The sequence below is a fragment of the Chaetodon trifascialis genome, chromosome 4, assembly GCF_039877785.1.
Source record: "Chaetodon trifascialis isolate fChaTrf1 chromosome 4, fChaTrf1.hap1, whole genome shotgun sequence".
Classification (NCBI taxonomy): domain Eukaryota; kingdom Metazoa; phylum Chordata; class Actinopteri; order Chaetodontiformes; family Chaetodontidae; genus Chaetodon; species Chaetodon trifascialis.
This window is the reverse complement of record NC_092059.1, coordinates 24,178,661-24,467,018: the sequence shown is the minus strand read 5'-3', so window position 1 is coordinate 24,467,018 and position 288,358 is coordinate 24,178,661. Positions and strand designations below refer to the sequence as shown.

The following is a 288,358-nucleotide window of genomic DNA, read 5'->3' as shown; positions in this document are numbered from 1 at the left end:
CTCTTCGTTTCAATTAGATAAATTAGATAAAGAGTTTCTCAACCTATCTCTCTCAGGTGTTCATGAAAATCTTGAACTGGTGAAAAACTTGCTGACTAATTATTAGAACAGTTATTACTGTATGTAAGCAGTCTGTATCTCCACCTCATTCATTCAAAGCTTTGAATTTTGCATCACTTGACCTTTTCTATCGATGACTGTGGACAAGCCACAGCCCTAACAAGCTAATTAAGGTCAGACGCCTTGGTAACAGTTATGAGAGCTCAAATCTTTTGGGGTGCCCAAACATTTGCAAGGTGCTCTTTTCCTTCTTTCACTCAAAAATTGTGCAAATCAAAAATAATAAACTTGCTTAAAATATCAAAACAATGTTTAACTTTACGCCTTTTGGAGATGAGTTTGTCTTCCACCTACTTAACTACTCACGGTGACAGAAATCTTCACCTGTGGTGCCCAAACCTTTTCATTGCCATCATGTACATAACTGTAGCATGTTGGCACTGACTGCTGACGGCAGTTACCACCTTAGGTATATATTCAGAAGCTGCAACATCAGATATAATGCTGTAAATAAGAGCATGTAATTACAAACAAGTTCTTTGACGAATGTGTAAGTACTTATCTAAGTACCTGAAGAAATGTGAGCCAGCACTGAAAGAGCTGGTACACAGTGTTCACCCTCTGTTGTTTCAAACTGGGCACCTGAATTACTCCAGAATCTGTATCAAATACATAACACCTTATTTAATTGCATCTAAGAGGAGCATTAACTCTAGAGTCATAGGTTAAGATGAGGTCAGTATTGCGAATATGCAGCTGACGTATCTGGTGATATGTCATGAATGATGCACCGTGGTACTATATGTTCAGCATTTATACAGCATTTATTCAATCAAAATAACACACACACACGCACGCACGTACACACACATGCGCACACACACACATTTTGTACGTGCAGACACAGACTTGCAATCATTAACCAGCCGTGCATGAACGTGTCACATTCACTGCACAATTTCATTTCAATCTCAAACAAAAATATTTTTAGATCACCAGCAAATCAAATGACTGTCGTGTAATGTGACCTGGTCATGATCCAACAGAGAATTATCACCCGGCTCTGCAGCTCTACATTTACTGTATGGTTCAGTTTCAGCCCTCTTGTCGACCTCATTTCCAGAAGCAGTGGGCGGTTGTTGTTTTTTTAGCAAACAAGCTCAGATAAACCTCCTCTGCACTACGTGCCCAGCACCAAGCTGGAGACAAGCAGGTGAAGAAAGTGAAACACCCAGCAGTGACAGAGAGACCAAACCAGAGCCAAAAGCAGGGTGGATTCGCCTGGTGTCGTCCATGTCTGCTAAATGTGTTAATAGGAAAGTGTTTTCCTACATGCAACTTCATATGGTGATAATATGTCAGAGGTGTGCGTCTGCTAACTTGTTTTGGATTTGTTTCATTCATCGTTTAAAGATCTGCTGCGTGGGATTCAGAAGGATCTGTTGGCAAAAACATTAGTGTATAATAACAATCACCTGAAAATAAGAATTGTGCTTATATCAGAGGGAGCGAGTCCTCTTCCAGGGAGTCCGCCATGATGCACAAACCAAGCACTGGCTTTAGTGAGCACCTTTTGTGTTATTATTGGCCACTGTAGGGGAGGGTGAGGCGAAGGGCATTCAGATGATTGAAACCTGAAATCTCAGTCCTAGAAGCCTCTAAATCCTACATACTGGTCCTTTATTACTTTGCTATAGTCAGACGAGAAGACCGACCCCTCATATCTGTGCATGAAGTGTGGAGGTGGAGTCTGGACGAGGTTAGCCTCACTTAGCATAACAATTAGATGCAGGGACAGTCTGCCTGGCTATGTCCAAAGAGAAAACATAACACCTCTAACACTCGCTAATTTAAGCCACTCTTGATTGTTTAATGGGCATACAGACAGAAACATAAAAACCTGTCTGTCTGTTAAGATCTGTTAAAAAACTCCAAACTTAAACCTGCCATAACTGAATTCATTGGCCACTTGGAGGCAGCAAAAACAAGTCGTGAACACAAGCAGTTGCTCATTTATACATCTAGCAGATGATTCAGTTTTCAGTATTCAGTCTTGGCTCAGTACTTAGTCTAAGCTTAACTTTTTGCTCTCTACCAACTCCTGGGGGATATATCTGGTTATTTAGCTGCTAAATGCAAAACTATATTCACCAGCTTGCCTCTAATTGTGTCTGTCTGCTGTTTGCTGCTGAGCATGTAATGTCCATTCTCACTGAAATCAGTTGAAAATGACACTACGAAGAGCAGAGAGAGTGAACCTAAACAGCAAAGTTGTGTGCTGGAAAGCTGAATAATGAACTGAAACTGACTATTGGCCCTGTAAAGCCGAGGGGAGCTGCAGACTCAGGTGATGATTCTCTGTAGGTTCATCACTATAAGAGACCTCTTTCACATTGTCACATTATTCTCATATTACCATTTGAAGCATTGTTATGTGAAAGATACTGATTATAGCCGCTTATTGCACAGATGGAGGTTGATAATGATCTTCTCACTCTCACAAAAAGAGCAAATGAACACCTTTCCCAAAATGCTGAACAGCTCCTTTCATTTAGCTTTAAAAGGCAAAGTAAGGCCAGAGTAAGTCACCGGTCAAACTCTGTGACCTCTGGCTTTGTCCAAGAACCCTGACCACTGAGGACAGCTCAAGGCTGGGATCAAGTTATATCTGATGTGCCATAAAGTCATGTGCAGTACAGGTAAGCTGTTAGACCATGGCTTTGCACTGACAACCAACATTGTTGTGGAACAAACAACACATCGCATCTGTTTCCTGCCTCTCCCCTTTTTCCACAACGGCACCTTATTCAGACTTGTGTTTTCCCAGCTGAGGCCTCCTGGGTCGCGTCAGCCACAGCCCAGCGAGCAGGCTTTAGGGGATACAGGCCTTTATTTGTTTTGTAATAGTGAGCCATGGCATCCCTGACAGTTTCAAACTGTTTCACTATGGGTCTGAAGCATTAGAGTGTCCTTCATGTGGCTGCTGAAAGACAAAGGTAAAGTAAGTTAAACAATGTGAAATAGCCCCTCACACACACACACACACACACACACACACACACACACACACACACACACACACACACACACACACCTCGCCTCTGTCCCCTGCTGCTGTTGGCAAGCTGCTACGCTTTCATCTCACACTCGTAAATGAGTCAGAGCAACAATGATGAGATTTATGAGAGGTCAGATACTCTGCCAACAAGCCTCTCTTCCTGTCAGGTGTAACATATTGAACATATTGAACAGAGAAGTGCACCTCCATGGAAATCGAGGTCAGCTAAAGGCACAGTCTGTAAATCTAGAATCCAATATTAGAACCAGTTATCACTCTCAGACTGATGTTATTTGATACAAAGAGTAAGACCAGACAACACTGACATCTTTAGATTTTTTCTGGTTCTGTTTTGTGACAGGTGATTTTTTTTGTCCACTTGGAGGCGACAGAAACAAATTGTGATGCAGCGTTGGCACATCATCACCTAAAATTGATTTGATAAACAACGCTTATTGCTTAGCATTCACTCATGCTTCTGACCACTTGATGTGCTTCTGACCACTGTCTGTCATCTCTACCAACTCCTGGGGGAAATGTCTGGCTATTTAGCTGTTAAAGTCCAACTGAAATCATTCTCAGTCCCTTTTTGTACTCCAAAAAAAAAAAAAAAAAGTTTTGATATGAATAAATAAAGTTAGTAAAGTATTATTCATAGGAAAAAACAGGAATGTGGGGAAACATCAGAAATGCTCCTTTCCATCTCAGCCAGCAGGAGGGTCATACTGGTGTCTGTGTATGATTGACAGCAGCTGGCAGGCTGCTAAAGTGCTGCTGTTACACCGCTGAGAGCAGCTGAGCAGCTTATTAGCTATCAAGCTGATGCTAACAGTGCATCTCTCCCCAGAAAGCAGGAAAACCACTGTGGGGTGCTGCTCCAGGTCTGTGGCTATTGTATTGTGTAACGGGCTGCTGTCTAGCTCAGCGTGACTGTGTGCTCTGCCTATTATACAACATGGATGTTAGTGCAAGATTTGATTGGGTGCATCAAAATAAAGTGTCCTCCTTAGATGAATACCCAACAACACAATAATGAGACATGTATATGTGTCGAAGCTATGCTCTGTTTCCACACATGAATGACATGGCTGATGAGTACATGAACACATCAGAGCCTTGTGATGACAGACCATGTTGGCAGGACAGAAAGATGCTACTGCTAATGGGAATGCCAATGTCACCTGCAAGATGAGAACACTTCAGAGAGGAACTGACTACTGAGGCTGACACGTGAGTTTCCCACTCACTCAAATTGGTGCTCAGAGGACAAGGAGGACAAGCTGTTAAGAGGACAAGCTGGGGACGATTGTGGTGGAGGCCCAAAAAAAAGGCTAACAAATCACAAGTGCCAAGATGATGTAGGGCTGATGCAAACATGATTTGCATAAGTGAAAACTAAGATACATTTACAGCAGAATATAAAGATACCATCATTTCGAACATTAAAATAAAAGCGTGGCAAAGAACAACATATGAATGATCATTTCATATGTTGATCCATCCATCCATCCATCCATCCATCCATCCATCCATCCATCCATCCATCCATCCATCCATTTTCTATGCCGCTTATCCCTTTTGGGGTCGCAGAGGGGCCGGAGCCTATCTCGGCTGTCAATGGGCGGGAGGCGGGGTACACCCTGGACTGGTTGCCAGCCAATCGCAGGGCACATACACACAACCGTTCACACTCACACTTACACCTAGGGGTGGTTTAGAGTCACCAGTCAACCTAATGAGCATGTTTTTTGTCTGTGGGAGGAAGCCGGAGTACCCGGAGAGAACCCACATATGCACGGGAAGAACATGCAAACTTCACACAGAAAGGCCTGACCTGGGAATTGAACCGGCGACCTTCTTGCTGTGAGGCATGCGCACTACCTGCTGCGCCACCGTGCAGCCCATCATTTACTGATTGATAACTGATTAATGTGCTTTTTTGATTATATCAATATATAATACATATATAAATATAAAGTTGTTGTGTACATTTGTTCCAATTATATCCAAAGAAAAAAAAATCATCACTTCACCTGTCATTTTTACATCTTTGCTCAAGCTCCAAATACAGACCAAATATTGATTCAACACTGATGCATGTTTTCTTAAACAAAAAGAGGTGAAACACATTTTCATTTTGCAGAGTAAGGTCTGGGGAAATATACTGGTATTGGTACTGAAACTCATGTCTCACACTGATACATGACACAGGTGTAAAGACAGGTGTAAAGAAGAAAGAGGGAAGGAGGACTTCTATAGTGGGACAGTCTATAGGACGGTGGTTATGTAACAGCGAGGACTGAGTCCAAGGGTTGACATGAATGTGAAATGTTTATCATGTGTGTGGCTACCAAGGCTATACTTAAAGTCTCCATGACGGGTGGAGACAAGATATAATCTCTACACAGTAAATCATGCAGACACACCTTTCTACTCATGAAAAGATTCAAAAGAGCAACCTCTGTGTTCTCCGCTGAGGCCAGTTAAATTTACACTACAAGACCATGAAGTTTTTATGGTAGGAAAAGTTTATTCTTTGTCTGAAATCTAATTTTAAATGACAGATAAAATTCCACTTTAAGCCAAAGTGAGAGGAAACACCTGCTACTGTATATACGAAGTGTAGTGAGTCTAGGGTTAAATGAGAAATCTACAAAACCAGAAACCTGAGAAATATTAGAGTAATGTGATCAGAACTTCCTGAATGATTCCTGATTTTGTTTCGGATTTTGAAGTGATGTTAACCTGTTTCTATTTCTGTGATCTGGGTACATTTGTTTATCTCTTAAGGATTTCCATTAAAAGTGACAAAGTAAAATGCCTGCAGGTTGACTTTCACTTCACTCAGTGTTTTAAGAAGATGCTCTGTGTATTTTTAGTCAGGCAGATATGAAAATGTAGTATGTTTGTGAAACCTGAAGATCCCAAAGTAAGCTTCACTTTGTTCATGTTTTCTCAAGCTGCCTCCATCCTGAACTCTGAAACCACTGAGACTCTACTGATATCTTCTCCTGACTTTTCCGTCTTTTTCTGCTCCAAAAAGACAGAATTGTGTTACTATTGTGTTACTTCAATTAAGAATGAAACATCATGTTGCAAAAGTTGTGGCTATAACATCTGGGCAGTGGTGGAAGAAGAAGTGGGATCTCTTGAGGTATCAGATCAACACTTTAGAAATAACCCAAAGTAAAAGTCCTGCATGCAAAATTTGACTTGAGTAGAAATAGAAATCTGTTAGCAGCAAAATGCATTTAAAGCCTCAAAAGTAAAGTATTAGATCATCATGCAGAATGCCCCATTTCAGAGTCATATACAGTAGTATTAGTGGGTTTAATTACTGATGCATTAATGTGTAAGCATCAGTTTAAAGTTGCAGCCGGTAAAAGCGGAGCTAATTTTAACTTTATTTACTTTGAGGTACCTTAATGCATCAGAATTTATTTCTTTTATATTTTGCATTAATATTCTGAATCCTTTCTGAAAAGTCCAATGTTTCCATCTGAAATGTAGTGAAGTAGCATAAAATGGAAATCCTCAATTACAGCAGCAATTAAGTACCTCCAAACAACATGACATGAGTAAACATCTAATCTAATTACATTCCACCTAGGTTTACATATTTTATTTTATTTTTCATCCTAACCCCATTTTTATTATTACTTTAATGTAACAGCACATCAAGGACATGTGCTCAGTGATATTCCTGGAAATGTACAGGTTTAATGACATAAGAGGCTTTTATACTACAAGATTACACATATATGACACATGGCAGATTTTTTAAAGCTGATTCTGATGTTTAAATACAACACGATTCCAAAAAGTATCTGTTATTCTGAATTTGATGCAGCAACACGTTTCAAACAAGTTGGGAGCACAGGAGCAATTAAAGACTGGGAAAGATGTGGAATGCTCCAAAAACACCTGTTTGGATCATTCCACAGGTAAACAGCTTCATTGGTAACAGGTGATAGTATCATGATTGGGTATGAAAGGGACATCCTGGAAAGGCTCAGTCATTCACAAGCAAGGATGGAGAGAGGTTCACCACTTTGTGAACACATGAACATTCAGACCAGGACGGAGGTTTGATTAACAGAAAATATAACTGAACTTAAATGAACGAGCGTCTGTCATTTTTAAACATTTCTATAGACTTTGTTCTGTGTCTAGACAGACATGACTGAGATGGGTGGGGTTCTGCTTGGGGGGGGGGGGGGGGGGGGGTTGGACTCATGGCCTGACCACATACTTTAAAATCCAGTCTCAGGCCCTGCGTCCATCCATGTGAACTCACCAAGCAGCAAAAATGATCCTTTAATGGTTTGTTTTAAAGGCTATTCGGCGCAGGATCATGCTGAATGTTCTGTAAACCCAGGCCTGCGTGGCTTGGCTTGTTTCCCCAGTATAAAGGCATGAATTTGTCACCAGTCAGTGACTTATCGCCCAGTCACGCGTCCCACCCACAGCCTGCTGTTACAGCCGCACTTTGTCTCCGTATAAATGAGTAGAGGTGGGCTTGCTGCGCGGTTTCGTGTCATCACCGACCCGGGACTTTGCGGTTTCCCTGTTCCGCGGGGATTTTTGTGGACTGCTGCCTGTCTCTGCATCTTACTTTCACTCTTTCACACGCGGAGTGTGGTCGAGCTTCAGCTGTTGCAGGAGGACGATCAGGTAAACACACTGAAAGGCCTGTGGTACAGCACCTGCACCGCGTCATGTTCTCTCAGCGCGCTGTTTACAGCAGGACGTGTCCGGGTTTATTTCCGGGTATGTGAACGCAGCTTTACCCGCTAGAGATAAACGTGGAAAGGCGACTTTGACGCGGCCATTGCGTATAAATGCGTTCAAAAACAAAAACCTTAATCTTCTTTTTGTCTGTTCAGACAGCACCCGACATAAACTCACTACATCTGCTGAATTTCACGGTCTTTTCTTTGTGCGTAAACCTTGATGGATGTACCATCACACATGAGCCCCGAGGTGACCACAGCGCCAACTGGATGTGCAAAGAGATCATAAAAATGATCAGAGGACAAAAAGTCTCATTGCAAGCTGATGAGGCTTGGAATGTTTTTTTATAGGTACATTAACAAAAGTGGAAATGTTTTGGCATTTTGCCTTTATATGGCAGTTCATAGTTAGAAAACAGGTGGAGGTATAGAGCCAAGGACATGACATACAACCGAGGTGAAGAGGGGTTTTAGAAGTTGTGTATATCAGGAGAAAATGTATTTAGGTTACCGTCAATGATGAAATACAGTTGAGGTGCATTTCTGTTAATGCTGAAAACTGTCTGAAGTGTATTTTGCAATAAGGAATGATAGAACCATGTGAAATGGCCTTTGCTCGTTGCAGGAAAACCCTACATCATCAGTCATGGCCGCCATCAGCAGCTCAAACACAAGGTTTGCCTTGGAGCTGCTCCGCACTCTGAGCCAAGCAAACCCCACCGGGAACATCTTTGTCTCTCCACTGAGCATCAGCTCAGCGCTGGCTATGGTTTACCTGGGCGCTAAAGGAGACACTGCTGCTCAGATGGCACAGGTCAGCACACGGCACCTCCTGCATCACCTGACGTCACCATGACTTGTAGCAGTTATAAAAAGCAGCATTATGAAATGCAGTCATCCCGGCCTGTTTCCATAAAACGTGGTATGAGTTCTGAGGTTCAGGCTATAGGCATAGACTGAAAGGTGTGTCTTCAGGCAGGTGAAGTCTAATGCCACCTGTACTTTGATCTTAATAAATGCCTCTGAAACAATGAATGTTTGCTTAAAAGTAGAAGGTCGTACAAACTGGGTTGCAGTGACAGTTCATGAAACCCGTTTTGCTTCTGAAAGGCTGCAGTAAATCCTCAGAAACATAGAAATACACTATATGTTCAGAACCTGGATAGATGAACATTACACCCACGTGTCAAGTCATTCCAAAATAATGGCCGTTAATCTTCTGCTGTAACAGCCTCCACTCCCCCAGGACTTTCCACCAGACTTTAAAAACCTGGCTGCAGGGATTTGGTTCTATTCCGCCACAAGAGCAACACTGATACAGGCCTGGCGTGCAGATGGCCCTCCAGTTTATGACAAAGGTGTTGGATGAGGTTTGTGCATGGGGCCACCAATAGGAAAGAGCCTTTCACAAACTGTTGACACAAAGTTGGAAGAACACTATTATCTAAAATATAATTGTGCTGTATGCTCCAGCAGTAAGATTGCCCTTAATTGGAACTAAGGGGCCCAGTTCAAACTAGAAGTAGAACAGCTCTAGACCCATAGTACACATGCCTGTCCACATACATTTGGCCTATCTGTATAGTATGTAGAGCAGCCACAAAAATCAACAACAACACACAGCTAAACATTACAACTACAGGCAACCAAAAGCCACACAGGATATCTAACATAAAACACAGGATATCTAACATAAAGCAGACAAATATAAACTCATTTCCAGTAGAGAAACCCAGGAAAGCAACATGATATTACCTGCAAATTTAATTTACAGGCTTGACAGACAATGAGCATTCAGTTAAAGGTTCATTTTAAATATCATGCTGCCACTGTCCAATAAACAGATTTTCATTTCTAACAGGAGTATACTTCCTCCTGTGTTGCTTTCAGCTTCACTTTCACTCTGTAACTCAGCTGTTTTGATCCCAGAATAAAGTGTGTTGTTCCAAACTTTCACACAGGCCCTGTCGTTCAGCTGCGGTGAAGACATCCATGCAGACTTTGAGACGCTGAACGCTGACATCAACTCACCCTCTGCATCATACATCCTGAAACTAGCCAACCGGCTTTACGGAGAAAATACGGCCAACTTCCTGCCGGTTTGTTGTGAATTCTACTGATCACAGAGGACACAGATATTTACTTTATATGGCTGAAATGATAAGATGGTATCTGCTCTCTGCAGCAATTCCTGGAAGCCACGCAGAAGTACTACCAGGCAGACCTGAAGGCTGTTGATTTCATCGGGGCTCCAGAGGCGTGCAGAGGGGAAATCAACAGCTGGGTCGAGCAGCAGACAGAAAGTGAGAATTTACAGCTTATTGGACACAAAATCACCCCACACCAACTTTCAAAGGAATCGTTCAATAGCATCCTCCTCTGTGAATCAGTGGTCAGCGGCTGCTTTGTCTATGTATTTCCTGTCAGATAAGATTAAAGACCTTCTGAAGCCAGGAACAGTCAGTTCTATGACGAGACTGGCTCTGGTTAACGCCATCTACTTCAAGGGAAACTGGATGAACCGCTTTAATGAGGAAAACACCAAAGAGATGCCTTTTAAAGTCAACCAGGTGAAAACTAAGTTGAAGTTTCCAAATATAGAGACATAAAGTTTGAATAGAAGAAACAGCAGAACTCAGCCAGATGTACATCTTCAAACACCAAATGCAGACTTTGTGACGTGATGTGATCACCTTCATCTCTGTGTTTCTTGTGTGTCAGAATGAGAACAAGCCAGTCCAGATGATGTACCAGATGAGGAAGCTGCCCTACAACTACATTCCTGAGCTCGGTCTGCAGATCCTGGAGCTGCCGTACGTGGATGAGGAGCTCAGCATGTTCATCCTGCTGCCCGAGGAGTCCGCAGACGGCTCGGACCCTCTGCTGAAGGTACAAAACCTGTGCTGCCACCAAGTGGCCAAAAATAATACATTAATGCAGCTTGAAGACGTAATAGAAGCTATCTATTCTGTGATGGCTGTAACTGTCACTCATGCTGTAGGTGCTTTTGATTTGTCTATTTTTTTTTACTCAAGTCCCTCTTGTAAAAGAGATCTTGATCTCAAAGAGACCACCTGATGCTTACAACCTCTGAATATAAACATGAGCTGAAATGCAGTACAGAGTGATGTGTTTTGTTCTAGCTGGAGAATGAGCTCACACAGGAGAAGCTGGACGAATGGACCAACAGGGAGAACATGGACGTCCACTCAGAAATCTTCGTTCACCTGCCCAAGTTCAAGCTGGAGGAAGACTACGAGCTGAACGAGCCTCTGGTCAAACTGGGCATGATAGATGTGTTCTGCGGGGCGAAGGCCAATTTGTCTGGCATGAACGGTGACACGGGACTCTTCCTGTCTACAGTGGCCCACAAAGCCTTTGTGGAGGTGAACGAGGAGGGGACGGAGGCGGCCGCAGCCACAGCAGGCATGATAGCATTCTGTATGCTGAGGGAGGAACACTTCACAGCAGACCACCCTTTCCTCTTCTTCATCAGGCACAATAAGACCAAGTCCATCCTCTTTCTCGGCAGGTTCTCGTCTCCTCAGTAGACAGAGCCAGCAGGGGAAGATGCTGGGCCGATTCAAATAAAAAAATATGCAAAATCCTTGAAATGAAGACTTTATTTTCTGTGATGTTTTGCTCTTCGAATAACTGCATTGTTGTCTGCCTATGCACTGAAATAGAGCTACTGTAGCTATTCATACAATAAATCAACTAGTTTGAGTGTTTTTGGCTGAATTAATGGATTATAGTGCTGAAATAAACACACGTGATCAGTCTGTACTGTAAGTGAAAAAGAACGCAATAGGTTTTTAGGTTTTAAGATGATTACTTTGGGGTTGCACGGTGGCATAGCAAGTAGTGTGTGTGCCTCACAGCAAGGAGGTCGCAGGTTCGATTCCCGGGTTGGGCCTTTCTGTGTGAAGTTTGCATGTTCTTCCCGTGCATGCGTGGGTTCTCTCCGGGTACTCTGGCTTCCTCCCACAGAACATTAAGATTAGGTTAATTGGTGACTCTAAATTGCTCCTAGCTGTGAGTGTGAATGGTTGTTTGTCTTGTGTGTTGCCCTGTGATCGACTGGCAACCGGTCCAGGGTGTACCCCGCCTCCTGCCCGTTGGCAGCTGGGATACCGTGACCCAGAAAGGGATAAGCGGAATAGAAAATGGATGGATGGAAGATGATTACATTGTTAAAATGGAAAAAAAGAGTTTCAGAAGGACTGCTTCTTCTGTGTCTTAACCAGAGGAGCTAGGACAGTTCCTTGAAAAGCAGGTTCTTGCGAAACGCATTACAATAGAAACAAAATTCCATTCATTACAGGTGTACTGAAGTGGCAACAAAAATCGCAGACAAGTTTCATAAGCATAAGCAGTCAAGTCTAGTATGTGTTCCTGCTTTGATGATAAATATACAGGCTTTTTGGACACAATCTAGCAATTTCTTAGTTTGTTACTCCATTTACAATAATTTGGTGGACGGTATTGCACAGCTCTACCAAACTTTGAAACCTGAAATTCAAACACTGAACAGAAACTAGCACAGATAAAGGACTGAGGCAGCATTCCAGCCAAAACAAATGAAAAGTCAGCTGCAAAGGAAGCACATACTCTGGATTCTTCTGTATTTGTCATTACTTCGCTGACCTGTGAGATCTACTCAGGATTGGTGAGAAGTGAAAACACAAGCCTCTGTGGCTGTACTTAGAATATTTGTTTCTGAGTGACAACAAAATAAAGAGTACCTACAGCAATAATGCAAATATTGCTCCACCCTGACCAGAAGCGGTTTAAAAGTACATTTTAGATTTGGATTCATGGGCCAACAATGACAAATTTAAAAACAAGATCTGCATCCTTCAAGCAGAAAATAATTATTAGCCATATTTTTCAAACTAGTTCTCGTGAGATAAATGCCTCCAGAGTTCTGCGGTAGAGGATAACATAAACATACATCTGCTGTAGCATTATAGCTCGAAGCATGGACAGTTTGAAAGGAGATTTAAAAAACTATAAAAATCAAAAATAGATAGCATGAATGGCTAGAGACTGGTGGCTCATACTCCAGTCATCATGAAATGTTTTAAACAGCTGGTTCTGGCCCACATAAAGTTTACTCTTGACATCAGTGTAGACCCTCACCAGTATGCATATCGGAAGAATCGGTCTGTGTCTGATGCAGTGTCAGCTGTTGTCCACTCTGCTCTCACCCACCTGGAGAGCAGAAACTCTTACGTCAGACTGCTCTTCCTGGACTTTAAGCTCTGCCTTCACCACCATCATTACACTGATTTTAGTCAGTAAACTGCTGATGTTGGGATTAAATCCATCTCTTTGTAACTGGGTCCTGGACTTTTTGACTAACAGGCCACAGTCTGTCAAGCTCCATGACATGTCATCCTCCACCATCACACTGAACACCGGCTCCCCACAGGGCTGTGTCCGACTCCTCAGCCCCCTCCTGTACACACTTTACACATATGAGTGCTCTGCAAGGTTATCCAAGAAATCATATTGTGAAATTTGCAGATGACACAGCCGTAGTTGGACTGATCTCCAAGAATGATGAGTCGATATACAGGCAGGAAGTAGAAGATCTTATGGAATGGTGCAGAGCTAACAATCTCTGCATAACTGTGGGGAAGACTAAAGAAATGGTGGTGGACTTCAGAAGGAGAGGCCACACTCCCCCTCCCCTCTTTATTTGAGGTACAGCTGTGGAGATAGTGTCCACACTAAATATCTGGGCCAATAGAAGGCGTTGCAGAGAGTGGTGAGATCTGCTCAGAAGATATCAATCAGCAGCTCCCCTTCCCTGCAGGAGCAGAGCATCCTCCATCATGATGGACCCCACCAATCCTGCTCACAAACTGTTCACCCCCCTCCCATCAGGCAGAAGGCTGTGCAGCCTCAGAGCAGCTTCTTCCCAGAGGCTGTTAGGCTTTTGAACTCTTAACTTACTCTGTGACTCTTTTTTATTACTTATTTATGTTTATTATTGGGCTGCACGGTGGCGCAGCAGGTAGTGCGCGTGCCTCACAGCAAGAAGGTTGCCGGTTCGATCCCCGGGTCAGGCGGGGCCTTTCTGTGTGAAGTTTGCATGTTCTTCCCGTGCATGCGTGGGTTCTCTCCGGGTACTCCGGCTTCCTCCCACAGACCAAAAACATGCTCATTAGGTTAATTGATGACTCTAAAAAATTGTCCGTAGGTGTGAGTGTGAATGTTTGTCTGTCTTTGCATGTGGCCCTGCAATCGGCTGGCGACCGGTTCAGGGTGTACCCCGCCTCTCGCCCATTGTAGCTGGGATAGGCTCCAGCCCCCCGCAACCCCGAAAGGGATAGGCGGTATAGATAATGGATGGATGTTTATTATTTATTTGTGAATATATTTATTATTGTGTTTTTAATATTTTATTATTGTGTTTGCTGCTGGTCCTGAGAGACAAATTTTGTTCCTTCATGTCAAACATGTTGAAATGACAATTAAAGAATCTTGAACATCGATAACGATTTGATAAAGCATTAAATGTGTTGTTTTTGTGCTTTTCTGTTACAGACAGTTTAGAGATACATAAACTTTCACATCAATTATTACACCAATATGATATTTCCCTGATAGAGAAATAAGGTTTATACTCTCAACAATTGTTTTATTGGTATGAGCGGAGCCCAACATAAAATTGTATTTATTAACCAATCCGAAAGTCGTTAAGCAGGGACGTTCTCGGCTTCCGTAGGATGGTGTATTTGTATATAAAAGTAAAAGTTAGAAATTGTATCAAAAGACTGTGAGAAAAAAAATATTATTGAATGAAACTCTAGATTAAGATGCAGCTCTTTTATCTTTCCACTTACATAATATTCAGACACTTCTGGGTGTCTAATTGAGCTATGAGAAGTGCCCCAGCTGTTTGTCAAAAGTACTTTATTTTGAAGGTTGATACCGGAAGCCGAGTTTTTCTGTCTATCTTGACACCGGCTCCTTTCCTTCTGTCTGAGCAGTTCACAGCTGAAGGGTGAGAAATAACTACTTTACATATTTGTTTAGCTCAGATATAACGTTTCTTTATTGCACTAGCGCGACACTGGTCGAAAAAGGAAACTCTGGTATTTAACTCACACGCGACATATTTGCCACGTTCATCATTAGAGTATCTGCCTGTTTGAATACAACACTCGCGGAAATGAACGGATGTGACAGCGGTTACCTGCTAGCTAACATCAACTTTTGCTAATTACGTTAGCTTGCGTGACTGGCTTTGCGCGTCACAGCACACCTGGTCACAGGTAGGTAACAACACACAGGTTGGCCTTTTGATACCCTCATAATAAATTACCCGAAAATAGAGGTAAGATAACTACAATAGCTACGGGAAGTTAGAGAGTTTTTGTTGAGTTTTAAATTGATATAGTTTACTGTCCAAGGCTCGTGTCACATGCTCCTTTTGTTTTTACTTGGTGAGAAAATGTCACGGGCTTGTAAAAACATATATTCATCGAACAGAAGTGGTGAATGACGTGGCATTTACCTCAGCACTGTAAACACCTGAGTAGAGCTGCTACACACCCACCTGTAGACGTTAGGCTTTGGCATGAGAATACACAAAAGGCTGCTTTGAGATGGGCTGCGGCTTGGCTGGGCTCGAAAGTAAACCAGAGTAGCCGATTACAGTTGGGGGATCTATGAGAAAGAGTGCCTGAAGCCGAATAGCTGCTGTTGGTGAGCGTTTCTCATGGTGTGATCAGAATTCTTCAGCAGGCACTGCAAGCTATATGGTGTCATGAACGTCTACGTAATTATATGCCGTAATTGTCGTGCAAACAGCAATTACAATTCCCAGGCATTTGCAATTATTGATGGTAATGATTTGGTTTAAGGGTTTATGATATATAGATATATAATATAGTTAGAGATGACACCTCACTATAAATGACTGACTCACGTGTCCGTTCATTTGAAAACAAATCAGTGCAGGGTTGATGATGTAAAAGGCATAATCACTTATTTTTTTCAAAACGTTGTAATCCGTGAGTTTCAGTAAGTTTGCATTGTAGTAGAATCCACAAAATGTGTTAAATTGTCAATGTCAGAAATGTACTCATTGAATACATTTGCTACTACTGAAATTCATGTAGATAATCAGTGTGGGATTATGCTGAAAAATAACAATTTAAGTGTCATCATTTAATTGTGAGTAGTGGCATAAAAGTTTTGCACAACCAATTGGAGAGCTCAACTCGTTCTATTGGCAAGTAGTTTCCCATCGAGCATTTTGCTTCAGCAGCTCGTGAGAAACAGCAGTGGCCCCTGGCTTTCCCAACTGTGCCTGTCTTTGTCCTTGTCAAAGTCTCACACTTTCGAGCATCCAGAGCAAATCTAACAAAACCATTAACCATCATGCAATGCACCCGGCAACACGCGATCGAATTTGTGCAGGTCTGCTTCGGTTTGGCTCATCTCAAACAAGCCTGCTGTCAGGGGGCCTCAGTGCCTTTTGTCATCTGCTCCTTTTGTGTAATGCTATATCTTGTGTACACACTTGTGTCCTATTTTGTTTGTATTACTCTCATACCTCATGAAGTATCTTTGTGTCTTGCTTTCTCTAGATGAGCTGTCAGGGCGAGTGCACCATTCCAATGAGGGTGTTGGTGACAGGAGGATCCGGCTTGGTGGGAAGGGCCATACAGCATGTGGTCAAAGAGGAGGGGGGAGCCAAGGAGGGGGAGGAATGGATATTCCTCTCCTCCAAAGATGCCGACCTCACGTGAGATCATCTTCTTCTAGCTACTGCTTACAGTTCAGAGGCTGTCTCTGCCCTTTCCTTGTTCAGCGTTATTATGGCCTCTCCTCAGGAATATGGAGGAGACACGGGCGGCGTTTGAAAAACATCGGCCAACCCACGTCATTCACCTAGCTGCTATGGTTGGAGGGCTTTTCAAGAACATGAAGTACAACCTGGACTTCTGGGTATGAGGAAGATGCACTTCTGCTATCATTGCAAATAAATTAGCACAGATGTTTGACACAATTTATATATATTTATTTATATATTTTCAGATTTGTGTTTGTTGCTACTGATGTGTCTGTCTCTTCCAGAGAACCAATGTTTACATCAATGATAACGTGCTGCAGGCAGCACATGCGGTTGGCGTGGTCAAGGTTGTTTCCTGCCTGTCCACCTGCATCTTTCCTGATAAGACCACCTACCCTATCGACGAGACCATGGTAAAAGGACTCTGTCTGTGTGGTGTTGGCTGGCATGCATCAGTAAATTTGTGACTGACATCTAACTTTACTCCTTTGCACAAGATCCACAATGGTCCACCCCACGAGTCAAACTTTGGCTATGCTTATGCAAAGAGAATGATCGATGTTCATAACAGGTGGGAGCTCCGTTTTTTTTACGACACGTTTAGTAAATTCACATTATCGCATAAATAAGACTGACAAGCAGTATGTTTCACAGGGCATATTTCCAGCAGCATGGACGCTGCTATACAGCGGTGATTCCCACTAATGTGTTTGGTCCTCATGACAACTTCAGCATTGAGGATGGTCATGTGCTGCCCGGCCTCATACACAAAGCTTACATTGCTCAAAGTAAGTCACACTGTCTTAGATAAGCTAGTAGGGATGCGCAGGTCTAATTTTTCCATTTTCATAAACTTTTACACAATATGAACTATGTGTCAGTGTTTTGGATCAGTAATGAGACTATACCTCCACACAGATACTATACAAGTTTAGACTTTGATACATTCTTTTCTTATGTCTTATTATTTTGGCACAGAAAATGCATTAAATTGTATTGTTACCATTTACATAATGACTGTAACAGTACTTCCTGTGGAATGGTAAGATTAGTGATAGCACTGTTACTAATCTGTGCTCTGGACTAGCAGGAGAGAGTGGGGATAAAAGGAAGCATAAAAAACTTGTACTCATGTGTATGATTAGAGGAGGAGAAGCCCCTGGTGGTCTGGGGCTCCGGCGCTCCCAGAAGACAGTTCATTTACTCGCTGGACCTGGCTCGTCTCTTCCTGTGGGTCTTGAGAGAGTATCCAGAGGTCGAACCGATCATTCTCTCTGGTAAGTCCTCGTACACAACATTTCAGTAGTGGTAGCTGAATTGAGTGTGTGGTAATGCCTGTGTCATGTCCACTGGTTCCAGTTGGAGAGGAAGATGAAGTGTCCATCAAAGAAGCAGCAGAAGCAGTTGTGCAAGCGCTGGACTTTAAAGGAGAGGTGGTGGTATCCTTTTAAATGAACTGATGTCATCACAGCAGATTTTTACAGGTCTGCGACTCAGTAAGCCTGCTTCTTGAATCTGACTTCAGGCAAGCAAATGATCTCTCATTTGTTTGTGAAAGATGATCAGCAGTATAAAAGAGCATGCCGCTGGTTTTTGCTTGTTGCAACACAAAGCACAAATTACATATATTCAACCATTGCCCTGTTTGTACAGGACGAGTATTACCAGGGGACTTCTGGTAATTTGTAATAATTGCAGGGGTTCTCTATGATCTTAATCTCATGTGAATCTGCTGTGGCTGTAATTTGTAACCTGCCATATTTCACCAAACATGGAGGTCATGTGATATTAGACCCATGCTGATCACCAACTCAGTGATTTTCGTTTGTGGGTTTTTGTTTTATTTTTCAAGGTTTTTAGTTTTCTTGGCAGCTTTTTTCTGGCTGTTTCCCAGCCGAGAACTATGGAGACACATCGGGGGGTCATTTCTAAATCATGAGGATCCCTGGTAATAGACATCCTGTATAAATAGGGCTTTTATTGCTGATCAATGTCCAAAGCACGTGGTACATTTTTATAAATGGGCCTTAACAGGTTATTCTATCTCAGGCAATTGTCCATTGGTGTTTGGATAAGCAACGTTTGTTTGTTACTACATTACATAAATGACTGAAAAACCAGAAGTTTTTCTTTTTAAATGTTTTGCATTCTTAAACTACTTGGATAAAATACTACTGTGGTCCTTAAACCTCTGTAAATAAAATGGTGGTTTCAAAACATTTCTAATCATGTGGAGAGGTCCATGTAGTTTCCTTGACCTTTGACCTCCAGTTTGATACCAGTAAGTCAGACGGGCAGTTCAAAAAGACAGCCAGCAATGCAAAGCTGTGCCGCTACCTGCCAGACTTCAAATTCACACCATTCAAACAAGGTGGGTCTGACACTGTGTGTGTGTGTGTGTGTGTGTGTGTGTGTGTGTGTGTGTGTGTGTGTGTGTGTGTGTGTGTGTGTGTGTGTGTGTGTGTGTGTGTGTGTGTGGGTGTGGGTGTGGGTGTGTGTGTGTGTGTGTGTGTGTGTGTGTGTGTGTGTGGGTGTGGGTGTGGGTGTGTGTGTGTGCGCGTGTGTGCGTGTGTGCGTGTGCAGGAATACATGTTTAAAGGCCATCAGAGCAGCAGATGTTAAATACTGGATCAAAATTAGAATAATCATTTTTGATAACATCCACTTCCTGTCTTCTCACTTACAGCTTTAAAGGAAACCTGTGATTGGTTTGTTGCCAACAATGACTCAGCCCGGAAGTGAAGACTCTGCCAAACAGAGTCTGTCAATCCATGACTTCTGCTGGAAGACAGGGTGAATGTAGGAGGAGGTGATGGCAGAGGCGCAGAGGGCTGGAGGAAAAGACAGTTCGTCTACACAGGAACGTGGCCATCGCTGAATGACATCTGCATCATAAACAATCTATCATAATCATAGGCATCGTATTCCTACGACCCATTCGTTGAATTTCTTTCACTGTGGTGAGGTTAAACATTTGAAATGCTAATTGACTGATCATGGAATCCAGGTGCTGGCACAGTTTAATAATTTCATTAATTGTCTTATAAATCTTTTCTAGCACTTACCTATTTCATTAATAAATGACCTTTATTGTGTAAGGGTTTGGGATTTGGCAGTTTAAATGATTCACTTTATTTAATAAACAAAGATAGTGATGGTACATGTGAGTTCACTGGTGGCTTGGATGTTTTGTTTTTTTTACTCTGTATTGGCAGTGACGAAAATAAATGTTTTATACCTGAAATGTCTTAAAGTGTCTTCCCTTAATCTTTATGGTCTGTGTCACAGGCTGAGATTTCTGATATTTTTGAGGATTTTGTACATTTTCATATTTCACAGGAAGATATACACAGATTTATAGGTAAAGAAATAATTTATTTTAGAAACATGGCGATAAAAAGTTTTAAAAATCGGCAGGTGAATTGCTCATTTAGCAAACTCAATCTTTAAGCAAAGCAGGCAGAACACAACGACAATAACAGCTGACTTTTGTAGAGGAGGCCGTCTGTCAAAGAAGAATGAAACAAACAGGAAGTTGAGCATTTCAGGAGTGAACATAGGAGGCGTGCCCCCCTTCATGGACTCTGCAGTACTCCTGTCCCGGCACAGCTCTCTTCTTACAGGCCTTCCCCGTTTTTGTGATACCATTGCACAGCTGACGGCCTGAGAGAGAGCTGCACAGCAAAGATGGGAAAGAGGGAGCGGGGGTCAAAATGTCTACTGTGGAAAAGGGTCTAATCAAAGTGTGCTGAATGGCATGCTTGAGTTTTCATGTTCAAAGCACTTGGTGTGGTCACAAAGGCCAAAAACCTGACCTGTTGCTGATGAGTGATGGGGTTGGACTCGAACTTCGTGAGTTGTTCACCAAATGGTGTGAATCGTTCACTGCGTCAAAAACACCTCCCAGGTTTTTGGGGGGGATGTCATCAATCAGAGCCTTAAAAACAAAACCACAATCATTGTGGTAGCGCCTGTTAGTAATTCCCGACATACTGAAAGCACATCTGAATCTTTCATGTGATATTCCCTCGACTTGCTCACTGCTGAAAGAACTTGCTGCGGCACAAGCCTGGGAGTGGAGTGGTTCGGTGTGCCAGTCATCGGCATAAACCTCGACTCAGGCACTGGCTTCCTGTGAGGGGGAGACACTGCAGATATGCCAAAGTCACCTGTGTACAAAGACACAAGTGACGATCAAACTCAATCCTGTAAACTGTTGCTTTTCTTTCAGGGAAATCTGTCAAATATTTTACTCTTAAGGCACAGTTCATATACACAGTGTATGTTTCAAACCTGATATGAAGCTGTCTAGATTCAACAGGTCGTCTTGCTCAATGAAGCCATCCTTCTCATCTCTAAGGAAGCAAAAAGAATAAGGCCAATTACATCAAATACACCAGCTACAAAGAAATAAGAGCACGTATCTCCCACTTTGCTGTAAAACTGCTGAAACCTGTTCTAATAATGGCTTCAGTTCATCACCTGAAGATCAATATCAGCAGAAACAATGAGCTTGTGGTGACTACAGTGCTTCAAATATGGATGCTGCTGCTGCAAAGAAGCTACAAACTGTAAAACGTGGACGCTTCACACACATCTTCAACCCGACAGCACAGAAGATCTGAACAATCAGCACATTTTGAAGGACACCCGAGATTAGTGTCACCAATTCAGTATCTGAGCAAATGTGAAATAAGGTCACAATCCGCGCTTTGTTCCCGAGTTGTAGTGTTGAATAATGGACAGAAAAGAGCTTCTTGTGAACTGTATTGTTAACATAATTACACGTAGCAACAATACACTGTGGCATAGACAGTATATAATGAACTCTGCAGACCCACTTCTGCGGTGTAGAGGATGGTAGGGGTGTGTGGCGGGATGAAACTGGCTGCTTCTGTGGCTCCACAATGTCACACGGGGCCAGTGGCAGCGGAACGGCCGGCTCTCTTCTGATGTGGAAGCAGGCCCAACACTGATTCACAAACCAGTGACCTGCAGACAGACAAAAAAACAAACAAAAAACATTACAATACATACAAGAGAATATTGGAGACGCTGTGTTTGCTATGGAAGCAGCGTCGTACCCAGAGAGAGAGTGAGCAGCAGCAGGCTCAGGCCAGAGAGATCCAGCGCTGGCTGCTGGTTGATTTCGGCCGCTGCGTTAAGAGGCACAGTGAGCAGCAGCATGGCTCGAGTGAAAGCTGGACAACGCAGGAACGACAGCAGGACTGCACACAACACCAAGTAGCCTGCATGTGCCACACACGTCCACATGGCTGTCAGGCTCAAGCCTGGAATCACAAGAAGAAACACATCAATCGATCATTGTAGGAAATGTAATTTCTTCTGCAGCAGATAAGATGACAGCGCTGGACAAACACGGTCACCTGCCCAGCCTAGGTAGCCCTGGATCATGTGAAGCCTTTCGTCAATCCGGCTCTGCATCATATCAAGGTAGCGCAGCATGAATCCCAGGGTGCTGTTCATGCGCTCCAGTTTGGCCATCAGGTCTGTGTAGTACTGTGAGGTCTGGTCCTGGTACTGCAGAAACTCCAGCATGCTGTGGTCTGATCAGCCACAGGGAAAAGACCAGTCAAACACGGCACTGATCAGAATGACAGGTTTGATAGCTGTGTGATGAATTTCGATTTGTGACAACCTGCTTTGATTACCTATTTTTTGGTAGATGTCCTGAGCTTGGTGTCTCACATCTGCCAGGTCTTTAACAATCGCCTTGTGGCTGTCCTGCACCTCCGAGCCCTGGATCTGCAGATTATCGCTCACATTCTCTAAAGGAGGACAGATTAGAAATATCATTTCATATCAGATCATGTGACATTAGCTGGGTTTCCAATGAGAGATATTGAGATGAGCAGAGATAACACTGATTAGGGGTGATTAAGGAGGTTCTTAATGGTCTCCTCTGTAAGATACTGAAGCATCATCTCTGGTACCTAAGACATTTGATACCAGCTCATTTTCTCATGAATTTATGTATTGACTTAAACACATAACACATACACATCAAACACACATTCTATCATTATACTTTGATGCACATTATAATGTATAAATACATTTTCTGATTCTGAAGAAGATTGTGCTCTTTGTGTGCTTTCAAACACGCAAAGCTCAAATTCACGCACAAATTTTGGTATTCCAACACTTAAGACAAGCACAATTCAATCAGCCCTGTACTTGCTGAAAACAATACATAAGAGACACGAATAAACAAATGTATATTTTCCAGAGTGACATATGAAAGCTCTCACCCATTCTCTGTGTGATGCCCTGAATGAGCTGGGCTACCAGTTCCTGTCCAGAGGCGATGAGGGCTTTCTCCTGGCTCAGACGCTCCAGGTTGTCCCTCAGTGAACTCTCCATTTGCCCCTGGCCCTCAAACAGTTTCCCCTGTTGGGCCTGCAGAGCACTGTGACCGTCCAGCAGCTTGTCCAAAGACGCTGTGGTCAATTCCTTCAGCTCCAGCTGGCCCTCCTGTTACAAAGCACCACGATCGAAGCAAAATCCACCTGCATGTGATCTGATCCATTACTGCATACCATGCACGTGAAGATGAACAGACAAAGAAAATCTACCTTCAGGTCCTTCATTGCGTCTAGTTGGCTTGTGGCTGTGGAGATGAGAGCATTGACAGTGTGCTCAGCTCTGCGTCGGAAGAGCTGCTGGCGAGTGGCGTAGCACACAGAGCGCGCTCTGTTGCTCACTATGTGGTAGGCGTTCCATGTGTCTGAATCCATGTCTGCTGTACACTCCTTTATGGTCTGAAACATCAAACTGAGATTTAAAAAGAGCTCCCCAAAGACCAAACATACAAGTCTTTAAAAAAAAAATCCTTGATCATAACTTTTACCATTTCCTCTGTACACAGGTAGGTTTGGCGCCCCTCACTCTCTGCCTGGCAGTTAAACAGAATGACTCCAAGCTTGGCAAGCTGCTCCTCTGAGAGGCTTTCACAGCTCGCCTTCAGCCGGGAAACCACCTGCAACAAAACTGTGATGACGCTTTTCTACTATTTTATACACTAATCCATTAGTCCAAAGAGTACTTTTAGCTGCTGAGTTTTGATTTGACCCTGTTTGCATGGGTGGATTCTGAGAGAGAGAGAGAAGAAAGTGAGAAACTGGATTTCAAGGAGCAGAGGCTCAGTTTACCCTGTAATGACAGCTGTCTAACGGGCTGATCTCCATATGTTTTGCCTCAGCCAAAAACTTCTCATCGGCAGTAGCCATCTCAAACTGAGCATCCTTTGCCACGAGCGCTGGGACGACTGCCGTCGGTGGAGGTGCTGCTGTTGCTGGAGGTGCATCTGTCCTCCTCAGCCACTCAAACAGCCCGTTGACTGCAGGACACTGACAGGCCAGCAAGCCGATCAGCAGGAAACAAAGGTGGTGGATCAGGGGATGACCCATGTCTACAACAGAGGACAGATTCCATCATTTATGTAGTCCTGTTGATGGATTTAATTTTAGTTTCCTTTGGATTTTGCCATTTTGTATAATGTTAAATATTTCCGTTTTCTGTAAGCTATTTTTCTTGTAGTCGCAGTCTCATCCTATGCTGGGTGAGCTATTTTCTCTTTAAGTCCTCACATCAGCGTTTTCATTCACTGTTCGTCGTATTTTAAACAAATATCTGAAACCTCTTTTTACTCCCTTGAGAGAAATTACAGAGATTAAGTGGCATACAGCTCACAGGGACCTTATAGTATTTGTTCTAGTTATTGTATTTATTTGCCATTTCCCCATATAGTTACTTTGTGACTTTTCCAAAAAATATGTGATTGATCGTAAATGATCCACACATCTGACACATGTCTACAGTAAGTAAATACGCAAACATACCACCCTGATTATTTTCCCAGGAGAGTTGCCTCCATGTCCCTGACTTGGAGGATGTGTGGTGCATCTTCACATGTTTTGCCAATCACTGTCTAAAATCACAGCCTGCAGATTCATTTGTGAATTAGGCTGTAACTTGCAGGAGGAGGTGTAATATCCTGCATGTCGCCAGATGGCGACAACAGATCCGATATGTTTGAATGATTGTTTGAAAATGTAAAGATGCAGCATTCAAGATCTGGTTTATATGAATTTATGCTGTCTTGTAACATCAAGTGGGATGTGCAGCACTGTATGCATGACACAGTAATAAAGGCTTTCATTCATATGTTTGAATGAGGACCACACGGAGGCTTGCCCGGGCATGTCTGCTCTGCTGCACAAGAGCCCCAACAAAGTCCCTGCTGTCCACCACTAAAGCATCGTTTACGCACTATTAAAAGACTACTTTTTTTTCTTAATATAGATGCAAAAACTGCTTTAGAAGGAAACAGACAAATTAACATCTACCAGGAAGCTCTTTCAAATGCATCTTTTCTGTCTGTTGTAATCACCGGGAAGTGTCACCGATTCATTCCCCAGTGTGAAAAAGAAAAAGGAACATAAGGAAATCTAATTTAAATCTCAGACTTGAGAACACTCAAAACATTTTTTCTTGCAAAAATATATGTGAGTAAATTCAATTAACTTTTCTGCACGTCGAATTAAAATTCAAAACATAAACATATTTCTACATCGTGTACCTGTTGTTGAATTTTGCAGGACGGTCCTCGGCTCCCTCGCACAGCTGATTGGAATGACAGCTAATTTTTTTGTCCACCTCCTCTCCGCCCTATACCATCACGACGCAGCCAATAAAATTGCTCGAATTTTTTGGGGACGGACATGCGGTGTGCTCGATTTTAATCACGGCTGACAGGGAAAAGGTACTGTGCGGAATCATGTGTGGCATGTGTGGCTTTTGGTTCTGAAGGCGCCGCCCACCTTGTACAGCAGCGAAGGTGTTGAAAACAAACAACACAGTTCACCGGAAAATCAGCTGCTTGGTTGGTGGATGCTCCGTGTGTATCACATAGTTTAAGTTAAACTCCACTTTGACCTTTTCTAAACGTTGGACATCAGCAAATCTGAAAAACATCAGGTGAATAAATATCCTACCACCAACGTTAGCCGGTGCTATACGCAGCATCGCCTGACATCGTGTTTATGTCACTCCGTGTTATTTTATGGTTGTCCAGTCAACAAGAAACACGTGCATTGTATTTCTAATCTAATCTGTCCTGGATTATTTTCTAGCTATCCTTAGCTAGATGCAGCAGCAGGGGTACTTTTCTCCTACCGTGGTTTTTAAAGGCAGGATTTTAGCATTTTATCGGCACGGTTTTCAGGACCTATAGGATAAGTACAGCTAAGGTTTAAGATAGCAACAGCACAGCTCTGCCCCTGCCACACCAGACATGCTAGCTCCTAATTAGCAACCTAGCCGTAAGAACATTGTACCATTGGGCTAACGTTGACTAGCCGTCGAGCTAACGAGGCTACGTTGCCACAGCAATGGACGACTCCGGTATCAAGAAGCAGAACTGGGACGTGAAGGAGACAGAGTTATTTCTGGAAATCCTCAAGGAGCTGGATATGAAGAAATGCTTAGACGGTAGGAAAGTGAGGAATAACAAACTCTTCAAGGTGGCACACAGGAGAATGACAGCGGCTGGTTATCACAGATCTGTGGACCAATTAAAGTTTCGCTGGAAACTTCTCAAAAGTGCGTATTACAAGTGCAAGAGAGAGCCCGACTCCCCGGCGCCCACCAAAATACAGGGTTGGTGGCGCTACGAAAAGACAATGATAGCTATCATGGAGTCCAGACACCCCCTGGTCGGAGCGGGGGTCAACTCTGACAGGAATGATGAAGTGACAGAAGACTCGGATGGAGAAGCATCAATGCTGCCCTGGCCGCAGCCCTGCGCGGACAATTCCACTCAGAACCTGGATTTAATTGTAGGGGTGATACCGTGGATGCGATGTGTCATTAGATCATCATTTCATCACTTTCATGTGTTGTCGACATGCATGAATTCATTAGCTAACTGTGTGCCTGCCGTGAATATATCTCCAAATTGATATACAGTCATTTACTGGGTATACCTACCTTCTGCAGCATAATACAACAGTCCTGCAATAATCCTACTTTCATGACACTTTGAATGTATTAGAGAGGCGCTGCTTCAACTGTCTGCTCATTTTGGAGGCACATGGTGATATTGATATTTATTTTGCTATATTAATATTCTGTCTATATCAGTGTGAGAAGACAAATATTCGAAACACTGTTATAACATTATAATGTAATACAGTTTGGTTTGATTCATTATTTAAACGGGTAGATAAAAATCTTTTTTCAATAGAGAACCTGAACCCAAGAACATTCAGTGTGAGCATTGACAGATATTGAAATTCACAACACAATGTACTCATGCAGTATGCATTTGGGCTGTCTTAAAGAAAGCAATTGTAAGAAGCATTCAAAATTCTTTAATGTGATTCTGAAAAAAAAAAAAAAAAATCAGAAGAATTGAGATAATACTACTGCACTATAAACTGCAGCCTCCAAAATGAGTAATTTCAACAAAAACTGTTTGTTATAATTCTCATGAAGGCAGGATTTATTGCTAGGCTGTTGTATTAACCTGCATTGTGTTTACCTTGGACTGCTGACTGAGTGTAGTTGGTCTGATGAATGTGTGTGGAAAATAATTGCTTCGGCATATGGCCCCACACCACCCTGGTTCAAAAGCATACGTGCTTTTTTTTTGCCATATGTGTTGGTCTTTGATGTTTTTTCTGCTATGGTTTCGTTGATTGATGATTTTCTTTCTATAGAATGTCAGAAAGAGGGAAAAATGTCCATCACGAGTTCAGTCAAAGCACAATGGTATACAACAGGGACAGTCAGCAAATCTTCACATTTGACGAGCTGGAACCAGCAAATGTTTGGGATTTTATCATGACATGATTTATTGTCTATGAATTTTTCATCAGCTGACTGATGCTCATAACTTTGCACATTGCAGATGCATTTCAGAAATCTGATCCCAGCTTTGAGCAGTAACCTGCTTTCTGAAACATTATCAGGTTGCAAGCCCAAGAGGGAAATGTGATTTACTGTCAGCCTTGCTGCTTTCTCTGCTGCAGAAACCAGCTTTCTTGGCCTTGTAAACTCTAAACTGGGATGCAGTTGCATGGCAAGAAGACCCTGGATGAGGAAACTACACTTTGGCAGCGGTTATGGGGGAGGGGGAGAAATCTAATTACTCACCAACTGTCAGCCAGAATTAATCATGTTACCTGATTTCTTGCTTTAACCTGATTTCACACAGTAATCAGGTTACTTGTGTGCATGTAGGCACAGTCGGCAGCCACAAAGCATCTCTCTGTTGCTAAATGGTGTTGATGGATTAGCACCAATGCTCTCTTGTTGTATGTTATTGATACAGGAGTCCCAAAAGGATGTATCTTATAATTTTATGTAGATTTTCTTACAATCTTTTATTTGGTGAAGTAGTGTGACATCTACTGTTGTGTTGTAAGCATATTTAAATTGGAGTTGTCAGTTTTTCTATCAAACTTGATGTACACATATTGAAGTAGATACAGTGAGGCCGGCATGTCACTCCTCGCTCACTTTTAACCGTGTGGAGAAACTATGGCCGAGGTGATATGTTCAAATCGCTTGTTTTACTTGACTAACAGTCCAAAATCCAAAGGTATTCAGTTTACCTTCATATCTTGACAAAGAAAAGTATCAATTCCTCACTTTTGACAAGATGGAAACAGTGAATTTTCGCTACATTTGCCTGAAAGATATCTAAACATATTGCTGCTGCACATGCTTGGTTATCAAAATAGTTGCCAAATCATTTTCTGTCAATCAGCTAATCAATCAATTGACTAATTGTCAGTTGAGCAGCTTTAATTGTCGTGCAGTATTATCATAAATAACAGATTCATGATGTATATGTGTGATAATGTGTCATGATAGCGTTGTGTTGTAGGTTGTCTTGTGATTAACACCCTAATGTAAGCATGTTGCTGATGTTTTCCACTCAAATCTATTCTCTCCTTTCCTTTAGATCAAAATGGACCCTGAGATGGACTCCCAGCTGAAGATTGGTTTTATCGGTGCGGGGAACATGGCCTTTGGCATCGCAAAGGGCATCCTGTCTGGTGAGTCAGGAGAGAGCAGTTGAAGCAGAGCGTGAGAGGTTCTGAGTAAAGGAGCTAACAGTGTCTCATGTGTTCCCATTGAAGGAAATGTTCTCCCTGTAAACGTCAAGGTGAGCGCACCATCCTCAAGGAACCTGGGACGCTTTCAGGTACTTTTTTCCTTTGTCTTTTCTGTCAGTCAGTACTTAGTAGGACAGGTTGGATTGCAGGACAGTGAACGGATTAGGATCATGGTTACTGTTAGTAAGATCGGGTTTCTTGTGAACGGATAGTTGTCCTGCAAACCAATCCATTGTAATTCTGACCTTGTTCCTACAGAGTCCTGCAGGTGCCAGGTTTATTTTATTATTAATGCATGCACGTTATAGAGTAGTTTGATGGTAAAAATGAGGAATTAGCAGTTTAAGTTCTCAGTTTTCATCATTTCATTCATTATTTTCATCACCAGTTCATCTGCCAGTTATTTTCTCCGTTCATTGTTTTGTCACAGTGATGATCGTGACAAAGTGATATATACAAACTGCTTGTTTGAGTCAACCAACAATCCAAAACACAAAGACATTTAGTTAATTCATAACAGCCCATCACAGTTTACTAGAGCCCAAGGGGGCGTCCACAAATTGTTTGTTTTGTCCGACAAACAGTCACGATCCAAAGATCCTAGATCTATAATGATTTAAAACAGAGAAAAGAAGCAAATCCTCACAATGGTGAAACTGAAACCAGAGCATGGTTAGAGTTAGTGCCGCTTGAAAATGATGATTCATCTGTTATCAGGATAATATCCAGTTAATTTCTGTTGACCAATTTAACAATCAACCAGTCATTTCAGCTCTAACCCAAAGGCCATTTACAAGGAAGTGTCCACGGCCCCACACATAGTGGCATGTGTGCACCTGATAGCACTGTTGCACCATAACTGTATATATGAAGAAAAAAGAATGTTAAGGGAACAAGCACTGGGTATTTAATTGATTCCACTGCTTTTCAGGAGCTCGGGATTCCCATCACTCACTCCAACATCGAGGTGGTCTGTGGGTCAGACGTGGTTTTTGTAGCAGTCAAACCTCACCTGGTTCCACCGGTTCTCAGTGAGATCTCACAACACGTCACTGACCGACACATCATTGTGTCTGTTGCAGCAGGAGTAACACTGTCAACACTGGAAGAGGTGAGTGCACTGGCCCGTGTGTGACGTCTTGTAAACTGAATGGTGATTCTGTGGTGATCTAAAGATGAGTAATGTTGTTCTGTTTCTCTCTTCCAATCAAAGCTCCTGCCAGAGAATACAGTTGCCATCAGGCTGATGCCAAATCTTCCATGTTTGGTTCAGGAAGGGGCTCTCCTGTTCGCACGGGGATCCCATGCAAAACAGGAGGATGGCGCGCTGCTTCGCTCCTTGTTGCACCGCTGTGGTTTGGTGGAGGAGGGACCCGAGGCCTGGATTGACATCCACACAGGACTGAGCGGGAGTGGAGTCGCTTTTGTGAGTGTCCCCGGATTGCATGGTTTGGTTTGTTTAGCAGGAACTTTTTGTAACTGTCTGCAGACTATTGAAATTGAAAAAAAACATTGGTGCTGCCAATGATCCCAGTGATGAAGGTTTCATTTTAAAGGGAAATGAAAGGAAGGTCAGAAAATCAGTCATGTATCTAAAACATTATGAAATGGTATAGCATTATGAAACGATTGTTTGAAGTTGTTTATTTTGCAGTAATAGAAAGTAATCACTCCTCACGTGTGTGCATGCGTGTGTGTTTTCTGTCTTTATATGGAACAGCAAGGACTTGAACTCTGTACACCTCTGATTCTGATACATGTGATCTCTCTCTGCAGGTGTATCTGTTTGCGGAGGCGCTGGCAGAAGGAGCTGTTAAAATGGGGATGCCGAGTGCTCTGGCACACAGCATTGCATCTCAAACTGTTCTGGTCAGTTTTACAGTGTGTGTGCTTTTGTTTCACTCTGGCAACATCAGCAGTTTTAGCGTTGCTAAGAATACTGTACATATACAGAACAATATTTAAACCCACCATTATTAATTTAGTTTCTATTCCGTCTGCTGCAGGGTGCTGGGAGATTATTGCGTGACTCTGGGAAGCATCCAGCTCAGCTCCGCTCTGAGGTCTGCACGCCAGGCGGAACGACCATCTATGGGCTTCACACCCTGGAACAGGGCGGCGTGAGGGCGTCGACCATGAGTGCCGTGGAATCTGCCACTGAGAGAGCCAGGGAGCTCGGCCGAAAGTCAGCTGCAGGATGCAGGAAATGACGGATGCCGTTTCACTGCCACTCTAATGGACCTTACTCAAGCCTGACAACAAACTGACTCTTTGGCTCGACCAGTCGCCATGGAACACAAAGACAAAACATGACTCGTTACTTTTTTTATTTCAGTGTCTCCCTTTTATTTTCCCTTGAACATGTCTATGACGAGAGGGATTTGGTCTGAGCAAAAAGGAAATATTGGTTTAATCTTGACATTGATACGTAAATTATTTTAGCACGATTGTGTGATTTGTTTGTGAGAATGGCTACTATTACATGCACAACAAATAATTCAATCTGTTCTGCTTTAGGCAGTAATGCAACTTAAGATGTAACCCAAATTTGATAATAGCCATAGTTGTGAATATTGTAATCAGAAAATGATGCACACTACTCCTATTTAGGAACAGTTATTGGACACCATGGTAGCCTGTGAGCTTGAATACAACAGAAAACGCAGATGTCATGGAGTATTGTGAAGAGGAAGCTTTCAGCCATTAATCAAACTATACTCTGTGGCAGCAATCAGTCCAAGAAGCAACTTATATAAACTTCAAATTTGGAGTCGAGTCACGTCCTACGAGCCGTGATTGGGTTATTATGTGCATGTAATTATAGTATTTGATATTTGGCCAAATGAAGCATAAAAGTAAAATTTGGGATAATTTATGAATGATCATGGTTGTGCAGCTGCTGATAGTTTATGTCCCAGGTGTAGTGAACATCTAGGTGCTGGTTGTGTGTGTAACACAATGCTGAGAAAAAATATTTGTGACCTACGATGCCAAGTGTATAGAATGGGTTTTCATAAAGTGTCATGTGAACCGGCTCCCTTTGTGCATTGCCTTCATTTTATGATGTGAAGTTGATATCTTGGAATCAGGCATCAGCTGGCCTGTGGAGGCTCCAATTATCAATGAGTAGAAGCAATATGAAAATAAGCAGATCAAGCAGAAAAAGAGATGGGCACAGTGGAACCCTTGAGGCCCAAATTCACACTTCCAGACAGCAGAAAACAGCGGACCTGTGGAATGGATGGATGTGTGACTATTTACCTGATGCAGACTTGGGAGTGGGCCCAGATTGATGAAAGCAAGTGTTCATTGTGATGTTCTGCTGATGATCATGTCATATGACTGAAATCTCCAACTGAATCTGTTATACTTTCACTGGCTTTAAAAGAGCACTCACACTTGATTGTTATGCAGACATGACCACGAACAACAAAAGCTTCCAAGGTATCAAATTCTGAAAAAGAAAGCCAATCTAATGTCTGTCTGCGGAGAATAAATGAGTCTTTCGTGGCACTGCAGTGTCTGTCACATTATCAGGTTTAAGATTGGGGGAAAATTTTACAGCAGCACATAACGTGTCATAAACAGTAAAATCTTATCGTGTACGTGGCCAAAGGTTGCGCACTCAAAGTGGTCCTTTAAACTAAATTTAGATCTTTGTGTTACTTCTGTAAAATAGGAATAAATGGCTCCTGGAGGTCACTGATGTCACATCACTGAACGTCGACAATACATGACATTTAACATGGGGCATCAGGCAACATTAATGCTTCCTTACCCCCCTCCCCCATCCTCTAAGATCACACAATCACTGCTGCTCCTTGCTTGCTCCTCTTCCTCCTCCTCCTCCTCCTCTTCCTCCTTCCCGTTGACACTCACGACAGGAGAAGCACGCGTTTCATCCACCGGCCTGGTCTCACGCCGACAAGACAAAAAAAACACAGCAGTAAGTAACGTTAAAGCTGACTGACAGCTGGGGTTTGAGTCCGGGGAATGATGTCGGGATTCGTTTCGGAGACGTTGCGGGACGTGGGTGAATATTGGTGCTTTACTAGCAGCGGGGACTCGGCTCGTGTTAGCCGATGCTAGCTGGCGGCTAGCTGAATGGGCAGCTTGCTAGCGCTAACGCGGCTGTCACGCCGGCTGGACACCGGCTTCAGTGTCCGCTGTTCCACTCTGACATTTTACATGAAAGTCAACATGAGAAACGAATTCTTAGGTGTCACATTTCAAAACAACCAGCGTTATTTTTGTGTCCCATTTAATGCTAACCACCTTCATTGTAGCTAGGACCAACTTGAGAATGAAAGATGGCTAATGTTAAGGTTAGCAGGGCACACCTTTTGATGATGACAGCTGTGCCTCTTTTGTTGTTTTTCTTGCTTTTCTTCGTGACGTGACACATTCATGACATTTGGTGAAGGTGTTGTTTTCAAGTGTCAAGTCCTTTAAGCAGGAACTTGTTATCTCGGTGAACCTAATCTGACCATTTCAGGCTTAATTTAGTCGTGTTCAGTCACTGCGGATATTGTGTTTAAATTAAATGGACTTAGGTTGGATAATGGCAGGTGAAGCATCTGCTCTCATGTCTATTTGCCAGTCACTGAACTCCACCCTTACACTGCACCTGGCCCTGTAATTGACCTCCTTGTGAAGCACATATATCAGTGGGATGAAATATCTTGAGCAAAGTATTTGATTACAGCAGTATTCAAAGGTAACGTGGACACTTGGCAAAGGTTATTTGAAGTAACTTGACAGTGAATAACATGTGTCTTTATTATCATCAAATACCTGACCAATCTGTAGAGCCAAAGCCTGATTTAACATATCTGTGCCATTGAGCTCCATTGCTGTCCAGAAACTATTAAAACACATCAGCAGCCAGGCTGTTGGATTCTGTGATGTTCCTTCTTTGCGAATGACATGGACACTGTAGTTTATTTTTAGTTACTCCCACATACACAGTCCTGCTGCCAGAAATACTAGAGCACCAAATGTGTATTAATGTGCTGCTTAAAATAGCCCACTGTTTCCTCTGTTCTCAGTAACATTTGCAAAAAAAACCAAACCAAAACAAAAAAACCTACTGGATTGGGATCCCATGGGACCCAACACAAATCTCATGGGAGCAGGTGCTTTAAGTTTTGCTGCAGGTGATCAAGAATTGAACTGCAGGATGAAAATTATTGAACATTATTTGTCCGTGATCACACTGTCTTAAAATAACCACTTGTTTATTCAGAATTAACAGGTGAATAGGTCAGGCATTAAGCAAGCCCTCTGTCATGACTGTGAAATAGACGGTGGCCCATAAGGACCAAACAGGACATCATTTTGCCAAATGATGTACAAAAATCAGTGTGTTACATTCAAATGCAAAGGAGGACCCACTGCAAATCTCGCAGGAGCTGGTGGTTTAAACTTAACTACAGGTGAGAGGTGTCTCTAGTTTAGCCACACCCACTTCCATGTGACAAAAACCTCATTGGCTGTGTTCCCACATGGGTCACTCCTCCTCCAGAGCCATAACAGGAAACGTTTGAGAGAAGCATAAGCTGTATTATGTGTAGCTTTGGTTGTGTCTGCTCACCTGCAGTTGGTTTGTAAAACAAACAGCCAGTCATGGTGCTGACATGGTGGATCGTGAGCTGTAGTTTCCACAATGAACACACACCTCGTTCCTCCTTCTTGTCTTGCTGCTGCTCCTCTTGGGGTCATTCTTCCTGTAGAGCCGCTCTTCGCTGCTGGACCGTCTCTCTGCTCGGCACAGCAGACATGCTGGGTGTCCGCAGGGTACAAGCACTTCCTCACTTCATTCTCTGGCAGGTGGGACCCAGACCGAGCTCCAGACCTGGACCTGTACCTGCCAGCAGCGGTGCTGGACGGTCTGCCCAGGCCATTTGGCAGACCCACAGTCAACATCTACCCTGGTCTGCTCTCAAAGCTAACCACGCTGTGGCGCCACTGAAACCAAGTAACCTTAGTCCTGTCATCTTTTCAAGCTAAGTCTGTGCACATGGGCAGCCTGGTGCCAGCCTGCCCTGTGGCCTCCTGGGTTGTCTGGTCTGCCTGACACAGAGACACAACTGCAATGGCTGAAGAGGTTGGTGTGTTTACTGGGGAAACTCCAGCTCACAGTCTGCTGAATCGGCACTGCCACTGGCCGTGTCTCACAAACCAACCACAGGACTGTTAACTCATAGTGCTTTTCCCATTGCTCAGCACTCAGATGAACAGTGTATATACTTTTATAGGTCAGAATTCAGGGCTCTATTACAGGGTTCAGCTGTTGTAGATAAAAAAAAAAGAAGAAAGTATACATTTTCAATATTTGTGTGTACAAATGGGTTTGGAGTGGAGTGCCACAGACTGTAGAGATGGAACTGCGACATTGTTAATTTGGTTTATTTGAAGGACTTATTGACAGTAATATCACCAGTTTTACCCTTTAAATCACTGTTTTTTGAGTTTGGTTTTAGTGCTGCATCAAAAGGGGTGCATCCTAAAAATTCCCATAAAGAAAACACAAGAAATGATCAAATGTGGCAGAGCAGCATAGTGTATGATCTGCATACAAGAGGGCTGTTTTCTAAGTTGTAACGTCACCACTAATGCGTTTGGCTAATTGGACTGAAGGATTTCGACGACTTTCACAGCAAATGCTCATTTTTGATGATGGTGAGGAAAATAAGCTGCCCCAAGCGCTTCCTTTTAAAGAGAGCAGAGACACAGATGGAGAGAAAAGCTTTGGGAAGCATCCGAGTTGTTGTTTGAAGTTCTTTGTCAATATCAGTGCCAGAGTTTCATGTTGGGGTATTTATTTAGAGAAATCTTTAACATATAGCTTCTTTCTCCTCATCCTGCATTCAGAATTTGACAAGTGAGTATTCCCTATAACACTGGCATTTACCTCCTTTGAGTTTTGTTGCCTTTTGTTCATATTTAAACCCTGTTGTATCAGTTTAATTATTTTGCAAGGTGGTGATTGTTAAATGTCTTTTTTAATGGCTTGCGGTTAACTGGATGAAAAGAACGTGTTGAGCATTTGAATTTGATACTAGTTAAAGCTCGACACCTTCATCGCAGAAGGTGAGTTAAGAGCTTGAATAAGATTTTCTAATAATCAGTAAGCAGGAAATGCCTTCCCTAAACACTGCCCAGTACCATTTCTGTGGAATATGAGTGTTTGTCAGTGTTTCCTGTTTCATCCACATGGTGACACATGAAGGGAATGCATTTCCTGTATTGCAGCAGAATAGTGTAACTTTGTAAAAACAGCATGACTTGCACTTTGTGTGGTTTGTTGTTACCAGAGTCAAACCTCAATAGTTACTGAATGAATTACTTTGCTTGCATGAGCATGTCGCTGCTTTCACAGATCCATCAGTGTCAGCATGTAATTACTTTTAATTCACCAGCTTTGATATTATGTTTTGGAATATATATGTGTGTGTGTGTGTGTGTGTGTGTGTGTGTGTGTGTGTGTGTGTGTGTGTGTGTGTGTGTATACATTTTTTTGGGCACGTTCTCAGATCAGTCTGTGAAGATTTGTCAAGTCTCGTGCCTCATTTTTTTAACGTTCAAAATGAAAAGATTTGAATATTTACAGAGAAACATTTAGAGTTAATTTCAACATTTGTTCATTTGTGTATGGTGAAAAGCTGTGTTTAATCCTCTGAGTGCAGCTGCATCTTGTAAATAATCAGAAGGACTGGGTATCGAGGTTGTCAGTGTTGAGGTAAATGCATCCTATGAAAACATCATTTAACAGAGCAGATAATGCTAGCTGCACTGCTACACTGAGACATCCACTCAGTGTACATTTGGCAAATGCCCTTGCAGGAAGAGCAGTGGGCTAAAATAATGCCACTGCAAATGGCTACTGTGTCTCTTAAAATCATATTGAATAAACTAGAAGAAACTGCATGAATTCTCCCATAGGACTATATATATCTTAATGGTGTGTTGTTGCAGCAATCCGTTTAAAAAAAAAAAATGCACAGGAAAGCCATCATTGTCCATGGTCCACAAACCGGAAACACAGGACATGTCTTTATATTCAATTTTGTGATTTTACAAGGATTCATTTCTAAGTGTAAATAACTTTTTTGGCTAATCATTAGGAGGAAAAGCTCAGATCAGCTGCTTCAGTTAAGGGACAGACCACCCCAAAATCAAAAATGTATTTTTTCCATTAGTTGCCATAAATAGCAGTGCTGTTTATCAATTTATCTTTTCTGGACGTGAGATCTCATCAGTACGGTCTTCTCTTGAATATAATGGACACAGCAGTGTCTCTTTGCATAGATTACTCAAGGTCATCCACAGATCTTGTTGTGAGTGGTTTCATGTAGGAACTGTTTTATTTCAACCAAACTACACCTGGCAACCGTATCTCAGCCCAGCAGGAAGCATGTATCTACTCCATTAACCCTAGTCTGAAATTGCTAGCTTTCAGAGACAAGTTTACAGCTAAACAACACTGCTAACTATCGCTGCAGCTCAGCCGAGGAGGAGTCACAAGCACAAACCTCTCATCCATGAGTAGATGCACAGTGATGCAGCTGGCAGGTGTAGTTCAGGAAAAAGCACACATCTCTATAGCTGGTATCTTAAGAATTCTACAGCTCACAAAAAATAATCTAGATGGATAAATAGTGCTACAGGTAAGAGTAAAATAAAGTGTTTTTGATTTTGGGGTGCACATTAAGCAATCTCCGACCTGTCTTGAATTTATACCACATGGGCTGAGCTGGATGCTCTCCTGTGACAGGACTCTGTACTCTCTACTGCCGACTCTTGACAAATCACAAACACAGATTCCATTTACTTAACTTTTAACTCATCTGCATGGGTTTCTTTCTCTGCATTTCTCTTTGACTGATTTGGAGAGTCCATTTTGTAGTGAATTGTCATACATACAGCTTTATAACAACGCCAAAGTTAGTGTTTGACACTGATTCGTTTGAAGAACTTAGTTTAATAGATCATTCCCTTTGTGTCTCTAAACCTTCCTGCATCTCTCTAACTAATCCAAAAGCCTGTACCTGTTACTCTCTTTTTTTTCCTGCAACGGATTAAAGATGATGTCTAAGAAGATCCCCCAGTGCTCTGCAGTGGATCAGTTGGATGATCAGCCTCCCAGCAATTGTCAGGTGGACCGGTCTGTGAACGCAGCACTGGGGTGTAGGAACAAGGCTGAATCAGGTCAAAGAAATGGAGAGACCGCGTCATCATCCCCAGAGAGCGGAAGCTTGAATGGAGATGGAAAGCGCAGTGGGAAGAACCGCCGCCGCAAGAAACGTTCCTCCAATCCAGAGAGTCGCCCTGAGGGGAAGGTCGACAGTAAGACCAAGAATGAGGACAAGCCAGACAAAAGGACCAGCCAGCCACCAGACCCCCGTGCTGGACTGATTGGCCTGCAGTCTGAGTGTGCAAATGTCTGGTTTGAGCGCAGCGTCTACGAGCGAGCCGAGAGCCTCTACCAGTGCTGGTTGGCGAGCTCCTCCAATGGGAACACCCAGTCAAACCGGTCACCTCCAGCTCCAGGCAAACAATCAAAGTCTCCATCGGCTGTCACGCCATCTTCCTCAGGACTGGTGTGTCACCATGGCGATCAGGTGGCCTGCCACCATGTCGTCCAAGCTGTGTGGGTGAACAAGACGACCTTTGACCAAGCAGAACGCCGCTTTGTTGAAGAGTCAATGCCATCCATTCCAAACTCTCTGGCTCTGCCATCCCAGCCTAACCGCTCCATCCCACCCAGAACACCCGATGAAGGATATCAGTCTCTAGCCCAGACTCCCGCCACGCCGGTCATCCAACAAGCAGCTGTCACACCAACCAACAGACAGTCAATTAACGGACTGCCCCGCGTCCCCGTGGAGCTGCTAAGAGATGTGTGGCTGGAGAAGCCGCTCTATGACCGAGCTGAAGCGGCCTTCTACCAGAATCTGTACGGTAACAATTCCTCCAAACGGTCCAGCTGCTCCTCCACTGCCAGAAGCAGCGACCACCCTCAAAGCCTTGTAGAAGAGGAGGAGGAGGAGGAGGAAGAAGATGAGGAAGTGGTGGTAGAGGAAAAACGGGTGGTCCCGCAAGGTAAAGCAGAAGTCTTCCACGCTCTGCTGCCTATTCAGGAGGAAGAGGAGCCAGCTGATGTCCCGGAGAAGGAAGAGGTGTCCGGGGCCGGAGTCCGCTACTTCATTCACCCAGACAGCGAGCGGGTGTGGCTGGACAAGTGGCGGTATGATGCTGCAGAGAGCCGTTTCCATGGTTACAGTGGGAGTGAAGCTGTGGTGGCGAAGAAGGGTTGGAGGCCAGAAGCAGCAACAGTTGCCTCCACCGCCCCACTGAGGGACAAGTATGACCAAACCGGGAGAATGGAGCCGCTCCAGCTGTTTCACTTTTATCTTTCATTGGTTTTCTTTATGTGATCATGTGTTTCTCTTGTTTTTGTTTTTTTTCCTTTTTTTTAAATTTATTCACTTGAATGTGTGAACATTTTTTCTTTTTCTTTGTTCATCTTGTTTTTGTTTTTCATTTGTCATTTCATTGATTTTTATTCCTTGAGGTCTGTTTGAAATTTTCCTGAATGACTGTTGTTTGTATGAACCATTGTTGCGTTTTGCCAACTTCATTCAGAGTTTTTGTACGGTTGCGTTGGTGGGCTGTTTGTGTAGAGTGTAGATGAAAGCATTCATACAGTAAGCCATTTTACTGCTAATGCATCTAACATTGTTTATACTGATCACATATCAAGCAGTTTCAAGCGTATGAATTTTAAGTAGTAATACAGAATTTCTTTATTTTTTCCTTTTTCCCTGACCTCCTGTGTCCTGTTCATACATCCCTCTCTTGTCCTTCCTCGGTCTCTCCTCTGTAGCACCATGAGTTCAGTGGACTTTCTGGCCCAGGAGAAGATCTGGTTTGACAAACCTCGCTATGACGAGGCAGAAAGACGCTTTTATGAGCACATGAACGGCTCCTCACAACCAACACAGGTGCCTGCACTGTCTTTTTAAACCTTTTTACACCAAATGAGATTACCTGACTTGTTTGTCTGCACTGAAAGATTGGTATTGAATTGAAGCTAAAGAGAAAACAAACTGAAAATGAGGAGTCTTTTGATATTTCTGTCTTACTGAAACTTTTAAAAGGATAAATCAACATTGACTTCTGTCAATTTTCATGAAGGATGTTGGAGCTAACACCATCCTGCAAGACATCGCTCGGGCCCGAGAGAACATCCAGAAATCTCTAGCAGGAGTAAGTACACGCTACGTTTTTATCTGCCTCTTACTTCACATTTTCCACTTGTACCCATGTACGTCACGCGTCGCCTGAGCTATCATGGCCCCACTTGACCCACCCACCCCCTGAAACATTTATCAGTGATAACCTCAACAATACCAATGAAAGACCTGCTTAGATAAGATAAAACAAGCAGCTGCATGGACATTTATTTATTGTATGGCCTGACAATCTGATCTGATGACGCCTTTAATGAAAAACACGTTTGTCTGATTACTCAGCGTAGCCTGCTTTGCTGATCTGTTCTGACTGAGCAAAAGCAAGCATGTGATGTGCTATCCCTTTAATTGCAGGAGGTTTCTCAGTGCCTTAAATCACGTTTTGTGCCTCTGAAATCGCGTCTTTCCTTTCTCCTTTAGTTGCTCTACCCAGTGTCGCAGTGGCAGAATGGGAACTGGGTTTTCTCTTCTCTGTTCTCCTGCTGACAGGCTTAACCAAACTCTGACCTTTGAGCAGCTCATCCAAAACTGACAACACACTAATCTTTGGCCACATTTTAACGCTTGTGGAGCCAAATTTATAAACCAATTTGTTTTGTGCTCTGTTTTTGGCACTTTGAGGGCAATGAAATGCACTTTGTGCTTTGTGTCATCATGGCTATCTGTTAAGTAGCCAGAAACCAGCAGATTTTTTTTGTTTTTGTTTTTTTTTTACTTTGACCATTAATAGCTGGTGGTAATGAAAGTGTTTGTATAGGATTTCCTTGATATATTTGAGCTTGTTTATTTTTACTGTCATTTTGTTTTTGCTAAAGGGCAGAAATAGTTTGCTTTGCATGCAGACTATCTTTAAGTAGATCCCTCCGCTGCAGAGACATGGCTGGGTGTTGTGTGGACATAGCTGCCTTTTCTTTCATCTTCCATAACCTTCCAGCTCTACGGCGGTTCTTAGGTTGTTCTGATCGATGATGATCTGTTTTACACTCCCTCAGTGGCACTCCTTCAGCATGTACTTCATTCAGTTCTGTTCCTCCTCCCCTCCCTTGTTCATGTGTGAAATCCCCCCCCCCCCCCAGCTGAAGACTACACTGTGTAACAGAGGGTCTGATCAGCCTCCCCTGAGCCAACAGTCCCAGCTTGTAAGTGCCACCACGGCTTGTGTGTCCCTGAAAGCACCTGGCTGACATCCCGCTCCAGTTTGAGTTTATTAGAGTTCAGCCTTTTAGTCAGCTTGTAGATGATATTTTTGTTTGGAGTGTTACAGACCAAGTAGCGGCTCATCACTTGTGTCTCTGCCAGGCTCCATCTGTATTTCTGCTGCCACAGTGTGGCTGTAGATGCTGCTGAGATGAACACGGCTGTGTGTTGTGTGTTCACTGTTTGGTGTGCTTAATGGCTTTGGAGAAAGGACTGATGCTCTGGTTTGGCCATTCGATGTTGCTCTCAGTGAACTCTTTGTTTCCTGTGCAGAGCAGCAGCGGTGCAGCTGATCAAGGAGAGCTCATTTCTCGCATCAAGAGCCTGGAGGTGGAGAACCAGAGCTTACACAAAGGTGGGTTTGTGTGTCGACTTTGATCAAATATGATACATTTTGTTGTTTTTTCCTGCATGACGGCTATTTTAGTGTCCTGTGGCACTGTGGGGATATTTTTAGAGCCACCAATAGCAATTCATCAGTCAATTTTTGGAGCTGTAAAGTAAGCCATTGCAAGTCAGCCCCTCTGGTTTTGGGAACTTTATTATTAACACTTTGATTGATTAATAAAAGTATTATTGTATATGGAGCCCTAAATTATCCATCCATCCATCCATTGTCTTCCGCTTATCCGGGGCCAGGTTGCGGGGGGAGCAGTCTGAGCAGGGATGCCCAGACTTCCCTCTCCCTGGACACTTCCTCCAGCTCTTCCGGGGGGATCCCAAGGCGTTCCCAGGCCAGCCGAGTGACATAGTCACCCCAGCGTGTCCTGGGTCTTCCCCGGGGCCTCCTCCCGGTGGGACATGCCTGGAACACCTCCCTAGGGAGGCGTCCAGGGGGCATCCGATAGAGATGCCCGAGCCACCTCAGCTGACTCCTCTCGATGTGGAGGAGCAGCGACTCTACTCTGAGCTCCGCCTGGGTGACAGAGCTCCTCACCCTATCTCTAAGGGAGCGCCCCGCCACCCTGCAGAGGAAACTCATTTCAGCCGCTTGTATCCGGGACCTCGTTCTTTCGGTCATGACCCAAAGTTCATGACCATAGGTGGGGATTGGAACGTAGATTGACCGGTAAATCAAGAGCTTCGCCTTCCGGCTCAGCTCCTTCTTTACCACGACAGACCGATACAGCGACCGCATTACTGCAGCCGCTGCACCGACCCGCCTGTCAATCTCACGTTCCATCCTTACCTCACTCGTGAGCAGGATCCCAAGATACTTAAACTCCTCCACTTGAGGCAGGAACTCTCCCCCAACCTGAAGGGAGCAAGCCACCTTTTTCCGGTCCCTAAATTATGTAAATTATAAATTAGGTCTGTCCATGTTAAGAATGACAAATGGTCACCAGAAGTTAACAAAGCCCCAACTGATGTCTTTAAACTGCTAATTTTATATGACTAACGAACAACAGAAGCTATACTCCGCAAATATTAAGTGATTTATCTTGAACAGGGATTTAAAGGACTACTAAATGATCTTCATTTGACTTTCAGTAGACAAATCAATGATCGACTTGTTAAATGAGGGTTGTCATCGTTGTCATCTGCTGTGCAGTACACTTGTCTTTGCTTGTTTCTGTTTCTTGTCATCTAGAATACATGACCATCTATGCCTTTGTTTTCGTTTGTGGTCCTTGTTCATGTGTAATGTTTGCCACATAAGACTCATTGACTCTGCTCCTGTGTCTTCAGTGGTGGATGACTTGAGGGCTGCACTCTCCAAACTGGAGTGTCGGGTAGCAGTTCTGGAGAAATCTCCTGTGGCTGTGGCCCCGGCTCCCACTCCTTCAGTTCCCTACACAAATGTGAGACGATGCAGAATGCTTTGATCAAACTGTTCATGTTTTAGTCTGAGTGTAGCTCCAGCACATCACCATAGACTCCTGTTTGAGCATGCTTGTATTTTTACTCTGTTCAGGGCACTACCGTCCAGCAGAAGACCAGCGCCCCAGTAAAAGAGGAGGAGGAAGAGGAGGATGATGATGACATTGACCTGTTTGGCAGCGATGAAGACGAAGAGGCAGAGAAACTCAAAGAACAGAGGTTGAAAGAGTACGCAGAGAAGAAGGCCAAGAAGCCTGGTATCATCGCCAAGTCTTCCATTTTATTGGATGTCAAACCTGTAAGTGTCCTTGTTTAGTTATGGATAGAAAAACAGCCGACTGACTGACACTCTGAGCCCCTTTAACCCTGTTTGATCACCGCTCGTCTCCTGGCCTTTTCAGTGGGATGATGAAACGGACATGGTGAAGCTGGAGGAGTGTGTGCGCTCGGTGCAGGCTGACGGCCTGCTATGGGGCACGTCCAAACTGGTTCCTGTGGGTTATGGCATCAAGAAGCTCCAGATCGCATGCGTGGTGGAGGACGACAAGGTGGGAACAGACATGCTGGAGGAAGAGATCGTCAAGTTTGAAGACTACGTAAGTACTGTGCAGTGCTGTTAAATAAGCACCGAGCAGGAGAGGACATCTGGGGTCACTGTAATCCAGATGACGGTCCACCTGTGATCCAACAGAGTGTCTGCAGGTCTTGAAAAGTCTTAAAAAGAATTGATTTCAGTCTCCTCAATAAAGGCCTTAGAGGTGGTCTGCACTTTGATTTATCAATTCAAATGAGTAAACCAAAGCTTTCTACTGTTTTGGTCATTATTAAGACAACTAACCAAGTTAAATGCCCTGACACGTAAACTCCACTCAGCTCCCAGTTTAGCAGATACCTCAAGCTAAAACTAATGGTCTGATAGAACACTTGCTCCTCACGGTCTGGTTTTGTTGACATCGTTGTAGAGATGTTTATTAAACTTTTGTCTGTTAGAAGACCTCAAGTTGTGCTGCTGGTAAATTGTTACACTGAGGGGTCTCCAATATTCTGTCCACTCCATCTGTGTAAACAGCTCTCAGTATAATCAGTACAGTTTAACAGCAGCACAACCTGCAGCCTCCAAACTGATCAGAAAGTTGAATCAACACCCCTCCACAAAAACAGTCCATGAAGGGAGGGTTTATGGCAGGACTGCTGTGTTACACTGCATTACCCTCAGCTCACTGTACCTAATAAAGTGGCCGTACATGTCAGTAAAGCAGCTTCTCAGTCACAGCATGTTGCTGCCATCGTGTGGTTCAAAAGAGGCTAAAACAAAAGCTGGAGATGAGAGTTTAAAGTAATTGTAATTGTCAGGTGTGAGGGAGCCGACAGTGTAACCCTGGTACTGCTACAGATTTGAAACTCATTCAGGTTTCTCCTTTTTTCTTACGTTTCAGATCCAGAGCGTCGACGTAGCAGCTTTCAACAAGATCTGATTCTGTGTCTCTCTCTCTGTGTCGTCTCGCCTTGTTTCTCTGCTGATTGTGTCAACGGTTAATAATAAAAAACAGCTCTTGCACTGAAGCTATTGTCTCATGGTGTATGGTGTGAGAAGATGGAAAACAAACTAAGTGTTCTTGTCAGATTTTTTTAAACAGTAACACCAGGATCACACTACTTGGCCGTGTAGTGTAAATGCTCACTGTCAGTAGTTTCTCGTGTGACTGAACCAAGACCTGTTTAGCTGACAGTGTTTCACTCCATGCAAAGTGTCTGCCTGTGGCCCGTCCTGCTCACTCACAGACACTTGAATGTTAACAGCCACGGTGTCCAAAGTGTCAGCATGTTGTAAATGTGTTGTCCGTCTAGTAGAGAGCACAGTAACGAGGCCTCATGAGTCAGTGTCTGTATAATGACACACTACACGGGACCAACCTGGACTGATCTCATGCAGTCTGATCTCAGCAAAGACACTTCATCAGTGTCACCAGCCTTCATCTGTTAAACACAGTGTGTCCAGCTAGCGTTCACTTTGTTAGATTAGCCTATATTGTCTTGGCCATCGAGAGAACTCAGTGACCTAGCACACACTTACAGCTAAACTGTAGATGATCCCAGATCTACATACACACCATGAATACTGCACCATGCCCTACACCAAGATACATGGACGAGCACTGTCAGTACTAGACTCTGACTGATGGTTGATATTCTAACTTACAATCAAATATAACAAAAACAAATTCAAGTTTTGTAGAATCAGAAGTATAATAAACTACACTGAACTATAACGAGCATTCATTTCTGATGAGTTCATTGTTGTGTGGTGCATTTATTTAGTCTTCCATGTGTACTCCTTTGTTTCTATTTATGTGATGCCAGTTGCAGGACCGCTTTTTCATACCATTAATTCAGTCAATAGTTTAGAACTCCAAAACATTTCATTGGCATCTCTGGACTGAAATTCGTATTTATTGGCAGAAACCTACTGCTGTTTCTTTGATAAATGGCTGATGTGTCAGCAGAGCTCGGGTTTGCTCCAGTCATTTCTCTAAGTGGCTTTAAAGACTGCATAAAATTACTGGTCTCATACCGTCTAGATGTTTAGATGCTCTGTCAGTTCCTGGTGCTGAGTGCTGGACTCTGATCCTGACACTGTGCAGCGGAGAGGCTGGCTGAGGTCAGCTTTCACCCTGTTCAGGAGCTGGACTCCTGTGGGAGTTTTCTTATGGAAGCAGAGCAGACCTGCATCGTAGTCCAGGACCAGTCTGAACCTGTGAGATGTCGAGCTGGAGGGACCTCCACCGCCTGCACCTGCATGGCCAAAGAGGAGGCACTGCCCCTCCAACACGCCATGATCCCAGTCTGTGTCCAAGTCTGCACTCACTGGATGATCGCTGAGGATAAAACTGATTCACAGATGAAGAACTGATTTGATACATGATGAAAAATACAAAGACTGTCATTATTATTGGATTTAGCTGAACGTGCTTTGCACCCGGGCAGGGGAAACACCAACACTCCTCTGTGTTTCTCCAGTGGTAACAGAGTATAATCATGACTTTAATAAAGCAATTGCTGTCTAATTGGTGATTTAATGAACTGTAATCAAGTAACATATACTTTAATATGCTACCTAACACTGATAATGACTATTCAATTGATCTACTCCAGCAAATTAATGGATGGCAAATAACAATTATGTTGATTAATCTTTTTTTTGTTTTGTTTAAATTCATTCATTCATTCATTCATCCATTCATTCTTGTAACTTGAATAACTTTGGCTTTATTGAGAGTTGGTTATTAAACTTCATCAGTTTTAAAGACATCACTTTTACCCAGCTAACTTCGTATGATGGACATTTGTCATGATTTTTGACCCTTTATAGACTTTACAAAAAAAAAGAATCAACTGGTAGAAAGAAGCGATGGAATAAACCAGTTGTGGAGCATTTTGATTTAATTGAGAGCAACTTTAAAAAGATGGCTGACGCTGATGGCTTTGAATTCCAGTGACAGTAAACTTTAGCTGTAGCCCCAGATATCACACAAAGTGACATTTCATTATCTCGATATAATAACAGATCATTTGAGTGTAAACACTTGGCTGATAGTGCTGTCCAGATGACTGCTGCATTCGTTAGCAGATATGTCTATGACAATATGCTCGTCTTCATAAAATGCTTGGATGGTATTCAGAGCCGCTGCAATTACTTTCATTAATCTGTCAAGTAGTTTCTCATTTGATTAATAGTCAAGAGTCCAAGGTGATGAATGCAACCTGTGTTTTGTCAAATCAACAGGACAAAAGCCAAAGATATTACAGATATTTTCTGTCTTCAAAGACTATGAAAAGGGAAAATATGGACATTCGCAAATCTAGAAGCAGTGACTTTTTGACATTTTTACTTCAGATTTACTTCAATGATTATCTGATTATCAAAACTTGACATTGGGTGAATGTGTTTGCTCCTCTCATATGAATTTCACTTTTCAAATTAATGTATTTTTTCCCGATATCAACAATTATTAATCAGTAGCAACCATAGCAACAAAACAAAACAAAACAAAACAAAACAAAACAAAACAAAACAAAACAAAACAAAACAAAACAAAACAAAAACTTGTGTACCAACAGTGTTAATCCACAAAAAACTGAACTACCTCCGGCTTCTGAAGTCAACTATAAGTACCATGTTATACCTCATGCTGTAAGTAGGCCAACTACAACATGTACACTAGCCTATAGGCTAATGGAAGTAGGCTAATAGGTATACAGCATGTTTCCAGACAAAACTCTTTTCCATGGACCTGTTTGTTCCAATAAAGTGAGAAAGCAAAAACACAAATGTAGCTAATCAGGTTTTTGTGTGTGTGTGTGTGTGTGTGTGTGTGTGTGTGTGTGTGTGTGTGTGTGTGTGTGTGTGTGTGTGTGTGAAAGTCTGTCTGTGTGGCCCAAAATAATAATAAATAAAACAAAATAACAACAACAACAACAATAAATATTATTATTATTATTATTATTTAGATCTGCTTGGTCGGTCACATGATCCAGAACGTGCCCTCACTCTGCCCTGACATGCCCAGACGTGTCCTGCTGCTGATCGCTGAGCTGCTGACAGCCACTGCTAGTCTCGCGAAATTGAAGGAGACCCGAGGGAGTAAACAATTGGTCCGGTGAATAGGTTTTGCAGCGTATTCGTTTGTGCACGGTGTATTCCTGCAAGATGACTGACGTGAAGTGAGCAATGAGCATCCTCTGTGTCGTCCAACTCTGCACACTCACCTCTCACAAGTTATAACCGCAAGTTAACCTCACACAGCAAGTATGTCAGGCTTTTTTGTTTGTTTGTTTATTTGTTTGTTTGTTTGTGTATGTTTCTCTTGTCATGGGCAAAGTGCGTTAGAGAGATATCATGTGTTATTTTACTGTCAAGCTGTTTTTTCCTATGTTTCTAGAGGCAATGAGGCATAGACTATGTTATTTTACTGAAACTATGCAATATGCATATTCACATAAGTTTGGACTATTACAGTATAAACACAACAATAATAGAAGAATTTGAATTTTGATTTTCTCAGCCTCTCATTTAAACATATCAGTACTTGTTTGTTTATAACATTTACACACAAATTAAATATAATATGCATACAAATGATATATCTTTTAGAACCTTGCTGTCAAAGTCGATAGTAAAAGTGAATAAAAACACAAAAATATTTAAATACATGATTTCTATATCATTTAATTATTTTTTTACTTTATTAATTTAGCAGTAGGAATAATAAAGGGCAGATTATGAATGGATTAAATTTGTGGCTATACAGTACAATTTTTGAAAAGGTATGAAATACCAACCCCTCAACAGAAGCTGTTTAATGTACCCCATCAGGTAACACAGAGGCTAATTTTGCTTTGCACTGGCCTTTAACAAATATATGAGGTGTGGACAATGATATGGTATGTTGTGATTCCATGTTACATTCTCTATGAATATGGGTTGCTACCATTCAACCGGTTATATTGCAAGGTATGTTTCTGTATGGTCTTTCAAATTCGTGCTCCATGTGCCCCCTTTTAACTTTGAGCACCTGCCTCTCCAAAGGTCTCTGCACGGCCCTGTCTCAACCCCTCCAGTGTTGGTAAGCACAGCTGATTTATAAAGTATGACTGAAGTCATCTCTCCATCTTCCCCCAAACTGCCGGCTTTGTTGCTCAGTAGGTCAGACTGTACCCATAATATCAGAAAGCTCTATGTACCTGTTAGGTAAGAGATGCCTACAGTATCACTTCTTTTTAAGTTCCCAGACTGGTGCCTTCTTTATACTGAACTTCACATCTTGTTCCCTTGTCGGTACACACTGTACTGGTACACTGTTAGATTGGGAAGTCAACTGGGAAGAATGATGCTGAACATTGCAGGTTGGATTCTAAAGAGTCACCCAGATGCCAACAAGCCAAACAAACAAACAAACAAACAAACAAACAGACAGACAGACAGACAGACAGACAGACAGACAGACAGACAGACAGACAGACAGACAGACAGACAAACAAAGCATCTTCCAGTTGTAGTAGGTCAACATGGATACGTGTTTTTATTTAAGCTTTTTCCCCTCCAAACAATTCATCAGCAACATACAGATAATGTTCAAGGATTTCTAAGGAGGAGAAATCAAATAAACACAAGAAGAATTGTCTTAGTTAAACAAATACCATTGACGTTCATTTATTTAATAACAAATATTAATACCCCAAAATGCATGACCCTGATTACTTAATGACAACAACAGCTGATGAATGAATGCAAGCAGATTTACAGCAATAACATTAGTCATCAGTGAGGTTTATGGAGAATAGTGGAAGCGATCCATGTGTAGTTGGATGACTCCTCATTCTCAAAATGCATGTTTTTGTGGATCAGCGGGTCATGTCGTTGAAGATGTAATGAGTGCAGTTGCCCACTAGATGGAGTTGTTTCACCTAGTATGATCTCGGCTGAGCAGAAAACGTTTTCTTAGTGTTACAGATGAAGGTGTTCATAGGCTTACAGGAAACAGGTGAAGCAACAAATAACAGCCTAGAAACTCTTCATTTCAAATGACCGAAGGACATGTAATAAACAGAGGGTGGTGAGGTAAGCAGGCATGAATCACATGCATCCATAGTCAGGATGAAAAGGGACACGATGCTGCAGTGTGGTGATCCGTGTTGCGAGCCCAGCTGAAGAATGTGTCCACTTCACTGACCTCAGACCAGCATGTCACATTACTGTGACTACATGGAAGCTACATTTCAGACACTGATGTTCAGCTATGAAATGTCTCTTTGGAATGTATAGATACACATTTCAGTTACTTTGAATAGAACTTTTTGAAACAGTTATTAGAGATTGTTTAAGCAAGAAAAAAGAGACCGTAAAAGTGACAGACACAAAATATGAGCCTGAAAAACATGTCCAGAGTCATGCTAAAGCTCTGTGAGGCCGTAGTGTGGCACAGCAGTGCTTTGAGCTAAATGCTAACATCTGTAATAAACACCAAGTACAGCTGAGCCTGATGGGAGCGTCATCACTTCTGCAGCTGTTTCATCATAAATCAAACTATTGGACAAAAAAGGTCCTACAATTCATCCTGAGTGGAACATAAGTGTCTGAACTGAATTTCATGGCAATCCATCCAGTAGTTTTAGAGACATTTCACTCATTCAAAAGTGCCATCTTCATGGTGGCACAAGAGGAAAACATCAGAGGGTAACCAGCCTGACCTGCCACTGGTGGACTATTTCAGGCGGCGTCCTCCTCTCCCTCTATCAACTGCTACTGTTTTCAAAAACCCAGTTGCTACGTGAAACAACAACAACCTCTAGCGAGCAACTTACACGCTGAATAACAATCGACTCCCTGAGCACTGTTTTGCAAGGGCCCAGCTGCTGCATCCTGCGCTTAACACCACCCTAGATGATTGTGATAGGCGTAAAAAAACAAGAGATGTTATGATTGTGGTGACGCTGCTGGAAAAGTCAGGAGATCCCAAAAATGAGTGGGATTAATCCTCTGTGGAACAAGAATATCTGGACAAAGTTTTGTGGTTATCCATCCAGTAGATAGCCTGGACCAAAGTATTTGACTTCTCTGAGACTTTGCTGAAGCTGCTCCAGAGTCAAGGAGCAACACATTTCAGCAGATGAGTTAAAGTTACACCTCTGCACTTCCAGCTGCATTTAGAGATATGGCTGCTTTGGATCGTGAAGTGCAGGTTGGGGGTTAGGGGCTGCCAGGCAGCATTGGGCCGTTGTTGATCATCTGTAGAACCACTAAATGAGATCAGCAGCTGCGTATGTGAGTTTGTTCTGGTTGACCTTTTCAACCACGAGCAGACAGGTAAAAATACGAGGTCAGCTCTGTGTTGTGCAGCATTAACATCTGATTTCCTCCGTGTTGAAAACAGAAAGTGCTCTGTGCTCTCTGGAAGCTGCCCAGAGGTGTGTGAATGTATTAACCGACTCTGCTGCTTTTTTGTTTTGTTTTTTTGTGAGGCGCTTGATTATTTTTACTCAGTTCCTGGGGGAACTCAGTCTAATGGAAACGAAAAAATTATGCAATGCTAATGCAGGCATAATATCTAACCTTATTTTTAAATAAGTACGAAAAAAAAGCCTCTTTCCCGCAGTAGCAACTTGACTCCAAGTAAGATTTTGATTTGCAATGGAAACAAATGAAACGATTATACCTTCCTGACAGGTTTCTGTTTCTTTGCCCTGAAGAAAAATACATTCTAAAAACTCAACAGAGCATTTTTTGGCTTGTTAAAATAACTGTTTTTGCAGTAAAGCCCCCAGTAGCCTGTTTCACTGCATACACAGACTAACTGTCCGATTGTCTGTCTGCATCCCACCACTCCCATCCTGTTTAGAGGGCTGGACAGCCTCCTCCCACAACGAAGGCCCTGTCTGGGCTTTGAGCGGCTGCAATAGCACCCAACCTGACGGATGGATGGATGGATGGATGGATGGATGGATGGATGGATGGATGGATGGATGGATGGATGATGTAAAGACAGGAGAGGCTGTAAATTCGATGGACACAGCAAACCCTTTTTTCCTGCAGACTGACGTTCTGTCTTTTGGTCAGTCATGAGTGAAGAAAAAAGGAAAGTCAAAGTCAGGCAGGAGCAGACATTTGGGCTGTGAGAGACAGCAGCAATTACCGTCTGAGATGTCATCAGCCCAGAGAGAGACAGACGAACAGGACGAGAGGAGCAGGAAGAGGAAGAAGAAAGGCAAGGAAGGGAAACCCAAAGGGACTTGTGACACGTCCTGTGGATCTGAGCCAAGGGGAAACAAAGGCAGCAACACAAAAATAAAACAAAGCTACTTTTTCCCTCCCTGAAATTCTCATTTAAAGGGGACTCAGGTCTTGCTCTGGATTAATAACTGTAAAGGAATAAGCTCATTGGAGGCGTCCATGTCATGCCAGTGGTACTTTGAATTCTAGTTTTCTTCGGTTGCTTTTTCTCATTTCAGAGGGACGGACGCCTTCAGAACATGCACAGTGGGCCTCAGAGAAGCTTTACTGTGCTGAATTTGAAACGCCGGCAAAGGATTCACCAAACTGTCACTCTACAAGTTTCTTCAGCTGAACTAAAAAGAAAAAAGTCTCCTAAAATATAAACTTTTTTTTATCCTGACACCAAGTTTCAAATGTGATTGTTTGAATGGACGTTAAATTAAATGTAATTTAATGCAATTAATCATACAGAAGTGGATATCCTGACGATTTGTTGCAATAGATCACTTATCAATGGAGGACAAGGTTGGATGCATTCATATCAAAGCTGGTCTTTAAAGTTTGTATTTACTCATACTTAGATCCATTTCTGACAAGGCAGCATGAAGCACTTTAATGTTCCTGTAATAGACAGATTTAGAGCCGCTGTTCTGTTTTAACAAACTCCTGACAACCAATCAAAATCAGGTATTTTCTGTTAATATGTCAGAAGTGATTATGGGGGCTGACAGGTGCGTTCACTGTGTGCGGAAAAGAACAAACAGTGGAGTTCATGTTTGGCTGTTTCGACTCTTCCTCTCATTGTGTTAATGGTTGATACAAAGTGAACTGATTTACAGCGGCAGGAAAACTTTGAGAAGCGCTGATTTACAGCTTAATGTGGCTTTTACACTGGCGCAGTTCCACTGAATTACAGCACAAGTCAATAAACATTAACTTCCTTCCGCAAAGAGGACGAAGCCCCTTCAGGTTAGACTGACTGAACATGCTGGAAGAAATATTTTCACAGCCCATCCATCAATCATGTGTCGTTACCAGAACTCCCAAACTCACATTTAAATGTCATAGAGAGACGCTTATCAACAGAACTAGTTTTTATACAGAAATAAAGCACAGTCCATTATAGATGACGGTGATGTGATTTATAGGCATGCCTCCCTTTTATCATCTGCTCTTAGGTTTATTAGCACTGATGTTTATGGCACTCATCATTTCACCTTAAATGAAAAAGTTGGGTGGCCTCCTCTGTCTGTGAGACGTGATAGGCATATGTATTGGTTTATCTTTAAGTCTCTTATTATCTGTGCTGGTTTGGCCCTCTGGACCACATCAGACTCGGGCTAAGTCCCTCGAGCTTGCACTGACCTTGGAAGACCTGCTTTTAGTTACTCTGCCCCGACTTCCTGGAACTCTTTACAAAGCACCCTAAAGACGAACACCTTGGTACTCCTTGGTGAATTGAATCCATGATCATGAACTATTATCTTTTGATTGAATTGTTTTTATTATACTATACTTTTTTTTTTTTTTACAATAGTTGTTTTATTTTAATATTTTGTATCTTATGGGTCATTTTAAACTGCCACTCCACATCGCTGTAAATACGGGCCTGTCCTCCATCATTTCCCAGTTGAAATAAAGGTTTGAACTCTTGAAACTTTGGTAGAACACTTGTTGTGAAGTGTTTTGTGCTGTGGCTGGCAGCAGCAGCCTTAATGATTACATTTTGGTATTGCTGTGTGGATGAGGCTGTTTCGCAGCTTTGTGGCGCTCGATGGACTCAACAGAGTCCTTTCAGGCTGTCTCTCTTGCGTGCACACACCCACACAAGGCCATAATCTTTCCCCATGCTGATCAATAAAGCTGATAAGAACTCCGTCCTGCCAGCTGGCAGTGACGAATGCTCCCCAGCAGAATCCTGAGGGGCGAGAGAGCTGCCTGCCAATGAGAGAGAGAGAGGATAACAAACCATGGTGGGGGTCTGGGTGGTGGTGGCACCACAAATTGAGAAAATAATCTACACCCTATGACGACCAAGTGCTTGTGTGGAGAGCAGTCTTTGAAAACTGAAAACTCAGACAGGAGACTGACTTAGACGCAGCAAACACCCACAATTCATCAAAGTTTACAATGAGAAGCTGACATTATCTGTTTCCATCAATCCATGACGTTTGTCCTCTAGCTCTGTTGTTGTTGTTTTCAGATGGTGTTTTTCTGTTCCTTCCTTTTGGACTCGTGTAAGAATAATTAAGTTTAATGAAACCTTTGGTGGGGCTGCACAGTGGCGCAGCAGGTAGTGTGCGTGCCTCACAGCAAAAAGGTTGCCAGTTCAATTCCCAGGTCGAGCCTTCTCTCCAGGCACTCTGGCTTCCTCCCACAGACCAAAAACATGCTCATTAGGTTAATTGGTGACTCTAAATTGTCCGTAGGTGTGAGTGTGAATGGTTGTTTGTTTGTGCCCTGCGATCGACTGGTGACCGGTTCAGGGTACACCCTGCCTCTCGCCTGTTGACAGCTGGGATAGGCTCCAGCAACCCCGAAAGGGATAGGCGGTATAGAAAATGGATGGATGGATGGAAACCTTTGGTCATGTTTCCATGTCATGTGGCCAAATATAATCTGACTTATAGCGCCCTCACCAGGTTGATTGGTGTAAAGCATGAAACCATCACACACCAGAGGTTGCGACACATGGTTCTTATGTAGAGAATAGTTCATTATTAGCAAGCATTTAACTGACAGATGTAACTGTGACATAGCTAATGAAACTACGTCACTATTACTAACACTATGGCTAACGTTAGCTTGCTAATATATGACTGATGTTGAGCAGTGATATAAGCATAGCTGACCTGATACTACTGTAATCAAAATGCTCTTTTAATAACAATAAAGTAGCAAGACTCTAAATTAGGCGGCACGGTGGTCCAGTGTGCGCGTGCCTCACAGCAAGAAGGTCGCCGGTTTGATCCCCGGGTCGGGCCTTTCTGTGTGAAGTTTGCATGTTCTTCCTGTGCATGTGTGGGTTCTCTCCGGGCACTCCGGCTTCCTCCCACAGACCAAAAACATGCTCATTAGGTTAATTGGTGACTTAAAATTGCCCCTAGGTGTGAGTGTGAGCGTGAATGGTTGTTTGTTTGTGCCCTGTGATCGACTGGCGACCGGTCCAGAGTGTACCCCGCCTCTCGCCCAGTGACAGCTGGGATAGGCTCTGGATGGATGGATGGATGGATGGATGGATGGATGGATGGATGGATGGATGGATGGACTCTAAATTACTTTTTGCAAAAATCCCCACACACCTCAAGTGACTAAATATTACACTGGATCACTGGATCAGAACAGACCAACTGCTGTAGATCGCTGCAGATTACGTAGCTAACAGAACGAGTTAAGTGACAGAATTAGCGCTAATGCTAGCTGGCTAATATTTGACAGGTTTGGACTGAACAGTAAAAGAGGGGTTTTATCTGACATTAATCTTGTCAATCATTGATCAAAATGTTACTTAATAATGATATAAACTAAAGTATTGTGTAAAAAAAAAACAAAAAACAAAAACAAACAATCAAATTACAAAATGTAATGCTAACAATGGTAGTTTCTCATTGTCAGCCAGCAACCCAAATAAGTAAAACTGGTTTGGTCAGATCTTAGGAAAGACTTTCCACATGAAGTTAGTGATACGAGCATGGTGCAATCCAGTCCAGAGGAGTAGAGGAGGGACGCCATCAGATTACACTGAGGAAGGTCTGTGTACAGGGAGGTCACAGGAAGTTATATCGTTGACTTCCTTATCTATATTTCCCGTCGTTCACATGCACAGCTCACATGTCTGGCATGTATGGATGGTTTTAGTAAAAGGAAGTGTTTGTAATCATGACACTGCTGTTCCCACCCTTCCATCAGCTCGACGTTCACTCTTCATCCGGCGGATCATGGTGATCCAGCTCGGTGAGCGGACTTTATTAATTTGTCGCCGTGTCTGGGTGGTGAGAAGCACGAGGAGAGGCAGCCAGCAGCCTGTGTTACTGCAGGCTGCCTCATAGAATAATAGAATGGATTAAATATACATTGCACAGATATTACAGCCTCAGGAACGACCTCACACTTGGTGTGGGGGCCCTATCTTTTTCAATCACAAAGAACATCTCATTATTCACTTTCTCCTTTCAGGTTGTCTCTGCTGGGTACAAATAACACTGTGAGAAAAATAACTACATCGTGGAACATAAGAATGTGCTCACACCTCACAAAGAAATCATCCAGGACCAGTCCGAGTGTTTCTGTGCCTTTGAAGAGAAACTCCACACTGGATCGTCGTTTGGAGGGAAGACGCTGCCGCGCTGATGTCTGTGGGTTGACAGTTTCAGGACCTCTGACTGCACTCCACATTAAAGCTGGGTGCAGTCAGGACTACGCCCAGCTGGGATGCGGTGCAGCTTCAAGTTCAAGGTGTTTCAAAGCAAACAAGAGCCAATTCTTCGCTGAGCTTGTGTGTAGAAGTGCAGCATGTGATTCTACAGAGCAGCTAACTAAACAACATCTGAATGTAAGCAATGGAAACATTCTATAGCCTGGAAGTCTGGTCCTGCTTTTGATCTTTTTCCTGAGTTCTGTTACGATCAAAGAACAGATATTCAGACATTTACTTTGCTGCTGTTCTTCTTCTCTAACATAAAATTGTCACTTTTGACTCCCATCAGTGCTGAATCATGATGGACCCAGGCTGTGGAGGTCATATTTGGGCTCGTATTTGGGGTCAACGTTAAAATCAATTTAATGTTGGCTAGAAAAAAAACAAAAACAAATAACAGACAGTGTGTACTGTTAAGGCTGAACAGAGCTGCCAGAGACTCTCTCAGTCACACTGTCCATTAGATATAATGGCTTTATTCTGTGCAATGATGGTCTCACACTATTAGACTGGGTGCAGTTACACTTTAAGGGTTTGTTGAACTGAGCAGAACACAAGCAATGCATCATACAGGAGCAGAATGCACTGATGAAAAGTGAAAATTTAAGAAGCGCAGAAATATGAAAAGTCAGGATAATAAGGCCGAGGGGCCCCTTCTCTGGCTTAAAGATGAACTCACAGATTTTACACATGAAGTTCAGATTGCGTGTCATGATTAGTACTACACAATGATGTCATCAGTTTTGTCTTGGTTTGGGTCTGGAGTCGGAAAGACATTTACTTTACTTTCAAAGATGCTACTGAGCAACATTATGTGAACTGAAGGAACCAGTGTTTCTGGAGCTTGACCCACACAAGGCACTAAAAGTTAGGACATCCTGCCTTCTGCTGCTTTGACTTAGACCTTCTTTCTTTTTTATCTGCCTCTTGAAAGTCTCTCAGACTTTCACACCAAAAGTCTACTAAACTGCTTGAGTATCCCTTTAAGCTTCTGCTCCACTCTAATAATTTAATTCACTTTTACACCAAAGTGTTGCCAAAGAATTCACTCCTCGTATGTGGTTCTGTCGGGTTTTGGGGGACTGAGCTTTAGTTTCTTGCTTTGAAACTGTTTGGTGAGGCTTAGGGGATTAACCCTGATGGCATTTGCTGCAAAACTTTTCAAATTTTCAATGAGATGTTTACGTCTTTCACACAAATTAGCCAAGAAACTCATATTTGGACATGCAATGAAGAAAGTTGTTTAAACGATGTTAGGCTGTGTGTATTTCATCCAGCCTGCTAACTGTCCCAACACTTGAGGATTCATTATGCATGGAGGCCTAGATTCCTTTGTAGAGCATGAATAAATGCATCATGCTTAAATTATTAAACAGTGACATGACCTGTGTGTCTGAGCTGATTGGCTGTTTACACCGCTGATGTGGAAGTTCGGCAAATAAGCCGCCTCATCCCGCAGTCATCTCCATTCTTGGAGTCGTCCTCCGTCGTATTCCTGACAGGCTTCGACTCATCTCAACATCTCAACACAGCAGCAAACACGAGGCCGGCGACACACAGAGACGCCAAGAGGAAGACCACGATTTCCACGAATTAGGACAAACAAAGATGAATTAAACATCAGAGCTGCGTCGTCTCCTGAATTCCTGCCACCGCCGTCTCTAAAAACACACAATCTACCAAACAGAGAAGGACACACAAGGCCTGTCTCTGCTGAAGACTGACACAGATTCGCAGGAAAAAACTGCTAAGACTGAGTGGGACATCAGCTCCGTCAAAACAGGAAGTTTGCTGGCAGGGCTGAGTGGGAGGCCGGCTGCCATCGACGCAGGACTGAGACGAAGGAAAGACATAAAAGACAGGATGTGCCCAGAATAAATGACGAGAGAAAGAAGTCACACACAACAAAACAAGAGGGTCATGATTAGGTCTATTTCCAGATTTTTAAAAAAGATTACAGTCATTACAGGAGTTACTGCATCCCCACTTTAAAAAAAGATACATTAGGAAAAAAGGCAAAATCATTCGTTTTGATTTTCGTAGCACACTTAATTACATACAAAAAGATTTCATTTCATTTGCAACAATTTTCAGATATAATTGATAAAAGGAGCCCCAGGTCCAAGGTTTGCCTGCACGCTCCATTTATGACATGTTTTTCAAAAAATAAGCAGCACTTAGCTTCCTTCATTCATCATCATTGCTGAAATTATGTCAACTAGCAAAAACAAAACAAGATTGAACAACATAAAAATAAAAAGAACGATCATTTTTTTCTTTAAGCAAATTCTGCGGCTGCTAAATAACACAGATGACTAGATTCTACGGCTGAATATCAAAACAGATCACCTTCCTTCATTTGTTAGAGCAACAACCAATTTGCATATTCACAGATATTTTAAGTGATAGAATGTTTTCATAAAATGTTCCTTCATCAGAAAATACACCAGAAATCTGCTTTAGTGGTTTTAATGGGAGCAAGGTGACAGGATTGAGCTGATCCGAAGGTCTTAAAATGCATTTAGCTCCTTTTCTCACACATTTTGTTAAAAGAAAAGACACAACGGCATTGAGACACTGTGACGCTCTCTGAGCAACCAATCATCATCCTGCTTTTACCTCATGAACACGAGCTGTCAGTCCGATCGTTTGTGTCTGGTTTTGATCAAACCTCAGTGTCGCTTTTAAAGACGCCGTACTTCAGATTCAGAGGCAGACAGATGGCAAGGTGCGACAGCTTTAAGGCCATGAAACATCTGTTCTAGAGAAACACAAAATATTCTGCCAAAGGAAATAACTTTTTCTTTAACTGTGATTGTTGCAGGATATTTCCCCACTCTTTCCTACACTTGTCCCTTAATCTTAAATGGTCAGTTCACCCAAACATCAAAACACTTTCCCCTTTACATGCTGTCTCGTGTCTGCCACATCAATACAGTGGAGATAACTTTGCGCCGCTCAAACTCAGCAGCAGCAGCACGAGTCTCTACAAACCATGTCCCTGTGCTCTGAACGAGCCACAGCCCTGACGGTACACAGGTTTTATCGAGGACTTTAAGCTGAAGATAAAAAAACAATAAAAAGCCTCCTCAGAGTTCTGTGGATTGGCAGATAAAACTAATTGGGTAGATTATTTTTTGTAATTTGCTTTGGCTTGTGGGCGAATCAGCTATTCTGTTACAGTTTTAAAATAAATGGGGATCTTTCAGGACACTTTAAAAATGTAAGAGACACTCTGAGAGGGACAAAGCTTCCTCTCTCTAACAGCGTCCAGCTCCACATTCCTCTCATTCTGCTGGGCACGACCTGACCACAGCTACAGCTCCAGCTCTGTGTCCGTCTCGTCTCGTCTTCTGGGAATTCTTTGCTATTTTTCCAGCTTCAGGAAATCCCTGTAGGGACACAGCAGCCACTTACAGCGGGCCCTTCAGGACCTCACAGACACAAGGGTCGTTTCTAGGGTCGGGATCTGGAATCTGTATGCTCTGATTTCCATGTGTGTGCAGAGTGAATCTTAATCCAGCTGCACACGTCTATGTACAGGAGCTCAGATAAGAGTGACAGAAAAAACACACTTGCACTGCAGCTTGATTCATCTCTTACAGAGACACAGATGAGGCTGACACAGACTCACTGAACATCTCATGATCCCACAGCAGGATATTTGCTGTTTTACCTTTAACCAGCTGACCCTGAGTCAGTCCCTCATTGGTCAGTCAGAAAAGCTGGGTTGCTATGAAGCGTTTCTACTGCTTTGACTTTGGTCTTCACGTTTTCATTAGTAGATGAAGAGGAAATAAAGGAGAAAAGTATCTTTCGTATGAATTATTGCTCACAAAAATCAAAAATTCACTGGAGACAAACTCTCAGAGCGATCACACAATATGACAAAAACAACCTGTCTGACTGAGCCGCTAATGTGTGTCTTTGGTCTGTCACTTAATGATCTGCTAGAATAAAATACACCTCTTTCATCTCTTTCTGTTGACAGCTCATTATCTCGTCTCTCTTTGCTCAAAAACTACTTTTCACCAGCCCGCCCTCCACATGCCGCTCGTCCGTCCACTTATCCGTCCGTCCACCTCAGCTCTGTCAGGTGTTTGTGGGGTAAAATCTTTTCAGTTCAGCCAGTTCACAAGACAATTTCTGCCAGTAGCCAGGCAACCTGGAAACCATTCTTCCAGCAGACCAGAGATGGACCCATAAACTGCTCAATGTCTTCTCTGCTGGTTTTTGTTCATTAAAGGTGAGGCAATTTTCACTGGAGCACTGGGCCAATAAAAATAAATTAAATCACAGCATCTGGGGCGAAAAGGTTGAGCTTCACCAACACTGTTTCAGAATTAATATGAGGTATTACCTGTTTTTCATGGGGACTTTCTGTCCCAGCACTATGTCTCTCGCTGCCAGAGGACACTGTCTCACTCTGAATTGGGTCTTCCGGTGGAGACTGTTCAGATTATGCTTCCAGCAACAAAAAGTGACAACAAAAATGGTTTGCAGAGGCAAAATAACTGCTGTTTCTGCAAAAAAAGTACTAAAAACATAACTATAATTTGGTTTACGGCTGAATTTTTCACTGTTTATATCATCTTTTCATAAATGATCGTAAGATCCCACATTCTCTTTTGGATTCTGGTCAATATTCCTGGCCAGTGTAGGAGGGGACAACTTCTAAAACTCCTACTGGACCAAAGATGGGTCAGAAATAATTTCATATGGATGAAGCTGAGGGTCAAAAGGCTTCCAGTCCTGGTCAAACTCTGGCAGAAAGTGCTGCTCCGCATTTTGTATCAGCTGAACTGAACGTGAACTCTCCCCCAAACCTCTCCATCTCTAACACATCCACATTCATTCAGCCTCATTCCTCTCCGTTCCTTTGTCTCCTCCTCAGTCTGCATCCAGTCCTCAACCAAGCAGGAAATGCAATTACACTGATGGAGATTCTGCTAAAACGTCCTTATTCTAGTGATACTGAGTGTAAATGATATTGCTGTAAAACTCATTTAAGTTGCAGGTTGTGATTGGTTTCATCATAGCAGCTTTTGCATAACATGGACTTACAGTATGAGCATCATGAGACAAAAGTCCCTTTAAATGGTTGTAAAAATGTCAGAAAAGCCTTCTTGAAACGAATAGCTTGATAATATATGAAGTTAACACTGATAAACAACAGTTCAAGCCTTACTTTTGAAAAGAAGTAAAGTAATGATGTTTTACTTTTTCAGGAAACTGTTACCGCTATGAAGTTGTTTTTACAATCGCCAGTAATTCTTTAACAGGATTTTTACATTTTCAGCCCATTTAAAGGGATATCGCATGACATTAATTACATTTGTTATTACACTATCTGGTATTATTGCATTCCAAAGGCAGACATGATGTTGTAAGAGCTAAAACATGTCAGTATGCGGTGCTAACATTCTGTGCTTTAATGTGTTGTCATGTTGAAATTCTAACTCTCTGCATCAGAATGAATTCCTCACCTCCAGCCCATTTCACCTCACCACCATCCTGTGCTGGTCAGCTTAGTGTTCGTATGATTAGGAAGAGGCTGGCAGTGTCTGACTGACATTAGATCGGCCATGTTGACTGAAATCACCATGATCTCAAAACTCAACTAAAAAGTTGCTAAAAAGTTCAAAAGCATCAGATCCAGCCCTGGAAGCACTTTTTCCCTTTTCCTCAAGCAAACCCTGCAGCAGGGCGAGTTCTGTATTTCAAAGTGGCAGTGAATATTTGATCCGCAGTACTTACTGCAGTCTGAATTAACTCATGAGCCTCTGGAGTCGAAATTAAGAGAGAGACTTTTTGAGACATACTGAACCTGGCTCTGCTCCTTACTCAAACGACAGCAGGTCTGGGTGGGGCTCTGAGTCTTCAGGACTCACTCCACCTTTACTGCAGGGGGTGCCATTCCCCAGCAGGACCTCCTCGCCGAGGCTAATGCGGCAGGGAGTTTTCCCCGAGCAGGGGGTGGAGGCCAGCCGGGAGTCTGGCCCTGACACCTTCTGCCAGACGTCGCAGGGCTTCGCTCTGGGCTCCAGCTGTGGCGGATCTTTGTTGATGAGGTCTGGTACAGAGAGCTGAAGCTGGGGCTGATTCTCCTCCTCGCCTCCTTTAGTGCTCCTGTTTTCCACGCCATCTTCTTCTCCTCCTATCACTCCGTCAACTTTGCCGTTGCCTCCTGTCGTCTCCCCATCAGCAGCGACTTTGCTCTCCTCTGGGTCCAGCGGCAATGCGATCTCCTCTGCCGCCTCCTCCTGCTTCTCGCCCTGCTGCTGCTGATCCTCGCTGCTCCTCAGCTCCTCCTTGGCAATGAGGGGAGCCTTGTCAGGAGAAGAGAGGAAGGAGGAAGAGTCAGCAGTGTCCGGAGAGGAGACCACAGGGTCAGATGAGATCATCATGTCCTGGGTGGTCTTCAGCGCCCGAGGGAGCCGCTTCTTCCCAGACGGGGGCGGCGGGTCGAGCCGAGGGAAGGAGTCGAGGGAGATGTGACTGGAAGAGAGGAGAAAAGGGAGGGTGGGGAGTGATGGAGAAAGGAGGGGAGGGTGAGAGACATGGCAGCTTGAAAGATACTGCTACACATGCTGCCTTCAAACGCTGCGAGCTTGTATGTTCAGTATGGAGAGTCGAGTAAAGTGTTCACTTTGAACAGTTGTGAGTTTGCTGCTCTCTGTGAAATCGACTTTGTCGCACGGCGTGATGTGCACATTGATACCACTCTCACGTTTGTATGTTAAACATTGAGCTGAAGCCAGAGGACGGTTAGCTTAGCTGAGCATAAAGACTGGAAACAGGGGTTACCTGCTAGCTACGGACATGAGAGTGATATTGAGATGCCATATTACTCCTTACAAGAAAGCAATTATGTGTGTTTCCCAAAATACTTACTGTTTATTCTGGATGCGTTATGACAGCGACTCATATTGGATGACATGTTTGACGTGAGCAGATAAATGTAGATGACATGCATTAGGTATGAGCAAATCATGAGTACATTGAGCGTGCTCTGAATGTCAAAAGTAACTGCAGTGACTCCAGCGGCCAAATCTGAGTGCATCAGGGTCTGTAAAGCTAGAGTTATTCTCCTCCAGACACGCCTAAACACATTTAGAAACACATACACAGTGTATGCACGCAAGTATGACACAGCACAGAAACCTCTGCCGGCGACACAACCACTGTTAACTTTGTAAAATTTAAGCCGAAAGCTGATTGGTTGAATCAAACCAGACATTAGAAACTGTTGTCAGCCTGAGCTGTAGCCGTTTCTAATTACATACTGTAGGTGCAATAGCATCAAATCTGGCAGGATGTCTAACAGTTTGGGCTTGTTGCTGTAAATGGAGCATATGTGTGTGGAGGAGGGTGGAGAGCGGCTCTTCATTGTGCACTTGAAGTGTTTACAAAGACATAGTAATTTCTCAAGCTGTTCCCCACAAGGACAGAAAATTACCATGGTTACTACATCCCATGGTGATAAGGAAGAACTTATTATTACCGGTGCGAGCAGAGCTCACGGGGACGATGGAAGACAAGTCAACGAGTACGGACAACTTCTTATCATCCAAGTACATCTACCCAAGTACTGTACTTTAGTACAGATTTGAGGTATTTGTCTTTACAGGTCACCTTCTACTTCTACGCTTTGGGCTCTTCTCACTATTTTCAATATTTTTACAAACCAAACAATGAAAAAGTGAATGGAGAAAATAATCAGCTGGTGAACCCAAAAGTAAAGTAATCACTAGTTCACCTCAAACAGTGAAACGCTGCTTTTACATGAAAGCATAAGTCACAATAATCTAATGATAGGATATATGATAGTCTAACAGTCACAGCGGACATTTTTCTACACTGAGGACTTTTACATTTCCCTGCTTATACTTCCACACTTTCACTGAGGTAAGCTTTTCAATGCTGTACTTCTACTTGAAACAAAGTATTTGAATAGTGTGGTATCAGTACTTTCTGATCAGTTTCCTGAAGCGTATGGGTTCATCTTTACACCCTAGTCTGTAGATAATGGCATTAACTATCCAAATAGTGGAATAATAAATAAAATAATGAATTTCACTTTCACTTCCAGAGGGACCGTTAAGAAAACGACATTTGTCCTAATTAGCATATGAATACATGAGTTATTTCCAAAAACCTGCTATGTGAGGTCAAAATGACCTTCTTTGAACACCAAAGTCTAATCACTTCATCTAACTGAGTTCAGTGAACAGTTGTGCCAGATGTAATGAAATTCTCCAGGTGTTCCTGAGATATTGCACTGAATTGGACGGACTTGAGCTCACAGTGACTTTGACCTTTGACCACAAATCCAGGTTTCAATAATGGGCAGGCGGCCAGTTATTAGATGAATAAAACTCTTGGCTCCACCTGTTCAGATGAGTCGGGGGTCTGGCAAAATCTTTGCACATCATCGATTGTAAATGAAGCTAAATCTATTCACAGTCCAGAAAAAGGAGACAAATGGGGGCAGAGCTGCTGAAAAATGACTTCTGCTTGACTGATCTTCATTTGGACAGACAACAGATCAATTTTCCTGGAACAAATCCCAAATACAGACACACGGAAACGACCTGGCTGGAAAGCACGAGTGTGTGTATGGAAGCAGGTAAAGAATACACAAGAAGCTGGAAAGTTCTGCCTTATTAACTTCCAGGCGTCTCAGAGGGACCCTTGATGGTAATTTAAAACCACATCTCACAGGAGAAATCTGAAATCGTTCACCGTTTCTGACCAAGAACATAATTTACTCTAATACACATCTCTCTGGATGGTAATTTCATAGAATAATATCATGTCTTTAACTGGTGTTATCATTAAATTGAATGTGTGGCCTTGGAAAATGTTGTGATTTTCACATATTCTTTCTAAAAATGAACATATACAGTACAAAAGCATTGACAAAAGCACCCATTTAATCAGAGAGGTCAAAGTCAGTGAGTGGGCTTAAACCACCAACCTTTGAAACACGAGTCTGCAAATTTATTTGAAAGGGTGAAATGCATGACTATGATTATAATTAAGTACTTTCCTCACCACACAAATATTAAGGAAAATTGCTGTGTGTGTATGTGTGTACCTATTTGCAGTGGTCTGGTTGAATTGGTCCATACAGCTCCACACGGCACCAACGTTCTTGTTGACCTCAGTGACCCCAATGTCCCCGAGGTGGCTGGGCTCTTTTCTTCTTAACAAGTCATTGACCTGAAAGAAAGAAAGAAAGAAAGAAAGAAAGAAAGAAAGAAAGAAAGAAAGAAAGAAAGAAAGAAAGAAAGAAAGCAGGACAGGAAGAGGAAGGAGATGCAAAGAGAATGAAAAGCACTTTTTAAGTCAAAAGACATTCAGCTGCACTGATGCAGCAATGAAGTGATGAAACTGACTCTACAACCCAACTCTGAAGAGATAAAGAAATACACGATGTGTGAACCTGCAGGACTTAATGCCTGTGCTGTGCTTACCTTCGCGCCGACAGCTTTGCCCAGATTAATGGCATTTTTAAGCCTCTGCTGGCCTCCGGAGGAAGGAGAGTCGACGGAGCTGGACCCCAGGTTAGGATTAGCCGATGCTGGGGAGCGTCGGGCCGAGGCCTGGCCCGGCCTGGAGGTCTGAGGACTCTGCTGCTGGGCAATGGAGTTCTCAAACATGCTTTGATCAACTGGGAGAAAAGAGATGACAGGAGAAAGACAGATAGGTGAACAGACAGCAGGAACCAAGAGAAGATGTGCTTTTAACAGCACATGTTGCAAAGCAGCAGACCCTTCAAGCTCTACACAATACACTTTAGATGTTGGCTTTAAGAATGAGATGCAATGACTCTTGAAGGGAAGTGAAAGGAATACTCCACTGAAAATGCAGGAGAGCTGTTGATTGGTTACTCTGTTTGTATTTCTTGTCACTTTTGGTCTCATTTGGAATTATCACCACTTATACTGCTGTGAATCCACAAACTGTCCTCCACAAAGGAGCAGTCTAATCATTTTCACCTCTCCAGCCCGGTGGAGTATTCCTTCAAGTGACCATGTCGCGTTCCTCCCGTGTCGCTCTGCAGCTTTGCACAAAACAAACTGATGTTGCATCATCACAGCATGATTCAAAGGTATTTCACGAGGAATGCATTCAACATATGAAGGCCAGATGGCAATGCAGCAACACTGTATGCACGTACACGGAAAAATAAAACAAAACACATGCACATAAATAGTAATAACACTAATGAAAACAAAGCAGAAATGGACCAAAATGCAGGAAAAGCAAAACATACACAGGGAGCTCAGGTGGCTGTCAATCCACATAAGACGTAAGATCTTACCTCTGAGAGAGAAATGTTTCTCGGAAGGCATTTAATGAGACATAGAAGTATCAAATTTCAGATCATTTCACCTCCAAAGATGCAGATTATCTGCTTAGACACAACAATGCTGCTGATGCATGTCTTCTACAAGAGGACAGTGAGAGGACTTAATGCGTAGCAGTGCAGCCTGGCTCTGATTACACACATCTGAAAGGTACAGGCAGGATAAATGGAGAGAAAATATCGCCCTTTGGAATCAGTTGGGAAGTCAAAATCAGTAACCTTGACTTTTCTTTGCACACAAAAGCATTTTACTTCCTCAGCCAATCAAAATATCTGCAGGAGCACATTAGCCAGAGGCCACAGGAAATGTGATCCAATATCACTGAATGAATCAACATGATACAGAGGGCATTCAGAGCAACTTCAAGGAGACAGAGAGAGATATGAGCGCAGCGGAGAGAGAGGTGTGTTTACTTTTGAGCATGCGGGCACGTATTCATAGGCGTCATCAAATCACAAATCAATTACTGCAGCAGAGAAGTGCAAAGTGAAATCACAGAGGATCTTAATAAGGAACAACAAACTATACAGTAGATTGTGTCTGTGCAGGTATGAGCTTGAATGCATTTAAGATTGGGGTGAAATGAATTTTGTGTACTCCGCTGTGGACTCTTGGTCATGCTGCAGCATCGGTGAGCATTTAGACGAAAACAACACTGAGTTAAAAACAAGATGCATCAGTGTGCAGGAAGAGTTGAGCTTTGTTTCAGGAGCGCTGTGCACTGACCTCAGTGCAGCTGCACCTTGTGTCACAGTACTGATGTTTATATGACCATGGGATAAGTGCTGTATTTAAAATGCAACGGATGGCATTAGTGTAGACCCAAGATGAATTATGAGCTAGCTAGCTAGCTGCAAGCTAGTGATCAGCATTGCTTGTAATACGAGTTGGCATCTTGCATGCATTACTGTAGTTAGAATTGGTTTGACTTCTTCTTGTCTACTGTGGTGAAACTTGATCAACTATTCAGCTGCCATGTCTTGTTTTGTCAATGACAGGACAGGATAAACTCTATGTCAATACCTTCTGCCTATTTGTTACTGTGATACAAAGGCACTTCATTTACATGCCTTAAGCCTTTGTTCAACATTCAGCCAAGGTCATTCAGGATGTACCGACTGTACATCAAGGTCATCCAGCGATCTCTGGATCGATAGTGACACATTGCACGGGCTATACAACATCCTTATTGATCCCACCATACAGAAAGGTCACATATTCCTCCCACTTCAAGCCCTAATGGAGAGGTAATGGATGGACTTTGTAATGCAGTACGCCCCTTGGAGGGCTTTGTGAAGGACATCAGAAAGGAGGATTTGTGCAGCGGGCCTGACAATGGTCTGAGGAAAGTGTATGTATAATTCAAAACATTTAATGTTTTGCAGCTTCTCTCTCAACCTGTCTTCCAGAAACTCATGCTGCCGAAAAGGTGAAACCTGCTGTTTGGAAATGAGCCCAGGTGTCTCAGTCTGGCTCATTTACACACAGATGTGATTTTTCATCACTATTTATGACCATTTCTCTGCTGGACTGTCCCTGAGCCAGCTCTGAAACTCTTTGCTCTTACGGTTCCTGTATACTCTAAAAGAATGCAAATTTGGCCATTCCTCAAAGGCTGTCAAATAAAGTGCTGTGTGCAAACGGCAGCGGAGGCACACTGACTGGAGGTCAGTTCATCCCCAGCAAAGTGAGTTACAGTGGAGGAAATGATGCTGGAAGTATACAACCAGTGAAATCTAAAACCAAAGACAACATGAGCGACACTGTTTCCAGGTTACAGCTGCAAATACAGGAGGAAGACCATGACTGACACATGTTTATGGTACCAGGTTTTTTTTTTTTAGGCTGATGATTTTTGGCATTTTGCCTTCATTTGACAGTAACGGTAGAGATGAAACTGAAGAGAGAGGAATGACATGCAACAACGGTCCCTGGCCAGGGTCTAACTGGGGATGTTGAGGTTATGTGAAAAAATGAACAGTCACAAAGTTTTTACATTTTGCTTTCAGGGAACTGATTTAAAGTCTGACAACATGCCATCGGTGGTGGTAGAAGCTGTGTAAATGCACACGACTAGGCTGTTGAAGACCATGTGAGAATTAAGTGCTTCAGTTTAACACAGCAGGCACTACAGGCTGAAGATGCAAGATGAAAGAAGCTGACGGTAAAGAAAGCTTTGATTATCATCTTCTTATGGAAATAAAGAGCGAGCTTGCAGTCCATTTAGGTTAAATCATGGACAGCTGTCACCTCATTGGTTGAGAATTTGAAAGGTTACCAATGAACAAGGTCAAAGTCCAGCTGAAGTTGAAGCGCAGCGGCTTGGGATGCATCCAGCGCCTCATGCCCCAGGCAAAACAATGGCTCACACAGGCGGCGCCCGCAGCATCAATAATGGACTGCAGACTGGAAATAAGCAGGGTATGTGCAAACTGCTGCTGAGGCTACATGTGAAACATACATTCACATGATGTTGTTCCAAACAGTTGAGCGAGACTGTGTGGCGAGCTGTGACGTCAGCCCTGTGCACACTGCGGTCATCACAGGCCGACGGCCAGGCGCTTTTATTTGGCCACAATCAAGCCAAATTGCTTCAGAGAAGTTGTAAATTTCAATTTTATTCATACTGTCAACTTTACTCCTTTGAACTGTGCTCTTTTGTAATTACTTTCTTTCTGCTCTCTCTGTCTCTCATTTGAATTTAAAGTGACCAGCAAAGCTCAGTCTGTCACCGTGCCTGCTGATCATAAATAAAGCCACTGCTGCTTCTCTCTGGAGATGATGTTATTTAAATACCCGCACACTGAAGATCGGATGTGATTGAGTCCTGTTTCCTCCTGACAGAGCGCTCATTCACTGATGTTTAGCAGATACTCTGTTCGATTTGCCACTGCCTGGGCTGAGATTTCCCAGCAGCGTCGGCACCTCACAGCTGAGAATTTGATTTGGGCGAACAGTTAATCTATGTCCTCCCAATTAGAGGAGACGGGACAGTCCTCTGCGCTGCAGCCCCACTGTGACTCAGGCTGATGAAACAGGTGGATTCTGTTCTGCAAAGCTTGCTTACTGAAGCATTAAAATTAGAGAAGTAATTGTGAAATCACCTGGCAGTGCAACTTCAGCAGGGGTAATATTTCAGTGAAGACAGTTCTAAATCAAACAGTGCAGCGTGTATTTCAGATTTTAAACTGAGCAATCACTGTGAACAAAATGAAGCTTTAACCCGATGACAGGGCGTGTCCCCGCGTCCCCTAGCAGTCAAAGTCAGGCACACTGGCACCCCAACAACAACCAGAGCAGCAGCTCGCCACTAATAAAAACTACATGTCTGATGACAGTTCACAAAACAAGAAATAAAGTGTTCAAAACATGCTGAATGAAATTGAATGACGTTAGTCAATACTCGTGACTTTACTGCAGTCATAGCATGACTCTGATCATTTCCAGTACGCGCAGTAAAAGTTGAAGTTCTCGCATAAGGACTGCCAAAACAGTGTCTAGTGTATATTAGTACACTGACATTTTCAATGTCTGACACCGTGCAGAACCAAGAGACAAACAGATTTTTTTCCAATTGCATTTATCTCCATTTTAACAAATTAACAACGTTAAAATGAAGCCAAATTAGCTGTCAGCAGTTCCTGTTTGCAACTAGACAAGTATCACTGGATTACTTTGATGCTGAAGAAACAATGAAAATCTGAGGATTCTTATGAAAATTTTGGAGTCTTTTTCTATGATTTCCAAGTGGGTTTTTGGAAATGACTTCATGATGACACTCATCTCTGTGTGTGCAGCTTGAACTGAGTTCTAACTCGGAGAAGAGGTATCTTAAACACCTTAATTACCTCTCCTGCAGCCTGTTATGTTCTGGAGGACCATGTGACGTTCGCAGATTACTGTACGTGTGTGTGTGTGTGTGTGTGTGTGTGTGTGTGTGTGTGTGTGTGTGTGTGTGTGTTGTTTTTTCAATTACAAACACGCCTGAAGGACTCCATCTGTAATAATTATTGTTCATTAACAGTAAAATGAGGGTTTTCTTCTTTCTTTCTTCAGAAGCTTCAGTGAATTAACAGCATTATTCAAACAGCAGACAGATTAGAAACAATACAGATACAGAGCGTTCATGCTGTTACAGAGGCAGAGCTGGGAAGACAAGTTCCAGTGTGCAATCCCAAATTTAATCCCCTCTCCACTTTCAGGTGATTTGTCGTTAAATTTCAGTTCTTTGTCTGTATGTAATCTGTCTCTTCCACCCCCTGCAGGAGAGGCAGGAAAGACAGTGAGAAGAAACACAGAGCAGTTAAAAAAGAGACATTTATTTGGCACAAAACAATGTGGTCAACAAACTTAAGCAGAGAGCTCTCACTCCCACTCATGCACCAGCAGCGGGCGGCCAGGCTGAATCAACTGAAATCATAACGCAATCTTCTGCAACACTAACGAAAGTAGAAAATCCCTGCAAGGAAAATTCTGGTTCATCCTACAGTTTAATTAAGGTTTAGTCTACAGACCTGTGAGTCAGAAGAAGCCTTGTCTTCAGAGCAGTCCAGACAAACTCCAGTGACAGTGAACGCAGCAGGTTAAGAAACAAAACTAGCTTGGTTGTAACAACATTAAGTACTTTTGACAAAGCTAAAAGTATTTAATGTAAGTATCATCGTAACACTGCAGTTACATACAGGTGCTGAGTATTATTGTGGATTTCTATTTACACCCAGCACCAGCTCATGTAGTAAAAGTCCCCATTGAGATGAGGTTGTGGTGGCTGAGTGGGTCCGACACAGGACTTTCATCCAGGAGACTGGTTTCCCATGTGACCCTTCCCATGTGACCTTAAGACAAGCCAACCCTGCAAGTGCACTAATATCTCTGAAGATTTAAATGGATTTGATCCACAGGAACTTCCACTGTAAAACAAACTCAATGTTCCTTCATACTCTGTATCTCTAGTGTTTCATTATGCACAGGTTGCTTTTATAGTCGTTATAAACCCTGTTGTTTCATACTCCTGCATCAACACATCAGCTTCTCACACCTTCATTACAAACGTTTGCTCGCCCGTAATGTCACTTTTTCACTGCTGAGCCATTTGTCACAGACATCCTCTCGTTTAATAAGAATCATGATATAATTATGGCTCCATTTTTCATGATTTACAACTTTTAATTGGCCAAATCAGGTCTCAGCGCTCTCAGGGAGCGCCTCTGTGACTTTGGCTCAACTCTGCCAAGCAGCCAGCGTGAGGTTGTAATTAGCTCGGCTCGGCTTCGGCATCACCGATCAAAGTGCCAAATTCTTAGCTTTGTTCTTAGCTGAGGGTAACCCACTTCTGTCACGGAGACGCAGCACACACACTGAGCCCTGCTCACAACAAAGACACACACTGTGGCTTTTCCTTCTCCTCGGTGATATGTAGCGTGGAGATAAGTGTTTCTGAACAAATACCCAGCTTTTTAAGTTTGGTTCAAACTTTGTGACTGATTTGAGTCCTTCATCACAGGCAAAGTTCTGGAGCCTTTAGGTTATCAATCATCAAACATCGATCTCAATCAGCCGATAAGGCTCATGACATAGAAAAAGCGAGTAAGTGGTGTTTCCGAGCTCAAGAATGAACTGTCAACTTATAATCTATAAACTGACACGAGTTTGAACTTCCTGCAGCTCCATGGCAACTGTGACGTCACAAGCTCCAGACCAAGTGCACCTTGAGTTGAGATTTCGTTGCTCCTTGGAAGTCAAAGTCTTTAAAAGAAACAACAGGAACAAAGAGAAAAATATATTCTGTTTCCTTGTGTAAGATGTCTAAAGCAGATTAAAAGTAAACAGGACCTCTTGTGGTGAGGACAGATCAACTTTCTGAAGAACAAAAACGTGGAGAGAAAACTGCGATTCTGTCCCTGAAGTCATAAAAAAAACAGAAACTGCAAAAACAAATAGAATTTTCAATCTGACTATTGCAGCTCGTTCTAATTGGATTATTGCAGTATTAATTAAAATTTTGTAATGAAAGCATCACCTCGTTTTTTTGTCTCCTTGAAACAGTAAATTGATTGAGCCCTGCATGTTGTCCACAAAGGCAGAGTGTAATGATGTTCCAGGGCAACGGATCGCAGCAAGGCTGCATCAGAGCGAGACGCCGGGAGGACAGGACGCGTGTCGGGCTGAGTGACCTGAAACACACTCATGTGAAGATGCAAACACACTAATCCTCAGGCCAGACAGGGTCATTATCACTGATGTATTAAATTACAGCTCCTCATTCGCCTACATTAAGATATGCATGTGTGTCTTGATGTGTGTGTGTATTACTGAGGCCAACCATGTCTGGGGTTTGAAAGGAGGAAAGCACGCACACACGCCCACACACACGCACACCAAGAGGTAGAGCCGCTCATCAATTTTTCACCTGGGTTCATTATAACATGAATGATTAAAGTGGGTGGGCTCTGGCGGGGGTCTGTCTCAGGCTGATGAGGGACTGTACGCAGCGCGGTATAAATGGAGGAACTTTCTGATTCATCTGACTGACGTGCTGCCTTTCACATCACCGCCGTGTGTCTGCTTTTAGTCATTTTCTGTGTGGAAAGTCGGCCCTGTCTGAATTTCACTTTCAGCTTTATGGAGGATCAGATGTAACATTCATGGCTGTCTGTACACAGAGAGAAGCTAAAAGAATGAATATTGTTTTTGACTCGTGAAGAACCCTCCCCACGTGCCCTCGCACTCAAGAAAACCTCGAAGGACAATCTGATTTTCATTTTTCAGTGCCGGTATCTCTAATCATTTCATCTTTGCCTAGACTTAGTCTCAGCTGCCTAAACTTAATTAGACCTGAGCTAGAATCCTTTAGAGCTGCAATTGTTTTCGGTACTGAATAGCCTTCCAGTTATTTTCCCAACTAATTAACATCCTCTGCTGTCCGAAGACCTTCGCCTCCAAGAGACAGCAGTCCTTCACTCTGCCAAAGGAGGTTGCTCCTCAGGAGAAAACAATGTTGATCTAAAATTATACCTGCTTGGACAGTGGAAAGTGTAACAATCCACAGAAATCTTGATCAATTGAACGCATCCTGAATTTAAGATGCCATATTTTGATATATCTATTTCCTACATGCTTGTTCAGTTGTTCTAATTAGCTCAATTATCTCCAGCACTCTGTCTCCATCTTATCTACAGCCTATTCTCCATCCTAATTTCCCCCTAGGATATTATTTCATCTTCATCTGATTAGCCAAATATGGCTTTTCTTCTGCCCTCAGTAGTGCATGGGGAGGAACTGACAGCACAGCAGTAAACTCTGAACTCTGAACAGGACTAGAACTCCATCTACAAAACCGATCGCTCTTCCTCTTGTGTCACCGCTGACCTGCCCTCCTTTTCTTGCACAGGGGCTAGCTAACAGCAAAGCAGAGCGGGGCAGCAAACTCTGAATTCCAAATCCCCCAAAACATCAGCCGGCATCTATCTTGTTGTGACAGGCTGAGCCTCCCAATCTGACCCTCAGTCTCAGAGGAAAACAGAGGCCCCATTAACAAAACTGACCTGCCTTCTCCTTCTCCTTCCCCTCCTCCTCCCCCTCCTCTACCTGGGGTAACCTTTTCACACAGTATGTCTCTGTTGTCCACCACGGGACTGTTTCATTGGCAACAGCATTTAGGTGACATGGCACCAAAACTGTCAGCTGAAACTAATGAAACTTTGAGCCAGGCCTCTGAACGACCACAACTAATACAAATGGATGTAGACAATGTGCACCATGCAATGAATGACACCACATAATCTCCACTAAATCCCACACATTACATTCCATTTTCAGTAAACAGCATGGAGATGAGCCACCTACCCTGACAGCTGCAGTCTGAGCCTTCAGATCATCTTTAGGGCCTCAGACAGACAGACAGACAGACAGACAGACAGACAGACAGACAGACAGACAGACAGGCAGACAGGCAGGCAGGCAGACAGGCAGACAGACAGACAGACAGACAGACAGACAGGCAGACAGACAGGCAGGCAGGCAGGCAGGCAGGCAGGCAGACAGGCAGGCAGGCAGGCAGGCAGGCAGGCAGGCAGGCAGGCAGGCAGGCAGGCAGGCAGACAGACAGACAGGCAGGCAGGCAGGCAGGCAGACAGGCAGGCAGGCAGGCAGGCAGACAGACAGACAGGCAGGCAGGCAGGCAGGCAGGCAGGCAGGCAGACAGACAGACAGACAGACAGACTGACAGACAGGCTGCAGGGTTTACAGGCAGATCCCTGCTAGAAAACTGTTTCTTTAGCACTTATTTTTGGATTATTTGGTGTGTAATTGTTCCATGTAGTTGGCAAATAGAAATGGAGTAGGCTGCCATATTGTGAACGACTGGTCAGGTGAAGCATGTGGAATTTAATGCTCAGAATATGAGCTGGACCTAAAACCTATACAGTTTACATCCTCCTTTGCCCGCCAGCCTTCTTCTTCCTTGCTTTTGTTGGCACACTCCGACATTTCTTGGCAGAATAGTGTTCATCCACTGGCAGTGTATCATGCTGTGCATCCTTGTGTGCGTGCACAATGCAAACAAAGTGGGTACCTACTCTTAAAAGTACAGTGCGTAAAGTGTGTGGAAAGGAACAAAATATGTTCTAAATACAAGCCCGGGCAGCTCTCAGTTTTATCTAAATGACAACAATTTTTGCTCATGTTACGTTAAGACGGCAACAATGCGCTGATGTGTGTGACATAATGAGGCAAGCAGCAGATTTCTGTTGCAATTTTTGCTAGATCAAGAAACAACGTGATGAGAAGAGAGGTTAACACACAGATTTGATGATGTACTGCCTACGCATTAGTACATGCTTTGGTTGCCTTACCCAGCTCCAACAGACTGAAAAGCCTCTGCACAAATCTGCTCTTAGCAGCAGTCTCACTTCAGCATTACAGCCGTCTACTGCTTCCATCTAATGTTTTGGTTAAATGTGAGGCATTTTTCCCGCAGCCTTGCAAACAATCCTCTTTTTATCCTGTGGTGACCTTGCAGATCCCATGAGATAGCTGAGCCGCACTTTCTCTGTTTATGAAAATGATATTAAATTATGATGTTACTCTATGCAAACTCTGAAAGAGCTGCCAGAGAGTATCCTTGTGCCTGACTTACGTGTCTCTCAATGACACAAGCATGGACACTGGCATTAGTGTGTCCTCTGAATGGAAAAATGAACCAGTTAGTCATACATGTCAGACAAGGACAGAGAAGAACATGGAGAGGCGGGGGGAGAGAGCACAGCACTCAGTGTGGTGACTGTGGATGGATATTTGTGCTAAAGTTTAAATTTGCCCAAACTTGAGAGTTTCTTCCAGGTCAGCAAGGAAGACTGGAGGCAAACGTTCCTTATTCGAATGCGCAAACACATTCTATGAACCCGTCGTCACAAACTTTACTTGCTGAAAAATTGCATTTATTACTGGACATACGAATGCAACTAAAGAGCCCAACCAAACAAAAGTCAACAACTCCAGGCTACACAGAAACTGAACCTCCTGCACTGTTGAACATATATTCTATTATTACCACAGGGTGTGACGCCAGCAACCCATTACAGAACCACCTGAACACAAAACAATCAGTCTTAACAAACATGGCTGAAAGGCTGCGACCTGATGATGGTGCTATAGTCAGTTATAGGATCACCAAAGTTACTGCAATTCATCCTGAGGGGAACGTAAATGTGTGGACCAAATTTCATGGCGATTCATACAATGTTCCAACCTCTTTACTCAGTGCGGCCGCAACAGACCACAATGCACATGTTATGTTCCAACTGAAGGGAACAAATGGCAGTTTTTCTCAGCCGGGAAAGCATGCTTTCTGACTTCCTGCGCTATTACGGTAATATCATGATTGCCCGCTCCACACGCGTATAAAAACCCACAGCCACATGGAATGAGTTCACTCCACTTTCTGGCACGTGTTCAGAAACATTCTGGGAATTTACTGGCCAAACTAGAAGCAGTCAAGGCAGTGAAAACTTCTTCAAAAAAAGAACATTTGCGTTGCAGTAAAACAACACGACTGAGCCACAGGATATTCCAGGCATCGTGATGTCAGACTAGAGTGTGTGGTGACTCTCCTGCTCAAGTAAAATGATAGTACTGAGAAACAGAAAAGAGATGTCATAAAAACAGCTGACAACAGGCCTGCAGGTTGTAGCCAGACATGTTTGGGTGCCCTCAGTCTCCTTCATATCAAAGTCATCAGATCAATAATTCATTCAGCCATTTGCCACATCGCTGTCTGTCTGACCCCGAGGCTCCCTGGAGTGTGAGCGTCTGAGAGACAGAAGAGCGAGTGTAGCCATGAATGAAGCAGCGAGGGGATGCAGGCATGCAAGCAGGCGGCGGGGAAATAACCAGTCTGTTGTTACTCCCTGCCTTTCGCTCCTTCTGGTTCTCTTTGTGTCTCTCTGTGTTTTAGCCTTGTACTTAAACCCTTTTAAGGATGTTTGTAAAGAGTGAACTGAAGAGTGAAGAATTCAGGGTTTTAAGATTGGACTGAATTGAGCGAGAATGAGGTTTGCATTAAGCGGTCAGGTAAATGTTTCCAAACCATAGACATGAACCTGACGCTATAACAGCCTCCGCTCTTCTGGCTTTACGCAAGAGTTTGGAACCTGGCTGCTCCCAGGCAGTCACAAGAGCATCAGTGAGTGATGAACACCCTCATTGGGCGATATGGTCTGGCTCACAGTCAAGCTTCCAGGTCATCCCAAAGGTGCTGGATGGGGCTGATGTCAGCGGTCTGTGCAGGCCAGTCAAATTCTTTCACACCAGACTGGGAAAACCATCTCTATACAGGAAAGGGTCAAACACAAAGGGTCCTCTCAAGCAGGACAAATGAGTTTTTGTGTGTTTGGAAATCTGACTTTGTTCTTAACGAAACAGATGAACCAAGGGGAGCATGTATGTGTGTGTTTTATCTGGAGTCTTAATCTGACACATCAAACACTGACAAAGTTTAATATCACTGACTAAAAGCTAAAAACGATCAAAGGTGTCTCCTGTCCTCCCCTTCAGTTCCTGCTTGCCTCAGTGGGACTCGTTCTCTTTAAGGCTGATGCCGACATTCATCTCCATTTTAAATTCAGCATGTGTGTGTGTTACATTTGTCAGCTTGCTTTTGTCAGCGGATTAGGTGAAGAAACACAAAGGAAGCCGCACAAAAAAGAAATGGGACAAGACAGACGGGCTGACAGGCGGACGGGGCTGAGACATGCCTTCAGCTGCGCTGCGATTTAAGATCAGCTTGCTCTTTTAGCCCTTTACATCTGGAGCTCCACATGTTCCGGATTACGTCCATGCCCAGCCGCCGCTCAGCATGGCCTGGAGCTCCGCATCATGGGAACATCGAAGCAACATCCGAATGCTGACACACAGCCAATCTAGTCAGAACATGAGCTCAGCTTTGCTCAAGTCCTTGTTGTGAATGGTGAGGCTAATGCGAGAAGAACCCTCCACAGGGAAGTCTAATCTGACTTTGCAGTGGCAGCCAGGGGTGTGCAGATGTGAGTGGAAGGTCACCAGTTCAAATCCACTGACCTGGTCAGGGATTGTGAAATTAATGCTGCAAAGGGCAGCAACCAGTGCTATGAACAATAGCAGACTGCGAACACTGTCTGTGACTAAGGATTATTTCCACTATCAATTTATCTGTGAGTTCACCAACAGTTCATAACTCACAGAAATTCAATTTACAATGATATGTAAGAGAAAACCAGCAAGCTTTTGTCATTTCACTTGATAAATAGCAAACAATTAATGATCAAAACTGTTAATTTTTACTCCGATGTTGCCTAATCAACTGATTGTTTCAGCCTTAAAGTACACTGGAAGATGAGGAATCTATGTTCGGTAAGGGATGATCACACATTGACATTAATATAAACCACTGGTGCAGGCCTAAAGAGCAGATCGGTTTGTTATATTGTTAGTGTGAATCTCTTTGGCTCTGATCACCAATGCTCAGAGGATTAATTGCTCAGCTTTTAAAGTCCTTTATTCCCGCTGCACTTCTGGTGCAGACATGGTCATTAATTTCCGTCCTGTGATGGTCTGTGTGCAGTGTTTGTTTATATGTGACCCACTAACCCCTCATGTCTCTGTCAGCACTACTTCACATTAACAAAACACCCTCAGCTAACTCCTCACAAGCACAGGCTACACTTAATTAAAACTCCGAAGCTGTTTGTGTGTCTGCGGTGCATGCGTGTCATTTACTGTCTATACACTTTCCTGTGAACAAACTCTGATTTTTGGAGGTTATCTCAGATGTATAAAGTGATGGCTACACATGTGACCGCTGAACATCTTATTCTAAAACCATTCTTCTGCTCTCTACCACATGTTAGATTCAGTCTGCAGGGATGCAGCAACATAAATTAGTCATGTTGGGTAATAATGTTTCGCTTGTAGGTGGAAACAGAGACAGGGATATCCACTGACCTTTGCCCATGTGACCAAAGCTTTGCTGTATAGGGCATAATCCAGCACTTTGAATCGGAAATTAAGATTTTGCAATGCTGTTTATACTGCGGTAGCTATCCCCTACAAATCCCTGGGTGCTATTAGGCCATTGTGAGGAATGTTGAAAACCATTAGCAGGACTGCGCCACACATAACACGAACATTTCCGGAGAGATTTAGTAAATTTACACACTAATGGTTCACACCAACGTTTAGTACAGGTAATATTGGAAGTGCTGCTGAATAGTGTGTTTGGGCTAATGCGATACCATACATAAAAATATAAAAATGTTTCAAGTTCAAATGTTTCAAAAAGTTTACAAGCCCAAAATCTGGAAGAGGGGAATGGAAATTCACACAAATAACCGCTGCACCTGATTTATCACTGCTGAGCATCAACTGCTACAGATGAAATGACATCTAAAATGTGACCTCTGGGAAAAACAAGACATGTGCAACACGTCTTAAAACAGCCAAGCATCACGTCTTCATGTATTTACTGTAGCAATGCTTTATAGCAACCATCTTCACCTCCTGCTTCTTTCAGGTACGCTTTGCCTTCAGTCTTAGAAAGTCCTGCACTGTTCACCCAACATGGATGGAAACATCCTTCAAGTCTTCAAAATAAAAGTCAGCACCTTGACCTGATTTTAAAGCTCAAATCCAATCTGCTGGGGAACAGAACCACAGTAATAAAAAGGTGGGTGCCAACGTCAAAACCAACCAGCAGAACATTTTCTGAGATCCAGACTATGTATAGATATGTCAACACTGGTTGACTATGTCTACGTTTGCTAACCATACATTTGTGTGCGTACTTAAGCGTGTCCCTGCCGGTGACAGACCGAGCTTGTAAAAAGGCGTATTGATTGGTGCTGCTCCCTTGCTGTCCCTGTAGTTAACCCCAGTTTCAAACAACACATGCTTGTGACAGAGAAATCGATACAAGTCACCAAAGCATGCTCCACTTGCTCGCTCTGGTTGGCAACGTGGCCCTCAGATGGCAATGACAAGCCCCATCAGACAATTAATTAATCCTGAGAGGAAGGAGGGAAGCGCAGAGTGTGAGAGAGACAAACTGAGACAGAGATAAAGATTTTAGATCAGACTACACTCAGCAGTTTAAAGAATGATGTCTGAGAGCAGAGAGGGGGTTTGTTTAAATGACCCTTTGGAGACCGAATACAAGATACATTCATGGACCAAAGGTTTCAGTCAACAAGTGACACAACGAGGGACACTTATAGGACTTTAGGAGGAGCCAAACGAAATGCGACAGACAAGCTGTTGCTGAAGTCATTTCATTTAATGAGCATCAACTGATGCCTTCAGCATAAAAAACAACACGCAAATAGAAGAAGTACAGAGATACTGTAACCAGGATGTGCTCATCCAGGAGGCAAATGTGATGAAATTTCTACGTTCTGGAGCATGTCGTCCTCAATTAGCTTTGTATCAGGATTCGTCTTTGATTTCTCTCTGCGGGAGTGTACAGAGGCAGCTGGGTTGATCTACAAGAGAACTAATTCAGAAAAAGGAGCCATAGCACCACAAATGTTTTCTGAAAACAAGATCTAATTTTGTAGACAGTTTAATGACCTTTGAGGCCTCGTATTGACATTTTGACATTTTCGTATTTTGACTTTTTGTAGACCTTCAGGCAACGTTTCAAAACCCAGGTGCGTTTGCACACCTGGTTCCATTTGTTTGCATTGGTGGAAGTTGTAAACTGGACTTAAAAACTGGACTGAGTCCCCCTCAGCTCAGCTCCTCAGCTAAGGAACTAAAAAAGTGATTATGTAACAAGTGATAATAATGTAGCATGCAGGTGTTGGGACGTTCCCTGATCAATCAAAAAGTGGAAAGCAGTTAAAACAGGAGTGTTGCTCTTGTGTCGTACTCTGTGATCCCACCGTACAAATATTATGTTACAAAATGCATCTTTTTGTTCATTATTCATAAAGCCGAGTTCAATTACACTCAAAATGAATAATCAATGACTCCAAAAGTGACCTCACACATGCACACCGGCAACCATAAACACACACACACACACACACACACACACACACACACACACACACACACACACACACACACACACACACACACCCTGTAAATTCATTAGAGGCTGAATCAATAGCGTGTGAGTTAACGATGTAGGGATGAGTTTAAGCTTTCAAACATTACTGCACGTGCTGTGAAGATGCTCACAAATCACTGACAAAGGAAACTAGTCTCATGTCACTACAAACCCCTGAACAGACGGATGATATGGCTCATCATTTTCTGAAAAGCTGCTCCTCCAAACTCACCACCGCACCTTCACGAGACAGCATCACTGTCAAGGCAAAAGGCCGAGGGCTGCACTTGTTTTGGCAACCACACAAAATGAATCGCTAATAGACAAATCAGCATCAAGACACCGTCGAGAAATACGGTGTGGTTTTTAAGAGAGGCTGAAGGAAGAGCTGGGTTCAAGATATGACTGGGAATAAGGTTAAAGTCGAACATGTGAGAGAAACATAAATATAAAAGGGAGGAGAACTGAGAGAATTTACCCCAGAGGCTAGAAGAGCGGGCTAGAAACAGAAAAGAGAGGTTTAGAATAAAGAACTGCAAGTTAAGACGAGCGTAAGATGCAGAAGCAGACAGCAGTGTTTGTACTCCTTGTTTTATTTCTATACTTTATGTCTTTTCAGGCACGGAAACGATATGAAAATGAGCTAAAGTAAGGGAATTCTGACTGGCCTTTACATTTCAAAGTACCACTTCAGGTTGTGCAGTCGCACAGAAAGTCTGAACCGAAGTCTGATGAAAAATGCAATTTGTGTATACAATGGACTCAAAGGCAAGGCAACGTTTTGGGTTGACCAATTTTGAGAAAGGGGACACAAGGATGGTGAGTTTGACCAACTGGCAGCACATCTAAGGTGGGATTTGAATGCTTTCATTTGTTTACGGGGTGACTGAAGAAAGAGTTAAAAATGAGACAAGGACCTTGCTGGTTTGAAAGGCTTCTTTGCTGTGTGAACACCAACCTCGTCAACCTCAGGAGAGGCGACAACTCAAGATGAATCGAGTGCAGCGTCGCCAGACATCACAGACTTTCTCTCTGCATTACTCTGCTTTAAATGATCCCATTTGTGGGTTGAGGGCAGAAGAGTGAGGACATAAGCAATTAGAAATAATAATAACATCTTCATGTTATTACTTTTATAATGCCTGTTCTCCAGACACACCCTTGTCTCCAGGCAACTTCTCTCTACATAAGTGAAAAATGTGATTGAGCCTGATATTGAAGTAATGTCTTACCTGATAATGTGATTCATTCTTTGATTAAATGCGATTATTGAGTCATGAGATGGGGTCACCTTTTTAAATCATTGCAATATTAGTGTGGAGATGTGTGTCACGGATGATTTACTGTAAGTCTGAATGTATTTTGGTCGATTTCAAGGGCTGTTTCATTACATTTAAAATGATCCTAGTGTCTGACAATGGCCGCATCAGTTGCTGAAACATGAATTTAATGATAGTTCACACGTCCTGGGTAAAGATGAAAAGTCTGTTTATTGCTATCTTCTAGCCATGAGCTCCTTTCTTATATTTTACCTGATGTGAGCTGTCTGACAGATCTGTCATATTAAAATTTGTACCTTGATAAGGTTCAAGTCAGATTTTTATGTGTTAATGTCATATTTATAATTATCAATATTACAGAAACATTTTTAGGAAAAGAAACGAAAAGAGGAGGAAAAGGGCAGGTAAGGAAACAAGAGAGGAGAGTGAGACGAGGAGGAGAGGGTCTCAAACAGAGAGGACATCCTTCACACTGTTCCCAGTCTGACACACATGTCTGATCTGTATGTTTCCTGTCAGCTGAAGTTGAGTTGAAACACATTAAAAGACAAGCGAGCACTAACAAACTCTCACTCATGCAAGTGCACAGTGGTTGTCAGTGTGGCGTTGGAACCTCTGAGTGCTTCAGCTTCAGTTCAATGAAAACACCCCAACCAGAGCATTTCATGACGGGGCACCCTCGTGGTCTATAAGCGCTGACCATGAACCATGATGTATCCACGGTTCAAGTTCGGACAGGGAGCTTTATTGCATGTCATTCTCTGTCTGTCTCTCCCTTCATTTCCTATTATTCCTGTCATAATAACAGAGGATATTTACTCTGGATCAACATGTAAAATGTTAGGATCTCAGGGACTGGAGATGATCACAGGTTCACATGATCTCCTGTAACCAAAACCAAACCCGTAACCCACGTGACCCCAAAGCAAAATTAAATTCAGTCTATTCTGATTGGGTTAGGTTCCCTTTCTCTTGCTTGGGGTCTCAGATCTGTTGGACAATACATCTAACACCCATGTGGATTCAAGCAGACCTGCTATCGTCTCTGATCAGATGGTGCGTCATCATCATTAGAGGAGAGAAACATGTTTTCTGTTGTATTTCCACTCTTTTTAATGGTGGCTGCTTGTTTGTGGAGCATCATGCTCCTGCCTGCTGATGTTCTGGCTGTTTGGGGTGATGGCATTTTGTCTCAAGTCTAATCATCCTTGGGTTCCAATCAGATCAGCTCATTCTTTGAAAATAAATTTGTGCATGTCGATTTTCCACAGGATTATTACAGATCAGGTCCAAGCTTTAGAACCTTGAAGATTCCACTAAATGTCAAATGGTCTTCATTTGTGTCTCAGCAGTTTGTGTCCAACACACTTTACACACTTCGATTTAGAAAAGTTGGTCCAAATTACTAAAGGAACTTTCAGAGAAATAACGTCTCAGATTGAATCTCTGTTATCCTTTAATACAAACACCCTCAGAAAGCCAGCAGCTAACGAGGAGTTAGCTCACCGGACTCTCACTAGATTGGTTTGATGCTATCAGGCTAAAGCTCTTTGCAAAGATACTGAGCACATTGAGAACTGGCCTGGCCTTTAAATCTCTGCAGCATCTACCTTTGCCAAACACTGGCCTGTCTGCATTGATTTGACAGGAGGGCTCTGATAAACTGGGCTACAATGCGTAGACAGAAAACTCTGCGGCTTTGCTCGTGAAACAAAATGAACACTTTAATACTGCATTGTGCTTGGAGGCCATACACAGAGCTGGGTTTAAACAAATGAGACCACTTTTGGCTGTCATCCGTGAGCTGCTGTTCTGGCACGAGGGAAGAGTTTTTGTTTACGGGATGAATAAAAGAAACAAACAGCGTTCCTCGAGGTCCAACTAATCCCGGCTTTCCATAAATTAAAAAGCGGGGAAATGTGTGGACAAGTGAGAAGAGTGCAAACATGCTCTGACTACCAAGTCAACAAATGGTGAAGAGAGAAGAAGAGGGCTGCCTGCAGAAGTCAAGGACGGAGCAGTTCACCAGTTCTGTGGGACGACGTAGAAAATAAAGTTTGCACATACATTACACACAGGTTTTGGTCTAAAAATAGTCTTTGATTAATTACAAGCTGAGCAAGAAAGGACTGTCCCTTTCCAAACATAGAGACGGTAATAAAGTTCCTCCCGGGTTTGGCTGAAGTGTTCATCTTTGCTCAGCAGAAGAGTCACTTTTCACTCCGGCAAGGACAAGAGCTCATCAGTCTCTGCAGTCCCAAACTCTGTCGACTTGTTCCCGCCAGCGTGACTGACAGCTGCGCTCCCAATCCTGACAAATTGAGAGCTTGCCCCTGAACTAACCTTTGCTTTTGGTTTGATTTCATGTTACATCTTGACATCTTCATGACAAAGACAGACTAGCTTACATTTCCAAACTGGTGAACGCAGGAAAGACTATTAATGTAAACTCCCTGATTTTGTTATACAGCTCTAAAAAAAATCTCAAATTGAAATTGAGCAACAGAGAGCTGGAAGGAGATTTTAGGGGCGTGTGTGCTCTGTGGATACGAGGTCTATGTGTGTGATCCAATACAGGGAAAAGAAAAGGAAGGAAAGAAGCAGTGGATTTTAAGGAATAAGTGGATATGCATGAGTATGCATACAGATTAGAGATTACATTCACACAGTTGTCTTTTGAGACGTGTATTACAGGTGTGACCAGCAGGTGACACTCACAGTCTTAAGAGGTGTTCAGACTGAATGTGAAGCGAATCATTATCCAACTTAATTCACACCACTGAGACTGCAAATAAACCCCACATTTTTTGGCAGTTAAGAGAAAACTAATGTGACAGTTGTGACAGTGGATGATGACATGTACTGACTCTGAGTCGTTTGGACTCATTTGAAAGCTTACCAGGAGCCCCAGCCGACTCCGGCGCCTCTGTTCATTCACAGAACTCTACAAGATCTCAGTGATCAGGATGAAGTTTTCACCCTGGTTGAAACTCTGTAGCCCTGATCCAGGACTGTCTGATACACACGTGCATGTTAAATAAATAAATGTTACTCACCTCACTGGTGAGGTCAAATTTTTGCAGGGAGAAATTTAATGAATGCCTGAGTGACTGATATGTTCAGGATCCCTTTGATAGCAACCCAGACCGTGACATGTTTGACCAGAGCTGCTTCAGCGCTCTTCACCTACAGTGAATTCGCTTTTATTTAATTATCTATTCGAGTCTTTCTTGTCTCTTTCTGCTTGCATTACCTATATTACACCACTGTGTTGGTGTAAGCCTTGTATATAATTGTGCATGTCTGACAGAGGGTAGTTCTCTACATGGTTATTTCTACAGAGTACTTGAAGTGAGTGGACAAAAACGGGTCAAGGCTATCGTGTTTCATCTCGACAGGATTTGTCAAGGGGGCAGGTTAGTGTGTTACACCGCTATTTCATCTCCCAGACAGTCAGGGGTTTCCTGTCTGTTGAGAACATTAAGCAGCCTCAGCGTCTCCTCGTCCGTGCCCCAGCCAAAGATCTCCATCTCCTCCTCATCGTCCTCCCCCTCATCCTCATTGTCATCGCTGTCGTCTGTGTTCGACTCGTACTCTGAGGCGATACCTGACTCGCGAAACCTGGCAAAGTCCAGGCAGCCCAGAGATTTCACGTCGCAGGACAACAACTTTGCCTCAGACACCTCCCGATCTTTGCTTTCTGGCGTGTTAGCCTTGAGCAGTGGGGGAGGCGAGGGGAGCGGAGGAGGCGGAGGCCCCGGGAGGAAACGGAAACACTCCAGTTTGAGAAGACACTGGTCCCTACCTAGGGGGCTTCCAATAGTCCCATTGGAAGATGAGAAGGCGTTGCTGGTCCCGTCAGAGGTGGCCAGCATGGGCAGGTTGATGGCGGACACCTCAGGTTTAGGAGTTGTGGGGTCGCAGATCACTGAAGGTACTGTAGACCGAAAGGTGATCTCCAACAAACTGTCCTGAGATCCCACTGGAGAGGGGAGAGGAGAGGAAGCAGAACAAGATGAAGAGGAGGAGGGGAAGGGAGAGAGAAGGAATAAAGGACAGATCATATATTTTATACCACATTCAAATGTTCCACTTGATTTACATTCATCGCTGTCACCCCTCCTGTTGTATCATGGCAGAAGAATAGCGAATGTGACACAGACATATGTGAATCGAGGTGGATAGCAGATTACTGCTCCTTGGAAATTCTAACAAAATCAATCACTCGGTTACCAACAAATCAATGTGCTTTTATAGTGGCTATAAGTGAGGGAAGAAAAAAAAAAAACAGATTTCAAAGTATTTCATCATCGTCAGGGCTGCTCAGTGAAACATGCTTCACTTCCTGCTTCATGGGCACGGAGGACAGAGCTAGAGCTCAAAAACTGAGCCAAAGAGACATTAAAGGAATACTCCATGTTTTTGGTATCAATACTAAGCAGAGTGCTTCACAGAGAGCCTTCTTTAGCAGGAGGAATCCACCCAAGCAGCAGAATACACTTTCCTTTGAGCTTCTAGTCATGTGAAACACACATCAGAACCAAATAAAACAGCGGCATCAGCTCTTCTTCAGCAGCACTTACCTATTGTTCAGTGACATTTTGGATCATTTGGAGTCTCATTAGTGTCAGGCCTTGCTTCATGAACATTTAGAAAATTGATGCCTGTTTTTTACAAACCTCAAACACATGTCTTGATATAATAATGATCTGCACGATGAATCATTTATGTTCTCACTCTAATTATTGCAGCTTAGATTGTGTGTTTAAATTGTTAATGTGTACATGTTTAACCAGAAAACTGATCACAGCTTATATTACAAGGCAAGGGTGGATTGAGATGCCATAACTCACAGAGGTCACCCTCGGAGTGCCTGTGTGTGACAGGGAATAACACGCACACACACTCATACAATCATGATGCAACACAAGAAGCAGCCATTAGGTACCATGCCATTAGGGCATGTACAGCTGGGTTAATACTGTCTACTTCTTATTTATTATTTAGGATATTTTGTTATTCATAAAGGTGTTTTGGCATCTTGAAAAAGGCCTGAAAAGTCTAAAATTTTAAACATGGCATTAAACTTAATTTTATTAAATTCTGTAGGAAAGAAATTGGAACAAAAGAAAAGAATTGGGAGACAATTAAACGGAGCAGTGGTGAAGTTTCATGCCTCTGTCACCGGACATCTGGTACCAGACACGGGCCCTTCTTCTCTACAGAAGACTAAAGCAAGAAGAAACAACGTTCTTCCTTCAGTTTGAGCCTCATCTGCTCTCCAGTTCAGAGTCAGAGAAGTCAACACTGTGACAAAGTCTGTCAGAGCTGCCACCGAGTCTCTTGTGCAACCAAGTGGGTGCATTCAGAAGAGGTCATCGCCCTGCTGCTTGTTGAGAGACAGTCGACTCAAGCCGAGCCAAGATGCTCGGAAATACCCGAGAGCTCCAGACGGGGGAAAGAGACGCATCAGCTGGCTAAGCTGCTCGCTTCTCCTCCCTCCAGAGCGACCTCTCCACATGGCCATTCATCAGCAGGTCAAACAACACGTCCTGTGATGCTGGCCTGACGCTATAGATTAATAGGAATACCTAAGCATTACATCAAACATTAGGATTTCCCATCCATCAATAAGTTATGATGTAATTAGTTCAGATCATTTCTTTTGGCTTCCCTCTCTCTCAGCTGCTGAGCGCTGCCTTAAGCCTTATTTTAATGTTTAGTCATAAAGATTTCATTCACTTGCTCTTTTGTGTTCTCACTGATTAATGCATTGATTAAGATGTCATGCCTGAGCTCATCTGACGCTGCTCATTTACAAATTTGGTACGATGCCGCACTTGCAACTTCCGTCATTCAATCATTTATTCATTCATTAAACTAAATTAATTAATTGGCTATCAACTTTTCCCTTTCAAAGGATGGTGGCCTGAGGTAAATTTATTTAATATGCATAAAGCTATTTAATATGCATATTTCTGATAGCTGAAATTGAGTGTAAATCCACTTCATCCTTTTAACAGAATAAAGTTCTTTGCTAGAATAATTTAATATCCTTCAAAGTGAAATATACTACAGAGGCAAACTGGAAAGTGCTTTGGATAAAAGCGCTTCATAAATACTGAACATAATGATCATCAGCAGAGCGGTGTAAAAAGTGTCTGTCAACATTTTGAAGTATTGACATATAGATTTTTAATCCTTTGAAACTCCAGCTGTTCTCCTGCAAGCTTTTCAGAGCCACCTTTCAAACCCACAGGATGGACTACTGATACAAAAAGAAAAATAAAGACAACAAATAAACAAAAAAGGATCTTTTCAGCATGTCAGTAAGCCTTCGGGAGGCTTTCTAGTGATGAAGTAATGAACTCGGTTTAAACCTCCCGCATGGGCTCCCCGCCTCTTCTCATCTATAGCCAGACCATGCTTCAAGACGGAAAACAAAATGCTGTGAAATGTACCTTTCTCATGGTGGACATTTTCAATTGTGATAGCAGGAAAATGACAGGCGCAACTAACAGCATCAATGACAGTTCTTTTCCATTTAGTTGTGGCAATGAGCCATGATAGTGAGCCAGCAAGCCCAATCGTGGCACTCTGAAACTGACACAGGGGAGATGAAACGCAGCCGTAATTGATGTCCGTCCTGTGCGTGTTCAAGTCAAAAAGTACCGTGAGAACGGTCTGAAAACCTGAACATTGCATCGTGCTATAAAAACAATTTCATCTCCATTCAAGATCAAGTTTGCCTCCGAGTGTGTCCACGGCATAGTTTTTGCTGACCTTGTGCAAAATGAGGTCCCTTTCAAACCTCCAACATGCAGAGGTGCCAATGAGAAAATACTTTCTATGCTGGATTTCAGAAACACTGATAAGATAAAAGATTGATTCTCTCAGGGTGACGATTGGAGGGCGGGCCAGACTGCGATAGTGCAGAGAAGATAGTCTGTCTGAATAGCTGATGAACAGGCTGAACAATATGTGAAGCTGTGGGGAGAGTGACGGGAGGATGGAGGGGGTGGTGGACGAAAGAGAAGCGGCAGAATGTGCCGCTTCATGACAAACAGAGTGGTGAGGGGCCGCTACGACAACAGAATCCAGACTCTTACTTTGACTCAGAGGCTTTCATGTAGGAATTTCCATTTATCAGCCTGTTTAGGTGCGTGCTTCACTCAGCTCTGTTTGCTGTCTGTATGAGTGCACAGAGCTGAGTGTGCCTGCTCTCTCAGTGTGTAGGTCATGGTTATTAATATGGCTGTATGTGTGTGTGTGTGTGTGTGTGTGTGTGTGTGTGTGTGTGTGTGTGTGTGTGTGTGTGTGGCTGGATGTTTGCTCTGTCAAATGCAGGGACTATACCCAACAGCGATAGTGTATGTTTACCTAGTGATGATGGCGTAAGATACTGAATTACCATGTTTCCGCCTCAGTCACGTCCATCTTTCATTTCTTTTTCTCTTATCTTTGTCACTGTTCATTATATGAACTGTGATGGCTAAACATAACCATAACCACTTTCGCATGCTTATCTGTGTGACACAGAATCCTAAGTACAGCTGGCTCAGTGCAGGTTTTATCCATACTGTTTCCAAGGCAGATTTTTCCCTGTTCTTTGTTTAGCTTAAGTAATAAATAGCATTTTATATTGTGCTTTATGAGTAGTTGAAGTAGCAGTTGAATGGGCGTTTGATAATGTGGAAAAGGTGGAAAGACACACAATCATCGGGGGATCTGGGAGGTCCTCCGTCAGGAAAAAAAAGTAGTTTAAAACAAGTTTCCTGCATTTCTACCCCACCTAATCCTTTGGAATTAGTGAAGAAACAGACACCGGCACCTGACTGCATTGACAGTGTACAGTATATAATTGGGTGGATCAGGACAGGAAATGAATATTAGAAGAATCTCACATTTGAAATTCTGTTTATAACAACATCATCAGGAGGTTGCAGGCTGTTATATTCCCATTATTCTAGGTATTCTTATGCTGTGGTGTGGGGTGAATGGGAGAGCTGAGCAGCAAATTAGGCTGATGAAGAAAACATCATTCATTAGAGAACACATGTAAAGCATTTAGGAAACACTCTGCAAATGCACACAACACAACCAAAAACAGAAACGTGCTCCAAGTAACACAGAAAGCAACGGATCTGTTTCCAGGGGACATAAAAAAAGTGATGAACCCAGCTGGGACACGCTTGATGTTGCTCTCTTTCATGACTTTGAAGTTACTGAACATAAGGTTTGCACAACTATTTTGTTTGAATTAGCAGGATAATAATAAGCAAAAGGCTAACATCAGACATCTGCAATAATATCTGAATTATCAGAGTTAAAATCTAGTAAAATAAATACCTTCACTGTAGGAAAACATCTGTGTCCCTGCAGCTGTCCACACTGTGTAGCATGCCTTCATCTATATAAACTCCAGCATGTATTGATGTATTTGATCTACTCACTGGAGTTTGGTCCAGACATCTTGGTCTCCAGCTCCTGGATCTGTTTAACCAGCAGTGAGATGTGCTGCAGCAGGTCTTTGTTCTGCAGCAGCAGCTGGTGGACTCGAGCCTGGGCCTCCAGGCGTGCCGTGGCCTCCGCACTCAGCTGGTCCTTCAGCAGGTGGACCTGCACAGGGAGAGGTGAGTCGAGGGGTAGATGGACAGATAGAGGAGGGGAAAATGGGGGATATGAGATAGGAAGTGAAGCTCAGAGCAGGGTATACAAACACCAGGTCACCGCTATCCCTTATCTGAATTCCCCAAACACACAGATAGACCACACGCCACTCCACTTGAAAAGCAGGGTCAAACTCTGATGGCCCCTCAAACAGAATTATCTTGTCAGGGAAATCAGTGAGCGCTGTTAGCTTCAAATATTTGTGTAGCGATAACACCAAAAAGCTGATAGTACTATTGGCTGCTCGTAGTGTACCAAGCTTTTTGTTCCTGCATGGCAAACATTCAACAGATGCTCTACAGCGAGCGCTGGGTATGTTTAAATCATCGTTTTGTGTCTGACAGGTGCAGTGTTGCATAACTGCAATTTCATGTCTGAACTGTGCACTGTGGAATTTTGAGCGAACGTTTCCAGAAATAATGAAGATTATACAGTTGTTGCTCAGTTTAAGAAAATAAAAGCATACAGATGTGCTATGCAAGTATCCATAAAACAAAACAAAGGACCAGTGGGCAAAAGTGCTACTGCACAAGTCAAATGCCATTTATTGAACAAACGCAGCCGTTCGTGCCCTCAGCTAATGACTCAGTTAGTCAGGAGCTGAGAGGCTTTAGGATGTGGCAGAGTCGGTTCAGCAGGTGGCAGTAACTGATCAGTCACACTGTAGTTTTACTGCCTGGTAATTAATCAAAGCAATGCCAGCAAAGTACAGCAAACAATCGGAGTGTTTTGCCAGCTGGAGGGAAACAGATCAATCAGTGACACTCAGTGGGGACGTGGAGAAAAGCTCACAATCACGAGGCTGAGGTTCAAGTTTGATCATCAATAGCTGGACACGCGCTCCATGTACGGCGCGGGTTGAAGCAGCTAATTTTACACACTGACCAGCTGACTTGATATGTGTACAAATTCCAGCTCAACTCAAGCTGATTGACAGAAATTCGTCAACAATTGTGAGAGGTGATTAAGCAATTAGCAAGTCCATTAGCATTGCTACATATCTCCTCCAGCGGCGAGCTGATGGATTCTGGTGAAAGGTAAACATCGCTTAAGCGCAATCATTCTTGTGTACAGCATTTGCAAGTATGTGTTATTCATTAATTTGTTTTTTCTTTTGAGACGTGTAATTTTTTATGCAGCAGAGCAGACGTTTTTTCTCTTTCAGGAAACAACCTTGACCTTTGTCACTTCAACCAATTTCGCTATTTCCTGCTTTCCTCTCTTTTATAACACCGTAAAATCCAACACGTGGATTTTAACAGTTGGACAAAACCATTCTACATTATGAACATGTCACCTTGCTCTCTGATAAATGTGGGTAGGCATTTTTCACCCTTTCCACATACAACATGATTAGTTAATCAAAAAAAGAAAAATCAGCAGACTAATAATTTAATTCATCATTGGCATTGGCTTCCTCTCTGGTATTTGATCTCTTTCTATTATACAGACTACAAAAACACACACACACACACACACACACACACACACACACACACACACACACACACACACACACACACACACACACACACACACACACACACACACACACACACACACACACACACACACACTCAGACAGGTCCTCGGTACTGGAGTGACAGATATTAGGTCTTTGTAATTACTGTGGCTTTATATCCATCTATTTCATTTTTATGACATGAGCAGCAGAGCACCAGTGGCTGCTCTGATCCTCATGTAACCTTAATGCCACAGTCTGCTGTGGTCGGCAAGATTAAAGCAGACTCTATTTCAATCTAAGACTGAAAGGATAAAACTTCTATTACACTCTGAATCATTTATATAAGGGGTGGGGGGCACTGCTCACTCAGTGCACACATGTCGCGTGTGCACACACAGTTACAAGCTTTTGTAGCGGCAATGACTGCCCATTTTTACTTCAAAGTACTCTCCAAATCAAATGTTGCTGGCTCCACCTCCCATCCTATTCAGCCAGCCATCTCCCATCCTGAGCACATAATTGCTTTCAACAGTTTCAAAGGAGAAATTCTCAAGGTTTCAAATCACAAGAGCGATTCAGAAGAAGTGTACTGAAGGAGCCCACTTACTAATGATTTTCTGACAGGAGACTCGGTGTGGCTCTCAATGGTTTGATGAGACTTAACCCCGGAGTTTGAACACAGCCCAGCAGGGCTCCAAATGTCAGCTGTCTGATACAGTCAACGAGGTCCTGAAGGAGAGGTGGTGTGACATGCTTTTATCGCATTACGCTGCATAGATTTTAATGTCACTCAGCAACAATCCAGTGCTCCGTACTTCTTCTTCTATCAGTCAACCTTTTGGTTTTGAATCGGTGCTGCAGCACATCTGAACAGGTGCCCATAACATCTGCAGGAAGGCAGCTGATGTGAAGGGCCCACAAGAGCTGCGGTGTACTTTCAGAGCGCCGTGAATTACGGGGCCTCATGGAGTTACAAGTCATTGAAACTCTTAACGACCCTCTGGTTTCTCATTCCGGCTTGATGTGGTGACACAGAACTCGTTACCGTGGCAGCATGGAGGCTCTTGGCTCCTGACGTCAATGTGACACACATTAAAAGGCAAACTGGAAAACAAATGGTATTTGAACAAAATGCCAAGGCCGCTTCAGCCTTCTGACACACTGCAGAGAGCGAAGTCCTTCAGTATTTCACACTTAGTGTCAATGTAGGAATGTTGTCTTGTTTAGCACATATGTTTTTTCTATAAATATCCCCCTTCTTATTGCTGAGCATGTTGTGTATTATCAGAGAGCCTGGCCTGTGGCATAATGACATCCTCAGCTAACATAGTTATTCTCTTTTCACTGTTCCTCTGCACGCTCATGAACTATTTCAATAAGCGCTTGTCAATCATTTAATCATTTCCAGGGAGACTGGCCATGTAACAAGAGCTTTGAGCTAATGACACATTTACAATGTTAATAAATGTACGGTCAAGGTTAAAAAAAAAAGAAAAAAGAAACAATAAATAAATGAACAAAAAATGAATCCATGTCTTTAAAATGACTCTTTGCTTGTACTTCAGTATGAATTTCAAACAATACTTTTAAATCAAGATAAATGCTCATGGCCTGAATATCAAGTATACATCAATATTTGTAGTGCAGAACTTAGAATGAAGAAAGGGTGACTTTCTGGAGAACAACCTCTTCTTCTTCTGCTCTTAAATAAGCAGTTCAGTCTTCTCTTACTCTTTTTTATGCTTCTCTCATGCCTCTTTTCTCTCACTGCAACCCGACTCCTAAAAAGTTGGGACACCGTGTAAAACATAAATAAAAACAGAATGCAGTCATCTGCAAATAACAGTTTCACAAAGTGTTCCTGAGCCCATGTAGTAATATCCTCACTACACGACACGAGGAAGTCAAAATTCATAGCTCCCATCCGAAGGCCTCCATACCTCCTCCGCCTCCCTCTCCTCCTCTCCCACATTCACTCAGCAGACAGAAAAACAAGTGCTGCGGAAGACAGTCATCTACTTCCATTATCCTTCCACTTAGCAACAAATAGAGGTGATTCCAGATTGTGTTCGGGGCAGGCCGCCTCTGCAGACCTCATTTGTAAAGACTGACACCCTGATGATGACTTCGCTGGTGTAATTCAGCTGACAGGTTCCCGTCTTGAGCTGTAGAGCAGAGGAGCTCGGCTTGGACATTTGCTGCCCTGCTGACAACTCTAATAGCACATCAGCCGCTCCAGCACGGTTTATACTGAGGCCTTGGGAGCAAGTGTCACATTTGTCCTGATGCTGTGCACGTTAAATCTCTCACTGAGCTGCACTGGCTGCTAAAAGGACGCTGAACAAAACAGAAGAAGTTGGGAGAAAACTTTTTCTTTTAAAAATCAGACCTCGGCTTTGTCGTCTGAATATCTGATCAAAAGGAGATCGCTCTGCTGCAGCCACACAAGGTTAAGTTTGGTTGCATTCTGCAAATGACCAGACCTCGTTTCTGTGGAAACACAGGCTGCTCCTACAGATTAAATATAAAAAGGAAATGAAAAATTGACAGATGATAAGCACTAAATAATTACAGCTGGCTCTCTCGAGCTGCTTCTTTCCCCCACCTGCACCTTTGCTTATCTGGCTGTGTGTGCCTCCATCTCATTGTCTTTTTATAGTTCCACCTGAAATGGAATATCACTTGATTCACAATTAAATACAATATTCAATGGGGACATTTACTTGGATTAAAAGGTTGACTTCCTCCTGTGCTCCCAATGTAAAAACTGCTGAACATACAACACACAAAAGTCAATGTAAACATGCTGAAACGACTCATTGTGTTGTTCTTCTGTCACAGTCAGTCTGCCACTGATATTATTTTCACTGTTGCTGTCATTATTTTTCAGCTCAATGCAAAAACATATTGGCCTTGAAAAACAGCTGAATCAGTTCATGCTTGTATTTTTTTTCTTCCTCTTTTTTATTCATTGTATGAACTATTGTCCTTTTGAATGTGCATATTCTGAGGGCTTTGAAAAGTGCTGCACAAATGGAGTTATTGTCATAGTTATTAATCAGTTGAATCCTTATACACACGCTATCATGTTTTGGGGACAATGAATAACATCATGTTTGTTGTGCTAATGTTTGCCGTGCTGTGCAAGAATAAAGCAAACAGGAGTACAAACATCAGACCTGAGTTAGCTGCACAACAGGGCAAATCCAGACACAACACTGTTCTGACACAACGCACACGATAATGATTGCAGGGGGATTCTGTGATACTTGATATACAGCCAGACAACCATTCATTATGCAGCACAATACCTGCAGTTTTGCAGAATGAATGCATTGCAGAGTATGATGAAGTGCCTTTGAGTTTTCAGTCTGGTGTCAAAGGAAAGGTACAGGTCTGTCATGCTGTGCTCTCGTATTGACAATGCAATGCAGTATTTGGATTTTAACAGGGTTTTTGCAAACAAGACAAGATGTATTATATACTCAATGTAGGCCTTTGATGCTGCTACAGCTCCATTTTCCATATTACCTAATTCATTTTCTATGGAGGTGTACATCAGTGATGCGACAGATTGGTAGGCAGACAAACCTAATTTCATTCCTCTGTATACACAATATGTCTCTTCATGTAACGATGATGTAATCAGGATGTGAAAAATACAGACTGGATGGAAAATTGGTTTAATCAAACTCAAATGCTGCCAAAAAAGGAGACTGGCCTCGGGTTTTCTCGTCCTGAAGAAAAGCCACAGTCACTCACTGGTTTAGAAACAATACTGTCGATGCTCCTTTTAAAACTTGAAGAGAAAAGATCTAAAACCTCGTACTAAAAATGGAACCCAGACAAAGAGGCAATTAAAAAGGTGCTTCACTTCTGTCTCACTGTGGTGGTCCCTTGATAGAAAACCTGCTGCTACCCAGTGTTTTCTGCCCGCTTATCTGAGCGTCGTGAAATTGAAGGAGCTTCAAGCAACTCAAATGAGTCCTTAAAGCTCTAATTAGGCAGCAGCATCTCGCTTCCATTTTATTGCTTTCTTTGTTCAAAACTGTTCCCCCGAACAGAACGGTGCCTCAGGACACTTTTCATCTTCCCAACTCCTTCTCTCTCAACAGTTTGACAGTTTTGCTGCTGAGTTTGCTTCCATCTTCTCAGTTCATTACGACGTACAAACCATTTCTATTTAACTGATTTTAACATTACATAATTTTAAATATTTCATACAGCTTGGTTTTCCCTAAAAACGCACCAGTGATTCAACCTACACCCGGAGCATACAAGCTTTTACACCCCATCATTGCTGCTAAAAACACCTCATAATTCTACGTCATAACGTGACAAATGATGCAGCTTTGTCTTCATTTTTAGACTTTAGAATAAGAGCAGGCAGAGAGGATCTGCTATCACTGGAGAGTGCTCTGTAAAACAACTACAGCAGAGAGCACTTGGCACTACATATGGAGACAAAATGAGAGCATTTAAAAAAAACTGGAAGACAAGGTTGTTTTAGTGATACCATTTCCCTTTGAAAGGCGCCTGAAAAACAGTGAGTCTGCCACTGGTAGTGTAAGGGGATTAGGACTGTTGGTTGCGTGTTGTGACTCCACAGGGTTGATTGCTGAGGATGTACTCTTCACACAGGATTACCATCATCGCGTTCCCAGCCCACGCCAGGTCCCTTTGATGTGTGTTTGAAAGCCCTCCAACACTGGTTTGCCTCTGTTTTTATCTCATTTATGAAGGAACAAACTGAAGAGGAAGAAATGATCATTTTGCTGGTGCAATGGAACAGGAGCCATTAGAAATGCTCTTCTGCTTGTCATGTGCTTAAGATGGCGAGAGAGTGTTTGATGAGGCGAGAGATGACCAGGAAGGTCCAAGCAACGACAGAGGAAGCGATAATCTAAGTGGACTTACCACCACGTGGTCGTGTGCCTCTGCCTATCAGTCAACTTATATTTACATCAACGTGTGTCCAGACTCATAATACATGTAGTGAGAATGTATGATTTTAATGACTGACTTCCAGCACAGTTTGAAGGACATCCAAGATTAGTGACCAATTCTGTACCAGACCAAATGTGAGATAAGGGTACAATCTCACCTTCTGTTCCTGAGTTACAGTGCTGAATGATGGCCAGAAAAGAGTTTCTGCACAACATTATGACATCACAGTGAAGCTGACCTTTGACCTTTTGCATGTAAAATGTCATCACTTCTTCATTTATCCTGTGAGACATTTGTGGGAAATTTTGTCATAATCAGCGTAGGAATTCTTGAATAATGGCCAAAAATGTGCAGTCACAGTGACCTCTGACCACCAAAATCGAGTCAGTTCATCACTGAGTCCAAGAGGACTTTTGAGTCTGAGTCTAATTAAATTCTCTCCAGGTGTTCTTGAGATTTGCAACCACAGGAATGGGACATACGTGCATGTGTGGGCACAGGAGGAAGGACGGTCATAAAAACAGACTGAGAAAAAAAAGAAGGATGTGTTTGAGGAAAGAAAGAAGGGAAAGGAAAAATTAATCAAAACTGAAAAAGAAAGAGGCAGGGAAGGTGTAGGTGGCAGGAGAAAAATAACTGAAAGGAGGATGAAAATAAAATATGAGGAGGTGAAATAAGAAGCATTGCATAAACAGAAGTAGGAGAAAGAAGTAAGGAATGACAGGGAGGAAATGGAGTGAGGAAGGACTGAAGGAGAGATCAGTAACTGAGCTGGGAAGACAAAGACACAGAGAGGTCAAATTTCATTAAGCAGTGGCAGAGCAGCATCTGCAGAGCAAGCTCCATCTTGACACAGACTGTGGAAGCCCCTCACTCCCCTCACTGCATTAAACATCTCCACTCCCACTCATCCCTGAGTGAGCTCTGATTAGTGTTGGCCAGCTCGCTAATTTGCCTCCATTTACAGCGACCTCTGCTCAGGCTCTGCGGCGGAGGTCACCATCAGCGAGATTCCCCAGATGCCGGGCTGGGCCACTGGCAGTGTACGGGGCAATAGTGAAAATGATCTCTAGTTCATTAAGATTTTTCTTCCATAGTAAGCTGCGATGCCAAAAAAGATGCCATACATGACTGAGATGCAGCTGCTGAGATCTGCAAAGCACAGACTGATGATAAATTAAAGGAAAACAGGGCTTCAGCTAGCTATTATGAACATTATCGAATGATCTGCTGATTTTGGTCAGGACTAATCTATTATTTTTCTTTGTTCACAAAACACCATCGAACAGAGAAAAATGGCAATCACAACTTCTCAGATCCAAAAGTTTTGCTTGTGTTACACGAGTAACAGTCAAAACAACCAAAGATATAGAATTTGCGCCTATATAAAACAGAGAAAAGCTACATGTTCTCGCACTGGGAAAGCTGGAACTAATGAATGTTTCTCAGTGCTGCTTGAAAAATGAAAAATGATCAATTTTCCAAATAGTTGCAGATTTACTGTCAATCAAATGTTTGATTAATCAAATAAATCTTAACATCTCAATCTCATGCAATATCCAGTGCGATATTCCATTTTTTCTTCAATAATACATTCCTATCTCCTGCATCAAGTCTAAACATGTATACATACTGCTACATGTTTTCTAACCCATGTGCAATAGTGAAAAACACTTGAACCATGAGCAAGTCTAAACCCATGTGCAATTCTCCATTCCCTGTACAATTTTTTCCATATCCAGTATTTTAAATACTGTGACATACATGTGCAATACTAAAAAACACTGTATTCCTGTACTTTTCTTTTTTGTATTTTATTCCTTTCTTTGTCTTTTTATACTTTTTCATACTACTGCTGCTGCCTGTAACACTCCAATTTCCATGACTTCTTAAAGTGAAAGACAGTTAAAGCTTCTAATGCCTCCCTGTCGTCACTGGGAAGCACACTGTACTGTATGTGTAGCACGCAAGAATTTGTGTTGGCCCATAAATCAAATGATGAAATCAAATCATAAACACAGTTTGATTTCATGGAAATCTTATTGTAGCATTGAGTCAAGACAGCTCAATATTTCTGGCTTTGAGCTAAAATACATATATCCCATAAAGAAAATCTGTTTTTCCTGGCCGCACGTCTTTGTTTATTGCCATTGTGCAGCAGCATTATGAGTATGGCAGAGCTGTGCTCAAGCCTGACAACTCTGTTCAATCAGTGCGGGCCTGCTGGGTGAGGCAATCAAATCATAAACAGGAGAAATGTCTGCCTTAAACTTAACTCTGTGATCCTGTGAAATGTTTTCACTTGAAAGGCCAGAAAAGTGAAAACAGAACAATTATTTTCTGGTGTGAAACGGAGGCAAAGCCACCAGGGAAAGACTTGTTGTTCTGAGCGAGAAGCAAAGTTTGGAATTCAAACACGCACAAATGAAGATGTACATGCACACACACATTTTGTCAGCCATGTAATCCCTTTTCTCCTCCATGTCTTCACCCACAATGTGCACTATCTGGGTGGAACTTAACAGCCTGTTCCTTTCTACTGTTTGACCTTCAGTAGTGGAGTAAGCTCTCCTCCCTCATTACAGCTGTTTAGAAGTAGCCTCAGGCAAGTTTAGCCTTGTGTGAGAAGCTGAGGGAGAAAGAGAAACTCAGATATGTGTTATGTGCACAGAAAGCCAGAAACAGCTTTCTTCTCCCTAACACTTACACTGCATGTCTGGGTGTCTGAGTGCAGATGTGTATTACTCACATTGTGGGGACATAAATCTGTTCACACAGTCAAAACATGGGGACAAAATGCAAACCCCAATAATGTAAGGCATTAAAGTCTAGGGTGAAGACTTGGGTTTGGGTTACGGTTAGGGAAGTGCTGCTTAGTGTCCAAGAAGTGAATGTAAGTCTATGTAATGTCCTCTGAAGTGATGGAAACACAAGTGTGTGTGTGTGTGTGTATGTCTGTGCGCACACACACATGTAAGAAATGTCCTGAAAATTTAATGAGGCTGGAAGTTCATGTATGCTTGGATGTTCAGCAGTGTGTGCAGCCTACACAGTGAAAAAAGGGTCTCGGCCCAAACCGCAGCTGCTGTCAACTGCATTCATTAAATAAATTGGCTTTAATTAATTCTACGTAATTAATTCAAATCCAACTTCATTTGAGAACTGTAAGAAAAGGAATTAAGTATTAAACATCAGAGTGCACCAGATGAAGAGTTCCGTCGAAATACTTTGCACAGGGCAGCAAATTATTTTGATGAGTCCGTTCGTTTTGTTTTGATTAATGGATTAATCGTTTAGTCTAAACAGACATGTTTGACTTTAACTTTAATGACTGTTCGAATCCCAAAGAGGTAGACTATGCAGCATTTCAAATGAATCTATCGTTCTTCTTTCTTTGCTCGCATTATTTATCGTGCGACCTTTCCAACGACGGCAACATCAACACACAGAGTTCGAGTCGCTCGACAAATAAGTCTCAAGAGCAACAAACTGAAGAGTCATTGGAAACTAATTTAGATGCTGTGCGGAGACCAACTGTTACTACAGCTCAGGCATGTCCGGACCACCAGGGAAACCTCGCTAAATGGCGAAAAGAGCCAAGGTCAGGCAGAACCACCCCAGCGTAGCACATGCTGGACTCACCACATCTTGCATATTCGCTAAAATACTTCCTTCATGCGCCAAAGGGGTTTCAAAATCTACACCCACCTCCCCGCCAGCGGGATGTGACCTCTGGCTTCATCAAGGTATAATTAATGGCCTTTATGTCAGGCCACGCTCAATCTGAAAGTGCGAGCTGTCAGTCGGAGCAGCCGTCTCTGGAACGTTGCTCGGGTCAAGACGAAGGAACGGCTAAGTTCAGCGTGCCCGGGCGGTTTCATCAGGACCCTGTATTCATCTCTGGAAGCCGTGAGACTTCAGAATCTAACTGTCTGGGGTGTTTCTGGGTCAGGGGTGTGTGTGAGCATGCGCCAGAAAGATTTTGCAAGCAGGTCGACAAACTGCACGCTCGTGTGTATGTGTGTGTTCGTGCAGCTCGTGAGCCTGAAGCCACTGCTGTCACTCGGCGCTTTTCCCACCGCAGCCGCTCAAGCTGGGTGATTGATGTCTGATGCTGGGTGCACTCGGTATTAACCGTTTTTTCAAATCCAGATTGGATTGCAGGCGGGAGCTGATCTCTACTCTGTCAATCGTCCTTGAGTGTTTGGTATTGATCACACGTTCCTTCTCCCAGGCGCTGTGGTCAGCCATGGCTAAGTTTCTTATTTAACAGAGAAGAATTTGGAGAATTTTTCACTGGAGAGGCCTTCAGCCGCCTGCGACCATGTAGCATGAATAAGTGGGTATAGATCAAAGATAACCTGTAAACTGGCAGTACATTTTCTGACGTAGGTTTGGGGAATTAGACTGCTGATGGATTTGGGTTTATCAAGTGTCTCGACACCTTGCAAATGCCAGTGTGTGTCCACAATTTATTGGCCCGTACTAACTAAAGGCTTTTTATTCCTAACCCTCCACTTAAGCGCATGGATTTGGATTTTGTATGCTCATGGATGAGGGCATATCTTTTCTCCTTTGAAATCAAAATGAATTCTCGTTCGCCTACCACACAAAAACTCCACTCTCAAATCTCACACTTTAAAGGTTCTTGGCTTACGTGCCAATGCAGACTCACTGAAGAACACTGAAAATGATCCAGCGCAGTGCTCACACCGAATAAAACACTGTCATCATACTTGGTTTTGTTTGAGCTATGATGATTCCCAAGTTTCTCAGCTTTTTGCCTTTTCATTCACTTTAAAATTGCCTCCAGATGTCACCATGATGAACTTGAGGTAGCAAAGAAACAGACCATGAATGAATGATTCAGAGATGCTTCTGTCATTGTTCTAGTGACTTCAGATTAAAGTGTGTGATTGCAGAGAAGAAAAACAGCCGGTGCAAAAGTTCCCTCGGCAATATAAACTCAAGCTCTAAGCACTCGTCATTATGGTAATGGCCAACACAATGTGCGCAGGTATTAGATGAATCTGAATCGTAATCTCATAGAAAACAAGGAATAGGCTGAGTATGAAATGCATTTTCGCATCGTCATGCACTCAAATTTGCAGCTGCTGTGTAGTGTGGTTACTTCATTCAACATACAACCGTTTTAATGGCAATAAAGGGTGTGTGAGATTCACCTGTGCCACAGCCACTTGTGTCTGCTGCTGTTGCTGCTGGAGCTGCTGCTGGAGCAGCTGGATCTGGTGGTGGACAGACAGGGGGGCGCCTGGTGGCAGCGTGCCTGATGCAGGGAGCAGCATCCTGGGGCTGGACATCAGCAGAGAGGCCTCCTCTGACACCTGACAGCAGAGAGAGGACGGAATGAGAGATGAGGTCAACACTTAGTGACCTGGAGCAGCTAAAACATTGAACAAGAAGCAAGAAAAAAGTTGGCACTTTTGACATAAACTTAGGGATTTTAGGTAAGTTCAGTCAAAGCACAAAAAACACTCAAAAGTTTACAAGGCTGAGGGTGGAAACACACAGAAAGAAATGACTAATGAATAAATAAGCAGAATCAGGGCTAGCAACAGCATCAATAATATGCCTTAGAGAACAAGCCATCATCAAAACAAGGATCTGAATCTGAAATGTAGAATTGCTGATTAGTTGCACCAAAATGGAAAAAGCAGGGCTGAGAATGCAGATCAGCAGCACTGAAATGCTTCACTCCAACAATAATGAGCTTTGGGACTCAGTTCTGCTTCATCTAACGCTATCAAGCATTCTAATTGTTTCAAGGCTCTGGTAACCAGTCACACATCGTACCCTCTCCATCACTCAACCTGTCAGACGTATTTGTTGTTATGCACATATGCTGCCTTAATCACACTATGGTTAAAATAAAGCATCGGCCTCGTTTGGCATTTGAGGATATTTATGAAATCAAAGCAAGCAGCATCTGAATGTGAGCTGGAACACCTCCTTCCACATTGGTCACTGGTCATCAACACATGTTTGCCAGTTTGTTGTGTGTATCAGAAACTGAATGTGCAAGGAATCAATGAAATGTAATGCTTTTTAGCCATGTGCTGGGAATATCAAGTGGCTTTTCTTCTTAATGTTTTGTTTGTGTCACATGAAACAGAGTCGGCCTTGTGATGCCAGACAACTCTTAAAGAAGTCTGACTATTCAGTCACACTCAGTCCTCATCCAACGGCACCAAAAGAGCTGATGCAACAAGAATCGAGACGAGACAAAGTGCTTATAAATGTAGATCATACTTTATTCTATTTAACTTAGCACAAATGCTTTTTAATACTGAAGCTCTAATAGTTTTGAAGCATAAAGAAGTGTGCACTGCTTTCTTCATGCATGGCTGACCTCTTCATCACTTTATGCTGGTGTCACCTCTGCTTTCTTGTTTCCTCAAGCATGCATAAGTCAGATCCACAACATCTGGTTGCCGGATATTAAGCATTTCTGAAAACAGTTTCACGGCTGCTAGGTCTGAACAATTCCTTTGCTGACTGAATCCAAACTAACCAAACTGTCACATCGTTAAATGGAGAAACAAGGTGTTTCAACGTGACTGGAGACGCGACGTCGGATGGGGTCGGCGAACAAGCCGACACCGGATTAAATTGAGCCTGAACCCACCTTAAGGAATCTATGCCAAAACACTTCACCATCTGTCTCTCCTTAAGCACCTTCTGGTGACACACAGACAATGGCACGCACACACACACAGTCCTTGAGAGGGATGTGTGACTGATGGCCTGTCTGAACAGGATCTTTAGGTTAATGAGAGGAAATTATCTGAGTTGTCAAGTTGTTTGGTGCCATCACATAATGAATAGCAAGGCAGAAGTCTCCAGTAGCTCTGTGTGTGTGTGTGTGTGTGCGCGCGCGTGCGTGCGTGCGTGCATGCATCATTGTCAGTGTGTCATCTGAGGGTTCCAGTGTGTGTGTTACAGAAAAGAGGTAGAGAGAAACTGTGGAAGACTCCTCAGGAACATGTAAGAACACACAAAACAAGCTCGCTTTCTCTTGAAGCGCGTCAGTAAGAGACACACATCATTCATCTGTTTTCACACGCACTACTGCAGACACCTGAAACGACACAGCCTGTGAAGGATGCCAACAGGATTGCTGCTTTAGCGTTGAAACAGCGAGTCTTGTCAGGTTATCAGGGGATGTTCGGTAACTGGAAGAGATGGTTCAGCAGGCAACTAACGGAGAGGAGTGATCACAGCAAACACTGTGGACACAGGAGCTATTCTCAATTATAGAGAAAGTTAAAGGAAGACAGACATAAACAGACTGTCAGCAGCAGCTGAGCAAGACACAACACAGGTGGAGAAGACATCCCATCCTGAAATAAAAAGCTGAAAAATATAAAACACACTTTTTTTTTTTATGATCTCCTCCCTCCAATTCTTATAACCGTGGTAGCTTAACCAAAATCCACCTACTTCCACAGTATGAGGTTGATCACGTTCTGGGTGGTGTGATAAGTATTTAGCACCAAATGTTGAGAGGAAGGAAGAAAAGCTAATTTTCTGCTTCCAATGTGAAAATGCCACAAAGAGTCTGGTTATATCAGAGGTGGTTTGTACAACATGTTGTGCGATCGTGTCGGAAATTCAAGCTCTGAAGCTATTTGACTGTCAGCATATCAGCGCTGAATGCACTGAGAATGAACAGCCGACTTAACAGTTAGCTGCCAAACATGACCACAGAGACATGTGACCCAAAGCCGGCTGATGACCTGTGACCCCTGCCTGTATGCCTGTCTGGCCTGGCAGGTAAAGCCTGACTCAAAGGAGACTGAAAACTGGGCCAAACAGAATTTTTGACTGAAATGTGTCACCTTGTTTTGACCTGCAATTACAGCATCCCCTTGAGCCAATCACTGTAATTTCCAAAATGCCCAAACAGCACTGAAGAGTGGACGGCACATTATTGTCGAGGGGTGCATGACGCCTGGAGGTCCTCCTCAAAAACGGATTACCGAGGTAGAAAGGTCTTACCGTTTGAGGCTTCAGTGGATGAAGATGACTGTGTATGGGTATGTGGAAATAAACCAATGCCTCAGCAGTGATGACAGCCATCATATTCTCACACTTGGTTAACTTTGAGATTTCATGCAGGGCAGGCGACTGACTAAATCAACTCAGATGATGGATGGAGGAACGGAAATGATCCGCAATGATCAATTTTCATTGTTAGACAAAGAGCGAAGACAAGCAGTGAATCCAATAAGACACACACATGCCCACACACTCTCTCACACACACATTTTCCAACACACAGTAAGCAGCTGAGTGAAGACTTGCATATTCAAACACTGTTTAGCCTCTCCGCACTGTGTTTACTGTACAGAATGAGAGACAATCCATCCCTGTACACTGAATCCTCGAAGTGTTTACCACAGTGAAAGCCAATTACAGAAGACAGCGGAGCAGGATATTCAGACCGAGCAGGGGACTTTAAGAGGATGGAGGAAAACGGCCTAGCACTGAAATTCCTCATGATAACTGCTTAAGTCTGGCGTGCCAGAGGGAAGTTCCACCATTTCCATCTAATTCCCACACATACACATGCTAATACAGGTTCTTAGCAGGCAGCTGGAGTCTTCTTTACCTTCCTGCCTTTGGTTATACTCACTGAAGGATAGAGAGAGGTGAGGAAGAAGAAAGGAAACTTAAGATAGATGGCTTGGGATAAAGTCTTTATTTCTCTTCCTACAGCTGTGATTACACAAGCCGCTCTCTGCCTGTCAAACACACTGTCCCCACACACACACACACACATACACACACACACACACACAGAGAAGCAATAAAACACCAAGAGGTTAGACAGGGTCTGGCTTCCTTCGCTGCTGACAGGCTTAGCTTCACGTTTACAGCTTTATCAAGGACTCTTGGGAAAAGCCTGGGAGATCACTCAGCCGCCTATGATATCAGATCATACCATCGACTGTAACAGTCATTATGCAGCAGCAAGAGTAGTAGAGAGGGTCTTGTCAGGGTGAATATGCTTTGACACCGTTGGGTTAAGTTGTGCTGCATCTATGGAATCAGTAAAACGGGGATGGAGACCAAACCCAGAGGTAAAAAGAGAGTGAATGTTGGACTTTTACTCATCAGACAGGCAGAAGCACAGCTGCAAATGAATGCTAATGTTGCTCTGTATCTGCTGGATGTGTACAGCTCAACGGGCACTATTAGCGGTAATCTTGTGATCAGGTTAAGCATTTTCAGAAATTTCTCAATATGATTTGTGATCTTTATCCAGTTATTTGTGGGAATAGTGAAAGGAGCAATATAATATAAACAGGACATATGTATCACCAGCATTTGACCAGGTTGGACGGTGGAATGTCACCACAAAATATGTTTTTCTTAACGTTGTGGGGAAGAGTTTTACATAATTCAAACAATATATTTGCTTAGGGCAAATTGTTTGGTCTTCTAAGGTCTTACAGACAATAAAAAGATATTTATAGAACAGCGAAGCATCCCTTTGGCTTTGGACTTGCAGTGTGAATGGGCTGGCTGCTCAAACACAGCAGGCCGCAGTCACTGACAATCTGCTGCTGACCAAAGACATCACATGGCCCAGTCGTGTGGGTACCATTCAGATAAGGCTTTCCAGCTAGACTCACAGAGCTTGTTACAGAATATCTGCACTTATGCGACAAATTTGAGGAATTCTGTGCCCTTAGATCTAAGATCGAAGCTGCCTTTGCTGCTCCTTCCCCACAACTGTTGTTGCTGTCCAAGTCATTCTAAATGCTACTCCCTAGCTAATGGTTACCTTGTTAATTTTTAATGATAACATACGGTCACACCGTGGCTGGCATTACTTTGCATGTCCTTGTAATTAAAGCTGTGGTTCTCTGTGCTGTCCTCAGCACTCAGGTCCATACTTGTTTTGTTTCTAGGTGTCTAATCAGCATCTGTTTTAGCCCAGGAATGCCAAAATAGCTAACACAGAAAAAGAGCAGGGCTCCAGGCTGTGGATCAAGACTGGTCCTATGCTGTTCAATAATGTCGGGGGAACTGAGTAATTGGAGGTTCAATCAGCACTGCCAGAGCCATTTACTACATATCACTGTCCAGCATGGATACCTTCCAGAACTTGGACATTTCAGTCACAGATCTGCTAATAAAAATCATTATGTGAAGAACTTCTACATATGATATCTTCTTAGTGGAGCAACTTATAAACTAGGGGACAAAACAACACCAGGAGGCCGTAAAGTAACAAAAAGCATTATTTATACTTTCCTTTAAGGTCAATACAAACCATGTATGCCATGAATGCTGTCAAGGCTGTCATTGGTGGCTGGGAAATACATTTTATATTGGAATAATGAAGTTTTTATTACTTCACAGCCTCCCGGTGCCATTTTTCATTTCTGTCCTGTGAGTTTGTATTTCCAGCAATTCTTCACTGAACAAACATGTGCATGTAAGTGGATCTGTGATTGAACAGTTCAGCAATGAACAATCCACAACTGTTTTAATTGAGCCATAGTTGAAGGATGAGTAACCATGTCATAAGTTCCCCCGATCCCTCCCACTGTCACAGCAGCTGTGCACGTGTTTGTGTGTGTGTGTGTGTGTGTGTGTGTGTGTGTGTGTGTGTGTGTGTGTGTGTGTGTGTGTATGTGTGTGCATGTACTCTGGTATTAACAATTGAGAATTAGCTGGAGACCAAAAATCAAACTGTTTCAATTATGCTTGTTTAATCTGGCTTTTTGCTTTAATGTGTCATTATGGAGTAAATGTTGATTGCATAATGTAATGACTACAGAATAATGACACCATCTACATTAAGATCAATTCCCCATAAGCCTCGTTTTTGCAGTTTTGTCAGCCATTGGGTACAATCTCCCAGGAAAATGAGACTGACTGGAGATCCAGTGCCACTGCCAACATTTACTGACTCACGTTTTTTCTCCTAATGATTTCTTCTACTCCCTCCCTCCATCCCGAGGCCAACCCCTGCTAAGGTTACCTGTTCACCTCACCTCTTCAGTAAACATGCTTCTTTCTCTCTTATTTGTAAAGCTGTGTTGATCATTTCTTCATGGAAATTTGGAGGCAAATGTAGCGTATCCTGTGTTATTGGTAGCTGCTGGATCTGAGGGGAATGAAAGCGATCCGCTTGTGCTTACGACAGCGGAGCCAACAAGACCAGTTAGAGACGCTAGAGGGGGTTGAAAAGTTGTCTGTTTCCACTTTAAATGTGAGTTTAAGACCAAGGGAAATGTCAGTTTGCATAAGGTGTCTTTCAAAAGTGAAACCAAAATTTTGAACTCAATTAGTTACATTTGATTAGCATTCCTCCTGCGTGTCACTCCCTGCTTTCAAAGGTGTCGATGTGATACCTTTAAAGGCTGCTGTCCATCCCAGAGTTTAACAGATGAACAGATTTGGTCAAACCGTTAAAGATGTTCATAGCTCTGGATTTCTGGAGAAATAGTGTGGCACATGATTGCCCAGACCTCTGCACTGAAAATTCAAACGTTGCTGGCGCGAAGTTTGGGAAATGAAGCTGAACATCAGCACGAAATGAGGGTCAATGGAGTGGAAAGTCGAGTGATAGAGGTAGAGAGAGAGGAGGAGCGAGGGGAGAAACAAAGCAAAAAGCAAAGCTAAAGTGTGTGTGTGTGTGTGTGTGTGTGTGTGTGTGTGTTATCCATTGGCTCAAATCAGTGGGTGACTTAAGAAAAGGTGACCACTCAAGCAGTCCCACAAAATACTTGGATTGACTTTCATGAAGCCAAGGTTAGGCTGATTCAAACCTGCAGATATCCTGATCAATCCTGGACGGACTCAGCTCTGCCGCGGGTCAAAAAGTCAATGTTTTATGCTCCTCATGGGGTAACACTCTTCGTTATCAGCTGACAACTTGGAGGAGAACATTGCCATGTGCAAGGCTCAGAGTCAACTACCTCCTACATGGGATGAAACCAGGTCAACATACTGTGACACTATCGGACGTGCATGTGTGAAAGCAGGTGGACAGAAGAGCCACAGGGCAAGAACGAGGAACGCTGAAATGTCTGGACTACGGCAGGATTTTGGCTGCTGGTCCCTGTGACTCCGTGCTGTTTGGCAAGTTGTATCACAACTTTACTCCAAACCCATAAACACAAGCATCCCCAGCGAGGGAAAACGTGGACCTGAGTATTGAAAAGATACGTCTCTGTCCTATAGAGGCTGCACTGGAGAAAACCAGGGAAAAAGGCCAAATGTGAGTGTGTGTGTGTTTTTGTTTGTGCGTGTCCCTGAGGCAAAGCAGTTCAAGAGTTTAGAATGAGGAGAAATGGATGGTGTTAGCTGGCTGGGGATAAAAGGATGGAGATTGGAGGGAGACTGTCGACCAGACTGAGTTTACTTTAAAAGACCCTCTCCAGACTGTTTTCAAACCCTAAAAATACTCTGCTTTGAATAACATCCTCTGCCTGACATGGGTTTTCCACCTTAAGCAAAATGTGGCTTTGCATTTTCATTATGCTTCAGAAGATAATAGCCAATATTTTGGCAGTAAGACTTGAAAACACACTGCCTACTCTCGTCTCCCATCGCTACAGCTAGAACTAACAACCAGTAATTAGACACTTTCTGTCATGTTTTCAGCTGCTGTTATCTGCCCTGTTTGCTCCTGCACTCGAGCCTCTTGCTTTCACTATGAGGTCTAACCCACACCCTAAAGAGCTACAACATGTAATGTGTCATTATATTCAGATGATGTTGCAGTGAGCATTCAACTCATTTCAGAGACATTTATTGTTTTGGGGCATTTCTGCAATCTGACATTTGATGATTTTTAAAAAAGATGTCTTCATTTCATCTGACTGGTGAGCAGAGCCGATACTAGAAGTGTCTCTGCTGTATGATTTCTCTATATTTGCGGCAAAAGCTCCCGATTGGTCTCCACATATCTTTCTGCATATATTTATGATCATGTTTGTTTTGAATATCTACTACATTCTTCCTCTGCATACACTTGGTGTAATCCTGACATGTGCTTTGAGGCATCCTTGTGCCTTTTTAGGCATTCTTTCTTCAATTCATAGTCACATTCAGCTTCTGTTTCATTCAGCTTCAAACTGCAAAAACATATTGATTGCATTGAAGGATGGTGTCCCATGCCTAACCTCTTGTTAATCTTCTAGCACTGCGCCGTCTGTTTTCAGACTGGTGGCTGTGTGATGTGCATTAACACATCCAGTTCCAAGTCGCACACATAGGAAACTGTGATTTCTACCAGCTCATGTTTAACTCAACCTCCTGCACACTCCTCCAAACCCCCTACACGTCATCATCACACACTTGTCCTGAGGCCAGGTGAGTAATCATACGTGTGAAAGCTGCATTCAGGATGTTGACAGCCTCAGTGGATAAAAGCAATGGATACCTAAGCCTGAACAGTGACATTCATACTCCGTAATGCACTATGCTCACGCTTGGAGGGTGATTTATAGTGACGCAGTGCATCCCTTGAATTTTAATGTCAGTTTTCTCTTTGCATAGCAATTACTCAAATACAAATTATATTAATCTAATTAAACAATATTCTCTGTAGAGGTACTACAAGTGTGAACTTTGTACTGGATCAGACTCGATGATTAGTACAGAGCCCCTAAAGTGCCACGAAGAAAAAAAAAAACTTTATTGTGCGCACAGGATACTAAATCGAGAGCACGAGATACTAAAACGTGCGCTCGATTTTATTAACTCGTTCATTTATACAGACAGGCGGCAACACATCCCATGTCTCAGGGCAAGAGCAACAAGAATGTCATTATATGACAGTCCGAGGTGAAAATAAAAGTTGATTAGCTGAGTTCTTCTTTCAATGTATCGCGTGTGTGACTGTGAACATCTGAAGTGATCGCTACGGAGCCGTATGCACGGACAAGTCAAAGCGTGGGAAATAACTGTATCTTGAGCGCACGTTTTAGTATCTTGTGCGCTCGATTTAGTATTCCGTGCGAACGATATAGTTTATTTTTTTCTTCGTGGCACTTTAGGGGCTCCGTAGATGAGTGACTGTTTGGACAGGTGCACTAAAATGTTCAGGTGCTGGTTCAAAAACTGCATCTGAACTTCAGGATTTATGAGAAGAGGCTGACCTGAGAGAGCTTCCTCCCACAGCACAGCCACAGCGACTCTCCTCTGCACAGATACGCTGAATACTACAGCAAAACACACAGAATATCGCAGGGGAAACATCAAAGATGTACGGGTCAGCTTGCTTAAAGCAGAGACGTTCTGCTGTTCTGATTTAAATAGCTTTATTCATTTTACACTGTAGTCTCACTATGCTGTGCAGCTGTAATAAACAAGGACAAATAAACAAAAACAAGGCAACATGCTGTACTTTTAGAAGAATGAAGACACATTTCCCAGTTTTGTATGTTCAGCTGACCTGCTGTTAACTGACTAAATCACTCTCTGGGTTACAACAGAACACAATTTTAATGAATACACTGGAAAGTGAACACAGTCTGTAGTTTCCCTAAACATAATAGCAGATTAAAATGTCCAAATATTAGACTGATTATTTAGCACTCAGCCCTTCAGATCAGAACATCCTAACTTTTTGCTGAACTCTGAGACTTTCCGACACAAAATGTTAACAATCACTTCAGAGAATTAAGCCCAGGGGGCCCCTGAACCCTTGAGCCCCATGGCCTGTGCCTGGCAGGCCTGTTCAGTAGCCCGTCCATGCTAGGTCACGCCAAAAAGTTTCAGTCTAAAACAACTGGGGCACACTAATGATGAGGATGAGAGAAAAAAAAAGAACAAGTGCTGTCACTGGAGTGCTGCCTGTAGGGCTACACTCATGGATCAGAGTGTTTACACCTGCCTGGCAGCATCTGAAAGTGGGCCAGAGGCAAAACCTCTATCAAAGTATTTGTTGTACAGCCTCACTTTAAAGCACACGCGCACACAGGAACAGTCGCGCACATCCCCCTGCTCTCCCTGTCTGATTGACACACAAAGGAAACAACAGCTTTACTGAACATTCTGCATTGATCCATATCTGAACGAGAGCTTATAAACATAAGATTGATGTAAGAGAGGGAGTCTGTGCGGCGGCTTTGAAATCATCTTGACATTTTGTTTCAAGCACAGCCTGATCTTTTGTTTCTCCCCTTTGTTCTGCACAGCGCTCGCTTTTTATTGAAACCATCAATGAGCATCTGTCTGCCAAAAACATAAGTGCAGCCTCTTGAAATGTATAAAATGCAGTTAGCTCTAAACTGTGACTTTTGTCTGTCCAATTCATCTTGTAGTAATGCTGCATCAGAGGCAAGCCTTTTAAAGTAAACGTCCTGACTCAACCTCATGGACACAAAGCCCAAGGTAGGATTGATGTGTGCTCTCCGAGTCCTCGGGGATCGTTTGAACGCAGCGCGCTGAGGGATTTGTCAGTCTAACGGGAGCTGACAGGAAGAGAATGAACTTTAACACTCACAGGCTGCTTTCCCTTTCATGAGCTTCCAGAGAAACCCTGTAGTGAATCAAATCCCTCCGCTCGGGAAAATACACGCACGGTTGTGTAATAAAAAAGCATCCACATGGGCGCTGATGTCAAGGCACACAGAGGCGCACGCTTCTTATTCAATGTTACCTTCCCCCACTTGTTCGCGCACATTCCCATTTAATCTGTCATGCTGTTAAGAGTGACAAATGTGTTTTGGAAAAAAAAAAAAAAACTGAAAAGCATACAGTCCGTACATGGACATGCAGACGCAGCTACACAAACCGTAAAACACATTTCCTCCATTGACCTGAGAATAGAGGTCGTCGCTGAGAGCTGGTTGTTTCAGTGATTTCACGCTGTGTTGCTTTCAATCAGGACGCGTAATGAAAGGTCTCATAACTCCAACGTTAATGGGACCCAAGGACTGTTAAACAGATGAATGACTTGGTTTTCTAACTCTGAGCTAGGACATAAAATGGGTCTGGAAGTCTTGCTCCGGTGAGTCTCCATGTGGTGAGCTAACAGGTATGTTGGAGCCTCAGGCGACATACGGTCCATTTGGGTCCTCATGAAAAGTTTCATAAACTCTGGCCTGGAGTGTTGCCTCACAGCTTGTCTGTTTAATTATTTACCATTAATGGAGACTGCCCAAGGAAACACCTTATTACCCCCTCAGTTAACTACAGACTGGAGCTTTTCCTGCAAGTGGGGATTTTTGACACTTTTCATGGCAAGGTGAAACAGAACATGAATAATGCTTGGTTGCTTGTGCTGGTAGATACACCCCCTGGGATAATTGCTTGGCTAAAACGAGTTTGGTTAATGCTGCACCTTTGTGCAACTTTTGGCAGATATTCAGGTCACAGCTTCTCTTTTTCCCTGTGATGAATGTTGGAGAATCATTTTCAGTCAGTCATGGCTGGTTTGTTAACAGAGAAACCAAGAGTTGTTTGCCAACTGCCAATAAACCTCAAAGAAGACAAAACAAAACCAGCTGCCTTCTACAGGAGAAGAAAGGAGAGTTGTTTTTTTTTTTTTGTGGAAACAGCTGATCAGTCATGTGAGATAAATATTGGCTAATTCAGAACTTATTCAGAAAAGGTGTTCCCATCTTCCATTATACACATAAACCTGTACCTGTAAATGTATTTTTTTTTTTTACAAAACTTTTTGCAAAATTGAGGATGTTTTTGGAGTTTTGCTGTCTCCATCAACCTTTTCTAATGCGGTACTTCAAAATGTACGTTAAATACCTTGATGGAAACAAGGTTTTCGTGGAAGAAACACGACTGCTAAGACTCCATCATTAAACGTGCTGTCCCAGCTTTTCCAAATGCATCTATGACACCTGTTCACTAACACTGAATCCCTGATATCTCCCCCAGAATTCTATGTCTTTGTGGTTTCGACACAATAAATCAAACAGACAGCGCGGGGAAAAAAGAGAGCTTAAGAGAGACTCAACGCCTGCTGACATCTTTCACCTCTGCACGGCCGGCCAATGGCTGTGCAAAGCCCGCCCTTGGACAGGAGGTTTCCATTGCTGTTAAACAATCCAAATAGCACTTTATCTGAAGCATATAGAGACTATTAGGCTGCTAAAACACTGTGGATGAGCTCTCTTCATACAAAAATGTGAACCATACCTTTGCTGCCAGCAGTGGACATTGGAGGGAAACAAGTGACATGCATTAACAGTGAATATTTTGCAGCTACGTTCAGCATAAGCATCTTGCATTGACAATGAACAGTTCATATACATTCAATCACGTTTCAGACATCTAGGAGACACGGTTGTATCCTGAAACTACTAGAAGCAATAACCTCTCCAAATGGATTGGAAATTGAAGGAAATGTTTAAAAAAAAATGTTGCACAACAACACGTGGAGCCAGTCCAGGCCCTCCCTCGTGTTCACTACCGGCCTCCCTCACTCAGGGAGGCCAGGTGGTGGGAAGTAATAACAAATAAAAACAGGATAAAATGATTACGATCCACCATTGTTGCCAACTTGGTGCAGAGCCAAAAGGTCTCAAGGCAAAGAGTAGTGTTACAAACATCACCCTGCACCCCCTCTCTGCCCTCATCATATAGCGCTGTCCTCCCACTGCCGCCTCCATCAAAAACACAATTACACCCCTGCATACTACTGTAAATCCCAGTAAACTACAGCGCTGCTGAACCGAGCTCGCACACCTTCAGAGAGGCCACAGAGCATTTCTCTGGCTATACACGGACAGCTGGTGGTGGGTTTTCACAGGCCAGAGAGCAGACAGTCTGACTGGGCTGTATCGAATTGCTAACACTATGAGGCTGCATGAAAACAAACACATAAACTGCACAGCTAGCCTCGAGTCCTGGAGCTCAGCTGCCAACATACTGATGACAGCTTCTGAGCAGAGGAAGACGTGGTGTTAACTCGATCTTACTGGTGGTTTATTCAGGCACGGATACTTATGAAAAAGATTTTCTTTTCAAGCCTCAAGGAATGTAAATACTGTAGGAGAGGCCCAAAGACATGAAACTAGAAAATCTGAAGACTTGTGCAAACTTTGGATATCAGCCGTTAATCATGAGTCAGCCTAACCTGGAGTGACTGAGCAGATATTTGATTTCCTGCCAGGAGTCCAAGCCTCAACCTGAACTGACTCCACATTTTGATGCACAGATATGTTGTTAAGAGTTGTTCTAGTGCTGATCTTTCCGTCATTTCAGAAAGTCAGCCTCAAAATATTAACATAACACTTTACTGCCCTTTGGACTTTAACGAGCTGACAGCCAGTCAAACTAACGTACTGTACACAGATACAAACAGTACTAAGCATGTTGGGAAGATGCAACATGCTTGGTATTATTAAAGCCATGTGTTCAAAGCTAACATTACATGTCAAAAAACGTGAGATCGTGATCAATTAAAAACTTTGTATTAACATAAAGCTATTTTTTTTTTTGATCTGAGGAACTTCCATCAGCTACTAAAAGCAAGGCCTTCTTAAAGGTACAGTAACCGCAAGGTCCAAACCAAACTGGTGGTAAGGATTGTGATGGAGGAACTAGGAAAGCTGTGACAAAACTCAACCAAATAAGATTTACTGTCGTTCTTGATGTATGCAATTTAGCAGAATTACACATTAAAGCTACTGTGACAGTTTGCTATTTCAATATTTCAGACAAAAATGTGTCACATTGAATCAAAGCTTTGTAGTTTGACTGATCATTGCACTTTATATTGGAGCAATTGATAATATTATCCCATTAAAATCCAATCAGTGCAGGGCAAATAATATCAAAACATGCTACAAGAAGCTAAACTTGAGGTTATTGCCCAACCTCTGATATCTCATCCACTGCACTGCCACACATGGAGAAAGGTCACTTTGAGATTTGACATGAGGAGGTATAAACACACACACACACACACACACACACACACACACACACACACACACACACACACACACACACACACACACACACACACACACACACACACACACACACACACATACACACACACACACACACACACACACACACACTGTATGCAAGCGTGGCTGATCTACTGTACCTTGCCCTCTGACTGGTGGTTCAGGTCAGGTGTCTTGGCTGTGGCGTCCAGGTCGGTCACTCCTCTGTTGAGGTTTGACTCCTCCGCTGCCGGCACCTGGACCACCTCCTCCGCGTCGATGTCCGTCTCCTCGGTGACGGACGCCGTCTTCTCCGCGCCTGTTAGCTCCCGAGCTGAGCCGAGGAAAGTACACACACACACAGGTGGATAAGCACGCACACCTGCATACACACATGTGGGCATGAGCATGTACACAGGCACACATGGGTGGACACACATAAATGCACTCGAGTGAGAAACATTATTCAGAGAACCACAGCATCCTGCATGTATGATTATATGTGCAAGAGTGGAGACTAAATCTATGCTGAAGCTGCTCAGCTAGCAAAAAAACTGTGCACTTATACATTTAATGCAACGCTGCCAGCGCTGTCTTGATTAATGGCAGTTTCCAATGTGCGTTTTGAGCATTCACATTACTGTTAATACAATTTTAATGGGGACAAATTGGACCAAGCTGGATACAGACTGTTTTTGTTGAGGCAGATATCATTAACAATCAACAATATTGCTCGTGTATGAGGCAAAATCGATGCAGACTGCAACAAAACAGTTTATGAGGAGCACTCTTTCTCTACTTCTGCCTTTCTCACTTGTGTAATCAAATTGTGAACCATCCAGTTCAGTTCAGTAAAACACAGTCAAAAGCGGCTACAATCTGCACCGGAGCGATGGTACAAACATCGAAACACACACATTTAATCAACAAATTGTGAGCCGACATTTTGAAATATTCAACACAAAAAAGTCTTGCTTCTGGCAAAAGGTCGATTTAAATAAATGGGAGTTGAAAACCTCGGAGTTATAAGATTATCTTTGCTTCGTCTGTGTGAATTTTGCTGAAAAGTTTACTGTTTCAAGTGTATTTGATCTACCTCAACAGGGAATTTACCAGAACACGACTGGAACACTGTTTGTCACAGCTGTGGGAGCGTTTCTTCCCCCGACGACAATACCTGAAGCCAGCTGTGGATCATAACCTCACCCAAATCAAAACTGTATAACAGGAAGTGTAGGTGTCAGTGTTCTCCTTAATATTTTACTTGCTTGTGATTTGTTGTTCAAGCATAGTTTCTGACAACTGCCCAGTGGAAAGAATTGCATTAGCTTCCAGGCAACGTGACTGTACTATAAATACAGAGGGTTGCACTTGGAGTTACTGGGACCGTCCTCACTTACATGACAAGCTATTTCTACCCAGAATAGAAGGCAGTTACTCATATTTACTCAAGGCTGCCTCTCAAACAGCCTTGTACAGCAAGTTTAATGAAAAAAGAATCATTTCAAAAACAAGAAAACTACTCTGATTAAGAAAGGACCTTAGTGAGTGTCTTTGTTCACTTCATTTGATAACTGGGACGCACTGACTGTGAAACAGCAAAGTCATAAAACACTGAGCAGTTAACAACAGGTAAGCAGAGGTGAGAGTTAGACACACATGTACAATTCAGAGGCAAGTCTCGGGTCTTGACTTTCAAGTGTCAAGTTTCTGTGGTGACCTCGCCACACTGAACTCTGACACTATGAGAGAGAGACTTTGAAATTAAATGCACGCAGTTACAGTATCATACGACAGTGACTGTGATGCAGTGTAAGCAGAAGAGGAGGAATCCAAATGCTTTAATTAGTCATGTGTCCTCACCTCTGCAGGTAAGACTTCTCACGTAAGGCTTGGCCACAAACTCTCTGTATTCTTATGGAATTTCTCAGGTGAAAACATTACAGCACATATGTCAAACTCAAGGGCTGCAGGCCAAAACTGGCCCGCATGATAATATGTAATTATTATTAGAGCTGGCCTGCAGGTATATTGCATGCACCACTAGTACTACAAGTCCCACAATAAACTGCCAGTGCGTTGGCACGTCAATCAAAGGCCCGTGAGCGCGAGTCCCTGCCCCACTCATTCATCAGCAGCCTGATGGAGATCGTTACCTGTGGTCAACTTTCAGCTACCCTCTCCCTGAAAAATGGCTAAATGGACGACGGACTTTAAAAACATTGGTTTTCAAGGCGGGTGGGAAGCAGAGTATGTGTTCGCGGGTATGATGGACAAAGCTGTTTGTCTTCTTTGTTTCCTCACAGCTGTGGGAGCGTGGACAACCAGAGGGGTTGTCCACACTGGGAGCTGTGTCTGGTCTGCTGCCGGGGGTGCTGTCCTTGGGTCCCTTTGGCCCGGCTGGTGGGGGGGTCCGCCGGTCTGTCAGGGTCAGGAGGGCCCGGGTGGCCAGCGCCCCCTGTGCTCACAGTCCACTCCTCTCGGTGTGGACGGCCCCAAAGGTTAAGTGTCCTGCCATGTTTCGTTCCTCTTCCTACCATTTGTGGTGAGAGTGTCGATAAGAAGACACTATGAAATGAAACACTGTGACAGGTAAATTCCTCTGGAAAGGCTGCATAAAGAGCCAGAAGAAATGAATGCAACTGATTTTTCTTGTATTGATGTTTAATGTTGTTGTTTATAGTTAAAAACCTCTTATAAGCTGTGTTAGTTCCAGTTCTGGCTTAGAGTAGTGTGCATCACGGCACACTCAGGTTTAATATATGTTGACTTTTTGCACTCTTTGGGCATTTTTGGTTTTTCTTTGAAGGAAATTATTTTTTGGCTGTTGGCCTGTGGGAAAATGTTTTCATTTGAAGTTACTATGGAAAGCTGCAGATAAAGTCATACGACATCAATGCAACTGATTTTTCATTTATTTAATAATTAATGTTGTTTTATAGGCAGTAACATAGGCTGTGTTAGTTACAGGTTCAATATGTGCAATAAGGTCATTTCAATCATCCATCCATCCATTGTCTATACCCGACTATCCCTTTTCGGGGTTGTGGGGGGGCTGGAGCCTATCCCAGCTGTTAACGGGTGAGAGGCAGGGTACACCCTGAGCCGGTCGCCAGCCTATCACAGGGCAACATATACAAACAAATAACCACTCACACCTAAGGACAATTAAGAGTCACCAATTAACCTAATGAGCATGTTTTTGGTCTGTGGGAGGAAGCTGGAGTACCTGAAGAGAACCCACGCATGCACGGGAAGAACATGCAAACTTCACACAGAAATTTTGGCCCACTGTGTATTTGAGTTTGACACCCCTGCATTACAGGAACAGATCGACACTGTGGGAAACAGGCTTACAGAGAGTTAGACAAGATCAATACATCTCATGTCTGTTTGTTGGGATCAGAAGTGGAGTCAGGATGTGTTTAGCATAGCCTAGCATACAATGTTTCAGCCCAAACAGAATCATCTCCGTTGTCAGTCCTGCTGCACTGTCCTCTTCCTCTTCATCCTCTCCTTCAACTGTTCATCTTCACTGTCCATCCCACCTCCACCCTCCACCCTCCCCCAATCACCATTCTCATGCTTGATAACCTGCTGCCAGCACTACCCTCACCTCTCTCTCCATTAGCACTCCTCTTCCTCCTCATTTCTGACAAGCTAACTGCTATGCTGCCCTTCCTGCTTCCTTTTCCTCCCTGACTTCACCTCTTCTCTGCCTTCACTTACATTGTCAGGTTAAACATTGTCATGAACTAAACGGTTAGAACAAGCATGACACATACAGATAGGGAAAAGGTGCACCCATTCCAGTTCTGTTTGAATGAAAGTGAAACTGAATTTCAGATGTTTGGGATCAACGACGGTCCCTCTTTGGTTTTCTATACATAGAATGTGATGATTTGTAAAATACTGAAACCTCATATTCAATTGAAAATAGCACAAAGACAAATTAAATGCTGAAACTGAGAAGTTTATTGTTTCTGCAAATTAGATTCTCATTCAGAATTTGATGCTAGAAACACATTTCAAAAAAAGTTGGGACAGTGGCAACAAAAGAGTGGAAATGCTAAAATAAAACCGCAGGTGGAACATCTCACAGTGAACAAGGTTAACCGGCAACAGGTGAGTAACATGAGCGAGTGTGAAGAAGAAGCTGAGTCTGTCTGCAGTAAAGATGGGGAGGGGTTCAGCACTCTGACCGACTGCGCTGCCAAATAACGCAACAACTTAAGAAGAATGTTTCTCAACATAAAGCTGCAAAGAATTTGGGGATTTGATTGTTTACAGCACATAATGTCATTAAAAGATTCAGAGAATCTGAAGGAATCTGTACGCGAGGAACAAGGCGCAAAACCAGTACTGGCTGGACGAGACCTTCAGGCCTCAGACGGCTCTGCATTGAAAACAGACACGATGCTGTGGCACGAGCTCAGGATCACTTCAAGAAACCCTCGTCTGTGAACGCACTTCATCACATCAGCCACAAACACAGGCTGAAACTCTTCCATGCAAAGAGGAAACGTATACAAACCAGATCCAGAAACAGGCCGCCTCCTCTGGTCCTGAGCTCATTTAAGAAGAAAGCTGTCCTGAGGTCTGACGAGTCAGAATCTGAAATTCTTTTTGGAAATGATGGACGCCGCTTCCTCCTGGCTAAAGAGCAGAGGGACCGTCCGGCTTGTTATCGGCACACAGTTCAAAAGCCAGCATCCTGGCTAACCTGCACACCTGTGAGACTCCATTAATGCTGAATGATATCTGCAGGTTTGGAGCAACATGTGCTGCCAAGCAGACGGCTTTTCAGGGAAGGCCTTGTTTATTTCAGCAATACAACAACAAACCACGTTCTGCTCATGTTCCAACAGCACGGCTGCACAGTGAAGGAGTCCAGGTGCTGAACTGGCTGCCTGCAGTCCAGACCTGTCATCCATTAAAAATGACCCTGTCCCAACTTTGTTCAAACATGGTGCTGCCATTAATACTGGATTGAGGACATCGTTTTCAGAAACAATGAAAGTTCTCAGTTTCAACATGAGATGTGTTGTCTTTGTGCTATTTTGAAGTAAATATGAGGTTTCAGTGTTTTGCAAATCATCACATTCTGTTTCTATTTACATTTCACAGTGTCCCAACCTTTGTGCAAACAGAGCTATGATAAATGAGTCTTGTTGGGAAGATTTTATTGCAGTCACACAGTGAGTTGTAGTCAACTCCAGTAACATTATCTTCTCTTCACCTATCCTCCGTCGCCTCTGCTCTGCAGTGAGTTTTTTTACTCCATCTATAAGACCTGCCCCTACTCTGCCTCTGATTGGTCCCCCCCCCAACATGTAACCTTCACCATGTCACTCCTCATGTCTAACCTTACCAACTTCTAGCTGAAATAAAACGAGCATTTGGATATTTTGCTTTTATTTAACATAATACTAAAGTGAAATGATCTGCCTCATTTCAGTGACTGGCATATAGAGAGAAACTGCATTTATCTCCAGTTTGTGCAGCATACCTCCTTTGTGAAGAAAGCTCAGCGTAACAATCAAACTGAATGAGTCTGAATAGTTTGGTTGTATAAACATCTTTTGTTCAGTATACAAACCGTTCTGAGTATTGCAGACAGGCCGACACGGCTCCCCAGCACATGTCCTGTAGGCTTTAATTCAGTGTGAGCACTTAGTGATCGGTGAATTGCTGAATGCCTGTGGCACTGTTCTGTCTTCTGTTAATGTGAAGTGTAATGATAATATTACTGTTCCACAGTTTGGCATCATTTTCTATTGAATGGGCTTTATTACGTCCTGTGATTTAAGCCATTTTTACACAGTTTTCTGTGCAAATGATATTGTTCACCATATATTTTGCGCAAGATTTCTGAAACACTTCAAATATTTTCTGCTCTTTCTCCTTTTCTTGTGACTCCCTGCTGCTCAACCTTCTCCTCCAGCCCCCTCCTCCTCTCTAATTCACATCTACACTTCATCTTTTCTTGCTCCTTTCGTCCTCTACCAACCCAAGTTCCTTTTTCCTCTAATATCCATCTCTTCTTCCTCCTCCCCTTCACTATCCGTGCTTTCATCCAGCTTTCCGTTTCTCTAATCCGCCATCTCCCACTCTTCTATGCCTTCTCCTTTCACTGCCATGATAATTAGTTCTCCAGATAAGCTCATTGGCTGTGCGTGACGGCTCTTGTGTTGCTTAACACACCATGACAGCGAGTGTATGAGCGTGTGTGTATAGGCCTGAGTTTGTATGCGTGTGGGGTCCTCTCACTGTGTTGGACTGTACAGTTAAAGAGCGTGGGTGATCTCTGGGCTCATCAGCATATGAAAGAGAGCTTGTCTGTGGAGGGCTGGAGGGGGGATGTGGAGATAGCAAACCCCAGTGCTTTGTCAGATTGTGGTGGGGAGGGTGACCGGTGCCGGCTGCTGTAATGAGTGGAACGATGGTGTGAAAGAGCTCTGTGCGTGGACTCTTCTACTCGCTGAATCCCCATGTCTGTCCTCTCAGACCCCACTCAGAGCCACGTGTCCCTGAGCTGCAGCGAAGCCCATCCTGTCCAGGCACGAGGCAACGGATAAAAGTAGCTCAGCCCACCAGTGTTGTTGTGCAGTGCCTTCTTTCTCTGGGTTGACTCATCCGTGACATTCACTCCAGCATCGCCCTCTCCTGCTTGCCAACTTGGGCAAAATGCAGGCAGGAATGTGTATGTGTGTGTGGAGTGCGTGTACGGTCCAATCTGTTTGTGCTATCTGAGGACATATGGCTGTGAGGAGTGTGTAGGTGTGTGCACTGGGGAATGTGTTGCTAAGACATATTCAACTTTCAATCTGAGGAACTATAATGTTACCATAACTATGACCTATATAATAATCCATCCATTATCTATACCGCCTATCCCTTTCGGGGTTGCGGGGGGGCTGGAGCCTATCCCAGCTACAATGGGCGAGAGTCGGGGTACACCCTGAACCGGTCGCCAGCCGATTGCAGGGCCACATGCAATGACAAACAAACATTCACACTCACACTCACACCTACGGACAATTTATAGTCATCAATTAACCTAATGAGCATGTTTTTGGTCTGTGGGAGGAAGCCGGAGTACCCGGAGAGAACCCACGCATGCACGGGAAGAACATGCAAACTTCACACAGAAAGGCCCCGCCTGACCCGGGGATCGAACCGGCAACCTTCTTGCTGTGAGGCACGCGCACTACCTGCTGCGCCACCGTGCAGCCCACCTATATAATAATGATAATGATAATGATAATGGTGTTCTTTGAAATAACACAGTGAGAAGAGCTTGCACTGCCAGTGGTGGTCAGCTGGGTGTCAGCACGGTAGTAGATTCACATGCTTGCAGAGTCGCTGGGTAGCTCAAGCTTGGCTACCTCTGTCAGCTATGTGACCCTTGTTTGCGTTGACATAACAGTCCTGGGAGTCTCCTATAAGACACTTTATTTTAGATTCTATTCTTTTCACAACACTTTTACAGCTGCAACAAAAAACCTCCACCTCTTCCATCAGCTCACTCACAGCCCCAGCACACTGAACCCTGAACCGTTACTTCAGCTCCCCCCACACGTCTGCCTGCCTGTGTGCTTTGTCTATTGTTGTGCTTGTCCAAAAAAACATGCATGTTCTGTTGTGTTTACATCTGTTGAATCACCTGCTGCCCTCTGTGTAAGATAAGTGTTCAGAAATTGTACCATACACAATAAAATACATCTTTTCTTCTGGCCTTTGCCACAGAATTCAGTGACCTGTCCCACCTGAAATGTGCAGCAGTGTTCAGGGATACTCTGGGAACACAAGAAAAAGCTATAACAACAAATGAAGGAGAGGAAATATCTTCTCCAACAGGGCTTCTAAAAGGTTGCAACCACTGACTGAATAATGGAAGTTGACGTAGCCATCGTAACATGACCTACTGGTTGGAGAGGGTGGAGCTGGGGAGAGCTCTAAATGAAAGCATAGTTCACAAAATGACCATCGAGTTGCATTGAAGAAGACTTGAAACTAGAGATTGAAACCAAAAATTCACAAGGAAACTGAGGTAATAAATCAAGTGAGAAGTAGGCTCATTTTCTCATAGACCTCTATATAATCAGACCTCGTTTTGCAACCAGTGGAGTCCCCCCAGGTGGCCATTAAAAAAACAATGCTGTTTCTTTTCAGACCTACAGGCTCTGTCCACTTCTTTTATACAATTTAAGGTTGCAACAGACACTTTTTTCAATTTCAGCCACTTTGATTCGAGTGCAGCATTCATTCCCTCTGTAGGTCTTCAGTCTAATGCCGCCTTCTGATTCTTCAAAGCTCTAACATAAAACTGAACAAGCAGTGAGCTTGGGTCACTACATCTTCTGATACAAGCCAGCACATATCAAGACTTTCATCAAAGCCAGAGCAGCAGTGCTAAACATGTGCCCACATTGGAGGCCTGCCTCTCAGAGTGAGACTGACTGTGTAGCAGGTGCATGTTGTTCTGTGTCTCACATAAGTAACTGTAGATTGACTGCATGTTGTGTCACTCAGAAAAACTCTTATGTAATCTTCAGCATGTGTGTGTGTGTGTGTGTGTGTGTGTGTGTGTGTGTGTGTGTGTGTGTGTACCTGTGACGGAGGAGCTGTTGCCGTTCTTTTCGCTGTGGCAGTCCTCCTGTCCATCTGCGTTCTGCTGTGTGTGCTGCAGACTCAGTTTATGACAAACCTCGAACGCCTGGCCGACCGTCCGAACAATACGCATGGCCTGACTCTGTTTGGGGTGGGGTGGGGGGGTGGGGTGGGGGGGGTGTGGGGGGGGAGGAAGGGGAAGAAAGAAATGCAGTTACTCTCAGAACACAATCTGCACTACTTTAGTGTTGCCACTTCAAAGCACTGATCGCTGTGTCGTGTTTTTAAACCAAAGTTCAAACACGTTTTTCAGTATTGTGATGATTGTTCTCTTTTCTTGACTAAAGAGTTTCCATCGGTGGTGCTTTTTTCTTTAGTTGTCCTGCAACGCAGTCCTTTTTCTTTTTCTATTCCAAACAAACAGAAAGGTGAATTCTGCAAGAAATACTGGACAGATGTACGGAAACGTCCGTTAGTGTTAGGTGCACGCTGGATGCAGATTTGCCCCAGAAACATGTCTGTTTGATAAAAAATACACACGTCACCTGATGGTATTGCTCGAGTCTCACTAGAGTCTCGAGGAGCTTGTCTGTGTTTACTGGGCAAACTCAGCAATGCGATTTCTATTTTTGACTGGATTTTCTCCTTTTGTCCCCAGGTGCAAAGAGTTGGATGCGTCTGCTCATCTCCTCTCGTGCTCTTTCTGCCCCGCTCTGCTCAGGTCAAGTGAAACCAACTTCGGTGACTTCTGTCTGCTATCAGCCCACTCTTGTCTGGTTTGTCACAGTAGAGAGTCGCAGGAGCAGAAAAGATTTCATTTTAAAGCACTGAGGCTTAGCCTCCAAACACTACTCTTGCTCAGCTGAATGAGCAGAACAGATGCACCGTGGCCTAAAAGCCAGAACAGAATCAAGACTCTGCCAAAGGACAAAATCGTTCCTTATCCCAGTAATCAACTCTGGGCCAGCCTGAAGTCTTGTCCCACATCAGTATCAGAACTTTATGTGACCCCAGGCTTGGTATCAGATGAAAAATATCATTTATTGGGTAGGCCTACGCTTGGGGGTGCTTTATCACAAACACATCAGCTGGTTTTGGCAGCGTCTGAGGTGGTGGGCCTGGACTTTGTTTTCGGGGTCAGAAAAAACACTCATTTTAACTTTGTGCTCAGTGGTGAGGTTTGGCTGCAGTCTCAGGGCTGTTACAGTGTAATTTATTGTTATTATTTTGTTTTGTCATTAAAACATGCTGCTTCAGCTTCATTTACTGCTGATGTGTCCACAGTGACTACCCAGCGGCTGCTGCTATCAGCACAATAGGAATTTATGTCGGTAGAAATGTATGCATGTATGGCAGACACTTTTCCACAACAATGTCCAGATCTGACCAATGTCCTAGTGACCCTTAAATAATCAGTGTGACAGCTACTACTGCATTGTGCCAACAATGACTAAGCTGCCTTTGTGGCCTCCACAGACGCAGACAGTATAACACTTTAGCAGTTAACTTGTGTCTCTCTGACATTTGTCATTGCTCTTTTCTAATTTTCTGGCAACAAGTATTAATATCCTGATAGAGATAAGACAGGTTGCTTTACCAGCATCGAGAAAAGATAAGATAAATTAGTCGCCTGAAGGGAGAATTGCCTTTGGAGCAGACTGCTGTTTAAAGAAACAGCAAAACAGGCTTCAGCTGACTGAAAGACACATCAAGACAAGACATCAGACTAACAGAGTCAATATTTAAAATATGTAAAATACAGCATTCAGAGTGTCTCCTGTCTGTTTGAGACCTTTATGGACAGACACAAGTGAATTATCGTTGCTGTGGTTCAACATGGTTGAACATTAATTTGCACTAGAGAGGGGTGAGGCTGGTCAGAGGTGCCCACATGCAGACACTGTATACTGTTCATACTTCTGCAGGAATCTAATTTCTGCAGCAACCCTTCTACCCTTCACTCGTCTCTCCACCTCGCTCTCTTCCTCCTCACACTCTGCTCAATTTTCCCATGCTGTGCTGTCCTCTTCTTTTCCATCCCCTCTATCATCCATCAATCACCCCCTGTCTCGTCTTCCTCCTCTGTGGGCCCTCTATTCATGTCTTTTCACCCCACGCTGGTCCCCAGCCTGACAGTAAACACGTGTTTTCCTTTGAGGACATTTCCAGAGGCAGTTATACAGGGGCTGAGAGTGGATGCTGGTGCTTTTGTACACAGCGAACACACCAAAGACTCAAGGTCCCCTGACCCATATAGTGATTGATTGGAAAACACAAAACCAAACACAATGTGCACAGTCTCTTTTTCTTTCTCTCAGCTCTGTTTATGTGTACCTGACTCTCCCTCTCCCTCTCAGTTGGTCCCTTTGAAGGTTGGATTTAATCACAATTAAAAGTCCAAAATGTAACTTTGCAACTTAACGTCTGTTGAGTGGAATAATTGTTTTTCCACATGGAAAACACCTGTCACTGAACAAAGAACAGACCTACTTGAATTGCTGAAAAACAATTCAGAAGTCAAATTGACACTGAGAATATCACTGAAAATTCATACACGACACAAGTGGTTGTCAAACTGCATGCTGTTGCACACTGGGGTGGGTTTGGAGCTGGACAGGTGTTCCTTGGAGCTAATCTTATGATGAGTTATATAGCTATAATCAGGAGTATAGGTGTGCCTTGGAAATACTTTTATCATAAAAACTTTTGTGAGTTTGAGAATCACTGCATTGCACAGCAGGGAAGCTTTAAAAAGGTTAAGTTAGACTTTAATACTCTAAATGAACAGAAATTTGCAGGGTTAGGAGGGTGGTTTTAAAGAAAGGTTTAGTTTTTTTTATCAGGCGCTATGGGTCCAAAGCTGCAGCAGGCAGCTTCACTGTAGTCTTTAGTCTTTTAGGCACAGTGAGCAGCAGAGAGTCTGTGAATCTGAGGTCAGGGGCATATATTTGAAGCTGATCAACTATACAGTGAAGTGCCAGTGTTAGATTTTTTTTTTTTTTGATAGGATACTAAAAATCAATCCTAAAAATACCTTGAAGCCTGTTCAGTGACTTCAGAACAGCGGTGATGTGAGCTCAGTGTTTTGTTCCAGTTAAATGTGCCACCAGCGTTCTGTAAGCTGAAATTGTTTTATGGACTTTTTAGGGAAGCTCTGACCTTTGCAATAGCCTTGAAGTTAAAGAGGCTACTTTGGTTAGTTCTTTATGTGTTTTTAAAATTAGATCAGAGTCAATGATCCCCCCCCCCAAAAAAACCCAAATTTCTTGCCTGTGATGAAATCTGCTCACATAATGTGGTACATTGTGTGCACAGTCTCTCTCTGTTTCTGAACCATAAACTTTCACTTTGTTGCGAACTTAATCAGGACACCTTCAAGCAAAGTTCACAGCAAATAGGCCAGAATCATCAGTGAAACTGTGTTCAACAACAGAAACTGTGTTCAAAAACTTAAAAAAGACCACTGTCTACACCAGGGGTGGGGATCCTTCTCGTCCTGATAACTAAGAAGCTGTAACCTCATTGAGAAGGAGACTTTGTGAAGCTGTGCCTTGTTGCTGCTGTGGAGATGCTACCACCGGACAAAGTAAAACCCCAGCCACGTCAGCCAAGCCCAACCTAATACAATCACTGGCACCCCCAAATGAGCCAGTCCTCCTCCCCTTCTCAGGTACTGCCCAATCACCACTGTTTTTGTTCTGAACATCTACTTAAGAAGAAGGCTGGGCTAAGAAAGTGCCTGACTTTGACACAGGAGAGAGGCTGTGGTCCATGTCCCACCTTGGACCAAGATTCAACGCTGGTTTCTTTTGACAAAGCTGGCATCCTTCAACAATAACCAAGTGGTTTAAGTTGGCAAAACTTCTTCACCATAGAGGTGTCAGATCACAACATGCTACTGCTGAATCATTCTGCAAACAGTCATGGGTCGTTCAGGAAGGACACTGAGAAAGACCCCGTTTGGTCATCTGGTATATTGGCAAAAGTTCTCATTAATCTTTCAGAAATGTCCCTTGTCAGAGTCTTCAGTGTGATTTATTCCTTTGTGGAACTAATAGTCCCCTCCAACACACATTTCTTTTTCGGTTAACTCAGTTTTTATCAGGATGGTTGTCCTGTATCTAGACATGTTATGCCCTGTGCAAATTTGTGCAGATTTGTCACTCAAAAGCAAGCCTGTATATTCTTAAGTTCTTAAGTTGGACATCTGTCACAAACTCTGACTAGCTCCCTTTTATCTGCCTCTATCGCTCTCCCCATCATCTTTCTTCTTTGTCAGTTCAACTGAATAAATGGACACTTGCTGTATCTGTGTCTCTATCTCTCACTTCTCTATACAGGTATATCAAGCTGCCAGCGAGCAGCCTAATACTCTATCTTAGTGGCTCTATGATAGGGCCTATTCCAAAGTGTGATGCCTTATTTAACTTGGATTACCCACAGAAGTTCAGTGGTGCTTTCACTGTCCTCCTGGAAACCTTGGACCTCGCAAGCACATTTGGAACATATAATGCAATCTAGGAAAAAGCAGGGTACACAATGAGAGGGTGGCAGGGGGGAGCTATCTCTGATTAAAGCCTTTCCTATGCCTCTCTCCTCTGTTGATGAACTCATTGATTCTCTCTTCATCCTGTGTTTGCATATTAACCACATCCCTCCACAACTTCCACATCCATCACTCAGTGTACACAGGCTATTTGCAGTGTAGAAGAGAAGAGTTTTATTAAGAGAGTTGCACCAGCGATTCCCTGACCACCAGCTAACTACTCTAATCATTAGGGCACAGCCTGGCGTGATGCTCATCAAACACTCTGATTGCCTCAAGGAAATTAGAGGGACAGCCTGGAGGAATAACACCAGGCGGCGCACCGCAGACGAACAGAGGCAGACCGGAATAAACTCTAATCAGTCAATAGGTTTGTGTGTGACTGTGAGCGTGTTTGAGTGTGAGAGCATGAAGTAAGTGGAGTGTGATGAAATGAAGTCATGCTGCCTCGCTGACTCTTCTGAACCATTAGCTTGGCTTCCAGGTTACAAACACACACACATTCACACACTGCAACACCACGGTAGAGCTGGGTATCAACGCTTAATATCTTTGAGTACAGACGGAAATGTGTCCATAGCATTGAGTGTCAAGAACTGTCAAGCACTGAATGTTGGTATGAAGTGGTTGATCAGATTTTTAGACTTGCGTACTTTCTTTGAAAAGATAGTTCTACGTCAAAACTCGGCATATTTTGGGCTTGTGTAAGGTCCTGTATGACTGTTTTAAGCACTGATGCACTGAGAAGTTTAGCATATTTTGTTTCATCATAAAACAAACAGACTATTCACACAGTAAAGCAGCAGAGGATGCAGGTCTTTCAATGCATTTTGGGCCCATATTCATAAGTCACAGGTATCTGAGAGCACAGACTGCAGTGTAGCTATATACACTTCATTGCAAAGAATCTGCTGAATAATTACCAAATAAAAGTTAACTTTCTACTTCCCTTCTTTCTCTCTCTCTCTGTCCATCTTTCTATCTTTTTTCTTTCTCCTTTCCTGGATTAGTTTAAATGACATTTCAACTTCAACATCGTTTAATAACTTTCTTTCCCTGACAGCATCTGAAGCTCATCCAACCTTAAGCGGAAGGAGCCACTGAGCCATTCAGGTACACTGAGACATTTTGGCAGGAACTATTTAAGAAGTTGCAGTAAAAGAAACCAGAGTCGAGCCTTTACAAAACTTTAAAAAATGTAAAATTTGAGACATTCATTCAGCAGTTGCAATGTCAAAATGACTGGCTTAGCCAATAACCCTTCCTTTTACTCTATCGAAAGCAATTTGGCTGTCTGGTGGTCCAGACAGGGTGGTACCACGCCTCAGTTGTCAGCATTGTCACGCGCTCTGTGACTTTCCTCTGGACGCTTGTGTGTCCTACCCCAGACACAAGACATGCAGGTCAGGAGGACCTGGGAACGGTGTGAATGTGAGTATGAATGTGGTACTGTATGTCTATTATCCCTGTGATAGACTTGTGGCCAGTCCAAACAGCAAGAACAAGGATACATAATGATGGTGGTTATCATCTATTGTTGTCATAGATGGGGTTCAGGTGGAGCTTCACAGATGACTGAGCAGACAGCAGGTTGAGCTGCGGTTGAATAAGGACGCAGACTACAAAGCGTGTCCTGCTGTGGCCCTGAATACCAGAATGAACCTGCCCTTCCTCATCAGAAGAGATGGTTTAGATGCACCAAAACTAATGATACATTCAGGTGTATCTTGGAAATGATTTACTTTCAAAAAAACAACCAAATGAAGACACCACCGGTCAAATTTCATGAACCCACAGCTTACAGTAGGAGTTGTACACAGAGACCCAACAAGAGACAGACAGACTGGACATGAAGCCCGACAGGGAGAGTGTTAGACAGCGCTGCTAGTGTGTGAGCTGTACAAACTAACCTTTATCTTGTTTCACAAAAAGTACACTTTGACCTTTAACAGGGGAGCATTATTGACTTCTGCCTGAGTTTCAATCTCAGCCCTGACATCCCATGATCAATAGGTCTCATCACTGATCTGTGGTACCCAGAAAGAAGCAATCTGAAGCAAACAACACACCATAGTGCGTATGCAACGACTTGTTCAGGTGTGGTTGATTTCTGCCTCCTCTTTAAAAGCACCGCAACCTTGAGACGGAGCTAAAAAATAAATTAGACTGGGAGTGTAGGAAAGAGAAAGCGAGAGACAAAAAGCTTAAGACAGGGGGATCATTTCACTGAGATATGGATATTCAATATAAAGTGCTGAAAGGCTATTAAATCCAAGTGTCTTAACCAAGCTGTGTCAAGAAAGATGCGAGTCCTTAACACTGATATGTCTGAAAATAGCCGTATGTCATTTTATATTAGCACTCCTCAATGTCAATGAGGAAACCATTGATCCATGTCGTATTCCAGAGCTTTATTCACTTAAGATATAAATCCACCACACTTCCTGTACTTAAAACATCATTTTAGGCTACAATACATAAAAAAACACCCATAATGCATTTCATTATTATGTGGGCTTTTCAATCATCCTCAAAGGCATAAGATTCAACTTGTCCTTGTCTGCTTAACACCTGAAGCCATTAATCAACACTGATAGAGAGCATATGGCTGAACGGTGTCTATCCACAAAGAGAGAACTCAATTAACCTTTGACACAATGACCACACTGTCTCTGCATGTCATCACGCAGCTGTGGACAGCAGAAGAGCCATTCTCCACCATTAGATAAATAAATAAATACGGACCGAAAACTATTATTTTAACCCACCGAGGTCCATTATTTTTTGTTGTGTTTTTAATCCAGTAGGTGTTAAGTGCATTTGCATAACTTCCCTTACTTAGAAAAGGAATTATGTGGCCTCTCAGAATAATTACAGCAATAACAACATAAAAAAAGAACAGCTGCCAGCTGCAGTGTGTCCATTTAGCAGCAGTTATGGGATGTGTTGTGTTGTAGTCCATTATCAGGTTTAAGAGACCGTAACCTGGTTTTATGCATCATCTTTATTTTCGTCGTGCGTCTCTCTTGACGCTTGGCTTGTTAATGTGCTGCTGCCTCATTGGTGAGGAGATGGGATAAAGACTGGGCAGAGGCTGTAAGGATGCTAAGACATGATACGGTCTGGAGCTGGACCGGCTTCACCGTGCAAAGCACCAGATAAGACTGCTAATTCAACCTAAGGGCGGACGACCTCGTGACCTCACGGAAAGGCTTCATCCTTTGAGCGTACTCTTGTTTTCATGACACAGTGTTGGATTTTAATGGGCTACTTATTAATCAACAGGCTGAAATCCAATTTGAGTGCAGCAATTAGGGAGTTTTCAAAGAATGTCTATTCATTTGACTATGACTTTCTGTTTTTTTTAATGGATTATATAGAAATTATGAAAACTTTACACTTAATTGCATAGAGTTTGTGCCAAGCCAGTTCAAAATGAATCCACAGATTTACTGGTATCACTGTAACTGTTGGGAAAAATGCAGGAGGAAACTGAACTTAAGTGATCTGCAGTAATACAAATTGTATAGGCTCTGTTTTAATGTCTGATTTTATACTTTACTCAAGTTTAATATACTTTTGTTTAACTTTTTGTAATAATTTTAAAAAGCTATCTTACTTCCAGTTTTGAACTCATTAGTGTTAAAATGAGTTACTGGTATTTTCCTTAACACAGTTCATTGTTCAACTTTAGAGTAGGGTTGGGCGATATGCCTGAAAACTCTATTGCGATATAAGTGTTTTATTTCGGTCGATATCGATAATTATTGATATTTTTTATGACCTATTTAAAATAAGGACCGGGAGAAAACTACACTCAATTTAAACATTTTTATTTTAAATTTAACCTTCCTCTGATTATAATCCCCTCAGCTATCAAGGCAGAAAGGAAAGGAAATGTTAACACAACCATGGAAAACATCCATCCATCCATCCATTATCTTCCGCTTATCCGGGGCCGGGTTGCGGGGGGAGCAGTCTGAGCAGGGACGCCCAGACTTCCCTCTCCCCGGACACTTCCTCCAACTCTTCGGGGGGGATCCCGAGGCGTTCCCAGGCCAGCCGAGTGACGTAGTCACCCCAGCGTGTCCTGGGTCTTCCCCGGGGCCTCCCCCCGGTGGGACATGCCTGGAACACCTCCCTAGGGAGGCGTCCAGGGGGCATCCGATAGAGATGCCCGAGCCACCTCAGCTGACTCCTCTCGATGCGGAGGAGCAGCGACTCTACTCTGAGCTCCTCCCGGGTGACAGAGCTCCTCACCCTATCTCTAAGGGAGCGCTCCGCCACCCTGCGGAGGAAACTCATTTCAGCCGCTTGTATCCGGGACCTCGTTCTTTCGGTCATGACCCAAAGTTCATGACCATAGGTGAGGGTAGGAACGTAGATTGACCGGTAAATTGAGAGCTTCGCCTTTCGGCTCAGCTCCTTCTTCACCACGACAGACCGATACAGCGACCGCATTACTGCAGCCGCTGCACCGATCCGCCTGTCAATCTCACGTTCCATCCTTCCCTCACTCGTGAACAGGATCCCAAGATACTTAAACTCCTCCACTTGAGGCAGGAACTCTCCTCCAACCTGAAGGGAGCAAGCCACCTTTTTCCGGTCGAGAACCATGGCCTCGGACTTGGAGGTGCTAACTCTCATCCCAGCTGCTTCACACTCGGCTGCGAACCGCCCCAGCGCATGCTGAAGGTCCTGGCTCGAGGAAGCCAACAAGACAACATCATCCGCGAAAAGCAGAGACGAAATCTGCCGGCCCCCGAACCGAACCCCCTCCGGTCCCTGGCTGCGCCCAGAAATCCTGTCCATAAAAATGATGAACAGAACCGGTGACATAGGGCAGCCCTGCCGGAGTCCAACATGCACTGGGAACAGGTCCGACTTACTGCCGGCAATGCGGACCAAGCTCCTGCTCCGGTTGTACAGGGACTGTACAGCCCTCAACAGAGGGCCTCCAACCCCATACTCCTGGAGCACCTCCCACAGAATGACGCGAGGGACACGGTCGAATGCCTTCTCCAAGTCCACGAAGCACATGTGGACTGGTTGGGCAAACTCCCATGAACCCTCAAGCACCCTGTGGAGGGTATAGAGCTGGTCCAGTGTTCCACGGCCAGGACGAAAACCGCATTGTTCCTCTTGAATCCGGGGTTCGACTATCGGCCGGATTCTCCTCTCCAGTACCCTGGAATAGACTTTACCAGGGAGGCTGAGGAGTGTGATCCCCCGATAGTTGGAACACACCCTCCGGTCCCCCTTTTTAAAAAGAGGGACCACCACCCCAGTCTGCCAGTCCAGGGGCACTGTCCCCGTCTGCCACGCGATGCTGCAGAGGCGTGTCAACCAAGACAGTCCTACAACATCCAGAGACTTGAGGTACTCAGGGCGGATCTCATCCACCCCCGGCGCTTTGCCACCGAGGAGCTTGCGAACTGCCTCAGTGACTTCAGCCCCGGTGATGAATGAATCGACCTCCAAGTCCCCAGTCTCTGCTTCCTCTACGGAAGACATGACAGAGGGATTGAGGAGATCCTCGAAGTATTCCTTCCACCGCCCGACAATATCCCCAGTCGAGGTCAACAGCTCCCCACCTCCACTGTAAACAGTGTTGACAGAAAGCTGCTTCCCCCTCCTGAGGCGCCGAACGGTTTGCCAGAATTTCCTCGAGGCCAACCGGTAGTCCTCCTCCATGGCCTCCCCGAACTCCTCCCAGACCCGAGTTTTTGCTTCTACAACCGCCCGAGCTGCCGCACGCTTGGTCTGCCGGTACCCATCAGCTGCCTCAGGAGTCCTATGAGCCAACCAGGCCCGATAGGACTCCTTCTTCAGCTTGACGGCATCCCTTACTTCCGGTGTCCACCACCGGGTTCGGGGGTTGCCGCCACGACAGGCACCGCCGACTTTACGGCCACAGCTATGGACGGCTGCATCAACAATGGAAGTGGAGAACATGGTCCATTCGGACTCAATGTCTCCAACCTCCCTCGGGATCTGGTTGAAGCTCTCCCGGAGGTGGGAGTTGAAAACTTCCCTGACAGCGGGTTCCGCCAGACGTTCCCAACAGACCCTCACGGTACGTTTGGGTCTGCCAAGTCTGTCCCGCTTCTTCCCCTGCCAGCGAATCCAACTCACCACCAGGTGGTGATCAGTTGACAGCTCAGCCCCTCTCTTTACCCGAGTGTCCAAGACATACCGCCGAAGGTCAGATGATACGACTACAAAGTCGATCATTGACCTCCGGCCTAGGGTGTCCTGGTGCCACGTGCACTGATGGACACCCTTATGCTTGAACATGGTGTTCGTTATGGACAAACTGTGACTAGCACAGAAATCCAATAACAGAACACCACTCGGGTTCAGATCGGGGAGGCCGTTCCTCCCAATCACTCCCCTCCAGGTGTCACTGTCGCTGCCCACGTGAGCATTGAAGTCTCCCAGCAGAACAATGGAGTCCCCGGTTGGAGCACTTTCCAGTACCCCTCCCAGGGACTCCAAGAAGGCCGGGTACTCTACGCTACTGTTCGGCCCGTAGGCCGAAACAATAGTGAGAGACCTATCCCCAACCCGAAGGCGCAGGGAAGCGACCCTCTCGCTCAGCGGGGAGAACTCCAACACATGGCGGCTGAGCTGGGGGGCTATAAGCAAGCCCACACCAGCTCGCCGCCTCTCACCGCGGGCAACTCCAGAGTAGAAGAGAGTCCAGCCTCTCTCAAGGAGTTGGGTTCCCGAGCCCAGACTGTGCGTGGAGGTGAGCCCGACTATCTCTAGCCGGTACCGCTCAACCTCCCGCACTAGCTCAGGCTCTTTCCCCCACAGTGAGGTGACATTCCATGTCCCCATAGCCAGAGTCGTTGTCCAGGGTTTGGGTCGTCGGGGCCCCCGCCCACGACTGCTACCCATTCCACATAGCACCAGCCCCTTCTGATCCTTCCTGCGGGTGGTGGGCCTACGGGAAGGCGGGCCCACGTCGCTCCTTCGGGCTGTGCCCGGCCGGGTCCCGTGGGCAAAGACCCGGCCACCAGGCGCTCGCCTGCGAGCCCCAACCCCAGGCCTGGCTCCAGGGCGGGGCCCCGGTGACGCCAATCCGGGCGACGTACGCTTCCTTGCTTTAATTCCTTTCATAGGGGCTTCTTGAACTGCTCTTAGTCTGACCCGTCACCTAGAACCTGTTTGCCTTGGGAGACCCTACCAGGGGCATTAAGCCCCGGACAACATAGCCTCTAGGATCATTCGGGTACTCAAACTCCTCCACCACGATAAGGTGGCAGTTCAAGGAGGAGCCATGGAAAACACTCAAATAATAAATTTTTAAAAAGTGTAAAAATGTAAACAGAGAAACCTGAGAACTTTTTTTCTGCAGGTTTAGTGCAGAAAGTTCACAAGCTGATTCACCTTCTGCTGAATAAAATGTTTTCAGATATGTGCAGTGTTTGTAAACATAGCAGAAACTGAGGTGGACTTGACATCTGTAACATACAAACAAACAAACATGATAGACAGCACAGTAACACTGACTGAACTACAAAACCAGCCTAGACATATGAACAACTTTAGTCACTCTTCTTACTCTAAACATACATGAACTATTCAATTAGATTTTTTATTGCAAATGTGTTTAAAAAAAAAAAAAAAACACGTGTAAGAGATGTTTATAACCTGGCTTCTCCTCAGTGCTCAGTGAAGCATGTCTTTAGCTATATGATATGTTCATTTTGTTCACTTTGTTCATGCAACCAACCTCGCTTCGCAACTTCAGGTTTCTTCCGACGAAGAAAAAAAAATTATCGAATGTTTTATCGAACAGATTTTTTATTGATATTGATGACGTGTCTATCGCAAGACATATCGCTATCGTTTTATCGCCCAGCCCTACTTTAGAATAATCTGCCTCAGTATATATTTGCTATAACACTAAAGACAACTCAACTCAAGCAAACATGGCACACTTTGGCTCTGTGCATTGAGCTAAATGCTAACACAATAACAATGCTGATACACTGATGTTTAGCAAGCATAAGAACTACCATGATCGCCATCTTCATTCAGTACAACTGAGGTAAATGGGGATTATAATGCGTTCTGCTGACGTCTGGACAAACTGAAACCTTGGGTAGCCCTAGATCAAAAGTCAGAGGATTGCCATGAAGACACCATGAATATCTGCACCAAATCTTATGGTAATCCTTCCAATATCTGCTGAAAAGTTTCACTCGGACTCAAAAGTGCCAACGTCATGGTGGAGGGAAAGTCAGAGCATGTGGGGTCCCAAACCCCACATTGAGAAACTCTGCCCTGACTCTTCACTCAGACCGTTATTTCTCACCTAAAACTGCCTCACTCAATCAAAAGAAAAAAAAAAAAAAAGACATTAAACAGAATCATTTTCAAGGCTTACACACAATCACGCACACACACACTGACGTCTCCACCGAAGCAGCATTCAGCATTCTGATGAACACTCACTGGTCTCGGCTCTATCACTCTGGTTTCAATTTTACATAATAGAGGCCAGGTCGTTCATTAGCCTCCTTTAAACTGCTGATTGGAGGAAGAAAGGGACGAGTGAGAGAGTATGGGTCAGGATGGGAGAGAGGGACATCCAGCCCATCTCACGGTTGGAACTGATAGGCCACTAAAGCCTTTTTATGCCAGCGTGATTTAAAGGCGAGCCTTTCTTTCACTGCTGGTAGTTAAGAGGGAAATAAAGTCTGCTTAATCTTCTACTTAATCTCACACTCGCAACTTTCCACACGTTCAAACACACTCACACAAAACCATGCACTGCTTTGGATGACATCTTTATTGAATGTTTGATATGTATATGCCCATTCCTTTTTCATTACGCTGAGCGTGTTTGACTCTCAATCCTCTACATCTTTCTGCACATTCTTGTGTAACCCTCTTATATATGTTTTTTTTTTATCTTATCTTGTCTCTTCTTGTCTTTTTCTGCATACGTCTTCTTTCTCTGTGATCCGAGGAAAACTTACCAAATTTTTTGGAACAGTTTAAAGACTAATTCAGTGTTTTCTCCACTTCGTTCTACTGATGTAAGAATAATTATTTCTATTTGCAGTAAACAAACAGTAGACCAAACACACCATGCATTGTTATTTATAGGTGAAATCTATTTCACACCCTAGTGCATAAATATTGGGACATGACCATTTGGGCTATTAATTCTATTCTAACAGAATTGAACATTATAAGGAATATAGTTCCTGCATTAATAAATATTTCAGATTAACAATGCATCAAATGTGCAATGTGAACGGTGTCATTTGCAGTGTTGAACAGAGAGAAGAATCCCTCAGCACTGCAGAGCCTGAGCTTTCAGCATCTTTCAGCTTTTTCTTTTGTTATTATTGCCTGTGACTTGACTGCCTGGTTCGCTCTCACCGCTCTCAGCAGTGTCGTCTTCAGCAGCTGCACGCAGCTGTTTACTGCAAAATCCCTCTGAGAATACCCACCGTGCAGCACCAAACAGCAGACAGAGCTAAGACCAGCTGGTGAAGAGAGCTGAACACGAAGACGAACCGAACAAGATGACAGTATAACAGAAAAAGAAGTTGGTGGAGATCAAAACAAAGGTAGGAGAGTAAATACTGGACTTACATGAACATGTGGGCACAACACAACTGTTCCAGGTCTGCTGGGTGACTAAACAGCAGCTCTTTGCAAACATGTTTGTCATATCAACCTCCTCAGATGGTAATATGCATGTTGCATTTACAGCTTGTTGTGGTGCCCCCAAGTGGTCAAAAAGATCCCTCTCAGTGCAGCCAAATACACTTTTGTTTACTTTGTTTACTTCATTTCGCTGTACCAGTGTCAGTGTTTTCATAGTGCAAGGTGCTGTGCCTTCTGTCAGTCATGAGACACTCACATGGAAAAATGTCTCCACGAGAAATAATCTCTTATAAACAAACTGTTTATAGTATCACTAGTGTTGTTTTTGGCGGCCTGTTTTAATTTTAGTCTTAGTCTAGTCTTTGTTTAGTTTTTATTAGCTTTAGTCACGTTCAAACTCTTTTTAGTCTGGTTAAGTTTCAGTTGACTAAAAGTCTGAGCATTTTAGTCTTATTTTAGTCAGAATTATCTGTGACTATTTTCGTCTAGTTTTAGTCGACGAACTTTTAGTAATGCAGTTCTTTTTAACCCAGTCAATATAGTATCTAGTAGTATAGACTAAACCAAAATTTTCTTTTAGCCAAACCCATTTCACGATTCAAACAAGGTTGTCTTATTGTTATATTGTTACCTTATAGACTCAAGAATACATCCATTCCAGACACGAAGACGCTCTGATTTGAATTTACAACATATTTATTTTACCAACCAAAGCTGACTGGCCGGCCATCGGTCCCGTTCTCTGTGTCAGCTGTCTATCGTTAATGCTAACCTACCGCAGCTGCATCTTCTAAATAATGTCGTGAGTGGGGATTGAGGAAATGACGTTGCCTGCGACTGCGCAGTGCGACCTGATGCAGCCCCTGAATGAGACACGGGAAACAGAAATACTGCAAAATAATAATAACAACGCGACTAAACGAGACGAAATAACGTTAGAACATTTCCTCTCGTCTTGTTTTAGTCGATGAAAATGAAGAGACATTTTAGCAGTTTTTATTTTATTTAGTCGTGTTTTTATTCGTCAACGATATTGCATTATATATTTGATTATGGTTATCGTCACAAGACCAGCATTTATGTTGCATCTCGTCTCGTTTTCGTCACGTGATAAAGGTTTGTTGATGACATTATTTAGTCATAATTTTCGTTGATGAAAGCAATACTAAGTATCACTGTTCAGAGCCACCGCAGCAGGTGAGTATGCTCCATAAACTGTGCACTTTAAACGAATGTAACGACCTTGTAAATGTTCTGAAATGTTATATGGAAGGTAGACAGTAATAAATGAGCTGTAACTGTAACACATTATGGTGTTCTCTATAGTGTCTCCATCAGACCCCCGCGCACACACGCACGCACACACACCCACACATATAGAGGCGCACGCACACATGCACCCGTTTCCAGCTTAATGGCCTCAAGGCCATAATTGCCCCAGAGAATTTTGGTATGTGTCACTTTCCATTTTGTCTTCCAAACAGTGTGTCTGTGTGTGTGCTGTGTGTGTGTGTGTGTGTGTGTGTGTGTGTGTGTGTGTGTGTGTGTGTGCTGTGTGTGTGTGTGTGTGTGTGTGTGTGTGTGTGTGCTGTGTGTGCTGTGTGTGTGTGTGTGTGTGTGTGTGTGTGTGTGTGTGCTGTGTGTGTGTGTGTGTGTGTGTGTGTGTGTGTGTGTGTGTGTGCTGTGTGTGTGTGCCTGTGCTCATGTGTCAGTCTCACTCTGCCTTTAATAGATAATGAGGCAGTGTGTGCTCCACTCAGCTAACCCCTGCACTTCACCATCCAGTCCTGCGAACTGGCAGCTAAAGTGGGAAACTGGGAGCACGTTTTCTAACTGTGTCACATCGCTGAACTCTGTTTTGACTTTCTCTGCTCAGCTCTGCAGCAACACATCCACCCTGAATGGGTTTCCAACTTCTGCAAACCTCAACAATGACATGCCTATGGTGCCCTTGAGTGTTTCTTTATTGGCGGCTGTCAGGATGTGACTCAGACGGTGACATGATTTCAGAGAGGAGAAGCTTTAAACACGACTCGACTATCAGACTGTGCAAACACTGGAAAAGAAACACTTAGCGGCTGCCCTTTTCCATCTTGCAATTATCCAGGAACAAAGTTTGATCAGTTGGTTATTGCAAGTCATGCAAATGCACAAATTCACTCACAGGATATCAAACCAAAGCAAACGCAGAAGTCAAGTCACAATGTTTTCCTTTTGTTTTCTAATATGAGCTCTAACCTTTGTTATATGAACAAAGAACTAACATTAGTGTGATGCACTAATTCGATACCTTTGATGAACACAGAGTAGCGTAGCTGCTTATCTTCAAAAAACTGGATATGCAGTCTTTTCATTTTGTAATCATTTAAAAAAAACTGTGTAAAAGTCCAATGATGTGCTTGAATATCATAAACCACACAAACTATTCAATATTTTAACCACGCTGTAGCTATAAGCACAGTCTGATCTGTTGGCCGCGGGGCAGAGGAGCAGGGCGCCAGAAAGTGTGTCACTCGAGGACACCTCATTGCTGTTAATGAGGGAGGGGTAACGCATTCTTTCATTTAGCACATTCATAATGAAGAAGCATGTCTGGATTTACTCTAAAGGGAGTCGGTTTGTTGGGGCACACCTGTCTTGGTTGACACCACCAATAAAGTTTAAACAGAGGGCTGGCAAGCAATGCTCAGAGGCATTGGTGTGTTCCTGCCGCTAATCTACAGTATAACTATCAAATCCCATAATGCTTCATGGGAAATGAATTAGGATCACTGGGTCAGGCCAGCTTTCTAACTTGATAGTTCAGAGCGAGCTCAAGCTTGATTCTTGATTCAGACTCTGCGTTTATGCTAAAAGGTAAAAGCTTTCAAACTGTCTTTCTTACTTTCTTCTTGGACTTGAAGACATTGCAGCGGAAGACATTACTCTGTCCATCTCTGGCGATGTAGCTGAAAATCTTCAGATCCTGGGAGTCATGAGACACATAGAATATCCTGAAAGACAGAAAAAACAGGTCAGAAATTAATAAAATAATAATAATAAAAAAAACCTCAGAATATGATGCAAAAATGGAATCAGAGCCTGGCAGCGTTTCTAAATGTATCTTAAGACATAAAATCGGCACTGAGCCCGTTTCTCTGGGGTTTCAATGGGACAAAAATAAACACTATTTTAGGCTTGTTTTAATCCAAAGGCAAGAGACCAAATTTATCTCTCAAGCTAAAGAAGGAGGGTAAAGAAAGTTGAGATTAGACAGTAAAGTTAAGTTTAACGATTAAGTACATTAAGTACAGACATCCTCATAGATTTATAAACATCTATTCTGGGGACTGAGACAGGAAGCTCAGCGACACACACTGAAAGTCAGGTAAACTTTAATTCAAAGTTTTAAAAAAATACTTTGTGACAAGAGTGATAGTTCCAGTGTGAAGAGGAGACAGAGGACGAAATACTATTACAACTAAAAATATCCTGTGTGAAAGAGGATGCACAGGGAAGTAAGTCTGAGACAATAATAGAGTTCTCCTTTTAGGGACAGACTGTGTGCAGCCAGCAGTGAAGACATATACAATATCCTGCAGAGCAGGTAAAGAGGAAATAATAAGTTTGGGACCAAAAGGGAGGAAAAAAAAGGAGATAGTATACAATAACCTGCAGGAGGGAGAACATTGTATGAGTTAAGCTCGACACTGAATCTAACTTTCAATGATGACAGAGCGCTGCCGGAGACATAAAGCACTGCAGCTGACAATACAGGGACGAGAGGGAAACCATGAAGCTGGAGACGGTCGTGTTCAGAGTCTACATGAGACAGATGCTTCAGCGCGACAGGCATGTGCTTCTCAACTAAAATACGCTCAAGAAAATTAGGACTTTCTTCAAACAGTTCTGGAGGGCAGCTCGAGTGTGTGCGTGTGTGTGTGTGCGTGTGTGTGTGTGTGTGTGTGTGTGTGTGTGAACTTTTCCAGCCACTGGCAATATTTTGTTCCACAACAGGAGGAGGTGAAATGTTGTTTTCCAAAGCATATTGCTTCCACATCAGACCCCAGGGTCCACCTTCACGTGAGAGTCCACTTTTTCAATACTTAAACAATACTTTCAGAACCTTGGATTTGCCTCAACATAAGCAGAAGAAGCTCTGATCTTGCTTCAAATACGACAGCGTTGACAAATGTGTCGCTGTAGACCTTCACGACATCCATAGCTCTGTAAACAGCCTCGTGTTTCTTTCCTGTTCCATGACCAGACAGGCTATCATCACATCTGACGGCCTCCAGCATCCTTCCAAATGCTGTTTCAGACAAGCTTTTTTTCCTGTCTGTCTTTAAAGGGTGCACAGCTATCTCGTGCATACTGTTCTGCTTTGCTAATGCAAATTTTCCACTTGTCCCACTGTGAGATTTAACATTCAAGATGAGCTGATGATCACAATGCTTAACACGTATTCCCTGCCCTGTATAATCAAGTTATAATTATGAAACTACACTCCACACAACATCACTGTGGGACTCTGCACAGAGTTAAAAAAAGGAGTGCAGGAGGCAGACAGCAAAAAGGCAGCTCTCAACTGAAAGGGTCTCTACAATCTTCATAGTAACAAACTTCAAACCTACATTTTCCTGACTAAAGGTTGGACCACCTTTTTGGCTTCTGTGTTATTGTAAAACAGGACTCGCAAGCTTTTACAGAACAAACGTTGCGCGCCGTGTGGGATTTCGGGGTAAAGCACTGCGATGTGTGGCTGGACTCAGAAGGTTAATGAGTGAACGCCACTGCGAAACCAGCTGTTGGTTAAACTTAAAATGTCAGATGGCTGAAGGAAGTACCACAAACCTCAGGCAGAGCAGCTTCATAATTGTTTAATTAGTGTCACAATTAAGCAGCCTGGTGGTTTATTTGGGGTAATTTATCACAGTGACACAACAGACAACCAGGCAAGAGCAAGAAATGGGGTGAGGATTATGCAAATGACCCTGCTGTCTCTGTTCAAATGTGCATCTGGGTTTCTGTCTGTACACACTGCTTTGGTGCGTGCGTGCATATTTGTGTTGTGTACTAGAAATCAGGGGTCTCATCTATACACTCTGACATTTCTGCGGTATTTGTTTGAGCCTTTTCTCTGGGAGCCAGATGAGCTGAGGTCTTGTGGTATGGATGGTATCTTTGTCGACTCTGCTTAGCCGACTGTCAAAATACCAGACACAGCTACCCACACTGACTCATACAACACGCACGCACGCACGCACGCACGCACGCACGCACGCACGCACGCACGCACGCACGCACGCACGCACGCAGTTTCTCATTCAGTGTTGCTGCTGCAAAAGTCTAAGATTAAATTGGGTTTTATTTCCCTGAGATGTTTTAAGACACAGTGGTGGTTTTCTCTTATTCCTAATTACTTGAAATGTTCACACCATGCATTATAAAATGCCAGCTATCAGAGTACTCGTACAAAGGACTTCAGCAGTGCAGAAACATTCAAACAATAGAGAATAAAAAAATCGGGAATGTAGACAAACCCCTCATACTGTATGCAGTGTTTCCCTCTGGTGAGGAGGACTGAAACAGTGGGATACAAAGAGGATCCATTCTACTTTCTGCTGCTTGTTTAAGGAAAACTTCATCATATTGGAATTTTTCATAGATCTGGCCACTGAATCTATCAACCATGATAGCACTGCAGCTCACTCACCACACACCATCACACAGGTCATAAACAAGCAACTCTATCCGTAGATTAGCTACCACCTTCTTTGGTGCTAAATCAGAAGGAGCACACCTGTAATGGTACAGAATCCCTCAAAACTACAGCAAGCACGGTAGGTCAAAGGTGAACCGGGAGGTCATCTGTAGACTGTGACTGATGTTCTGACTCGCCTGTTTGTGTCTGAATGTCTGACTGCTTATGTTTCCTCTCACACTGAACCTATTTTTATGTATGTATGTTGCTGTTTTCCATCTTTCCTTTACCCATTAATTGCTGTTTTTTTGTTGGGTTTGAAAGAAGGGTGTTTTACGGTGATAAAAGGACTGTTTCTGTGAATGGAGTCTGGTGGCTTTGGCGAGAGCGATATAGCAGCTGTTTCTGGTTTAACAAAAAGGATCTTACTCCGTATGGATCCGCTCCATAATGTTTTCATACACTTATTCTAACAATCTGAGCCTGTCAGTGGCAAAGACAAACACTTTCAGGGGACGTAGATTGATGGTGAGCAAAAGCAGCCTGTTTCATGACTGCTGGCTGCAGCACTCTCACTCAGTACTGAACCGATTTCAAAAATCGCTGCTCCCATTAGAGACTTAGTCATAAAAACAAGGGAAAACAGGGCCCATAATCCAATCATATTTGACCAGAATTTTTGCCCGGGACACTGAAATCTTCTGAGACATGTGAAACGGCACCTATTGGAAATTCTGCACACAACATCACTTTGACTGATTGGAAATGTACCTTAGGTCAAGCTGATGCGAGCTAAATATAGGACCTTATTTTCTGACTTTATTCTGGAATGTGTAGGTGTGCAGACCTTTTAAAAGACATGTTTATGTCAACATAAATATACCTGTAAAAGTACTCTGACTCTTGTTGTATTGGCTTGCCCTCTTATGGACCTAATGCACAAGCATAGATATTTGAATGGCTTAAACGTATGTGTGGGAATAACTGAACGTCATTTTTGGCAAATCTCTGTTATCAATCTGTTATCTACTGGAAGAAAACTGACCCTGTCCGGCTGCACTTAGCACAAACCTTTTAGCTGGCTCCCCTCTCGACTCTCGCCCTCCCCTCTCCTCCCCTCTTCCCTGAACCCTCAGTCACTGTGATAAAGATCAATGTCCCGAAAGACGACTTCTTTTGAAATCTAAAGCAGCGGAAAAGGTCCCGTGTTCTTCCAGTCGTCACGTACAGAAACTGAACATTATTCAAAAATTGGAGGCAATAATAAAAAAGAAACATTACATGCTGTCAGTGGAGCTCAGCCAAGAGTAAGTTAAAGTGAGCTTAGCTGACTGGCTTAGTTGACAAATCCCCGAGCAGCGCTGAGAAGACTGCTCAGATGCATCTCTATCAAGTGTCTCTAACAGGAAAGCTGCCAAACATCCAGGTGGAGCTGCCTCACATAGATCAAATCTCCGAGTAAGAGAGGCGGGCTCGACATGAGAGCTGTCAAAGATGGTTAACGGCGAAGGAAATCAGACTACAAACACTGACAATGGAAAAACTTCTTATCAGGTTTTAAAGAGGGCTGCTTTTCCTGTTTAAAGTTACAACAATCCACAACTTTTTCACATGAATGAACATCACTTTTCTGCTCTGTGTCGCCGAGGGGACTGACAAAGCCGAAATGTGACTCAGTAGTGGGACTCTAACAACAGAAATAATGCATTGGAACAAAAGAAATGAGAGTGTGAAGATTTTTCAGTTTTCAGTAAAGCTGAGACGATGTTTCATCTGAGGGCAGGAAGTAAGCAGGCAGCAGTGACACAGCAGGCGGGCTGATCCCAACACACACAGTCTGCATAAACAGCACAGCAGTCAACAGAGGCAAGACGGTGATGAATGATTCAAGGAGTCAAACATGAGGCAAAACATATCTTCACATTCTGTAACGCTGGTGATCAATATGAATCCATTCTAATTTCAGATCATCTAGATAATCAGAGACATTTGGAGGACAAATCTAAGAAATCAGATGAGAACGAAATTAAAATGATCATCTCTAGGAAACATCAGTGCCCTGGCATCAAAACACGTCCCTCCCTTGACTCATCATTGAACAGTCACACAGGCAGAAAGCCACTGAGGGAACGTTCCTCCACCAGAACTTCACTCAACAGGCCAGGATGCCATTTCTGATACCCGTGAAGGTCCCGCTGCCATCCCATGACTTACCCATGTTATCTCAAGGGAGACATCGGAGGCAAAACTGAATTCTGAACAGTGTGTTTGTTCTGCAGCTTGTGACAACTGGGTTTGCAGCTACTGTTTAAGACAGCAGGTCATGTCCTCTGTATTTTGGGGTGTTTATCCAGCCCTGCTGGAGACAGCCACCTCTGCAGTGAAGAGCTAACACACGCTGGATACTTTACAGGCTGATTACAGTGTTTATCTGACTCACTATTTAAATGTGACTATAATTAGGTCACAAAAAATAGAAAAAAGGACTAGAATTTGCTCATCGGGGTTGTATAGCTAGCTGCATGGAGAAAAAATTTAAATAAAAAATAAATGCTGGAGATATTCGTGGTGGAAAATATAGTGTACTGACAATGTAAATAAACAAGTTAACGGCAAGATATGAATAATTCAGACTGATTGTCTGAGACATGAACTCATGACCTCCCTATCTGTAAAGCCTTGGCTGCAACTATATGCCTTCTTAAATCAAGTTTAAAATGCTGAGTATTTTTTTTTTATCTGTAGTGGTTGTTTGTGCTTATTTCACACTGACAGCTGCGATACTAAAGTTTATCCTTCAGTGATTAAATATGTCTCATAACACATCTGTCACTACCCTAAAGTGACAAATTCTATGGATCTTTGCCAAAATGGCATGATGTCTGCCTCAAACATCACAGATCAGTCAAGCTCTAGTTCAGACACAATTAAGTTTTATTTGAAATTTTCATTTCATCTCGCAAGATCAATTTTAAGGTCGGGTTTCATCCCAGCTCTGTCAATAAGAGTCAGAGGAAAACATGGGCCCATAATGTGAGCAAAGTTATTTCTGGTTTTTATTTAAAAACACTTTCAATCAGATTCCTTTAAAGTAAAATGCGTGGTTAAATTGTAAAAAAGTGTCAGTGATAAGAATGGAAAAGCTGGCAGAGTTTAGTGAATGAGGCAGAGACAGCAAAAGGCTGTGACTGAAAGCCCAGAGAGCGAACAGAGAGACGGACACTCAAGGTAAATGAGAGGATGGAGAGAGAAAGCGAGCGTGCAAAGGATGGAGAGTGAATGGCCAGATGAAGAGACGGAGGGAGAAAAGAGCCATTCTGAGACTGTGCATGAATAAGGAGGTGAAAAGAAGGCGAGATTCATGACTCATCCGGAGAGGGAAAGTTCAGCGGTGCGTTCAGAGTGTGACCGAGAACGTGACCCGCTGCAGCATCGACACAATGTAAGCAGGAAAACTGTGTGTTTACAGGCCACGCAGGTCGCAGGCGCACAAACAAACATGTGTGACACACAGCTAGTGGCCCTGGCTTTCATTCACTTTGCACAAGCTGTTTAATGCCAGAGTAAGAAGACTCAATGACCGCGCACACACGCTCACTCACACACACCTCCACTCGTTAATAAGCCCTTCATGTTAACAGGCTGAGTTTATCACGCAGGTGGCTGTGATGTGATGTTTGAGTAATGAAGTGGGCTTGTTTTAGAAGGCCTTGGTCATTTTTCCTCTGATAAATGGCCGCCTGTGAAGCACAGCTGTTATAAATCAAAGGCTAAGAGGCAACGCGCCACACACACACAGCACCGACACTCGCACAGTTACAGAGAATCAATACAGTAACGCTTGTGTGCTAGATCAGGCTGTCGGCGTGTGTGTATGTGTGTGTGTGCCTATTTTAGCAAGAGCATCATGCTCAGGAATAAAAGCCAAATGCATATGTATTAATATCATCTGCCTGCATTTAGCATCCTGCTATTGGAAATCTATAGCGGCTCCAGTGTCATCTTCAGTCGCATGAAACATTCAGGATGTCACCCTGACAACACTGACTTGGGAGACCACTGTGTGGTATATATCCTGCTGACTGGTGAGGCAGAGTACAGGAAGTGTGCTTTTAATCTTAGCTTGACACGTGTGTGATCCTTCAAACCTTTCTAGCGAAAGCAGAAACGTCTTGAGCAGCCGTGAAATGTACCATTTTCAGCCCCTCTCTGCAAAACATCAGCAAGGGATCAAGGGAATTATGTTGTACACCACAAGTGAATGGTTAATAAGTTCCATAATCCCCGCAGATGTGGTCAAACGACGGGTTGCAGATTCTGCGTGAGTTAAAGACTTAATTGTGGCTCCTCCATCGGACTAAACAGAAGCTGAAAGCAAAGGTGGATTTGAAGTGTCAATTATATTTATGGTGTGTTTAAACCCGAATAGTTAATTAGACTGACCTCATCAGGCTAATTCAGGCCGTTTGTAAGAATGGCCACGTTTTAGTGACAGGTTTAGTGTCAATCAGCTGCATAATGTAGAGTTTGCAGCCCTTAAAACATCGAGCAGTAATGACCGCATTCTCTGTCCATTAGGCTAATTGGTCTGTGTTACATCACGTGAATGCAGGTCCAGGTCTGTCTCCGCTTTTCAACACCGGGAAGCAAATCACTGCTGCGTGAATGAGAGAGTAACCCGCTAGCCTCAGTTCACCGGCCGCTCACCTCGCTCTGCTTCAGCTTTATCTGCAGAGTAAACAGTCTGTGCTGCTCTCATCTCCCCCTCACCATCTCATTCAGTTTCTTCCCCTTCTGTTTGGCTCATGCATTGCCACAGACAGCTGGCAAAGCAAGCACTCTGTGATGGATGTCCGTTTCTGTCTTAGCTCAGGCACACACGAGAGTTTGCGCTGTTTCATTCACCTATTCAGTATGTGCTCGTCTGCGCCAGCTAAGGCTAAAAGCTTTATGCGTGCTGGTGAAAGTCCATCGTGATGTGTGACTCGTTGGGATTTTGCAGGTTTCAAACTGGTCCGCTGGTCTGTCTCAAGCTTATATGACAAAAAGAAACATCTAAAAACAAGCAACATGTGGCCTAAAAGCAGCATGTCTGGGATCATTTGTACAATGAGTTGCATAAGATGTCATGTTTGTTTTTGGCATCTTTTTTTTTTTTTTTTTTTTTAACACTAATCGTCACCGACTCTCCCTCCTGCCTGTCGTTCAGATTCAGCGTTTTTCACAATTTGAATGGCTTTTTGCATTTTGACAGCAATGATGGATGATGATTGGGTTTGAGGTGTTTCTTTGCTTTTGACAGTTCTGTTTGAAAACATCTTCATCAGCTGACACTCCTCAGCTCAATGTGTCCCGGCTTATAACCGCAGCGGATGACTTGACTATACTTACACTAGAAGAGGTTATACAAAGCCTTTAGGCCACGTCTAACTGAAAAAAAGCCCTTTTCTTTTCCCGTCATATTTTATTATGTGTTTCTGCAGCAGCCCCGACCTAAAATCATGTCCGGAACGGCATGATTTGGCAAAAGCGAGATAAACCAGACTTATTTACACAGCATACTGATCAGGCATCGTGGTGATTAGAAGTGACTATAAAAGGCAGGGTGAAAAGGTAGAGGTTCATTATCAGAAAAGCTGTTGTGCCAGCTCAGCCCCCGTGTGCCCACGGGAAGAAAAGCTCGGAAATTTTATAGCACAGATTTGGCAATTCTGAACGCATCACAACAAAGCAGTCTCAATCATTGAGCAGAGAGGCAATTTCCTACTGCGCTTGTTAAAGTCAAGGTGAGAAGTTAGCAGCTCTCTCCCATTTTTCCTCTTTGATGCATTATTTACAACAAAAGAAGGTGAGCACCCCAGTTTGTGTATGTGTATGAGCACACGACGGGGTCTTTTGTGAGAAACGGGGTCACTAAATCAATGACGATGGTGACGCTGTGCAAAAAAAAAACCTGAGCTGAGACAAACCGAAGAAAACTCCCACTTCCTCTCATATAAACACAAACCTCAAAACAAATCGAGGCAGGTAAAATATTTATGTGGTATTTTCTTATTCTGCCTCAGGGGTGTGGACCTCCAGGAAGGTTTGCTTTTGGTCACATGCACATGCTGGTGTGTACGAGAATGTGTGCAACAAAGTCTGCAGGATGGTGAGAAGAAAACGTTACAGGCGAGCTAAAACATGTTCTGGGATGCAGAAATCTGCGTTTGAAACATGTATACCTCAATGTGGAACGCATCGCACTCATTTTTATGTAACATAAGGCCTGGGATGGCTGAGGCACTGTAAACTCAACCTGCAGCCTGTTTGTATTAAATGCGGATCGGTCACGTCTGGCTGATACCCGATCCGCCGATACCGACTGACATTCCTAATGATGTTAAAGAAGAGAGCACAAAAAACCAAGCAAGCACACTCGCTCCCAAATCTCAAGCTACACAAAGCTAGACAAAAAAGCATGAATTTTAACACATTACTGCATCAGTGCATCATTTTCACGTCCCCTCACCTGTGACCCCTTCTGGGGCCTCGCAGCTGCCATAAAAACATTCAGTGATGCATGAATTAGGTGTCTCAGGCAATACTTCTGAGCAGGTTTTCAGATTACTGAAGCTGGAATTCAGCTCAACCGGCACATTTACATTGTTCATAATTTACAATAAATTTTGCTCAACATCCTGCTGTGACAGTGAAAACCCTTAAGGGAACGTCATTCCCTTTATCTGTAATGCTTCTCGCTCAATATTTATTTCCCTTGTTTAGTTTTATTCCATTTTAACTCCCGTCCTCCCCCGTGGAGGCCTGAGCCATTTGTTGTCCGTGTTGCAAAAACTACACATTCACTTTTAAAGTTGTTCATCTGATGCCTCGTTTTCGATTTCTATTTGAGAACATGAAGGGAGGGGAACTCTCTTGAGCTCATGCACGCACACATGCAGACAATCTGCGACGCTCAAATGATACGCTATCATCAACAGTGTCTTGCAAGGTCACTGAGCGGATCGATTGTGAGATGCTTAGTCTCTGGTCTGAGTCTCCAGAGGACCACAGAAAGAGGAAAAGTAAACCAGTGAGACATCATTTGAACCGCCGGTGATGAAAGTGAAAAGAAAAGTGCAGGAAAAGAGAGAGGAAAGTCACGCACGGCTCATACATATGAGATTACAGACGGAGGGAGAGGTGGAGAGGCGTAAGATCTGTTGACTCTCCTGCTGAGCCTGTTCTAATTTACACCACATAAAGCACGGACGAGATCACACGTGTTCTAATCAGCGTCAACAGCAAAATCCTGCATGTCTTCACATTCTCCAAATTCTGTTTTGGGCTATGCAGAATATAGTGCAACAAAGTACAAAGACAAAAAGCAACCCTGGGATATCTGTCACCTTCCTGGGACAATGACAGCGTGGCTGCGTCAGTCAAAGATGAGACAATGAAAGAGGGGATCTGACAGGGTGTTTCCACCACAATACATCCAACGCTCAACCACATCAAAAGAGAGCCCAGGAGTCGTTTTTTCATTAACTTTGCCCTCTCATCCTCCCTTCTTCACTTTTCTACCAAACAAATAAGACTTTAGCCCAACCACTCCTCCATGTCCTCTTCTTGCTTCTTCCACCCAAACTTCCTCACTCCTCCCACCCTCCCACTGTTTTTTTTAAATCTCCAACATGCATTACTGGGCTGCCAATATGGGCTTTTACCAATCAGGAAGCCCTTATCTTTGTTTAGAAAGAATAAAAACAGTGCTGGGTTGTGTGCAACCAAAAAAATAAATAAATAATGAGACGTTTAAAGGAAGATGGTGTGATACTATTGAAAGTGCCTGAACAGCTACAAATGAAACCATGCGGTGAGACTGTTTTGCCAAATGCTGTTTACAGCATCTGGAATAAACTGTCAATCTCAGCTCCTTCAGTCGACATGAGCGAGCCGCCAAGTGCTCAGAGTGAAGGAAATCTGAATGCGGACAATTCAAGGCCAACAGAGCAGACGCTCTGCTGAGGACGTGATACGACTGAGAGCTCCAGAGCAGATACTGATCGCTTTTGTCACTGACATTTAGGTTCTGATGCGTAACAAAAGGAGTAGATATCACACATTTTTTTCTATGAATTTGGTGACCGTTTAGTAGGACTTCTGCCTTGCTGTTGCGTTTCACACTCTGACCACACTCACCTTCCTTGAGGCACACTGGACCTAAAACCTGCCCTTTGCTGTGTGGGTGGTCAGACAGGCTGGATGGGCTGTGACGGTGTCTATGAGCAACTATTACTTTTAATACAAGTATAATACTCCCCATACAGTCCTTGTAATAGTTATGACACAATATACATCAATACAACTTGTGGCTGCAATAAATCCCAAAAGGGATGTGTTTCTGAAACTTTTCAACACTATTGATTTGAGAGGAATTCCATTTTAGTAGTTTTCCCCCCCGGAGCTTATAACCTTATCTGACAGTATTCAGCTTTAAGCTTGAGTTTGTGCCTTCCACTGAATGTGTTAAACTAATTAAAGGCAATCTAACGTTGCAGTGGTAATGCATTCTCTCATGTAATATGAATGAACTCCAGGATGTAGCATGTTTAACGTGTCAAGTCAGATCTGAAACGAAGTTAAACATCTATTCCACAGTGTCCATCTGTGAATGAATATGAATGAGAGCGAGTCGCTCAGGTTGTTAAGAAAACTAATCAGGCAGCTGAGTGGGAGGTATTTCCTTTACAGCCACAGTCAGGTCTTCAGGACGTCAAGCTGTGGCTGCACACACACCTTATGTAAGCATACAGTGCGCGTACACACGCACAACACAGCAAGAGCTCTCCCTACAAGCCACCGGGGAAATGCTCCTGCCGTGTTGTTCAGAGAGTATCGCGTAAAAATGCTCCTGCACATACACAGTGTTATGTGGACACGCACAAGCCCGAAGCCACAGCGAACATGAAATGAACATAAAACTCGAGCTATTTTTCAGTGAAAATTTGGGAAGAAATGAAAACACTGAGCCTGAAGAAGAAATGAAATACAGCTGCACCTACAAGACGGAGAATTATTGTGTAAAGATGACAAACAGAGAGAGGCGGAGTTCACTCAGTGCCACAACAAGCCCTCTCTTCAAAGACAAATCACCTTTTCCTGTACTGTACATGGAGCAGTGTTTCACCCTCTGTGTGCGTGCCTATGTGTGTGTGTGTGTGTCTATGCATGATCGCCAGCCACCACACCCAGATCTACCCAGGAGAATGCGGCCTGTCTGCTAATACACACACAAACCAAGGTCATGCTCACATACCAAAGCACGCACACACAGAGACAGACACAATGCCCAGAGGCAGCGGGAAGCCGTGAGTGGGCAAAGGGAAGGAAAACAAGGACTGAACCATCTTCATCTTCATTTACATTCAATTGAGGGAGGCGTCTATGAGCAGCTGCAGCGGGCTGGGTCAGCGTGGAGGAAAGAAACGCAGACACACAAACAGAAGCGCCTACATTCCCCACAAATGCAATGTGTTTAAGCGTTAGCAGCAGTAATAACACAGCACTGCACCCTCTGCGTCCTTTTAATCCATCTGAGGACTGAGATGATCAATAAATTGGATTGCTTCTTTGCATGTGGAAAGCTACAAACCATGAAAAACAAAGGAAAGTACGATTAAAATGCCTATTAAGTGGATTATAAGAGAGGTGATGAACAGACCTGCAACGCTTTTCCAGATCTGTTTGTTTTGTTTGGATTAGAGGGAACATTAAATCGAATAATCGTGACAGCTGTACAGCCGTTTTCTCCTGTTCCTGCCGTTTTCTCTGAGCTGCACAGCCACAGTTAACAGCTAAAGGTCATTTTAGACACAATTACAGGCCCATAGAACTAATGTGCTGACATTTGGCTGCCACTTTCCTCTTTCCAAACAACTAATCTACTGTTACCGCTCCATTTCAGGGTTATTCTTGTTAGGGAGGCTGTGAACAAAGCGTAATGTCTCCATCCTTCAGTTTTGGTATTTTCACCCCATCTAGAGGCTTCAGACTACTGTAAAACTCTGGGATGTTTTAATGATAAAGGGAATAAAACGCGACTAAACTCATTAATGAACGTAGCAAAACACACAGGACATGACTGTGAATCTGTATGCAGGACTGAGAAGGTGTCCCTTAAATTACATGAAGGTAGAAGTTGGAAATCAAATGACCTTCATTATCATGGAAATTAAAAGCAACAGGCTGTCAGTGACATCTGTTTCCTCACGACAGAAATGACGAACGCTGGCCCTGTCAGGTGTTTCAGTCAAATCAGGACTTGGAGGAATAACAGAGGACCTCAAACCAGCTTCAGAGGCAAAGCCTGATGCTGTGCAGATGTCTTAACTCAGAGATACGTCTTTTTCGACTTTCTTATGAACCACACTGGGTGGGAGGAGGACGCTGACAGAGACAGCCAATGATTAAGTCTGGCTCCTGTTGTTTTTCCTCTGTATCTGGACGGTGCCCAGCGCCGTAATAATGCAGAGCGCCACGGGGTCCCTCTGATCTGGGTGTGGGAAGACACTCAACTGGCTGTGCAGAACTTTCTTTTCCTGGACATCACAGCGACAATTAAGAGCCTCCAGCACAACTGTTTTCATGAACCCAGCCAGAGGATTCAGATTGCAAAGAAATTACAAACTAATGAAATTCTGGCTTCAGTTGGAACTGAATGCCAAATAATGACTCACAATAACACATCAGATGGGTGGGCGGTCTGTTATGTTTACAACAAATGACTCCTAGTGTCTATAAAGCACATCAGGGACATTTTCTTGACCAAAGGCTGTTTGGTTTCAGGTTATACGTGGTGTGAAGTATATCCACTATGCAGTGCCCTCAACGTAGTTCTCCCAATGAAACAAAAAACTCTCTGCTAACTATCCCACCAAGTTACTGCTCATTATAGACTAGCGTGTATTGTATAGGGGTGAGAACAGAAGCTTAAAGTGGCTAATGTTAGCAAACTTTAGTTCAGGTGTGGAGCTGACGTTGACTCAGTAGAGGCTTCTTTAATCACTGCTACTTTACTATTTACTGCTGCTGTTCAGATATCAGAAACAGCTCCATGGTCTCACCTTCAATAACTCATAATGATTCTAACATCCACCTTCAGCTCTTGTGTTTCATTACATCCTGCTTTAACAGCTAATGGAGAGAAATTAAACTATCAGAAGCAGCAGTTCCTTGATGCTGACTGACGGCCCTTTGATTTTTAGAAGACCTTGGTTATAACTTCAGATATGCACTGTGTACAGTACTCAACAATTACTGACATTTCTGTTCTCAATGCTATGAAAAAAGCTCCTAAAATATACTAAATCCATTTAGTAGTATTCCTTTTAGGGCTGAAACAACTCGTCATTAACACATTACTCACTCTTAAATGAGAATCTTTGGGGGTTTTTTTAGATGAAACAGGGAATCTGAGCACCTCATCATGAGCTCTGTGAACGTTCACCATTTCCTGACATTTTACAGATGAAACAACAAATGCTGAAAATAATTGGCAAATAAATCAATAATAAAAACAAAGTGTAGCTTGTGCTACTTGAACTGCTTTCCACAGTAGAAATGAAATGAGATGAGTTCACAGTGACTGTGGATTATCTAGACGCACCAGGAAATGCTGTTGAGTTTTGAGGGGCATGAATAAAATCCCCTTTACTTCCACTATAGTGGAGTCATGGCAGATGCTTCACAGGCAGATATCTCCAGTCCTGGACACATAAAAACAAAAGTGCATGACCGCTTCTTTTGTCATTTAAGTGAACTGACCCATTAAATGTTACCAGCTACATTTTCGGGGAGAGTTTCTATCCGAGGGAAATGCTTTTTTTTTTTCCATTTCTTTGTTCATCTATGACTTCTTCCCCTTTGGGGCAGTGAGCACACTATCAAATTTGAGTGGACAGTCCATTAGCTCAAAGCACAGAGGAATAGGGTGCCGCTGAGACAGAGATTGTATAGGACTGAATGAGGTTGTGAGAAACTTCTTGGGCTTTCATGTGTGTGTGTGTATGTGTTGGCTGTATGTGTGCACAATGAGGGTGCAGCGTGTAATCAGCGTGGCACAAGTAGACTGAAATATCAAAGCAAAATGTGTGGAGAATGTGTGTGTAGGCACATCAGAGCTTGTTTTCCATATCACATAATCTGGGTGTTTCTAGGACACACAAACATAAGATTGACTTTAATTGGGTGGGTGTGAACTTCTCACTGGAGGGGTTTGAAGTGAGAGTGAAGGGGCAGAGCCAAACACTTCTAATACAGACTGTTGGGCGGGAGTCAGCGAGGGCGGGCTGCTTCTCAGAGGATGACAGCAATTAACGCAGCTGAAGACCCGAGAAGCTATAACCCAAGACAGATACTGTAAGTACATACACGTACAGTGTGTCCAATACACACTCAGCCTCTCAAGTCATGTCAGACTGCTCGGTCATGTCACGTTAGCGAGAGACTGACAAACTGTGCACAGCATCCTCTGCTGGAGCATCATCTCAGACATCCAACACTACGGTTATATTCTCAATGATAGCACGTTTCAACAGGTAGTTGTTTTTTTTTTTATGTTTTTTGTTTTTGGTTAGGATCCACTAAAATGGAAAGTTTTTTGCTTTAACGTATCATTTTGAAGTAAATGTTGCTTGCACAATGTATTGGCTGTAGAATAATGGCACCATGAGCTTTTAAATTGGTTCCCTGTAAGCTCCACTTTCAACACTCCTGTTAAAACGAAGGCTCGATTTAGGGCACAGAGTTAAGACTGGCTGGATCGATCAGCGGGCAGAAAATATTTTATCACCGTCTGTAAAAATACAAAATAACACGATATCAACCGAGCTCACTTTTCTGCTTTCATGTCTCCATTATAGATTAAATGAATAAATGATGCCAAGCCCTGCTGGAGTAGTGTAGTACTCAAACTATGTGTGTGTGTACTGTGAAGGACAGTGTGCAACTGAAAGACAGAGACTCCTCCAACACATCACAATAATCAACACACCTGTGAACACTGATTTATCTGCAATAAGCTCATATCAGCTGAATTGCTAGTGTGGCTCAAACTCCAACCATCTGACTTTTAAGGAATACAGAATATCACTTAGTTTAAAGCAGTCTCACTTTTTAAAAATGTAAATAAAAATAAAATAATTGTTCCCATCATTCATGATTTATAGATAATTCTATCATTATATGAATTCATATATAATGAATAATCATAATATATATATGAAATCATGAGCGTCTCTGATATCCACAGCCCATGTGGTGGTCATGTCCAGGCTGTTTGACTGTTAATGGATTTTTTCTTTTCTTTTAGAGGAGAGAATACTGCTGCTTTTACTGCCCCGCCTCAAATTCAAAACTGACATTATTTTAAGTTTTCATCACTTGCCTGTATGCAAGGACCTGCTGTGATGTGATGGAAAATGGCATGATGGCATGACTATACTGGGGAGGAAGAGAAGCATTAAAGAGATTTTCAGAAGACTTAAAACTTTCACCAAGTCTGAAGTTTCAAATCAAATCACAAACAGCTCAGATCTGTCAGTTTGATCAGGCTGCAGAAATGTATTATCAAATGCAAAATGATGATATTACACATGTGTTTGCAGGAGGTTAAGCTGTATTCATCGTCTGCCACGATGATTACCAACACTAACATGTGCCATCTGTTCATCGGGTGGCTTATAAAATGCTATAGTTATAAAGAGACTCAGAATCCACCAGGGCTGGTTTATATGCTAACGTAACACACTGCGATTTACTGTACCTTTGAGCAAAAGTGAACTAAGTCAAGTTTAGAAATCCAACTGCATTATTGCCCGTTTCTCTTCCAGCACACATTAAAGGAATCCTAAAGACATCAGTCTAGAACGAGTTACTTCAGGCGAACCTTTTATGATCGCTGGCGAGGGAGATCTTAAGATACAGTGATCAAACTATTTCTAACCATAAGGAACAATAAATCAAACATTTGGCAAACCTGTGTGAGGTAGGGTCTGGACTGATTTCACGACGCAGATATCAAACAGAGGCAGATGTGCGCATTTGGTTTCCACATGTGGTCTTTTTCCTGGCATCAAAGCCAAAGTGTCCAGACTTTCACCTGGGGTCGTCTCAACATCCCCTTCTCCTACTTCCAAACAGACCATCGCTACGTAGCACATCATTTTCTGTGGATGAAGTAACTATCTCTTAAGGTCTGCATGTGTGCAGCTATTCTCCACCAATATTACTTTAAGTCGAACAGCTGGAGACCAGGAGGAGTACCTTCTCCAGAAAATAACTAAAATCCCAGGAAATCCAGCCTTCCTCTGCTCTCACTTGGGAAGAATGTTTTTGAGACATAACTAAAACAAATGAAACAGCTTGTGAATTTTAGAAATGATGTAGCACTGAGTTGTTTAGCACTCTGAACGTGGCTGTGGTGCTGTTTCACCCCTCCAGGATCCCTGCTCCCCGCCCTGCAGGTGAAGTGGGTGGCCTCGAGTAGTGGGTGTGGGTGTGGGTGTGGGTGTGTGCGTGTGCTTGAGAGACAAAGAAAGATTAAATATGTTTATTTTTCCAAAATGGGATGACTGCCTAGTAAGTATGTTTGTGTTTGCCGAGAACTTTGTGAGTGCAGCTAAAAAAAAAAAAGGGTGTTCAGGCTGCCAGTGTGATGTGTGTGGGTGTGTATATTTGCTTGATCCAGGGGATTCACATCACACTCCTGACTGAGCTGGTCTGCTGCTTTTGTCCCGAGGCTGCAGCTTTCTGGCAGGTGGAAACTGAAATGCGCACACACGTGCACACACACTGTCTGTTAAGACACAGGGCAGAGAGGTGCACACCTGTAAACGAGTGTCCTGTGCAGCTGGAATGTGCGTGGACAGTGTTTACAGTCCTGCAGCAGCCAACATTTGTTTGCAGACTGTGTTTATTGTTATTATGGACACGTGGGCATTGCATTCACTGGCTCGCACGCAGACATATGCCAAACCTGCACGCTCATAACACTGAAGTATTCATTTACTTCAATTCATAGAGATCAACCCTGTAAACAGTTGCTGGTTGTAAATGAATTCTCAGTTGCTGAGCTTCGCTGTCTTATTGCTAAACTAGCAATACAACAAATTCTTTTTATTTTGTTTTGACAGTGACATCCACAGGATTTTGACTTTATGGCTATGAGATGCCACAAACAAGGATTTCACAAGAAAAATGGGAGATTTGAAAGGCATGGCCCTCTGCGGTCATTATGTATGAGTATCACTGGACCGGTGGCATGGACGGCATTCCTCTGTGGATGCAGGAGGAGCGTGGGATACAATAGGAGGATCTGCTCTATGGGGCCACACGTCCACAGAGACCTTTTACAGAAAGGGGACATCATAGCTGGTTCAATCATTCTGTTTGTACTTTTACTGTAAAAAGTGTCTTTTCCACTCCATTTGAGCTGCAGTGTTAACCTCCCTTCTTCATCTGAAATGCAAATGACTTCTGAAGATGGGACATGATGAGACAAGTGGTCCAGAGATGGTACTTTTGGTTACCCTTTCTCTTAAAAATTGCGTTCTTATGCCAGTAATCTTCAACAGAAAATGCAATTTTAAGGAAACTTAATGTGGCCCTCAAGAGTTTTTCATCAACACACCGCAATGAACGCAATGCAAGCCAGTCGTAATGCAGTTTGTCACTTCTGCTTGTGGCAACTTAAGCATCATTTGTTTGGGAAGTTTGGGGACAGTCACTGTGCAGAAATGTTGGAGATAAAACCATTTAGCCGATGAAGGTTTTCAGGAGACCGGGTTGTTTTTGTTGGCCAACAGAGAAGAAGGCTAAACTCTGTCAACGTGCAACTTGCTTTCTTCCCTCAATAACACAGCCGGGTCCTGTTCAGCGAGGACATTTGGCTTTACAAAATGTCCACTGAAGGACATCGTAATTGGATGGCAATGCTGATCAATTAATTAGACACGTGTCCCCCATCAGTGGCTGCTCCATGGTTGGTCCCTGCAGTCCCTCATACTGACTCAGAGGCTGTGAAAGCAGCTCCACTGCTTCACACCTCTCGTCCAGTTTATATCCAAAACATTTCACATCACTGCAAAGACCATTTGACAATTTTAAAAATTCATTTTAAGGTTTCATGCTTTATGTATGTTTTATCTGACTGCACAAATGACTTCTTATTGTGCAACATTCATTCGGTGTAATGAAAGAAAAACAAATAGATGTGGAGGCTTGATTTAAAGATCCATTTCATATATTGGAGTATCTGATGACTCGTGACCATCCGGTTTTCCTCCAGACGTATGGATGAGTACTAAGAAACAGATGGTGTGTGCAGCCAAGGAGACATTTCCTCTGGTGTATAATTGAATCTCATCTCTGGTGTACATTCTGGCAGCATAGACCTTCTCTACAGCAGATTTGGTCTCTAATTGTTAGAGATCATACTCACTCCAATGGAAAACGTACAAAAGAGTTGAGCACATGGTGGGGTACTCCAGCATCTGGGGAAGCACATCACTCACTAAGTCTGAGTCAGGCTCCAGCTCTATGTCCTTTTACAGGACATTTCCAATGATGGGGACAGGAATGTTTCTTCTGTGGTTGTCTACTTGTAAAAAAGTAGGAGGCCCGTACAGCAGGCTGTGGTACAATTCAGAATTCTCCTTACTGCAACTTAGTGCAACCCAATTTTCACTTTTCACGTCCTCATCTGTCTTTTCAGCAGAAGTTCTCTCACAGGATGCTGAGAAACGGCTTTATTTTGACAATCAAATGCTCAACCGACAGTCATATTTGAATACTTTGTACAATTTGAGAGCTACTCCTTTAGCAGTGACCTGCTAAGTGCAAGGTACAGCTTAAAATAGTCCTGTATATGATGGCCCAACAGATTTTAATATTGAGAATTACTGTTGTTTAGGAGGACAGGCCTGTTTGATTTAGCAGTAAGCTGTAGAAGATTGCTGTAATTGTGCACCGTGAGCAGGCTCATGTCTACTCACAGGCTGCATGTGGCTGCAAATCACAAAATTTATGCGTACATTCAAACAAAGGCCTAATCAAGAGCACACATGATGCTCCTATTCAAGATGAAGAGCGACTGTGAGCATCACTGACAGCGACGGAGTGTGAGAGCTCAAACATTCAGCAGCGTTGCATCCTTCTCTGCCACGCAGCGTTAAAGGTGCTTTGAGACAGCAAACGCTTGGCACGGCGGCCACCGCCTGGTGACATCTGTGTTCTGACAGGCCGCCGCAGCAAGTTGAGAGAGTTGAACCGTCACAAACTCTGACAGCAGCAGGAAAGAGCCGTGAGAGTTCATGAGAGCAGCAGCCATCCCTCCTTCCCCTCATCTGACGCGGTGTTTACAGTGACAACAGTGGGGGTGGTGGCAGCAACCGCTTGCTGTCTGAAAGCACCTTAAGACTGAAAAGACAGGTTATGAGAATATGATATTCTTGTTGGTGGAAAACAGCCCTGGAAAAATTCCAAGACTGTTTTCAACCAGGCAGTCCAGACCCACAATAAATCTCAAGTTCACATCAAACTGATAAAAAAGAAAAGAATATGTGTTTGTGTGAGCATCTTATTTACTTATCATCATACTGAATGTTCACCTCCTCAAAAAAGCCTTTCAGGTTAAGCAGTCTGGGAAGGTACACGTACACTTTGGTTGAACTACTCACAACTCACATCCACACTAAGGCCACAACCCGTGAGTTGGGGTTACAAGTAGCTAAAACATCTGGGAATCACTGATTTAGAGGATGATCTTACACTAACATAGCACAGGCGGAGACTGTCTGAGGTATCACTTTTCATCACACTTTGCAAAAAGCTGACAATGATCACAGGACCTATGGAAACACCATAATCTACAACAGATTCGCTCTTCAGAAATGACATAATGTGAGTGAGGCAAACGCTCGTCAGCAGTGTAGGCACAAAGCAGACAACAGACCAACATAATGACAAAGACACTCAATTCGCACTGTAGCCACTAAACAACAGGGAAACCCACGACTAAAAAACAGAGAACTTCACTAAAACTTGTCATCAGCAGCTCTTCTCATTTTGGAGCGTTTGTCACTCAAGAGCAGAGCCGATACATGAGCAAACGAAGGGCCTGTTTAGAGCCCCTGTGGCAATCAGAGGCCCCTCACGAGTGTCTGAAGTGTTCCACAAGGGAGCTTTACAAAAAACGCAGTATTATGTGAACAGGCTGGCTGGGTAATACTGTTGGTTAACTCAATTCGCCCTGTTGATGTCAGAGCTGGTGTCCCGTTCTGTAGACCTTAACTGCATTTAGCTGCCAGCACAGCGGCTTAAAGTCCCGTGGATGGAATTTAGCAAAGAGAGAGTCCACCAGGCAACAAAAGATCAAACTGCAGTTACTGTTTTTGTACATTTTGACAAATTTAGCATCATTAAAAATGTCACAGTCAACAGTGCAAATGGTGAAATCAGTTGAAATGTTGAGCTCACAAATACCTGCTGCACAGAGCCTACATGTCACTACAGTCACGTGCCGGGTCAAGCCGAGACAATATATATTACACAAAGGAACAACTTCATGTTTTACTTTGCCAAATTACAAGACGGGACAAATGATGAAGAACTTGATGCAGCTTGACAGCATTTCACAAAGTCTGGGAAGTTTTCCCAAAATCAACAGCTCACAAAAGTCTTTAAAAAAGGGTTCGCCATCTGCTTCCTTTTCAGTGTGTTTATTACAGCCAATAACACAATCTTCAGTTTAAGGGAAGCCGTGGCACTTGTTAGCTGAACAATTGACAATTGGCATGTCAGACGGTCAGGTCAGTTTGAGCAGTTTCCCCCTCTGATCCCCCGCATGGCTCCTGTCAAAGATCTGTTCTTAACTGCAGTGAGCCTGTTTGAAAATGACTGCTGCAGTATTTTATACAACATGTCGAACAAGCAGATAACTGGAGTCTTGACTGAGACTGTGCTGTGATATGAACAAATGCTTTATGTTCAAAGCAGAACTGCGCAAAGTAACACTGCCTTTCTGCTTTCTTTAATGTTCTGAGGATGTGGCTCTCATTTGAATAAAGCTTTACTGTATCAGGTTCAATGTGAACACCTGGGACCAGTCAGCTGAACCACATGGGATCAGTGTTGTGCACTGTAGTCACGCAGAAGGTGCACTTAAAATGTGCAGTACGTGTTACTGCAGTGTCCAAGGTTGAAATACACTTTGAGTGTTTTCCAGTCGAATCTCATCTTTCATTTGGCTCAGTTTAATATCATTTCACTTTCCATTTGTTGTCTTATGTGAAGCGCTTTGCAACTCAGTTTTTGAAAAGTTCTCCACGATTTGTATGATCATTATTATCAGTAGTAGTGATGACAGTAGTGGTATTCAGATGGGAGGTGGAGACAGCTACATCTACAGCTACAGCTGCCTCCGCCTCGCCTTCTCTGACAGCAAGGTGACATTGTTTGAGCAGGTAGTGGTGACAGTATAAATGTTTTTACAGCTGTAGAGCAGCATGGGGCTGTACGTGACGTTGAAGAGCTGTTAAAGTCTTCTAGTTTGCTCGTCTTTGTCCATGTGGATTGTTTTATAGAATTGTATGGAAGTCATTCTGTGTGTGTGCACACATGTGGCTCTCTGAATGAATATGTATGAGTGAAGCTGTGTCTGTGCGCAGGCATGTTTCTGAGGAGCACTTTTTGCATATTCTCACACATATGCTAATGTTTTAACGAAGGCAATTTGTCGATTAAATGCTGCCACCCTCTAACAGCTAAATCATTTAATATAGTCAGCTGAAAACTATAGTAATTCTATGTTTTATTACTGTACTCCCATGATACTGTTTACTTTACCTCGTATCAACCCGTCTGCTTCTGTCTGACCACCTGAGGCTAGCTCTGCGTGCACACTGAAATCATGACGGGGTGGCTGGTGGATCATGACCAAGGCAGAAATTGCTATAAATGCAACAAACAAATTGCTGGAGGGTTAATTTCACTTTTAAGACTCTAGCGTGGCAGCTACCAACATTAGCATTAGCATAGCTAGCTCCAAAGTGCTACATTTTTTGCATGTCCACTTTAACAATGGCTCTGGTGTTTGGAGGTTTCTGGCCATAATGAGCAAAAGGGCGACTTCAATCACACAAATTGTTCGCTTTTTGAGGGGGTTCAATTGATAGTGACCATTAGAATAATTGGTTGTAATAATTATCTGCTTACAGTGATCAGAGATGTGATCACTATTCGTGGCTTTCCACTGTATCATGTTACTAATGTACACATTTAAATTATAGGCTCATGTACCATGTTTATAATGTACGGCATTAGTGTCACACATTTCAATGGCATTTAAAATACCATTTGGTTATTAACAAAGGTGAATAATCATTTCAAATGGCTCTTATATGTAATATTTTTGCAGACAATATTGAACCTTATAGATTAAATTGTGCTAAATTACAACTGCTTTATGACTGCTTTCTAACTTCTTGACAAGTCAACTCATCCAAGTTTAAACTTCCACTCAAACGTCATCCCTAGTTTTTACATGTAAAACTAAAACACAGGTTTAGATTAAGATATTGTCTCTCTGTAAATGGGCTTCATCAGATTTATGGTCACGTTTACAACTAAATGTATAAATGCAATTGAGTGCTATCTCTGCCGTGCCACCCCTGCCAGCGCTGATGCTGCATATGAGGTGGAGGAAAGGCTCCGTGGCAGCGAGCCAGCAGCTCCAGCTAGAAAGCAGCTGAAGAAAAGGAACGCACAGAAGAAATGCAAAGCGCTCGGCTAAATCCTCCCAGTGATTTACACACACGGCGTCCAGCCGCTGTGAATGGAGAAAAAAAAACAAAAAAAAAACACACGCAGGAGCATTTAAAACAGCTGAGGGTCTTTGATGTGCGTTTTGCTTCCTGCGTTTCAAAAGCAAATTGGACACATGTATCACTTGAGCTTATGGAGCGCATGAATTCAAAAGTATCACCAAAAGGAGACATTCTCACCGTGTTTCCTCACGTGGAGATTTCCAGCGGCCTTCGAATTTACACTTTAACAATATGAGCGTTAAACCTTTCCCACATTTACATTTACAGACCACTCCCACATCTCCTTTGTAACTAGACAGCACACTGCATGGGGTCACTTTTCAAATAGAATTCAGCTACGCCATGGCCAAGCTGAGAGATATGAACTGCCCACTCTCTGCATATTGATAACAAATTAACTTTGAGTGTATCATAACTTTGAGAGAAGCCAAGGACACAGATAACACAGACTGTCCCTCCTGTGCGTGTGAAGTGACCCGTGGGAAGCGCAGCATGTATTCATATAAGAATGTGGCCCATTATTAATTCAGTTTAATCAGTCAAGGCCACCAGAGGGTACAATGACTGATAATGGGACACGGTCAAGAGACTCCTACTCTCATCTGGTGTGATGAGGGTTTTGGGCCACGTTCACTGAATTTACACCAGTGTCTGGACGGGTTAAGAGCCGAGACTCTGGTCTGTGTTCCAAAATTTCTAAGGAGGAAATTTAAACTTTACATTTTTTTAACTTTATCTTAGAATGACACAACACTCCCATACCATAAAGACTGTATGTAGAAAGAGTTATGGGTATTTCTTTTTAGTACAGAAACCCCTCAGTGTGTTTCCCTGCACTGCTTCTGAGCTAAGCTGAGGCTGACAGGTTCTGCGTGTCCTGGCAGCCACATCTATCAAGAAACCTGAACTCAGGACTATGTCCATATGGACAGTTACATTTGTATGTTAATACAGTAAAGATATCAGTAAATGTATGTGGGTTGATGCATTAACTCAGAATCAGTTCTGAACATTCTATTTTATCCTCCCTGTGGAATACATGTTTTTTTTAATCTTATTTAATTATTTATTTATTTTTATATGTATATGAAAAAGGAAAAAATATGAGAAGACGTAAAGTTTGAACATGTGCATATTTGTTCTCAACAAAAAAAACCTAAGCATGACTAACAACATGTTTCCCTCTGCTGCGGCTCAGCGAGGAAACACTGTGACTGCGACCAATCCCTCTTTGAATGTGCTTAAGAGTATGTGAGTGTTGTATTAAGACAGACTTGAAAAAATCTGAGCCTGTTCTTTAAATACCATGCATGTTTGTTGTGATTACGCATATCTCAATGCGTTTCTAATTTGTTTCAAACGTGGTGGGCAAACAGCTCAAAACTGCTGAAAACTTCTTCACACACTATTGACAGTAGCTTAAAAGAAGCGAGTGCTTTGATTGTTGACATTCTTTTTTATTTTCTTGCACATATAATAAGGTGAGAGTTGTAACAAGGAATTACTAGAGACTACAATCAATAAGGAGTTCAGAACTAAATGCTAAAACACCCAAGGCCCAGCCTCCATTGACATCAGATGAATTGAAGTACTTCTATGTAAGAGTGAGGAGCAAGGCTCCTGTTTGGGCCATTATCTTGTAAGCTGAAGAGAAGAAGCTAAATGTCTTCGGGATGTGTCAGACTGAGCTCAGCAGATGACAGTGGCTGATCGATGAGGCTTACCCATCGTACTCTGCTGTACGTCCCCCACCTCCTGCTACCCAGCCTCCTCCTGTGGGAAACTGGGCCTGTAATATCAAAAACTGTGCGCAAGGCTCAGATGAGCGGGACGAGCTACACCAACTCCAACCAAATAAAATCTTTCAGACTTTCTGAGCTCAGAGATGCTTACACAAACAGCCGGGCAAAATCCATCTTTCTGACAGAATCATTTCCAAAGCCCGAAGCCCAACTGGGTTCCTGGATGCACTTCTGAGCCGTGCCCGCCTGGGAGTGAGTGTGAGGCTGTTTGTGTGTGTGTGTGTGTGTGTGTGTGGGGGGGGGGGGGGGAGGAAAGGATCAAATATGACTCATTCAACACAGACTATGATGTGTGTCTATAGTATATGAGTGTTTTCACTATTTGAGTTAAGAATCCTTGACTGGTCTGACCAAACAGACATCTTAAAATCTCATACAACTGAATGTGGACCGCATAAAAACTGAAAGCCTGCCAGCCTGGCTCTGTTCCAGGTTTAAAAAAAAAAAAAAAAAAAAAAAAAAGCTGAATATAGAGAAGTGCAACACTCAAATCGCAGGAGCTGCAACTTTTTGGTACGAGTCAGCCTCCTCCCATTTGTTGAGATACTTGCACAAACTTTTAGCCTTTTTGGAAGGTATTCCACCTCACATTCATTAATCTTCTTTTCCTTGTCCTTCTTCTATTGGCGGGTGCCATTTAAGTGAAAGACTTCTCATCAGTAGGTGTTCCAGCTAATGCTCGACATACTGTCACCTGCAGCACCGGAGGGAATGTAGCAAACACACCAAAAAGGCCCGGGGGCCCACCTCCCATCCACACTGCAGAAAATATTTCGACGGGAGGAAAGCAGGAGAGAGGAGTAAATATAGGAGAATCCGGGTTTACAGAGCTGCATTGTTCAGCTCTAATCAACAAACTCTGAAGGTCAAAAAATCAAAATGAATCAAAGAAAACCGCCATTCGTCAGAGTGAAAGACGGAGTTCAAGAGGTGCGGTTTGTGTCCTTTAACCTAAGTTTTATTAATATTATCGACATTATTCTTAAAATACTGTGCTGCAGTCTTAACTTCAAAATCTATTATTTATGTCCCGTTTTCATCAGTGACCTCAAGCTATTACAAAAAGATGTGTTTTAAGATGTGCTGACGAATCAGACACACCTAAACCAGAACAGACCCAGATCTTAACTGTTCAGCACTCTGAGGACTTCATGCCGCCAGCTGATGGCACGGTGATGACGCTCCCACCCCCTCCACCCAAACCTAACCAGCTCTACAGCCACAGAGGATAATGAAGGGTGGGGTCACAGCGCTTTGATGGAAACCATTTGGAGCAAATGAGGTGCCAGAATTCAAGCCGTCACCATGAAAGCACTGGGGCTGCTGTGAGATTGTTGAATCTGATAGAACTTTGTTGCAGATACTCTGCATGAGAAGAGTACAGGCTGATTAAAAGGTTCAAATAGCTGATGAGTGGAGGCGATATTAAATGACGACGGTCGAGCAGTGAACAGTGGAGATGATAACGTTCCAAAATATTGGATCATTATTGTGATGATTACCATAAGTTTCACATGTCAGGAGTGTTCTTGTGATTGCGGCACTCATTATAAAAATGATTGCTGAAGAGTGACTTTATTCCATCTTCTGTTAAATTGCCTGTCTTCAAAATGCAATATTAAAAAGAACTGAATGTACTGTCGAGCCGTGGTCAAAAACCCACTCTGCCTCCTCACGCTCCGCTGTCAAGGTTCTGTGTTCCATGTTATCAGTGGTGCTCTCCTCTCAGACATATCGTAATCATGCATCAACACTTGCTCATAATTCATTTATTTTTCAGAACCTTTGTGCTGTTCTGCTCTGCAGTCGGTGGAATTTATCAACAACAAGCTACAATATCCGTCGTTCTCCAAAATGTCAATGCCTGCAGTGACAGAGACAAAAGACTCTCATTTCCTGAGCCACCACAGAGGATTTAATCAAGTTTGGATTACAATTCGTGTGGAAAAGCTCCCAATGAGCCATGAGGACTTAAGTCTTTTCAATGTCAATTTAAAACAAAACAAAGCTGCATTTCAAGTTGGGCTAAAGAAATGAAACGTTACGGACAAAATAAACCTCATGGCGAGCTCACCTGTAAATGGGATCCTGCATCACCATCATCTTGCTCTCATCCCACGTCCACTCCTTCTTCTGTGAAAAGAAACAACACAAAATGTTAGCTTTTTGATGCTTTAAGATACGGACTGGAGGAAGGAAAAATGCCTTAAATGGACAGTGGAGCATTAACCCCAAAACACAGAACAAAGAAATGCCATCCTTTGTATCATAATGGAGAGTGAACTACATCAGACGGTGTATATTTGAGTGGATTTTCACTCTAACGTCTCCATCTTCAAGGCACTGATTTACACGTTTCCTTTTTCCTTTAGTCTGTCTGAGTCAAATCTACCTTCCACTTTAGTGCCACAATCAAAATGTCAACACACAAAAATTATTCATATTGATTTCCATCTCCACGGACCTTTGTTAACTCAATCATTCAATCGGTCTCATCTCCGGTCTTTCATTGGCTCTGATGTACTCGGAGATGTAAATAGATGGCTGACTGTCACACTTGACATTTCAGCTTTCTGTTCAGGGAGCCAAACAACAAAAGAAAGCAGGTGGAGGCAAAACATCCTTCTATTGACCGACCTTTCATCCCAGCCAGCCAATTAATTTGAAGCTGAGCTTTGATAACGGCTTTAATACTTTACCCCACAAGAAGGCGGTTACTCAAATCACTTTGATCACGTCTTGTCTGGCTTTTCTCTCAGACTTTACAGTCTTTCATGGCTGTCTGGTAAAGTCCAACCAGTGATATGTGACTTCTGAGTAGACGGTGTTAAATGAGATTAAATCTTGCCATGCAGACCTTTTCACACCCACCAATGCTCAACAGCCAATTAGATTTTTGAGCTACCATGTCCTCCTATTGACATGTAGACAGGTTAAACAATTTAGTAAGAGTCTCTGGCTCTTGCACATATTAAGTGTCTGAGCAGAGCAGTTTCAACACAAAATGACGGTTGACAGTTTCTAGTCTTATATTAAATATTAAATTCATTTCAGAGGACTGTGTCCAGCAGGGCAGCGCTGAACCTTGAAGACCAGTGAATGGTTCTGTCTGGATAAATGAACTGAAATGAAGAAGTGATCGCCGGTAAGGAGAAGGGACGGAGATACTAAATTAACTTCCCTTTGTTCCCAGCCGCTGGTTTTCCACCCGTCAGGCTCTGGGTGATTCTCGGCAGGGGAAGACGACTCCCGCCTGTCTCTGTGGATTACAGCTGTCAGCCTCACCACACCTGGAAACACAGAGCCACTTGTCTCCTGTCTCAGCACCCCTCTCTCCAGTTTCATGTTTATTCTTTACTCTCATCTTTTAACTCCCTCCTCTCATCGTGCCTTCTCTTTACTCTTCAGCATCTTCCCTCACGTTTTCAATGCCTCTCTGTTCTCACCTCCGTCTGCCCTCTTAATTAAGGCGAAGATAGATCCTCACCTTGTGCCACATACAGGATACAGGAAATGGATCTGGGATGGTTCTTTGAAGTGTGTGACTCAACATTTTGCATTTTAGCACCAAATACCCCCATGACACATTTCACTCTTCCACGTAAGGGTGTTACTGGCTTTCATATACCACTGTATCACAGACAGGACATCTTTACACCTGTGCAGGAGAGTAGTAAATGTGCAAGAACTGTTCCAAGTTCCAAGGCTCTCATAACTGTACAGATTTGTTAGATGTGTCCAAGTACTGACAGACAGACAGACTCAGCCTACTCTACACGTAGCAGGGTATTTTGGAAAAAGGATATTTTGGCCCCTCCCTTTTCATCGTGCACACAATGTCGTTTTCAAAAATGTCGTTTACATGAACCTGGATAAATCTGCCGTCGAGCACATCATAACTATGCCAAGCCTATGGCCGCGAGTGTAAACATAGGTCGCTCACATGACGTTAAGTATTCAGTCGCATTTTGTGATGTTTCGGAACCTAAAACGCAGTTTACCCCGGGTTTACACGCTGACAAATAACTGGTGTTTTCAGAAATCTCCACTTTGGCCGGAGTTTTAAAAGATGATGGTTTTCCGTGAAAAAAAAAACTCAGTTTGTGTGTAAACGAGAGGCCAAACTGCATGAAAACATATGCGCTTTCCCTAAGTGTAAACAGGGTCTCAATGATAAACAGAAACCAGATCAGCCTTTCTTCAGCCTCTTCCTCCCCCAGCCAGCCACCAGGAGTCACGACAATACTTTCGGGGCAAAAATAGCCTTTTTTGTTGACACTTTATACGATGTAGACATTTCACACATTGTGCTAGCACAGAAATTGTAATTAACTGAATTCATTTGATGGATCGCCCAGCCATACCAGCTTAATGTCTTCATTTCCTCCAAGACAGACTCATATAGCAGCACAGCACTCCATACCAGTGTTTCTCAATTCCGGTCCTCGGCCCCCCCGCCCTGCATGTTTTAGATGTTTCCTGCTCCAACACACCTGATTCAAATGAGCGGCTCGTTATCAGGCCACGGCAGAGCTTGATGACGAGCTGATCATTTGAATCAGGTGTGTTGGAGCAGGAAACATCTAAAACATGCAGGGCAGTGGGCTGAGAACCGCAATTGAGAAACACTGCTCTATACAGAGACAAAACTCAGCACAGAGAGACTTTCTCATTATCACAACATACTCTCACGTTATTGTCATGTAGAAAGAAAGCCAATCAAGGCCTATTTACGACACGGTAACCCATATTAAAACTGATATTGTCTTGATAGGTCTTGAGATATTGATTCTTCCATGTAAAAAAAGGTTACTCACTTTTTTCTTTTTCCTCAGGCTGACCTTCACGCCGTCCACAGACACCACGATGTTGACTTTTTTCTTCTTGATGTTCTTCACCTTGAACTCATACTGCAGAGAGAGGACAGACAGACAGACATGTATTAATATTTTGGGGGGATTAAGGTAGACAGTGACACCGTAGCAGCCTCTCAGATATTTGAAAATGGATCAGTCCGGTTTCTACATTTTGTTCATCATTTAAAACACAGTCACATGGGGGCCATCGAGTTTAGTTAAAGCCATGACATTTCTCTGAGTTAAAACGGGACGTTTACACCAATAGATAGCCTGGGAATATTTTCTCTCTGTTTCCATCACAAAGTGAGCTGTGACTGAATGAGAAATAGAAACTCACTGTAGCCTGAGATTGAAAATGTGAAAGCATGAAACAAAAATAGGAAAAGCATGAGTTTGAAAACTGGTTTCTGCTCGTTTCACTTTCATGTGATACCGTCTTAACACTGCTGTCGTCAGCTGCCATGCATGAAACCTTGGAGTCACCTAAATTTAAATCTTTTACAGATATGTTTCATTCAGCATTCCAGCGTCCACACAAAAACAACTCATTTTAATACATTTCTGACTGTTAAGATGCTTTTTCCACAAAACAATAGGACAAACTTGCACACATCAGATTTAATTTTGCCTTGCTTCAAACAAAGAACTTGTTTTCCTTAATAATTTACATAAATCATGAACAATATTCTGATTAATTACATCCGGACGGCCTTGGTTCATATGTCATATTGTCTTTGTTGGGAGCTGGTGTTCTCTTGGCAGATTCAGAATCATTTAGGAGAAAAACTGATTATGTGAGCTGTGTGATTTAAAATCCCATTTTCTTTTGGATTGTACATTTTTTTTTAATGAAATTTAACAGCGTCAATTTCCCACGACATGGCTTCACAGAACCGTGAAATACTCTGGTGTACAGATGATGGAAAATGGGAAAGGTTGTTTAATTTGATGTTTAAGTTTCTTTACTTTGTCTCAAAAGCCTCGAAAAGAAGGCAGGAAAGAATATGTAACTGGTATTTATGGTGATTTCTCCATGACTGTAAATATATAGCGCAGGCTTTTGTTACTGACTGACACATGTTGCTGGAGACATACACTGTGTAATACAATGCAGATAAAAAGTTGTTATATCTTGGAAAACTGTTCTACAGAAACAGCCTTTTGCATAAGCTGCACACTTGCCGAGCACAAAGATGCTATTAGAATCAGGAGAGGCACTCACCCAATGGCTCGACACTTGAGTGAATTTCACAGTGCTAATGCTTCCCTGTTGTGCACAGAGGGCACTGAGCACATCAGCCCTCTGATCGAGGAGAGAGCAGAATATGGAACTTAAACAAAGGAAGGTTTCGTGGATTCACAGACTGGACGTGTAGACGTATCCTGGCTCCTCTTTTCACAGTTTTTACAGTACTACATACATATGGCTGTCTGTTTTTTGCATGTTGTGCTCATGTAAATTGTGATGCGTCGTCTCACGTTGTTTCATTGCTTCATTATTCTCTGTTTGAGCTGTAATGTTTTTATCTGAGTCGCATGTTTGCTATAGATTAGGCCACACGTGTCCTGTCGAAGACGCAGTGGTCGAAACATGTTGCCATTTTATGTTTTGCCTTCTTTACAGACTAAGCCACTATCATAAAGGCTTTTTAACACTTCCCTCCTTGTTTGACACCTGATCTTGTATTTGGAGGGCCTTGATTGCCTTCTGGTTTTTGGAGACTTTGAAATTAACTTGAGCAAGGTACTTAACGCTGACAAAGGGCTTGAGTGAAGCTGCTTTGTGGCCAGCTGTAGAGACACTGTGAGAGCTGTGATCAGGTCCTGGTGTGACTGCAGGTTAAAGTCCACCGTGTGAATTACACAAAGAAACATGTCAGAACTGAATTCTTCATTTGAACTTGTTTCTCAAGTTGCCACCTAAGGATCATAATCATAATAGACCAGGCGTTCCCATCCACGACATTTCAGTGTTTCACACTAATGAATTGTCACAGAAAATGACAACTGAATGAGCACTGCATGGTCTGCAAACCTCTGTCACAGTCAATTTACACACCATGGATCAGACGGAGACGGTTTCCATCACCTCCACTGCCTCTAATGGAGCTTTGAGCACTGTCAAACAACAACCCTGCAGCAGGTGAATACAGTATGCATATCAAATGAAGCACAGGCATAAAAAGTGGACAAAGTGGCTTTTATGTTATTGCAGGAATCCTGTGTTCATATTCTAGTGCAAGGACATATTCAAGCACACATGCAGCCCTCGCCCACAATCCTCTGCATGCTGACGGCATTCAGAATTAGGAGGATGTAATTGAGTCGTACAGAACCACCTGTCATGGAAGCCTGGAGAGACATTAGCTCCGACTATCGTCTGTTTGTCTATTTGTGTCTGACAGCGCTCTGAGCTGGCTGCTTGCTGTGTCCTGCTGCGTGATACATTATTGTGTTTCTGAAAGTGGACGCTCATTAATGCCGCGCTAGCAAGCAATTTTATGCAACGATGTTATGAGCCCAAGTTATAAAGCCTTCAACCCTGACAAGCTGCAAGATTCACCCTGTTTGCTCAAATGAAATTCTGCTCTCTGGTACTGATGCTCAAGGGAAATCTGCTCGGTGCAAGGAAGTGAGAAATCGAAAATTAAGACAGCAAGTAAACGGCAACTGCAGTGAGACGCTTTTCTGTCCAAACACTGACGGGTTGACTTGCTTCACCAGCAAACGCCGGGTAAAGCAACATTTAGGTGACCCGTGCCACGGCAGGTTTTCTGTGGGATGAACTTCTTTCAGCTTTTGACAGTGACCTCGCGCTTTCACACTGTTGCTTTAAAGAAACTGTCGGATTGTGTTTCTCACTTGCTGTGTTTGCATTCAATCACCTCTGAATCAAATCAAAATGTAGATGCTTTTTTGGCACTTCATCTGTCATGTTTTGTCTGTCACTTTCTGTCAATCAAGCTGTCAATATTCCCGCCATGGTCGCTGTCAGCCGCTCTCTGTCCTTTGCTCTGCTCTCTGTACTGTCACTCAGGATTTACTTCATATTGACTTGGATTTTTGTAATTTAATTTCTAATTCAATTTTTATCCTCATTTCTTATTTTGGCTGCATTTCCCTTGTAAAAAAAAAAAAAAGACTTAAGACTCCAGTTCCCTTTTGTTTCAGAAGAGTATTAAAATATTAACAAAACAAATGCTGTTCTTCTGCTGTGGAGACTGAGGAAGTAACAATGAGAAGAAGACAAGGAACAGGATTCTTAAGCATCCTTTAGTGTGTACAGTAAACTCCAAGATGATAACTTTTGACATTTCCTGCTGTTCCTTCTTCATTTGTGAACTATAGTAGCAAAGGTTAAAGTTTGGGCAGTGCCACCAAGGTTAAATATCAGTACAAACAAACTCAGAATAACCTATTAATTAATTAAAAGACTACAGAAAGCAGAAGGTGATGTAATCAAAAGTCAACTCAAAAGAATCAGAAGCTGAAATGAAAAGTGGAATCAGAGGTTTAAGTCTAATTGAGACTCAGAACATGACATGGAGGTCGAAGCTGTGGTTGAATACGATCACCAGCGCTTCCTTTTAAAACTCTAAACTTAAATGAATGTACTGTAGAGAAGGTCGTTCTATCAGTCTATATTCAACATCTTCCACGATTCAGGTTTTCAGCATCCAACATCTGCATTGTTTGTGGTGCCCCTGAGGCACACCAAGGCGCACAGTAAAACACAAACTGCCTGCGTGTCGATGGAGCGACTGTATGAGTGTGAGTGTTTGCGGTATAATAGCGGATGACAGAACGCCGAACTCAGGGCCTCGTCAGCATCGCTCTGTGAAAAATCAAACTGGGGACGTTTTCCAAAGCTGGCCAGGAACCCAATCGGCTCCTCAACTGTGGGGTTACAAACAATGCTGACTGGAACACAACAGTGCTGGCTGTCAGTGTGTTTGCTTGTTGACTGACAGACAAAATGTGCTGTGATTGCCAAAGGTCCCATGAGGGGTCCACCATTCCCCATGTCCCTGCAGCTCCTGGCCAGCTTTGGAAAATCATGTATAAAAGTGTAAAAGCTGTGAGCCGATTTATCGATTAGTCGATCAACAGAGAATGAATGTAAGCTGTCTCACTCCCACTTCCTGTCCCTGGGGGGGGATGGGGTGGGTCTGGTCTTGTGGCAAGAGTAGCAGGCACGTTGCAAAGCAACAGACGGCGTTTGCAGCCCACTGAGGAAGTTTTTTCTTCTGCAATTTTTCTCTTGATTGCTGTGGATGCATGCCATGAGAAGACTTTGACATGATATATGATGATCATTTTAACACATGAAATAAACAGAGGGAATATTTGCAAGTTGCACTAGTGCTCCTAGCTAGAAAATGTAGTCACGCTGTTTCCAAAAATGTTCACAAAATGCTCCTAAATGTTTGCAGTCTGGAGCCTGTTTTGTATGAAATTACAGTTACACAGTGAGGACTCAATGTTCTCCTCAGACTGGTGTAATGTAATAACCATGATGGTTTACTTTACACAGTAGGTTTTTCAGTCTATCCACAGGTAAAATGATGTTTGTGCATGTGCGTGCGTGCATGTCTGTTTATACGCTTTCATTATTTTTATCTTTTTGTGATCATAGACAAATTACTTCTGAGGCACTGAGAAACCTTTTTGCCAATAAAGGCCTTTACAAACTTCAAGGTACCATGCCGAGTTCTTAACCAATGCTGGTGCTGTGCAATCAAGGTCCGCACGTTGAACACAGGCTTCAAAACATTTCCAAGAAACCTTTACAAATGTTGTAGGAGGTAGAAAATGCACTAAATAAGCATGTTAGGCTTTGAAGATACAACAAATCGGCCGGTTTCCCGACCTCTGAATCATCACAACACCTCTGATTGTTCAAGGATTCAAAAAGGTCTGGTGTTGCATTCATTGATGCCAATTTCCCAGAATACCCAGAATCAGACCTTTTTGGACAGAATTTTCCTACATAGCACAATTGTGACAAGCATGGGTGAGATCACACAGCAGAACAGGTTGCTGTAAATCCACTTTCAAAGAAAACAACTCCTCGAGTGGCACAACCAAGAATACGACGTTAGGCTGAATGGCTGAATGGGCGTAAGAAACCCACAATTTAAATATGATTGTGTGTCTTCACTCCACATGGCACCTTCATAAGCACAATGTCCAGGACAGAATGTGCTGGAAACAAGCATGACAGCCTGTTGATACCTTCAGCAAAGGACTGGAAACTCACAGGCACACTTCTTCAAGTAGATTTTCACACAGTAACAGAGAAGAAGATGAAGCACTTCAGCCACTACCCTGGAGTCTCAAAGAGCATGAATGTTTGTGTGTCAGAGTTTTATGGCCGGTTTTACGGGCCTGTTGTAATCTGCTGTAATGTTGACCACGCTGCGCATGCGAGATTTGAACGTTTGTAAGCCTGATGGATTGCATGATTGACCTCAACGGAAAAGACTATGGCAGCTATTTAACAGATTTCATGCGAGGTTTGACTGGCTAAGTGTATGCAGCATAATATGACAGAAAGCACTTAACTCTAATAAACCCATCTATTGCTGTTTCATACAGCCACGAGAGTCCACATCAACCACCAAACAGCTCCCACTCTTCCTGCTGCTTTCAGGTTCCATTTCAAGGTACAGCAGCAGTATGATTTATAATATCAGCGCTGCGTCCGTCTGCATAATATGAGTGATATAATCTGCATGCATGTAATTAAAACGCTTGTACCACAGCAACTGCTGCACTTGAGGAATCGCACAGGTATTCATTTTACACAACTTGCAATTTACTGGGTCTGACATTTCCCCAGATTTCTACCGTCTCTGCCAGAGGAGTCTCTGAATTTGAAATTTTCTAAATAGCTATAAATGTGTTATTTCAGTTGCAGCCTCAATAATGTCTGAGACAAGAGGAAACAATAGGGAGGGAGGGAGTTAATTATTAATGGTTTCAGAACAGTTAATCCTGTTGGGTCAGCTGGATTAGTCCAGTGTTTATTCAAGATCTCATAAATTTGTATTGCTTCTTTAATGTGATCTAGCTTTCACTGAAGTGTGCCTATGTCATGTGGGTCTTATGTCACACTGGACTGAGCTCCTGACATCAGAAAGTAGATCTTGAAGTGTGGATCAGCAGCTCCACTATCAGCACAGGAAGTGCTGCTTTGTCAAAAGTATGCACTGATTTTAGTCTTGTTACACACACAAATGTGTACCATCAAGCTGTTGTGATTGTCATTCCTGATGGAAAAACAAGTGTTAATAGCAGGTGGAGGTTCATTGTTACTGTGCAAACTCCTTACTGATATCAAATAGCCTCTGTGTGTGGAGAAACAACGGTAATATGCTGTGTTACAGTAAACAGGATTTGCTTACGTGCAGCAGTTTGGAGATATACTCCTTGGTATGCCAAGCAGTGACAGGACATCAGCATACATGTAAACAAACTGACATGAAATGAAAACTCAAGTCTAAGAATAGGCTCATCCATCATGCAAATAAGTCATTCGAACGTTTGTGGCCACTTTTCCTGATAAACGGTCCCTTACTTCCGAAAGGTCCTTTCCTCCTCTTTCCAGTATAATCCATCATTTTGGCAACAAAGACAGCAACACAGCAACACAATAGCGTCCTCACCCAGCGGCGCTATTTTCACTAACAGAAATATCAGCCGGGAGCCAGGAGAGTACAATAAAAGCCTGCATTTCTGTGGACGACCAAAATTCATTAAGGGAGGCTGAATGTGCCGTGATTGAAATAAAAGACTCAACTAAACATGCAGACACATGTGGACACACACACACAGAGCACATCACTGACGTCAGCTAACGGCAGTCAATATGAGGGTTCAATGATCTCAGCAGGGCAGCAGAGAGTGTTTGCTGAGGTAAAGGGCACCTGGTATTCTGTCAAACAAGCTATTCATTTAGCTCTGGGACAAAGGCCTTTCTGAGAAGATTATGGTGTGGTGTTGTCCAACTCCTTGTCCATATTTTATACTGGGAAAATGGTTTCTGCTGGAGTGGTGTCCAGCCCTGCCAAGTGTGCCAGGCCTCCTCTGTCTGCATGTACAGGCAAACACACTCGGCCAAGAAGCTCCACTTTCCCCACATGCCAAATTGTTCCAAACCAGTGGCTTTGAGCAGCGAGTTTCCTCCCTGACCAACCACGAGCACAGATCCATCTCAATGACATGTCTACTCTAGAGAGAGGGAAAGGGATAAAGAGGGCCGAAAAGCATAACAGAGAGAGGAAAAGGCGAGAGAAAAGGACACAAGGAGAAGCCAGAATTTGAAGTTTAATTAACAGCTCGGATCATTAAGCTCATAATTACGCAAACTGAAAGTGAAGGTCTCTTAAATGTGGAAACTGTCGTGTTGTCATGCACGTGGTTTTAACCTTCACAGACCACCTGAAGTTACGACTTGGGACTGTTTTTTTTTACTGCCTATCCATTGCAAGATGTTTTCTTTCCCCTTCTCTCTTCCACTCCAAATGCATGCTAAACCAGTCACCCAGGCAGTGGAGCATTCGCTGAGGTCACTGGTCTCCTGGTCGGCAGTTGTGTCATTTTTCAGCATCAGAAGGGCATCAGCAAAAGGATCTCTGAATGAGCCAACAATCTGTTACTGATATATGGCACATCCCATATAGTTCAGTGTCACTGAGGGGTTAACTGCACTGCTCTTGTAAAGCTAAATGTCTACTATTGTACATCCTGCAAATACCTGCAAGAGTTCAGGTCTCAACCAACTCAGACATCAAAGGCTGCCACTAACTACTGCTGGTGTAACTGTACAGGTCAATCTCTATGTCAGGTCTTTTCTATTTTCTAAAATATGGAAATAAAAATCTACACAACCCTTGTGTACATTTTCCTGAACAATGCTCTCATGGTCAGTGGCAGTGTTAGTGTGATGTTGTTATGAGAAGATGATCAGACACCAGAGACAGCAGCCCACCTCCTGTCTCCTTTTCCTATCAGCAGTCAGCGTGGGTTCTTTGAATCATGCAAACCATGCTCTGTAATGTTAGCCGAGCAGCTTTAGTTGCTTCACCTTGATCACACCTCAGCTACAGAAGTGGCAGATCAGAGAGAACATTTTTGTAACCCTTAAATGGTTTGCACACTTGTACTCCTTTGGTAATGGACTTGTTAATAGAAACTGAGAGTGGAGTATCACCAGGGTCGAAGCAAGGGTTCAGGAATTAGTCTTAGAAGGTCTACATTTTTTTTAGTTTTATGGAGCTGTATCTGTTAATGGCCGACTCTGTGCAGCTTTTCATCTCACAGGACTGAGAGGATGTAAAGTGACTCCTGCTCCCCTCTTTGCTCCTTCCTCTGTCTGTCTGTCCTGCTCCTCTCTGTGCTCCTTCCTCTGTCTGTCTGTCCTGCTCCTCTCTGTGCTCCGTCCTGTCTGTCCTGCTCCTCTCTGTGCTCCTTCCTCTGTCTGTCCTGCTCCTCTCTGTGCTCCTTCCTCTGTCTGTCCTGCTCCTCTCTGTGCTCCTTCCTGTCTGTCCTGCTCCTCTCTGTGCTCCTTCCTCTGTCTGTCCTGCTCCTCTCTGTGCTCCTTCCTGTCTGTCCTGCTCCTCTCTTTGCTCCTTCCTCTGTCTGTCTGTCCTGCTCCTCTCTGTGCTCCTTCCTCTGTCTGTCTGTCCTGCTCCTCTCTTTGCTCCTTCCTGTCTGTCCTGCTCCCCTCTGTGCTCCTTCCTCTGTCTGTCTGTCCTGCTCCTCTCTGTGCTCCTTCCTGTCTGTCCTGCTCCTCTCTGTGCTCCTTCCTCTGTCTGTCCTGCTCCTCTCTTTGCTCCTTCCTCTGTCTGTCTGTCCTGCTCCTCTCTGTGCTCCTTCCTGTCTGTCCTGCTCTTCTCTGTGCTCCTTCCTGTCTGTCCTGCTCCTCTCTGTGCTCCTTCCTGTCTGTCCTGCTCCTCTCTGTGCTCTGTCCTGTCTGTCCTGTTTCTCTCTGTGCTCCGTCCTGTCTGTCCTGCTCCTCTCTGTGCTCCTTCCTGTCTGTCCTGCTCCTCTCTGTGCTCCTTCCTGTCTGTCCTGCTCCTCTATGTGCTCCGTCCTGTCTGTCCTGCTCCTCTCTGTGCTCCGTCCTGTCTGTCCTGCTCCTCTCTGTGCTCCGTCCTGTCTGTCCTGCTCCTCTCTGTGCTCCGTCCTGTCTGTCCTGCTCCTCTCTGTGCTCCGTCCTGTCTGTCCTGCTCCCCTCTGTGCTCCTTCCTCTGTCTGTCTGTCCTGCTCCTCTCTGTGCTCCTTCCTGTCTGTCCTGCTCCTCTCTGTGCTCCTTCCTCTGTCTGTCCTGCTCCTCTCTTTGCTCCTTCCTCTGTCTGTCTGTCCTGCTCCTCTCTGTGCTCCTTCCTGTCTGTCCTGCTCTTCTCTGTGCTCCTTCCTGTCTGTCCTGCTCCCCTCTGTGCTCCTTCCTCTGTCTGTCTGTCCTGCTCCTCTCTGTGCTCCTTCCTGTCTGTCCTGCTCCTCTCTGTGCTCCTTCCTCTGTCTGTCCTGCTCCTCTCTGTGCTCCTTCCTCTGTCTGTCCTGCTCCTCTCTTTGCTCCTTCCTCTGTCTGTCTGTCCTGCTCCTCTCTGTGCTCCTTCCTGTCTGTCCTGCTCTTCTCTGTGCTCCTTCCTGTCTGTCCTGCTCCTCTCTGTGCTCCTTCCTGTCTGTCCTGCTCCTCTCTGTGCTCTGTCCTGTCTGTCCTGTTTCTCTCTGTGCTCCGTCCTGTCTGTCCTGCTCCTCTCTGTGCTCCTTCCTGTCTGTCCTGCTCCTCTCTGTGCTCCGTCCTGTCTGTCCTGCTCCTCTATGTGCTCCGTCCTGTCTGTCCTGCTCCTCTCTGTGCTCCGTCCTGTCTGTCCTGCTCCTCTCTGTGCTCCTTCCTGTCTGCCCTGCTCCTCTCTGTGCTCCGTCCTGTCTGTCCTGCTCCTCTCTGTGCTCCTTCCTGTCTGTCCTGCTCCTCTCTGTGCTCCGTCCTGTCTGTCCTGCTCCTCTCTGTGCTCCGTCCTGTCTGTCCTGCTCCTCTCTGTGCTCCTTCCTGTCTGTCCTGCTCCTCTCTGTGCTCCGTCCTGTCTGTCCTGCTCCTCTCTGTGCTCCGTCCTGTCTGTCCTGCTCCTCTCTGTGCTCCGTCCTGTCTGTCCTGCTCCTCTCTGTGCTCCGTCCTGTCTGTCCTGCTCCTCTCTGTGCTCCGTCCTGTCTGTCCTGCTCCTCTCTGTGCTCCTCTTCTCTGTTCTCCCTTTAGTCTCTCCTGCACAGACAGCTGTCTTATTGATAGCGGTCGGTTTCAAACGGTTTCCCATCATTCAGACGAGGAGAGACAGCGGGGGTAGAGGTGGGTGAGCCCTATCACATAACATTTAGCCAACTGCAGGACATGTGGGTGTTTTACTTCATTCTGTCTGTCTGACTGTCTGACCAGGTAAAGAAGGTTGTTCAGGCATGTTTCTTCAAACATGAGATCCCTCTTATCCTTTACACTGGCTTGTCCATACCTTTATTTTCTCCGGTCTAGATTTCTGTCATGCCCTCTGCACATGTATTACTGAGGCTTCTCTCTATCAGCGTCAGCTGGTTCAAAATGCTGCTGTCACCGGTTCAAGAAAACATCATATTACTCCAGTTCTGGCACACCTGCACTGGTTTCCTCTTCGTCATATCAAAGACCTACTAACTCCTCATGAGCGTGGGTGCCCTCTTTGATCAGCTGGTGGTTTTCTGGTGATTCTCAGAGTCCATCTGGTCTCTCTCTGAGCTCTGAAATGACTTCCGCTGAGATTAGACTAAATTTATCGCTGCTTTTAAATCTCTTCACATCTCTTCTTTCATTTAATGATATTTTAATCTTTCATTCTCATTTTTTTGTAAAGCACTTTGTAACATTGATAAGAGAAGTACTATGTAAATAAAGTTTACAATTAGAATTGATTAGTATTATTGTTGCCCTGCGATCGACTGGCAACCGGTCCAGGGTGTACCCCGCCTCTCGCCCATTGACAGCTGGGATAGGCTCCAGCCCCCCCACAGCCCCGAAAGGGATAGTCGGGTATAGAAAATGGATGGATGGATGGTATTATTGTTGCTATTATTGGCTGTATCTTCATGTCAAGGGTATTGTAAGTTTAGCTAACTAATATGATATGATAAACGCTGTTTATTGGCCCAGATTGGATGACCACACTAGTGTTTTAGTTGGTTGATATGCCCGTTCACTGGTGTGTATTTCAGGGAACTGAGACACCAGCAAAATAATCTCATGTATATGTGCGGTTTCTGTCGTTGCCATGGTTACAAAGTTGAAAAAAGCTCAATTATTATCAACTGAGACAGCAGCTACAAATAGCCGCGGGCATTCACGAGAATGGCACCTGCTGTCTCCTTGTCACTGCAGCCCACCTTAGCAGCATAGCTGCCGTCATGTTTACACTGAAACAATGGAGGCAGCAACCGCTTGCTTCACCTTAACAACTCAGTGTAATTGAATCAAATTCATTTAAAGGCAGCACATGTAGCATCATTCCAGGCTGCTAAATTGACATTCTAATCATCTGTGGTGCGTCTGATTCCTCAGTTGGGTAACGAGCTGTAGGGCTGTGCACTGAATGTCATTTCTTTACATCGAAGCTTTAACTGAGGGTTTCAAATGACGCTTTGAATGTCTGTTGTCATTTTATGATGTCATCGCCACAAAAAAATTAAATGAAACCCTCTAACTAAATACTACAATGAAATTACATGAGGTGTTTTTTTTTTTTTTTTTTTAAATCAATTTTCTTTAATGAATATGGCTCTGTTTCATGAACATTAATACACGGAAATACGCTTGCATGCAGGTATGTATTTAGAGGTCATGTACAGCTGCCTCTCTCTGTAGTCACCCACTCCGTAATCTTGTTCAACAGCGTGATCTGATTGGTTACACATCATGTAATAGCCTATCAACGCTGAGGGTAACTGTGCCACAGAGCGGCAAAGAGGAACATATACAGACTGGAGCTGCTCCAGTGAGCCAGCCGTGCTGAGCTTTTAGGGCAAGGCAGCCGATTTCAGTGAAACTGCAATAAACATCACAATCTTATGATCTATTGAACGATGATTTAGACTTTGAATATAAATGTTATGAATGTTTGTACAGTCGTTATGACATATGAGCTAACAACTATTCATATATGGCCATTTGGTTTTACACAGTCTGATATTATAATTATAGACTGAATCTAATATTTCATTTAATTTTCATAACCCTTTTATTCAACTGAAAGTTCAAGTGTCTGATAAGTGGCAGTTCTGTAAATCAGCTACAAGAACATTCAAGGCAGACAATTTTCCGTGATTTAAAAATGAGCTAGCAGCTAGCTGCTCCAGTGCGCAGCTTCTCATGATGCATAACTGCAGATCTGAGGGTCATGAAACACGAGAAATGGGGGAGCTCACGCAATTCCCCTTCAGAATAACAGGAGGAAACAATTCATTTTCACAATTTTACAAAGCAACAGCCAGTGTTGTATATCCACTCATGTGTGTGAGGAGCTTCTGCTACATCTCTTGATTGGACCACAGATCCCAAGTCAACACTCCAGAGACGGTCTTTCTGAGCTTCTCCCACCACCACATACTACTGCCAACCACAAAGCTTTCATCACTTTCTCTCTCCTAAACGTCAACCCCCTTCTTACTTTCAACCATTCATCTTCATCTTATTCTTTCACTGCTGGTCATTCTAGTGGATCTGTGCATGTTACCACTCTTTTTTAACTCACATTCCCACGACTATATTGATACAGAATTGGGTCCCTTGTGCACCGCTCTCCCTCGCTTTATCATATTCTTTTCTCTCTTTTCCACTCACTTACTCCTCAAGCTCTCTCCCCCTCTCATATATTTTGTTGCCACATCACCCCCTGCCTCCCCCGTCTCCCCTTTTCTCCACAGACCGGTGGCTGATTCAATCTCAAGCAATGTTGTTTATGAAAAGGCATTCCATTTTCCAAAACCATTTGTGTTTAAGATGCTACAGGGTCCATCGTGTTTCATCAATCTCAGCGACGCAGCAGTGTCTTTGAATCAAAGCCAAACTCTGCAACTGAATATGCTGGTATACACCAGAACATCACACACAAATACACACACAACAGTACCACTCAGCCCGGACATTTATTCTAACAGGAAAAGCGACATATCATAAAAGTGCTCAGGGAAACCAATTTAAAATCACATTATACCGATGGAAAAAGGATCTCCTTTGAGAAAATCCTTCCATGCAAGGAGTTAAGAAAAGACAAAATACTTAACACAGTGATCTATGATGCGACCATGCTAAAGTATATGCACACTGACACAACAAGCTCACCTCAGGTCCACTCAGTAGCTGCTCCTCTGGAGCTTCTGCCCAGCGGTAAGGACTTTTCTTCCATGTTGGCATACAAATTGAGCCTGAAAGTTCACTCACTATGGACATATACAAATCTATGACAACTGGGCAACTCCATCTGGTGAGCAAGATACTGCGATACAATCAAAAGCTCCACAACAGCCATTAAGTGGACCTTGAGGTGAGACTGCTTTGCCATTTCCAAGGTCAAGAATGAACTTCCAGTGTCAAAGAACATGTCAGAACTACTGTTTATCATTGGCCTGTTTATTCACAGTACATAAAAGGTACATTAACATACGTACATTAACATGAACATGGCACCTTGCACAAAGCCAAGTTCATAAGAAACTCTTTTCTCAGTTTGGTGTATTAGAACATGACCAGCCTTCAAAAAGCCCAGAAACTACTACTGCAGCCAGCTGCTTTGGAAGGAAGTGCAAGCAGGGCTTTTTGTTCAACGTCAGTGGCTGACCTCACTAATGCTTTTGTGCCAAATAGGAGAAAATGTCTGCAGCCAGGGTCCAAAATCTGATGGAAAGCCTTTGCAGAAGAGTGGAGTCTGATTAATGCCCATGGGTTTGGAACGAACTGTTCTATTATTGGGGTGTCCGCTCAGTGTATATCTTGTGAACCCAGCAGCAAAGTTCAGAAGAAGCAACAATCAAAAAACAAATGGCTTCATTCAATGCCTAGAGGACATGATGCAAATAACTGATTAAACATGAACAGGGAGCTGTTGCTGTATGCTCCTACAATCCAATTGAGTCAGTTATGAGTCTGACAGTGGTAGTTCACAGCAGCGAATTGTCAGTTGCTGTAGCCTGTCTGCAACAACACCTTTTAACTGAATTCACGAACACATCGTGTTGCACAAACAAACCCCATAAAGACTGGCAGTCATCCACAAATAAACAGCTTTCTCTTTGTCAAGTTGATATTTTGGTTTGGTACAACATGCATCACTAATACATAAAAAGCTGTTTGGGAATGCGTCCATTAAAGAAGGCATTTCAACATCTGGACTGCATCCTGTGTGAAAAATTCAGCGTCTGACGATGAATCAGACTCTCCCAGACTGTTTCCTACTGTGTCCTATAGGAAACAGGAGAAACCTATTTTTCTGTCGACTGTCACAGCTTTAATGCATAGTTAAAGACTTTCCCTTCTGACACTTTGTCACTGTCTCCCATCGCAGTTCCTAGATTCCAAGTTTTCTGCCTCCTGCCTGACTGATCTCTTTTTTCTCTCCATCTGTTCTCTCTGAGGTCATGCATCTATGCCCATGTTGGATGGATTCATACATAGAGATTGATAAGCTTCAAAGACACCAGATGCTTATCATGACATCTAAAGAATCAGAGATGATCTCTTTCTGTCTCACATGAGAGTGAGAGAGGTTGCTGTCAGCTCGATCAATGCCGTATGACTTACCGGCGAAAACATAAGATGATGATATATCACATTCTTTCAACAGTGATCTCCTTAGATACTCTGTCTTCTACCTTTGTTACAATGGGAGCCGTGCTGTTCGGCTGGGGTATTTTCTGTGTTACTGATCAATACACTGCTTGTTTGTGGGAGTTGACCTGAAGATGTAACATCTTTAATGAAAGTAAGCTGCTATGGTCCTTTAAGGCAATTTCGACCTTTCCATCAGTTAGTTGGAATCTAATCTAATCAGCTTCCACCTTTTCCCTACCAGTTTTACTCCACCTATAGCCGTGAGAGCAGGAGGAGATGAGTAACACAGGTTTTTTGGGGGGGGGGTTTTGCTGTTATTGAACCATGTCAGAGGAGAAATGCCTCTCTTTCCCAAAAGGATAGAGAGACAAACTCAATTTAGAGGCAGTCGGTGTATCGACAAATCACTTCCAGCACACTTTCATTTTCAGGGCCCTGCTGCATAAAAGCTGAAGCAGCTAATGGCCACCATTGGTTAGAGGGATTACAGCTTTCTTTTATTCAGAATATATTTTGATGATGAACAAATGAAAATGGAACCAATGATTATGTAAAAACCAGACCATTATTTTTATTGCACTGTGCTATAATCACAGCCAATTGACCCTTTGCTAACTGAATCCATGACCTCCTTAGTTACTACTGCTACATTTACCAAGCTTTCTATGTGTCACAGCATTCAGTTTGATAACACTGGCAGATATAGTCGTTTGAATTAGTAGTCACTTCTGAAACATGTTTTTGATTTCCTAAAGGGGCAGTGAACATGTGAGTTGGTTGAAAATTGCACCTCAGAATAACCCCTTTTGAAAGAAGAACCCTATAAAAGGGTCTTCAATATGTCGCGGATGAAATTCATGTCATGCTAAATGACTGAAGTTACAGCTACTGTGCCTACACAAGAAGTCACAATCCTCACCAGTTTATGTTTTTCCATAAGAGGACAAGGAAATAAGGAGCAGCATACTGCAGTGTATAGCTAGCGTTATAGCAGAGTACAGTGATAAAACCCTGTCAAATGCTCAGTGTGGAAAAACATAACTGGACAAGCAACACAGATGTATGCTTTATCTTTTGTTTTTCCAAACAACCTGTTCTAGTTTTTACAGCAGAAAATGCATTGAGGATAAGGACCGACTGATTTGTTTGCCAAAGGTAACACTATCTCGGGTAATGAGTTTGGCTGCCATCTGCTAGTGTGTAAAATTCCCCAAACCTAATAAAGAGCAGGACATAGCTTACACTAAACACTGATATATTAGCTTCTGGGACCAGCCTCTATGCAGTGGATGTTCCAGTCCTGAGAGGAGGTTTTCTACCATAACCTGTATCCCACAAAACAGAACAGTTAGCTCATGGTCTCTGGGCTCTAAAGTAAGGCTGGGTTAGCACTGTAGGCAGTACACTAATTAGCCAGGCATGCAAATATTAAATCAGTCACTCCACTTAATCCCTTCCTTGGACTTTTGCGCTTATGTGTTTGGTTTTGGAAGAGAGAAAGCACATCCTTTCAAACTAAGTAATGCTCTTACAAGAATCCCACGAACACCACTTCAGAATGTTGAGAAATCTAAAGCCTGACACATCTGCAATGCCTAATCACAGTTGCTAAAATGAATGGACAATCAATGTTTAGGTAAATCAAATCAGTTACATATCATAAGTCAGTATGAAAACTGAAACAGTGATGGCCTTAGATTTTCTCACCCTGACTAAATATTTCATGTCATATATCAATAAAACATTGGAACTGGGACAATATCTGTATTTGTAAATATGTAGAATATTAGAGCAAACTGCAAAGTCAAAAGGACTGCCACATTATATTGGAGACAGCTGTCAAGAGGAAAAGTGGAAGCCAAAGCTATTTTGCAACAAAATAAACTAACTTCTGTTACCAAACAGAATTTTTACCTCAGTACCACAGAGATTTTAACTGGAGGATGAGGTGGCACTTGAGTACCCACATCAGCATACCTGGCAACCTGTTGTGTAAGCACAGCAGGATGAGAAGCCTGAAGGGCCAGAAAGTAGGTTATGGAAATTTTCCTTCCTTCCTCCACTTGTTTGACTCATACAGTGTGATATCAATAGGGATGAAACACATTTCTTTCATTATATTCACTATTTCAGTCCATAAATATGTCAAGTCTGAAATCAACAGTGTCTCTTTGTAGTGCTCAGATGGACCCGTCCCAACAAAAACAAAGCTTTAACAGCAAATACATGAGAGGCCTGCAGTCTGATCGGGTCCAGGAATGACAGTGAACTCCTGCAACAACTTCAAAAAGTTCTGAAAAGAGAAATCCAGGAAAAGCTTTCAGTTATTACCTTATTGCAGCTGAAGTGGCAGCTTGTAATTTCAAATACCAAACCAAATGGGAGAGCTGTTTTAAAAGTGGCGTAATAACATGAATTAGGTCATTTTTGGTAAGATGAGTGGCAGCAGGGTAAACTCCCCACAAGCACTGAGCCAACTGTACGTGAACACAGGCTGCAATTAGGTCTGATGCTAGAGAATCAAACTGCCTCTTTATCTAAAGCAACCTTTCTTGTATAAAGATTTGAATCCAATGAGACAAACACTCATTCCCATGTCAGTCATACTCTAAAACCTCAGTGACACATGCCAAACGACACTGTGTGTGCATGTGTGTGTGTGTGTTCATAGACTACAGTAGCTTGAATGTCGGATGGCTGCTGCTCTCCATAGACACTGTTTTTTTGTTCATGTCTGCAGTATGGCAAGAAAGTTTGAGTCTTTTACCATCCCACTAATAAAAGCCTTTTATTCCAACACTGGGCCCATCAATTACTCAAACTCTGATGGACTCAAGGCACCGTCTGTGGTTTGAATAAATCAGAAAGGCTGACAAAGCCAAAAAAAAAATTATCTTGGAGAGAGCAATAGGAGATAGAAATAGCAAAGACAGAAAAGGAAGCAGACTGAGACTAAAAAAGACTACACTTTCTTTTATTATTTGCTGTATTTCTACCAAAGTTTTAACCTCTAAAGTACATTGTAACACTGTACTACAATTTTTGGGGGTATAGGCAGTGATAAATAAAAGATGGGTGTGGGACTGTTATCCCCAACTCCAGGGATCACTGGTATTTCACTTTAACTGATCCAAAACTACTAACATTTGCCATGTTTAAAGGCTGGTTATGTTCTAGCAACTAAAGTATTTTATTTACCACTTTTCTAAGCAGTATAGCACTGATGCTGCTCAAATGAAAATGCTGTCATATGTGACTCATGATATAAAGCCTCTAGAAATGCACGATTCAACGTTTCCTATTATCTAGTGTTATAAAAGCAAATAAAAAATAACGCTGAATCACAACACTCGAAGCTCAATGCTTTAAAATCACAATACGTATTGAACTGGCATCCAAGTATTATCAAATCGGGTCATCAGCGTATGGTCCCAGCTGGGGGTGGGTGGGTAGACCGGTTCTGTAAGCGTCATCAGTGTCACGCTCTGCAACAACTACTTTCTCACACAGCCAGAGCTATTCTGGTGTCTCTCCAGCAAGGACAGTCTCCATGAAAAAAATGTTTTAGAGGCTGGCAGAGTCCATCTAGAATTGGGTTGTTGGTTCAGAAAGTCATGGCATCCTGTATGGACAATGTTGGAGAGACCAGCTGCCAGCCCCCACATCCCCTGCTGCTGACATTCCTCCATATCACCACTGCACCACACATTGGATTGGAAACCTCAACAAAAGGCCAGCCAAGAGCTGGACCATTTTCACAACTCCAGAACACAAGAGAACAATGCCCAAAGCTAACAACACAACGCTCGTGGAATCTTTGTGTTACCAAGGCTCCCGGTGCGGTTTCAATCTCACCTCAGCAAGAAACACACATGTAGAGACACACAACCACAAACGGGGGGCGAAAAAGCACCACCAGACAACCAATTACAGAGAGGAACCTCTGCTGTTGACAAGGTGGTCTTGGCTGGAATTAAATTACAGCGTGGGCCGAGCAGTTACTGGCTGTCATGATAAAGCCCTACAGAAGACACAGTAAAGGATTATCAGCTCTTACAGCTTTAATTGGCAGTTTAATGAAGTCGCCCACAGTGTATCAGACAGGCACTAAAGGCGGACATCCTGTTTGTACACATCTAACACACCTCAGGGTGAAATATTAGTTCGACAGGGGACTGCAAAGGGTATCATCAGCAGAGTTCACATCCTCTAAATCACTCAAAGTGGATCATATAAAATGTGTCATGTACCTTCTCTGCTATATTATTAACAATGGTAAGATGTGTTTTACAAGAGCAATTAGCATTGGATTAGAGGACTGCCATCGCTTTTGAGGAACAGTCTGCTTCCATTTCTGCTGACAAAAAGCTAAATATACACGACAATATCAAGTATTACACTGGGAGTATTAGTTGGGGATTAGAAGCAGTGCCACCTGCCAACAAGGGAGGCTTGAAGAGTACCCAGAGGCAGATCATGGCAGCTTAATGAGAAGATTATGCAGTGTAATAGTCCATCCAGCCTTAGGTAAATAAAGCTTTCAAACCTGAAAGGGGATTTCAACACATGACTATATAATCACAATTCTTTATTAAAAACATACAGTGCCTTCAGGCAGTGGAAGACCTTCTCTGCATTGTGTGGAGCTGCAGCCTGGATTCAATTAATTTTAAGTAAATGAAAATGAGGATGAAGTATGTTTTAAAACATAGCTCATCTCCTCTGTCAATATTTTCATGTAGGGTGTTTTTAGTTTCCAGCTCCAATTTGGACATGTCTACATCCGCTTAGCACATCTGGATTTGGGGATTTTCACACAGTCCTGCTTGCGGATTTGCTCGGGCTTGTCTATGAACTAACATCTTCTAGCCATTCTGCACACTTTCAGGGGGATTGGAGTCAGTCGCACGCTTACACTTTCCTGGTGGACAACATTTTGAAGCAATTCCAATGATGATATATGGTGAGGGTGATCATCATCCTGTTTGGACAGACTAAATTATTGTTCCAATTTTAATGTGCAATATGTAAGAATTGGCCACCTGTTGAATTTATGCTCCAAACAAAACAAATCAACCGCTAACTCTGAGGATGATGTAGACATGGCAAGTCCAGGCAAGAACAGGAGAGCTGTGAGGCAGGAGAGGAGCAAGAGAGAGGCTGGGCATCACCTCCGGAGGCCTCAGCAGGGGTTACCTGGGTCAGCCACGGGGGCCAGGTGTCAAACCAGATGAGAAAACCACCTCATCCATGTTGGAATGTTTTCTTAAAGTGTTGTTATTCATTGCTCCTTAAGTTACTTTCTGGGGAAGAAAAAAATAAAAAAAATCCATCTCCAAGCACTTTTAGTATTTTAGTAATTTGTTTAAAAGGGGTACAAATCCCAATTTTGGATGATCTCTAACTGGTTTAAATGCACTTATTTTAAGTCACTTTGGACCAAAGCATCTGCAAAATGAATATAATAGAACATAATATAATGTAAAAGTTCTGGTGTAGGCCTCCTCAGGAATGTGTCTGTGAGGCTGGCTTTATCCATTATTTCTGCAATCCCCTCTCAAGTCAGTGCTGCTGAAATGAAAGCATACATGATGCTTCCATCAGTGGGGTCAGCATTTGGCCCAGATTATACTTTCTGCATGCGCATGGCCTAGAGGGTCCGCATCACATACCGTCATCCTCTCGTCCGCAACAGCCCGCTCCAAACATGCAGACAAACGTGAGCACGTCTGTGTCCACCATCTGCGTCTGCATTCATTTTGGAGTGCATGTGGCCCTTTTAGAATGATGACAATCTGTGCCCACATTTGTTCAGTCTGACAGACAGAGTTTTGTCACTTTGGAAGAGGAGTTTTCGTATTTTCCATCCATCCAAAATGTAACATGCTTGACGTGTAACTTTTGCATGTAAAGCTCATCCCCTTGCATTGCTGCTTCCACCTTAAAAGATAGAACCCACAGAGTCCTACATTTTTCCTCTGTGGTGCTTTGGACTGAAGAGCCAGCCAATCCTTGCCCATACAGAAAGAAATTGGTTTGATGTTTAGGAAAATGAAAATCTATTTAAATTCTGCATGTACGGTCAGGGTGAGGGAGATAGATTTAGTCAACAGCTTAATGCAAAACGCTTTACAGTTTTTGTGAAGTTAAAACATGAACAGGAGCACATAATCAGAAATGTGCTGCCTTGTTAGCTTCTTGCTTGCAACACACCACAGCAGGAAATGGTACAGCAGGCAGCTAATCAGAATTTAATGACAATATATCAGTAACAGTCAGTGCCAAATTGGTTTACAAATTTCACATCTTACAAGTGACTAATCAGAATATTCTCGAGGATATTCAGCAAAATAATGCGTGCAACAAAGAAAGCTGTGTTTGTATCACTCTTCGCTTGTTAGGCCGAGCTGAGGAAACGAGACAGGAATGGAAAATGGAGCAGAAACATTTATTGTTTGTCCTGGCAAAGACCAGTTGCTCATTATCGACCATTACGGTTGTTTCGATGTGACACTGGCTATTATTTACCTCAAGACGGCGAGTCTGAAAATGTGAACATGCCTGTTATCTAACTGGCTATCACTGTCCCTCACCACTAGTGTGTCTTACAGCTTTGCGGTATCATCTGCCATGATTTGCCAGCAATGCTGCAGAGTGCTGGGTAGAATAAGACACCGGCGGTTTCAGGGTACAGAGTTTCATTCCCATGGGGCCATTTTTTTACCAGAAATGTTATTCAATCGGGCTAATGTACAGTAAGGCACTTTGGATAAGAGCCTTCACCAAGTGGTTATACGTCCAGAATTAGAGACCAAACTATGAATACGTCTCCACTTCCAGACGTTCCCCTCACTCTTTGCACCACTCTTTTCTTGTGGGAAAAGACTCTTTCTTCCACATCGTCCACAGCTAACAAAGACGGCGACAGCTGCCCACGGGGGTTGGTTCCGCTTCATCTATAAAGGCTCCTGTTAAAAGGCGTACAGTAATGTGGGCATCAGACTGATGACCGCAGCATTCTTGCTCCCTGCAGAGTCAAGGAAATGGTCTTTTTATTGTCTTGGACTGCCACTGCTGCCACAAGCTCACTTATCAGACAGACACACTCACCCCTGCAGCAAAAAACACCAACTCTGGTACATGTACACACAATCATGGACGCTTGCAGACATGTACATACAAGGAGAGACACTGACACGCAGGCAAGCAAACACGAATGCACACGACTCTGAAGAACAAGGATTTTCATAGTTTACAGGAAAGACAAAACACACACACACACACACACACACACACACACACACACACACACACACACACACACACACACACACACACACACACACACGCATAAAAAGGGAGGATGCTCCAGGATACAGTTTTCCCAGCAGTTGTTCCTCTTCCATTGAGATTATTCCTCCAAAAAGCCAAACAAAGCCTGAAATAACCTGACGAGGGAGGAACCTCACAGAGAGCCAGGGGGGAGATGTCACACACAAAACACACAGCGCGCACACACACTGTACAAACTCAGTTTCTCTGCACTGTTGCTGATCTTCTAGACACTAGAGGCAAAGGAGCTCCGTCCTGCTCTGCTATCTTATCTCATGGTATTCCTGTTATAAGAAGCACCAACAGCCTGTACTTGCCTTCATCTACACCGCAAGTAAGGAGCATCTGTGTGAATCCCAGAGCTGCTGGTGAGCTATGGCCAGAGGCTCCATGCTCGATAGTCTTATCAGCTGCACCGCTGGTTTCACAGCGGGGGAACAGGGGGGATCGAGCTCCAGAGCAGAGGGGCATTCTTCAACTCTAAACACATCAAACATGAAATAAAATCCAGATTAGGATTATCATTTTCACTGCCGATTCATCTATTGATTGTTTTTCAGAATTTCTCAGAGCCCTGAGACCATGAAAGTGCTTGTTTTGTCCCACCAAAAGTGTGCAAGATATTCAGTTTACAATGATATAAACCAGATAAAAGCAGCAAATCCAAGCATTTGAGAAGATTTTCTGTCCATCCACTAATCAGTTACTCGACTAAATGTATCAGCACTCAAACTTTACTAAATTAAGTTTAAAGTGGTGTTTTTGGAGATAATTATTTTGAATTAAAGCTGCACTAAGAGCTATTTTATAGCAATAATGGATCAAAGGACCACGTTTAATGTGAAAGGAAGTTGACTGTAGCCACTTAAATTTGCTGTTATTTTCTTACTTTTCTTAAGATGGAAAAACCTCTCAAATGTTTAGCCAGCAATGCAGCAATGCTTTCCAACCTGACCTACAGTCACACATGATTCACTTCCATGCCCATTTCATTCTGGGAAGCTGCTTTTACTGTAATATAAAAGCTTTATAAAAAGGTCTGTAAAAATAAGGGGAACCTTTTCAATTATGTAAAATCAAGCTCAATTCGTGCCTCACCTCTTTGCCATTTAATTATTTTGTACTTTCTTACTTTTTATTGGATTATTTAACCAATTTCTGTCTCCAGAGCAATTTCTGGGAGCGCTTCATTTACTGTACATTCCACTACAGCACCTATTTCAATATTCTGATCAGTAAAGCAATCAGGGGACTTCTCCAGCTCATCTCCTACACACCATTTCCCTGCACGCCATGCAAGTGCTCCTCTTTGTTCTTCCGCTCCCTCACTTGGTCGCCAAAATTGGATTTCCCTTACAGCACTTGCTGGTGAATTCAAATGGATTTTTGGGTGCAGGGTCGGGGGGGATCCTTTGTCTAAACAAAATTACGAGGCTGCTGGAAGCGGAGAGCGAGAGAAAGAAGGTTAGCTGGTTTGCACAAGACTGAATATGAAAAGTCCAGCACGGCAGCGAGATTCCTGAATGGGTCGGAGGTGTGACGCTGATAGGAAAGCAGAGAGGCATTCTGCGGCCTCAGTCAGATGATGTGGGTTTGGTAATTGACAGAAACAGATAGAGCGGTGAAACTTGAATTCAGAAGTGTGCTTTCGTGTCTGCAAAGCAAAAAGCTTTGAGCTTTTCTGGAGAATGACAACAGAAAATCTCAAGTCGTACAGGCCAAAGGATGAAAGCCAGCTATCTCTCCTCTTGTCAGCCTTGCTTCTTCTCCACAGACAGGTAATATTAGATATGGAATGAATGGAGAATACTGCGTTAGCGACAGTGATCCAGCTCTGGATAAAGCTTCCACAGCCGGATTCAGACAACATAGAAAAAATGAAAGTCAAATCCAGTATTGACGAAGCAAAGACGCTCATCTTGGCATGTCACATGTACAACAACAACAAAAAAAAAGATACTCAATCTTATACATCAAATATTCCATTGAAGTATTTCCACTGGCAAAGGACATTGTAGATGTCCCCATTGATGTTTTGCTTGTTAAAAGGCCACGATTAAGGGAGCTATGTCAAAGCCTTTTTTGTGCAAATTAAAAATGACTGCTGGAGCATTATTCAATAGAGTAATCTCATTTTCAGATATTCCTAAGGGTTTGAGAGTTTAAAAGGGGTATCCCCTTTTCATCACAGGGACTGAAATTAATTCCCTCACTTCAGTTGACACCAACGACGAGACAGAGAGAAAGATCAGAGGTGTTAGGTCAGCCTGCAGCGGAACAGCTGGCTTGTGGGTGCGGAGGTTCCAGGTATCCCGTTTATCCAATCAAGCGGTTAACTGCCCAGCAAACAGCACCTTAATTTGCATGAAATTAAATTAACTTTGGTGCCATCCCTTTCCCTACACTGCAAGCTTAGTTACAGCAAAGTATCAGAAAACGTATAACATCCATAAGGTTAGCAGGGCCACTAAGGCAGAGGGCAGTTTGTGCTCATGTCCAGGAGAGGGACATTCAAAAGATAAGAATAAAAAGAAAAGAAGCACCTCCCTGTAGACAATGAGCAGATGCAAATGCTGCCACAGTCTTAAAGACACCATTCAAAAAAAGTTGAGACGCTGTAGAAAACTTGAATCAATCAGAATTTGATCGTTTACTAATTGTTTCTGACACATACACTTCGCTAAACCCCTCCTCCGAACAGCAACTGTCGGAACACAGCTTAGTAACTACCGAGGCACTAAAAAGAGTGTGGGTGATGAGTTTGGAGGGTGACATCTTTTTTGAAGTCTGAAAAACTTGAATCACAAGAGCAAACATGTTGAAAGCACTAACCTTTGTCTTTATTAGCTTTCTACATTATCCAGCGGGCTTACAGGTGACATTAGAAAAAGTCCTGTTCAGGACAGACACGTCCACTGTTTGTGGTGATGTCAACCTGTGAGCCAGGACGCAGCTACATCAATGAGTTGGGTCAACAGTTGCGGTGGTTTTGAGTATCATAGAGGCATCCACTGTAGATTTCATAGGTGCAAAAAAGAGTCCTCCCTCAGAAACTGTGGTCACCTTCAATGCTTGTTGGCTTCAGTAGATTTGTTTGGGGGGGGGGGGTGTTGGTTTTAAACAGCTGTCGGTTGTAGCAGAGGCATTTTGGAGCTAAACAAACAGTAAAAAAAAGACTTTTTGCATGTTTGTGTTCGGCCCTGTTAAACCATGCCACCCCCTCATCCTTTCTACATGCTGATATGAGCGGGCAGCTATCAGACTCACCCCCCTGCAGCACTCCCTCCCTGTCAGCAAACGCTCTGACACACTGCCAAAGTTAGCCTGGGCCTCGCTCGCACTCTTGACACACACGCTCTCATTCAAGCATTCACTCAAGCAGGTAGAGCCACACTCAGACAGCTCTCTTGAACTTACATGGAGTAGAAAACCGGGCAGGCTGGCGGGCTTATACACTGATACAGGCTTTGCTTTGCAAGGCGAAGTTACTGTAATTGGAGAGCCTTTCAAAGCCCCAGCTTCTGCAGGAAGAATGGTATCAAAGCTGACAGCATTTGCTGGATTTATATTTGCTGAGCTCACGGGCCGATGCTTTGCTCTCAGCTACGCAACTACCAACGCTGGCCTCAGAGCTGCACCGAACACTGTAATCTTTTCTTCTTTACTTCCAGCATCACTTGAAGTTAGTCAGAGTAAATAGCTATACTCAGTTTGGCAAAGAAACAAACACGTCCAGGTAAAACAGCTGAAATGCCCAGTGGACGAAGTGCATGTGTTTGATATATACATATTATGGTATATGAAAAAAGTTCCGATTCAGTGTGATCATCCTTATATGTTAGTATTTTTATTGTGATGTCTCGTTTTCAGTGCTAAAAATGCTTTCAGACATTAATGGACTTTTAAAAGAAAACTTCTCACTTTTAGCTGAGCATAAATTAGGTTGACAGATTAGTGCATTTATGTAAAAAGCTGGACACTCAGGCTTGCCAGCTGATTTAATGGAACACAGGCGGTAAGTTCTCATTAAGCAAGATTTAAAGCAACGTGAAACCACGCTAGTCACTCTGCCTTAACCTGGGCAATTTGAAAAAAAAAATTAGAGCAATATTAATTCACACCCTGACAAACAAACACTGCTGCCTCATTACTGACTTCAACTCGTTATCTAAACCAGTGCTTTGGAAACTTTGGGGTTGAGCCTTACCAGGGGCCAGGGCCAAACCTCTGGTGGGTCACCACATGACAGGACTGCTAATATGACTTAATGAGCCTGGGTCTCAGGACATGGCCAACGTTCTCAACAGACTCAGAGCTGAACACTTTCAGAAATTCACTACATGCACAAAAAAGGCATGCAAGAGATTCTTCTTTTTTTTTTCTTTTGTGCTGTTACACAAGCTTGAACAGGGGCAAGCTTTCCCTCTCCAGCCTTCAAAGGTCAATATGGTGACTGTGGATACTGAAAAATATGATTTATAACAGCAATGACAAATCAGTGGCAATAGCACTGGCTCATGAAATGCCTTAATTCCAATGAAGCGAAGTCATTTGCACAGCTGGAGTCTCAGCCTTGGCTGCAGCATAATCAGGTAATGCAATCGAATACATGAAAGAGCATATTCCTGCTACTTTGTACTTAATGAGTGAGGCAGTTCTCCTATTGACCTCACAACTGCTGTGACAGGGGACAAAATGACCGTTGCCATGCTAACTCTCTTGAGCTCTTAAATTCTGTCTCAGAGTAAATGCAATGTTTTGGGGTCTGCTAAGTCCTAAGACAGGATAATCGATGCAAAAGTGGATTTCTTGCGTTGAATTTCATCCTCTCACCAGTCCCTGCAGAACACCTGTTTACAGAGGCCTCAGAAACTGAGGTGGCAATGACACTCACTTAAGCTTCTAAAACATCACCAGTGATCCAGCAGGACATTACTGTATTTCATTCCTGTGACCTTTAAGTGCAGCCCAAATCCAAACATTTTGCAGAGTGGGTGTATTTTTCTGTATACTGGATGTGCTTATCATTTGGTCCCATCTCCAACTCAACTGTTCTCCCTCACCTCTCCAATCCTCCTACAGGTCCAGCTGTTACCCTTAAGACAGTTAGCACTGTAACTATGGTAACGCATACCACCATACTAGACTTGTGCTGTCACCGCCCTCATTATCATCACTGCCACCATTGTTGATGTTGAGATTGTGGGACCCGGCCTGATTTGCATAATGTGAAGTTGATGCTGCGTTGATGCTGAGCATCGACAAGCCGGTGGGTTTCATGCCTGACTGAAAAATCATCAACAGATGTGAAGCTCGGTAACTGAAAACAATGGAAACACGGTCACTGGAGAAGGTGAGAATGTGCTTGTGCTTCTTCATGTGAGTGTGTCTTGTTTGCTCCCAGGAGTTTTTCCTCCTGACTACCAGCATTGACAGATATACTTTTTTCCTCTCTCTGGGAGGTGTGAGCGCCTGCCTGCGTGTTTGCCCTGGGTGACCTACAGAAGTTTTCCCTCTCCACTTCCAGCTTCACGCTTCACTGTCTCCCAGGGCGCTGTTATTGGCAGCCAGGGCCAAAGGGAATAGCTGAGCTTGTAAGGCACAATGTACACCAAGTGCTATGCTTCCAATCTTAAAGCTAAGATTGGAGAGGTGAGGCCACATGGCCCCAGGTGCATGTGTTTTCCATTTATCTTTCATCCAATCAGGTACCCTCAATGTGATACTGTAAGAAGTGGCCTAAGCATGCCAGTGAAAGGGGGGGGGCTAAATGTATGTTCACTAATTGTAGCGAGGAAACAATTCAGACCAAAACAGTCTTCACAAATCTCCCCTTGGAGCCAATGATTTATCACACGTGACACCTTGTACATGACTGGGATTACATGAGGAAATGCTTTGCATGCTGGTCTATATACAGCACACAGCAGATGTGAGCATGGCTAAATCTGATCCTACACATACTGTAAATATAGCTTCATATTCCACAGCTTGCATAATGAAGCAAACTCCAAAGCAATGCAGCCAGCTTCCATCTGTGCCTGTTTACAGCGGTGACAACTGGCACAATTTTAGATTTCGTGTCATTTTATACGATTCAGAGTGTCTTCATGGAGGCATGCTCTGTTCCCCATGTGGGAGGATCAGTGTTGTCTTACTTTGCTCTGATTGGTCCAGCTTGAAAGTAGACTGACTCTTGACCATGCTGATCATAATGAGTGATGATTGTGTCTAGATGTTGCTTGTTCTTCTTTGTGAAGGTGAGAGTTATTAGCACAGTGAGCAGATTGTTTTGTCTGCTTCCATCACTGTCTCAGGTCAGCATACTTCTATTTGGATCACTCCTAATCTGAAGATACGTGGTTTTGATAAGATGATATCTTTGTGGTAAGAACGTGTTTTCTCCATTTTGATTTTTTTTTTTTTGCACTTAGCCTCCTCTCTTGGAGTACATCTGTGAGCCACTGCCGATATGAGGTCATCCAACACCCTGCAGGTGTTCCTGTGTATTATTGGTTCTGTTGGGCAAGGAAAGCAGGGCTGAAAACTCAGTAGCATACACAACACTGTGCTGCCGCTGAGTTTCCCACAGGTATCAGACAGCCAAGCAAACTGTTTGGTGCAACAAAAACTTGGTAGCTGTAGTCTATCACTTAAAATCATGTCCCTAGCTGCACAGAGTCCATACATCCAACACCAATTCCCACATTTCTTCAGGAACAACCGCCATATGTTTACAGGGATGCCACACCTCTTCATAGATGTTACAGCAGGAGGTCTGTCCACCATTAAAAGCATCATAACGCGCTGAATTTTCAACCTGTTTTCAAGTTTCAGGTTTGGTTTAGCTGTTTCCCTCCTCCACCACACCTGATTCAAATGATCAGCTCGTCATCAAGCTCTGCAGTGGCCTGATAACGAGCCGCTCATTTGAATCAGGTGTGTTGGAGGAGGAAACATCTAAAACATGCAGGGCAGGGGGGCCGAGGACCGGAATTGAGAAACACTGCAGTAATATGTCTGCAATATTTAAAATGAACTTTCAAAGCGTATTCTTTTCATCCAAACACTTCACCATGATCTCATTTTGTTTATAATTTTAAATATAAAGACACACTACAGTTAAAAGATTAAGTACATGTTTCACAATTCTGTTTTAATTAGATTTTTTTAGTGCAATATTCACATATTGTACTTTCCATTTCGAGTCATGGAAAGTCTGACATTTTTTGCTATTTAAATGGGTCAGAACCTGCTGCAATATGGAGATGCATGTGACAAGCCATCTGCTGTATGTGTCAATGAGCGAGTGGAGCAAGATGACATGAGGAAATGAAGCAGTATTTTCAAGTCATCAACACCTCAGACAAGCCTGCGAGGAGGAAACCAAGAACTCAGCTTAATGTCAGCCCACAGACCTTCGCTGTGTCCAGTGACTTGAATCTTTGGATTGTAGTTTTCAGTTGTACAACACTGCCCGTGTTTGCTGGTGTTAATCATTAATTTTTGATTGCTGTAGCTGGTCAGGTGTAGTGCGTTTAAGCAGCAGAGTAACACACTGAATTACCAATGTGAAGTCAGCAGCTATGAGTTCAGAAGAGGAAATATATACATTTAAGTATGAGCACAAATGTCATTTTATGTTAAGCATGTGAAGGAAAGTTGCTCATTTGTTAAGATAATATCATGGTGGCGATGCTAATTTCTGTTTAAACATGTCAATGGTAATTCCTATTATGTGTTAGCATCAAGCTAACAGTACAAAGCATCGATTCAGGAAAGAAAGAAAAAAAGACACATGATGCTTTGGTACATTGCCATGGCTTTGTACTGCAGAAGTATGTATACAGTAAGCTTTTCTCTTTAGCTCAGCTGTGTGGAAAAAGGACACAGCACTTACATGAGATACTAGATATCTTGTTTTTGAAGAGAAGCTCCTCAAATGTTGTTTCAGAGGCCATTTCAAGGGGTCACTTTCCTGAGGACCTTTGATACTGACCACTCCCATCCCTCACTTTCCACTTTCTGTCTCTTCTTTTTTTCCTTGGCATTTAACCTCATTTACTCAACACTAAACCTTCCTGCGCCGTGTCTCTGCAACTTCCCAGGTCATTTCCCTCATGCATACGCACTGTCCTATACATTTTAAGTATCTATGAGAAAAACTTTGCAACAACCTGACCTCTAATTAACACCCATGGGGAAAGCCTTACTCACTCACCTTACTTTTCCCATTAGTTCACTGCAGTTATTCCAATCATTAGCCACCTATCGTATGCACAGTGCCTCCCTGTCATCCCAGAGGTGCTTCTAAATCAAACTAGCTCTCAGTTCCTGCAGTGTGGGTGATGTATGAACTCAGTTAATACCCCAACCTGGGAAGAACATTATGGCCACCCTGTTATAAAGAGCACATTATTTCTGATATGACTGCCTGGCGTGCCCTGATGAGGCTTGTTCTGATGGATGGTTTCAGGCCTGCTGAAAGTTTTGGCAATGAGACAGGGGGCGGGGAATTGCATTAGCTGTGGACAACTTTGTCATTACAGTTCAAAGTATAGTTCAAAACAAATGAGCTCTAAGCGGTGTGACAGAGAGGGACTCATGAATGGGCGTTAATAAGAGTCCAAGTGGTTTTCAATTCTTCCCCTGCATGAAGACAGATCCTGCTGGCCAAGTCTGACTCTGTCAATCCATCTGACAGTGCAGTTACCATTTCACAATGTCGGATCACAACCCGAAAGCCAACACACTTTCTGGAACCGTATGCTGACATTCAGCGGTGATGTCCGAAGTGACCTGCAGGATCAGGATCATGGCTGACGCAGGCATTTTGTTCATGGATTATATCAGCTGTAAAAAGCCTGATCCAGCCTGCACACTTCAACTATTAACTACATTACACTCCTTTACAGCTCTGGAGTCATCTTCTTCTAATGGTGTGTTCAGACATAAAGCACGCTGATTTTTCCCCTTACATCGCTTGTGCAACTCAGACCACTGTGCGAGCAGTCGAGGGGAGCTTCATTTCCATATTCCCAGGTGTTTTTTAATGTGTCCACAGAAAGAAAAGAGAACCACTTAGAACCACAAAGTCATGCGCTACTCCCAAGTTCATCATTACGAGCGGACTACCATCTGTACTTGTAACACATATCATATAAAATACTTTTAGTTAATCATATCAGCGTGCAGAAGTTTGACTGAGGAAAGATAAAACCACAAACACAGGAAGTGCGTTTTCCATTATAGTTAAATACGACGTTGGCTGCTTGCCCAACAACAGGTCAACATCCACGTGGTGCACCTACAGTCCTGCAGCATGTAATAATGAGCACAGCTGCATACATACGCTCAAACAGAGGGTTGTTTATCCAAGTTGTATGACAGCTTGATAACATTTCCAAACAAGTTCCACCTCAAGTACAAACAGATAAAATGCTCACTTTTATTTACTCAGGCTCGCTTTGGCAAGCTCGAACGGCCTCTTTGCCTCAAAACACGATTTCATACACTCTGTTACTAACACTCAGACCTGGGAGCTGCTCATGTAGTCCGTCCTCTCCTGCAGGCCACTGAGCAGTCAGAGCAGGTGAGGGAAATGTTTCAGTCAAGTAAACAACCAGAACTTCCTGTGAAAAAGAAGAGTAGCTCCTCTCACTTTCCCCACACAGATTTCTGTTTCCCAAGGGCGTGAACCAGGAACATATCGGTATCAAAACACTTGACCAGGCTGTAGGCTCCTGATTATCACTGTTCACATGAGGCTCAACTTACTTTCAGTTTCCTTTGCAGTTGGCCAGAGTTAATCGGCACAGTTAACATTTTATTCTCATAAAATAAGCAATCCAAATAGATCCATATCTTACATCAAAACACCGTCATTCTTTAAGCATCAGTGGTGATATCTACTTTAATGATCATGATCAGGAGCTGTATCAAGTACTCGCTGAAGAGGGAGAGTGCAAATGATGTGCCTCTCCTGCCAACGATTGATCCAATTTTCTCATTTCTCATGCCTCAACTATACGTGTAGCATCCTGACACACAAAATGATGACAGAGACAAAGGGTTGCGAGAAACGAAGGCAAGAGAGAGTAAAGGAAATGGAATATCTGACTATTGTCATGGAGTGAAATGGAAGTTTAGAGTCAGACCGGAGTGACGTGGAGCGATATAGCTGCCAACTAATTATTATATCTTACAAAGCACTTACAAGCCACTTAGCTGAGTTGACCCTTTTCAATCCGTCTCCAAAATGAAAAAGCCTTCATCCAGCAGCAGAAGTTATACTCACAGCCTTGAGCCTCAGACAAGCAGCCTATGTCATTGTCATCAGTACAAAGGAGGTTTGAAGGACCCATCTTAATAAAGTGTTCAAGCGTTCAAGAGGCCGCTAGCATCCTGCAGTTGATCAGCTCCACATGAAACTTGCCTGGGGAGCAAGACAACCCGAGCGGGATGCATGGTTTCATTTCTCTTATTGGATGTTGTTCAGCCTCATGTTGAGATAACATGGAGCTGAAATGAGTGAGGTCAGGCTCTGCCAGACGTAAGAAATCGAATCAGAAAAACAGCTAGATTAGAGACTGGGACATTAAAAAACAAAGGAAACATGAAAATAAGATCTCTGATGCACTGTGCTCGAGCGTAGTGTACTTAAAACCTACAAATATGACAATGTCATTGCGTGCATCATTTAGGGAGCTACGGACAGAAGGTTTTAATAATGACACTGAAGTATAAGTTTGTACCCGCTTTCCATTCTTTAAACCGATTATGGCTTTCAGGCATACAGCAAATTTGATAAGGATATTAAGATGCCCCGTGCCCAGAATGATAAGGTGTGTTCGTTCTGCAGACTTTCCACATTTGCAAAGAAACCCTGCCCGTGTAAAATGTTTTTTCTGTCTCGTAAAGTGGAAAACAAGTCCTCCGCTGGCAGAATTGAATTGTGTGTGTGGGTATGACAGCAGAACTTGCTAGGCCAGTGATAAAAGAAGAAGAAAGCACAAACTTCCTTTCCTGGCTAGAGTTAATCAGTATTACTTCCCTCATTAGTTTGGAAAGAGGAACACAACATTGAGAATTATTTTTCACAAAACATTTTTCTACCTTCATCAACACATGATAGAAACGTGGCCCTGTGACCTGGATAACCACTTCAACGTGTCATCTGAAAATACGTAGGCTTTACAAATCTTTGCTACTGTACTGGTCCCTGACTACCTCAGCTGTGCTCAGACATCTCGCTCATCTACAGGCAACGCATGCGGTTTCAGCTGTAAATGTAGTTGCATATTCAATTCAGTTAGTTACATATTTTATGCTTTTAATTACATCAACCTTTCGTTCTCACAGCTCATTGGTATGAGTGTGGCTTAAAACTGTTGCTGTTGTGGCAGGGCTCATTCCTAAAAGCCAATAAAAAGAATCAAATGAACTGATTCCACTTGCCTATTTATGTGCAGAAATGTTACGGCAAATCAAACTTGCACGGGTATCAGAGCTGATCATTTGCAGGTCAGGAGTGTTCAGAGCGATACTTCTTCCCGTGTCTGTCCTGTACAGATACTAACTTCATAATCTATTCATTACAAGGCTTGGAATAGTTTCCATCTTGATGAAACACTCTGAAGTCTATTATGATAAGAACAATTGAAGTCTGCGGTGTGCATGACAATCACACCCATGACGCTACCTCATGCATGCATGACGGGGTAATTACACAGCACTATTTAACACTTTAGTTTTATGCATTGTGAATCATAACATTAAAAAATGTTAAAGATTGTGATTCATAATCGATTCCCTGTGTTATGATATATATATTTTATAATATGGATAAACCCCTATCACTGTGAAACCCCCAGCGCGTGCTTAGCATGTTAAATGCATTAATCAGTACCAAGTTTAATTACAGGCTTGTTCAAATCAGCACATCAGTCGAGCAGTACTTTAGTCCAATTCACACAGATCTACAGCAGCATTAACAGCATTGTTATCTGCTATAGCCCTTTACCAAAGGCTGTGATTATAAATGCTGATAGAGGCCGCAGGTTTTTCAGTAGCAGCTTCTCAGATTGTTCAGCAGCCACGTAACTCCATATTTTCATTACGACGATTCAAAGTCTAACAACAGGAGGCATTTTTACACTTCTAGGGGTTTGTTCAAATAGAAAAACAAAAGAGAAAACTGAGTCAGAGCTAGCTCTATGTCAAAATAAATACTGTATGACATCACGTCATCCCGCTCATAACTCATGCAGTGGGCACCTTGAACCTGCAGCTCTGAATGTGCTGCTGCCTCCTCTTGTGTCGCGCTCGACTTCATCAATCATTTCAAAGCAACGCTGTGTGATGTAAAGCTTGAATTTATTCTGTGTTGATTATCAGCAAAGCGCAGCACTGAAAGGCTGGAGAGACAACAAAATAAACAGACTAAAAATGAAGAAAATTAAGAAAAACGGTAGCTGACATTTAACCAGCTGCACTGCACGACCCTGAATGAAAACTCCAGTTGATCCCAATTTATATTTTCAGTCTTTGGTTGTCATTAACATGCAAAACGATGCAGGTGAGCTGTGGTGAATAATTATGCGAATAAACCAAGATATCACAGCTCACTGCATTGGGCAATTTATCATCTTTTGGGGGTGGTGAAGGGGAAACCAGTGGACCACATCCCATCCCCAAAGAAGCCCGTGGCTAAAGAAGAAATATAGCATGCTAGGCCTTCACCATGGGCACAATCATCCTATGTCATCATGCATTAGCTAAAACTATAATACACTACTGTTCACATAGAGAGAGCAGGGACAAACCATTAGCCAACCATGCCCGAGCAAAAGGACAGGATGCCTGGAGGAGGGCTTTGCATTGGACTAAAAACTGCTACAGTAGTTTAGAGGGTGTGTCAGAATCACTCCATTGTTTCTAGAGACTGACTCAGAGCCTTTTCCTGTGAAGCATGAGGAGGTTATGTTGCAGACTGAACAAACTCTGCGAGGTTTAAAGTGTTGGAGATGTGGATGAGAAATCAGGCTGATTACAGAGAAAGGGAATGCACGGCTACTTTTGTCATGTGGCAGTTGCATATTCAGAAATTGCGCTCCGAATTTTAGTCACAGGAACTCTTTGCACCTGGTTGTTCGGTGCCATCAGCCATTGACTGAACAGCCCCCCACCCTCAATGTTTTTCAGGAAGATTCAGGGAATATAAATGCCATTGTTATGGTCTCAAATGAGAACAGTACATGCAGCATGTTCTAAACAGCAGCCTCTTTTCTCCATCGAAAATTCTGCCACAGGTGCCGGCACACTTCAAAGCTCTGATACTGGGGCTTATGAATATTTTAGTAACAGGTTACAATGTTAAGCTCTGAGGAGGTGCTATCAAACTTCAAAAATGTACAAGCACGAGGAGCCCTTAATGAATATACTGCAGCCAAATTAACAGTGACAATGTGGTGTAAGTCAAGCAATTAAATGTGACTAATAGAACTAAAAACACCAACTGTGAGATGATTCAAGAAACTTTACCCTCTTATTTTGGTGTCATGCTTTATGCTAAATTGCACATTTCAGAGCCCCTTTCTGCTAATAAAACAAAAAGCACATTCTAAAAGGGATGTTTGTTAGAACTGGAAAATAGAGGACGATAAGATATTTGAAGCACTTTGTGTTATTTATGTTCCATTACATGACCTATGAACATCACTGCAAGGTGCACAGCTGCTGATGGATTTCAGGCTGCCCGGTCACGGCTAGGATTTGTTATGGTTGTTAATGTTGTCATTTATGATCTCATAATGTGCACAGATCAATCACGGATCCATCCATCTGTCCATTCATTCATCTTGTGCTGAAATTATTAGTTGGCTGTAAACCTGTCTGAACAATGATAACTCAGAAGTCCACATCAGCAGTCACAGCTGGATGCTTACAGCGGGAGGAGATTAATGAAAGACATAACAAGGACAAATGTCAGATGAGGAAGATGGGCTGAAATGGAGACATTTGTCCCCGTACGCTAATGTATGCTATTCAGTGAGTTAACTCCTTCCATCTTACATACAACATTTTGGAGAGTGGCGTGTAAGTCAGTCCAGCTACTGAAGTGAAGGATAAGAAAGGTCTTCATAAAAACGCCTGCAGTTATTCCACCAGCCATTTTCTACTATTGACAGTGTGCATCAGGGCTGTTAATATTGGTTAAAGACGACGATGCTCGATTATTCCGTCCTCTATTTTTTATTTACGTTGAATAAGATGGGAAGCCAAGACAACGAGAGATCCTACAACTTGCATGGGTGAATTCATTTCAGCATTTAAACATTTCTTTTAAAAGACTGACATACCTAAACATTACAAAATAAAGAAAAATAAAGCGTCTCCCTCAAAGATCAAATGAATGATTTGGAATTGTGTTATTCGATGGCCAAATGTTTCGACAGGTTAGGTAGACAAACGTTCATCGTGGTGGTGCCTACTGACCTAAATCCAAAGTATTTCCAAACAGCCCTTTAAAGTACTCAGAGTGCAAATCACTTTGTCTGTGGCCGGGCTGGGCTGTGAACTCTCTGCCATCAATACCACACGGTTCCTGCTGAATCATTTGCTTGTTTCAGCTTGACCTACAATTCATTTTCAATCATTGAAAAGGACACTGTGTGAATTCGGTCTGCCTGCAGTGCAGCCGCCCACGTCCACAAGAGAACTTTTCTTTGAGTTTTGTTATTTTCCACGATCAATTATTAATTTTCACAATCAAATGTCTGTTTTTTTCCCACAATTTGATTATACAATAAAGTTTCAAATATTCATAGACAGTCCAAGTGTACACACAGTGTCACTTACATAAACAGTCAAACACACATCCAAACATCTTTGGACTGTGGAAGGAAACCAGTACATCTGCAGGAGGGTGAAAATAAAGCACAGACAGAAGATTCAAAGCCAGGACAATCTTGTAAATTCTTACAAAAACTGTTTTAAAACAAAATACTACTTCCATATTTTATGATGAAGAACATAAACCTCTAAAACCTCTAAATCTGGTTTATTAGTATCATGAATGATTTGCCAAGTTATTAATGGTTTCTAACACAAAATATTCAGATTAAAAAAGGAAAGCTCTGATTAGAATTTCCAAATGAGGCCGTTTTTCATGTCATCCATGTTTTGCTGATGTTGTACATACAGTACCTGAGGAAAAAGTGCTGTCAGCATGAAACAGAACCCGAAGTCATGGTTGGCCCTCCCAAGCATCTTGAGTAATGTTTTATTAAAAATGGACGTAAACAATGCAAATATGTCACTAACCCTGCAGTGCCAGCTGTTTGTGAACAATACCTCATCAGCTGCTAATTTCCGCTTTGGAAATGAACATTAGTGCATCCAAGCAAAATCAGTCTGAAGGCTTTCACTCTGCGTCTACTGGATTAAACTGATTCTGAGATCCGCAGATATCAGTCAGTCAGCACTTTTCACATCTCTCAGCCCTGAAAATGGACCAACAAACTAAAAGTCAGCTCTCGTGGTAAATGGAATGCATTTAGATATCTTACTGAAAGTGTTTTACAGTTCAAGCCAGCATTCACCCATTCACACACACATTCATACACTGGGGTCTTGTCCAAGGACACCACCACCACCAGGGGCCAGAGACTGAACCACCAACCCTCTGACGAGTTCTCCTGAGCTGCAGCCACTCCTGACATTTCACCAATTACTCTGCAGACTGGCTAATCAGTCCCCCATACGATTGGCTTGTTTAGCATTAAACAATTAGTTTCCCACGTCAATTACGACTCCAACGTCAAGACACTTTATCTACAAGACAATTAGGCTGTTTCAAATCGTGCCGAGCTCTTAAAGGAAGTCACAAGATGAACATGATTGGGTAGTACTGCAACATCTATTCAACTCTGACCCTGTGATGAACAACATTAAAGTTAACTGTCATAAAGCTGGACGCTGGTTTTAGTTAAGTGTGCATTACTCCTCACACACAGGTGGAAATAATTCAATGCGCTATTTGCAATAAAATAAGCCAGGAGGAATTTCATTTCACAATTGCTTCGTTCATTGATGAGTAGCACTTTCAGCTCAGTGAGGGTGATCCCGAGCAATCAGCACGCTGTAAAAAAACACTTAAACAAAATGTGGTGGACCGGTGTCCACCAGCCTCCCTGCTTTCCATCAGCCAGTCAAGAGTTCACACAGATCTGTGGCATCTGGGGTCAAGCAGGGCGGCCATTTTGTCTGGCTGATCTGAAATGTGCAGTGGCCGGAAGGTAATCCCTCATTGGGACAAATTATCCTGAGTCTCTGGTGAGATGGCAAATTAGACCTGCTCTAAGGAGCGCTGCGGATCAGACTGTAGCTGCTAACAGCATACCAGCAGCTCATTTCTATGACGGCTCTGCACCATGGGAAGTTAACAGTGATGTTTCAGAAGAATTTAAGTACAAAAAACATCCGCTGACGAAGCCTGAAGTACAACCCTGAGTCCAAAAACCTTGGGAGGCTATGTGAAACATAAAACAGAATATTCCTTTTTGACAATTGAACTCAACTCAATTGAAAACAGCACAAAGACAATTTACTTAATCTTTGACCTCATCGGCTTCATTGATTTTTGTAAACATCTGCTTATTCTTATTCTGTTCAGCCACAGGCCATGAAGTCACATCACTTGTTTTGACGGTTGTCCGTGTTGTTTGAATGAAACTGAACACTATGAAACATCAATTATTTTGTCTCTGTGTGGGAGATTTATGCAAGAAACCTGCCAAAAACACACAGCACTCCACATGAGACAGTCGGCTACAGAAGAGTTGACTGGCTGGCATCAGTACAGCCACTGATCAATGAGCGGCTGAAACTGAAAAGTTGGTGCTGAGCAAAAACGCATTAGAATCTGTGACAAGCAACCCATACAGTCAGCAGCCTGTCTACTGCCCTGACCGAACATTAGTGATAGCAGACGTGCTTTGGCTGAAACCAAATCTCACAGAGAAGCCACAGAAGCTGTTGGTTTCATGGTAGCTAGCAACAAGTGTCAACAAGTGTCGTAGGGTTAGACTACCTCAGAGGTGATTCCCTCAATAAGTCATGTTTTGGATCTAAACACCATGAAGTAAGAGCCCAGAGGGGCCAGTAACTGGCCAATCAACTTCCCCCGTTCAGAAGTAAAGTAAAAAAAGTCACCTTCAACCCCATCCAAGACACGAATGTTCAGAGAGACGACAGTGTTAGCGGTCCTGCGTGTGGCTCTGCTGTCTCTGTCAGTGTCTGAGCCATGTTTGGTATCAGAGCTCTTTATCCACTTCCTCCTCTGCTTCCCTTCTTTATTGCTTTGTTCCTGTCTTAAATTAGAATGAGTGATTTCAGCATTGCAAAAAAAAACAAAACAAAACAAAAAAACAAGCTTTGCGACGTATTTAATCCTCCATTTCTAGCCTCCGGCAGATTATGGGCACTTGTTAAGGGAATGAAGTGTCCTTGAGAAAGACCCTGAATCCCAAATCGATATACATAGCAGAGGGAAAACAAATGCTTCTGCTAAATGAATGTTACATTGTGTGAAAATACCAAAGCTCTGCATTTTAAAAAGTTTAACTTGTCTCGTGCTTGTAGTCTCTTTAGGAAACTGTTTAAATGAGGCTCTCATGAATTCGATTTATAAGAAAAGTGAATGTTTGCCCCCAAACTTTGAAGCCTAAGGATAACGAAATCCATATTAGTCAGTGTCCACAGAGAGTGAAAGCCAGGGTTTTGGCGACCGGCCTGACCTTTCAGCTGGAACTACTGTCAAATATTCCTCAATGGGGGTGCATTCACTCAAACTCTTTCCCATGATCTTCACTTTAAACCTGGACGAGCATGGACAAACAACACATTGAGCTGTTCAGTGTGGAGGACTTATTGGTCTGTTCCATCAAAGATTGTGAGGCTTGTAATGGACATTACAGTCTTTTGTGGCCACCACTTTCAATTTTAGGCCTTGTTGCAATAAAATCTTGCAGAGTGCAGCTTCAGAGCCTGAACACATGAATTTACCCTGCTGAGTGCATCATTTCTGGCAGTGGCGACAGGCAGCTCACTGGTCCACTGACCAGACTGTGCTTCACTGAGGCCAGAGGTATTGTTGTCCCATTTCCCCTCCATAAAATCTGCTTCCTGAAACCAGCATATGTTCCGGTACACACACGGACACACAGACAAACAAGCGCACACACCCCAACTACTTAAAGCTCCCACAGAATTCAACAGAAAAGGGAGGGTGAGTGGAAATGTTGACATTCCACACATCCTAAGCATTATAAGATGAGTCCACCTGAGCCACCACCCCCCCACACACACGCACGCACGCACACACACACACACACACACACACACACATTCCCACAGCATGCTGTTGAGTTCACAGTATGTCCTGCTGTGTGCTGGTATTTGCTCGGCATCCCATGCGAGTACGACTTTTCAACATCTTGTTTTATTCATGCTGCATAAATACCACATAACATAAGTCTATTGATCTCTGCTGACTTATGGTAATGCTCTGACATGTTGTTAGGCTGGCTTACTTTCAGCATGTTTTGTTTTGCATCAGTTAATATTGGACTTGTCTCGGGGTAAAGGCGACACCAAAGTGTGTGCCAAAACAGAGCAATGCATGGTTTGTTTTGTTCAATGTTGACTGAGAGAGAGTTTGACTCTAAAGTGGGATCCTTCAGTGAGGTAATATGAATTTAAAAGGAGTGGGTACAATACACACAGACCTTGTTAACCTCTCCACGGCTTAGTTCTCCATTAGCGTGGCAGACAAAGATGCTTTTAAGCTGTAAAAAGGTGCAACAGGTTTAGACTGTAATCTTAATTTTCAAGGAGTGACTGACTAATTGCAGCGCATTTTCTTGTCTCGTGATGATGTGATACAACTTTGAGAACATGAACACGAGCACGCCTGGGAACTGCTCTGTACATCCAGCATGTGGCTGGTGGCCACTGGGAGCTGCCCAGTATAACCTGTATTTTATCGGTGGCAACTGAGCAGCTTCAGTGGAGCAAAAGCTTGCAAAACTGTGTGTGTTTCCCATATAGACTATATCAACTGAGTTATATAAGGAAATGCTTGGGAACATGAAATTCAGGTACAAAGACAATCAATCCATGATGCAGAAATCACAACAAGATTTCAGGGAAAAAACTAAGTCTGACATGGCATTCCTGAAAACCGGTCTTGAAGAATCAACCCATGACGTCTATTCAAATCCTCAACAGCAAAAGAAAATATTGCTCAGCTTCCATCCTCATTCGTTCACATGTTCGTCTTCCATCACTGCTTTCCCTCTCCTGCTGTACACAGATTTTCCTCCCTCCCCCTCTTCTTTAGGCATATTCTCCTCCATGGATTTTCTCTCCCTCGGTAGCAGGCGTGAAGTCATGATCTGCCCTCAAACCGGCTCCATTTGGCATAACCAGCTAATGAGATAAAAAAGAAAAAAAAACCCACTGAATCAAGCCGCCTTGATCAGGGAAAGCAAATCAGACACACAAACACAGCAGTGAAACATCTGTTAAATGATTGATCGTGTGTGTTCCTCGTGTGCATGGGCGCTGAGATGCCTGCTCTCTGATGCTGCCTTATCAACACAGCAGCTGGCCTCTGATGGCTCAGAATCCACAGCACAACTTCATTCATTAGACTCACTTTTGGAAACTTTGCTGAGGTTAACCGAGTGCAGTCGGGGTCTGAAGCTGCCCCTGAAGTTATTCTGATTCCATGACAGAATGCAGGGGCAGAGAGAAACCCTGATGAAATTTCATCGCGCTCCTTTGCAAGGGCAATTTGTGTGACAAGTCCGGGTTGGAAGAGCCACAGCAGACCCAGAGAATGATCTCCACTGACGGAGTTTGTCTTTCGATAAACTTGTGGGAGCTGGATCGCTGCATGTGTGTTTGAAACTTTCATAACTTACTGCACGTCCAAGAGTCGATCGGCAACTCGTATGTTATGAGAGCGCTGTTATTTGAATGCTTCAGGCACTATTTCCTGCATCTGTTATGTTTGTTTGTTTTGAGCCTAATTAGAATAACTGGATAATCGTTACTAGCCTTTCTGTGTGCACTCCAGTGGAGTTGGAGTCCTGTATATGGAGGAAAAGCTGTACTTTCAAATTAAATATCTTAAAAACCTGCTGCCAGTGAAAAGCACTGTGCAGGATGTGTTTTGTTATTATCGATCTGGTTGACTCACGGAACGCCCAACCGGAGCTTGTTAAGAGGAAATAAATCTGACTGCCTGAACTCTGTAAGCACAGCTGAAGGCGATCTACTACACAAGAGAATTTTAATCACCTATTACAAATGAATGAGAGCTGTGAAAAATTACCTGAATAATCTCTTACAGCTAAAGTTCAACGGAGGTGGTAAGAATGAGACTGTCTTATTCTATGGATCTTATGTTGAAGAGGTCAGTGCTACCCGATGATTTCTACTCACCGCTGAAATCTGCGACGCCATCACACACCCTGTGTTTTCTCTCCAGATGATCATGCAGAAACATCGTGCCACTGAGCTCGAAAAGAGAACCATTTCGTGCGTGAATGTGAGATAAGAAATGCTGGAGGCCGGCCGACACAGACTGCAATTTTAAAAACCTGACCAGCACGAACTTAACAAAATCGACCCATTCAGAGTGAAACAATGTTCAGCAAACTGTGCAGCCATGAAAAGTAATGCTGGTGAAAATAATCATTTCTGTAACACTAAATTTACTGCAGGGCTCCCCACATGAAGGTGCAGAGGACTAGAGCTGAATGTGATGGAATAAAATTTTTTAATTTACTGAATATGCAATCTATTCCAGCAGCCTACCAGTCATAGATTTTGCCACTCAGACAGTGAAAGAGACTGATTTTGGAGCCCCGACCAGTTCTTTCTGCAAGAACACTTAAACAGAGCAACAGGTAATGTGTTTCGATCTGAGTCAGATAACAGGATCTCCTCAGCTGTCCATCTGAGCCGAACTGCACAAATGTAGAATTTTATCAAAAGAAAAGCATGCATTTACCAACAACCTTCAAAGAACCATTCAAATGCTTGTTTGAACCCATATGCTACAGGGAGGAGGTCAAAATTTGACAGTCAAAAAGAAGAGACACCATCGTGTCAACATACGTTGGAGGAACACGGTGCAGCTCAAAAAGATGTCACTGCCGTAGAGCTGCCAGCATGAAGTGACAGACACGATTCTTGCATCTTCACTCAGAGCTGAGTGCATGACAGCACCGTGTCGTTCTCTGCAGCTGCTGCCCTCATCTCTAAACAACACACTGAAGATGCTGATAATGTAAACCTGGCACGAGTTCCTGGTTGCTGCCCAGCACATACCCATCAATGCTCCATCAATCATCATGACATTTGACATCGCGTTGACATTTACAACACCACAGCCAAACAAAGTTATGGGACAAGAGGCAGCAGAGGCAACCTGAATGGACAGAAAGCTGGCTGAACCACCATGGACTTCCAGGATACTGTAAACTGCATGATCGATCTCTGCACCTTCACAGGAAAGCAGACAGAAGTGTTGAAATGAGGACAGTGGTGGAACTGCAGGTTTCTCTAGTGAGTGTTTGCAGATATCCACAGTGAGAAACTTGGCTCACCTCAGAACTCTGCAGCAGCCTGACCAGTACAGCTACGACCACAGAAATGCCCAAAAGGTACTGAACACAGCAATGTTAATGCATCACTTACAAACTGCAGTTTCTCTGCTAAACAGACATACAGCAAAGAGTGAGGGTCAGCAAGATTAAAATAATATTCAAGACCAATTTTGCATGCTATCATATTGGACAATAACAGTACATACTTAAGATCCCTTAACACTTGTTCAGGCCCTGAAGAGAACCTAAAGAAAGAGGAGAGAGTGTACAAACTGTGAGGGAGGAGGAAGTGTATGAGGGTGATGGATGATGATGACAGTGATGAATGGCCTCCATGCTTTACCCCCCCACCAAGACTGAACTAGAATCAATTAAGCTGCGTGCTCTCCTCTGAGCTGTGAATGAGACAATCAGCAAGATTATACATCATATTCTGCCTGCCCCCCCTCTGACAGCGTGCACGGCAGGGAAAATGACAGGCACGTCAGCCGAGGTGAAAAACCACAGCGAAGAGCAGACAGTGAGACCGCAGCGCCGCACAGATAAGTGAGTGGGACGATATTTCGGGCTGATACAAAGATTGATATCAACCCATGCAGTCACTGTCGTCCATCATTACACTGGAGATAGGGCTGCAAGCAGGCCGACTCACAAGACTCACATTTTAATGCCAGGGTCCGCCTCCCCGCGCGCTAATGTTCCACCAAAAACAAGATCCCCCTGACACTATTTTGCAAGGGTAAAGAAATACAAACAAGGCCTTTTCCCTCACACCAGAATGATAATGTCTCCAGCCGGACCTTTCTCCAGCCCTGGCACAGCACAGTGTGGAGGGAGGCCTGGCTACGCTCGACTAGGCTGCAAGGGAAGCTTATCCCTTAGCTTTTCATTCTTTTTCTGGGGGGATTGATCGGTTAATAGTTAAATTTATCAAATGTCAGCAAACAGTAAAAAATGGCTGAGCAATCTTTCCCGGAACCCAAAGCGAGGTCTTTGGGTGACTTGTTTTTGTATGACCGACAGTCCAAAATCCAAGGAATATAGGCACTTGAGGCAGCAAAGGTTTCATAAACAACTTAAATTATTACTTGCTTGATCAGTCGGCAACAAATCTGTTAAACAAGGAATTGTTTGAGCACTAAATGGATAATATACTGTTTGTTTACCTACAGTAATGACTACAGAACTGATTAGTAAGACCTAGCACAAATGAGAATAACTTAAAGATCCTGAGAGACTCTGAGTAATTTCCTCGTTAAGGATGCCAAATGCTAAAACGACTGACAAAAATAATGTTTTGTAAAGGAAATTTCAAAATACCACAGCAGCCGTCTGCATAACCTCTAAGCGCTGGCATATATCATCAGAAACCCAATTTGATTACAACTTCAATGAGAAATCAAAATGTTTTGCAATATTACACAGATATAGATGTTTTCAGAGCATATAATCATTTTGTTTTTTACAAAAGTGGCTTTTTGCTGGTATTGGTCCTGATTACTGTTCTGCCAATTAAATGTCTGAAAGATAGAGGGAAGGACAGAGGGATGAAATTGGCAAGAACATGTCATTTTGCCCATTTTCACCATCACTGGCACACTGCTGATTGGCTGTTTGCTTTTGCTACAGTTCCATCACTGATCTGTAACTTGCAGACACATACCATCCTGGCTTTTGGGGGGTTTTCTGGGGTATGCATCCTATCACCTTGCTAGCCGCTCTGGTCAGGCTTCCCCACAGAAAGGGAGACAGAAACAAGCATTAGAGCTGGAGAGGAAGTAGATTACAAGTAACACAAAAGAGAGAAAGAAATAACAATGGAGCGAAGAATGTTTGTGAGTTGGGGGGTTTCTGAGGAGGATTTCATCCACAGTGTCTGTGGGTAAAAGAGGGTTGACAGCAGCAGCCTGCAGCCTTAATGAAAGTGTCTGTGCAGTGGAAAGGGTTTCATTAAAACCATATTGGAGGGCAACATCGTTTCATCCTTCCAGCCCCCACAAACACACAGTCATACACACACTGTGGAGAGCTAACAATCTCTGTAACCTCCCTATCATCCCATTTCCTTGACTCTCTTTCATCTGTGCCGATCTAAAAGGTGCGGGAATCATTTGAAGCAATGCTAGGCGGATGTGCTCTGATACTGTCCTCGGCTTGTCCAATTTTTTGTGCATAAAAAAATATGACAGACCATGTGGCAGCAGTTACAGCCGGAGGAGACCTTCACAGGCACCAGCGAGTAAAGAATACAAGACAGCTGTATAGCATTTAATACTGCTATTGTGCAGTGGATGTACGGGAGATGATGGTTTCAACACTGTTATTAACTTTGCTGTCAAACACAGTCATTTCCTAAACTTCCCAAGCAAAGAGACGTCTGGCTCAGAAGCGCATGTGACATTTTAAAAGGATTAATGGAAGAGGAGATCATTACTTGGCAGACTTGAATTTGACTAGAGGAAACGCAAAAGGAGGCAAGGAGGTTAGCCAGAGCACTGAGATTTAAGGGAGGACAGAGGAGGACAAGGACTGGGGGTGCCAAAATACAACCAAAGGTAGGAGAGATGTCTGAATAGGCTGCTGGCAGCATTAACATACAACAAAGGGAAGCAGATAAGGACAGGAGGGCCGGCTGCAGGATTGAGACGCAGCCGCAGAGAGGAGATAGGAGGAGGGATGGTTGCTGTGGTGAGATAACACCGTGGCCCAGAGCTGATAGATGAGGGCAGCTCCAAGGTCACTTGGGAGCGGCACATGGCTGCATAGCATTACCACTGAGCACTGAGCCGCTGAGCGTGTGCTTTCATGTGTCCACGTGTGAGGACGAACGGGTGCGATTCTCTATGTGTTGTGTGCAAATTATGCTTTTTGTACATATTCAAACATTCACATTCCAACATAACAAATCAGCATAGAGGCCTCGAGTCAGGCAGGGATGCCTTTATAGGGAACAGTTATCTATAATAAGTTGCCAAGAGCAACGCCACAACAACAAACAGAGCTGGAAGACAGTTCCAAAGAGGCCAAAGCCTAAGATTCAGCTTCTGGAAAATCTACGAGATAATGAGGTACATATTCATCTGCTGAACTCAAAATGGAATCATTTGGCATCACAATATCTAAAGTGGAGTAGTTTTGGGCTCATTTTCAGATCTTTCTGAACTTGCTCTCGGCCTGCTAACTTGCTCTATTTAATGTGTGCTTTCATTAATGCGTGAAAGGGGAAATAACAAGTGCATTATCAATCCTTTGACAGAAATATCTTCATACTTGCAGAGATTTAACTGAATAAAACAACATATTCAGACTCTCTTAACAGCACAGAAAGCAACTCTTAAGCAATTCTAATCTTAACATGTCATAAAAAAATGACTAGATGACTTGTCTTATTTAGATAAACAAGCAATGCAAAAATGTCACCTTAGGGTGTAGTTGTTGAAGTAAGTTCATTAATTTATACTCAAATTACTGCTTAAAAATGTAAATTAGCTAACTAATTAGTGCACCTCAAATTAATACGAAAATGAGCACATGATCTGTGTGCATAGTAGGGAAGAGGCACTCTTGCTAGAGTCGAGCAATGAAAACCATGCTAAGTATGTCGGCAGTATGCAGAGAAGACAAGCTCTCCAACAATGAAGGAAACTCTGGGGAGGGAGGAGAGGAGGAGAGGAGGAGAGGAGAGGAGGTGGCAGTGGAGTATAATGAAGAGAAAGAGAGGGATAAAGATGAAGAGATGGGGGGGACTAAAGGAGAATGAAGAGGAGAGGGACAAGAACGAGAAGCCAGAAGAATGCAAAGGGGAGGTGTAAAGGGGGAAGGGGAGCTCACAGTGATGAGGATGAAGAAAAAGAGGGAAAAAAGGAGGAGGGCAGGAAGGGATTAGGGTGAAAAGAGGAGGTAGAGGAGATACAGGAAAGGGAGCAGAGGAGAAGAGCAAAAGCTAAAAGCTGAGGATGAAGCAGCAGGAGAGGAAGAGAGGTCTCAGAAGAGAAATCTAGAGCGGTAAGCGAGAAAAGACGAGGAGAAAGCATGAGAGGACTCAAAAGAGGAGGAGGTAGAGCAGAAAAAGCAGCCAGAGGGAAAACTTTGTCCCTGAGCATCTCTGGATGTCTTGATTCTCCACCTGCTCCTGAAGGCATTCATAAATAGTCCACTTTCAACTGTAAATTGGATGCTGTGCAGATAATAAAGAGGCCAATGAAAGCGGGGGAAGCGGGCCTTGGAGGGAAGGGGAGCACTGAGATTGAAAAGCTGGTGCAATTGTGTGTGTGTGTGCGTGCGCACATGGTCTGTCAGTGAGCGGTTTGTAAATCGCTAAGCGCTGTTTCGGGAGTTGCCAAAACCTCACTGTAACCTCTGTCTGACTCCTTGGTTTGTTTCAGCATCGTCTTTTTAGACTGGCTCCACTCGAGTACCAGATCGGGGGACAATGCGCCGCAGACGAGCCACAGTCTGCAGCTCTTAATTTCCAACACAGTCAATACAGGCATATACAAGAAAGGGCTGGCGTCTCGAAACACAGAAAACGAAGGGGACGAGGTGACAGACGAGAGTGATACCCGCGAGCACACACACAGTGGACAAGCACACAGTTATCCAGACAGCAGGTTAACACCAGCCAGCAGGTGTCTGCATCCTCTCACCTCAGGCTCCTCTGGTCTGCCAGACACATACACTGATTCACACCAACTCTTCACACGCTGTGATTACTGACAGCACAGTTGCAGGACAAACTCAGTGCCCACAGAGGCTGAACTGGCACGGGTGATTCTTTTTATTATCAATGTCTTCATTCATCGGTTTTTTGTTTAGTAAAAAAGTCCCAGTGTGTCTTAAAAATGCCTGATTTGTCCAACCCACAGTCTAAAACCTGAAGACATTCATTTTACAGAGAAAAGCAGCAAATCCTAATATTTGGCAAACTGGAACGAGGAAGTATTTGGTATTTTTGTTGACTATTCACAGACTTACACAGCTTGCACAACATGTAAAGAAAATAGCGCTGAAGGTCAACAGCTCACTATGAAAAAAATGTCTCATGGTGGATGGACTGAGACCTGATCCCTTTATTAGAAGGTGACGTTCGTTTTGTGGCTCCCCCATTGGTCACACACACAACGTTACACAGTAATGTGTGAAACTCTCAGTATGACACTGACTCAATATGACACGCAGGAAAAGGGAATGAAGCTGTTAAAGGCGGGCTGGGGCAGGTCTCAGGAACATTCAGAACAGTCAGAAATAAACCCACATCATATCATCACCATACACCATGACAGTGTATCTAATGTTAAAGAAGTAAAACAAAATTACAAAGGGGCAGAAACCTCCTCCTTTGCTCTTCTCTAATATGCCATTTAAACTGTAAATACAAGGTGCTATGAATGTGTTAGAAGTCTCACACTAAGGAGAAGTCGCTCTCACTCACTGGTTGCCGGCTGCAGTTTGACAGACGACCGGCGCTGCATCATCTGCATACGGTCAACTACGCTGTCCCCCCTCACACTTTGCACCAAAAATACAACCTAGACAAGAAAGTTGCAGTCCGAAAGTATTTCAACTGAGCTACTTGCCTTTGTGAGAGGGCACAAAGGATTACATTGAGCAATATTAAACCTTCAGCCACGCTCATATCACTGGTGTCAAAGCAGGTATTTTACTTGTGACACCTGATGGATACCGCAGTGATGTTCTCCTGAAGCTGACCTTTCCTCTACCAGGCGCAAAGGCATCTTTTCCACCGCACCTTCCCATGTTGACGCTGCAGGGCAACCATGTCAAAGTTGCAACCGACTCAACATAAACTCCAAATCTCCTCCATCACCACACTCTCACCGCCGGGCTCGGGGCACAACCCAGAATCATTGCCCGATTTATTGCTGACATGCTTGCAGTGCCTGCGCGGGGAGGGGAAAAAGACCCCGAATGAAACGCTGGGAGTGAATCCTGCAGCATCCGTGTGCTATTACATCTCATTATCTTGTCAGAGAAAGAAGATGAGCAAGTGAAGCAGCAGGCTATGAACGGCGGCATCGGCCTGTGTGAGGAATACAAGCAAAAATGAAAATATGGAGGGATGGATCAAGGGAGGTAAGGGTGTAATTGGAGTGCAGTTAATACTGCTGACAACTCAGTTTGAGGCTGTTTGCCTAGTTTGTCACCGCCAGCGTGCAGGATAAGAAGGGTGGAGTGTGTGTTCTCCTCGAACAGCAGGATATCTTCATCGTGCACATTCAAACAGTCAAACTCACTGACTCAGGACTAATTCCCCGACTGAAGCAGCAAATATACTCTATATCTACACAGAGAGACAAGATCCTCTCTTAATGTTGTTGTAAAAGGTAAAAATCTCCTAAAACTTCTGAGATACGCTGTCATTTATTGGTTGCATATCCTCACAGGGGTGAAACAAATTTAGATAAAAAGGGACACGTCAATGTCTTTTTCTCATTTTTTAAGTGATCTCCTATCTGCAGCGACTTCATCGGCGGCACAATCCCTCCCCCTACGAGCCGGAGCAAACCTGGTTCTCGGATATGTATCTCTGGGTTATTTAATGTTCTGGGATTAAAATGTTAATAAAAATTCTGCAGGATGAGATATATTTCGGCGGCACAGCAGACGTTAATTATGAGAAGGGATGGATCAAATTAAGTCTGTGTCTCCATTAGTTACAGCGGGGGCTGACAAAGTCCCCCCCCCCCGTTTCTGAGAAAAGAACCTGTGAGTCAGGCAATGTTTCACTCGGCCTCTGATGAAGGGCAGGACAATGTGAAGGGTTTTACAGATCGTTTGAGGAAAAGGACAGCACGGGGGATGGAAAGGGGGGCCAGCACCATCGAACTGCTGAGAGTGGGTTGAAATAAAAAGGCGATGGACAGGAGAGATAAAGGGAAGCTGAAGGAGGAAAACACTGAAAAACATGAAGAGAAATGGACCAGCCGGGAGGGAGATTTATTGATGCTAGAGTCACACTCCTGAGCTTCACTGGGGGAAGCAGGCCAGCAGGTGTGTCTGTATGTGTGTGTAAAGTAATATGGTGTGTAAATGCAAGCACTGACAAGGGAACAGGTTGTTGAGACAGAACACACAAGTTCCTGAAACTTTTCTTCTGTCACATTTGAATTAAGTGTGTTTTTCAATGATTTAACTAGCTTATAAGATCACGACCATGCAGCACTTATTCAAAAAGAAAATGGCCTGAACCTCAGTGAAACATGAGGGCAGAGGATATTAATGACTGAGTGCAATATTTGCAGCAGCACTCGTAAATGAATGCAGGGGAAACGCTGTAGTGACGCGCAGCTGATTGGTACAGTAGGTGGCTGGTTTCCAGCTTGAATCATGCTCTATCTTTGAATAGTAAGTAGCTCACTAACCCGTTTAATATCCAGTCAACAACAACGGTAGTTTAGCTTTAGCCACTCTTTAAACCCGCTCGTCTCATGAGGGATTTACCTCCTGAGCACTTCCCTGACAGCAAGTTAGCACAGGAGAAAGTGTGTTCAGATAAATGTGACACTGAGCGAGTGCTGAGTAACACATTAACATGATCTACACAAACACCCCTCATGCTCAACTGATCCACCAATCCACTCACCTCCAGTGCAGAAAATCAGGAGCTGAGGAGTAGCAGGAGTAAAGGGAGGGTAACGAACCATGCATGGGTCATTATTAGCTCACTTTTTGACCTTTCAACTTTGACCTGAGGTAAGAAAAAGGCCTCTGAACATCATCTCTGAGCTAAAGGCAGAGAGGAGAAGAACACAAAGAGACACTTTGAAACGCTCTTCAAATATATTCATGTGTAAAAAAAGCTCAGGAGGAGAGGAGGAAAAACAGTGACCAGATTTTAAAAAATCTACAGCCACATGTTGTTGGTTCCAAGACTTTTATTATTACTTTAAACGTATCCAGTGAGACCAGATCCACAAGGTTTGGGTAATGATTCAAGTGGAGGCAGCAGCATACTAGACCACAAACAGCCTTCTAAACAAGAATAGAGGAATAGAAACAAGGATATTCCTCAGTGAGACTCACTCCTCCATCACCATTTCCTGAATTCATGCTTTAAAATGCTTTTATCCAAGCCTGTAAAATGTCGTGATAGCCGATGCTCCTGCTCTCTAGTTTCTGCTGCGAGGTGCATTGCAAGACTGTCCGCCTCACTTTTAATGTCTCTGCTGGTGACATTTGTGAATGAGGCAACTACCGAGTCAGAGCAGAGGGCAGTAAATGCATCACACCTGGCATCAAACGAGACAACGATAAAAGCCCCCTCAGGAGACACACAGTTTGGCTCTTTCAACAGCACTGTAAACAACAGGCCTGGAAAACAAGAGCTTAGCACGGCCTTCTTTTCAAGCTTTGTTTATCCTCTAAATGCTTCCATTTTTGAACAGGATTCATCAAGTCTGTTTTCCAATGAAGATATCCTACATTGCTTAAATAACACAAACACACACCGGTGATCTGACCTTGTCCCCACTGCTTTCCATTGTGTTTCTCCATCAACAGCGCTGTGCTTACTGTTTCTGTCACCGTCCTCGCTGAGGGGCCAGCAGGCTCTCAGGTGGTTTGTTGAGGTTGTTGTTATGTTGTCGAGGGTTTGGCTACAAAGCAAAGGATTGATCGCAACTTCTCTTGAATTTTAATAAGCTGCGTGAGTTTGCAGTGGTTTGTTTGATTTTCCGTGCTGTTTGTTGTTTTTGGTGAAGGTGAACCTCGGCCTGTGTATTCAGCCTTGCAGAGTTTCCTACAACATATTACATTAGAGGCACATTGGCTCATCTAAAATGAGGAGAGGCGCTCCTAACGTTAGAAAAAATATAATAGTAAGCTTCAGGGAAAACAAGCAGATGCTCTAAATCACACAGTCAAAGCCACAGATTCAATGATTGGTCAATTTTTAATTCAACTTTGAGTATCTTTGGGTGTTTGACGGTTGACAGCACGTAACAAGACGTGTGAAGACGCCATGTTGGCATCTGGGAAATTATGATGGACGTTTTGTACTACTTTATGATGTTTAATAAACCAAAAAAAAAAAAAAAAAAATACATCAGCTTAATGAGCATACTAATCCACGAAGTAAATAATCACTAGCCCTAATTATTAAAAATAATGTAATAATAACAAACTTTATTTGCATGCCACTGTTCATTCAGGAATTACAGTTCAAAGTGCTTTTCAAGGCAGAAATCACACGCACCAGGTGAGTGCTTTACGTCTGCTCACCAGCTTCCTGAGCAAAAACCTGCCTTGCTGTTGCTGTTTGTTACAAAAAAAAAATGGATGTGTAAAATATTCACACCTTTATGAGAGCAAAAAACACTTCTGAACCAGTCGAACAATGTCTGTAATGACCTGTTATCAGGTTCACTTCTCAGTGAAAAATGACACACAGAACCAGTCGGGTCAAATATTTAAACAATGATGGAAAAATCCAAAGGCTGCCTTTAGCCATCGCATTAGTGGGTTAAATCACTTCATAGCTTAGATATTGTAAAATGTCACAGCAGCTGAGAGTCTGAAGTTTCTTCAGAAAGACTGGAGCACATGCAGTCAAACCCCTGGAGCAGTGGGAGTGCTTGCTGTGGGATTTCCTCCCGGTGAAGTAAGAGCTTACGGGATCAGGAAATCCCAAATTCAGAGTCTTCCCGACTTCTGATGACTCCCCTGAGAGGAATGTTCCCCGACTTCTAAACTCTGGCGCTCATGATTCAAGTCTCCAGTGCAGATTCACCTTCGAAACAAAACGAAAACAACCATGACAAGTCTGAGGCAAGGAGGCAAAACCAAACGACAGTCGCCTACAGCAATCTCCCATGATGCACTTGATTATACTCAGGTCCGTTAAGGCTACGTCTCATCAATATAAAAATATTGAAATGAGGATCAGAGGTGATAACAGATGATGGTTATTATTAGAACCTTTAGAACCCTGTCCATCAAAACGATGGACAATGAGAAAGTCAAATGCAACCTCTGCACAGAACCACTACTGGATGGGGTCAATGAGGAGGATTTAACTCAGGGAATGAATAACCTTTGCAATTCAGAATGAAGGACGCCTTCATTCAAAGTACCATTCACCTGGAGAGGAAATGGCAGAGCGACATTCAGCAAGAGCAAAACGTGATACCAAGTGTGCAACTGAAAAACCCTCCAACAGTTTAGTGAGCGTTACACTCCTCTACCTGAAGACACCTCAACTCATGGTTTATAATGCGATTAGGGGAGGCAGGAGGGGTGTGTGTGTGTGTGTGTGTGTGTGTGTGTGTGTGTGTGTGTGTGTGAGGCAGACATCAGATACAGACTGAAGCATGAATAACTTTCCTCTGACCCAACATGACGGTGTTATGTCTGCAGCGTTATTCCTCAGAGAGTGATTCAGTCTGTTACTCAGATGTGTTTAACAGACAGAGCTGCTCCGTCTGCACGCTGTCGCGGCGGCGAGCGAGGACCATGTGTCTGGAGAGCGGCGGCCAACTTCGCCAAACTTTTAATAAACTTGGTCTGGCTGAGCTCCCGTTTGTTTTTCAGCCAGTTGACTCGTAGCTACGGGTATATTTCACAATAAATGTCGGTTCTCCAAAGACACCTTTTCTGCTGGAACAGCAGTGGATGACACCACTTTCCACTGAGCTTTACAGCACGCTAGTCTGCAGCTACTTTCTACATGCCATTTAAAACTTGATTTCCATTATCAAACCAAAAAAATACCCATCGCCCAGAGTTCTCATTTCTGTCCTTGATGTGGTTGCCTCGGAGTATTCAACGGCGGCATAGATAGCTGATAAAAGACAGTTTGGAGGTCTTTCTTTATGCAAGACATCTCTGTTGAGACGCACGTGTATTGATCTAGGTTGATTAATTGTACAGGCATTGAGCTTTTTCACATCAATCAAACTGAGGCAAGCTAAAGGGTCAGTTCACCCCAAAATCAAAACCATTCCTTCCTCTTACCTGTGGTGCTATTTGCTGCGAGCTAATGTCACATCGCGCCATGTCACAAGCACAAGCCTCTCGTCTGTGAGTAGATGCACAGTGATACGGCTGGTGGGTGTAGTTTGGTGGGAAATAAAATAGTTCCTACATGAAACTGCTCACATCGAGGTCTGTGGATTATCTGGAGTAACTGGCCGTGACTTCTGTACAGAGACATTGCCGCTGTGCAACACGAGGCGACTGCCGTCTGGTTCCATTATGTTCCAGAGATGGCAGACATCTCTACAGCTGGTATCCTCACAAAGCAGATATGCGAGCCAAAGGACAAAATAAACAAAAACATAGATGTTTACATACTAATGATCGTCACTTAAAAGCTACCACTGTCATTATCATCTTTCTACCTAATTTGTTCTCATCTTTAATTCTATATTTTCTCATTTTTGAGAATTTATTATAAATAAGAATGCCATTATAAACTCCTGATAAAGTCATAACAGGAGAGGGATATATGAGCTGTTATGTAAATAAAGCCACGACTACATTATGAGTGTAAACACTGCATGTGTGTACTTTACTGTGACAGTCAGCAGAGCATAATGTCTAAGTTAAAGGCACCAACAACCATGTAATCATACCTGATCGCAGCCATTACAGCTTGTTTGTGTTCATTTTCAGATGGATGAATTCAGTTGCTGATATTCAATTATTTGAAATTTCAAAACTTGCAAAAATTGAGAGTTGAATTGTCGTTATGATGAAACAGGCCTGTGTCACTGTCTCATCACACATACTGCTGAAACAACTACTCGTCAACTATTCCTCCTATGAACTGTTTAACCACTCCACTCATTTAGCAGTGAAAATACCAAACATCTGCTTTTACAGCTGTTAAAAAGTGTCAGGATTCTTCTTTTTGCCTTTTTCCTTTTTTAATGTCCCTTTAAATAAATGACCTTTGTAAAGTCAGTTGGAAAACGGCCATGCTTATAACAGTCTCACATGGACTGGAGTTATCTAGTCATTATTTTTGACATTTCACAGACGTGCTGTATCATTCCGGATTTAAAAGATTCTGTCATGATAAAGTACCCCAATTTATCAGGTATTTATGTGATTCATTGGATCAGTTATTGTATCTATCAACTGTTTCATCATCTGAATTTCCAGATAATTTACAGTTTCAATATCTGAAACTATCCATCAAATAATCAGTTTGTATCTCATGAGAGGATTTTATTCACGCTGCTCAAACCTAGAGTCGACTGTTCACATGTATATGATCCTGACACTTCCTCTGATAGCAGAAGTGTTCACACGTGTTCACACTTGTGTGATTCTGTTCATGTGATTATGCTGCACTCATGTATCATTAAAAGGCTAATACACAGCCTCCAGCTCTGCACTCCAGACTTACCTACAGTGTACAATTCATGAAAAGCATTAAGACAGTATGAGGACACTTAAGTGTACATTGAGACCCAAATGAATGAACTTCCACTGTGTTCTTTCACCCCGGTGAACATGCGAAGGCCGCGGTCCACACTGTTCAGCCAGGCAGCTGAAGGGATGGACAAAGTATGTCTATTTCTCTTTTTTTCCCCACTCCAGCACCACCACTGTGCTCTTCTACCTCTCCCCAGACACATCTAATCTTCTCATCCCATGCTGCTCAATCTTCCTACGGTCAGTTAACCCAGCAAAGACAGATTAAAGAGAAATTAATCCCCTTAATTAACTGTAAGGGTCTCCTCTCTGTTAACCAGATAAGCTGCTACCAGATTTTGCCAGATGATGATATTAATAAATGTAATTTATAAGGGTCTTTATATTGCTCATGTTCATCTCAGTGTGGGCTTCATCTGACAGCAGGACAGCTGATAAGATGCTTTTATTGCTGCATTGGTGTTCTCCCATTCAAAGCTCACTCACTCCATTTCAGACGGTTTACACCATTTATCTGCAATTGTTTCACAGCCAAAACATGGAGAACAAATGAACCAGTGCTGACATGATTATTCAATCAATTGATGAGTTTGTCAAAAGAAAAGAACCGTGTTAGTCAATTCATCTTTTAAGTCATTAATCAAGCAGAGATGCCAAACAGCGCTCATTTGAGCTTCAGCACTTCTTCTAAAAAAGTGATTTGCATTTTGCACAACTCTGACTTTTACTGACTAAATTATTAATTGCTTCATCAAATAATTGCTGAAGAAAAAACTAACAGGGCTAATCAATAATGAAAATAACCACGAGCTGCAGCCTTAAGACAGAAAAAGGAACAATTCAGATGGACCTGATGAACCAGCAAACAAAACTTTTTACGCAACACATTTTTCTACTGGCAGGGGAGTTGCACCGAGTGAAGCTTCCATCTGCGATGAACTATGTTTCCCATTTATTTCTCAGAAGAGTAATTAATCATTCAAGAATAACATGCACAACACAAAGTGTGTGTGCGTGTGTGAGAGCGTGCGCAGAAGAGACTGTCAAAGTGCACCAGATCCTGCAGCACTGCATGTATTGCTCCACTGTAGGTGGCTATTTCCTGCTTTGCCATGTCATTAGTTTGTTATCAGCTACTGGCTTACAGGTGACTCACACACACAATGAACAATGACACCATACATCAACCAGGTTGCCGGGCAACCAGCATAGCTCTGACTGACTGAAGAAAGAGAGGCTGCTGGGAATTTCTGAAAAGAGCAGACACCGCGGGGAGCATTATTTTACCAAACGTTCTTTCCAAAACTCCGCAAGGCATCAAAAGTTACATGAAAGTGCCAACGAGAAACCAGACGAGTCTGTCCTTGCTTCATTGTCCCTGAAGTGTTTTTAAAATAGCGTGCAAAGATCGTGCCTGATGCAGCTCAAAGCAGTGTCAGTGTCTTTCTGAAGAAGTTAAAATCAAGTTTGTGTTGCTGCGCTAAACTTCTGCCAAGACTGAACTGAACATTTTTCCTGAGTCCAAACGTTTACACCCACTTCTTGAAGCGACTGACTGAGTGTGCTGAGGTGTGGGAAGGCTTTCCATTGGTCTGGGAATCTGTCTCTTGGGAAAAAAGGTGTGTGGATGGAAAAACGGTCAGGTTTGTCTGCGTGTAATGCGGGCTACAGATGCACCTGTATATTCCCGCTCATTCAACAGGTGGAGTAGCCTCTGATCTGTGCCTTTGCGATGCTTTGTCAACAAAAACTCTTCCCCAGCACTTTCTGTAACAGCTTCACGGCAAAAACATCGAGAAGTTTACAGAGCGAAAACAATTCATTCTCTCACTAAAGTCTCTTTCTGTCACTTTAGTACTGTATAAATAAAGACCATGACACAGACATCTATCTTGAATAGGACCAAACGTTGTGGGAACTTCAGGAAAATGTAATCATTTGTATGAATCATGGCAACACAGTAATAAAATAAAAGTGGAATCCATGAGTCAGATTCTGGATCAGGATTTGTTTTAAAAACTACATGAAATTCGACCTAATAGTCAGAACTTTGTGTGAGCACGAAATAACCAACGTGAAAACCATCTGATGTAAAACAGCTATACTCCTCCTGTCAAATGGCTGTTTATTTACCAAAACAAGCTTGTTCCCTCATTATGGTTTCATTTTCTCTCATTTCTCTTCAGTCAGCATTCAGGTTAGGTTGCTTTGGCTTACTTGTGGCCCAAGTAAAACAAACGCTTTCAGAGTCGCTCCAGCGATCCCATGCTTTCCAGTGTGACCTCCCTTCCAAGTGAGATACCTGTGGTTTCCCTCCATTGTGATGTCCAACCAGTGTCAAACCATTTTCACACTGAAGGAGCCGAGCCAAAGCCTGTTTGCCTGCCAACAACAACAGCTGCCATGGCAGCACACTGGGAGGTCCACATTATAGGAGCGGGTCACTTCACTGACAAGAGCAATAAGAACAGTCTGCACCTTATGCTCAGCTGTTTGTAAGCACATGCATATGAGAGGAGAGTGGGTGTCCCGTCGCAAAGACCTTCATCACATAACAACATGCAGATAAGGACTGCACTCAGACAGCTGCTGGTGTTGCTGACCCACAGTCAGTTTAATGGAAAATGGCAGTTATGTGAAAAAAGATGTCAAGTAAAGCCCTATTTTACTCTAAAAGGTTTGCTTTTAAATTCCTTTAAAATCATTAGGTAATAAAATACAACTAAGTGTGTGCTTGCCCGTGCATGTGTGAGCTCGTGTGTGTGGTTTTGAAAGAATCATTGATTAATCCCAGCACACCTACCAGTTCATCACCATAATCCTCAAATACCTCTCCATACCAGTGGCACAACCTATATTAGGTTGCTGAGCCAACTGGCAGAGGCACTGATTAAGATTAAGTCTGCTTTCTGGAGCTGAAAAAGCTGTAAATCTTAGGTTTACACAGCAAAGGGGGGGGGGGATCACACTCCAGTGCACTGCTTCAAAGGAAACTTCAAAACAGTGATGGAGCACATGGGAGAGCAAACCTCAGCCAGCCAAGTCCTCCACAGCACAAAGTCTACAAATCTAAACTCCAAGGTGCATTCATACAGCTTACACAATGAGTCTAAATGATAACACTGTAGTTAGTGTGTCTAATTATCTGTTACACACGAGACGTTGTGCCTCATTATGGTAATTTGTCATTATCTGGGGCTTCAATGGGAAAGCACACCAAGTAGTCCAACCATTCTTCAAACCATCAAGACGTGCATTTAGAATAAAATAACAGATATTTCGCAATTCAATTGGATCATTTTCTCTACCAGGGCTAGTGGCCAAACTTCCCCAAAGCAAAACCACATTTTCACAATGATGGTTTTCTCTTCAATTCGGCATCAGAAATACAAACCACACCACAAGCACTTCAGTAATGTTTCACTTCACATAACTCGGTCGACTTACATCCCCGCGGTCTTCCATCAAAATGAGCCGTCAGCCCCACCAGGAGAGACAGTACACCCAGTCAAAAAGTTGAAGCTTTCCTGGTAGAAATTGCTGTTTGGTCAAGCATGCATATGCCGAACATCACAGTGGACCACAGTTCATCCTAAAACACCTCACGTCGTATTCTACCGGATATGCTCATTGGCTTCTAAGCGAGAACGTGAAAACCTGCGAGAATTCAAACGGAGTTCTGTCCGCGTTCCACTCACCCGAATCCTCCTCATCGCAGCCACTATCTCCACTCGGCTGCTCGGCCGCGTCACATCCAGACTGCCGATGTACTGTCAGGAAGACAGAAGACAACACATTCATGAAACAGTAGCTGGTGCTCATTTGATTTTTTATTTGTTGAATCAGTTCAAGTGTCCAATTCAACTTCATCCTCTCAACTAGCTGACAACTTGCGTTTCTAGCTAGCCAAACTTCTCAGGATTAGGTTTCAGTCCCAAACAAGTCGCATGCCGTCATTTCACTTTATCTTGACCAGGGTCGAGTAAAAAGCCTTTACAGGGAAGTACAGTGTAAATGCCCGCTTGGACACCTTGGCTGACGAAGACAACAGTGGAAAACGTAACCTGGACGTTAACAGCCACCTATGCCCACTTCCCAGCTGCTGGTTAATTTACCTTTGCCTCGAAGTTGATCCCATGCTGGAAGGCTTCCTCGTTGTGCAACGGGATCCTCAAATCATGTCCATCATCAACGAGGTTATACTTTGTTTTTGCGGGCATTTTCAAAGTATTTCCTACTCCACGGTGTCAGAGAAACCACGGGAATATCAACGGGAAAAGAAGCGGGTCGGTTTAAAAGTGGCGAGTAATCCAAGAAAAACAATCCCAAATCCGGTTAGTACATGTTCTCCATCGCAGCGAACCGTCCCGACATTGCAACGCTGTTTCACCACCTTCAACAGCGGCCAAGTGGCGGCAACTACTTGGGCGACCTGCTGCCCCGCTAACATTCACCGGAACAGCTTTAACGACACGCGCAGGCCACCAGAAACAGCGACACGCGGAGCCAGATGCGTTTTCCCGACTTTTCCAGTGGTGAGTGTGGAAGTTAGCTGGGTCCTGCCTCCTGCCCTGGACTCTCCCCCCGCATGGAGGGAGGGTGTGATTGGAGGAGTTCGGGGATCCCGCCTGCTGTCATTGGAGCAGAGGCAGTGTAGCTCCGTGGAGGAGGGGCTTACAGTCCGGTACCTGCCTTCTCTCTCCACACACACACACACACACACACACACACACACACACACACACACACACACACACACACACACTACTCATGGAACTAACCTGAATGTAACTCAAGCAAACTAAGGAGGGTGTCGGCTCCGGTGTTTTCATATTTCTGTTCCGTAAACGTTGGCTTCGTTATCAACAGAGGCGATGCATTAACCTGCAAAGTTTTTTTTTAACCATGATATGCACAAAAACCTTTTGGCATATACAAGAGGAATGGCTTCATCTGACTGAAGAAAACACAGTAGGCTAGGCCTATATCAAATGGTAATTGACACCTTGAGAATGAAAGTCTGATCCAATGTGATGAGAATAAGAAAATGCTGGTTGTACAGATGAGGCCGATGTGACGGCCGAAACACAAACCTCTGCCTTGAATAAAATAAATAGGGCAAGACTACCAACTAGTGGCCATGTGGAGATATAAAAGTTGAAAATCTAAGAAAAAGTAGTATGATTTTTGTCTTTGTTTCTCTTTCTGTGGCACATACCGTACATATAAAATGAACCCTGAATTCAATAAAAAGTTTGTACAGTTTTCCTATGAATGACTTGTTATTCATAAGTAGACAAAATGTGCTACACAGGCAGCATCTAACCCTTTGAAATATTATCTAATCATTTTTTGATCCCATTATCTATTTAAACCCTTTAATATAAACTTCAAATTCCTTAAAATTTGAAGTTAATCACCCATGTTTCTCTTTTTCATCATTACATCAGTACACAGCCTTGACATTGGACATGCCGCTTTAATAATTAAACACATAAGGACAGAAATCTAAAATCTAAAGCTTCACTTCGATCTTGTAAAAATTAAATGGCTTTTTTAAAACCTTAATCCAAATATAAAAAGTTGAAGTGGCTTTCAGGCAAAAATCAAGGACTTCTATTCATTACTGTACTGTAAGGCAAAATAACAAAAAGATCCCATAGGTTAACAGGTTCAAATCACAACATATTTAAGAATTTAAGATGCTGGGTAATGCTATGAAAAGCAGCTGTAGTCTAAAATATCAATAATATTAACAGTCTAAACACAATCTGGTAAAAACAATGCAGTTGATGTTGCCAAATTAGGACATGTATAATGATAATATGCCGGTGTCGTTGTTGTTGTCCCCATGCCTTCGGTGCTTGCTGCCCCCTATCTCGAGGAAAGGGGCCTTTCTGTGTGGAGTTTGCATGTTCTCCCCGTGTTCACCTGGGGGATCCTCCGTAAAATGAAACCCCCCTCTAAAAAACATGCATGAAGATCACCACCTGACCAATGGTCACGAAAAAGAAACCGGGTCCCCGGGCGCCGGTCGGCTGGCAGCCCACCACTCCTGGTCTGCCGCAGAGGAACGACTACCAGGACGACAAAAGCGGAGGAAGAATTTCATCAATGCATGGCGTGTGTGTAGCATGTTCTATGTTGTGTGTGACAAATAAAGGGATGTCTTTCTGTCTTTCTGCAAAGATCCTTCACACTGAGCCTCTTCCACTCATTCTCTTGTAGCATCTGGAGTGATATGTGGTCAGTAGACGCACAGCAGAGCTGTGTTCATGTTTAATGCAGGTGTCATGTTGTATAATGCACAGACCATCTGTGTCATCCTGGGAGTAAACATGCAGCACTCCCCTAAAGGTGGGAGAGGCAGGGAGAGAAAGGGAAGTGGGGCAGAAGTAATTCACATTCTCACCACCTCTTTGGAAATATGTAAAGTGCCGCTGCTAATGGTGTCCTGAGGGCTCATACAGTAACAGGATGATGTCGCATACTCGACTCACTCTGGATGTTAAGGGTTCAAAAATGGCATCTGCTGCCACATTTTGTCACATACCATTCGGCCCTCCCTCTCAATTTGTGTCCTGTCTCACCGTAAATGGTCAAATTAAAATGTGGTCATCATTCATCGAAATGAAACGCTTTTAATTTCAAGCTTGAAATACCCAGGCCTGAAGTTTTCAAGCACATATTGACCCTGAGGCCCACACAGCACTCACACTATTGCATCATTTTATTCCTCTTGCATTATTATTATGAAGGATATCTCCATAAAAACTGCTGTGCAACACCATTTTTCTTTAAAAGTCCCCAAGGTCACGGCCACCTTGTTCTCGTGACAGCAAAACAGTGAGATTGCAGACAAGAACAGCTGCTGTCTCTGCGCGAGGAATAATAGCTGAATACAACTCGTTCCCCTCTGAGGGACCCCATGTGGCTCTTAAGGCTCTTTAAAAGGATAGAGAGCAACCTAATCCCTGCCAGGACTTCAAATACATGTTGATCTGTTGATTAGGGCATTGGCTTTTAAAGCATATGCTCCCAACATGAATTAGGTTTTGGAGATCAGTGCACAATAACAGCATGGTTCCACTTAAAAGCCAAAAGGCATCATGTAAGAGTTTCACAGCCACATAGCAAAAAAAGGTCTGCATTACTGTAGGCTCCTTCTGCAGAGGGTGAGTTATAGTACAAAATGTGGTAGACCGCTGCCTGCTAGTATGTCATGAAGTCAAGGAAGGCCTTTATTTCTACACAATAGCAGTAATCCTACTTGAGACAGCAGGTGTTACATGTGGCCGATGAGTCAGGTGTAATAATGTGTTTGCCCTCAGGATATGGTAAAACTGTAATTGTTTGAGGCAAACCGAGTTAGGCCTAACAATGGTAATCTGTCGAGAGTGTACGCCGCCTCTTGCTCAGTGCATGCTGGGATAGACTGAATGGAACATGTGGTTTAGAAAATGAACAGGTTGTTGCAGTTTTAAAGCTGCCTTTTCAATGAGCATAATCCCAAAATTCGTAACATCGTCCACAAACCCTCATATTTGGTGTGGCAGGCTCACAAAACGCTATCATTTAAAGTAAAACATTTGTTGCGATTATAGCATTATTTTTTTTTCTTTTTTCTTTTTTTTTTTGCAGAAAAACATCTGCAGTTCTATGTGTTATTTTCACCCCATTCATCCAGCGCAGTTATACTGTATGCACTTACACAACATGGTTCCACTGTGATCCATTGAGGTAACAGGGAAGATGCTGAGGTCAGAAAATTTCAAATCCAATAGGGGTTTTAAAAAATTCATAGTGCTCCTGAAAATGGCAACATGCGAGATGCACCACATTTGTAATAATCCAAAGAATTGTATTCTCCCGTAACCACACAAAATTTAGGGGTGCTATCACAAAGAAATAAAGGAGTGTATTTTTGAATAGTTAAAGGTACCCGGTGGAGCTTCTTACCAGTGATACTGGCACAAAGCAATGCTTTCTTGAGTTTGTTTCTCATGCACACCCACAAGGATGCACACTCATGACAAATGAGCAGCAAGGTTACACATTCACTGTGTATCTTCTTGCAGTGTGAAAGTGCCACATTATCCCAATTAATGATAGTTTGAGAAGGTAGTATGTCAAGGATGTGTGAGCACAGACATGAAAGAAGACTGTTAAGCAAAGTAAACATACATGTTAATGATGCAAGCATTAACAGGATAGCCTTGAGGATACACACAATTGGGTAGGTGGGAAACACTTAATGTAAACATAAAAGTGTTTGTTTAAAAGAAAATTTCCCAAGAGGCATTTACATTGTGATAAAAAAATAACACAGGAAAGAGGAAGTAACATTCTCAGTTTGTTTCAGGTGGCTGAGACCTGAGCTCTGCGGGGATCACCACATACTTTAGATATTTTGTTTATTTATTTAGTTCTTTCCAGGACAACTGTCTTCACAGTGGGTCCAGCTTGGTTCATATGAGTCTATACGAAATTGCTCTAAGCTAGCATAGAATGTGAAAGGCTGTTTTCACACCCTTGCTCATTCACTCTAATGGACACTCAATAGTTATCATCTTGCGTTGACAGTTGTAGAATTGCACAACTGCAATTTTCACATGTATAAAATGTAGTGCATTGCATTGTGGGATATTTTAGGGGAACCATATAAGTGGATAAATTTACAGAATTCAGACACTCAAAAATAAGATGGCAGGTGGTGAATGTAGTGCAACATATTGTAGCTAAGGGGTGTTTTTGGATGTTTTCACATTAATCTGGCCATAGCTTAAAAGCCTGTCCTCAGTCCACACTGAGCTGCTATTTTTCACATCCAAAAACTGAACTTTTAAAATACGCTCTCTTGAGTGGGTTTATCTGAACACACCAGCCTCGTGATTCAGCATGAAACGAGGCTTTGGTTTTCTTTTGGTGCCAGCTCCATTCAGCGTTAGGTCAGTGTGTCAGCAGGAGCCCTGCAGCTTGGACACTCTCTCTCTCTGACATGTTTCTCAACAAACACACGCCGCCTGCACACACACATGCACACATCAGTGCCGACATACACACACACACAGAGTCCTACACATCTTGAGGGCTTCTTAAACTGAATTAATAATGGCGATTTTCACAGAATGTGGAGCACACAACAAGAAGAGAGGATCTTCTGCTCCGAGGAGAGTTTCAGTGAAGAACACAGACAAAAGGGAAGCAGTGGGACACATGATGACAACAATCATTTCTAAATGCGCCTGAAGCTGTGTTGCAATCTGGAATATTAATGGAACAGAGAAATTGCAGCTCACACTTGAGGGTAGATTACTACAGATATAATCTGTAATCTGCCTCTGATACACAGACAAAGACAACAAAATCCATTATCTGTGCACATACAAGGCTCTGACAACCCAGCATTAGTTAATTAATGTGCTTGGTCTGCTGCAGTTAAATGTCTGTGTTTGTTGAGGCATCAAAAGGAAAGCTGCATATGCATTCAAACTAGAAAATGTTCAGCGTAGTATTAATTCAAATACTTTCATTTGGTAATGTAATTAATACAGTGTTGAGATGTTTAATGAGTCTTTAGCTGGCTGAGATGTTTGGAAAAGAGGATCTCATATAGATGTTTGGTTAGATTAGGCTTACTCCAGACAGTGTATTAATAACCTTTTAGAAATCACTCATCTTATTGCAGTGTATATTTACACTGTTTTAATTCCTTGTTTGATATTAATTATTTGAAAGAGTTTGGAACACTTTTAGTCTGACTCATATATGGTCTACAGAACAGTTTAAAAGTTTATTATCCATCAGAATCCATCGTTATTGGTTGAGCCAAAATTGTTAAGATTAAGAGCCTACGTCATGCTAATGATAACTTGGTAGAAGATGCTCTCAGTAACATTGCTAATATCCTGATTTTTAGCATGTAGCATTTATTATGATCATAATTAGTTTAGCATGCTGACATTTGCTAACTCGCACCAAACACAAAGACATGTTAGACATGTTAAAAACTGCAACCAGATGAGAATGCTTTCGAAAAACTGGCAATCAACTGTTATTCTACACAATTTCATGGCAATGTAGACATTTGACTTAAAACCACACAATATGATGAGTTAGGAGTCTCTAAGGTCAATAGAATTTATCTTTGGGCACCATGAATAAACAATGTCCATCCCATGATTGTTGGTGTTATGGCTGAGAACCCAAGCATGACATACAGAGAAATGAGGAGACTGGAGTTATTATTATTATTCAAGAGAATAATTTACTGCAGGGGCAAAAGGGATGAGATACATGTAAGAGAGGAGTTGGGCAGGAGGGATGACTGGAAATGTGGAGGGTTGGTGGCTGGTTGTGTCAAGCAGGAGGAAAGCTGCGACTGAATTGAGCAGAGAGTCCAGACAGGGAGTAGCTGAACTGGGTGGGGGTCATGGCTGACGAGATAAAGGCTGATCACAGGGACCAGAGCAGAGCAGATGGAACTGCATGCAGAGGAGAAACAGGAAAAGGCACGAGGAAACAGGCAATGAACTACTGCCAATGAGGAGGCAGGAAACACAGATGACTGAACAGATACTAGGATCTGGCAGGGTGGATGTGGTAGGGCTGAGTCTTTGAAGGAGTCTTGATTACAGGATAGGACGTAGCTGCAGAGGCTCTGCCCACCACTCTCCACTCAGGCAATCACACACCACACCACACCACACCACACCACACCACACCACACCACACCACACCACACCACACCACAGGGAGAGACAGGGAGGGAGAGGGAGACTGCAGACTAGGCAGAGGTGGAGGGCGTGACAGTCTCTGTCAGGCACCACCTGGTGCACATCTGGGGCAGTCTGGGTGCTTGTAATGGAAATCATAGATGAGAGACAAGTTCAGGATTTGGCCGTGCTGATTCGAATTGCATCTCTCTGGGTGTTACCAACCGATGACAAAGTCCAAGGCGTTATGGAACTAAGAATGACTGGGGATTGGTGGAGGACGAGGAAAGCTGAGCGAGGCTTACTAAAGACTTGTAAAGGTAGAAAAATGATTGACTGTTTGTTGACATTCATGGAGGGCTCCCAGAACCATTTTTTGAGCATCCCAGTCATAGTGTCTTGGCCAGGCTTGGAATTACTCAGAGGATGACTATTTGGAGTGGCCTACAGGGAATAGATAGTTGCCTGTTTAAGCAAATGTCTCCTTATGGAGCACAGAGTCAGTTGTCTACCAAAATGACAAGCAGGATAAACTGGTCCAGACCCAAAGGTTCCACAGGGAAACTAATTCAGTCTTAATGTTGTTATTATGGGATTCACAGAAAACACCTTGGAGAGCCTTGTAGTTCCACTGACTCTCTCCAACAAGAGTCTGGAGCTCAATGGCAAGATCGGCAATGCTGCAGGACCTCTAACGGAGAGAGAGGACAAGTCTTGCTGCATCCTTACTATTGACAGGGTTGTCAAAAACTTTCCACATCTGAGAGAAGGCAGTATAGGAGAAGCATATCTTTGGGGCTGCTGCTCAAAAATCAGGGAACATTGTACCAGGAAGGCATGACAGAAAGCCAGATCACCATCATAGTGGTCCAGTGTGGATGAGAAGTGAGGGGCAGGGCTTGGAGCTGTGCTGGAGGAGCCTGAGAAGGTAACTGGTCTCAAATACCATTAATGTTTGCAGAAAGGTCTTTAAGGCAACCCATGATGTTGTTAAGAACCTGGTCATACTGTCCAATAAGGCTGTCTTGTTGGGTCAGGACTTGTTGGAGTCCCTCTGTGTCCACTGGGTTGGTTAGTGCCTTTGAGGACACGAGAGTTTAAATAAAGAGAATAATTAATTGCTGGGGCAAAAGGGATGGTGGCAGGAGGAAAGCTGGGACTGTGTTGGACATTGGATAGAGAGTACAGAGAGTGAGCAGCAGAGCCAGGTGGGGGTCCAGGGCTGACAAGAACAGGGGCTGGAGACAGGGAGTAGAGCAGAGCAGACAGAACTGCAGAGAGAGCAGAAACAGAATTGGGCACAGGACTGAGAATATAAACAACTAGAGTAGGGTGGAAACACAGACCGAAGAGAAGATATATATTTTAACACATACAAAAAAGTTGTCAAACAGAATTTTGTCCAACAGAGGTTGCCGTCAATTTTTTTCTTGAGACCTCATGATGGTCCTACCCCCAAGTCTGATAACCACTGAAACAGACTGCTAACCATCAGGAATTCAATTCAATATTCCTTTATTCGTCCCTTGAGGGGAAATTCCAAATTTCACAGCAGCATCAATAAGTGAATAGAATATTCAAAAAGACAACAAGTGCATGCAATTAACACAGTATATACAAAGTGGTGTAATAGAAAGAGAAAGAGAAACAACATCATCCTAAGAAAATGTACCGAAAATATTGCACAGGTTGTTGCCCAGGTGCACAGATTGTCTCACATGTTCATGTTCAGTTCAGTTATTGCACAGATTGTAATACAAATTATTGTACTCCCTACTTGGAGCAGTTTCTGTTGTAAAGTCTGACAGATGCAGGAAGGAATGACCTGCGATACCGCTCCTTCAAGTAAAATCTCCAAACTTCTTCCATCAAAATGCGCTTGTCATGACTCATTGTTGCAGATTAACGCTGCCGGGTTGTGAAGTGAAAACCAGGTGTACGGGTGACACCATGTGGACACATTATGTAATGCAGAATACTTCAACTGACCATAGAAATCTATTTATCTAATTTTGTAAAGGAAATTCACATAAGAAAGAAAAAATAATTGCATAATTCAATCTCATACATGTAGTTTGTAGTTTGAATGTCTTCCACAATTAAGATTAGTGAAACTGTCTGACAAAAGCATGTGGGAAACTGCACAATATTGATCAGGCTGCGCTTCCATACGATTTGAATTAATTCACATCATAATCTATCCTCTTTCTAGACTGGTTTGTCTTACTATTTTTACAATATCAATATTGCATATTATACATTCATTTCACTCCATCCAGAAAACATAATGCGAGTTGCACTAATGTATATTTTCACACAACTGCTTATCTCTTTAACTGCTTTATCGTGATTTAATTAAAACATTTAAAAGAAACAAAAAAAACGTTTGCACATTAGGAATAGATGAAAGTAGCTACATCCCTATTGCACTGCCTTTAATTAATTACATTCAGAGATCAATGTCAAGAGTTCTACACTTACTATTTGAGCTACTGCTACTTAATGAGTGAGTTTTCTTTTCCTAGGATCGCTCTGTGTTGTGCAACAGTAAAAATGTGTCACTTTGTTGCTTGGCAGCCAGAGGACTCTTAGAAATGAGTTAATGAATTTGTATTCAGCCAACTTCCCTTGGAGACTGAGGTCCAATAGGTTTGTTCTTCTCGACTGTCTCACATTCTGTCACTCTACCAAGCACATTGAGTGCTTCAGCCTTAACAAGTCTATGAAACTGTCACCACAAATCACAGCAATGCTTTTCTGCTGTGGGCCTCTTGACTCCGCCTGGTGCCTAACACGCTGCGTAAACCTATCAAGGGCAGGAGGTGGGATTCATTTTCCGTCCGATATAATGGCCAAGAGGAAAAGTCTCGATGAGATATGTCTGCACACACACACAAATTGAAAACTGTGCATTTGGATGGGAACACTGAAACTTGTTTCTGTTCTTTTTTTTTGTTGTGTGTTCAGTGGGAGTATGACAGACAAGCAAAAATTGCTATTCCTTTTCCTGTGGCCCTTAACTCCTTTGACTCATTTGTTTGTCTTTTAAAATATATATATTTACAATGTTAATATTGACCCTTCTGTGTCAATTTGTCCATTTTCTATGTCAATACTGTGTTGACAGCTGTTGCCATTTTTCCTTTATCTGCATTACCACAGTAAAGTTGGGATTATGACAGTTTTTCAGAATAATTTCTTGTCTGTGTTGAGTTGCTTTGAAAACCGTTGATGTTGTCATGACTCACTCATTGAATGATCATCATCTGCAGATGTCAGGTCTCAGCCTAGGCTTGACTTAGACTGCTGTGCAGGCCTCAGTGGTGGGAAAAGTATTCAAATCAGTTACTTCCAGTTAAACAAATGATTTGAATACCTTTTCACTTAAAAACAGTATTTAAGTGCTACATTTAGGATTTTGGTATAATGAATTACATTGACAATTACATTAATATATTCTTATAAATTGTTACATTTCTGTTGATTATAAGCATTCTGTATACTGTTTTCAACTTTACAGTATTTCTCTTATTTAATGCCCCCCCCCACACTTTTTATATTGTCTTTATTTTCATACTTATTTTCCTGTATTTTTTCTATTATTAAGTGGATTTTATTCTCCTCACCTCATTTTACATACATTTTCTATCCCTGTTTTTATGTTTATTTATTCTTGAGTCTTTTTATGTGAAGCACTTGGTGGAGCACTTTTATTATTATTATTATTATTATTATTATTATTATTATTATTATTATTATAGACTTCAATGTTGGAACATGTGCTGCTAAAAGTAAATACTTCTGTATATATTGCTGGATACTTTGTCTCATACACGTATCTGTTTGCTGTAGCTCATAAATGCACTAAATGTGACGCAGTTCAACCTTCAATCTTTCAGATACGTTGTTCATATTCATATCATATTGTATGGCAAACGTCTGTGCTTATTACATGATTTTACGACATTACAGAAGCCGCAATGGAGAAAGAAAATACTGCCGTGACCCGGATTCGAACCGGGGTTGCTGCGGCCACAACGCAGAGTACTAACCACTATACGATCACGGCGAGCTAGGCCCGGGGCGACAGATCGCTGAAGACCACCTGTCACGGAGACATATGTCCCGCGAGAGCATGACAGTGCTGCCTGTTATTTTATGTTGAGTTAGAATTTGGGAGTGATAAACCTTATCATCTCATCTCACTGTGCGGGTCTTAGTTAGTCTTAGCTTTCTGTATGTTTGTAAGATAATCAGTCTTTTGGTGACTCTTTTCAGTTCAGATTTCGATCTGAGCTCCCCTTCCCCCCCCACTCCTCCTCAATGGTCATGATTTTGCATATAGCAGAAGTCTGTGAGTGAGTGAAAGACGCTGAAAGGGCGCGCCCTCTGAAAAGCTTCACTAACTTAACTTCAAATGAATTCCATTCAAATCAAGTGATTTCTCAATTTTCCAGACATCCTTTGAGGGACTCCACCTCAGCAAACGCTGCAGCAGCTGATCAACACACACAACAGCTTTGGTTTAGTGAAGTCAGAAAGCTTAAGCATTTAATGAAATATTAAATTAAATATTACAATACATAACAAATGATTTAAACATTTTTAGACAAGAGAACAAGGTGAAAATGTATTTTTATTTAATTTTATATCAGTGATGGTGAAACTACTGAAAATGTTTTGTATTTCTGAGAAATACACCAGCAATAATAATTAATAAACATGTGAGTGTGACACTGTGGGACCTACGTATAAAAAGCCAATATTAATAGATTTTGTCACTCCTATTATTCTCTGTCTGCCTTTGTTTGGGAAAATAATGATGCTCTAAAGTTTGGACCTACAGTATGGATCCCATAATGCTTTGGGAGATGTAAACAGGAAGTATAATGTTGATTAAAAGTATTAAAAGTATGCTGAATAAAATATTAGAAATGACTTTTTGCTGTGTAGCCATGGTATCACTGGATTGCTTTCATATTCAAGAAAACTTGGTCCCATCACAGTTTACAAATCATGTACTGCTCATTTAATGGAAGTAACTGTTAATGATAAATTAAATAACCATTAATATGTAATTTGAGGTGGAAAAAGTTGAACTTTTACAGGGTCCCTGCAGATCCCTGTTCAGATATTTTTTCAGAACCTGCCAGATAATTTCCATGTTATACCGGAAAATAATGCAACTTCCTGTTATGTAAATGCTTTAACCAAACAATCAATGTAATCTGATTATTTACAGGGATTATTGTCGGTATAATTTATGGTCCTCATACATTTTACTTGTAGATTATGATATTCTGCGTCAACATGCAGGAAAACTGTAGCTGTGTAACTGATCAAAGATCAACTGTCCCGGTCTAGCCAATCAGAGATTGGGTTCTTCTAAACCTAGAACGTGTCTGCGCGGGCTGGGACAGGAGATGGCTGCAGGCGAAGATCTGACAGGAGCGGGCTGATCTACCACAGTCCCAAGTGACCCCCGTGGCTTGGAGACAGTGAGGTCTGAGCTGAGTGTGACTGAGTGTGTGTGCTCATGGGGGTGCAGGTGTGTGTGGTTGTCGTGCTGATGCCCAGTGTGACCGCTGTCTGCTTCTGCATGGGCTTGCTCCTCCACGGTGGCAGCCTACAGGGGAAAAGAAAGACACCGTGTGGTTAACTGTTTCAGATTCTGCTGATAATGAGAGTGGTGAGACTGAGCCATACAACATTCTCTCTTTAGAGCCTAAAAAGTTCTTTGGAGATACAGATTTGGGTAATATTTGCCTGCCTGTTTTTCACAATAAGTAGCAATTTTCATTTCACACACAGTCCTTTATCCTGATGCATTTTAGGCATCAGGATATCAGAGAGTAGTGGGATTAGTTTGTTGTTCATGCAGATTAGATGTAGTCCTGTTGTGTGGTGGATGCATCACTGCAGTTGAAGTAGATACCTGAGGCTCATAGATCTCACACTTCACCTCCACAGCCTTCTGATCAGAGCCGTCTGTCTCTCCAAAGGGAAGGCTGACTTCAAACTGGGAGTCCCCGGCTGAGTGTGAGCCAAAACAGAAACCTCTATGCTGAGAGAAAAGATATCAAGAAGGTGTCTGTGAAGATTCTCGTTCATCCAGGTCATGGTGCTCTAAGTGCTTTAAGAAGGTAAGCCCAGAACAGGCACAGCAATGGGGTGGAGTTTGGGTGGGTGGTGTGCACAATCAACAACCGCCACAGCGATGACCAGACACATAAGAAGAAGTTTAAAAATGTTAATAAATTAGCTATTGGGGCCTGAAGATATTTTGGAAATTTACACAAGAGTGGAAACACAAACTGATTATAATGTACATTTTGTCATTACAGCATACAGCTTTTTAAAAACAAGCATCTAACGGCCCAACTGCATCTCAGAGCAATTTCACATACAACAATCAGCTATTCGGTGACTCTTTTCTTGGTACTTGTTCAACTTTAGACCATAGAGAGCCCTGTTTGAAGAACTTGTGCGGGCTAAATACAGTAAATCATGTATTAAAATATACATATCTGTGTGTGTGTGTGTGTGAGTGACTCACAGCAAACTGACAGCCCATAGGTGAGCAGCTGCTTAGTTCTCTGGCGTCTGTTTTCTTTGAACACACCGTCTCCACGATGGTGAACTCCACAAAGTAGGATGGACCAAAAACCCACTGACAAGGCACACAAAGACATAATGCATACACACATACATATACCTGTGTAAGTATGCTACACTACGCGCTAAAATAAAATAAAATAAAATAAAATAGAATAGGTTGCAAAGGTTTTGATGTCAAAATTTCTAAGCTTATACTTTCTCACAAAATGCTACACATATCACCTCAAAACCCATCCTGCGCCTTTCAAAGTAAAAAGAAACACATTTTAAGTGGCCAAGCACAGAACAATGAACATGTAGCCTCAGGTGGACTCAAAGGTAGAAGGATGAAAGTGGTAATGGCCAAAGAAGAAGAGACACACACCGTCTGCAGGAAACACAGTCTTAACTTTTGAAAGCATTACCTCTAATCTCTCTACACAGAATGTGATCACTTGATTGTTCCTTTGTTTTCTTAACCTGTGATTTGGCTCTTGTAATGTTCTCCAGGGTAAAGTAGTTGGCCAGGCGGCTCTCTTCATTGAACCTCTGCAGGGAGAGTTTGACTGTCTCCTTGACGATGGGGTCATTCAAGTTATCAGCCGTGGGACAGTCTGGACACACGCTCACCACTGCTGTGGCAGGAACTGAACACAAGCATTATCAGGGTCAAAGGTCAGCGGAATGCAGCTGAGGCACAGTGTTTGTTGAGGATTTAACTCAAGCTCTGTGTACAGTGACGGACACGACTCCCCCAGCCTCCATCCTGCAGTATGAACCCTTTCAGCTATCTTCAGCATCCCTCTCTTCCCTCTGACAGCTTCCTTTATCCAGGTGTGTTCTCCTTCACTTAGACAAATTGTGGAAAAAAATGTTTAAAAAATAAAACTGACACACTCTTGTCAGTCACATTGCTTTGATTTCTAACTGCAACTCCGCATAATCACTCATGTGTGACGTTTTCATTTTTGTTGAAGGGTATTTCAGGACAGAGCATGTTCAGAATTCAATGTATGTCAGCATCTTTCATCTTCATACCTCACTGCCATTTGCAAAATTAAAGTGATGAAGTGACAACAAAAAAGACTTGCAACACTTTGTATCATTGAAAAACTGTAAATGTGTTTTTGTGCTATCAGATGAACAGAAAAAGGCAGACGAGTCAAAATGACTCCATCAATCTACCTTCACGGATTGCACAGGAGTAGCTTTGAAGTTTGACTTGAGAGTCGATGTAGGCAGATACCTCACACTCCCCATACACCTGAAGGACACAAACACACACATGCAGGTAATAGACAAGAGCACATATGACCAAAGTGACAATCAGGTACACAAACAAACCCACCTCATTTCCTTGGCTGGAAAGTGATTTCACACTGAATGGAACTTTGACTTGATTGAAAGTAGTAAGTCACAGATGGGCAGAGGTTAAGTCTGCTGTGGCCCACAGAAAAGGAACTAAATGACATTGTTTTGACCAGGAAGAGTGAAGACACACCACCCTGTGGCACTTACTGGAACTTCACCAATATCTCTGACTTCACATTGTTTCCATGGTTTCCTGCTGGTGATGTGGCATTTGGTCTCCATGACATCAATGGTCAGATTGTAGAAAGAGCCACCATTCTCCTAGACACACACAAACGCACGCACACACGCACGCACGCACGCACGCACGCACGCACGCACGCACGCACGCACGCACGCACGCACGCAGATATATACATATCAATACTGGTCAATAACATCCTAATGGAAATTCTGTTTTTATTCAATTGTGTGATGGATCAAATGACATGACAAATAAACGATCAATTAGGCCATTTGATTGTGTTACCTGCACACACCCATGCACACCAAACACACATGCATGCACACACTCTCTCTCTTACACACACACAGTTAGTTTTGCTCTTATAATTATTATTTCTGTTTCCACCATCTTTCAAGGAGAACACTTGAAAGTTAATGTACATCCATGCAAGCATGTGTGTGCACATGTGTGTGTGATGTTGCCCTCACCTTGTTGGGAGTGCGAGAGAGGTCATACAGTCTGTTGAGGCTCAGGATATATCCGTTAGTCCGGTCCTGGTTGATCTGCTCCAGGGCCTCTTCCGCCACCCTCACTGCCTCAGGGCTGCTGCAGCCTGAAGCATCTGGCCTGGCTCTGCCCTCCTGCTGCAGCAAAGCCAGACACAGGACCAGCAGGTACACACTCATCCTCACACACATACAGAGCGGATGAAATGAAAACCCTAATTTTATCCAATTACTAAAGGCTACTGTGGTAGATTCTCTAATATTTAGACTAACACAGGCCCTGGCCTGTAAATCTTCCTTTGCAAAATCCAGATTTTACAAACAGGGTTAGACAGATATGTGAGGCTATGCTGGACTTTCCCCTCTGATGAGCAAACAGCTGCTATCTGCTGCTCTGCAGGCCAATGGCTGGCTCAGACTGATTGAGGGGTCATAGTGCACTGGGCAGCAGTGTTACACTATAAGAAAAGAAAAGCTCACTGAATACAGTAAACCTAGTTATATTTCTTTTATGTGACACTATAATTGCTGAAAATACTCCAACAAATTCCTACAATATGTTTTGGTTGTCAGGTAGATCATGGGCATTATTTCACCAGAAGCCACGGTGTGGTAATGTGACATGACATCACATCACAGAGGTATATTACAAAGTCTATTATTTGCATGTGATGAGCAGGAGAGTTGTGAAACTGCCTTTCATTGTTTCTATTCTGGTGCATATTTCAGCACCTGTTATGTGAATACACACGCTGAGACCAGATGAAGGTGAACTCACAGGGATGGCTGAGAGAGAACACAGAACTAGGGCTGGTAAAATTCAACAGAAGGTTTATTAACCAAAAGTGTCCACAAAAACAGGCAAACGAAAAGCGAGAGCACAAAAACACTCTGCAAAGTCCATCTAAAGGTGTCCTCCAAAACGGGAAAAACTAAGGGCGAGAGCAAACAAACACTCTGCACAGAGCAACTAAAGGTGTCCACAAAAACAGGAAAGAACTAAAGGCGAGAGCACAAAAACACTCTGCAAGCAACTCCAACTCCTCTCACGACCGAGGCTGGGCTGGGCTGAGGGCTAATCCACAGGGCAAAGGCTCCTGGAAGAGGGCAGACAAAAACATGGGCCAGAATGGACCGGACAGACACAGAGCATCAGTCGACTGGCAGAGTAAGAACAAAATACCACGGAAGTAAGCAGACGATCTGACGAGTACTGGAGGGAAAAGCCTGGGTTATATGCAGCTGCTGATTAGTTGGTGATGAGCTGATGATCTGCAGGTGTGAGAGGAAGCAGGCAGGTGGAGCTTGACTGACAGGTGCAGCCTTACTGCATGGTCCTGGACAGACAGGGGGAGACAAACAGACAAAACACACTGGGGAAAACAGGGGAAAATGAAACAAAAGGGAGAGACACACTGCCAGGTCCTAACAGCACCATGGTCAGAGAGTATAGATCTAAGTATAAATCTGAGTATATTACATATTAAATCACATCTGATCACTCACTTCTAATGTAATGTCAAACACTTCATCAAATAGCATCATACTGCTCTAGGCGACCAGGATGCCAGTGGTGGCAGCCCACCACTCCTGGTAGGCGACCAGGATGGGTTAAAGGTGGAGGACAAATTTCACCAAATTGCATGGCGTATGTATGTAATGTGTGACAAATAAAGGGGACTGTCCCTCCGATTCTTCAATGTTGTAACTTTGCAAGCGGCTACTCCACCAACATCCATTGGCATGTTAATCATCTTCCAAATACTTAGATTTTTGCCATAAATAGGGTAAAATACATGACCGCCTTTTGGCGCTAGTGCAGTTAGCTGCTTACTTTTGTCAGACTTAACTGCTCACACTGAACACATATTCGACCACTTAACTGCACTACCAACAAATAGACCCAGCTAATGAGCTAGCATTGATGGAGCTTTATAGCTTTTACATGGATGAAAAGGCTAAACCAGTATGTATTTAGGGTACTATTTAATCTTTTTTTCCCTGTGGCACAACACTGTAGGACAGATGGTATTCTTTCATTCACTCAGTCGAGTTTCCAAGAACGTTTTGATGCTTCTTTTTAGCTACGACTCTTGGTGTCCACTGGAGTATTTCTTTAAAAGTTACTCCATTAACACCTGCGTCTTCTTCATGGAAAAAAGTAATAATGATAAGTAGACCTTATCATACCCCCCCCCGAAAAACAAACAAACAAACAAACAAACAAACAAACAGTCTGACCACATATTAGTATACAAGGTACATTATTGTACCTAATATTTGAAGTTTTTTCCCTGTTGGCTAAGATACAATCCTTACCTGGATTTTTTTTTTTTTTTTTTTTTTTTTCCAGCTAACCAAAATTGCAGTTTTTAGTTCTGTGTGGGTTGTGTGTAAGGGCTACAGAACACAGATAAGAGCTGATTGTTGCTGATTATAAAGCTGATGTGACCAATAAATGTCCACAGAGTAAGTGCACATGCAGTATGTGTGAAGGCCACTAAAAGTTAGCTTATGTTTGTGGATTTCATGACCTACACTAAACAGGTTGTAACCAGTCAACACAAAATCTGCAGCCTATCACAAACTCCATAAAATCTTCATACAATGGTTTGCACGAATCTTCCAGAAATGTAATGAATTTTCACTCCTTGGTGGTGCTACAGCAACATGATGCATGAAGGCTTTTTTCTAGTTCTTCCTGTTCTTGTAGAGTTTGTGCTTCAACTCTGAATCCATATTTTCTCTTGTTCACATAGAAATGCCAGATGTCACCTAATGCTCTGAATCTGTTATCTGAAAAATATGAACTGTTAGCTGTTTTAAATGCATTATTTACGTTAAGCACTGTAGGTACACATATATGTGGATATTATCTGGGAAAAGCCTATTAAATCAATTATCTTAATGCATTTTGTTTTGGTGTTGGTGTTAATTTTGGATAATGTCTTTATAGAGAAGAAATCTCCTGTTTGTGGTGTAATCACAAAAATAATTTCATGGTGTTTCGTTAGCTGACAATAACAAAACTGAGATGAGTGACTAGATGGAAGAGTTGGTCATGTTGGTTGAGGACAAGCGCATTCAATCAACACAACACGGTTGGTTTCGCAAAGTACGAAAAACACTGGTGAGTATTTGGTGGTATCATTTATTATTTTGTGCAGCTAACACAGCTAACACAGTCAACATACAAACATAGAAAACTTTGACGTTTGGTGGCTTATTTTTATAGTGACTCAGTAAGGAGATCTGTATTATTGATCAAGATCAGGTGACTGGTCCATGTGAATGTGGGCAGCCTTTACAATTTTGCTGTCTCTGAGGATTATATAAAGGAAATGACCAGTTAAGAGGTTCTATTATTTTTGAGCATTTTCCTAAAAAACAGTGAAATGTTGTTACTGTGAAGGTGTTTCTTTCTATGCACTCAGCCTTCATTAGTGGCTGAAAAGAGACAGGAAAGGTTACATGTTATATGTAATGCTTATAGCAACCACTGTTTTTCCCAAGAATAACTCAGGCAAGCAGTCAAGGTGTGTTACTTCTCTGTCAATGAGCAAATCTGTGATGTGCTTTCTTTTTCTTCCCTATGCTTCAGTCTGTGTGCGAGTATTTTTAAATCTGTCGACGCTCAAGTGAGTTCCATGTGCCACTTTATGCAGCTGGCTTGAACATGGGGTCCTCAGCGAAGAGTTTCTCCACCAGGGTCGGTCCTGCCACTGCGGCGGGGCACTGGGCTGAGACTGTGGTGGGGAAGGCCTGGATGGTGGGTTCCATCTCTCCGGGAATCTGGGGGTCAGGCTTGAGGGGCAGGGTGACTCCCGCCTCGGGGCCACCGGCGGGGACATCAGGGAAGGAAGGCAAGGTCATGGGCTGATCCATGGCCAGCAACATCCTCACCATTCCCTTTATGTGATTATGGGGTGTGGTTTCATGGTCGTGGTCATGGTGATGGTGGTGGTGCTCGTGATCGTGCAGGTGAGCATGCTTGTGGTCGTGGTCCAGAGCGAGCTCGTGGTCGTGCTCGTGGGTGTGCACGCCGTCGGCATGCTTGTAGTTGTGGTGGTGGTTGGGCGAGTCACCGGTGTGGTTGTGCGCCTTAGCGTGATGAGCGTGAACGTGATCGTGGTCATGGCCGTGGTCATGTGTGTGGTGGTGGTCACTGTTGTCTGGGCTTTTGTTGTGATGAGCGTGGCTCTTGGTGTGGTCGTGAGCGTGGTCGTGTGTGTGTGTCTGGTCAGCAGCGTGTGCGTGGTCGTGGTCGTGGCTGTGTGTGTTTTTGTCATTGTGGCTGTGGTGAGTCTCTTCGGCCTGCAGGTGCAGTTTCTTCTCTCTGTCTGCAGCCTGAAGAACACACAACCATAAAATTAATAATGTGTGGAACATAATAATTTGGATAAAGTGGTAGAATTTAAAATGTGTGTAACCTCTACAACATCCACCCTGACAACATGTCCTCATTAGAGTGTCAGGTCGGATTTGGTCACGTTGGTTAGACTAGTGTACTTGACATGGTGCTTTCAAGCTCTTTCCGTGAAAATATAGGCAGGGAAAATATTCAGGAAAATTGATGGTATGGAGGCATTTCACTTTAGTAATCAATGCAGATAATAATGAAGCAGCAAGGCTCTGATGAGATATGACAGCAGGACGATTGAAAACTCAGCCTTGCAGGGACATGTGGACGATGCAGGCTGAACAACTGCATGACAGGATAAGACACGCTCAGTTCTTCAGCTTACATTAAGGGCTCAAGTTGCGTTTGGACATAAAAAACAAAACGCCTGTTGTGTTCGGCTCAGGCTTGGTTACTACTGTTTTGGACTCGGGTCAGATTTGTGCAGAAAAATGTGATGCGAGCCACACTCTAAAACTCCTAAAACTAAACGACTGAATAGTTTGATTGCCAATGACAAAACAAGATATATGACCATGGGACGGTACCAGCAGGTATACTGGACGTTCGTGCGCGCGTTCTTAAAAATAAACACATGGTTAACGTTGTGGCATGTCGCAGTTTGGTTGGTTTTAGACACCAAAACTTCTTGGTAAGGTTTAGGGAGAGATTGTGGTTTGAGTTGGTTGACCTGAGTGAAGTTTTGTGTCTAAGTTCAGCTATGTTATGTACGTGATGTTAGTCAAGTACATTACGTAATTTACTTTAAAATAAGGCAATCCTCAATTAATACAGTGGGGGAATCTGCAGTGCTACAGCAACAAAGCGGACAAAGGTGACTGCCGAACAACCAAAATAAGACCTATGCTGCAATAAATCTGAATGATCCTTTCGATCAATCATTTCATTTCAAATCATTTCAAAGCAACAGGGTCAAATAATAAATGTTCAAAATCTGTGGCCATGCAAGGCCTGCCTGCAACTGTCAGCTATGAGAAAACGCACTGAATTAATTGTTGCTTGAACTGAGTTCTTAAAATCTGAAATCTTATACATTTAAAGCAATTTGTGTATTCTATGCTTTTCCCTTTCACCACAGAAACACATTCAAAAAAGAGTAAATCAATGTGACAGTGTGCTTCATCATGGCGCAGTGAGTCTCACCTCAGGCTCGTAGATCTCACACTCTACGCTGGTCTGAGCTTCACCAGAGGGATCGTAGAAGAGGGATGCCTTACAGAAGCCCTTATGCTGGAGAGACAAGAACAAAATGAAACAAGAGAGTGAGGTAATGGTTATGCCTGTGGCTTTATGAGAGTTTCATATTTAAACAAACTGAATTTCAAAGTACTCCTTTGCTATGATAAACTTGTTTACTGATATTAACTAAAGGTCTAATAGAGCTACGAGCTGAAAGATGAGGTCCCTCCGGAGGTCTTTGGTTAATGATTCCCTGGATTATTACACATGAAACTGGAAATCCAGAATGAAAACTGGTTTTTGATTTCATTATTTCTCTCAAAAAGTTCTCTCAAAGCAAACACAGTCACACCTGAGAAACAGCCTGGAGATGTAGCAGATGCCACGAATGCATGATAATTAAGATACATAATTTGTTTCTTTTCAACATGCAAAATAAATCCTGGACGTAAAAAAAACAACAAACAAACAAACAATCGAAACCAAAATTTTCAAAAATGCTGTGAAATAATTTGTCATGACTCACAGCAAACTCGCACTCCATGATGGGGCACTTATCAGCTGTCACTGCTTCTGTGCCCGTGGGACAGGTGGTCTCCTGGATGGTGTACTCTACATTGTAGTACATTGACATGGCCATCTGGATACATGCATGCATGCAAGCACACACACACACACACACACACACACACACACACACACACACACACACACACACACACGCAGAAAGACAGTAAACTTTTAGAAAGGAATATGCATAATATGAGATCTTTGGCCTGGAGTTGGTCAAGTACTCAGTCAGTGAGCTGCAGAGTTTCTGACAGGTGGAAGAGCAGGAGGTGGGAGCAGAAACCACTGAAGGCACATTAGCTGGGAGGTCAAAGGGGTCAGTCATGAGGCTTGAGAAGGAAGCAAGAGTTTAGCAACATTTTTACAAAAATATTAGTTTTCATTACATTGTGAAAATGTTGATTAACCACACGTGGAGACCAGAGTTTCTCTGGTTGATCAGATGGTTCTGGTGCGAACTCCATTCAGTATCAAAAAATGACATAAATCCAAGGTGACCAACTGGGACAATTGTTTTTAGATACCTAACCATACCATTGTGGGGTGAATTATCTCTCTCATGTAGTACAGCTTCACATTCTAGAATGATGCCGCTGAGAAAGTGCGGACCTCTTGCATTTCATTCGCTCATCTACTCCTTCAAAAGGTTTTTCAATGTTTGTAGGTGAGAGCCAGTATTACATGTAGCTGTATTATAGCATTTATCCACCATTCATTTACTCCCAGAGGAGTTAGCTATTTCTCCGGGGTAAAGGAAAGCCACTGAGGTATTATCCTCAGGAGAATCCATCCCTCAATGCTGCAAACATTAAGTGGAATTTTGTCATCTTATTCCCTGCATTGTATCGGGAAGATGAATTACTTCACGTAACATTTTAATGTTTTGGACGTGTGGAAAACTTACCCCAGTGGTAGCGCGGTTGACTTTGAGCAGAGCGAAACGATTGGCTAACCCGCTCTTCTTGTTGTACTCATCCATTGTGAGAGACACAGTCTTCTGAATCTTGTCGTTGTCCACGGAGATGAGGAAGGGACAGTCAGGACACACCTCATTCACCCGAGCTGCAGGAACTGAGCAGAGAGAACAGTGGTTTTGAATGTGCACATATCACAAGACTGTTTTGCACTGCACAAAACCATTATTTTTTTTTTACCTGGTCTGACAATACAGTCGTATTTGTAGAGACGCACCACTCTTTGCACCTTATTGATGAATATGGCAGCTTTGCACTGTCCATATACCTGCAAAGACCAATACAATTGTACAATACAATACAATTACCAATACATTTGTACTGTATAATTGTCAACCAACATGTCTTATGATGCCAAACTTCTTTGCTTTCTTCTACCAACTCGGGTAGCTCATGTATTTTGAAGTATCTTTTCTGCAGAAATTGTCTTTACATCCTGACAGCAATCAGTAAATCAAATGCTCTGACAAAAAAGGCAGTAGGCAGGTGCAATGCTAAAGCTACAGTTTGCTATTTGCATAAGAAAGTGCAGCCAAAATTTCTCAACACTAACATGCCAGCTTGGGAGCTGTGAGCACTCCAACATTATCAACCCTAGCTTTAAAAACTACACCCTCTGGAAGAACAAGTAGCTACAATGCTTGTTGCATTAGTACAGTGACACTTATTCATTTAAGTTTGACATGCAATTAATTGAAACGCAATTGAATTGAAAAGCAAGTAATGTAAGTAATAGTAAGTAATGGTAAGAAAACAAAAGACAAAATAAGCTTTGTGAAAAACTACTGCAAACGTTTACACTGTGTGCAGGAATGTGGGCTTTCGTGGCTTTTGGTGCCTCTCTATGAGAATGTGTGCATACGAGAGCGTGTGTTTTCTAACCGGTGTGTCGTCGGTTTCACGAGCCTGACAGATCTTGTCTTCTTTCCTGTTGAGAACACTGCAGTTGGTCTCAACAACATCCAGAGTGAGGTAGAAAATGATGCCGTTCTCTCCCTGTGACAGACACACAAACACACAGAGTGTACACACATCAATGACAGTCACTAACATCCTAATGGAGATGATGTTTTCCCGTGGTGGATCAAATGACATGATAAATGGAAGGTAAATGAGGTCCTAAAAACTTCTCTATCAGGCTCTGACATTTGCATGACAGCTGCCACCTAATCCCTAGTATTGCCTGATCTTTCACACAGTCAAAACAGATCTGTCGTCTGCTACTATAGGTGACACGTCATTAAAAACACGCTTGGTTTAAATGTTTGATGTCGGACTGATAATTCTACTCAGAATGAATTTATAATGATTTTTGAAATTAGCACATATTTAGGGATGGCCTGCTAGATAAACTCAGGCAGACTGAATCCTAATATAGACTTTTCTTCTTAATCATGACTGTTAGTCACTTTCCTCTCATCATCTTGTATGAATTGTTTTTTATGTATTGTCGATTCTTTTCTTTCTTTGTTTTTGTGATTTTCAGGGTTACATAATCCTTCCTAAAGCCACAAAAACACAAATTTTTATTCCTTGTTGATGTAAGTTTTCTCTGGGTAATTTCATCTTGATTGCAACAGGTGATTTCACACCTTCACTTAGAGAAGAGGAATGTCTGCAGTCGCTCAGCACATGCTTGCAGAAAAATCTTTTAGAAGTTACGCAATTTGTTTGCTTGTCAGCTTAAAATTACACACACAAAATACATATAAACACACACATAAAATTACATCAGAAAGGATTTCAACATGTCCTCTTTGACCCACTTATCTAAATCCTTCACCTGAAAATCATGTTTGTTCTATCACTTAAATGTCTATTTGGTTCAACTTTAACCTACAATGTTTCACACTCGACATTTTAGATGCACACAAATGATCTTTTTCTGTCGAATAATTGCTAAATATGTGTCTTAAAATTGGGATTTCTTTAATGAAATCCATTGTAAAGCTGCTTCTGATGGTGTTGCTGCATCTCCAGATCTCAAGTGGTTTGATAGATATGGATTGTCGCCCAAACTGGGACAATAAGTAGCCTGATAATCAGACTGAATTTCCCGTTCTGCTAACACCTTTAATTCTTCATTTTGATTCAATAGGTGAACAATATGGGGATGTGGGCAACGCTAGAGAAATTGCTGCAATAATAATATTAACTGAGTTATGTTGAGAATCTGGGTGGCGCTCATTGGCGTGACTCACATGTTTCATCGTGTGGACGTTGGAAAGGCGGTGCATGCTGAAGATGTAGCCCTCCGTCCGGTCCTTGTTGATCTTGGTGAGAGCTTGTCGTGCAGCGCCCAACGCGGACGGGTCTTCACACGACCCCTGCTCCACGCCAGCCGGCTCCACCGGTGCACTGTGGATGTGCACACACCCCAACGCCAACAGCAGCAACGACAGCGCACTGTGTTTCATGGTGAAGACCTGGGATGACTCTCTCTGTCTCTGTCAAACACACACAGTCACACACACCAAGGCTGGTAGGGCAGATGCCATGAGAGGGATAGAGTGATGTCTTATATCCTGTTAAGCCCCCCCCCCCCCCCCCCCACTCACTCCCACACACACAAATCACTGCCCATCCTATCATCTCAGTTAAACATAACCATTGACCCTCACCCCCTCTCAAAACATACAGGCATATCTCGGAATACTGCATCAGTTGATCTATCTGCCAACCAATCAGCTACTGTACTGACTCGCACAGTGGAGCTTATCAGTCAGTAGATAATCAGGCCTGCAGTCACACTCTTCTGTGGGATCAATAGGAAGTGGGCTGGAAGTCACTTGATCCACTCCTGGCTCTGAATTTAGGCTCAATTCTCATACAACAGCCTTAATCTAAAAGTTAAGGAATGATGTGGAATAATCAAACAGAATTCCATTCAGATGGCTCATGCTACAAATACCTGACCAAAGCAGTATCAGGTCACCACTGTCATCATTAAAAAAAACACAAGCAGCCCAAGCTGAAGAGTCACACACCTTCTGGTCTGCACATGGTCACTCACTAGCTACCCCTGTCCAGTGTAGTAATTACAGTCTTGCTACAGCATCAAAGGACACAAAATATAGCACAGGCTAAGAGAAAGTCACCAGTGTTTACACACATTATGACAGTCACAGTAGCATACTTTTGACACTTTAAGTGGATTTTTCTGATAAAATGTCTGTACTATGTTAATGTTTTGGTACTTCAGTAAAGCACTGAGCACTTATTAGTACGCCACCACACATACCATTCAGCTTTGAATGATTTATTTACTGAATATCATATGGCAAATGTCTTTGCTCATCCAGCTGCCTGTGGTGGTGTGATGTTGTTGCACTGCATGTATGCATGTCGGAGAGGTGGGTGAGTGTGAAAACCCACAGTGGCACCGTGCTTTCAATTGCTTAACATTAACCACACTTCATTCATGCTTTAGTAGTCATGCACAGTATCAACAGTTTGTTTTGCCAGTGAGTTGTTTACAGTGTCACTCTCATTCCATACCGGTCTTTAGACTGTTTACAGGAGGCTGTGGAAATAAAATGGGGTAGACATAAACAGAAGGCAAGAACGGACACATGTTCACCACATTCCTGAACTTTGATCAAAAGTCACTTCTAAAGCTTTTGGACTCGAGAGATCAACAGCGGCACTGAGGTGACTGCAGTGATAGTGAGACGTGCGACCTTTGTCATTACAAAATAAACAACCCGTGGACTTATCAGGCTAAAAATTGATCTTCTTGTGCACCTACTGTGTTGAAACTTCTCTCAGGTACACTTGCGTAAGACAGACAACCGTTGGGACACGACTGCTCATACACGCCAGGCTGAATGAAGTGCTCGAAACTTATGGCAAAGCACAGATTCATCAGGACTGATAGAGATTGTGATGGAGATTATGTGTCTCTGAGAGTGAATGCATGCAGAGGTGATGCAGAGGTTGTGAACGTGATGTTTGTCCACCGTGAACTGGTTTATAGAAGAACATCACAAACGAAGTGAAATGCATCGTCGTGTTACCTAATGGTCATATCAAAACTAAATCAAGTAATTCTCATCCCTGTGTGCCGTCACTTGTGCCTGTAATGCATCAAAACATGTCAACACGATGTTTATGTGAGGTTACAACATGCAGTTCCGTGTCAGAGAAAAACAAATATGACACAGTTTGAACTCAAGCTGCCAGCAGAAATACTACTCACAATATTTGAGCTCACCATATGAAAGGAAATGCTGCGTATCAAATATGCTCCTTTTAAAATTCAAATTCAAATGTGTATGACTTTTTCACTTGAAATTTGTAATCTGTTTCAACTGAATGAAGCCACCATGCTGGGTTAGCATGTATATCTCATCATTAAGTCAGAATCTCTACTTGTTTACTTTCCTAGATCAGTTTCTGCACACCTCTCATGGTGGCAACTGTTGTGACTTTTGTTTGCATGAATGATGCTCATTGCACTGGTGAGTAGTATTACATTATGATGTGTTTTCTTTGGTTGTGAGACTCTGATCTGTCAGAGTGTGGAGGGACATGGGTGCAGTAGTCACTGACAGAAAGCATCACTGGAACTAATAAAAACTGTGAGAAACTTCAGGTGGGAGAGGAGCGAAGTGTCTGAATCGGATCCAACAGCCTCATTTTTTTCTTATTTAAAGGCAGGACTAGTTTACACACACACACACACACACACACACACACACACACACACACACACACACACACACACACACACACACACACACACACACACACACACACACACACACACACACACACACACACACACACACTCTATGGGTCAAAGGTGAAAATGTTAAAGTAGTGCCTCACTCTGCACAGGTTAGTATGTATGAGGAGTTAGCATAAGTATTTCAATGAAAAGTAATCAATCAATTAATAATAATTAACAATTGATTCAGTTAAGTACATTCATTTACATATTGTACTTGGGAACAATTCTATATTTCTATGCCACATTGCAGAGAGAAATGTATTTTTTCCTGTACAACATTAATTTGACAGATCAGGATTTTAAAGCCTCACCAGACACCACCAATCAGAAAGATAAATATCTTTTTAACATGTTCAAACTGAAAGAACTTTATATATCAAAAATATATGTGCATGAGTATGTAAAGAAGAATGAATGAACATAATGGAGCAGCTAGGGTCATTCCCTCTGACAGTGACCTAAATCAAATTTGAGAGATAGTTGGGAGGGCAGGAGTGTGTGTGTGTGTGTGTGTGTGTGTGTGTGTGTGTGTGTGTGTGTGTGTGTGTGTGTGTGTGTGTGTTTGTTTGCATGAACTTTAGTGGGTGAAGAGGGTATATGACACATTATTTGATGTCACCTCTGTTCACATCCACCAATGACTGTTTCCTGAGGTTCCACACAGAACGGGAAATCAGAGCGTGCTTTATCAAATACAGAAACACTGACTCAAACACAAGCCCTCACATGCAAACTATCTAACTGACATCACCGGAGTATGTTTGCATGGGCTTAGAGACTGCTGTTTATCACAGACACTGTGCCGTTAACTCAGGCTATGTTGGCCTCTGCTGCACAGATGTTTACTGTTAACATGCCATCAGCACAACATGCTAAACATTCTTACATGTGCATGCTAACATTAGGATGTTGAAATTCCACTCGTGAGGTGAGACCGATGAGCTCAGCCTAATGAGGCAGTACCACGGCTTTCCTCCTCAGTCCAAGCTTTATCTTTTTTGTCCCCGAAGCACTAAGCTGCTATTTGCTCATTTTTCATCCACCAACAGTTTTCGTTCTCACATACCAGAGCAGAGGGGCATTCGGGATGAGCAACCGCTCCTCGCATGTGAAATCTTCCAAAGACACGGACTGACCAAATACAAATACAGGTTTTAAAAGGGCAAAGAGCACTGTGGCACTCAGAGGTATAACTGCAACCGTTCAGTTCCTCTGACTCTGTCAATTCTCAGGGATTTACTTTGAGTGGACACTGTCTCATGTCAGACACAAGGTGGTGCTACAGCATAGTGCAACATCAGACCAATTGACACGTGGCTTAAGTTACACACAAAGGTACTTGTTTACAAGTCTGAGGTAATGCTTCAGTGGAAGTTGAGGAGGCCCTATTCGTTTACAAAAGGCCAAAAGATTATCATTATGTTCAGAGTAAGAGGTTAGACAACATTTAGATATATGAAACACTACAGCAATGTCAACAAAGATTTCAGAAAAAAACACAGTATACACACATTTACATACAAAAACCCAATCAATCATTGCCAAATATGATGCTGCATCTGCATCAATGAGTGCATGTAAGGTCATCACCACGGGCATTCAGAGCCTCCACAGCACAACAGAGACAGATCTCTGATGTCACCGATCAGCTGATTTATCAACACTGCTTCATATTAGAGGGCTGTGACCAGCGCAGGAGGACAAAACGAGTTAACAGGGAGACGATGAACAACTGTGCCTGAGGGCCGTGACCGAGGAACAGTTTATCTCATCCGACTGTCAGGTCTCGCTGTGGAGGAGTCTGTAAAAACAGCACAGTGTTTCCTCAGACCTGAAGAGGAGCACTTCATCACCTCTCCTCTACTGCCCGCGTTGGTTTTACACAATAAATGTGCTAGAAAAGTTTTTTTGACTTTGACCAAAAATGTAAATGATGACATAAATGATAATGGGAATGGCAATGGTCTATAGGGAACCAATCTAAAGGCTGATGATGTCATTACTCTAGAGCCATTATGTTGAGCAATCAACACTTACTTCATATTGATAGAGAAAAAACTTGTCTGTCAGTTTGGTAAACAGAGCTGTACATTAGATTACCGTGGATGTTGTTTTCCATCTCTGTGCTGACCCTCTGGGATCAAGTTCACTGTGCCGGTGGGCTCGTCCTCCCTCAAGGAGATACAGCACAGTTCACTGAATGTTGTATACAGTGTCAAAAAGCATGCCTGACACACACACACACACACACACACACACACACACACACACACACACACACACACACACGCAAATGTCCTATGGGTGTTACGTAAGATGTTCTTTTTTGATTGTTTTGGTGAAGGATTAGAGTGCTAATGTGAATTGTCCGATCAGTACTGCCACACACATGTCTTCTATTAGCCTGCGGAGACATTTCTGATTGGAGTGTGGTCAGACATACTTGAATGTGTTCAAAGGTTGACCAAATAAAGCTCTGTACCAAAACATAGGTGCTGGTATTTAAGAGTTTCCATGTTTGGAATTTGTGCTTCTAAATTTCAAATGATGAGTTTTTACTTCGTTAGACTGCTGCGTTTATGCAATGGTTGACCCTGACTGACCATAACAAATGCTCAACTCTTGAAGAACCATGAAAACCTGTCTTTTGGCTTATTGTTTGTTTTGACTGTAGAGATCTGGTTCTGGCCTTGCGATTGACTGGCGACCGGTCCAGGGTGTTCCCCTGCCTCTCGCCTGTTGACAGCTGGGATAGGCTCCGGCCCCCCCGCAACCCCGAAAGGGATAGGCGGTATAGCAAATGGATGGATGGATGGAAGATCTAGTTCTGAGTTTTCTGCCACCTAGTGGACAAATACTGAATAGTTTAACTTGTTAAGAGTCATTTCTGGCAATAGCCATACCTTATAGTTGAAACATAAAAGGTCATGATATAAGTGCATTTTATTCATTTTACTTGTTTATATTCAGTGAAGTACATTTTAAATGTGATGCTTTCACTTGTTGCAGAGGTGTTGGTTTGGTTCTTTGAATCAAGAACCGATTTGAGTAGTTCTTCAACACTGAAAGTTTCAACCCATAACAAGCAGAGCAGCTGCAGGTTTCTGCCATGTGATTCTGTTTTGAATTACCTTTGAAGAATGTAACTGCTACACAGACGCTCTGATTTTAATGAGCCTTGAAGGGAAAGAACAAGTACAAGTACATGTTCTTACTGATGGGCCAGAGAGAGCCTAAATAATTCATGGGTCATGACAAAATTTACTTGCATAACTGAGCTGTTGTTCCTTGGATTAGGTGTGTGTGTGTGTGTGTGTGTGTGTGTGTGTGTGTGTGTTGATCTAAATCCTAAAGCTACTACTGAGTAAACATAGAACAGAGTGAGAGTTTAATGTTATTATGAGTGTCTTCTGGCTGATTTGCGTAAGTTAGATAACCTGTTTTGTTGTGTTTTTTTTTTAACCATTTTAACACCTCAAAGTACAGATTCAAATGAAGTCTCCACTGTTGTCTCAAATGCTCCTGGCCTTGCACTTAAGTGTGTGGTTAAAGAACAATTTGGCCCACATAGAATGGGAGTGAACAGGAGGCAAATCGTATACTAATTGCGTATATAATAAGAATTGCGTATACATAAGAACTCGAGTCTAAACTGGAGTCTAATCGTGGACTACCTCATTCATTCAGCTGCATTCATAACTGCACTGAACCTCACACTTTACTCTTCACTGTGTACGTTACTGTTTTTACGGTTTAGTTCTACCATTTTGGACTTTTTACTGCCTACTGTTTGCTGCTACCAGTTAGCACACTTACTGTTTGATGTTTACTTTTACCAATTTGCACATGCTACTGTTTACGGTTTACACCTACCAGTTTGCACATAACACCACTTTGCACTACGTGTATAGTCATTGCAATTATGTATATAGTCATTTGCATTTATTTACTATTTACTTATCTTTGATTCTTTAAATTGCTCTTTGTTTGATATTGTTGCTTTTGATATATCTTGGCATTCTCATGGATGGCAAAGTAAGAATTTCATTGTACTAGGAAACTTGTTTTTTGCTGTGCATATGACAATGAAACACTGTGACTTTGACTTTGACTTATATGTATGACTGTGCCCTCGCACCCAAAACTACACACCTCATGACTGGCTAATGGAGAACTTGGTGTGATCAATTTAATGGCACTGACTGAACATATAACACACATACATAAATACACTCTCTGACACATGCACATATACATGCATACACATGTAAACACAGAGGAAATTTCTACATTAGAAAATATACTTTACAGCTTGACTAACAGACATTGCTTATTAAAGAGAAATGCAAATTCAGGATCATAGACAAAAAAGGTAGTTTACCAAATACACCAAAAAATAGCTAAAGGTGAAGTTTACTAGGTTATCTTGTTATTGTGCAGCTCATGTTGCAGACAACAAGTTTGTTTTCCAAGATTTGTGAGGCCCAAAGTACACGAAGTAAACACATGCATCAGTGGGTTTGGAGCTAAATAAAAAGCAGACTTAGGTCATCATGCAATCAACGTCTCCAGTGCACCGTCAGTTGTATACTTTGTTTAGGAACCCTGGTTATGTTTACCACTGATGTATTGCACTAGAAAGCAGGAATATAAGGTCTGACAAGCTCTCCACTGACATTAAAAACATGCTGGGGGCGTAATAAACCTTATGCACTCTGCCATTATCGCAATAAGCAGAGGTTCCCTTTTTGCTTCCTTGTCATATGAGCGCCCTGACGTTTGAAACTACACAGACCATCTTTCAGTTCAACAGTTGTGGCCTGTGGCTATGACAGGGTCGACTGTTGGTCGCATTATGGCTACTGAAAACTTACAGGCCGCCTGCAGACTTAAAGCCTTTAAGTTTGTCTCTAGACGGCTGTGGTCAGTCTCTCTCTGATTGTAAAAGTCAGTGTTTATATGACATAACCAGGGATGTAATGATATTTATAGAAAGATGGCGTGCGTCTGCTTTTAATGCATGATACAGGAGTGACTGGTTTATGAACCATTAAACTGGAACTGTTAGGTCAAGGTCCAGCTGACTGCTGATTATCATCAGCAGAGCTCGATTTGTGTAATATAATAAATGCAGTATTGATACAATCATGACTTCATCATTATGGCAGGTTTCAAATCACAAAGACAAATTATTCATGTGTGATACAAAAAGAGTTGTTGCTCTGAGAGCCCTTTTTTAGTTTTAAACTGGCCTCCTTGAGTGGTAATTTTGTCATTTCAAAAACAGATGAAGAGACTTGTGGTACATACATTATTCAGAGACAACAAATATGAGAGGCATTAAACCCAAAGGAGCCAATTCTGTGCTCAAGTGACGCTTTGGTCAACACAGAAAAACAGATTTGTGCTTCACAAAGGCAAAGATGTTGAAATTCCTAATTTAATTTGATGGCAAACCAGGCTAAGTTAACTCCAAACAAACTTACACACATACACAGCACCAAGCACATAAACAAAGACGCAAACACGAACTCAAGCATGCACATGAACTCAGCGACCCATCCATCATCCCGCTGTCCCCTCGATAGATCAAAGCTGTGAATGCCGCCACTCAACAGCAGCAGTTCTGATAGGTATCTTAACCTGCATGCTGTTCCACACGTAGCCTTATCACAGCTCATTATGGCCCAGCATGACCGACTTACTGATGAGGCTTATAAATAGTCACAGCAGTAACCCCTCTTCCTCTGCACCAGCACCATGAGTTCTGAGCTACGGGTCATTTAGCTGAAGCGGGAAAAGTCTGTCTTTGTTTGGGTTCGATATGCTAATTGTCACGGCTCAGGGTGCATGATGAAAGCTGTCTTTACAGTAATCCCTCAGCTGCTATTTATTATTGGAGCTACAAGTGTTTAAAGTGGCATTCCAGACAAGCCTTCTCAAAGTTACCAGCTGTGACATTTTCATAAAACAACTGCTCCAGTCCTGTCTTGATACCATGTAGAGAGTTTGGAGTGAAGAAATCTGCAAGGTCTGATCACTTGCAGCAGTTGCACAACAAAGATATTTTATGAAAACACCCACATTTGCCGCTAGCAAACAAGAAGGGATGGATCAAAGAAAGCACAGAACAATAAACTGTAGTTTGCATGTAATGCTAGACAGTACAATTTACAATTCCAACATTAGCGGTTGATGCGGCGTCTACTCTTTATATCTCTATGGTCTGGTCCTACAGGACCGGTCCATCCCTCAGGTCGAGTCCACCTAGTGGCCTGAATTTGCAGCGTGTGTCTCTTGCAGTTGTTTTGGGGTTGTGTGTGTTTTGATATTTGCAGAATTTTTCTTTCAAATTTGTTTTGTGTTTTTGCTTCTGCTTCGTTTCTGTGATTGCAGCTTTTTTCTCTCGCAGCGTTTTTCTTTGCATTTGTTTTATGTGTTTGTGTGTTTTTGGCTTTGCATCATTCCTGTGTTTGCAGCGTTTTGCCGTTTGCGGTGCGTTTGCCCTTGTCGGCCACCGTACAGATGTACCTATTAACTAATAAGTCAATGTAGTCGCTGCAGGTGGAGAGAGAGATTTTTAGCAACTTACTTTACAATGAGCCATAACATTTCATCTGTGTGTGACAACAGAGGTCCTCAGCGCCTGCAGCCCAACAGGCAGGTAGAAGATGTGGAATGGGAAGATGCATTGACCATGGTGTCATGGTCGAGGTGTCATCCTGAGGCAGAAACAGGGTGACAAAGTGCATCCTGCTCTGATGCACCTACCTGGTAAATCAGAAACGCAAGGACAATTGAGATGAATGGACCATACCATCACCATATAAACTGCAAGTCAGATTAAGGTCAAGTCCTCTCTATACACTGTTCATATGGAGCATCACATCCCAATTTCAATTATTTCAGAAACTAATCAACCGTGGTATTGCAGACCCATGCGTGGTCTCTGTTACTCCAGCCTTTGTTTTTGTTTTCTTTTTGCCTTCTTCAAGAGCTGATTGTAAATGCACAGCACAGTATGCAAGCCAAGTCAACATGGAATAATGATGTGTAGACTGCAAGCTGATCTCCTTTAATTTCCACATCCTGCCTTACAGATTTACCCATCATGCTGAGTGTCTCTCATGACAAAAGCTGTTAACCATGAGATATGCAATTATCCGTTGCTAACCATCCTCTTCCTATCTCATGGGGGTGAAATCGATGGATTATGAAGGGCTATACTCTTCCTCCTCTGAGGAGCTGCGAGATCAGTGGGGATGAGGAGAGGCGTGAGCAGTATAATTTATTGAGACAAAGGCTGCATCCGGACTAATACCTTAACACCTTGCAGTGACACCAATCCAGCATTCAAGAACCCCCAAAACTCAGAGAGAGAAAGAGAGAGAGAGAGAGAGAGAGAGAGAGAGAGAGAGAGTTTGGTAGTGTATGATCAGTCGTTTTGCATGTGTTATTTACCTTTAGCTTGACTTTGTTTCTGTGAGCATTTAGCGGCGCAGCTAGATACAACGGTACCATAAACTGGTTCAGTAATAATCCATCAAAGAGAAAAGACAGTACTTGTGTCTGTAGGCTGCAAGCATCATTGGCTCATGTGAACTCAGATTTTGTGTTGTGCTATTGACAATGTTTTTTAAAAATCATATGTTGTCCTGTCCTGACAATCTGCTTTGGCACGTATATGGTCATGTGATGTGTTTTCAGGTGCGTTAGTGTGGACGGAGATCATATCTGTAACGATGCTCGTCCAGATGGAGATTGTCTTTGTTTTGAAACGCTGTTTTCAAATGAAAACATATTATTGTGGAACCAAAGCCACTTTACTGAGGCCATTCCCTGTCACTTTATGTCTCCTCTTGACCTTTGGAGCCATCATTGAAATTGTAAATGTGATGCAAGCCATGCCCACATGCATTAGACCCCCTGCTTTTTAAACACGGATGATTGCCTTCCTACTAGCCTGCTGCCTAAAATAACTAGCAGTGCGGCTAATCTCATTTAGCTGTCTTGTTATGGTCAAAACTCACAGCAAGGTTGTAATGTTTTGCTTTGGAAACACAAGATGCTGAGCCTCCAGCGCAAAGGTGGAAAAGGCAGATTTCTACTGTAATCTATGCTATGTAAACACCTCCAACACTGGAGGCTAATTCCCATGACCTGCAGACAAGGGCTTTCTGAGGTAACGCAGGATCAAATAAAGAGTTATTATCTGAATATTGGTTTGGAAAAATAGGGGAATGTTGTTTCAGTGAGCTTCTCACCTCACAACTAATTTGCATTAGTTAAATATATTTCAGCCCAGAGTTTGTTTTTTAGCCACGCAAGTAGTGTGCACCAGGACATTTTCATTTATTCTAATCCTGTCCTCCTCTAAGAACAGCAAACAGTATGTTGCTTATTCTGTCCAGTAATTTAATATTGGGGCGTGTAATGAACATGGCAGCCTTTATGGATTGAGTCTGAGAACAGAAGTAGTTTGAGGTAATCGAATTATTCAGGAAACCTTTTGTACACCCAAGACGTAAATACTGTACATTGAGCACATGATATCATAAGCACTCAGAAGAGTGAGAATATACTTTTACAGTGAGTAAAACATACTGCTGTACTTTCTGTCTCCTTTGAGTCTTGATACCTTTAATTTTTGCTCTTTCATTTCCGAAATTTAGATGACTGTCATGCCTCTGCCAAGTCTGACTGCTTTTCTGTGTGTTTGCCGCTGTCCTTCAACAGGTCTTACCTAACGGCTGGATATATGTGTCTGGCTGATGAGATGCTGCTGGGACTGAAAAGGTCCGTTGAGAGATGGTGCTGGCTTCTCAGGTGTGATGTGTGTGCACCTGGAACACACAAAGCCATCATCACTTTGCTACTGTGTAAACTTGGCTTAAGCGTTAATCATGTCCTCCGGTCTGGATGAGCGCCGGTGGGCAACGGCACATTGTAAGCCAAAATTCATAATCAACCCCTTGTTGACAGAAATCAAATAAACCTGTTGAACTGTTAAAGTCCAACTTTTCACCTGCTTCAGCATACATATCTGCTCTGTAAATCACCTGGCCTGTGTTCTCCTTTGAGAAAAATCAGAAACCAAAACGATGACATGTATATTTTTAAATTTTGCTTTCATGATGGTACCTTTAGTTTTACATAAATTTGATGGAGTACAGTTGAGAGATACAGCCAATTAAATCTTGCATGAAGCAGTAAAGTTGCATTCTGTCACAGCTGGAGTAGACGGTCACACTGAGCCACACAGCAGCCACAGACTGTGAACAACCCTCATCAGCGTTCCTGCTTTAAAGTCTTATCTAGCTTACAAACATGAACACACATCTTGTTCTGCACCTCTGATTAGTGAACAGGTCACCAAACAAACGTTCGCCGGGTAAATGTGCACTGCTGACCTCAGTTTGCAGGACAGATAATTAGTTGCTCAGCTTCAGCACACAGCATGCAAATACATGTGTAAATGTAACAGCACGCTGTCTGCTCATGACTTGTAGCTACAGCCAAGTTTCTTTACCTTATCTCTGGCTCTGGCTAACACCAGCACTCTGGCAGCCTGCCAGCTGCTGTCAAACAGACACATGACAGCCTTCAGCCAGCTGAGATGAAAAGCAGCATTTCTGATGTTTCTAACAACTTTTGTCCCTTTTAATAAAAAAAGAGCTATTAACAATATATTTTAATTTCAACACACTGATATTATTTTTAACAACCTAGAGTGATGACTAAATGTGATTTCAGTCTTCTGCCCTGCTGGTCGAGGCTAGACTTCTGTCATCCATCCTCATTGTGATTTTTTTCCTTCAGTTATATCTCTCTCTTTTAAATGCACCTACCTATACTTCCCCTTAATTTACTTAATTTTCTGTTCATCCATTTGCCCCATAGACCGACTGTTCAAAATACACACACATGCATCCACATACACTCGCATACACCAACATCAAACCAACAAAACATCATAACCCTGTTCTAATGATGTTAATGTCCTTAATCTTATTAATGCTCTTACTGTTCCCGTCTTCCTCGTGTTGTTTTGTCTGTGTTTTGTCTTTTGTCCCAATCAAATAAAGATACTACTAATAATTAATTAATAAAAAGGACGTTTATTGATGATCACAGAAAAAAACGAAATTATCTAATAATCAGAGTGATTTGATAGAAACTACTGATTAGCAATGGATGAATATAGAAGGCCTAAAAGTGATGGCTGACTCCATACACTGATGGAGACCACATGACGCGGTTGAAAGCTTTGGAAAAGGTAAGTGCCCCTTGAATTGGATTTATCTTCTGTCAAAACATTTTCTAACAGTGATGATGTAGTAGACAGAGTTGATGTTTTCCTAATGTACTGTTTTCTTGCCCTAACTAATTTATTTGAATTGCCCAATCTTAAACATATCTGAACCATTTCAGTTTCCACAGATGCATATAGAACAGCCCAGTAAATTAAAAAAAGCAAAAAAACAGGTGTCAAGAAGATGTTTTTCTTTTTGCTAATTCATAACATTTTCCTATGAGTGTTTGTAGGAAATGAGGATGCTCTGTATTCTGTTTCATATGCAGTTACTTCTAGATGAAGTGCCTTGCAAACTGTGTGAAAACTTTAGACAGTAGATTATAGCGAGCCAGCACATTTATCATTCCTAAGCCCATTCATCAAATGGACTGTCAGATTTAAAAATCTTGTTTTGTTTGCTTATGCGTTTTCAATATGAATTAAATGTTAAATAGATAAGCTAAACTCTAGCTTAAAGTCACCTCATTGTTTTGAATTGCAAAGCATTTGAGCTGGATCCTCTCAGAGAAATTGAACTGTGCAGATTCCTTTGATCTGCTCATTCATCTCAACCTGAGAGGACAAACTGATTCAACATCTGTAACCTTACTCCTGGGTGATAAATAAATGAAGATCAAGCTAGAGACAAGCAGATGTAAGTTCAAAGTCCAGAGGATAAATGCATGCAGGAAAATAAGCACCTTCCTCTTTTATACATGACCTCATATTGAAAATCTGCAGCACTGAACACGTTCTCCTTTTATCTGATGCCGAAAAGCAGCATGGATTATTCTCTCCAAGTGATTTAAGAGCAGCTGAAGCAGAAATGTACCTTTCTGATTTGTAGCCAACACATGTAGGCAATTAAAGCATGGAGGGCTTCCAGAGGTTCCCTTTAAAGGATGCATGAGTTCAAACAGTGTGGCCAGTTTTTACAAATCGGCTACAATTGGAGAGGAGGTCACAAGTGCTGTTTGTGCACTTGGTAAATGGGCTTCTAAATGATAAATGTGCTGCTCCCTATAATCCACTGACAAGTGTTTTTACAGTTTGCAATGCACTTTCATCTAACAAGTGAACAGCATGAAAATAGAATAAAATGAAAAAGAACAAAGAGCACCCTCATTTCCAACAAATTACAGTCATAGGAAAATGTTACGCATTAGCAAAACAAAACAAATCAAAAACCATTATCATGGAAACATGGTGCGTCTTTAGATGACATCTGTCGTGTTAGTGTGTCTCTTATCTGCAGTGTTCATAGCCAACAGTTTAACAGGACCACGGCTGTGCATAAAGCCACACACACACACACACACACACACACACACACACACACACACACACACACACACACACACACAATAAAGTAACATTAAAGAATAAAATCGTCATGAAAATGTGATAATAAGCATAGTGGTTATTAAGTATTTATTTTGGCAAATCAGGTGGTGGCTGGTGGCAAATTTGTCACTATCCACAAACACGTGTTTACATATCCACAAAAATACAGAGTGATTTGTAAACACTCATAATTTACTCTGTAAACACATATTTCAATTTCGCATAAAAATGATGAAATCAGAATAAAAAAAATGAATGATGAAGTTTTTTATCTTCAACGAGTGGAACAGCACTCCTGCAAAAGCTTCCCATCCGGCCCGCTGAATATCAGTGTATTCTTATGTTTTATTCCATTAACTGTGTTTGGTAACTCAGCCTTTACTATAGTTCAGGTTTTCATGTTGCTGCCTTGGAACCACACACAACAATGTGTTACTGCAATAGCAGTCATGTGATTGGGCTGTGATTGAGTCCAGGAACCATGATGCAAGGTTTTAGTGATGCTTCATACTATTATTAGCAACAACAACAACAACAACAACATTTTTTTTTTATATATAGCACAATTCATGTATACAATAAAATGCTACACAAAGTGCTCATCTGAAAAGCAAATCGTCTAAAGAGATAGATTTAGAATGCCAAAGACCTTCAGGGAGGCTGTTCCAGAGTTTTGGGCCATAATTAACAAAAGCTGACTCTCCGGGCTTCTGAGTTCTGGCCTCAGGAACGATCAAGTGGTTTGACTCAGAGGATCTCAGTGACCTAACAAGGTCATATGTCTTAACCATGTCAGACAAATAGGACGGGGAAAAGCCATTCGGTGATTCAGAAACCAATAAAAGAATTTTGAAATGACGTCTGTGACAGACAGGTAATCAATGTAAAGGTTTAAAGATAGGAGTGGGAGTGGGCTGTGTTCTGTATGCGCAGTAACTGACCAATAGCTTTCTCAGACACACCAGACAGAAGAGCGTTACAGTAATCCAGCCTGCTGAAGAAAAGGGCATGTATTCATTTTTCCATGTCTGCCCGCAAGAGAAATGATCTGATCCTTGCAATATTCCTGAAGTGATAGAAGGACACTTTAGTCATATTTCTAATATGATGCTCCAAAATTGAGGTCTGAGTCAATAATAATGCCAAGGTTTTTGACCTGTTCCTTGGAGTTTAGTGTGAGTTACAGTAGGTGTTCAGTTTCTCTCTCAGCTTTTGCTCCAGTAACAAGGATCTCAGTTTTGTCTTGATTTAGCTGTGGGAAGTTCTGAGTCATCCACAAGCTGATGTCTGAGATACATGTAATTAAGTTGATGATAGAACTGTAGTCATTTGAGCTTACAGAGATGTATAGCTGGGTATCATCTGCATAATTATGGAAATTGATGTTACGATTTCTAATAATGTTACCAAGTGCTAACATATAGAGACAGAAAAGAACTGGACCTAATTAGAGCCCTGAGGGACACCACATGTCAGGTCTACTTTATTAAAGGAGGGATCATTCATGGTCCATTGAACTGTTAGATAAGACCGGATCCATTTAAGAACTGTATCAGAGAGACCAACCCAGTGTCGAATGCAGTACTGACATCAAATGGGGCCAGCTCAGACAAGCTTTTTCTCATCACTGTTCGTCCTGAGGTCATTCACAACTTTGACTAGAGCTGTTTCTGTACAGCGCTGGGTCCTAAAACCAGTCTGGGATTTTTCAAACACATTATTGTCACTCTGAGATGGTTAAAAGCCAATTTTTAAAAAGTAGTGGAAATGGTATCAAGGGCGCAGGAAGAGGATTTCAACTCAGACAGCTTTCTTGATCATTTCCAAGTCCGCTGCAGTAAAGCAGTACATGGTGCATTTGGATTTTTGAGTAATACTGTGTGGTTCATTGTCCATCCTTTTCTGAGTAATGTTCGTTCTGATGGCCGTGATCTTATCTCTAAAATAAGCATATTGCATCCCCTTTGTTACTTAAACACTACGAATTTTCCCACTGTGGGATTAATAAAGGATCATTTTATCTCATCTAATCTTTTCTTAATGAGGCTCCAAAGTGCTTCACAGAAAAAAAAAAACAAAAACAAAAAAAACAAAGCAGCACGGATAAGAACCAACAAAACAGGTAAAGAAGAACCAAGTAAAAACAACACAGAGATTATAAAACATCATTGCACATAAATAAAGTTAGAAAATGTTAAACTGGCAATAAGCAAGCTTTTTGCTTTAACGAATCATTATGAAGTAATTTTGATCGCACAATATAATGAATACAGAATAATGACACCAGCTGCGTCTAGACTGCTTCTAGAATGGTTCCTGTACACACTTCATGCTTCTGTCTACTCTCATTTCCAAGATGGTGTTGATTGTTTCTTCATGGAAATTTGGGAACAAATGTGGTGTATTGCTAAGACTGCAAGATTGGACAACACTCTTACCTGAGCCTTGAAACAGAGATCTGCATCAAACATTACTCCAAGATTTCAGGCTGCCTGCTTAAAGTTTTTATTCTGTGAACCAAGCTTACTGTGACGCATGCTGGTGGAATGTGTGACTATGAACAACAATGAACTTTCAATGGGTCCCTGTGGACAGTCTTATGAAAGACTATAGGCCTAATATGTGTATATCTGCAGGTGAAAATCACTGAATTAGGTGACGATGGAGCACCTGGTGAAAGGGTTTTCCCCCCGTGCTCCGACCTTACTGTGACTCGAATATGTGTTGGAGTTGAGAATTTTTGTAAAGATACATTCCTGGAAATTTGGTGGAATCTAACTCAGCGTGTAAAACAGGGTCAAAAAACTGATGTCCATCAGACATCCAGAGCAGACGTAGCCTATACTGTAGCTCTCATGAGGATGTCTTATAGATGTCCAAACATTCTGTTGTTATTGTGTCTTTTATACAGCTAAAACAGATGTTGACAAACTTTCAGCTTAGCTCTTCTGAAGATGCTCTCTGTCTGTCCAACAGACAGACATTTTATGGATTTTCCAAAAAATGTCACTGGTTTTTATTGACACCTGTACAACGTTCAGAAAAGACGTCCTAGGACATCTACATTATTTGAAACAACATATTTTTCAAGCAGACCATTTAGGGAATGCTTGTGGCAATTGTTAGCTAATTAGACTAATTATTATTGTTGACCGCAGGCTCAGTCAGTATTGAACAGCCGTGAGCATGCAAAGCTGAAACTGAAGGGATACGTAGAGCATCATAGTTTGACCAAGGTGCTGTTTTTGTTAAGTTTTTGACAGTATTGAGAATGTCTTGATGTGTGTGATGTTTATAGACACGATAAATGCCATGCAAAATGAGTGAGCTACTCACAGCTGCAAATGTCAGATAAATTGAAGATGATTGAAACATTTTTGTATACCACAGTAGCTGACTGTTAGTCTGTATTGCATCTGTGGTGAGACAGCTCCACAAGCCTGTGGTAGAAAAACAAATATAAGTACATTTCTTGAGAAAAAAAAAAAATCTTTGCTTCCTGGGGTATGACAGCGTCATTCACTCTGTTTAAGTTCCTGTGTATTAGAATACATCTTACAATGTCTTACAGGTTACTGTAAAACAGAAACACAAAGATTCTTTGTAAACTGCAAATACACAATTAACACATAGTATATAACATGGAGTTGAAACTGGGACACACTGGGCTGTACTGTAAACTCTGACTGCTGTAAAAACAAATTCCAACACTTTCCCCTCAGATACCTCCTTGAATGCACTGATAATAACTAATAACTGATGCTCTTAGTTTTGTTTTTTTCCACAGAGGGATGACCTCAGTAATTCCTTACACGTTTGTGACGCCTCGGTCAGTGGAAAACACCTTGTGTTTTGGTTACATACGATTCCATCTGCTGTAAATGTACTCCAAATTTTTCCTCCTCTCTCCCTCCCTGTCTTTTTTTTTTTTTTTTTTTTTTCACTCTCTCACCCTGTGTGGTGTGATTGGTCAGTTTTCTGGTCAGCTTTCTGTCATTGTGCACTCTGGAGCTATAAAGCCACTGCCGGGGGTGGAGACACCCGCAGCCTGCTGTTTAATACTGGAGAACACTGCTATAAAAACTCACACACTGTTGCTTCTCTGTCGTCATTTACAAGAACAGTACTGACTTTGGATTTTTAACATTGCACCATGTGCAAAGGACTTGCAACGCTGCCTGCAACATGCTTGAAAAGGTAAGACAGGTGGATGAAATAACAATGATGCTTGCTAAAATGTAGCTTTTATCTGAATCTGTGCAAAAGCTCATTTTTATGAGCTTTCTCTTTTTATTAATGAAGAGAAACATTTGAGTTGACAACCCAGCAAATGACTTAAAACAGCAGTTAAATATAGAAATAGGAATCATTTGCTCGTTTACAGAAAGCAGTCTTTGTAAAATCAAGTTTTTGTGTGGACATTATTCCTGCAAGCACACTGAAATCTCAGAAAATGCATTTCAGTCACCGTCCTCTCTTCTGCCTCTCCACAGTGCCAAAGACATCAAGCACAAAATAAGCTTCTTGCTGCAGAAGCCTGAACCTCAAACAACAGATCAGAAGCAGATGAAAGAGAAGACGACCGATGCTGCTGCAAAAAGGTCAGAGCAACTCATCTCTGCTCGTTCAGTTTGTGGATGTTTAACAAACATTTCTTTGTGTTTAGCCTTCACTTCCGGGAGCTCAAAAAGACATCTGAACCCCTTTCACAAAGACTGTGATTGAATAACCTCACTCTCCATTCATGTTTCTTGAGAGGAGTTCTGTACATGTTGCATTAAAAGGAAGTCTTTAATTGCATTTTCATCTGCACAGAGAAATATGATGGAGATGGTTGTGTCAGCAACCACTAGGAGGATAAATTTCTCTAGTTAGAAAATGATCCATGTTGCCTTGTGCTAAACGTGTTTCATGTATTCAGTAGTTATCTTTAGTGACTGTAGGTGGGGACTTTATACTCTCTGATACTACTGCTGCTGCCTGTAACACCCACAGTTCTCCTATGGGGGATTAATAAAGTGTTATCTTATCTTAATATTTTAAGGTTGAGGACACGTTTGATTGATCTAGTGATTCTTTATCCACCTTGATTAAGTCCAAGGTACTGATGTGGAAAGTAGAGCTTGTATTGACGCACTTCATTGAAGAGCATTTAATTTCATGGGATCTCCTTCATGTGTGTTATTGTACTGCAGGTGTTGGTTTCTGTTACAATGGAGAACATTTCCAAAGCCTTTATGGTTTACTTCGATATATCATCACTACTTCAGTTACAGTATGAATTTTGAAATTCAGTTATGTTTGTTGAAGAATGTCTTGCTTTGGGCTTCTTCTGGTCTCAGTGACCTGGCTGTGCTCCCTCAGGAGGCCTGTTTGCAACCCTCAGCCTGACCTTTCTTTTGCTGTGACGTGTGACCCATCGAAAGACAATTAGAGATAACCAATATTCATTCATTTTCCTGCTCATTTGGTCAATGGCAATACCCCATTCCATTCCCAACACAAAGACATGTTGTAGCATCTGTGACATGCATTATTCAGGTGATGTATATGAATACAGATTACTCTTTTCTAACTGGATGTGGTCATTCATTATTTTCATTAATGCTAATGTTGTCCCTGAGGTGATGAAATCTATGGGAAGGCATTATTGCATTGTGGGTTTTGCTGTGTAAAGTCTGGTATAGTTATTTGCTGCCATTATTGATCAGTTACCATTATTATTGACCAGTTTAGAACAAGAGCAAAGCCTCCCAACAGTGCTGTGCTTTTATGCTTTTTACCTCTTCAATGGAGGAAAGTACTGCTACAACTATTACTTCATTAAACCACATGTAGAAATGGTTTTAACCCAACATTTCCAAATGGGATACATATTGCTTGGAATAAAAATGATAAAACTCAAGATGAAACCTGATCAAATACATCCTGAACACAGATAAAGCGTAATTTACCACAAAGTTTACATAAAAATAGTTGAATACTTATTGCAGCTTTTCTATAAAACTCAACCTCAATTAAAAAGCAGCCTTTATCTGTGTTGCAGGGTGCCGACTGCAGCTGAGGTGGAGAAATGGAAGGAGTCTTTCAGCCACGTGATGAGCAGTGAAAGTAAGTGTTGCATTATTGTTTCACACCTAAAAAAGTTCAACCTGAACTGTAACAAGGCTGATGAGCATGTGCTCAAATCCAAAAGAGACCCAAAGGACTTTGATTGGTACTCATAATAGTGACGAACAGTCGGACGGATGCTTGACTCATTACTCATTAGTTCCCCAGCAGAGGCTCTCTCAGGATTTAAGTCAAAAAAAAAAAAAGCCTCAAAATAACATTACCATTCTCATGTGACATGATGGTGTTGTAATCATGGAAATATTATCAGACAAGGCTCTGACCTTCACATTACTCTCTGATGGTTTCCAGTAAGGTTTTGGCCATCTCGAAACTGATGCTTAACCTCTTTCTTCACTCTTCATAAAATTTTAAATAAAATACCTGGAGTTCAGAAGATGGCTCGAGCAGAGCTAATGAAGTAGCATCACCCTGCTCCATTCCTCTGACATGTTAATGCTGTCTTCATGATGTTGAAGGAAAGTTGCTGTTCTCATGCTCTGGTCCTCTGCTACGTGTCTCCAGGCACTACGCAATGAGCCCCCAGGGCACGCTGACCAGTGCAGAGTGTATATATGTCTTTTTGTGTGTATGTGTGTGTGTGTGTGTATAAGCCCTCTGAGATTTACTCTGTGTGAGTGTACGGAAACCAAAGGGGAGCAATGGCCTTGAGGGAACTAACTGAGATCTGACCTGCTCAGTTCCATGACCTCATCAGCTGACCTCCAACATTGTCATGTCTTCCCTCTTCCCTTCTGACTTCAGCTGTCAGCTCTCATTGGCCTGATTTTTTATTTATCTTAGAGTGGCCTCACTGTTTCCTCCATCTGTCTTCTTAGTCATGTAGGATTTTGGAGCAGTAGCAGTTTAACAAAGATGTGATTTCTGCAAAGGCCAAGATCTGTCTGTCCTGTGCTTTCCCATAAGCCTTAGGAGAAAACAATTGTGTTGTGTATCTAAAAAAAACCCCAAAACAAAACAGAATGTAATTATTGCTCCTTGGCTTGATTTATTTTATGGCAATTTGTATAATATAATTACGCTGCTTTCATGCTCCCCGGCTTTGTTCAGTGAGTGCTTATTTTCTCTTTGGAAGATGAACATTTGAAATGAATTTTCATCCATTGCTCACTCTTTTAACAAGTTTCTATTGCCAGAAATTCTGAAAAGATTTAGGTCCATCTGCAAGGGCAGAAGAGCTCTCCATTCCAGTTTTGTGCTGTAGAGCAGTCCAGCTAATCTGGCCCACGGACACTCAGCCTAAAATGCAGCTTCATACACCAATTGTTTTTATGTTGTTTTGTCTGTAATGTCTCTGAATGGTGTAATAATGATTAATTCCCTTTTCTACTGCATTCAAACCCATATATGGCTTCCAAAGTGGTTTCCAGCATTTTGACAGGTGTTTCTACCTAAAATAGGACCAGTGTAACTGATTCTGTCTGCCAGATTTGGCATACAACACTGTATTGTATTATTCTTTAAAAGGATTGTCAATATATTACAGTATCGATACACCTTACCAGTACAGCATGAATCAGCTTTACCAACGTGTGTTATCACAAACCTCTACTCTCGTGGGTCTGTGTGGTGCATTAAAAAGAACCATATTTTTTCTGCCTGTGTTAGTGGGCCGTGCAGTCTTCACCAGCTTCCTGAAGTCAGAGTTCAGCGAGGAGAACATGGACTTCTGGGTCGCCTGTGAAGACTACAAGAAGACTGCACCTTCAAAGCTGGCGACCAGAGCCAAGCAGATCTACCAGCAATACATTGAAGCCGATGCTCCTAATGAGGTACGGCCTTTTTATCTGAAACTCAGGATCACTCTGGTGATATCAAATGTCAAACCATTAGTGAGCTTGAGCAGAATGAGTGTTAAAAGCGGAAAATTTGAAAGACAAAACAAGCCAGAAAGGATTCTAAAAAAGGCAATGAAAGAGGCCGAAAAAGTCAAAAATGTCAACATCATTTTGAGGCCTGAAACATAACATATGCAGAACTGTAAATCTTATTAATGCGACTGCACGCTCTCCTCCACTGAAGTGAATAATTGAAGCTCATTGTGACTGCAAAGCTATGAATAATGCACATGCATTGCTCCGCTGTTCTAATGACCATTCAGTCACCTTCCTGGCTTAAACTCAATGGTTTTATCATTACGAAGCTGGATGCTGAGCACGGATGAAGGAATTTTCTTGCTCTACTCAATTCAGTCCTCTGGGTTTATCCTCAAAGAAAATGAAACAAACAGAGAGTATAAATTTGGGTGTATTTTGTTACACTTTTCACCAGAGCCAGTCCTTATGACAGTGTTTCTCATATTTTTACCTTTATTGTTTCTTGTATTTTATTTGGTTCCTTAACAGGTGTTTTTAGCTCTCAGAGGAGCTGGATAATATTTTGCTTTTCTGAGTAACTTTCCCCTTCCAACAGTCTTTTTCCATATGTGTCAAATTACAAGTTCAAATGTATTTTTATTTTAGTACCTTCACCCTTTCTTTCCTCTCACTCTGTCATTTAAGGTAAACTTAGACGCAGTGACCAAAGAGGAAATAAGGCAGAACGTCAACAATGCCTGCCCGTCATGTTTCAATGAAGCTCAGAAGGTGATCTACACTTTGATGGAGAAAGACTCCTATAGGCGCTTCCTCAACTCTAAACTGATCCAGAGTCTGTGCCAGACAGAGATCACAGCTGCTCAGGAGCAGAAGGAGAAGAAAAACTGGGACTGTGCCAAGAACAGGGAGGTGTTAACTGGTGGCGCCTAAGTAGCAAAAAACAGCAGGAAAGACAAGAAGAACGTGCCAAAGACTAACGATGTATGAGAAGGTAGAAAGTGGTAAAGATCGGTTTGTTTTAGTGTCAAGTGTTTGTAGAAAAAAAGCAGTGGTTTAGAAGGTGACTTAAAGGTTAATGTGGCATGTGGTCAAGACTTTATTTCTTTTTTTTAAGACTTGTCCTTTAAGAGCTGTAAGTGGCCGCTCTGTATCCAGTTGTGCGTATGCCAGAAAAAGACTTCAATATTTCCCATTTCTGCTTTCACTAGCAGCTGTCAGGTGTTTTCCCAAATCGCAACGCTTGATAGTAACTGTTAAAATATCTCATAGTGTATTTCAACATGCATGTATACAGAGAATGTTTAAATGTTTGCATTATGAAGCTCAGCTTTGGTTTCTGGTTTCACCACAAAACATAACCTGCTCTTCAAGTCATGGTCAGGTTATATTGCTACTCACAACAGAAAACAATCGACAGCTACCTCCATCAAACAGACACACCTTCAAACAGACCTGGGAATCCTGAAACAATCCAGTCAGTGGAACAGTGGATTTTTATTTATTTGAGTAATAACAAAGCATGCAAGTTAGATCTTTCAAGAAATGTATCAACTTCAGAACACAGACAACAACATCACACGTTTAGTGATGTTCAGCGAAAAGCAGACTATCAGTATTGAAATCATCAGTGTTTAATTATGAGGTGAACATTAACCCAGCATAGGTGACGTCACATTGGAACTTCACTGATTGAACCATCAGTTATTCATTTTCTGTGCAGCGAGTGTTGGCTGTCAACAGACAGTTCCGCCATATTGACTTGAGCACATACAGTGTAATGCGACTTACCCTGTCACGTGTCCACACAGCACATGCATAATATTGTTGTCTATCTTCTCATCACATCCAGTAAGTAAGCAGCTGTATACCGTATCTCAAAGTTTCACCATGGTAACAGCTGGCTGCGCTGTATAAACGAGATCTCTGTACTGTGCAAGTGTTGGCTTTGTCTAGTTCCAGTGGGAATTTCAAGCATGCTTTATATTGGAGTGTTGATTTTCTGTTGCATGCTATATAATTACCAAACAGGAGGAGAGAAGCTCAAATTGTGACTCCTGTAAGTCAAACTATGTGCAGATGTTTATTAATGTGGTCTGTGCAGGGTACTAAACAGTGTGTTCACTTTCAATGAATGTATTTTTGTGGCCTTGCATACTAAAATGTTTTATCAACACGTATACTGTGATGGATAGAAAACTAAATACTGTATGTAGATATATATCAAATGATGTTATTGTCCTATTTGTCATATCTATGACTATTCACAAATAAATGAATAATCAGTGCTTTCGTGTTGTTTGTCTTGTTTCAGTCTGAAGCTTTTCAAGAGTGTGTCAGTCTACAGCCTGTGTAGCAGCTCAGCTCCACCTGATGCTACGTTAGCTTAGCTTTTTCTTTAATAAATGTCAGCATGCTGACCTGCATGTTTTCACGGTTTGTCCCAGCTGTTTTGCTGCTGCTTCTTGTTGACCTCAGTAGATTGTGGATGGATTTAGACCATAATATATTTTCCATTTCTTCATTCAGTATCAGCTGTCAGGAGTTTTTCCAAAGGTTTATAGTAACTGTTTAGATATTTAATACTGAATTTCAACATGCATGTATACAGAGAATGTTTAAATGTTTGCATTGTGCTTCACTGGTTTCACAGCAAAACATAACCTGCTCTTCAAGTCATGGTCAGGTTATATTGCTACTCACAACAGAAAACAATTGACAGCTACCTCCATCAAACAGACACACCTTCAAACAATCCTGCTGCCAGTGGAGCAGTGGATTTTTTTGTTATTATTTTTTTCAGTAATAACAAAGCATACATGTTAAATCTTTAAGGAGATATATCAGCTTCTCTATAATAATGACCCAACTGAACTGTAGCTGATGAGAACACAGACAACAAAATCATACGTTTAGTGATATTCAGTGAAAAGCCTTATAAAAGTAAAGATAACGATCACATGAGCGTTTAATTATTCTACATTATTTTATTCTGTCTAGCAGCTTTATGAGGCTCCACTTGATAATAATGTTACACCATCCTGTCTGTTTCTTTAGTTGTGGATTGCAGATGAATTTAGGCTAAAAATCTGTTTCTTCTATGACCCGGTAACATCAGATAGCATTACTGACAGAATGTTACTGGATGCGAGACTGACATTGAAATTTTGGCCTGATGATAGGGATATATTTAAAAAAACACTACATTGAAATATCTTGTATGGGGACCAGAACTGTACCAAATTTCATGGCAACCCCCATAATAGCTGTAAGGACATCTCACTGAAATGCAAAAATGTCAACCTCATGGTGCTGCAAGAGGGCATGAAAACAGACCACCAAAGGATTCATCCTCTGGTGACCTTCAATATCTAACAAAATTTCATGGCAGCCCGTTCAACCGATTAATTTTGGACCAAAGTGGCCAACTAATAACTGAGCGATGCTGCCAGCTCTAGACCCATGACCCTTTGATCACAGATTGCAAGCCAATTTCATTTAAATTCAACACAAATCCAGTGAGCAGGCTCGAACACATCATCTGGGAAGGGCACTGAAAAACAAGACAAAAAAAATAAATAAATAAAACAGAAACAAAATAAGACAAAAACTTAAAAGAAAGGAGACAGAACAGAAGAGTTAGTTCAGAAGTGAAAGAAATATATTTATTATTATTCATTTATCCTTGAAGAGGATTTTTCATGTTCTCAGCTCACACTGTCCCTTTGTAATCACACAGCAATCACTAGCAGACATCAGGCAGCCTCCGCTATCTCCGGCAATGATATCCGCAGAATCTAACATTGTTATCCAATAATCACTCGACGTCAGGACAAAAGAAAGAAAACAGAAAGCCACAGCCAGTGGATAGAGAGCTATTCATGATTGGTTGGATAGTGGGACCAACACTGTTGAAAACCTCTTTGAGAAATCTGTCAGGCAGGAGGGGTTCAATTTGGCCATTGTGTCCTTCAGAGTGCACAATGACAAGGCCTCAGAGTAAATGTGCAGGCAGAGGGGTTACAGTTTGGAGAAGAGCGGCCAGAGTTTGCATTTATTTACATTGTGAAGAAGGATAAAAATTACTTGACGGTTCGTTAGCTGATTGGTAGATATTAGCTCTTATTTGATATTATATCACCAGGCGGTGGCATTTACATTCGGCTTACGTGCATTTTCTCTTCATTTCTCTGGTGGTGTTATTTAGCCAAAGAGAGTTAACTTTTTGCAGTTGCAGTGGAGTCAAGTACAGCTTTATATTTATTGCTGAGGTTGTTCAGGGATTCTTCTGTAGACATATTTGATTTGTGCTTATTGCTACAGTATATGTAGACTTAGTAGTGAAGGTCTTATGAAATCTGTCAGCAGAGTTTGTATTAAGGACACAAGAAGAAACAAGAAGTGCAGGAGCAAGAAGGTGAAGGATGGACTTAAAAATGATAGCTTTGTGGTTTGTGTCATAATGACAGTTAAATTATGACATTTGAATGTTAGTTTTAAACTTTCAAAAGCTATTTCTGAAACAGCTCACCTTCAGAACATAACATTCAAATCCTATTTTTAGCCATCAAGAGTTGTTGTTTTGGCCTTCTCTGTGTCTAAGACCAGTTCACCTTGTGGACTTGTGGACGGTCACGCTGTTTACTGCAGCTGCATTCACACTCACAGCCTAACTCCATGCCTATTTAAGGGCAACACGTTTGGGACCATGACGCACTATACAGTTAATAAGTTTGCTTAAATTTAATCTTCCGCAAATCTAACTTGAACAGACAGGGAGAAGGCAAACATGCCTAAATATTTACTTTCTGTTAAGTCTGCCTGCCTGCTTTGCTGCCTAGTAAGGCACAAAAATAGAATAAAAGATGACTAAACAGTTTTTTTTTTAGAGGCAAAATCTGTAAAAGTGCTTGGGTAAATAATCCGGCAGCATCCTTACAGGGGCCCTTTAAAGTGGATTAGTACTCCAGGGGTTTTTCCATGCAGGCCTAAAATGGGCTGGTGTTTGAAAACATCCTAACCATGCTAAGCTGATGCTGCTATTCAAGCTATGTTGCTGATTGATTTATCCTTTGAGAAGATGATTGCAGTGACACGTGTGCCATTTTTAGCTAAATTAGTCCTGAGGAAGAGCCATGCATACAGAAAAAGGAATAAACACACACACCCGCTCATGCCTGCACAAGCCGACAATCTCCTTTCTCTCTGATATACTGCCGTATGTACGTTGGCCTCAGTATGCTTGGATTTTACTGCTAAAACACAGGAGTCTACAAGAAAGTGATAAATCCATTGGGGCCAGTGTGAATTCTTATCTGTCATCTAAAATTAACGTGAGTGTAGGAGTAGTTAGAGGGACTCTGTGAGAGGGCCAGCAGATAGAATTTGGAGCAAATCATTCACATTTTGGACCAGAGCTACAAATGGCTGATATTTTTATAGTGCTGTTCAATACCACTACTTCATCATAATGATGAAAATGCTCAAGATGAGATGGACTAATGTTTAATCCAAGGAATTCTCAGTAAGGTTTAGAACATAAACAGAATTAAATAATTCTCCATTTAAACCAAGAATAATTCAATTATTAGTGTAGCAGCTTATTAAGACAGGATTACGTATTTTTAGTTGCCAGACACATAGTCACCTGCTCAATTGTCAGCATAAAGTGTTGAGTGTAACACATTATAAAAGTGACATGTTGCAGTAATATTACTTTCTCCCAGTAATGAAGTCATATAACATGTTACTAGTAACCAAGATTTCAGTAATAGTATTACAATTAGCATATCATTTACCACATTTCCTTCAGCTATTTGACTTTCAGCAGTCACAAGTGGCACCAACACTTCAACAATTCAAAATAGAGGAGACAATACAGAAATGTAACACCCACCTCGCAAAAAACATAAATCAGCACTAAAATGACAATTGCTGACACAAACCACCATGTTCTGAACGGACACATGACAAACATTAATGTTACAAAGTAACATTTACATCTTGGATTGGTTCCTCTCTCAGGTCCTCATGTACAGTGTATAACACCATCAAGACCTGAACTCTGCTCTCAAAGGGTAGTATTTTCATCAGTGCTGGTGGAGCAGGGGGGCTATTATAGGGCCTCTCTCTTAGCCAGTGTGACTGATAGGAGGAGTGCTGTTTTAATGTCTTTGTGGACTCTAGTGAAAGGCTTGTACCTGGAAACCAGTGCTTTCAGTTCTCCAGGCTCGGAGCACAGTACCTCCCTACAGAGCTTGGCCTAGAATCAAGTGTTTACCTAACTGACTATGAAAAAGCTCTGTTCACAGGCACTTACACTCAGAACTACAGGAAGAAACAGACATTGTTAAAAACAAGAACAACAAAGCTGAACAAACATAGGTCAAAGTAAGAATAGAACTTAATAGCCATACATAAAAAGCAACAATCAAATCTGCAGATTATTAACAAATACAAAGTAATGAAATAAATATACATTTAATTTACTCTTAATTAAATTCCACAGTGAATCATGAAATTATTTCTTTTTATTTTGCTTCACTTTCATTGACATGAGAAATCAATTGTATCTTAATGTAGCCATCACATACTTCAAGTGCAATTTTACATTGAGCCTCAAAACACCTGCTCTAACAGCTTTTTTTTTTTTTTTTTAACAAATTTAAAATAGGCTTGTCAATGCAACACTTCAGCCCACAACGGCTCTGTCCATCTGTCCCTGAATTAAATATCCAGCCCACATGTTGTTGAGCTGATGATTACGTGTTAACTTTCTGGTTGTAGCTGAAATTGAACTAAATGAGTGAGTGGCAGAGGATCATCAAAGTGATTAGAATTCATCCTGAGGGGAACATGAATGTGTGTAGCTAAATTCATCGCAATCCATCTGGCAGTTAGGACATTAAAGACAGTGAGACTCTAAAAAGTGTAAATATCAACCGCATGGTGGTGCAAGAGTGAAATTCTAGGGATTGTCAGGGTCACATCGGTCATATCTGTACCAGATTTCATGCCAATCCATCCAGTAATTTGAGATATTTCAGTCTCGACCAAAGTGGTAGACTGGCCAACAGACAGAACAACATTGCCATTCCGAGAGCCATGATGCTTGGCTAACACATATCGACACTGATTCAGATAATCTGTTTGTATTGCCTTGCATCAGGGTAACCATCTTGGAATAATACTTTTATAGCCTTCCTGTGACCACATATATTGAATGAAGCTGCAATATCATCTAAGATTAACACAAAACTGAAAATTCAGGATGTAACATTTAACAATGAACATTAATCAGCAGTAAGGAAGTAACATGCATGAGCATTTCAGTTTTTTTCACCAGTTCCTGTGCGTACAGAGGGATTTCCCACCATTGACCACACACCACTGACCACACAGGACACTACAGGACCTTATATGTGAAGTTTGGAAAAAAAGAAACATATCTACAGCTTCTCATATAGGGGATGTGATACACATGGCTTGTGTTTGTGTGCTCTCTGGGCCTGCAGCTGTAATACTAGCCAGCGTCTGCTCAGGCCAGGCTCTCAGGCCTGATCAGAGCCCCCTTCAGCGTTAACCTGCTTATTGCTGGACGTACCCTCCTGCCTTCCTAACGCCAAGCAGCTGTGAGGCCTGCTAATTAAAACCTGACAGGATGATCTGGTGCTCTAATGTGATCATGCATGCAAGGAAGCACGTACACGCTGACACATGCACGCGCAAATCCACTTATCTCCACCGCACGAACATGCGCATACACTCAGTACATACATCCCTAGGGCTGAAGTCTGGATCTCTGGCTTATTGTAGTGAGAAGTTTGAATAATAAACACTGCAGGGTCAATGTGATTCATCTCACTGTGGTGTCTGGTTTCTCTTTTTGTTGTGCTGTATTTATGTTTGTGCTGGTGCTAACATCCGTGCGAGGCTTAAAAAGCAGGTTTGTGTCAGCCTTGTGACATGTTTTTCACACTTGGTTGCAATGATACCTTCAATAAGCATTTATGGGACACTAGATTTGATTTCAGAATAAAAGTGTGTACCTGTAGATGAAATCTGACTTGCTGTCTTCTCTGTGTTGCTCTTAAACTACTGATGCTCCACCTGACTCTGTATAATGTGACAATGCCATTTCTCTGGCTGTTATCAATGACTATTCAAATACTAAGAAATTTTATACATAATGATTTCTTAATGTAAAAAGTTAACTTCCAGTGAAGATGAGCAAACAGCAGAACATCAGACATCTGCATCAGAAACATCAGTAAAACTGCATGACAAGACATCTGCACCACAGGGTATCAAATGCTATTAATTTTATGTCAAAGCAGTTTATAAACCATTTTTCAGAACTGAACTGATTAGATTAACAGTTAGATTAATAAATATCAAAAATTGCATGACACAAGCTATCAAAAATATCAATTTGATTAGAAAATTATATTAACATCACGAATAAATGACAGTAATATAAAGTTTGACACTTTAGAAAGTCTTTTTAAATTGTATAATGTTTGCTGGTTTAGTCATACACTGACTTTCCAAGTTAATTGTTAATTGCAGCAAAGAGCAGTGGGGCCAAGGCAATCCATGAAACTCAAATGACATAGTCTGTGCTACCTCTGCAAATGCTATTTGTTCAAATAATAATTGGAGGTTCAGTTGAAATGACCAGTGCCTTCTCCATAATGCAGAAAAGGGTAAACAGCTTTCAATTTTACACATCATTTTCAACATGTGATCACAAGATTATGTATTTCTGGATGCAGGTAACAAAGTCA

The 288,358-nt window shown here is 42.7% G+C and overlaps 10 protein-coding genes and 1 non-coding gene across 21 annotated transcripts; 5 read left to right on the top strand and 6 right to left on the bottom strand.

The window, feature by feature from the left end:
- The first annotated feature begins 7,566 nt into the window (after nt 1–7,566).
- LOC139330030 (leukocyte elastase inhibitor-like) lies at nt 7,567–11,635 on the top strand. Its single transcript, XM_070960757.1, has 7 exons — nt 7,567–7,792; nt 8,477–8,665; nt 9,813–9,950; nt 10,037–10,154; nt 10,279–10,421; nt 10,573–10,740; nt 10,995–11,635. The coding sequence occupies exons 1-7, from the start codon at nt 7,622–7,624 to the stop codon at nt 11,400–11,402; spliced, it is 1,335 nt and encodes a 444-aa protein (XP_070816858.1). The 5' UTR covers nt 7,567–7,621; the 3' UTR covers nt 11,403–11,635.
- A 3,186-nt stretch (nt 11,636–14,821) lies between these two features.
- On the top strand, nt 14,822–19,910 carry LOC139330091 (GDP-L-fucose synthase-like). Of its 2 annotated transcripts, none has more exons than XM_070960822.1 (10): nt 14,822–14,866; nt 16,458–16,615; nt 16,704–16,818; nt 16,948–17,076; nt 17,161–17,234; nt 17,318–17,451; nt 17,809–17,940; nt 18,023–18,102; nt 18,935–19,034; nt 19,350–19,910. In XM_070960822.1, the coding sequence occupies exons 2-10, from the start codon at nt 16,458–16,460 to the stop codon at nt 19,403–19,405; spliced, it is 978 nt and encodes a 325-aa protein (XP_070816923.1). In that variant the 5' UTR covers nt 14,822–14,866; the 3' UTR covers nt 19,406–19,910. The 2 variants fall into 2 exon arrangements, with proteins under 2 accessions (XP_070816923.1, XP_070816924.1); XM_070960823.1 differs by having other exon boundaries at nt 14,843–15,137.
- A 110-nt stretch (nt 19,911–20,020) lies between these two features.
- Nucleotides 20,021–25,321, bottom strand: bmb (brambleberry). 2 transcript variants are annotated; one of them, XM_070961223.1, is made up of 13 exons: nt 25,266–25,321; nt 23,836–24,095; nt 23,535–23,663; nt 23,260–23,445; nt 22,936–23,158; nt 22,336–22,452; nt 22,051–22,230; nt 21,748–21,954; nt 21,505–21,655; nt 20,957–21,018; nt 20,705–20,832; nt 20,479–20,600; nt 20,021–20,337 (listed from the first exon to the last, which is right to left on the bottom strand). In XM_070961223.1, exons 2-13 carry the CDS (start codon nt 24,091–24,093, stop codon nt 20,208–20,210), a joined length of 1,893 nt encoding a protein of 630 aa, XP_070817324.1. In that variant the 5' UTR covers nt 24,094–24,095; nt 25,266–25,321; the 3' UTR covers nt 20,021–20,207. The 2 variants fall into 2 exon arrangements, with proteins under 2 accessions (XP_070817324.1, XP_070817325.1); XM_070961224.1 differs by lacking the exons at nt 23,535–23,663; nt 25,266–25,321 and having other exon boundaries at nt 20,155–20,337; nt 23,836–24,001.
- Nucleotides 25,322–25,541: 220 nt separating this feature from the next.
- Nucleotides 25,542–32,321, top strand: pycr3 (pyrroline-5-carboxylate reductase 3). Of its 2 annotated transcripts, none has more exons than XM_070960385.1 (7): nt 25,542–25,663; nt 28,656–28,749; nt 28,834–28,898; nt 29,741–29,920; nt 30,023–30,235; nt 30,586–30,678; nt 30,816–32,321. In XM_070960385.1, the coding sequence occupies exons 2-7, from the start codon at nt 28,662–28,664 to the stop codon at nt 31,017–31,019; spliced, it is 843 nt and encodes a 280-aa protein (XP_070816486.1). In that variant the 5' UTR covers nt 25,542–25,663; nt 28,656–28,661; the 3' UTR covers nt 31,020–32,321. The 2 variants fall into 2 exon arrangements, with proteins under 2 accessions (XP_070816486.1, XP_070816485.1); XM_070960384.1 differs by having other exon boundaries at nt 25,549–26,523; nt 30,816–31,844.
- A 235-nt stretch (nt 32,322–32,556) lies between these two features.
- Nucleotides 32,557–44,645, top strand: LOC139329831 (elongation factor 1-delta-like). 7 transcript variants are annotated; one of them, XM_070960378.1, is made up of 11 exons: nt 32,671–32,759; nt 35,844–35,901; nt 37,896–39,175; nt 39,698–39,815; nt 40,009–40,080; nt 41,141–41,203; nt 41,535–41,616; nt 42,951–43,063; nt 43,177–43,380; nt 43,484–43,678; nt 44,519–44,645. In XM_070960378.1, exons 3-11 carry the CDS (start codon nt 37,896–37,898, stop codon nt 44,555–44,557), a joined length of 2,166 nt encoding a protein of 721 aa, XP_070816479.1. In that variant the 5' UTR covers nt 32,671–32,759; nt 35,844–35,901; the 3' UTR covers nt 44,558–44,645. The 7 variants fall into 7 exon arrangements, with proteins under 7 accessions (XP_070816483.1, XP_070816479.1, XP_070816482.1 ...); XM_070960381.1 differs by lacking the exon at nt 41,141–41,203; XM_070960376.1 differs by lacking the exon at nt 32,671–32,759 and having other exon boundaries at nt 35,762–35,901.
- Nucleotides 44,646–61,527: 16,882 nt separating this feature from the next.
- Nucleotides 61,528–68,435, bottom strand: LOC139330553 (uncharacterized protein C1orf226-like). The gene is made up of 4 exons (XM_070961516.1): nt 66,600–68,435; nt 65,749–65,945; nt 65,370–65,494; nt 61,528–62,767 (listed from the first exon to the last, which is right to left on the bottom strand). Exons 1-4 carry the CDS (start codon nt 66,628–66,630, stop codon nt 62,110–62,112), a joined length of 1,011 nt encoding a protein of 336 aa, XP_070817617.1. The 5' UTR covers nt 66,631–68,435; the 3' UTR covers nt 61,528–62,109.
- A 15,675-nt stretch (nt 68,436–84,110) lies between these two features.
- Nucleotides 84,111–233,338, bottom strand: nos1apa (nitric oxide synthase 1 (neuronal) adaptor protein a). Of its 2 annotated transcripts, none has more exons than XM_070961514.1 (10): nt 232,874–233,338; nt 232,457–232,528; nt 172,455–172,547; nt 169,712–169,770; nt 142,173–142,281; nt 125,110–125,251; nt 116,658–116,878; nt 102,772–102,933; nt 90,960–91,125; nt 84,111–86,488 (listed from the first exon to the last, which is right to left on the bottom strand). In XM_070961514.1, exons 1-10 carry the CDS (start codon nt 232,976–232,978, stop codon nt 85,932–85,934), a joined length of 1,686 nt encoding a protein of 561 aa, XP_070817615.1. In that variant the 5' UTR covers nt 232,979–233,338; the 3' UTR covers nt 84,111–85,931. The 2 variants fall into 2 exon arrangements, with proteins under 2 accessions (XP_070817615.1, XP_070817616.1); XM_070961515.1 differs by having other exon boundaries at nt 116,658–116,830.
- A 10,132-nt stretch (nt 233,339–243,470) lies between these two features.
- Nucleotides 243,471–243,542, bottom strand: trnah-gug (transfer RNA histidin (anticodon GUG)). Its single transcript has one exon. It is a non-coding gene; the product is annotated as a tRNA-His (tRNA).
- A 1,299-nt stretch (nt 243,543–244,841) lies between these two features.
- LOC139330694 (fetuin-B-like) lies at nt 244,842–248,293 on the bottom strand. The gene is made up of 7 exons (XM_070961749.1): nt 248,096–248,293; nt 247,589–247,702; nt 247,256–247,334; nt 246,551–246,717; nt 246,030–246,143; nt 245,409–245,537; nt 244,842–245,099 (listed from the first exon to the last, which is right to left on the bottom strand). The coding sequence occupies exons 1-7, from the start codon at nt 248,291–248,293 to the stop codon at nt 244,842–244,844; spliced, it is 1,059 nt and encodes a 352-aa protein (XP_070817850.1).
- Nucleotides 248,294–251,770: 3,477 nt separating this feature from the next.
- On the bottom strand, nt 251,771–257,754 carry fetub (fetuin B). Its single transcript, XM_070960891.1, is given in 7 exon segments — nt 251,771–252,460; nt 253,677–253,763; nt 254,239–254,352; nt 255,187–255,353; nt 255,437–255,524; nt 256,139–256,252; nt 257,458–257,754. Coding segments are annotated over 7 exon segments (1,557 nt in total).
- Nucleotides 257,755–275,484: 17,730 nt separating this feature from the next.
- rgs4 (regulator of G protein signaling 4) lies at nt 275,485–281,857 on the top strand. The gene is made up of 5 exons (XM_070961520.1): nt 275,485–275,823; nt 276,120–276,227; nt 277,673–277,737; nt 279,367–279,530; nt 280,260–281,857. Exons 1-5 carry the CDS (start codon nt 275,780–275,782, stop codon nt 280,503–280,505), a joined length of 627 nt encoding a protein of 208 aa, XP_070817621.1. The 5' UTR covers nt 275,485–275,779; the 3' UTR covers nt 280,506–281,857.
- Nucleotides 281,858–288,358: the final 6,501 nt, after the last annotated feature.

Coding starts and splice junctions, on each gene's coding strand:
- bmb (XM_070961223.1), bottom strand. CDS start 24,093: ATGGGTCATCCCCTGATCCACCACCTTTGTTTCCTGCTGATCGGCTTG. Junction 23,664..23,835: donor TAGACAGCTGTCATTACAGG/GTAAACTGAGCC, acceptor GTTTTGTTGCAG/GTGGTTTCCCGGCTGAAGGC. Junction 23,159..23,259: donor ACGCAATGAAGGACCTGAAG/GTAGATTTTCTT, acceptor GCTTTGTAACAG/GAGGGCCAGCTGGAGCTGAA.
- LOC139330030 (XM_070960757.1), top strand. CDS start 7,622: ATGAGTAGAGGTGGGCTTGCTGCGCGGTTTCGTGTCATCACCGACCCG. Junction 7,793..8,476: donor TGTTGCAGGAGGACGATCAG/GTAAACACACTG, acceptor TGCTCGTTGCAG/GAAAACCCTACATCATCAGT. Junction 10,422..10,572: donor TGCCTTTTAAAGTCAACCAG/GTGAAAACTAAG, acceptor CTTGTGTGTCAG/AATGAGAACAAGCCAGTCCA.
- LOC139330553 (XM_070961516.1), bottom strand. CDS start 66,630: ATGCCTTCCGAGAAACATTTCTCTCTCAGAG. Junction 65,946..66,599: donor GAAACATTTCTCTCTCAGAG/GTAAGATCTTAC, acceptor CTTTTCTCCCAG/TTGATCAAAGCATGTTTGAG. Junction 62,768..65,369: donor AACCAGACCACTGCAAATAG/GTACACACATAC, acceptor CCTCTCTTCCAG/TCACATCTCCCTCGACTCCT.
- LOC139330091 (XM_070960822.1), top strand. CDS start 16,458: ATGAGCTGTCAGGGCGAGTGCACCATTCCAATGAGGGTGTTGGTGACA. Junction 17,077..17,160: donor ACCCTATCGACGAGACCATG/GTAAAAGGACTC, acceptor CCTTTGCACAAG/ATCCACAATGGTCCACCCCA. Junction 17,452..17,808: donor CAAAGCTTACATTGCTCAAA/GTAAGTCACACT, acceptor GTGTATGATTAG/AGGAGGAGAAGCCCCTGGTG.
- rgs4 (XM_070961520.1), top strand. CDS start 275,780: ATGTGCAAAGGACTTGCAACGCTGCCTGCAACATGCTTGAAAAG. Junction 276,228..277,672: donor ACCGATGCTGCTGCAAAAAG/GTCAGAGCAACT, acceptor TCTGTGTTGCAG/GGTGCCGACTGCAGCTGAGG. Junction 277,738..279,366: donor CCACGTGATGAGCAGTGAAA/GTAAGTGTTGCA, acceptor TGCCTGTGTTAG/TGGGCCGTGCAGTCTTCACC.
- LOC139330694 (XM_070961749.1), bottom strand. CDS start 248,293: ATGAGTGTGTACCTGCTGGTCCTGTGTCTGGCTTTGCTGCAGCAGGAG. Junction 247,335..247,588: donor GAGATATTGGTGAAGTTCCA/GTAAGTGCCACA, acceptor TGTGTCCTTCAG/GTGTATGGGGAGTGTGAGGT. Junction 246,144..246,550: donor TTACAAGAGCCAAATCACAG/GTTAAGAAAACA, acceptor GTGCCTTGTCAG/TGGGTTTTTGGTCCATCCTA.
- nos1apa (XM_070961514.1), bottom strand. CDS start 232,978: ATGCCCGCAAAAACAAAGTATAACCTCGTTGATGATGGACATGATTTG. Junction 169,771..172,454: donor GCCTGAGGAAAAAGAAAAAA/GTGAGTAACCTT, acceptor TTCTTTTCACAG/AAGAAGGAGTGGACGTGGGA. Junction 125,252..142,172: donor TCTTCAAGTCCAAGAAGAAA/GTAAGAAAGACA, acceptor CACCCCAAACAG/AGTCAGGCCATGCGTATTGT.
- LOC139329831 (XM_070960378.1), top strand. CDS start 37,896: ATGATGTCTAAGAAGATCCCCCAGTGCTCTGCAGTGGATCAGTTGGAT. Junction 39,816..40,008: donor GCTCCTCACAACCAACACAG/GTGCCTGCACTG, acceptor ATTTTCATGAAG/GATGTTGGAGCTAACACCAT. Junction 41,204..41,534: donor TGAGCCAACAGTCCCAGCTT/GTAAGTGCCACC, acceptor TTTCCTGTGCAG/AGCAGCAGCGGTGCAGCTGA.
- pycr3 (XM_070960384.1), top strand. CDS start 26,077: ATGGACGACTCCGGTATCAAGAAGCAGAACTGGGACGTGAAGGAGACA. Junction 28,899..29,740: donor GGAACCTGGGACGCTTTCAG/GTACTTTTTTCC, acceptor ACTGCTTTTCAG/GAGCTCGGGATTCCCATCAC. Junction 30,236..30,585: donor GCGGGAGTGGAGTCGCTTTT/GTGAGTGTCCCC, acceptor CTCTCTCTGCAG/GTGTATCTGTTTGCGGAGGC.